Source organism: Phoxinus phoxinus (assembly GCF_949152265.1).
Source record: "Phoxinus phoxinus genome assembly, chromosome: 3".
In the NCBI taxonomy this organism is placed as follows: Eukaryota; Metazoa; Chordata; class Actinopteri; order Cypriniformes; family Leuciscidae; genus Phoxinus; species Phoxinus phoxinus.
This window is the reverse complement of record NC_136878.1, coordinates 29,832,553-30,087,226: the sequence shown is the minus strand read 5'-3', so window position 1 is coordinate 30,087,226 and position 254,674 is coordinate 29,832,553. Positions and strand designations below refer to the sequence as shown.

General features: G+C 38.2%; 4 protein-coding genes and 3 long non-coding RNA genes across 10 annotated transcripts; 4 read left to right on the top strand and 3 right to left on the bottom strand.

The window, feature by feature from the left end:
- Window positions 1-11,858: 11,858 nt before the first annotated feature.
- Window positions 11,859-140,089, bottom strand: adgrv1 (adhesion G protein-coupled receptor V1). Its single transcript, XM_079608572.1, has 89 exons — window positions 139,254-140,089; window positions 135,818-135,967; window positions 132,347-132,442; window positions 131,694-131,798; window positions 131,471-131,584; window positions 130,393-130,955; window positions 127,891-128,161; window positions 125,115-125,444; window positions 124,043-124,222; window positions 123,693-123,916; window positions 122,630-122,756; window positions 120,525-120,710; window positions 120,140-120,320; window positions 119,889-120,052; window positions 119,681-119,804; window positions 119,069-119,329; window positions 117,118-117,244; window positions 116,754-116,971; window positions 115,203-115,946; window positions 111,006-111,379; window positions 109,606-109,782; window positions 108,985-109,165; window positions 108,697-108,890; window positions 108,108-108,228; window positions 107,787-107,870; window positions 106,911-107,050; window positions 104,879-105,488; window positions 104,560-104,775; window positions 103,894-104,109; window positions 103,538-103,782; window positions 103,279-103,460; window positions 102,387-103,195; window positions 101,624-101,833; window positions 100,662-100,792; window positions 100,430-100,529; window positions 99,835-100,014; window positions 99,596-99,759; window positions 98,152-98,239; window positions 97,435-97,513; window positions 97,186-97,324; window positions 96,951-97,092; window positions 96,599-96,864; window positions 95,952-96,127; window positions 94,812-94,939; window positions 94,567-94,736; window positions 93,646-93,792; window positions 93,410-93,490; window positions 93,030-93,294; window positions 92,737-92,859; window positions 91,904-92,126; window positions 91,549-91,753; window positions 90,281-90,427; window positions 89,553-89,808; window positions 89,019-89,221; window positions 87,205-87,381; window positions 86,455-86,637; window positions 85,623-85,802; window positions 85,138-85,302; window positions 84,930-85,050; window positions 84,704-84,827; window positions 84,422-84,560; window positions 83,505-83,690; window positions 82,853-83,088; window positions 82,601-82,749; window positions 81,705-81,903; window positions 81,348-81,567; window positions 80,413-80,652; window positions 80,147-80,296; window positions 79,410-79,886; window positions 79,157-79,300; window positions 78,097-78,268; window positions 77,866-78,001; window positions 76,941-77,779; window positions 75,937-76,054; window positions 75,660-75,831; window positions 74,862-75,104; window positions 73,652-74,059; window positions 71,687-71,871; window positions 71,336-71,588; window positions 70,695-70,834; window positions 66,824-66,984; window positions 66,597-66,697; window positions 45,912-46,028; window positions 40,986-41,164; window positions 38,061-38,218; window positions 26,517-26,638; window positions 19,763-19,951; window positions 12,400-12,574; window positions 11,859-12,277 (listed from the first exon to the last, which is right to left on the bottom strand). The coding sequence occupies exons 1-89, from the start codon at window positions 139,458-139,460 to the stop codon at window positions 12,159-12,161; spliced, it is 18,621 nt and encodes a 6,206-aa protein (XP_079464698.1). The 5' UTR covers window positions 139,461-140,089; the 3' UTR covers window positions 11,859-12,158.
- Window positions 140,090-163,449: 23,360 nt separating this feature from the next.
- Window positions 163,450-166,699, top strand: lysmd3 (LysM, putative peptidoglycan-binding, domain containing 3). The gene is made up of 3 exons (XM_079606745.1): window positions 163,450-163,664; window positions 164,499-164,773; window positions 165,422-166,699. Exons 2-3 carry the CDS (start codon window positions 164,507-164,509, stop codon window positions 166,073-166,075), a joined length of 921 nt encoding a protein of 306 aa, XP_079462871.1. The 5' UTR covers window positions 163,450-163,664; window positions 164,499-164,506; the 3' UTR covers window positions 166,076-166,699.
- Window positions 166,365-169,605, bottom strand: polr3g (polymerase (RNA) III (DNA directed) polypeptide G). Its single transcript, XM_079606747.1, has 8 exons — window positions 169,504-169,605; window positions 168,918-169,047; window positions 168,637-168,766; window positions 168,251-168,319; window positions 168,119-168,178; window positions 167,982-168,040; window positions 167,732-167,872; window positions 166,365-167,008 (listed from the first exon to the last, which is right to left on the bottom strand). Exons 2-8 carry the CDS (start codon window positions 169,026-169,028, stop codon window positions 166,922-166,924), a joined length of 657 nt encoding a protein of 218 aa, XP_079462873.1. The 5' UTR covers window positions 169,029-169,047; window positions 169,504-169,605; the 3' UTR covers window positions 166,365-166,921.
- On the top strand, window positions 169,163-187,519 carry LOC306995279. Its single transcript, XR_013796828.1, has 4 exons — window positions 169,163-169,415; window positions 176,201-176,340; window positions 176,694-176,755; window positions 186,051-187,519. It is a non-coding gene; the product is annotated as an uncharacterized lncRNA (long non-coding RNA).
- On the top strand, window positions 169,657-172,485 carry mblac2 (metallo-beta-lactamase domain containing 2). The gene is made up of 2 exons (XM_079606746.1): window positions 169,657-170,233; window positions 171,405-172,485. The coding sequence occupies exons 1-2, from the start codon at window positions 169,792-169,794 to the stop codon at window positions 171,788-171,790; spliced, it is 828 nt and encodes a 275-aa protein (XP_079462872.1). The 5' UTR covers window positions 169,657-169,791; the 3' UTR covers window positions 171,791-172,485.
- A 23,709-nt stretch (window positions 187,520-211,228) lies between the features above and the next one.
- On the top strand, window positions 211,229-214,628 carry LOC306995600. Of its 2 annotated transcripts, none has more exons than XR_013796893.1 (3): window positions 211,229-211,622; window positions 212,333-212,438; window positions 213,119-214,628. It is a non-coding gene; the product is annotated as an uncharacterized lncRNA (long non-coding RNA). The 2 variants fall into 2 exon arrangements; XR_013796894.1 differs by having other exon boundaries at window positions 212,333-212,434; window positions 213,119-214,573.
- Window positions 214,629-215,959: 1,331 nt separating this feature from the next.
- Window positions 215,960-219,746, bottom strand: LOC306995789. Of its 3 annotated transcripts, XR_013796934.1 has the most exons (4): window positions 218,544-219,746; window positions 217,664-217,785; window positions 217,406-217,521; window positions 215,960-216,405 (listed from the first exon to the last, which is right to left on the bottom strand). It is a non-coding gene; the product is annotated as an uncharacterized lncRNA (long non-coding RNA). The 3 variants fall into 3 exon arrangements; XR_013796932.1 differs by having other exon boundaries at window positions 217,406-217,785; window positions 218,540-219,746; XR_013796933.1 differs by having other exon boundaries at window positions 217,406-217,785.
- Between the last annotated feature and the right edge of the window lie 34,928 nt (window positions 219,747-254,674).

The window sequence follows — 254,674 nt, the reverse complement described above, 5'->3', positions numbered from 1 at the left end:
ATAATATTATAATATAATATTATATATTAATATATAATATTATAATATATAATATATATATATATTATATGGGTTGTCTTAACAGTAACTTCCAAAAGCTCATCAGGAGAAACCAAGGCAAAACACCGCAACGTCTCGGTATCGTATGTAACCCTCGTTCCCTGAAAGAGGGAATGGAGAAGTGCCACGTAGTGCTGGCACCTTACAGTGCCTAGCGAAAGCCTCCGGATCCCCCACATTTATCGAGGCGGAGATGGGACAGGACTTAGGCCAGAGAAGTCCACTGCTGTTCCTCATGACCCACTCAGAAAGACTTGGATACGGGGAACTCAACTGGAGCAAGAATGGCGCACGTATCCGGTCCATAGGAGGGGAATGGCGCAGCAAGCCGACACTTCAAGCGGGTGTTGTGTTATGGTGTTAACTGGCTTCTAAGAGAAGAGAGCACACGGGAAGCTATCGGCACAACATGAAGGCTATAGAATCTAGCGAACGTGGTTGGTGTCGCCCAGCCCACAGCTCTACAGATATCTGTCAGCGAGGCACCCTGTGCTAGAGGTCTTCACAGTGAACCCGAGACCCGTACGGGTTCGGGTCTATATTTTAAATGATCAGCCGGGTCTGGGTCGGGTCCGAATCTATTACTTCGGGTCCCGGGTCTGTTTAACATTGTGTGTAATACCCGTGCGAGTCATCAATCTCAAAAATGCGTCTTGTCACACTCATATTTAATATATTTTAAATCAGTAACATAATCTGAGGTGAACTGTCACATGAATGTTTACTTTGACACTCAAAATAAATTGCGTTAAAAAGCATATTTTAGGTTGATCCAGCTAGCGCGCATACGCAGTCAAGCGCGTGTCATGTTTCTATGGCAACCAGTTACCAGAGGCAGAGCTTCAGTGAGGGACAGCCAAACCGCGCTTTAGATTTTACAATGTAAATTAACCGTTTTGTTTAATCTTAGAGTTTTAGTGGTCAGATTCAGACTCGATGATGCAGAGCAGAGAGCACGGAGATGATAGCAAATAAATAACGTCAGCGCAGCGGCCATGGCACTGCATGAGCAATCGTTATTATAGTTCAAAAGGGCAAACAGCCAAAAGTTATTGTGCGAGTTAGCAGCTAACTCGTTTAATTTGTCATCCGTCACCGTAAGTCCGTGACATCAAGTAGACTTTTGAAGCTGAAATAACAAGGATTAAGCTTGGACTTGGTGGAATAACGAGAGGAATAACATGGATAACTTTCTTGTCGGAGCCGAAGGATTGAAATGCATCACAGCCAGTCAGGTAACGTTACAAGGAAAGGATGGAGAGACTACTACGCTGCTACGGCTCCTTAAATTAGGTAAGACAAAAAGTTGTAATTTTTCGCAACAGGTTTATTGACTTGTAATAGCAGTTTAAGGTGGAATATGTGACAATCGGGTCCAGTCGGGTCCAGTCGGGTCTGTGTCTTCCCGGCAGTTTCGGGTCCAGCTTACAAAAATAATCGACGGGTCCAGGTCGGGTCCGGTTAGGCATTTATCGGGTCTGCACGGGTCCGGGTCCAGCTTTTGAAATAATAGTCGGGTCCGGGTCGGTTCGGTGTAGCAAATTATGGGTCCCTTCGGGTTTGGGTACGAATTTTTGGACCCGCGACACTCCGAGTGGTGAGACCGATTCAGTCTCCTCGCGCCCCTCAGGAACCTGACGATCAGGTCGGTGCAATAGAGGCATACACTTTGAGGGTGGAGGGAGACAGCCCTTCGCTCCAGCCCATCTTGCAGAAAGGAAAGCACAGTACCAATTGAATATCTTCGGGGGTCTTTTTGGTGAGAAGAACACCACTCGACGAACACCACTCGACGAACACCACTCGACGAACAGGTTCCACTTCAGAGTGTAAGCATGGCTCGTAGAGGGTGCTCTCGCAAAAGATGGTGTCTACGACAACATGTGGTAGATCACCTAGAACCTTCGCATCCCGTCCAGGGACCAGACATGGAGTTTCCAGAGGTCTGGACGCGAGTGCCATACAGTGCCCCGTCTCTGAGATAGGAGGTCTTCTCTGAGAGGAATGGGTCAGGGAGAGGCTGTCAAGAGGAGCATCAGTTCGGGAAACCAGGTGTGGTTGTGCCAATAAGGGGCAACTAGCAAGACCTGCTCCTCTTCTTTCCTCACCTTGCACAGAGTCTGTGCGTGAAGGCTCACTGCATACTTGCGTAGGCCCCGAGGCCAGCTGAGTGCCAGTGCATCTGTGCCGAGGGTCCCCTCGGTCAGGAAATAGAACAACTGACAATGGGACAAGTCAGGAGGGGCAAACAGATCTATCTGTGTGGCCCCGAAGTGGTAAAAAATTAATAAATAAATAAACCATTAATAAACCAAAACTTACTTTTTTTAAATGTTTTGTTTAATCTTCATTCCCTTTCCTCCTCTGCTGCTTTATATTATTTCTTTCTCTTTTGGATATCATTCGTTGTCATCCAGGAATGAGAGCGGTGATTCACTGATTTCTTTATAATCAGCCTCTGTATGAGCTGCCAAATGAAAAAAAGTCCTCTCGTTCCCAGTGTGAAACTCAGTCTCTGACATCCTGCGAGTTAGAGAGCGATTGCGACAGGTTGAGTCAGCACAAAGAGTCGTGTGAAAGGAATGTATTACACACATGGCTGTTACACACTCTCAGTTATGGACTTCCCCACCTGTATGCCAGCACACTAAACTTCTTGTCCTTTCTAATTTGAAATTACAGATTTGCTTCTTTAGTACACAATTCTCTATGTTTTAGTTACTATTCATATTCTAGGTTGGGAAAAATATATGTAAGAGAACTCTATTAACACCTAAACCTATTAACACCTATTAAGGCCTATTTTAAAAGAGGGTGTCCAAATGTACAGTTTTCCTAGGCCGGACATTACTTTTGGCCACTATGCATTTCTTATGCATGCATTCTTGCTGCAGAGTCTTACAAAGAAATGAAAAACAGTTTCCATACAGTACAGTATGTCCTCATGGTTTAGTGTCTGTACACTGCTCACTCTCTGTTGTGAAATGCTGTACAATGTGACGACAGGTGCATGCACTATTACAAATGGTCTGACCCAGTTGGTATGAGGTGTATTAAAAGATGCCACAGGGTGAAACAGAAAGTGGCAAACAATTCCAGGGACAATCTTTACCTGGAAGTCTTTCTGTGTTCCTGTAACATTTAGAAAAACAGACTCAACAAATGTTTAGTTTAGCACCACACTGTATTGGTAAACTATTATTGGAAATATGCAATATGATGTCGGACGTTGAAATAATGACCAGCCATGCAAGGAAAATAACTAACATTTGGTTGTGACATGGTTTAATCATTGACCTTCAAATGCTTGTTGTTTTTTGAAAGCAGTCTGCAAAGTATTACATGAATCTACAGTATGCAGTGATTTTTTTCAGAAGGTCAAGCTCATCATTGCAAACAGTGTCTCTTTCACAGAAGACATCTTAATACCTGTATAGCAGCAGTCAATAGTGATGCATAGATATTATCAAAACCTTTCATTTATGGAGTCAGATGAAATAACGAGTAAATACATATGAGAAATGTATTGCATTTAACCCAAATTACTTTGAGATGCTGGAAAGACGGAACGCGCAAGAAACCTTCCCGTGTTATTGGAAACCCTCATTGGACCAATATAGCGCGACTTACAAATTGGTGACCCCGACGTGATGCAAATTACATGAGGCTGGATGTCTCGGTCACTTCCAGCCATCACGGGCCAGTCTAGATACAGAAAAAGCCCAGATTCCTCTGCTGCATTCCATTAAATAGCCAAAACCTCTTTCATATGTTAACAATGGGAATTTACATTCAGAGTTGACACCTTTTAGGGGTAGGAGACCATTTGCCTATAGAGACAACCTTCCTTTGTGTGCCAGTTTCTCTAAACTTCTCAAAACCTGATTTCTTTTTGTTTAAATTAGTTGGAAATTAGACATTTGTACCACTCACTCTGAGACATTAAAAATGATACTAAACATAATAATCATTCACATTAAACCACATATATATTCTTGTGTGAGTCTTTAGGCGTGAAAGGGAGTGAGGCTGCATGGGGGAGGTCAGATGTTAATTTCCAGCAAGGTTCTTTGTTTCATAGACCAGTCTATCTCTCCAACCAGTTTCTCCAGCCTTACAATCAACATACTCTACCAGTGTCTTATTTTTACTCCCTGAAGGACCTGACCCAATTTACGACTGGTAGAAGATAAGAGAGCAAAGGGCAGCTCCTTCAAACTGTGTAATCACACATTAGCCAACGCTCTTGGCTTCACTGATAACTTATGCTGAGTGCTTGAGGAACTTTGCCAAATATTTCATTTGATGTCAGGCATCCCTGATCTCCATACCTTTCATTAACTGCAGTATTTATCATGTAATGATGACCATCTTGAGTGGGTATTTCTATAGCCTGCACAGCAGCAATTTTCAAACAACCCAGGCAACATTTCATGGTGGGACCAATGAAGGTGTTATATGGGCTTGAGGTATGGTCCCCACATAGGACAAACCTTACCTATGACCTTAAGGTCATATCATGCCTACTGATCAGGAGTTACAAGTTTGAGTCATTCTGACAAATTCTTTACTGAATAAACTCCCAGAGGGACCATTTACACGACAATGTTTTCAGCTAAAAACTGAAAACTTTACAAGCGTTTTAGCTGGTCATTTACACGACAACAGCATTTTGGGGGCCTGAAAACGCAAACTTTTGAAAACAGGTTTCAAAGTGCACGTTTTTTAAAATTATACCATTATTGTCTCTGTGTAAACTACAAAAACGCAAATTTCATCATGCGCATGCGTATTACATGTTTAGTCTATAGGTGTGTATACCCATACTGGGCTGGCAGCATAATACAGCATTTTAGTCGTTTTCATGGATTCGTGTGAATGAGGATCATTTTGACAATGTTGTCGTCTGCACACGGAAAACGCAAAGGAAAAACTTTTCAATTTGTATTACATTGTTGTTTTGTAAACGTACCGTGAGATTCAGAGCGGCCATTGAATCAACATCTTCTCTTAATTGCTTTGCCACTAAGAAAGCAAATATATATTCTCTATTTATCTGTATACCACACACTTTATATTCTATAATTTAATATCTTACCATAAGCCTCATGGTACTGCGAAGAAATTCAGAAAGTCAGACACAATGTAATAATATGACAAATGGGAAAAAAATATCCTAGTATTTAACTTTAAAACTGTGGGGTTCAAGGTTGAGTAAATACCTACTGTATGTGGGTCCTAGCTTGAAAAAGTTTGTGAACCCATGCTTTAGCACACTATGGAGTGAATCTAGCAAACATGGGCCTTTTATGGTGACCTGATGTGACCAGTCAATATAACAATTTAGGTTTATTTTATAGCCGACAATGCCTTTTTAATACAGATTTGAATTGTTTCTGAAAAGCATGCTGACTTTACATGAATCACACAATATGCAGAGGAGGTAAAATAAAGCAACCTGTTTTGGAGTGACTTGGGCATTGTGGGAAGGCAGTGTGAGAGGAAAAGAAATATAAAATGATGGGGAAAAAAAATAGGAAAGGGGAAAATATCTTAGTCTGTGTGATGGAGGATTGACTGTTGGCTTCATACCAAAGCTAGATTTCAAATGTCTTATCAGAGCTGTTGCTTTTCATCTTCTGTCATCACATAGAAAGCTACTTAAAGGCAAATACTGGAATAGCTGAGATATCAGCAAGCTTTGAAGGTTCGGCCAAATTGGCATTTAATGCTTTATCAAGCAGAACATATAACTTCAATAATGTCACATTATTATATTTACCATGACATACCTAACTGCTTTTGCAGCCTGTTGTTGCACTGCAGATTTAGCAATAGCAATGTGCCAGCTGTGCAAAAAGTTGTCTGAGATTTATAGCTTGTAGTACAGGCTACGCTAAAATATAAGCTAAATATAGAGGAGATTCCAGAGAGTGCTGAACAGAATACCAGAGCGGTTTCAGTCTCAATGACTGACTGACTTTCACTAATTGAGGTCAATATCTGGAACAAAACAGAAAGACTGAGCCCAAAGCCTGGATCTATTTATTCTTTGAAGAGGTGCTAAAAGTATCAACAGAACACCAATGTTCTTGACCTCAGCATGCAACACATTGACTATTCAGACTATCTGACCTAGTGGCAGTTCTGTGCAGCATTAACATGATTTCTGCATGGCCAGCCCCCCTAAGATCCACACCAAGACACCTCAATGCCAATATCTATCTATCCACTATAATGATCTGAAATGAAGAAAATGTTGAATTTATTCCAAATGTATACAGTGGATAAGAAGTTCAGAGTCATGGGATGTAAATGTCATCTTTAGTGCACTGGAAGTAGACTGCGGTCCATAAGATTTCAGACCCAGACCAAGGCCACGTTTCTCAAGGCCACGTTCACCCACCACCATGATGTTATTGTTGGAAACTTTCATACCTTGGTCTAAGTGCCCAAGGTCTGGAAATCCAGAGCAGAGGACATCTTGGCAAGCACCACTTGAAAACAGTGTCGGTGTCCTTCTTGATATCAAACGATCACCAGAACTGAAAGGTTACTGCAGCATTACAGAGACATGATTACGTACAACTTTTTATCTTTTGCCAAATCTACTTAGATAGCTAATGTGGTGCAGATAATATCGTATTTTGAGTTTCTATTTATTAAACTAATCTCATTTATTGTATTATCTCAAAATTTAATTTCAATGAACTCAAAATTTTAAGGCAACCAGGTAACTTACCTTTTTAAGTTAAAGAAACAATTTCGTTTTTTTTACAGTGTAGAAGATTGACCCATGCTATCTCATCTTTATCTCTCTTATTTACTCAAGAGGTACATTTCATAACAGTCCCCTGTCACACGCACATTTGTTCTGGAAGAAAGAATAAATACAGAATGTACTTGGTGTTCACTTATAGTTATGATAAGAGCACTTGTTAGCGCACAGAGGAATTCACACAACACATACTTGCTCTTAAGCCTCTGGAGACAGTTTTTTTAGACAGCCCATCTGCCCAAATGCCATAAGCCCAACAATAATATCAAATATGGCTGCAGCCGTACTGAGAACATCCTACACAAGCGCACTGTAAAAGTAATCACACATGTGGAGCACCTAAAAATAAATGTTAGGAAGTAAATGGGGTTTCAATGTTGTTTTCCCTACTGACATTATGTGTACATTACAGCTTTCCTGTTGCTCTAACAGTAGAGCGTTGTCGCTTGCAACGTCAAGGTCATGGGTTTGATTCCCAGGGAACGCTGTAAATTATGTACTGTACAAAAAACATTCTTCGAAATATCTTCTTTTATGTTCCACAGAAGAAAGAAAGTCATTCAGGAACAACATGAGGATGAGTAAAACATACTTTTTTAGGTGAACTATGATTCCTACAAACAAAATTGGTACCAAGGTCAAAAGGATTATGAACAAACATTTTAGCAATAAAAGTTATAAAGCTTGAAAACAACATCTAAATTCTCAGGTGCTACTTTTGGCCCACGGCTCCCTCAAGCGCGCTCTGCATTCCAGCAGTACTGTGCAGGCTAACGCTTGTGCCAAGCTACTCATACTGTGTCACTGCAGATGTAAATCAGATGGTAAGACAGGCCATATGGTGAAGTTTATCCGTCTCCCCGCTGACTGGAGTACACTCATCTGGAACTGATCTGACTCCGACCGCGTATAATCTGAGAGGTTACAGCCCTCTGACCTCAAAGATGATCTGTTTGTTTTGGGGGTGTTGCATCAGCCCTGGGAATGTGTTTTCTTTAGCTGGGGGAGATGGATGGACGATACGGGTCCATAAAGGGGTTGTGTGATTTACAGAGGATAGATAGACCTCTTTAAGAGGAAGACACAGGAAGAGGGTTGCTTAATCGCTCTGTTCTTCAAAAAGACCATAAAATGAGCAAGTTTAATCAATAGCAAGATATTTGATAGATGAACGTGCCGTTCAAATCTTTTAAGTTGTTGCACTTGTGATAACGCGTCGTAGGTCACATGATAACGTCAACATGGCAGATGTCCGGTTCGCATTCATACTTTACGAGATTTGGCTATAAAGTACCTACTCTTTTAGCGCTCGTTAAGTAAGTACTTATTGCAATTAAGTACCTACTCATTGAGTATGCGGTTTCGGACGCAGCCATAGTGTGCTTCAAAAGTAGGCTTTTCTAAAGCATCATATAGACAAGCTCCTACACACATGCTGGTTCAGAAGGAAAGCAGCATAATTACTCTGCCTAAGATTCCTTCTTTTGGCCAAATTATAATGCAGCAATTCATGTATTTTTTTGAGAGAAAGCAATCCCAGAATGGTACTGTGACAAAGCTCAGAGAGAATTTTTACCCCTCATTTATTTTACCCCATAGGGATTTTTTAAAGACAATATTTGTTAAAGAGTTATATGCCATGAATCAAACTATTGATTTAAAGATGATGATGATTGTATGTATATGTTATGCTTATTATATATTTAAGTAGTTTGAGAGCATAGGGAGACTGACTTGCAGAGAGTGTTCTTTTAATGCAATTTGCTTGTGATTCTAATTGGTGTTTTTTTTTTATTATGTAGTTTTGTTTCCAGACATTTGAATAAAACTTCAATCCATTACAAACATTTCTACCGCTCATCAACAGCAGCTGTCCCAGTTGCTAGGTGAAAAGAGCAAACCTCTGTAGGCTAGACTCCCCAATATAACAACGCTCAATTTGACCTTCGTGGACTTTGAAAGTGTGGCCTTTGAAGTCTGCATTCTTCGAAGGATGCAGCTTCTGAACTGGGACACAGCTATCGTTTGCTGTTAGCATGTCGCTAAGCTAACAACAGAATAGAGTGCAACAGTTCGGTTCCAGAAATAAAAATCCCATTCATTTTTGTGAATGTGTTCGAAATACACATTTGTAGGCCGCATTTGAAGGAGCTTTCCAATTGGGACAGCATTCTTCCCTTTGATGCATTCGAATCCAGCTTTCGAAGGATGTAGGCTCTTAATTGGGACACAACTTCTATTGAAATCCATTGTGAGTAAAGTCTCCCATCCAACTTTTTTTTTTGGACTACACAATTACAAAATACATCTAAAAGTACAGGTTTGCCTTGAGATATATCAGGTACTAATGATGATTTCAGATGGAGAGGAAAAAATAGCAATAATACTGAAAATTTACATTTTAGTCTGACTAAAGTAAATCTGACAGTAAGTCAACATAACTGCTCGTCTTATCATTAATGTAACAGTTATGTCTTCATTTAGTTTGTCTTGTCTTGTCTCGTTCAGTTCTTCTTCTTCTTCTTCTTGTTGCTATTTTACGGCGGTTGACATCCAGCTTATTGGTGTATTTCCGCCACCTTCTGCTCCGGAGTGTGAATCAGAAAATAGGTTTACAGACTAAATTATAAAGTCTCCCTGTTCTGTTCAATCCATTGTCAGTGATTGAATGTGTTACACTTTGAGTACTTTTTGTCTTCCTGGAATAAATATCACTTATTTGGATTATCTTCGTCTTCGTGTGCTCTCTTGTTATCCGTCTTAGCAGCGTGAATGAATCACCAACCGCAAAAAAAAAAAAAAAAGAGAAGTGAAAGTTACGGTACGTTTTGCCAGCTCTTTTGTTTATATTTTTATTATGGATATCCTTGGCTATTATTATTATGGCTGCACGGATTGCTCGCACTGAATCGCTGCGACTGACGAGCCATCGCTGAGAGGAGCGAAAGAGCTGAAGATCGCCACGGAGTCTCTTCGTGCGTCTGACGAGGAGCGTGAGCCGGCTACAGCGTTCGTGAGGGAGTGTACAGTGGAGAGCGAGGGCGTGGAAGGAAGCCCTGCTCCCTGTACCACCACTGAGACTGAAAAGAAGCTCTGCTCAGAGGAATTGGACTTAATAGACTTCTTTACTGAGATACTCTGTCTTCTGCCATCACATGTTTTATCTGTCTGTCCTAAACTGTCTGTCAGTCCCAAATTCACACCCAGCCTCCCTCTCCCACCTCCTCCCATCTATTCCTCATCTCCACCTCCACTGCATCCAATCAGCCCCTAAGCTCACCCTCATTTCACCACCAGTGATGTGGGCTCGCCGCGGGTCTGCCAGACTCCAGCTCCATTGTGGTTGGTGACCAGGACTCCTCCTCCGTGACCAGGACTCCACCTCGGCCCGTCGTTCCAGTAGCTCTACCTTGGCTCCTACCTCCCTCATCTCCACCGTGGCCCATCAGTCCATCAGCTCCGCCGGGCTTTCTCGTCCCTCTGGTTTCGCCTTGGTCATTCGTCAACCTGCCCTCGCCTCAGGACAACACTCCTCCGGCTTCGCCACTTCCCTTCATCCCTTTGGCTCTGTTGGGCTCATCAATCCCTCCAGCTCCACCGTGGTCCTCTGTCGCTCCTGCTCCACCGCGGCCCTCTGGATCCCCGCCTGCGCCTCGGTCGCCAGACCTGTCGGCATCGCCATGTCCCTCCAGATCCTTAGCATCGCCTTGGCTCCTCTTCCACCTGCTCCACCTCCGTCAGTCGACCCCCTGGAGTCGTCAACCCTTTCTCCACCATGGCTCTTCCCTCCATCGGCTCCCCCATGGGCTGGATTGAGCCTTGGACCCACCTTGCTCCAAGTCCCTCCTGTCTCCTCCTTGGCTCCTCCCACCATCTGCTCCATCCTGGTCCCTACTTCCTGGTCATCTGCTGGCCCACTTACGGCGCGAGGTTGCGCCTTCCGGGAGGAGGAAGCACTGTAACAGTTATGTCTTCATTTAGTTTGTCTTGTCTTGTTCAGTTAATTTGCCCTCATTGTGTATCTTGATTCACACCTGTTTCTGTTCTCCCTTATGAAGTCTCCCTGTTCTGTTCAGGCCACTGTCTTTGTCTTCCTGGAATAAATATCACTTATTTGGATTATCTTCATCTTAGTGTGCTCTCTTTGTTATCCGCCTTGTTAGCAGCGCGACAATTAACTTATAGTCCATTTCATTTCACATGTTAACATAACTGAGTGGAGCTAATTGCAACTGTTACTTTTGGACTTCATGTGTTTTTTCTTCTTCACCTCAGTTTGGTATAGCTGAACAGTAACCTTAACTCACTTTTAAAGTGTTTCTTTCCATTCATGTGGTCCGTTATGCCTGCTTCTGATGATGGAGGAATTGTAAAATAATTTTTCTAAAAATACTGTTAAGCTATTTTAGTTCTTTTAGAGCCATATGGGTCCATGCAGCTGACGACAGCTCTTTATTATTGGGTGTGCCACCCGTGTATCATCCAAGAAGTTTAGACCACAAACCACTCTAGTCCACATTGGTTTCCCTCACTGCCCATTTCAGTACAAATCATACTCACACAGACTTTAAAATCTTCAACATGTCTGAATCTCTCCAGAAACATAAGAGCAATACATTCAGTACGTTATCTAGGCTATTAAAATGTTCCTCATGCCAATTCAGGCCAGTTAAAAACTTGAAGGAAATGTAACTAAGCAGTCAGGATGATACTTTCTCTTATACCACACTGTGACTGAATATAAAATATGTGCTGATCTATTCATATGTGCCGCTGATGTGCTTCTATTCGCGGTCTAGACAGATTGTTTCCCATACAAACAAAGTATGTGTTTCCTTTGGCAAAGTATGTACCTGTGGAACTGGTTTGTTCATGTCGATACTGAAGCGGTATGTGCACAACCTTGTTTTCTTCTGGTTCTGAAAGTGTATTATTATTTTACTGCCAGTAAGATATTTTCATGGTTATTATGAAGTAGATCTTTTGGATAAAGATCCATTTGAGGGAAACACAGACTGATTGGTGGTTGAATCATTTATTATTGGTGTTACACAAATCAAGCAGCAGAATTATGGGGCGCACTGGCCCGACCTCCAATCAATCTATATGACATTTCCATTCAAACCAATACTAAATCTTCACAAATTAATTTAGTGACAATTATATTCACATATGTATACTTAAAAAACAATTTCAATTTCCACGTATAAAAAGACAACTTAAAATCTAACAAGATTTAGTGCAAAGGCAGAAACAGTAAAAAAAACAAAAAAAACTATTGTTTTTATTTTACAATTTCCAGTACAAAACAATAGTGAGGTTAGAGATGTGTGTCTGCGATCGGGATCCGCCGCAGCTCTACGATCTGAGAGTTAGCCACACTACCTCCATCATGACTGCCGTGGATTGACTCGTTGTCACTCATGTTAAGGCCAGAACCTGTGTGTAGGTAAACCATTATTCTCATATTTTATTACTCTTCCAAAGAAACATAACTAGTATTCAGCAAAAATGTTAAAAAAAAGTTAAAGGGAACTACCATTTTGAAGAAAGGGACGTACCAGTTTTTAAGGCAAATATAAGGTCATCAAACTCCTGTGACTCCTCGTCCTGCACCAGATTAGTGTTGATGAACCCTCCTTCTGTGATGTAGGTCTCGTCCTGAGGACTCTGTTTGAAAACACCGCTGGGTTGACTGCTGGGCCTCAGTGAAGCTCTCTCCCAGTCTGCAGAGATCTGCAAAACATAACAAAAAGGGTCTTTAGATGTCAGAAAAAGCAAACAACTACCATTTATTCAAAGCTTCAGCTAATTAAAATGACTTCTAGTTTGTGTACCCAGTCTGAGCTTAAATTACCCACACAGATCAGCCCTGAATTCACCGGATTGTCTGGTGCTGGGGTCATTCACAGGTTACAAAGGCTTGGATTTCTATAGAGTTTTGCTAGGATGGGTTTGTGGGGTGAGTCAGAGTTCACAAGCATTCATATGTTATGAGATGAATTCTGGTATAGCTGAGGATGAGATTTGTATATGTGAGGGAAATTAATAATGTTACAAAACAGTTATATTTTAAATAAAGTTCTGTTGAACTTTCTATTCATCAAAAATATGAAAAATGTTCTACACAAATATTAAGCAGAACAACTTATATATCATCTACAATGATACAAATAAGAAACGTTTGGCGACATTTCACAATAAGTATACAGCAATAAAGTACTTACAAATCATTTGCAAGCTATTAGCTTATAATTAATTCATAGCTTATATAGCTATTGAAGTCTCTTGTTAATATATTAATAGGCTACATGCAAATAGTGAGTTCTTTATTCATTGACACTGTAATTAACACAATTATTATTGTTTAATAAGCTCATATGTAAAAAAGAAAAAAAATGATGTTTACAAATATTGTTTAATTAGCTCATAATAATATTTAGATAATGTTTTTAATGCTTTGTTAACAACTTATTACTCATATAAGTGATGTACAGTATTTTAAATAGTGGTTAGTGGTTATTAGAAGTAAATAGTTCTTCCTTTAGATTAGGTCACGGAAAATGTCATTAATTAAGTGCTTTAAACAAACCTTTATTGGACATTAATTGCATTCATATTAAGTGTTCATTAAAATACACACACTTTTTGCAAGAAGAATTTAAAGGAAATAATTTAGATATTAAAGAAAAATGGGAATTAGAAATGAACACAATAATTACAGACAAGCAGTGGGAGACTTCATGCAGTCAAGGACACAGGGCAACCAGTAGCCCTAATTGGAAGGAATTTGGATGGAAAATTAAAATGAGATATTTTAGAACTCCATTCATAACATCAAAATGGAGCAATAATTCAGACGGCTGTTGGAGAGGTTGTGGCTTGGTGGGAGATCACACCCATATATTTTGGGACTGCCCAAGGATATCAGAATATTGGCAAAATGTACAAAAAGAAATAAAAAAATGTCTTTGTATAGATCTACCTCTTGAACCATCATACTTTGTGCTAGGGATACTGCCAGCTGACCTTGAAGAGAATAACCAAACATGTTTGCTGAGAATCCTTCTTTTAATAGCGAATAAGGTAATCACAGCCTCCTGGCTGAAGCCACACCCTCCAACGGTTGCACAATGGAGGGAAAGAATCCAAGATGTTTATAACATGGAGCATACAACGGCATTATTACAACTGAAAGCAGATGTTTTCCTAAATAAATGGTCTTCAATTGCCCAACATTTTCATTTGATATGACTATTATGCAGACTATATTTTTCTTACTTTTATTTCATTTATTTATCATTTATCTACCAATGGTCATATGTATTGTAAAAAAATTCTGTACTATCTAACAAATGTATATGTGGTACTGCAGAGATAAGGATCTTTCCCCTCACATATATTCTTGTTAGGATGGAAGATATCTATGGACTGCTATTATATATGTAGACTTGCCCATGACACTTTACTGCACCATCGTTATTGTACCATCAAAATGTTCATTCATGACATACTGTATGACTGCACTTGATAATACGAAATAAAATAAAAGTTAAAAAAAAAAAAAAAAAAATACACACACTTTAAAACTCATATTCTCCATGACCTAATCTAAAGTGATAACTATTTACCGTTAATGAGCTGTAAACAAAGCATCAAAAACATCTAGTTCTTTACATGATATTATTAAACTGTAATTGTTAATTACAGTGACAATGAATGAAGTTCTCACTATTTGTATTTTGCCTATTAATAAATTAACAATGTAGAGACTGCAATATATAAACTATGAATTAACTACAAGCTTCACAAAGCTGATTTGTAAGTACTTCATTACTGTACATATTATAAAGTGTACCAATGTGTCATCAAATCAGCATATTACATTTTTTTTTTTGAAGGATCATGTGATTTTTAAATACATGTGATATTTTAAATAAATGCAGCCTTTGTCAAGCCCAAACTTTTGAATGGTAGTGCATATAAAAATACCAATAAAAGTTATATATCATGATTTATGACTTAAATATCACTTTTACTTTTATATTAAATAATCATGACAATACTTGTTTTGGGAAATCCAGATCATTAACTAATTTATAAGAGGTTCATTTCACTTGATTATTTTCTCTTTTTCTAAACTTGACTGACACAAAAACCTGATGGACCAAACAATAATTATTCATAATCAGAGAATGATAAATTATCACATTCCCACCATAAAGATACAGAAAACCAGCCGACATGCAATGAACAATACAAAAACACAACACTGCGAAACAAACACCTTTTAATAATGACTTCACCACGGCTGGTTTGAGACACGACGCTTTACATTTCAACATTCCTTCAGGTTTCTTTGTCATGTTGTTATTCTACTAACAGTCATGAGGTCCTTTTTTGTCATATAAATGGTACAGCAAACTCTTTACCAGTAGACATATTTCTAATGTTTTCAACAATAAGAGACAAACAAACTAAATAGAGACTGTTGATGTTTTGAAGAGGCAGTGATATCCATCAAACTAACCTTCTGACTTCATCTCGTGACATAAATCTACTCTTTCACTCATTTTAATCATCAAAGCAAAGAACAATTTGCCTCATTAAACACAACATTGTGAAACAGTACATCTGGCCTGCCCTCCCTTTAATGTGCTTCCTAATGGCAATGGCTTCATTTCCTTTGCTTTTCCCAGGAGGATGGAGGGAGAGGCCACTGCAGTCCACCATGTCCCAGGCACCACATTCTGGTACAATAACCCATCAGCAGTCCTTTAATCAGAACAGAATGTACGCTGGGTGAACTGAGCACCACCAGGCACCTACTCAAGTCTGTTTGAAGAGCCTGAGGAGACGGCCACCCCTCCAGTGTGTGGTTTCCTTTCCTCCCTCTACCGGTCACCTCCTCCCCAACCCAACCGTCTCTTGTCCCGAGGCCACATGTGACACTACGAGCCACTTTAAGCCAGAAGTCAGTGCTCTCATGAACAAAACAGGATTACCTAAGTCTGCACTAGAGGTCAAAAACTACAGTCTTGCCACAGTACTATTGATTTGGCCACTCGTGCTGAATTGTCAAATCAAAATTCAGTAAGGCTGAGAAACTATAGCATCAATGGATTCAACTAAGCAGATAAGGTTTTGGGAATACATTGGTGAATGTAAATATATTTACAATTTCAAGGCTTTTTGCATTGATTTTTCTCTTTAATAAAAGCATTATACAATTGTTTGGAGGATCAACTTAACCCATACCTCTTCATTAGCACCCACATACTGAAAAGGCAAACTAGCACTGACAGAACAAACAAAAATGACCAAAAAGTAGGGTGAACAACTCTGTAAAAGTTGAAAGGAGCATCAATAAAAAGCTTTCACTTTAAGTTTTATTATGATGCTACAACCCTCATAAATGTAAATCTGATCTGTCCCAAACTAATAACTAATGACTGATAATTATAGACCTTTCAACACAATTATGCCGAGTTCAGACTGCACGATTTTAGGCCCGATTTTCGCTCACCGATTGCAGACAAATGCCCGAAATCACAGGCAAATCGGTGCTCGTTCACGCGAGTGACAATCGCGCAGTGTGAATGAGCAAAGACGCGATCTGAGAGAATCGCAGACGAGTCGCCGACACCCGTGAGATATTTGGCATGCTAAATATCTGGACCTGTCGGCGATTCAAAACGTACTCGGTTACTAACGTAACCTCGGTTCTCTCTAGGAGAGGGAACGAGTACTGCGTCGAAAGAACGCTACGGGAAAGTATTTCTTTGTCGAGATTGAAGCCTAAAAATTAATCCTTAATTTTGTAAACATGTAAAACGCTTTTCTGTAGCATACAACCCTAGGCGGAGCAATATCGCTCACCCATTGGCTGCTCCGCCAGAAAAGCACAGCCTATGCGAGGCCAGAGACGCTGACCAATGAGGGCGCTTCGCGCCCATTCTGCGTCATCTCCCGCCGAAACAGGCGTGGCCTAGGTCTATAAATACGAGCATAGCTGTCTAACACACCGATTTTTCTTAATTCACGAAGCTGCACGCATCGTTGGATTGGATTCGAGCCGCCACAGCCGTCTGATACAGCACCTCAGCAGGACGCGCCTCTTACCTGAAGCCGCTGGTCATCGCCGCCTTCAGCCGCCGTTCCCTGCTGCGCTTCTCCGGCGTGGAATATCCTTTACATTATGTGTGTGTGTTTTGTGTGTGTGTTCGCCGTCGCGACACACAGTTTTTTCCACCACTAAAAGAGCCGAGCGTCTTTTTCAAGATGCCTCGCACCTCCTGTGGCTCGTGTAGAGCCCCGCTCAGCGACGGGGACCACGTGCTTGTGTTTCCTGCCTGTAAGGATCACGCAGCTTCAGCTCTCGTCGATGGCGGCTGCCATCACTGTGATTGGATGCCTACGGTGACTCTGCGGACTCGCCTGGGGTTCATTACTGAAGCTGCATCTTTCCGCCCGCTGCAGTGCCCTCATTGGTCAGCGTCTCTGGCCTCGCATAGGCTGTGCTTTTCTGGCGGAGCAGCCAATGGGTGAGCGATATTGCTCCGCCTAGGGTTGTATGCTACAGAAAAGCGTTTTACATGTTTACAAAATTAAGGATTAATTTTTAGGCTTCAATCTCGACAAAGAAATACTTTCCCGTAGCGTTCTTTCGACGCAGTACGAGAGAACTCTACGTAAGAGAACCCTGCTGTGTGAAAGTGTTCTGACTGAAAACTACACCGGTGATGACCGAGAGCCAATGAGAGAGCGAGATACAGAGCAGCGGGGAGTTCGGGGGGGAGTTATAGACCACATATCAGTATTTCAATATATATATTTACAATTATATCAAACAGAAACAAAGCACAAACATTTGCTTGACCAGCAGCAACATCAGCAGCAGAACATTCCAAAATTATTTATTTACCCCAACTCTCTTTGCAGAACACACAGTCCTTTCTCCCCGCGTCTCCCCAAACATTTCCTCCTGCATAATCTGTTTTTCTTTTTCTCCTTTTCGCTGCAGATCAGCGCACAGATAATTTGGATCACAAACTTCTTGCAGGCGATAATTTTTAATAACAATTCTAGTCTCGCGCGATAACTCCCGTCTCACGCACGTGATCTTGCGTTATTATTTCCTTATCACTTTTCGCGTGTGTTTGTTTGTGAACTGGACCAGACAGAATTTGTTGACAATTCTTTCTTTTGTAAAGTCATGCAGTGTGAAACCTCCTGTCACCGATCCGTCGTGCTGTGCGAAGACAGCAGCAACTGATTGATACCACAGATAGTCGTGCGGTGTGAAAAGAACAGTGACCCGACTACTTTGAAAATCGTGCAGTGTGAACTCGGCATTAGGCCCTATTTTTTTTGTTGATAAAGTGGGACAGTGGTTTTAATTCATAAAAATGTTTTTGCTGTAATTCAAATATAAAAAAACTCCTTATTCCTCATTCCAAGACCTAAAAAAAACAAAACAAGCGCAAGCACCATTCCGACAAAACCTGGTAAACAGGTCTGTTGTCGTTGGCTGGCCTTTATGTCAATCCAGTATGAATTAGCCTTATTGGTCAGGCTGGATTTTAGGACCATGGTACAGTAGATCATTTGTTACTGGTTCAAAGGTTGTCAATCTGCTCATTCTCATCACCATCCACTGGTAGTCAAGATGATCCATCATCTAAATAAGTTTGGACTGGGAAATAACCATGTAAATGACCTATAATAACCATACACTGTTCCAACTAGAAACCATGGGAAGGGTAACACATATGATACTGTATGTATCGTGCAAATTATGGCACAGCCTCTATTAGGCTATTGGAAAATATTCATGCTATTGTATGAAAATGAACCTCATGAACGTATGCTTATAATCCATTAGAAAAATATAAAGAGTATCTCGCTCTATCTGAAAGCTACTGTCCAAGTTCATCTACTATAACACGTTGAGGTAAAATAGAACAGTAGATAAAACCAAAACCCGGGCAAATAATTACGTTATCATAAAATAAATAAATAAACAAAAGAGGTCAAGATTCTGCAGCCAATGAGATTGTTTGCTCAACATTTAAATAGTCTGGTTCAGTGTTTGCTGTTAGTTGCTCCTGCAGCAGGGCTCAACGTTCACCAGAGTTTCTCAAAACCCCTCCACCTCCCCCAGCTCCACCTGTCTAGATTTATGTATGTGTATCCATGCATTAGCATATCTTACACGCTGTCTGTGTATTTATTGGCAGTTGCATGTCTAAACTTGTAGCAGATCTAGTTCGTCAAGTCTAAATACTTCATGCATTTTGATCTTGACGGACTAGATTTGCTACACATGTAGCAATAATATACTAAAACTATTCAGAGACTTGTCATGATTGGAAAAATGTATACAGTATATTCTACGCAATTTGTTTTAGCAGTAGTATACAATCTTACTAATAAAAGAACAGAGTCTTGAGAACAGCTCAGACTGCAGGAACTGGGATATTTCCTTTATAAATATCTCTTCTTCTAAAAGCCCTTCTTGATCTCTGCCGATCTTTCCCATGCAGCCTGTGCTCTCTCCACAGGCCTCTCTCTCTCCTCCTAACCTCCTGTACACCCTCTTTCCCGGATCTGTGAAAAGTTTACATTGAGGGCTCAGAGGAATGTGAGCTTCTACACCAGGCCTCTTTATTGCATAACACTTTCACAGTCTATGTGTGCGTGAGCAGACTTGATGAACAAACACAGGTCAGAGAATCCTCTGCCTCAGCCTGAGGATGATAAATAGGTGGTTATGCAAAGACACACATATATCTAAATGCCACCAATTGTAATGTTACAAGTACATGTGTGCTAGGAAAAGCTGTCAGATGCCACTGCCAAATAAAGCATGCACAATAACTGATCATTACAAACATTTATCTAAACCCTCAGTAACAGACGCACCTCTTCCATGGCACTGATGAGGTTCTGTGTGGACTTGCTGATTTCTCCTCCACCGACGGTAGCGGCACCGGTGCTCTGATACATGGAGTCTGGGCTGCCGTGACCATTCATCTCCACGGTGTAAGTTGCCTTAGCTGGCCAGAAGACCTGACTATGCATGATGAAGTACACGGAAAACACATACAGACCCTGGAAAAAGATGAATCACAAGTTAGAAGAGCTCAGCACACTGTCACATCAGATGAATTTAGTTATTTCCTCTATTCTGTTGAGAAAAGTAATGCAGGATCTCCATTATCCTAGTCAACATGACACGTTTGGAACTATGCATTAACTATGTACTATGTATCAGCATTTAGGACCACAATTATTCTATAATATTCAAAACAGAGTCAGAGAAGGCTAATGTAAAACTCTTTCAGGAGCAACATTGCAAAGACTATCACATCTAAAGTGTCCATCTGTTTGACATTCCAAATGTGTTTGTGCAACTAATCAAAAAGAACAAACATCACCAATCATTTGGTCTCCAAATCCAGATGACATTTTGTAACAGAATGACATCATTTCCCTCCCTCTGACATCATTGTCAATGAGGGTCTGGCCAACCGTGAATGATAATGGTCAGTAGCACCCAACCGAATATTGCTGTACACACACTCTTGCCAAATATCTCATGAACACCAGAAATGTTGTAACAAATGTGACATATGGGTGACAGACTGCAGGTGAAACTAAAATGAGTGGAGAAAAGTGCTGAGCTTTTGGTAATGCAGAAGTCGGAAATATATGAAGACGGTATACAACATCAAACTGAACCCTTCCAAGCTACAAAATGTAACAAAATACGCTTTATTTTATACTGCTGTAAATATTACTCTAATATCAGAAGAGTTTTATATTATCAGGACAGGTAGAGTCCATCCGTGTTAGATATAGATCCGGGTCGCTAAAGACCCGGATATGTAATAATGATAGGCAAAACATTCATGCATTTAAGGATTAAAATATTTTATGTTAACATCTATAATATATTTAGATTTTGTGTATGTATACAGTAAAATGTGTATATATTGGACTTGATTCCTTTGAATTTGAACAAAACCTTCTTCAAAACTCAATTGCATCCAAATGAAAGGTAAACATAATGTAGACTTACTGAAACCATCAAAGGTAGGAAAAGTAAATGGTGGATATAAGCACGCACACACACACACACACACACACACACACACACACACACACACACACACACACACACACACACACACACACACACACACACACACACAGTATTGATTTCAAGGCTCATTTAAAGACTATGGGCCCTATCTTGCACCCAGCGCAATTGACTTTGAACACCGACGCATGTATCATTCCTATTTTGCACCCGCGCACAGCGGACTTTTCCCTCCACAGACGCACGTCGGTAAATTAGGGAATGAACTTGCGCTCGCGGGGGCGGTTCAGCGCAAAGAGGAGGCGTGTTCCGGCGCAAAACTTCCATGGTGCTATTTTCCAGTTTTAAAAAGCAATTGCGCCATTGACCAGGGAAAAAACAGTCTAAAGACAGTGGCGCGTTGCGCGTTAGTGATATGGTATTTTAAGGGCGCGTGCTTGGCCATAATGTTAACGCGCATCCACTTTGATTCTCTAATAGGCTATAAACAGATGCAGCAGTTTTCATTTTTGCAAATCATACATTATTACAAGGAAAAATATTAACACACGAGGGAAATCATTGTTGTGTCCGTGAAGATGTGAAAAATATCTATCTAGGCTAGATAAAAAATAAATAAATAAAAAATCTAGATTAGGCTACACATTTACTAACCAAATTATACGCCTGTTTAACCGAAGCTAATTTGGGTGGGTTTCTCCCATCATCCCCAATGTCACTTCTCTGTGTTTTACAGCCCTGACGAGAACGTCGGTTTCCTCGGCTGTGAACTGCTCCTGGCGTGCGCAGGCAAATCCGCCGTTAATAGCGATCCGCCACGGAACAAGCGCGCCTGCTCTTAAAGGGAATGTGAGAGGACGCTCTGATTGGTTTATTTCACGTTACGCCTAAACCACACCTATGAATAATGAAGCTACTTCAGACCAACCCCTTTTAGATTTGCGTCGGGCGCAAGAGTAATTTATCGCGCTGGGAAAATAGCAACAGCGCCGGGATCCGCCCACAAAGTTACTTGCGCTTTGCACTTTGACACTTGCGTTTCAGATCGTCAAAATAGGGCCCCATATGTGGGCAGCCTGTGCTCCACTGAACAGCTTTATCACTGATACCTGAAAGACACAAATGTCCAGAGGCTAGAGCAGCATGCTCAATTTTATTCTGCTAGTTACATAACGGTTCTCAGTTCAGGACAGAAAAGTGTGGTTTTACTACCTCAGATAGGGAACTGAGTTGACATGATGCATCTTGTGAACAATGGTGTGGAAGAAACAGACCGACACCACTAGTTAAAGGAACAACTTTTAAAATGAATCGTTCACCAAAATTTACTCATCTGTATCATTCAAGACACAACATCACAATTAAAGTTTTAGCACAAGTAACATAAAAGTCATCTACATGACCCGTACGCCATATTCCAAGTCTTCTGAAATTTGGAAACTTCTGTGACGAACACACTGAAATTGAAGCCGTTATTCACAGATAATCTATGATATTTTAACCCTTTCATGCATGATTTACGATAACCACAGTCAGGATTATTTTCCTGTGTTTCTATTGCTCTTTTTTAAAATATTGCATTACAAATAACATACATTATGTAATCAGATTACTTTTTTGACGTAACTGAAAATTACAATAATAAAACAAATACAATTATTTACAGCTAAAAAATGACTGCAAGTGAATTATTTTCAAGAACCGTAGTCACGAGTAATAGTATGCATTGTAGCCGAAATATAGCTAGTGATTCATAATGTCCAATTTAGTGGACAAATGATTCATCAGAATTTCCTCCCAATATATGATATGCCTCCATATATGTTACTGTCATGTTTATGATTTGGTTGTCACTGAGTTTTTTTTTTCCCTGTCTGCCTGCCCGTTTGTGTTCCTATATCTCCTTGGTTCTTATTTTACATCTGTTCCCATTCTGTTTATTATCATCATAATCTGTGTATTTAAGCTCCGTGTTCATTCAGTTCATTGTTCGGTGTTGTCTATGTTACGTGGTTTTGCTATTTCTTCCACGTTTGCCCTGAGTATTTGTTATTACAGATTGTTCTTTGAGTAATCTCCTTCGTTGTGTGTGATTATTACAGCACCAAACAAACGTCTGACAGTTTTTTTTTTTACCTGTAAGAGTCTCCTATAGGATAGAAGGAATGACTAGATATTCCGGAGCAACTTGGCATTTCTGACTGGTCTGCCATCTTGGTTTGGGGAAAACAAAAATTCCATATACAAAGGCTTGCCACTTGGAGGCAGTGTATATAATCGTGCATTAGTGTCCACTGATGGGTGATGTAAACGGCTTTTGATTAGCTGTCAACTGTAGTGACCTCTATGCGTGAAAGGGTTAATATTTTTGAAAAATAAGTCTCTTAAGCTCAACAAATCTGCATTTATTTTATCAAAAATACAGTACTTTTTTTTTTACAATGTAAGACTTTATTTTTGATCAATTTAATTACTGAATACACAGTTTTGGAAGGAAGTGTAGCAAGATAAATACTGTTGCTGACTACTGAAGAATGCCTTGATATCTTTTTCACATTCTCTATACATCCTCACATCCGGAAATCAGCTGTGGTTCATATAAAGCTGTTTACAAGCTTCCCAATCAGGCAGGACTAGCAGCACCATTTAAATTACATTACTGGAGTTTAATTACATTTACAGCAACAGCCACTGAGAATATAAGAGGACGATGGAAAATGAGCATCAGGAATAACCAGCACACATGAAAACAGATGCTCAGGGCTTGATTATTGAAAACAGAACGTTTGCAGGAAATAAGGGGGATGTGTAGTGAATGGTTAAACCTGTACAATATCACATATACATATAAATGATTCCTGAAGAATTCCTATGAGAATTAAAAACAAATTGAATCAAAGCAGCCACAAATGTCTCTACGGGCCGGCCTCCCACATGTTTGTGAATATTTTCCAGAGGAGGAGGTCATGTTTTGTTGTAGGCACTGTTGACATTTATGTGGTCATTTAGAGTTTGACTCAAAGGGAGTCAAAACAAAATCGAGGTGCTATTTATGCTCTTTCTAGGTGAAGGGCATCATGTTTAACCATGTTTTGGCTGTGTGAAAAACAATAACAGCTTCTCTGACCTGCTATTAGTCAGTCTGTAATTTAGGACAAACGACACATAAGCAGAACAAATATTCACAACTGTGTGTTTATGTTGTTTACAGTAACTGTAACAGAGGAAATATTGAGGACAGCAAGCACTGATATGGATGGTTTTATATTTTCTGCTGTTGGTAAGGAATTTTGGTTAAAAAGTTACTTTTTACTCTAACTTGTTACGGGGCAACAGCCACACGAGGCCATCTGAACAACACGTCCATGTCAAACTCAGTGTCAACAAGCTTTAATACATATTTAGCTTGGTATGCTGCATTTTACTATATAAATCAGTCTGTTGCATAATCTATATGATAAATATGCACTTATATATGATGCTGTTTCTTTTTTACATAGATATGAAATATTGAGAACAAAATAAGATAGAACATGTATTGCATAAACCTGCATCTGTTCAAGGAAAAAAAAAAAGAAAGAAGAAAATAATTAACAGTGAAGGTGCATCAGCCTAAAGGTGCAGTCACAGAAAACAGTTGGAAAAATTTAGTCATTTCAATAGGAATCAGAGGTTTGCAGATTTAGCTTACGTTCAAGTTGTTCACACATATTCAACGCACTGACCAACAGGAAGCGACTTGGTATAAAAGTGACTTTTGTGGGATCTGTGCTTCTTGCAGCTCTATTGCACAATGGACCCGTTTTTGGTCCTTAAAGGGACAGTTAACCCACAAATGAAAATTCTGTCATCATTTACTCATGCTCAAGTTGTTCCAAACCTGTATAAATGTATTAATTCTGCTGAACACAAAATAAGCTATTTTTAAGAATATGGGTAACCAAACAGTTTATGGGCCCTATTGACTTCCACAGTATTTTATTTTTTCCATACTATGAATGCAATTCAACGGGGTCCATAAACTGTTTGCTTACCCATATTCTTCAAAATATCTTCTTTTGTGTTCAGCAAAAGAATGAAATTCATAGGTTTGGAACAACTTGAGCATGAGTAAATGATGACAGAATTTTAATTTTTGGGTGAACTGTCCATTTAATAGTTATGTAATTTTAACGTATACAATCTTAAGGGGAAAGTTTAAACTGTATTCTTCATTTTTTTCCTTGTAACACAATCCTGATGATAAAGAGTTATTAATACCATCCTATGAAGTTGGCCAGGTGTTAACGTCTTCCAACATAGTCCACCCCCTCTCATGGCCAGTATCTTTAAGACAATGTTATGCAAGAGATGCAGAGCCTTTAGAAATCAATAGGCTGTAAAACTGCAGTAGCTATCTTTTCTATCTATCTAACGGGTATAAACTATACGACACAATAGCAGACTGGGCAGTTGAGCAGTGATAGTGAGGTGATTGTGAGAGTAATACATCTGTATTCAGAGATAATATGGCTGTTTGCAGGTCTTACACTAAATGCGGAGCCCTTTGGGCCCTCAAATGTGAAGATTACCTGTATCGATCTGTTTTAAGGATTAGTACTGGTGCACTCAAGTTGAGGACCATTAAATCAAACTGAATGTGATTCTGGGGATCAGAACTTTATTACTTTTACAGTTCAATGACAAAATACTTCAGAGATAAGATTAGATTACACACATTTAACAGCAACCACAACTGGCTCTGTTTTGAGAAATTTTCCATCTATAACCACATCCCCATTAAAAATAAATAAATAAATAACCACTCAAAGGTTTGGTATCAGTACGGGTGTCTATTATTTTTTTTAAATGCTTTTGCAGCCTCATGCTCACCAAAGCTGCATTTATTTGATCAAAAATAAAGTAATAGTAACAGTAATGTTGTGAAATATTATAACAATTTAAAATATAGCTTATTTATATTTTAATGTATTTTAAAATGTAATTTATTCCTGCATGGCAAAGCTGAATTTTTCCATTACTCCAATCTTCAGTGTCACATGATCATTCACAAGAAGCATTTGTTATTATTATCAATGTTGAAAACAGTTGTGCTGCTTAATATTTTTGGAAACCTAATTTTTTTTCAGGATTCTTTGAATAGAAAGTAAAAAATAAATAAAATAAAAACGGCATTTATATGAAATTTAAATATTTTTTATTATTATTATAAATACTTTTTACTGTCACTTTTGATAAATTGAATGCATCCTTGATGAATAAATGTATCAATAAAATTGAATGCATCCTTGATGAATAAATGTATCATTAAACTTTTGAACCGTAAATAGAATAAATAAAGATACATGCAATCACAATGGATGGAAAGTGTTCATTAATATCTCTTTGATATCATAAATATCATAATATCATCACTAATATCATAAATTGATATTTATTATGCAGTGTCATGGGATATTGACGAAAAAGTACTAGTTTGTATAAACTAAATATATGCATGAATGAGCTTTAAAAAGGAAAACGGCTTTCAAATTAAAGTGAGAGTTACATCATATTATGTATGTATGTTCTTACCAAAAAGATATTGAAGATAACGAGGAGGATCAGCATCCACAGGTATCTGTAGGCCATGTGCAATCCAGCCCAAAGACAGACCAGAGACACCAGAACGAACAGATACAACATCATGGGCACCTCTGAAGAACAAACGGCAAGAAATTGAGTTAGCCTTCAATTGAGTTTGCATGATCAAATAGGTTAATTTGAAAAAAGACATTTCAAGATGGCAACATTTGAGGTTAATATATTTCTAGAAAAATCACTAGAGCGTTGATCATCAGTTTTCAGATGCATGGATGCTGACTGTGCTATTTTGTCTCTGCTTGCATGCACTGATGCCAGCAGCCAGGGTGGTGTTTTCAGTTACAGAGTGAGTCGGCCAGGCATGCTTCAGTTTTTCCATAGTTCAGACAAGCTTTTCACAGCCCTTTGAACAGCTTTCGCTCTGGCATAAGAGCCACGTGGGCACGTTTATTGACCAGGGGCAGGAGTCCAAGATGGCTGCCAGTGAAAACAAACAAACCAAAACAACAAAAGAGGGGAAAAAAAATATCATTAAGCATGTCACTGACTGTTCTGGGGTGAATGAGGACAGCCATGGGTGCAAAGTACTTGGCCCGAGAGCGTTCTTCGTGTGGGCAAACAATGCATCCCAGTGCCAAGAGTCACTCAAGCGTACTGGCACAAGGACTTTAACCGGGCTGAGTGTTTTACTTTAACAACGGTTATGAGTTTAATTGCTGAGAAAATCACTCAGCTTGAAAAGGTGGAAGCAAAATATGTAGAAAAACACTCTGTAGGTCAAAACCTGAAATTCTGGCAACAACATAAAGTAATCATTTACTCAAAGTCATGGTCTCATAAACATACAGCAAGTGCTAGGGTTATGCATTTTGATATTTCGGTGTTAGTGTGTATTTGAATTCTTAAAGTACTCACAAACCCATTTATGGAAATAAGCAAAGATGCAATACAGCAACTACCAGTAGAAATGGGCATGTAACCAAATCACAAAAATGTAAATGTTATAAAAAATAAAATTACAATAAAATAGTACATTTTATTTATAAAAATAAAAAATGTAAATAAAATTTAAACATTTCGTAATTGAAAAATTCAAAATATCTTATGCTGGGAACACACTGCAAGATTTTTTGCCCATATTTACTCGCTGGCAGCTTTGTGAAATCACAGACAAATGCAAGAAATCAGAGGCAAATCGGTGTTTGTTCACACAAGTGATGATTGCGTAGTGTGTATGATCAAAGGCGCAATCCAAGAGACGCGTCGCCGATGCCTGTAAAATATTTAGCATGGCAAATACTTTATCTAGACCTGTCTGCGACTCAGACTCATGCACTGTGAAATGTGTTTAAACTAAAAAATGACATCGATGATGACCTACAGCCAATGAGAGAGCAAGACACAATGATTTTGCGCATCATTTTAACAAGAAGAAATCCAGTCTGGCGAGAGAACTCCTGTCTCACACGTAATCTTTATTTCATGTATCATTGTGTGTGCTTGGTTGTGAAACGTATAGGCTGCGTCCAAAAGCTTAAAAATGCTGCCTTCGGAGGATGTATTCTAAGGTGGTGTTTATTCACCAAGAAAGTGTTTTTTTCTGTTCAGATAACTTGAATCCTATGTTAACTTTAGGGCATATCCAATTGTAAATTGTAATTGGTTGTTGAAAAGCCTGTGATTGGCTGCAAAATGGAAATGTCGTGCAGGTGACGAGAGCTGATGCAATCATTTCGAGTTTTCAGGTAAAAGTGTGACGCCGGTTATGACGCCTTTATTTTGCTCCAATTGTTCCTGTGCCATGTTTCAGTAAAACCTCTAAACAAACCATGATTGCCTTAGGCCATCACAGTAGGGAAGCGTCAAGGCACGTCCGTATCCAATGTTAGCTAGATGTATCCTTGGCTGCCTTTAATATCCCACAATCCTATGCTTTCCATTCTGTGACAGTTGCGCCAAAGAAAAAAGGCATCTGAAAGTTGCGGTTGGTGGCCTATTTGTGTATAAATTTACGTTTTTGACCAACGTTTTGATGAAATTTCTAGCAAGAAATTACTATTATAGTAAGTAAATATTTGCTTATTTATCACCAAAGCTCTCTCTATTTTTGCTGTAGATCATTAAATCCTTACACTGCCTCAGAAGTCTGTCCAAACTCAGTTTTGTGAGGTACCTTCATGCGCAAACGCTGCCTGCAAAGTCATTGCCTGATAAGTTTTTCAGATGCAGCCATAGTTTACAGACCAGACAGACTTGTCGGTGATTATCGTTGAGTAACGTGTAACCCCTAATAATTAAACAAATACATAAATAAATGCTTGAAATGTTGTGTTTTCATGACCTTTCATTACCGTCACCCATCCCCTAATAAATCATTACACTTCTTGTATGTTACCTAATACCACTTCATTTGGCTACACTAACACCTCATTTGTGATGGCTATGTTGGCCAAGTACACAGCCAGGCAAAGCTGTGGCTGATAATTAGAGAGAGGGATAGACAGTCTGTGTCATTGTTTCTTTCAGCAGGCCTTATTTGCATCCACTCACCTCCTCGACCTCCTGAGAACCCTGTTGTTTAATTCGTACATTTAATGAGGGAACAAACAAGTTCGGCTCCAGAATGGAGAACAGGCTGACTCATCCATCATGCTCTCCTTTCATTACATAAACATGGACGTGAGCTCGGCCGAGCGCTCTGGGTGCTCCAAACAATAGCAGAAAACCTGTATTCTCTTTTTTTTTTTTTTATAAAGCGCTTTCAGTGTCTATTTGATTTAGAACTAGAGCATCAATTCACTTATGAGACGACCTGGAAATTGAGCGAACAAGCGGAATATTATAATATTAGCCTCTTTCTTTGATGCCTGCAATTGTTCGGACAATTAGAGGCTGAAATTAGACGACATGTTAGCTCGGTTTGTTCTAGCACATGATTGAAGGTCATTAGATGCAACGGCAGATGTGCAGAACCCACATCTAGGGGAATGGAATATTCATTGGTTTAACCTCAACAACACGACGGGCACGCTTACCGCATCCCTGATGGCGGAAAACAATCACGCATGCACCTGCAGACTTGTTCCCGCATGCTAGCATCTAATCAAATTAAGCGAAGCAAAACACCCTGCAAGTTCAAGAGAGATTTCAAATAATCCTCAAACTCTCCAAGCATCATTGCTGACATGCATGCACGATTGACAAAAAACAGCAAATGCGATTATAATTGGCTTTCATTAGCGTGAATGAGGGTGAAGAGAATCAGTCCAATCCAATATCCGACTTCCTTTAGGGACAAGACTTGCTGTTTGAGAACACGGCGTCCTGTGCCTTCAGTGTCTGCACCGTCCCAGTGTTTCGCCAGCAGAACTAATGCACAAGCATTAACATCTGTTGTGCTGGTGCTTTGATGTTAATATGCCTCTGATGACACCATGAGTGCAAAGACAAACAGAGTCATAGGCCATGCATGACTGACACGTCTCTGGGGTGAGTCAGTGGAACCCTGCCAGTCGAAGCAGGCAAACATTATGGAAGACTTGGCAATGAAAAGTAGGCCACACATTCTTTAGCTGATAGACAACACACGGCTCAAGGCCGAAGTTTAACACCAGGTTAGCACAACAAAAATACCATGGTCATTCCTTCCACCTGTCTTACTTTACCTGCTGATTGCATTTGTCTTGACAGTCTTACATTTACTTTCATGATGTTCTGGTGGCTATTTACTTTTACTGATGCTTTTGCCATATAAACTTTAGTAACACTGTACAGTGCTCATATTACAGTGTAACTGGACACAAGTTGTAACCACCAGCCATATGAGAGGGACACTTCCAAATACTACAAATGAGCAAGGTGTACTTTATATGTATAATATGTATAAGGGGGCTCTCACACTGGGCACGTATGCTGTGGTCGATTTTTCCCATTGCGTTTGTGTTTATCTTATGTCATAACAAACGTGCACAGCGCATGACAAAAAACATTTGATGTGGGTCAATATATTCTTTTTTTATTATTAATTTGGTGCTATTATGTGCAGAAAAGTGAACGACTCTTGGGTCGTCATCAGCTAAAATGCATGCGCAGGTTACGTTACTTCCTGAACAAGCACACACCAGAGTCAGAATTGCTTTCACAATCGCGCCACAGTTCCAGTGCAACCGAACTCAGACCACCTCCTACAGGTAGTCCCGGGTTCGGTACCCCGGTGCGCTCCTGGGTCCGCATGACAGCTTTCACATTCATGCAAACCGTGCCCCGTTCAACCTAAACTAAGAGAAGTTTAAGACCCAGTAACTTTTATAATTTCCTTAAGGCCCGTGCACACCGGGAGATTATCGTGCGCTTATCGCCATTGTTTAATCAATGCGAGTATGCACACCGGCGTGCAAAACGGCAGACGTAAAAGTGTAAAAAAAAAAAAAAAAAAACTGCCTTGGGTTTGTTTTTTTTGGTTTGACGCGCCGACCAATGAGATTGTCGTTTTTGTTCACGTGCCTGGAGCTGCTGAAGTTACAGTACTTGGTGGCGCTCAAGCACACATTGATAGAAGACGACAACGTAGAGGAAGTAAGTAGACGAAGAAGATGCAACGAGGCAAGATGAATGTAGAGCTGCTGGTCTGTTTGGTGTCTGAACACAAAGAACTTTATGACAAACGCCACAGCGACTGCAAAAATCTCAATAAGAGGGAGTTCTTATGGAGAGGAATTGCAATGCAGATCAAATAGGATTCGATGGTGAGCTGCGATAGCGCCATCTACTGTCAGGGAGTGAATTTGCACATTCAATGAAAACGTCTTGAAAAATGCTGGCGATAAGCGCGTGATAACCGTGCACGAGGCTTTATCATGTTTACTTTTTTTAATTCACATTTTGTCTTCACTAGTTCAGTTAAATAATGACAAATTAAAAAGTATATACTATTTCTAACAGTTACGTATATTTAAAATAACCAATATTACATATAATCTTTCAATCAATAGGGTTATTAAAGCATTATTAAATGCATGCATAATTATAAAAATAGCAAAATGCTGTGTAAAATTATTTGAGAGGTGCAGTAGGCCTTCATGCCAACCTATTTCTTGTAAATTCCCCAAATACACCCTGTATTATTGCTATAATTAATTGTATTTACATTTAGTTTACACTTGTACACTTTCATTTTGATAAACGTTTCCTTTGTGTTTTACTCATATGCAAGTTCTTCCACAAATCAATAACATCCAACTTCTTTATATATCTGTTCTTCCAGCTTCTCCCCGTTTATTGTTTTGCATATCAGTCTCATCTTTGTACATGTTGTTCTCTCTCCATGTCCTTCCCTCCCTCCTCTCCCTGACTGCCTTAGCGTTCCATCTCTGTAAGCACATTCCAGGCTGTGGTCTGTGTGCCTCTGAAGCAGCAGGTTCCCAAACTCTGAGGAACCATCTCTCTGCTAGAGCACTTCCTCTCTCAATGAAAACCAGGCTCTCATGAGGCCATGGCTTAAACACAAGGACTGTACGATACCTCTAATGTTTCCCCTCATATTTCACAACTGAAGTGACTCCCATGCAGCCAAAGTCAAAAACATTTGACTGAATCAACATCACTACATCAAGTTACACCGACAAAAGTAATTTCTAAGGGTTTATACACATAATATATGTTTTTTAATTGTTTTTTTTTTTCATTTTACTTTACGAACTAAAAACAGTAATATTGTGAAATGTTATTACAGTTTAAAGTTGTTTTTTTTCTATTTTAACATTTTTAAATTATATTTATGATCATTTATTCCTGTGATGGCAGAGCTGAATTTTCAGCAGGCATTACTTCAGAAATCGTTCTAATGCTGTTTTAATGCTCAACAAACATTTCTTATTCTAATCAAAGTTGAAAACGGTTATTCTGCTGAAATGTGATACATTTTTTAAGGATTCTTTGATGAATAGAAAGTTCAAAAGAACCTAATTTTTCAAATATATTTTTCTATTATAAATGTCTCTATCACTTATGATCGTTATAATGCATCCATGCTGAAAAAAAGTATTAATTTAATATTATTATTATTTTAAAAATCACCATTTTGGTGGTCCCTTTTGAACTTTCTCTTGACTATAAGTAACTTTGCAACTACATGTCAACTAACTAGACTGTCTGCTTAATATCTGCTAACTCTTTATTGTGATGGTCCACCAACAGACATTCTCCTGACTATAAGTAACTTTGCAATTACATGTCAATTTATTCCAACAATTACACAACCAGTCTACTAATACTCTACTAACACTCTAATGAGAGTTAGTTGAAGGTGCAATGTTACTTCTAGTCAACAGAATGTGTTAAAGGGACCATCAAAATAAAGTGAAACCAAAACAATTCTTAATGACCCCAAACTTTTAAACGGTAGTGTCTATATATTAATGAATTATGATTATATCTTATATTAATCTAACATAATGAGAATGAGGAAAGTGATATAAAACTGCACTGCACTAAACAATCTGGAAACTATACAGAAAAACAAAATCCACTGGAACATATCAACCAATCAGAATCTAGAATTCTGACCTTATCATGTTAAATACACTGGTAGTGCTCTGACAGAAAAATAATACTGGGCATTTATAAGTCATGACAATAATATTTAGTGGTGCTGAGATATTCATCGATTATAATGGATAAACACACTCTACAATCACAACAGACAACTATATTATTATTCCAAAGTTTAAAAAAAGATTTCCTTGTTTCTTGAGCCTCAGCATGAGAAGGCAAGCACTGAGGACCACTGAAGGAAGACAGCAGGGCCCAAATGTGAAACAGAACTCTGGCTCCTGTTTAAGATGCCAAAGCAGCTGTCACAACACTCAGCTGTGGTTCGGCTCAGAGGATGAAAGACCTTCTTTTGTCTCCCTCTTGAGTGAGCTAACATCTGCCTGGCCAACAGCTTCAATGATACGAAGAAGAAGAAAAAAAATCACCAAGTGTTTCAACTGGAAGAGACATGGGTGGTTAAAGAAGAAGATCTTGGTAAAGAGATGAAAGAAGAAGAGAGTGGGAAGAGCTGAGATCTTCCAGTAAATCTGCTGGAACACCAAAGGTGTCCAACAATTTTGAGAGAAGTAAACAAAGGCTTAAGATGGAAGTACATACTAGATCAACACGCTCTCTGGAACCAAACACTTGATATCCTTGTGTGTGTGTGTGCGTGTGTGTGTGTACGTGTGCTTGTGGGTGACATTTGGACATCCTGCTCCTTCCTCTGAACTGTGGGTGTGGGGAGCGTGTCTGGCCTCACGCCAGCGCTCTGACCAGACGTTCCATACAACATGTTCTCTGAAACCTCTCTAGGGAAAACTAATAGAATTTAGCATAAAAAGGAGGATGGATAGACTCTACAGCAGTTCCAGTGACCATTAAAACAGAGGTGAGATCACAAAAAAATAATAATATCAGATTTGCCTGTATTTAAGAAAATTCAACATGCAAAATAAGTTGAATAATAAAAATACCATTTAAAAAAATCTATAAGTTAAGCCATAAGTTGATATGAATTACCGTAATCAATTTTATAAATCTCATTATAAAGTCTTTTTCAACATTAAAATGAGATGTATACTGCCTAAAAAGTACATTGCTGATCATTTTCAACTCGAACAAACAAAATGAAAGTATTTGCTGTTTTCACCAAAACACATGGATCCAGACACTAGACTTTGGGTCAAATCCTGGGAATGTTATGCAACAGGAGAATAGTGTTAGTGATACAAGCAATTAAGCAAGGTCATAAAGATATGAGATGCAGGAGGGTGAAATGGACATCATTTAGAAGCAGCTGAAATATGATCGTGATAAACAGTGATTTAGACTCTAAAACCCTGCCTGTATGACTCTACGGGCTGTAAACGAATTATGCAATCATGAAATTGTGGGAAATATTATGCATGACCCAGGGATCAAGTGTCTGTACTGCAAGTCATTACTAAGCAAATACAGTCTGAACAGTGAAAGCATATGGATATACTCTTTCAGATCAAAATCCAGTTTGACTGTTTTGTTCTCAAAAAACAAAACAATATTAAATAGGACTGTAAAACCCAGATGAAGTCTGGTTCCAAGTACAATTACACAAAAGGCTCATAAAAGTCACGAGTTCTCTCCCTTTGTTTACTATCAAAACTTGGTCTCTTTATCGCAAAGTACATCTAGTACGGCAATCAGTCACTGCAGTAGATTCTAAGAACAATTCATTTGACTTAGGACATTGTATCATTTTCAATTCGCCTTCATTTTCTTATTTGAGTTAACTAGGCTGTTTATATGCTGGGCTATATAACTAAAAAGCAAATACAGGTTTTCAAATGTTCACCAACGGTTTAGGCTGGACTTTGCAGTTATGTCTAATGACTAACAATGAAACAGATCATATGTCAGACCAGGCCAGTTGCACAAACTTAGCCACTATGTTAGGACTGTCTTATTAAGTACTAGTTCGACCAAATAGCAGTTAACCAAGGGGTAATCATTCTTACTTTTCCTAGTCAAATTATACTGATCGACCTTTTTCGGTAAGTGACTTTAAAAGTCAGTCATCTAATTTTTTCTTCAAGACAGCTCATAACTTTTTAAAGTCCCCTGGTCAATAATTGTATCCTTTAAAACTAATCTTTGATCACCAAAATTGCATATTTAAAAGTTTTTTTTTCTTTGAAAAAAATAAATAAAAATCTTTATGCCTTAACAAAGCCTGAATGTAACTTTACACCCTTGCCTCATTTAGTATACGTGGTTCTATAAATATGCAAATTAGCCCTGCCTCCACTCACTCACACCAGCTCAGAGATCCAATCCTTGATGATCACACGTTGTCGTGATTGGTTACAAGGTAGTTTACCAGAAATACCAGCGATTTCAAACTGTGATTTTGAGACTATTTGGTTCACTGCCGTTTTAAGGAGAAAATACTCTGCAATGGTGTTGACGTGCATTTGTAACTAGTTTGTCTTAAAGCATATTAAAAACACCACATAGACATATAAACAACATTAAAAGCTTGATTTTCACCACAGGGGGACTTTAAGACTAAACTGGCTACATTAGCATAAAACAAGACAACACTTTACAATAAGGTCCTACAGGTAAGTTAATATATTAACAACGGACAATACATTTAGTATTTGTTCATCTTTGCTAACAACTGTTGTTATAGCTCATGTTAGCTCAGGCATATTAAATGTAGAAATTAACATGAACTAAGAGAAAAAAAATGCTTTTGAAGTATTTTTCAGTTTTAGTTCATTCATATGTATTCATATTGTATTCTTCAAAGCCCCCACAGCGTACAATCAGTGAGCTATTGCAGTCATACTTCACCACATAAACAAGCCTCATTAAAAGAGATGAAGGATTATTCCTGAGCCAATAAGGCTTCTCCAATAAAATTACTGCACTGTGAACAAGCACTACTTCTCTTAAGATAATGTAGAACAACTGCAAAAGCCAAATTAAATCTTTAAATAGGGTTGAGGTAATTACCTCCCCACAGGCCTTGGAAAGAACACCTCTGCCTCTAGCTAGCGTCAGAGACTGACACGGAAGAGAAGAAATTGGTGAATAAAGTCGTTATTTATGTGCACAAAAAGTATACTTGTAGCTACATAACATTAAGGATGAACCACTGACCACTGTAGTAACATGGACTATTTTAACTAATTCTTTACTACCTTTCTGGGCCTTGAAAGTGGTAATAACGTTGCAGTCTAAAGGGGGTCAGAAAGCTCTCGGATTTCATCAAAAAAATCTTCATTTGTGTTCCGAAGATGAACGAAGGGCTTATGGGTTTGGAACGACATGAGGGTGAGTAATTAATGACAGAAATTTCATTTTTGGGTGAACTTACCCTTTAATATCTTGGCTCTAATGTGGTTCTTCTACAGATATTTTAAAGAGCACCTCAGAATATCTCAAAGGCAAGTCACAGATGTAACTACCAGTTTAGAGATGCAAGTGGTCATTTTATATAGTATTTATTTTAAATATTTATTTATTTTCATTTTATATATTTATATAGTTTTCACAGTTTGATATATCTGAAATTCGAAGTAATAAATGCAATCATTCACAGAACCCATGTTAAAACCATGCATAATTGAATTATATTTTAAATAAACTAGGAATTGAAGACGCATGTGATTGCATTTATTTGGTCATTTAAGTGATAATTCCTTGATTTTAGATGATTAAGTTAACCTGTACAGAGCTGAACTTCTTCCTTCATTACCTTCTTCTTACTTCATCCTTCTTCTGGCAGTAAATGGGATGTTGCGGCTGTGGCTTTAGGCAATGGGCTGGCCTGACGATGTCAGAACTTCTTTTCTCTTTAAAACCGTACTATATTTACTTTATATCTAAATTTAGCTTTCAACTTGTCGACCGGCCCACCGGGAAAAAGTTATTTTGCTCGCTGTGGCCAGTTCATCCCTGTCCCGAGCTGAATGTTTGGTTTGACGTGTAATCAAGCAGTAACACACCCTGGCAGAATCAACATCTAGAAGAGCCGCTGAGTGTTAACAGGAAAGAGCGAGTTTACAAGATGCGTATTTATCCGACTGTGCTTCTTAGATAGTCGTTAAACACATCCGGCATCAAGGAGCAAATTTGCAGCATAATGTATTTGCTTACGTCTGTGTGTCCTGCAATATGAAAAAAAAAGCACGAGTGGGAGTTCTACAGTCAGGTCATTGTGTTTGCGAGCAAAGGGTGGGCTGACGGTGCAGCCCTCTGTAATAAAGTTGAGTGGTTTAGGATTAGCCCGCTGTGCCGCGAGCATGCTCGCGCACAAAGAGGAAAGCTAACATTGCACATGGCAACCCTTGCTGACCACCCACACGCACACTGTACAATACCACCATTTAAAGCCCAGAACAGCAGATACGGGTAAACAATGAAACCATCACGGTGGATTAACAAGCGAAAGGCAGTGTTTGACATGCTAATTGTACAAACATTGGTTGGAAGGTGCTGATATTACACTTTTAAACAGTGGTAATTGTGAGACTAAACATGAAGGTGGAGGTTGTGAACACCAAATAAATAATCATCCAGTTGAGAGTTGACATACATATTTACTCAGCAGTGGAGAAGCGAGTTAAACTAGATTTAATCCAATGATCTACAACCTGTTCAAAATTGCTGAGGGCACTTATAAAATAAAGGAGAGACTAACAAACCATCATAAAAAGTAATACGTTATTTGGAAGGTGTGTAATTATTTGGAAGGCAGTGCAATATTCCTGTAAGCACAGCCCAGAGCAATCTGATGATTGCTTAACAAGACTCTTTCCAAAGGAAAGCACCTACTCTTAGTTTACTTTCAGTTTATCTGATGATCATGAGTTCTTTACTTTAAAAGCACCGGTTTCTTGTAACTTGTTCACTGCAGTGATAGGTTCTTTCCCTGCTAAAATGGTAGGATACCTTGAGGCTATTTATTGTGCAATTTGTAAAATTCGATACAAAAAAAACCACAAGCTTACACACCTGAGCTGTTTGTTCGCCCTCGGTAGACGTCATCATAACCCTTCCACTGCTGAGTGACCTGATACGCATGGATGAAGATCACCAGCACCCCTACCACACAAATGAGAGGAACCAGGGCGGCCGTACAGAGAGCGGCATATACATTTGGGATGAAGCACCTACAAAGATGACAAGAAAGACAAAACAGAAAATGAATATTGTCAGTGCACAATAAAGAGGATTGGTACACAAATGTATTGTCAGGTTTATGGTTGTGTGTTTGTGTATTTAGTATTCCATGAAAGAATGATGGGCGTCCTTATGACGTTTTATGAATGTTGTCTATTTTCACTTCTGAACCACAAAAACACAAACTAAAGATGGAATCTCCTGAGATTCTCTCTTTTTGAGATTCTCTCCTTCTATCTAAGGAATTTCTTCCAGTCAGCATTTGTTTTTGTCCTGCATGCAGTTATGAAGTCTCTGGCTGGTATTTGGAATGGGAAAGCTTTGGGAAACTCAACCCAGAGTAATCTTGTTATGACGTGATATGTATCAAAATAAGCAGCGGTTGCATTCTGTTCACAGGCCTGGCATCTCCCTGTCCAGACAGAATGGACAAACACAGTCCGTACACATTTCATAGGGAAGAAATGGCACAATGTAGCCATAATAGAATTCAGAGCATTTGAAATGCATGTAGGAAAATAAGCAGGTCATTTTTCACTTAGTCTCAGCCTCAGCCGTCACGCCCACGGAACGTTGGCTAAACATCTGATGCATATGGTACACTTAACTGGAAACACTTCAGGAATGTCGAAGTCGTCATCTGATTGGTTGAATTTTATCGGATTTCCGGGGGGGCGCGAGTGTCGCGTTTATTTTCGGTCCGCCGGGAAACAAAGCGCAGACGTGTGATTGCGGAAGAAAAACTGTTGTGTTTACATGAGTGACAATGAGCATTTATCAAGATCAGCTAAACGTAGGATTCTCAAAAGTATGCGAGGTTCACGGCATAAACTCTTTTAAGAGATGTCCAGGAGTTTTGTTTGAGGCACTTAGTGGAGACTTGTTGCACGCCGGTCTGTTGTTGTGGGGACATTTCCACGCCCCGAAACGTGACGCTGAACGAAACGAACTGTAATTGGTTGTTTGACATGTCGGTCAAACTGCCTTATGGGCGGGCCTTGGCCAAAGAAAGCTGCTATGAATTCCAGACCTTCAGCCGTCAGTCTGAAGGTCTGGCTACGCGAGACTATTTTTCACTTGACTTCATCTGATTATAATTTTGAAACACTGGCTCGGTTTAGTGTAATAGCCTGTGCCTGTATATCTGCCAGACAGAAAACAACACACATTTTTGAAATACGAAATAAACATGTAGGTCAGTTTGTAGTTGTGATACCTGTTGAGTAACTATAGCATTTCTCTGGCAATTGGCTTTATGCCCAGCTGCACTACTTCCTGAACTTCAGCCAGCTCCTTTGTTTCCTGTCTGCCATTTTTGGACAAACTGATTAATCCAGGTGTGCCTGACCTCAGTAACAATAATCAGACACACCTGGATTAATCAGTTTGTCCAATTGGCATAAAGTCAATTGGTATAAAGCCAATTAGGGGGCATTCACACCGTTTATTTAATGTTTTCTTTTTTTGCGACGCAGGGCAGCGGAATGAAAAAAAAAAAACTCTGCAAGGTCTAGAGATTTAGAATGTGTCATGCACGAGACACTGTAAAAGACGAGAGACGCAAGAACAAGAGTGTCTGTCTAGTGCATGGTTACTTACAATAATGGTGGAAAATCAGAGCAGCAAACTGCAAAAACATGTTCTGTGTGAAGGGTGAGGTCACTTACAAATGTCTCAGCATAGTTTTATTGTTATTATCACACACACACACACACACACACACACACACACACACGCACACACACACACACACACACGCACGCACGCACGCACGCACGCACACACAATGTATTTTTAATGACCGTTTTAATAAAAATAACAAAATAATTGGGAAAAAAGTACATAACAAAAATACTAAAAATGTTACTACAATTACTTATTACAAATAAAACTACTATAAAATAAAATCTAATTAATAGTTGTACCACTACATGGTGCCAATAGTCATGTCACCAATTTATATTTACACATATGGTGAGGTTTAAAGTGTGTTTAAATATGACCTTTATACTAATGTGCTTCTAGTAATAGCATTTGACTCTTCCCGGGCCACAAACATTTCCCTATGGTACGGGAAAAGGCGAGAACTGCGGTGACCTGTGAGGTGACATCATTTGTTTGCTCTTGGAAAGAGAGATGTTTGGCTTTCATGAGTCATCTGGGAGTTTACTTGCTAAGAGCTTCTTTGAGACAGGGTGAAGAGGAGTGTCCTTAGTGTTCTGTTATCACTACATGCTTGGCTGGGGTGAAACTGAACGTATGCACAGTCACAGCTAGTGATCTCATAAACACAGAGAGGCTAAAAATAGCAGCTCTACCCGACTTACCAACAACAGACCCTGACCACACACAATCAATTAATGTAAACTGGGCAAAGAAGTGTGTGTGTGTGTGTGTGTGTGTGTGTGTGTGTGACAGAAAATTGCTTACAATACATTAACACAGGATATGAACTATGAGTCTGAAACAGTGACAAAAATGTGAGCTTTCATGTTTGTGGATGCATGAAGTGCTTACGAAAAAAATCAAACCTTGTTAGTAAGAGAACTGTACAGTCTGAGAGAATGTACAGTCACTTCCATAGTTTTTTTTCACTCTACAAAGTATTACTGAAAATTACTAGTTCGTTTGACATCCCTACTCTACAGCATTTATAATTATACACAAATGTACAACGGTATGGCCTCATTTAGTAAGTAAATGTAAAAGTAAATGTGTGGTGTGTGTGTGTGTGTGGGCAGATTTTCACAAACTCACAGATCTCCTTGCACCAGGCCATACACACTATGGATGCTCCATCCAAAACCTCCCAGCAGGACCACAACCAGAATGATGATGACCAGAGCAGGAAGTCCCCAGCTGAGCAGGAAGTAGAGAAGATAGCGTCTCTCTGTGTGCTCATCGTTCATCACCAATATCTGCCAGAAGTTTATGGCCTGGGAAAGAAAACAGAAGTGTTACTAAATAAACAAATGGAAACATGGCCGTGTTACAAACAAGCCTGATTTATTAAAAAAGAATGGTTGATTAATGTTCTGATAAGACTAGTGTAACTGATCCTTCTCAACCCGCTCTGAGTGGGATTCGGGATCCGGGGTCTCCGGCTTGGAAGGTGGGCGCTCTAACAAGGAGGCTAAAGACCGCGGCCTCTATTGTACTTAATTTCAGTAACTACTCGGACTACTTGTTCAGCTAGCCTACTTTATTTTAGGCATTGAGGTACTTCAGCAAATAGTTCAAAATCAACATTGAAGTCCTAGGTGGCACCTTCATCCATCAATATTAACTCCATAAATGGATAGAAACTGCTGCAGCTCTGTTTTGCTGTGCTTGGAACTTGGATAAGAGATGAAGAGAAAAGAGAAGCTGGCAGGACGTTGTATTAGCTTTTGGGTGTCCAAACACACTGCAATCCCTCTCCAGCCTCTTTGTAATTATGGAAGAAGTTGGCACTACGCCTGTCTCGCAACTTCCATTGATCCGGTGCTTCAACCGTGGCAGTTTATGGAGTCTCTGGGATTTATTTTAGCACTGGCTGAAACACGAGTCCATGTGCGTAGAAAGAAACTCTTAGATCAATCGTTTTCATTGATAAATTGTACGTTTTTCAGTGCCCTTTTATTGCACTATTTCCATTGAAGGCTGGAATACACAACATGACTTTTAAAACATATTTGCAGTCAGAAAGAGTCAATGGTGTTGCCAAAAGTGAGAACCAGCCTGCAGTTTCTGGGCAGTCGGGAGTTGACAAATCATGTAGTGTATGATGGACACCGATTGTTTTATCTTCAGACTATGATTCCATCTGGTCTGAGGATACCAAACATGTCTGATATTGAGCAAATTTTAGAACTAATATTGTTTTTTATTTGTCAAGCATCTCCTAGCAACGAGGTGTGCGTTTCTGTGTGAGTATGTTGTGTTCGGACTATGGTCCTCTCCTCAGTTGTTTAGTGTATGATGCCAGATTTTCTCTCTAACCAGTCACACATTTGGCAAGTGTATTACGTCTAGCTTTCTAGCCTTGAACAAACAAAGACAAAACTTTGTTTTATACCCAGATTCTCTCAATTAATTTAGCTACCAGCAAAATTTGCACTGAATGTAATTTTTCTGGTGCAATTCCTCATCTTGTGGGTCAGTTTTAGGTTGTAGAAGATGCAGCAGACTCCCATAAACTGAATTGTGGGTTGTTACTGAATAAGATGCAGTTTTTTTAACGGTGAAATGCGGATCAGAGAAATTAAACAACAATGAGAAAAGTGTGAATTAATTATGACACATCACATAAAGTGAAGTTGTATTACAAGTAGGGCGGCACTCGATTAAAAAAATTAATCTAATTAATTAGAGGCTTTGTAATTAATTAATCGAAATTAATCACATTTTAATTGCATATAAATATTTGACCTGAGAACAAATATAATGGCATAAAAGTAATTTTTAGTATACCATTGAATAATGACTGAATACATAAGCTTAAGCAACAAAATATTGTTTATTTTTGTTCAACCAAGTCCAGCAGACCAGTGCTATTTTTGCCATTAAGTGTAGCAATAGCCGTTCCGAATTCCTTGTTGCATAGCTTGCACACAACCATGCTCTTATCGACGCTTCCATCCGTTCGTTTTTATAACAAAATGTCCCATCCATGGGGCCAACCAAAGCGGTCTCGTCAGCTTCTTTGTTCATGTTCACTGTGGTTTGTTGTTGTACGGTTATGAACGCTATTGGTGCTCCAGTATAATCGGTCCGCCTAAACTCATCCAGTGAGAAACGTTCCGCGGTGCAAAAATAAGTTTGATTAAAATGCGTTAAAAATGTTTAACGCGTTGTTTTTTGTGTAATTAATTCATCTTAATTAACGCGTTAAAGTCCCGGCTCTAATTACAAGCTGTTGTGCCAGCTGTTTTGAGACTGTTTTGAGATAAAGACAAGCACATGTTCAAATCATTCTCTCCAGGATGCAAATACTTTCCAGTCTGAATCACGATTTACCTTTCTCACCAAAGACAACTTGTGTGTGATTTATTCCATGTGTGTTTACATAAACTCACGCCCACTTCGGCACATCAACACACTTACATAAACATAGTGTCATACATATTGGCCCTTACACTTTTGGCCCTTTCACAATTTATGGCCCCATCAACCTAAAACCATAGTCGGTTTGTTTATTTCATGTTCTCTTGCACAATCTTTCAACACCAGTTCATCAAGTGCCAAAAGAGATTACATGCTCTATGTAACTGCTAAGCCCCTGGTGTTTTTCAGCATCATTGAGAAAAACAAGATAATCCCACTATGTGAAAACAGCCTTTGATTTCAAGAAGTTCAATTTAGGTGAGAGGTTCCTCCAGGGTCAGTGCTAGGTCCTATGTCTTTTCAACCTCAACTGACACATTAGCCCAGATGTTTGTGTTCTAGTGTGGGTCTTTGGAGGATTAAAAGCTATGTTCTTTTTTCATTGCATTAAGCATATTCTGGCCAAATCCTGTTTTGCTTCTGGAGAACAAGACGACCTTCACAGCTATGAGTGAATTGACTTCCAGAGACAGGTTTCTGTGCTTAGAAGGGATTACTGCACAAAGGAAAAGAAGAGAGCAGGCATAAGGGTAACAGGTCCAGCAAGAGTTATGCGATGGATTTTCCAAAGGTCTCTGAACAGCTATTGCAGGCGTGCTGGAACACCTTCCTGCAAAATCTCCACCAGAATAATAACACGTAGCTGGAACATGTCAGGCAGCACGTAATATAAATCATGTGTTTCCAAACAGATTGAACAATGAGTATTAATTAAGGGCCAATCCTGAGCTGACAATGGGAAGTTATGATGCTCAAACATTAATGTCTGTATTTTAACAGCAGAAATGTGTTATTTTGCAGGCCAAGAAGTGTTGTTGTTTAAACACACACACACACACACACACACACACACACACACACACACACACACACACACACACACACACACACACACACACACACACACACACACACACACACACACACACACACACACACACACACACACACACACACACACACACACTTTTTTACATATTGTGTGAAAACATTTCCTACTCGTGAGCAACAAGTCAAATACCAAAGGCCTTTTGATATTTGCTGGATTTTCAAAAACTCTTATATAAGAGTTTATGTCCTAATCATACATACATGTACATATCAGTCAGAAAAGTGGAACCAGAAACTAGATTTTTTTTTGGACTTTTTTCTTGAGGGTAAAAGCTTGTCAGGCAGTCTATTGTCTGAGGGCAAGTTCTATAGAACTCTAGTAAACAATGGCAATGTGTGTTTAATGCAACTTACAATTGTGAAATGTTTATCTCTCTGTAAGTAAGCTCATCGATTACAGTCTTTTCCAACTGCTTACACACGTGTTCAAAACTATGTCACCTTTTTTTCAAAACTCTACACACAATTCCCAAAACTGCACACACAAAATGCAAAATGCCTCACGTCTCCTTTAAAATGTAACACTGCATTCAAAATGCCATAAATACATGTCAGAATGAAGCATTCACATCAAATGGCAAACACTTCTTTCATAATAGTACATTTTTGGACATATGTAAACACTGTTGGTCTAAATCTAAAGCTCTTTGGTCTTTCATAGGCTTATATCTACATTTCAATACAATGTTCTACAGTGAAAGTAATCTGCTGAGAGAGGTAACAAGTAGGCTATCACTGTAAACACAAATGCAATGTAGAAACTTTATTTATAAATATATTTATTAGGCCAAACATTACTGTTGTATACAGAACCATAAACATATGTAAACCAAAAGTATATTCTTTAGAATACAGTAAAGAACACAATTGTGTGTGTGTGTGTGTGTGTGTGTGTGTGTGTGTGTTGGGGGTGGGGGGTGGGGGGGGGTCTCTGTCCATTGTTGGCATCCATTGTTCAAAACAGGTAATCTGACCTTTGAGGCCTATATTACAGTAAAGCAGTGATTGGTTAGTGATCAGTAAAGCAATTAGTGTTTGCACATGTGAGGAGTGTGTGTGTGTGTGTGTGTGTGTGTGTGTGTGTGTGTGTGTGTGTGTGTGTGTGTGTGTGTGTGTGTGTGTGTGTGTGTGTGTGTGTGTGTGTGTGTGTGTGACCTGGTGAATAAGTGTAGCATTTTGATTGGTTGTGTTTAGAAAAGGAAAGCAAGTCACTTCCTGTTAGATTTTTGTGTTTTAGGTAGAGAATTGTGTGTAGTGTTTTGAAAAAAGTGTTTTATGCAATTGAAAACTGAGTCAAAGGCAGAGAAATAGCTTATGGTTTTGGAGATTTGGTGTGTATAGTTTTGCACTTTAAGTGACATGTTTCAAAAAGTTGGAAAAAACTGTAAACAAAAGTGTGTTGCACACCTTCAAATGATCTGTAGTAAAAACTTTACTCTGAAAACTTCCTGATCTCACCTTCAATTGGTTAAAAGGATAGTTCACCCAAAAATTAAGATTCCATCATCATTTATTCACCTTCATGTTGTTCCAAACTTGTATGACTTTCTTTATTCTGATTAACACAAAATAAGATATTTAAAAAAAATGTCTCAGTGCTTTTTTATTGTTATACAGGTTTGAAATAACATGAGGGTAAGTACATTTTGACACAATTCAAATTTTAAATTTTGTCCACACAAGTCAATGACAAAAGTAAAGTTGTACCTGTATGAGCATCCAGCTGAACTGGCTGAGGTGGAAGTAATGGAAGAAGAGGCCAAGAGTAGCGCAGCTTTCCTCTGAGAACATACGTCCCCGGAATGCAGACACCAGGAAACAAATCTGAGAAACACAGAGTGACAGATACATCAGCAGAGGCCCTGGGGTCCTCATCCACCCGGTACACACTCAGCAGAATACACACATTCAAAATGACAGTCTACCTCTGAGTCCGAGAAGACCATCTCAAAAGTCCAAGATTGTTCCTAAAACATATATATTTATAATATTTTTGATGCATATTTAGCTTGGAGTGTGGAGGACTGTTACATCACACAGCAGAATGGACAGCCAGAAAAAGCAACAGTTGATAAATCTGTGTGTGTGTGTCTGTGTGTGTGTGTTTGTGGATCTACAACAAATTATATACAGTAAATATTCTATAAGATTCTATATTCTGACAGCTGACCTAAGAATATAGTTTCCTATTTACAGTTAACCAACTAGTTTTTTTTAATATATGACAAATTCCAAGAATCAATGTACACTTCAGGAACAGTGAAAAACCTTATCAAACTAAAACAACAGGGCAGTTTCACCTTGTCTGCGACCTCTCATAACTGTATTTGTGGAAACATAAAAAAAAACTGGCAGCCATCTCTCATGTGGAGGGCACTAGGTAACGGTCTGTTCCGTGAACAGTGTAACCCTTTCAATGCAAATAACACAGTGTTTTTTCAACTAAACGGAGAGTCCCTGTCGGGAAACCCCAATTAAGGGGAAACAGTGTCTGTGGAAAACCTATCCTGGCTGCTGAGTGAAGGAAAATATGGAGTCACTACATTAAATGAGGTACTGTTGGGATAAAAGTCAGGAGGGCAGCGAGTGGTGTGAAAGGGATGTGTCAGAGCAGGAAGGAAAAGAGCTGGGACGTCCGTAGTGTGCAGTGTCCATCGGGTGCATGCTGGGAAGCGTGATTCTGGGTAGTCGTTAGCTGGCGTGGAAATGCGGTAATGTTGCCAAAAAAAAAAAAGGTCTGTACTGAATGTGTGTTAGTTAGCAAGGTCATGGTACAATCTCATAAACAAATAAACTCAAAGCCTCGCTCATTCGGACATATTCATTTACGGTCTGTCATCACTTCATTTTGTGACCTACATTTGCTTAGTATAAAAAACAGTGTCAAAGATTACTGACGTAAAATATGAGAATTTGCAGAACACAAATATCAAAGGTTATTTTTGAGGTTAATGCAAATCCTTTTAGGGTCTGTGTGATATGTGCACTTATTATTGAACAGAACTTAAACTAAATAAATTTATGTTTTAGAAATATATGTATAGAAATACAAATATTTATACTTCATACAACTACAGAAATAGATTAACTTTCTATTTATTAAAAGAATACTGAAAACAACGAATCACTGTTTTCACAAATAAGTACAACTGTTTGTAAAAAGATATTAAAAAGAAATGTTGTCTTGAAATGTTGTCACCAAATCTGCATTTTAGAACGATTTCTGAAGCATCATGTGACACTGATCCTTATCCACTTATCCCTAAACACATTACTGTGAGGGAACAGAACTGTTCCTAACTTTTCTATAACTCATATGGTACATGTGAATGTCACTATTATAATTAACCTGGCAATGATATTGTATACATTTCACATGACTGTGTTAAAAACTATCTATCTATCTAGACACATACAGTATATTCTTCATAGCCTAATGTTACCAAAAATAAAAAAAAGTGAGAAAAAGAAAAAGCTTGAAATGATTGTTTAATGCTAGGTTGCTAGGATTGGTGGCTGGCTTAGCAAAGGGTCAGTTGTTCACAGGTCTTCTTCTGTGTCACAGGGCAAATACCCAATCAAATGCAAACTAGAAACTCATTACAGACTCTACAGTGCCACCTTCATTAATGCACACTGAGGCAAAGCCCATGTTTTTGTTCCTGTAGTCGTCCCTAGGGCACACACCCGGGTGAGTAAACAGGGAGGAGATCTGATCAGCTTACCATTCAATATGATCTGCTCATGCACAACCACTCACACGATCACATCAGTAACACTAGATGCTGACGGCAGGAGAGCCATCCCCCCTCCTATAATAACCTTTCTGGATGGTTCTCTGGCCCGCGATTGATCCCGTTGCCTTATGTAACAAAAGACACATTCAGAAAGACTTCTAAACATAAGCTAAAAGTAACAGCTGTGGGTCAGTTCATCACAAAAAACACACATCAATCTACTTTGGGTTGTATTTCTGGCCCCTAGCCAACCATTTATCCTGCAGTAATGTGCATAAATACAGGCAACATGGCTCCGACTTACATTAACAGCTCCTGATTAATAAGACATCAGCACCTCCGTCATCTGAACCATATGGCCTCCGATGACATAATCAAAGCTGTATGGGGGATCGCGGTTCACTTAGAGGCTTGAGATTGGAGAAGGGTGATAGAGAGCCAAAGTGGAGATTAGAGGGCCCTGTGTCTGGGACCAGTCTGGCCTGGGGAGTCAGTCCTCAGGACCTGATACACTTGATAATGTGGACCTACTTATCCTTTCAGTAGTCACTGAAACCCATAACAGGGAGTGGCAGAAAATAGACCATTCCATCTGATACGTGTTGTGTTTATAGGACGGATGTTCTGCACCGGCTGTACCATAAACAATATGGGTGTAAACAGTACATGTGTGCAGAACAGCTAATATTATCATGAGTTAAAAATTAAACCTACACTGTAAAAAACCTTTTTAGCGAGTTTTATATTTGACAAGTGAAAAAAAAAAAAATCTTACAGTGGAGCAAAATACACTTACTCTAATACATTTATTATTTAAAAAGGCAAAAATGTCTATAAGAATAATAATAAAAAAAAGATTAAATATTAAAAAACATGTATTATTAAGGCTATATTATGCACTTTTACTAATTCTTGATTTTGTTTTTGGTGTCTACTAGAAGAGGTCATAAAACACTTTATTTTTCACTTATTTTACATTGTTGCAGCACCTCTTTTCCAAATCTGTCAGTAATGCTCTGTTTATTTCTGGTCTCAATGCCCCTCCTTCGGAAAAACGCAATGAGCTCTAATTGGTCGGCCGGACCAGTTTGTTGTGATTGGTCAAGAGCTTCAAAAATGTTTCGAAAGTGTCAAGCCCTTTACCATAACCGCGAGTTTCAACACACTACTAACGCTACTAAACCGGAACTGCTCCTTTTTTTGCATATATGATCTGGGCGGGAATTATTTAAATGAGGAATATTGGGACGTGTACGGAAGAAAACTCAAGACTTCAAGGCGTTTCAGGGAGTTCAGAAAGAGTGCTTACTGATATAGAGAATAACTCTCTTTGGAGAGGACTTTGTAACTTTCCTCAAACAGCAACATTACACACTAAAGAAAGTTGAAAATGTAAAACACATAATTGGTCCTCTTTATATACGTAATTGGTTATAAACAAATAATACAATAAGTGAGGCTAATAAGACACATAAAAAAATATCTGATTCTAAAATAACGTACTGTTTCGTTTTGAATTTGTAGTGAATCTTTTGCAAATAACACTAACACAATGGTTCAGGAACATTTTATGTTCCTAACTGCAGCACTAACTGCAGGTCAAAAGGAAGACTAAATGAAAAAATGTCAAAATGTTCTCTAAGGTCAATTGGTTCCCAATGAGTATCAGAGAGGCCTGTCATTATGGAGACTGAGAGATGAGTCACTCTGTATTATCAGCTTTCTAATGACAGTGCTGGGTTAGTGCCATAAGTTCTACAATGCCACTGTCTTATCTGACCAAACAGACATAAATCAGCTATTGTGATTTGTTTGGTTCTTTGTTTGGTTGCATTGGCTGTGATGTGTTTAGATATGTGTCCTTAAGAGACAAAGGACAGAGATTAGTTATAAACATTTAAATAAAACAATTATTCTCTTACTCTTTTCAAGTATGTCATGCTACCCTTTTAAATAACTGACACAAAAATTTTTTTGTGAGTTGCTATGGTAAGAAAGCAGCTGGGAATGTAAATGCACTTTTCTTTTTTTTATTCCACAGTCTCTACAGATATGCCCAATCCGGAGGAAGATACTGAGCTAAAAATAGCCATACACCATGCATTAAAAACATTATGCCCTGAATGACAGGTAGATGGCTTGGGAACCAGACATATTAAGTGAGAAGGACAGCCCAGCAGGAGCAGGAGAGTAAAAGCTATACTCCAGTAGTTGCTTTGGTTAAAAAGCATACTGGAGGACAAATCAATATAAAACAACACGAGTGGTTCTGAGACCTATGCATTTGCTTTATGTCATCGGCCTTGCTACATCTTCTACATATTAAGCCCAACATGTTGTTTTCTCATGATCACGACTTAATTTTCTTGTGATCTCAACATAATATAAGTAGTTTTCCCTTACAAGAAAGAAAATGTATGGTACGTCACTAAAAACTTAGCTGCAAAGCATTTAATGACATCTGTCAACCATGTAGACCATCCCGTCACACAAGTCGGCAGGGAATGAAACTGACCACGTGACTACAGTATGTATGACGATAAACTTGTTGCCTCCTTCTCAAGTGTCTAACGCTGATTTGTAAGTGGTCTGTCACTGAAAAAAAAAACAAAAAAAAAAAAAACAGAGCTATATTAGCTGGAGTGAGTCCCTGATCAAAGTAAAAACTAATTTGCTTAGCCATCGGATAATTAAGCTTAGAAATGGATTTGGCTACCTTTTGTTTTCTTGAGATCATACAGGGTGATGTAAAGGGACATAATAATAATAACAAAATTTGATGGGTCTCTGTAACCTTTTAAAACATGAAATCTTCTGTAAAATATTTAATGTGCAAGTGGATTTTTACTCCATTAAAAGATACATTTACCTGAGAAGCAGGTAAATGCATTGATCTTTGCAATCTGCTGCACTCAGAACCACTCTAGTCCTGTACTCCATCTGTGTGCCTCCGAGTGCTACTATATATAGATACTGTGTTAGTCACAGATGCACCTCCCCCCTTTTCTAGAGCCGACTATAAAGGAGCCAAGCAGTCTGTGGCCTCAAGCTAATTTCCACACACATCAGTCAGACAGGTAAACCTCAGCAACAGCCCCGCGGGCCTTCATGTGTGAAACAAACACGTGTGAACACAATCAAGAGCAGCCCAGTGATATACAGTGTATGTGTACAAGTCACTCAAACAACTATCATCACCAGCTGATGGAAATGTGTAGTGGTGAAGTGAAGAGAAAGAATTGCAGGGTAATAATATAGCAAAGATTCGTCTGCCTTCCTCCTCAGAAGGGAGAGTCGTCTAGGCTGTTTCCTGCCTGGAGGATGCATATGTGTTTGTCATCAAGCAACAAGAAAGATATATATTTGGCTCAAGGTATGCGTGTTAGTCGCTGTCTCGAAGAATAAATCAACCTCTGCTCCACTGATGGTAGGTATTTGGAAGATGACAAGTGTGGTTTGGGCATTTTCTCTGAAGAGGACTCAGTTTCCATATACTAGAGTTAAATTGTTATGTCTGCACTAAAAAAAAAGCATCGTGTTATTACCATGTTTTTTTTTAGACATGGAAAGCACAGTAAGGACATGGTTATTTTTTATGATTTATTAATATTTTTCCAACATGTGCAGAACGACAAAACGCTGCATCACTGTCTTAAAGTCAACCAAAATTAAAAAAAAAAAAAAAAACATAATTCATTGTTGTATCAGTATTCTCATCACTGCATTTTAGATCATTTTAAGACATTTTAATGTTTAATGCTGTGGGTTTAAACTCAATTGTATACAAATTGGGTGCATTGTGTTTATTTTTATTTCAATTAAAATATTTGAAAATATATATTATAAATATGCTTTTTATAAAGTTAATGCTGCCAGCTATCATCCTAATTGATTTAAACCATTCAGAATTTGTTTGTTGATCCAACTAAGTATTTTTTAAGAACAGTTATTTAAAAAAACAAAACAATATATGGGTCCTTAAATAGCTTTCAGTTCTGTATTAAGCTACTTTTTAGTTAGTCGGGCTACAGTTTCAAAGTAGCTTCCCAACACTGGTGGTCTGTAACAAAAAAGTATCATGGTATAACCATCACTGTACAACTGTACAACAACACATAATATATATATATATATATATATATACACACATACACAGCAATTAGGATACATTAGAATCAAGACTGCCAAAGGACAAGCACACTATTCCCACCAGACTCTGGATCTCTAGAAAGAAAAGCTCAATTTGAATGATCATTTCAGAGGGTCAATATGCTCCTCTCAGTGATCTGCTGCTGATGTTGACTTGGCACAGGGCGCTAATAATAGCACTGGCCAAAAAGATTACATCACCGACAGAGCGTGAGAGATGAGTCACGTGAAACAGACGGTCCGAATATTCAATGTGTCATTCATAACACCATCCTTGTTCTCAATTGCCCTTTTTCTTTCATTCTCTCCCCCTACGTCCCTTTCCCACCCCCATCCATCAACAGCTACCGGTCTAAACTAGCTGGTTCCAGACTCAGCAGCATTGTGGGTGTTTCCTCAGCTGCTTTTGTTCAGTGGGTGCCAAAGGCATAAACATCTCACAAACATCCACCTTCATCTCTGCTATAGTTCCTTCTTTCTGCCTTCATTCTCATCCGGAAAGATTCCTCATTGCTCATGACCGGGCTTTCCCCAAACTGTCAGGTCTGATGGGAATTTTTTTGCATAGACTTTCATCAGCCAAAGAAAGCAGTCGCGGGTTTGTGCCTCAGGCATGCGCTAAGCGAGTATGCACTGTATCACGATGAGACTCGTCAAGAAAAGGTGTAATGCGCTAATAGGTGTGGGACGTGGTTAGTGGGTCAGTGTGGGAAGGCCGCACCTGATGTGTGACTCACATGCTCAGCCATGAAGAAATATGAATGTTATGTGCAGGCGGCCGTTCAAAAGGAAGGCTGCATTTTATACATCCTTCTAAAAGGATTTTCGCAAACTGTGGATACAGAAGAAAATTGGTCAAGACTTTGAAAATAAAAAAGTTATGTGAGATGATGAAAAAGTCCTTTTAAAAGTTTGATTATTATTTCAGCAATTTTAGGCGTCAGATCCTCACTGAACCTAAATGAAGTTTTATGCCTTAAAAATATTAAATAATCTCAGCGTAATTAAGTCATTCTAATTAGGACAGTTAAGCTAATTCATTAAGAAAAGTAATGTGAAATGAGCTTTACTATTTGATCCGAATAATTCAATGCTCATGTTTATGCAATGTTATTTTGTTATGAAACACGTAACTCCCACTTGATGTTTCACTTACAAACATTTTATATATCAGCGCTTTCAAACTGACAAACACACACACATGCACACAGACCATTGACATTCAGTGGAGCATTATTACACCCTTGGCACTAGTCCGGTTGACCTGTCCCATTTTTCTTTTGTTCGTGATTACTTTCATCCCTTATGCAAGCTTGCTTTCATCAGGGACAGTGAAATCTATTGTTTTTGACATCTGAAGTCAGTTGCAGTCTCATCGTCAGTAAATTGAAGAAAGGCATAAAGACAAATGTGGATTTGCACAACGATGACAAACACAAAACTCCAGGAGACACATTTAGAGAGTCACACTGTTGATACGTGCATAGAATACAGTCTCCGCAAATGAACACGTTCAAAAATTCTAAGATTCGTTCTAAGATTTTTACAATATTTTTCAACAAAGTCTCATCAAGGCTGCGTTTATTTGATCAAAAGTACAGTAAAAACTGTAATATTGTAAAATATTTTAATTTAACATAATTGTTTTCTATTTGGATATATTTTAAAATGTAATTGAATCCTGTGAAGGTAAAGCTGAATTTCTAGCACCATTACTTGAATGTCACATGATCCTTCAGAAATCATTCTGATATGCTGATTTGATACTCAATAAACACTTCTTATCAATGTTTAAAACAGTTGTGCTGCTTAATATATTTGTGCAAACTGATGTTTTGAGCAAATTAAGGCATCCTTGCTAAATAAAAGTATTAATTTCATGAAAAAAATATCTTACTCAACCCAAACCTTTGAAAGGCACACTTTGTATAGATTACATTGTATTATTTGTTATTGTAACAAAATATCAAGTAAAGTGGCATTTACTTTAAAGACAGCACAAGCACACTTGTAAGCAAAGCATTGAAAAAAACAAGAAGTCTTAGCGTTTACGAAGACAAAAACGAAATGGTTACTAAAGGCGACATATTAAAATGAATTTGGGAAGTGGTGACAGGAATGCCATTAATCCTAGCATGAACTGAGTAACACAGCAGAAGTGACTTCAAAGTCTGCTGTATCTTTCTTAGAAAACCTCCTTGAAGTTTCAGAGTGTGATGAAACCAAACAAGCTTTGATCCCTCACATCTAAACTCACAGACACACTGTGTTGATGTTGTCACAAATCTCCTAGCTACCTGATACCACTACCGCTCTCTCCTCTTCAAAACAACACATGCTATCGTTTATCTCATGCCGGACTGTGGTGAGCAGAAGACTGGCTATCGCGCTGACACGCTTCAGGTCAAAGCGGACACCACCATCCAGCCAAAATAAAAGTGACCATGGGAACACAGTTTTAAACAGACTATCATAAAAACAATGATGGCTGAAAACATTAAAATCAGTACATTCAGTACTGCTTACAACATCCTTTAAAAGAACAATGATGATTGACACCATCATTTAATAGATGAATATTGTTGAAAGTGACTCAGTGAAAGTTAGAAAGTAGATACATCCAATACAGCAGGGTATTCATTTGTTATCTCATAATGCTCATAATAGTCTTTAATCCAACTTTGAGATTCGTTGAGAAGCACTTGAGTTTTGAATGGCTTTGTAACTCACCTTGAGACAAACAGTGACTTGACACACGTACATACAGTATCAATGACTCAAATCATGAGAATCTCACTTTGAGATACCCTTCCTGAGGTTTATTAGATCATATCATGTCCAGATCTACATTATATTATAATTTATGTATGTATGTATGCTTGGAATAAAATGGCGTAAATGGTGCCAGCCTGTAGAGTCACACTTTCTCATATAATTGCGAGGTTTATTCTTCCTTTCTGAAACATATTTAAGTTACTTGTGGGTTGTAATGTGATATCTAATGTTGACACAGCTTCAGAGCAATGCATATATATATATATATATATATATATATTTATATATATATGGAGGGTTTTCTGAATCTGCCTTCACAGAAATCTGGTTGTAGACGTTGATAGCTTACTTTTTTTTGCCCCATCCAGGTAGTGTAACCACTGTTCCTTTAACTTTGAACTTGCGAACTATGCTTCCAATGGTGTCTCTAGGAACATTTAGTGCCTTCACAATCTTTTTGTATAATGTTCCTTGTTTGTAAAGGGCGATGATATCTTCTCTTAACTTTTTGGACTAGTCTTTTGACTTATCCGACTAACATGCAGTCAAATGTGGAACTCAACAACCCTAGCCAGTTCAGATATCTCATATGTTGCTCAAGCACACCTGGTGCAACTAATGAAGCCCTTGACTAGTTGCATTAGGTGTGCTTGAGACAACACCTGTTTTGCAGATTTGTGCTTTTGTGAGGGATTCTATTCAGGGGGTTGAATAATTTTGAGACTGCAGAACTCATTAAAAGTTGCATTTTCAGTTTAATTTTAATTTGTTTGAATATTTCAATTACTTTTGTTTGATTGCAAACAGCTGAAAATCTGTACATTTTGCCAATAAAACTGCTTTGCAATGGGTGTTGCATCATTTAGATTACAACTGTATGAATGAAATATACACTGAAGTTCAAACGTTTACATTTTTATATATATTTATATATTCAAAGAGTTTAAAACAATTATAATACTTTAATCAGTTAGTTTTAAATTACAATAAATATATATTATTATATTACAAATATTTATATTTTAAATAAATGCTGTTCTTTTAAACTTTACATTCAAAGAATCCTGAAAAAAGTATTATTTACAATTTAATAATTTATTAATTTACAATTTATTTTAAGCAGCACAAATTTTTATAATAATGGAAAATGTTTCTTGAGCACCAAATCAGCATATTAGAATGTTTAAAAAATATGAAATTAGTTTAAAACTGTAATACTATTTAATAATATTGCTGTTTTACTGTTTTATTTGCAAATAAATTAAGCCTTGGTGGGCATTAGAGACTTCTTTAAAAAAACATTTAAAAAACAAGTGGTCAGAATACCACTTGGTGCTCAACAACAGAAGGCCCTTAATCTTAACCACTCGACAGTGTTTTTTTATTCTAAGTTGTTTTTCTAGCTTTTCCCCACTCATATTCTAATAAATATGATTATGTGAAAAGTGGAGCTCTCAATACATATTTGCATACATTTACATTAGATTAAACATATTTTAAACGACCCTGGGGTTAAGTGGGTGGAAATTATTACCATGTTTTGTTTTTGTTTTCATATAGGATACTGTACATTGTTTTGGTTTGAGAATGGAGCTGCAGTGACCCCTACAGCCACAATAAAACAATACAACTTATATGGAGACCAGTGTTTTACAGAACACCATTGATAAATATGAGTAAACATTAATGTTTGGACAGTTTATCGTATAAGATAAAGACTGTTGACAGTTTGTTTTGGCCACACAACCATGCAGACTGCACACAGTCACGCAGTCAAAGTGCACTAACAAAAGACCTGAAGTTTAATTAAATGGCTGTTGATGGTTTCCTTCCTCGCTTATCTGACTGCACATCCTGAAGCTTCTTGGAAATCTGACAGAAGCCTGGTCCCTCTATCTATTCTGGAACATGCACAATGGCCTTTGGCTGTTTCTTTCAGTTCTCTGGGTTCTGTCCTTGTAATTTGTACACGTTTCACTGTGTGGAAATGCTAAACTAGACAACGGCCAACATTCAGTTTGGATGTAGCGCATTATACATGTTGATCCCTCAAAGTTGACACTAAAGTCATTCTCAGATTGAGCTTCAAAACTAATACCTACACATGCGACTAAGCGATACAATGCGATTTAACCTGGGCACGAGCGACTAGCTGTGGCAGCGCTGACCCTCATTCTTTCCAAAGTCAATAAACAAACAAAGAGCCAGCTCATCAGGCGAAGCATTGCCCTGTCTCACCCTCCAAAGTTCAGGCCAAATGAACTATTCATGCTTCCCAGGTGTCCAGAAATAGAACATTCAGACTCCCAGAGTACAGAGGTTATCCAGGGAACATGCTGACAGACCTGTGCTGATAGGACTGTCCTGGTTGGCCACCAAACATGAACCAGATTAAGAGCTGGTTTGACAGACAGGGCAAAAACATTAATGATGAAGTGGGGTTTATGTAAATAAGTAAAGCTGGTAGCAGGTAAAAATGCCTTAAAAATGATAAAAATGTCAACTGTAGTTTGATGTAAACATGCTGGATGAAGCTGAGCTACAGTCACATTATCTAGGTCTGTCAGTCCAATTGACCATTGACAATTACAAATCCAGTCAGACTAAAGCATTTGCAATTTTTAAAGGACAAATTATTGATTTTGTCCAACTGAAGTCAAACTATTAAACTGCATTTTAAACGAACATGTGTGGAATGCAAAAAGCATCCACAATGAAACAGTAATAATTTATTGCACTCACATATGAATGTGACATGCAATAAATGCAATTCAGTCAGGACCACAAAAATACCATGAACAAATATTTTAGTCAAATTTTTCTTGCGGTATGGCTCTGTTCTGAATTACCCATCCTTTTCATGAGCTCCATGAAAGCTAGTCAGGGAACAGCAGCAGCTTCGGGGGACAATCTCCAATTTTTGGAAAAAATCCTCATTGTTCTCCCTCATTGAGAACAGAGCATGCATCAATGAAAACAGAATGACACTGATTAAGTTAAAAAGAAGTTAAAGGAGGAGCTAGGGGAGGAGGTGGGTTGCAAGCAATGCAGTGGAAGCAGCCAAGCAGGCAGACTGGGAATGCATTTAAATAAGGCGCCCTGTTTGAAAGGGACCAATTGAGTGCTTAGGAAACGGATCAGCTGATAGGTCTGTGTATCAGCTGATAGCTGAGCTTGACTACGCGGCCTGCCTGAACTGACGCTGAACGCTATATTAAATATTGATTTACATAGGAGAGTAAAATGGGAGGACCAAGGATCCTTAAAAAAAGAAAACACAAAATACAATATTATGTTTATGTTTAGATTAGTTGTCTTTTTGTTACCATGTGTTTGTTTATGGTGGTTTATTTTAGTCCTGATTAGTCCCTAGTTCGCTTGGTTACTGGTTACTGTGTGTATCTGTCACAATCTGGTCCACAAAGGATGACAAAGAAAAAGGTATCCGTTCAAACAGTAGAGTCATTTTAATCACTTGAAACACAAACAACAACAAACAACAAGGAAACCAAGATAACTAATGATGAACAGGAACATAGGAACAAAGAGAAGGAAACTAAATGTCCAATATGAAGATGGAACCAAAACAAAGGCAAAACATGACAACTCCTGGCGCGGTAAATTATTTTTTTTCTAATTAAAGTACAAGGTAGTAGGGTTGCACCAGCTGTTCATAAGTTCTTACTTAAACTGGAACGTAAAGTCCACACTAGAGGCTTAGTAACTACTAGCTAGTTTGTAACTAACTATGTACTTTATTCCGTTGCACCATTTGTTCGTAAGGCAGAACGTAGCGAGTAGGTCGTAAACTCTCCATAAAGTAATGCGTTGAATAACGTTTTTTTTTCTTCTTAAGCCAATCACAAGCCTTCTAATAGATAAACAGGGAATAGTCTGAACAGCGCGTAATTTCAAACTCATTCCTGACTAACGTTTTGGGTTACAACTGTAACCCTTGTTCCCTGAGAAGGGAACGAGACACTGCGTCGACTACCGACACTTTGGGGAATGAGTACCCACTATCTGAAGTATGAATGAAACTAATCCAATTCTGATTGGTGTTGCGTCATGACGTAACATGTGACGGCATACACGGAAGCTACAAAGGGACGCCGGCACAAAACAGAGTTAGCTTCTGCGATGAAGCAAGTTGCTCCCAGGCAGGGGAAGGCGTGGTGGAGGGACACAGTGTCTCGTTCCCTTCTCGGGGAACAAGGGTTACAGTCGTAACCCGAGACGTTCCCTTTCGAGGGAACCTCGAACTGCGTAGACTACCGACACTTTGGAGAATGAATACCCACTATACCACAATGAGCCCTGCCTGTCCCAGTGTGAAGCTGCGCACAGGCACACTTAGGACGAGAGCACTAGAGTGCCCTGCGCAGATGAAGAGCCCCTGAGCCATTATAGCAGTAACTAAGACTGAGCCAACCATCGCCCCGGAGCCCGAGCCTGAAGGGAAGTCTGACCAAGTATGTGAGCCAATCGCCGTGGGACTGGGAGATGGTATTCGAGGGCATGGCACGGAGGAAAGTCCCGCTCACACTCTGCATATTATATTGAGAAAGTGGAAGAGGATATTTGCCAAGCTTGAAATCCCACCCAGGCTCCCTCTCCCACCTTCTCTTCTAAAGCTAGCCAGTTCATCAGCCCTGCATCCGATGGTTCCCGTCAGTTCCTCAGTTCATCCATTGTTTACTCCAAAATGCTGCGTGGATGTGCCTCAGATCTTCCGATCACCAGCTCTGCCTTGGAAAGAGGATCCCCTGGTTCCACCTCCAGCCACTAAGCTCATCACTCCATCTTGGCTCGTTGACCTGTCGGCTCCGCCTCGGCTCCTCCTTCCCTCGGCTCCACCAGGGAACATCGTCATAATGGCTCCAACGGGCTCCCTCGTCCCTCTGGCGCCGCCTTGTTCAGGTGTCACTCTGCCTGCGCCAGACTTCTGGGCCTTCAGCTGCACTTCATCCCTCCACCCCTTTGACTCTGTTGGGTTCTGCCTTCTCCCCAGCTCCACCTTGATCCTCAGTCACACTGGATTCACCTCATTCCTCCGGTACCCTGGCTCCACCTCGGACGCTCGTCCCTTCGGCTCTGCATAGTCCCTACTTTGTCCCACTGGTTACTGATTACGTTCACCTCTCAATCATAATATCTACCTCTGTATTTGAGCCCTTAATTTCCTCAGTTCATTGTCCGGAATCTTCTTTATTTCATGTGGTTGTGTATTCGATTACTCCTGCGATCTCCAGTGTGTATCTTATAAAGAATTATTTGTTTGGATTCTCCTATGTTGTGCGATTACTGTTAGCAGTGCGCCAAAAGGCTACATTAGTGTGCAGTCTGCCTGAATACTTTTGAGAATTGTGCTAAAGGTCAGGCCAACTCGATGCCTCTATTTACAGTGCTTTTTTGGTAAGAAATAAGGTGTTCAAGGCCTGCTGTGGGTCATCTGGGGTGACCCACTAAACACAGTGCTGGAAAACAGTGCCATTGGCCAAAGTTTCAAGGAGGACATAGTCTAAGCACACAAACTAATCAAACTACACGCCATATGATGACATATCAAAACATGCAGTATTTGCTCTAAAAACAAAATGATCTCGGGAAAAACAATATTGAAAACAGTTCCATAAGAGTAAACCTGTGTTAGCGTTAAGATCAAAATCAGTAGTCAAAAATAACTAGGATGCATGTTCTGAAAGAAGCAGCAGTGCTAGCAAAAAAGAAGTATCTTATGCTCAGCAAGGCTGGATTTATTTGATCAAATATGCAGTAAAACAGTAATGTTGTGGAATAGTAAACACTTTGAATAACTGTGTTGTATATGAATACATTTTAAAATGTAATTTATTCCTCTGATGGCAAAGCTGAATTTTCAGCAGCCATTACTCCAGTCTTCAGTGTCACATGATCCTTCAAAAACATTCTAATATGCTGATTTTGTGCTCAAGAAACATTTATTATTATCAATGTTGAAAACAGCTGTGCTGCTTAATATTTTGGATTTGGAATATGTCAGGATTATTTCATTAATAGAGATTTCAAAATAACAGCATTTCATTTAACAGGTATTATTGATATACTAAAGTTTAATAGAAATTACCCAGGAGTCATGTAACTCTGATGCGTAAAGAAAGAGTACTGCACGCATCCAATTTGCCTTGTTCTCCACGAACCCATGTACAGACCTCAGTCCAGTTTGAGCCAGACTTTCTGAAAGAGGTGCACTGTTGATCTGAATAAGCATGTGCTTCCTTGTCTTTCAAGTAAATTAACAGACATGGGCACAATTTAATTAGAGAGGGAGAACTCTGGCCTCTCAAACACCCCTTTCTGCCATCTTTTGTAATCAGATTGCATCGTGGGACCATCAAACTGTTTAGATTCACTAAGCAGTGCGAGTGTGTGTTTATTATTCTGTGTTTATTTCAGTGACACACACACACACACACACACACACACACACACACACACACACACACACACACACACACACACACACACACACACACACACACACACACACACACACACACACACACACACACACACACACACACACACACACACACACACACACACACACACACACACACACAAAACACTACAGGAAGAGTGCAAAGAGGAGGTTTGAGAGGCCCAGAGATTTGCTTCCTTTTGGTCAACTTTCTCACAGGCATTGTTGTGCTCTCCCAGACATTTTGACGTCAGAAAAACCATGAGTGTCACTTTCCCATTTACGCTGAATGGACCTTCCCTGTCTCAAATTTAGCTCCCACAACCAGCTGAAAGAAAACTCTTGAGGTCTTAAAACATTAATCACAGATACATTAACAATACTCTCATTGTGTTTATTAAGAGGCTTATAATAATTTACATCCAGTATCCATTACTAGCCCCATGACAATTATAAACAACAGATACTGTCTAACAGAGATAGAAATGACAAGCAAAGCTGGCAGGTCATACACTATAGTTCAAAAGTTTGGGGTCAATAATAATCCAAAAAGACATTTATACTTTTGTTCAGGATGCATTTAACTATGAAAGAAAAGTGACAGTAAATATATGTATAATGTTACAAACGATTTCTGTTTCAAATACTGTTCTTTTGAACTTTCTATTAATCAAAGAATCTTGAAAAAAAGCATCACAGTTTCCACAAAAATATTAAGCAGTGCAACTGTTTCAAACATTAATAATAACTGGAGTAATGATGCTGAAAATTTAGCTTCTCCTCCACAGGAATAAATATAAATATATTTTAAATTGTGATAATATTTCACAATGTTTTTTATCAAATAAATGCAGTCTTGGTAAGTATAAAAGAACAAAATATATATATATATATAAAATAATTTTACCATCCAAAAACATTTGAACAATATTTTGTGCTTTGCAGCAGAACTTGATTTCACCAAGTGCAACATGTTCCTGGATCAACATCTTTGTTGATCCTGGAACAACATTCCAATCAACCAATCTTTTTGAGGTTCGAAGTTCACAGTTTATATCAAGTTTAGGCTTACAACCAGGGTTAGGTGCTTGTTCACCTACGTATCAGTGTTATTCCCCTTTAATTTCCCTCTGAATTTAGGGATTCATTTATGGGAAAGGTTGAGTTTAGGGGTAGGAATATGGTTAGGATTAAATTTAACAAAATAATTGACCCAGGAATGTGTCTAAATTATCATTTGTTTGTCTGTTAGTTTTTCAAATTAATTTAAAATTAAATCATTCAAAAAATACAGTAAATGTAACACGAGGAAATTATAATCACAGCACAAGGAGAACCTAAAAGCATTCACACCACATTTTCCTAATTCAACAGATAAGGTGGATACTGTGGATTGAACTACACGTCAGCCATCAATAAAATATACGCAGGGTCATTAAAATAGTACTACAAAAAAAAAAATGTCATGAGTCATGAATCATTTTGTCCACCTGGATTCACATACACCAAATTACTCTGAAAAGGCTTCCCAGGAATTTCACAGCAATATCTCATCATTTGCCATTTTGCCTGCTATTATGCAGCCAGTAATGCATCTCCAACAATTATTACTAATGCCTCTTAACTTACGTAATTCATGACACACTCAACTCGCTACAGTCTTTTGAATGCATCTCCCAACAAACGTGATCAGAACAAATGTCAAAAGAAAAATATGTTCCTTTCCTCAAAAACAAAACAAAAAACATACATCATTATGGGTGTATGATTAGAAGCTCTTTGTATTGCACAAGCAAAGAAGGTGTTTACATGAAAGTTTAAAATGTACAGTAGCAAAACAGCTTGTTTGTTTCTAGGGGTCAGAGAAAGGGTCGAAAACCAAATTTAGACTGGTTATATACTGATGAGCGAAAACATTATGACCACCTGCCTAATATTCTGTTGGTCATCCACGTGCCACCAAACAGCTCCGACCCGCCCAGGCATGGACTATTCAAGACCCCTGACGGTGTCATGTGGTATCTGCCACCAATACAGCAGATCCTTTAAGTCTTTTAGGTTGCGAGGTGGAGACGCAGTAGATCAAACTGTTTGGTCCAGCACATTCCACAGATGCTAAATCAGATTGAAAACTCTTCATCATGTTTTTCAAACCATTACTGAATAATGTGTGCAGTGTGGGATGGTGCATTATCCTGCTGAAAAGGGTCACTGGCATCATGGAATACCATGCCATTAAGGGGTTAACCTGGTTTACTGGTTAATGACATTGTGGCACGTGTCAAACTGACGTCCACATGAATGGCCGGATCCAGAGATTGCAAGCAAAACATTGCATAGAGCAGGTGAGTGCCAGAGTAGACCTATAGGTTCAGTACAGACAGGATAGCCTTTGTTGCCCTTGTGCATCAAATAGCTTTAGATACCCAATCCCTGTCACAGATTTGAGGTTTGTCACTCCACGGATGACTGTCGGTAGGTTCTTACCACTACTGACCAGGAGCAACCAACAAGGCTTGCCCTTTTAGAGATGCTCTGACCAACTCGCCTGGTCATAACAATTTGGCCCTTGCCAAATAAGTGATTGGTTTCTAATCTACTCTGAATATATATTTAGCTTTACAGAAAAAGCATTGACTTGTAAGACTCTGTTATAACAATCTGTACTGCAAAGCTAGATGACTCGACACACAAATGACACACTGTGTTGGTGAGGAAGGAAAGTCACTGCACGCTGCACATGACATGGGTAACGTTAAGTGAACCTAATATTCTAACCTTCAGATAAATAAGATACTGGTGGATCTCAATTCTCAGAGCTGAGCCGAAATGAGCATAACTGATTTTTTGACATCCTGACCTATCACTTCATTCCGGGACATTCAATTCAACAATTTTTGCAACAGTTCAATTGGTGAACTGGTGGCCATGTGTGTTAGCGTTTCCATATGTGTTTGTGTAGCCTACATCTCACACATGAACTGCATGCATGTGAATCTAAAGGTTGCCTTCCCGAAAATCCTTTTATTGCTGCAGCTCGCTAGCTGATTACCCTCACTAATGTGTGTTATTGCAGCTCATAAGAACAGCTCTATGTGTACTGACATATTGGGCCAGGTGAGCTAGTCTGGGTAAATTTCCACTAACTACAGTCTTGAGTTGTCGTCCTGTCTTACCTACATGCTGTCACGGACTCAGGTAGTCAAGAAGAGGCAGGCTATTTGAAGAGAAATATTGTTTGTTCTCTATGGCTGAAGGTGTGAAATGTTTTAAGATGGGATCACAATACATTTTCTTATTCTGTATTTTTTGCATTATAGATTAAAACTTCCATACAGTAGGTGAATTCTGAAGTCAGATCAGTGATTACAAATAAAAAGTTAAAATTATAGAAAGGGTGTCGACTGAAATGTCTTTTTCATTTCAAAAATTACATTTGACTTAGACATTAAATTGAGCAATTACTTTTTACTCAAGTTGTTATGCTGACAATATGATGAATGCAACGAATCAAAAAATATATTAAATTAGAAGCATGCAAAACAGAAACATTTAGTGGTCTCATATTTTTGGACCCCATTTTGTGTCACCAAAATGCCAATTTAAAGGAATAGTCCTTTTAAAAATCTAAATTCGGTCATCCATATGTTGTTCCAAAACGGCATAAACATAAAAGAAGCTGTTGAAGAACACTGTGTTCTTTTTTCTCTCCAAACAATAAAAAGCAAATGGTTCCAATGCTGTTTGGTTCCCAGAAACATTTTCATATCATCTTTAAAAATCATACAGTTTTGGAATGAGGGCAAGTCTTTTTGGTTAGAAAATCCCTTTAGCATGAGCATTTTCAGCTATGAGAAGTCATATTTAAAGTGTTTACTCATCTGCAAAATGTTAAAATGACATATGGTTGTTTTTGAGACATTTTAGATTTAGAAGGTGTGTGGATACACTTTTTAAAAAATGTTTATCAAATGCTTGTACACAAATGTCACTTTAAAAAGATCACATTGATTTCATGGACACACAGGTGCTTTCAGGGAAGTCCGGAATCGACTTAGAACAAATCCTTTTCCAGGTCTAGAGGGTATTAATCGTTTAACCTTTTAACATCCTTTGACAAAACATGAGTCCAGCTGTTGTCGGTACCGAACCAGCATGACGCATGACTTCTTGGGATGGCCAGACTGGAATTTTCCATTCAATGCCGTTGAGGTAAAGAAAAGCAAAACAATTAACGGATGACAGAATGCGACCGGGTTTATCTAAGCCCCGTTAAGTAGAGCCATGTTTGTTTTCTACTTTTTCTATAAGTGAGCAGGACCAGTGGAAAATTCCCACTCCGATCCACAGGTATCAGACCACTGACTAAATGCCCCCCCTCTTCTTTGTAGAGGGATGGGTGCACAGGGATAGTTCGGTTGTCAGGGCTAGCACACTAGCCCATTCGGATGTGTTCGCCCAAGCTGCAATGACACATTTCTTAGAAAATGTTATCTGTCCCCCCACCAAATCTAGAAGGGTACAAACGGTGTGCATTTGAATCTAAAGGCTTGCTAAAGTGCTTGGGTTTCCCAACGTGCTTTATCTGAAAGAAATACGTGCAAAAAAACACCTTCAACAACTGTCCATTCACACAAAACTTACTTGAACCCGACTTATCTACTTTAAATCACTGTTTTTAATAGACATGTGAAGTGCTCTTTGTGTACCGTCTTTGTATACTCAGGTTACAATACAATGTCCCTGACGCACAGGCAGAGGAAACTACTTTAATGCTCATGCTTTTGCACGACCACCTCAACATGTTATTCAAAGCATGTAAACAACATCCACTTTGAGCTTTTACTGAGTTTAAAACAACTCCGGGACTCAGCAACATTATACTGTACCTCAAACTGGCTCAAAGGCAACTAAAGATCCTCACGGTAAACTAGGCCACATTACGCAGCAAAAAGCGTCATGTTGACGTCATAGCTGTATCACATTTCTTTGGAGCAGCGTCCTAGATCCTGATACTGATTCCCAAGCACAAATTATAAGTGGAGTTCAGCCCCACCATTACATTATCAGTTACTGCATTGTATTGACGCAACACACACTAGACCAGTTTATTTTTATATTATAGGAACAATGTGGAGTTACAGTGAACAATTAAACCAGCATGCATGTACATTCAGGTTAGGTGTTGGTCTAGCTGATTGACTAGAATGCTGTCTACCATCGAAACTGGTAAATCTGGCAGACCAAATTACTGGAAAAGTTAGGTCTTACCTGAGTCCCTAAGCAGGCCATCATCATGTGTGTGAGGAGTTTGGCAGCAAACATGAGGAATCTAGAGCACAGCACATGAGACACAACTGCCAAGGCAAACCCTGCGGGTGAAAGACAAACATATACTATACAAAGTCTTGAGGACACAAGCAATGCATGATTTTTTTGTCACATTACGGGGGTTTTTGTATCCCCTCAAGCATGTAGACAGGACTGTAGTGAGTTACCTGAGATACAAATAAAGCCAGCAGCATAGAAGGCCTCGTTGAATGAAGCTAAACTTCCTGTCTCTGCATATGCTGTGTAGACGGACAGATGCGTACAGGCACACTCGACAAAATTCTCACTGTCGTCCACAACACGACAGAATTGACCATCAGACAGCCAGCTGGAGAAGAGAAATACCAAAATTAGCATGACAAGCAACATAAAATGCCATATTTAAACCTGTATCAAAACGAGACTCTTTTTCTTTTTTTTTTGCTTGAGTTTTGTTTTGTTTAAAGGTGAAGTATATGATTTCTATTCCACGAGTGGCACTAAATTATATTGTAAACAAAAACAAAAAACAATTGTTCTTAAAATATTAATCAATTATTTCTAGTACAAAGGGAAATGCTCAGTTTTCTGTTGGTTCAGGCTGTGAAATGAGAATTTCAGGATATTTTAAGATCAAGATCAGTGCGACAGATTTTTCTGAGGAAACACATAAATCTGTTATATTGGACTTGGCTGTCTGTTCAAACTTACGCAACACACTAAATTATCATTCCAAATAAACTCTCAACGAACTCCCAGCTATTAAGCTGTCACTAAGATAAGTTAGCTGAAGGAATCATTTAGTCGCTCTAGGGTGTCATTTACATTACAAGGAATCACAATTGCATAATAATAAATGGTCCCAAAAGTTCCCAAAAAGGTCCCAAAGTTATCAGAATACATATGCTTTAGGATAACAGAAATTCTAAATATTAATTCTGAGAGCAATCTGTTTTACATCAAGCCAAACCTGGAGAGAATTCAGGGACAAACTGTACAGCTAATAGTCTTGCCTAAAAGCAATGAAATGTCCTCTAGAATGGCTTCCTGGCCAAGAACACACAGAACTTTCTCGGTCCTAAAGAATGTGTGAGACAGGTCTTAAAAGACTCCGTCATGGCAGGTCACAATCCCTGACCCTTAAACTCCACACTGTACACACTGTCTGTCTCACTGATGAGTGTGAAATACATGGACAAGGTCAGAGCTTTACTGCCAGATGGTCTGTCAAGTTCATTTGGATGAGGAATTGAGAAACGCCCATTACCATAACTGAATTTCAGCTCCGTCCAGAGGCTTCCTAAAGCTCAGCGATTGCACACACTGCTAAGACAGTTACAATGGCGTCGATTTTACCATGCCGATTTTATCGCGAGTCTGACGATGAAACATTGGAAGAACGCAAGGACGACTTGAGCAGGACGTTTCTCAGTGATACACTACTCAGTGTGACGTTCATCATGAGATGTTGCAACTGTAATTCCTCACCATCAGCATTCATAAGTGTATGTCCATCAACCATCAACAAAATATGTGTATATTTCTAATTTATCACGGTGCACGTGTGGCAACTGCATTATTAACTGTACCAATACCAGCGCGTACATTACGTGAATGACAGATGTAACATTAAAGTTGGTAAAACAAATCTTGCTCCATCCTTTATCATTACTCTAAGTAGTAAGAACAACAGACAATCTGCATTAATGTACACAATTTTAGGTAATATTTGGCACACGGCTGATTTGCTACTATTTCCATAAGCCGGTTATCCGGAGACCTACAGCTGCACTGGGTGTACACAATGTAAAACAAAAAACTACGTATTTTGAACACCCGATAGTATATATATGCATCAATAATTGATTGAATTAATACACAGGTTGTGATTCTGAGGAGAAATAGTTGGTCCAAATAAAGTGGGTACTGTCCCATCTAATGGATACGCGTTTTGTAAATCCCATTTAGACCTCACAGAGATTTGAGAAGCAATCGTCAAAAGGTTATACTGCTGTTGTATCGCTGTGGTAATTTTAACCACTGGATCTTCACATCTTGATCCTTTGAAAGTGTTTACAAAGAGAATTTGCTTTTGCAGAGCAGAAAACAGTGTATTTTCGACATTCACACAACACAGACTAGCTACAGCGTTTGAGGGCGGTTCAAAGTAGACGCTGTTCGCGGGCGGACATTAGGCAAATGTGTTACCCAGTGAAGTGTAGCCATCACGGAAGTGGGATTCAGAGTTCAGAGTCAATTCTTTATTTTGAGAGACAATCACTTTTTTATCGTGCACTTTCGGCTTCACAACTTTGCAGATCGTTTACATTCACATACAGCTACATTACAAATTGCTTGAAAGGGAAAATTTGAAAAAGCATAATAGGGGCACTTAAATAATAACAATACCCATGTACATGGAACAAAATTATAAACGCATAACAACACTTTTGTTTTTGCCCCCATTTTTCGTGAGCTGAACTCAAAGATTTTTCAAAGATCACACTTTTTCTATGAACACAAAAGGTCTATTTTTTCCAAATATTGTTCACAAATCTGTCTAAATCTGTGTTAGTGAGGACTTCTCCTTTGCCGAGATAATAGATCCACCTCCCAGGTGTGGCATATCAAGATGCTGTTTAGACAGCATGATTAATGCACAGGTGTGCCTTAGGCTGGCCACAATAAAAGGCCACTCTAAAATGTGCAGTTTCATCACACAGAACAATGCCAGAGATGTCGCAAGTTTTGAGGGAGCGTGCAATTGGCATGCTGACTGCAGGAATGTCCACCAGAGCTGTTGCCCGTGAATTGAATGTTCATTTCTCTACCATAAGCCATCTCCAAAGGCGTTTCAGAGAATTTGGCAGTACATCCAACCAGTCTCATAACCGCAGACCATGTGTAACCACACCAGCCCAGGACCTCCACATCCAGCATCTTCTCCTCCAAGATCATGTGGGACCAGCCACCCGGACAGCTGCTGCAACAATCGGTTTGCATAACCAAAGAGTTTCTGAACAAACTGTCAGAAACCGTCTCAGGGAAGCTCATCTGCATGCTCGTCGTCCTCATTGGGGTCTCGACCTGACTGCAGTTAGTCGTCGTAAACGACTTGAGTGAGCAAATGCGCACATTCAATGGCATCTGGCACTTTGAAGAGGTGTTCTCTATACGGATGAATCCTGGTTGTCACTGCACAGGGCAGATGGCAGACACGCTGGCGTCATGTGGGTGAGTGGTTTGCTGATGTTAACGTTGTGGATTGAGTCGCCCATGGTGGTGGTGGGATTATGGTATGGGCAGGTGTATGTTATGGACAACGAACACAGATGAATTATATTGATGGCATTTTGAATGCACAGAGATACCGTGACGAGATCCTGAGGCCCATTCTTGTGCCATTCATCCATGACCATCACCTCATGTTGCAGCATGATAATGCGCGGCCCCATGTTGCAAGGATCTGTACACAATTCCTGGAAGCTGAAAACATCACAGTTATTGCATGACCAGCATTCTCACCGGACATGTCACCCATTGAGCATGTTTGGGATGCGGTTGGGACGACAGTGTGTTCCAGGTCCTGCCAATATCCAGCAACTTCGCACAGCCATTGAAGAGGAGTGGACCAATATTCCACAGGCCAACAATCAACAACCTGATCAACTCTATGCGAAGGAGATGTGTTGCACTGCGTGTGGCAAATGGTGGTCACACCAGATACTGACTGGTTTTCGGACCCCGCTGGATCCCCCAATACAGTAAAACTGCACATTTTAGAGTGGCCTTTTATTGTGGCCAGCCTAAGGCACACCTGTGCAGTAATCATGCAGTCTAATCAGCATCTTGATATGTGGATGGATGGATTATCTCGGCAAAGGAGAAGTGCTCACTAACACAGATTTAGACAGATTTGTGAACAATATTTGAGAGAAATAGGCCTTTTGTGTACATAGAAAAAGTTTTAGATTTTTAGTTCAGCTCATGAAAAATGGGGGCAAAAACAAAAGTGTTGCGTATATAATTTTGTTCAGTGTATTTATGCTTCATAATTACCTTTCGGCAGCCTGATTCCAAAGTAGGCACAGAGATTGGCGAGGTTTTCCGCGTCGATCTGGGGTGTGTATGCGGTAAACAACCTCTTGACCGTCAGCGAGAGGTTTAGACCCTCTGCCATGAAGACTGACTGAGAAAACCTGCAACAAACATACATGATTTATGCCCTAAATTAATACATGATTAACTAACTGTATTTTTCTATGTACATTTCTGAATGCATTGTCTGTAAAGCTGCTTTGAAACAATATGTATTGTGAAAAGCGCTATACAATACATTTTAATTGAATTGAATACATATAGATTATTCAAAATGGACTCGGCTATAAAAAGTTTTTGTAGTCAGTTTTCCAATTCCAAGTGCAAATAAAATCTCTTTAATAATCACTATAAAAATGTAATATCCATGAGAAAACCACATAAATAATTTGTTAAGGCACACAAACCATCTAAAATCCTAATTTCACATTGAAGAAAAGGAGACCACTTTAAATTTCCAACTCAACAGTGTCATCTGCTGGACACTTGAGCCTACTTGACAAAAGCTACATTCACTTTTGTTTAAGCAAACTGTAAATCAAACAAATACAAATATAATACAGTGTTGATGTATTCAGGGATACAATGAAACACTCTTTCACCTTGTCATTTAATGCGCTGGCTTTTGTGTTGGTGAGGAACCAGTGCTCAGTACTGTATTCTGTGAAGTGCACTTTACGGCAAGCGGACGGGGCCATGCTGTCGGCAGGAAGGGCTGGCACCTCCAGCAGGGTCTCAGGCAGAATGAACGTGTCTGTGTTTCTGCCTGTAAATGTGTGGCCGTTGATCTGAGTGGGATACCAGTGGTGAGCAGCTATGGTGAAATACGGGCAAGTATCCAGTATGGTTGTGCCTCTGAATGGAGTATAGAGAAAATCAATGCATACAAGAATGAGCTCAGGTAAAAACGATCAGAAAAAAAAATCATATGAATGGCATTAAATAGATCTCACCTCTTTCCTTCTGCCTCACACTCAATGTCCGTGAGCAGACTGAAGGCAAAACGCTCCGCCACTTCAGCGAGCTGGCTCAGTCCTCGAGTGTCCGCACGGCTGGGGTTTGCCATGGCGCACAGGAGGTCATAGGTCAAGCTGCGGCTGCTGTCTTTTAGCGGAGTCTGCTCAGCGTCATTTAGAATCTGCGAAGTGAGGTTAGGAGAGTTAAAAAAGTTTGAAAACTTTAACAAAATATGCACTTTGCATACAATAAAATACAATGTTAATTTTAGAAAACCAGTGATAAAATAATACAGATTAATTGAAACTTTGTTGCCAAGAGTTTCATTTACACAGTGGAGCCTTGTTAGCCTGGGAAAACCCAGACCACTTCCGGCAAATTTAGATTTGCTCTGAAAGTGGGTCTGGCAAAGAGCCCATTGAAACCCATTTCCAATCCATCGAAATCGTGACACCAATCAGAAACGTTGGGGCGGGCTTTACACGATGACGACAGAGCAGCGACGGTGACGCAGATTTTGTACATTACAGAGATGGATGCCGCCGTGGAACATCACTCGTTCGAATCAGCTATCGCGTCTGTTTCAAGTGATTTAAAATTGTCATTTACAAAAACGGCAAAAGTTGTCAGAAGCCATTGCTACATCTTCCTAATAAAACACAAACAGAGAATTTCTGAGAGTCTCAGATGTTTCTCCGTCGCTCTGATTGGTTTTAGATCTATCCAATTGCGCCCAGAGCCATTTGAGCGACGTCCGTTGGTGACGCCCCTGTGGAAATGAATTGTCTATGGAGCTTTGCCAGACCCTAACTCAGTTACAACTGAGAGTGGTCTGGGTTTTCCCAGGCTAGAGCCTTGTGGCTTCACATACAAGCATTGTACTCCTAGATAAGACATTTCTATGAACTTAAGGAACAAAAAAGCATTGTAAAGAAAGCTATCTTAATTGATCTCTGGGGGCCAATATGTGGCCCCTCATTGTTCTTTAGACCGAACGTAGATCAGCTGGATTTCCTGAACTACCCTATTCAAAAATTCTCAAGACCCGGCTAACTTTAAATAAATCCTCACCTCTCTAAATCCAGATAAACATGTTTATAATTCATTGTATAGATATATACAGAATACTACTGTTCAAAAGTTTGGCATCTGTAAGATTTTTTTGTTTTTGAGAGAAGTATCTTATGCTCACCAATGCTGCATTTATTTGATTAAAAATACAGTTAAAACAGTAAAATATTATTACAATTTAGAATAACTGTTTTCTATTTTAATATATTTTAAAATGTAATGTATTCCTGTGATGGTAAAGCTGCATTTTCAGCACTCGTTACTCCAGTCACTCCAGTGTCATGATTCTTTAGCAATCATTATTATATGCTAAAGGATATTTGGTGCTCAAGAAACATTTTGTATTATTATCAATGTTGAAAACAGATGTGCTGCTAAATATTTTTGAGGAAATGATGATACATTTTCAGGATTATTTGATGAATAGAGAGATCAAAATGTCTTTACTGTTACTTTTTAGAAATTAAAAAAATTAAGAAAAGAAAAGAAAAAAGAAAAATAAATATTTACTGACCCCAAACTTTTAAAGAGTAGTATGCTCTACATATCAAGGTTTGGAGCCAAAGGGTTGTTAGTGTAATGAAAATGATTTTGCACTCCTTGGGCCAACAACCTTGACATGCTTGCTATTTACATTAGGATTTCCCATTTACTACTATTGTTTTTAAATTAAACTATTGAACTTGATTAAAACCATAAAACGTAGTACCAAATCCTAATTCTAAAATACAATCAAAATATAATTTAGTCAACTTTCCTTCTGAGGACATCCTCAAATTTCTTCTTTTTTTTTCTCAGATTGAGCTAACTTTTGGAGTTATTTACACACGCACACGCACACGCACACGTACACACACACACACACACACACACACACCTCATTTACTCACCTTGCTTAGTGCATCTAACACTGCTGTTAGCTGCTCTGGATTGATGTCCTTACTAACTTTATTGATAAGCCCCTGCAGGACCCGGTTGATGATGGTCTCATCCAGAGGCTGATGTAACTGGTCCAGTAGGGCCCATATTGCCTGAGCCTCCGAGTCTGAAACCAGGGTTACATTAGCCAGCCCAAATTCTGGGTGAACCCGTGCACCACCGGTGGCATCAGACAGAACCACGCGGAACCGTTTGGGTGTTGGGTTGGAGGAACCAATGCTTGGCGTGAGGGCCACGTCCAGACCGGCACTTCTTTGTCCTATCTCAAAAGTCAGGGTGCCCTCCGCCATGACGAAGTCCTGTCCTGCCACAGCAGGCCAGATCAGATTGGGTCCTATAGATTCTGCTTTCTGAAGCTCCTGTGAGAGTAGATGACACACATTACACAATTAATACTCAGACATTTACTCCGAAAGTCACTTTCCTACGAACTTTTAAGGTAGATGGACACATGGTTAGAGGTTGACAGAGGTGAAGATTTAAAACTTTAAATTCAGATATTTTAAATCTGCAGAGAGATGATTACATGTTCTGTTTTTTTGCCTTTGAGTTGTGTAACATACTGGGAATTTTAAGCATTTCCTTGTGCCTAAAAGTGAAACAGTAGGCGATAAAAACTGAAAAATGGAGGAAAGGAAAGGGTGTGCCAGAGGGACAAAAAGAGCAAAAAAGCTGGCATGAGAAAGCATTCCCACAGACTGATGTATTTTTGGCATAAAACCATATTCAACATGTCAATCCTACTTTTCCAGATCCACTACGCAACCATATATATTGCCTTTGAAGTATCTTCTGGGAACTCAGTGGCCTAATTGCTCAGTGCTCTTATCTTCTCTACATTCATCATCTTAGCTCATGAATTTGACATCATCTCAGACCTCCCATCACTAATGAGGTCACATTATGTAATGGGATCAGAGAGGGGCGTAGGCGGGGTAGTTGTAACTGCTCTTTGATTACAGCCAATGGACAATTACTAAGAGTAACAGAATCATCAGCAAGTAAGTTTGCAATGTAGTATTTTGGTAGAACACACATAATCGAGACAGTACTGTATATGTATTCTCTATGCCTCCTTGCCTCTAGGTCCTGCATATCATTGTGCTTCAAGCATATTTATTGGTATTTTGGGAGAAGCTTCCATCTTAAAATGAATCTCACCTGCATGCGGTACTTCACAGAGATGGCTGATGCTGTACTGGAATCCCTGTAGACCTGAAGACTGAGGCTTGTGGCACTGAGGGTGACCACGGGTAGTCTGGAGCCCTGGGCAAAGTACACCAGCCCCCGTGGGTCATCACTCTCTAGCATGGTGACGTTGGCAAAACGGGCAGTTTGGTTTATGGTGGCACCCTCACCCACTTTATAGACCTCCACCAGAAACCACAGCTCATACTCTGGGTCCTGCAGTACACAGACCAAAAGTCAAGGAGCAAGATGATTAGAGAAGCTGTTTAGGTGGATTCCTCTTAAGCACTACACAAAAACAAGTATAATCTAAATGGACAGAAAGTTCAGATTGAGACTTAAGGCCAATTCACTCCGCACAGACAAACGCTAACAAACACGTTTGTTGGGTTTTGTCGGATCAGTGTGTAACCCCTGTTGGCGTCTGTTGGAGTTGTTCAGGGTTTGTTTTCATCCCAACTGAACATGTGTGAGTATGTCAGTTAAAGGTTGGGTAGGTAAGAATTGTCTAAAGAACTTTTTTTCAAATTGGCTTAAACTGTCTTTATATACCAATACATAATTAAAATGTAAGTACTTTGAAAAAGAGAGTATTCAAATTGAGTGACTATAGTGTATTTAATCTTCAAAAAACAGCTCATTAATTCCTACCAGGACGAAACAAGTGATTGGCTTGCGCGACTGTGACTCCGTCGCCATGACTACCGCCGCTATTAGTTTTTTTTAGACAATTCTGACCTACCCTAAATAAAAAAAATAAAAAACGTATACCTTGTCTGGCCGGACTTCCAACTTGAGGGCACAGAGTATTTCTCCCTTCCTGCAGACGGATGTGCCCGAAGTCTGCTGCAGCTCTCTGGTCAGATTCACTCCATGACTGACCACTGAGTGAACTGTGGTGCTGAACGTGGCTCTCCAAAACACCAACACATCCTCAAATGCTCTGGGAACGAGGGATTTTTTTATTTTTTTTTGGCATGCATTATCTACAGATTCACACTGATTTGCAGTTTTGAAAGCACAACATAATATTAAATATCGATGATACCTGTTTTCTTGTCTTTGCAGAAAGAGTGTTGCTGTCCTGTTCTCTGAGTCCTCATCCAGAATCTGACCCGACTGAGAGCTCAAACTGAAGCCAACTATACCGTTCTGAAGATCACTCCCTGTTGCAGAGAAGCATTAGTAGTTAAGCTCATATATACTCTACCGTTCAAAAGATTGGAGTCAGTAAGATTATTAATCTTTCTTAAACATTTCTTTACGAAATTAATGAGAAATGTTATCAAAATATGGAGAAATTTGCTAGAACAGCAAATCAGCATATTATTGATTTTTTTTGAAGGATAATTTGACAATGAAGACTGGAGTAATGATGCTGACATTTTTTTACAGACACCAAACTTTTGAACAGTAATGTACTGTATTAATGAAAACCAAAAAATAATAAATCAAGGGCTCAACAAATAAGAATGGCCAATATAAAAGAGTTTCAGGCCAGCTGACTGAGGTATCACTTGCTCCATCGGGCAAATGCTGCATTGTCACTACATATTACTTTTATCTATAATGTGTCTTGATCATGTACATGTTTCCATTCAAATGTAAACCGTTTCCTGTGATGTATTGAACAATGTTATTGAGTATTTGGCTGATTTCAATATGTCAGTAATGTTATTGAGTATTTGGCTGATTTCAATATGTCAGTAATGTTATTGAGTATTTGGCTGATTTAAATATGTCAGTAATGTCACTAAAGTAGCATTACTTAGCCTGCTAAAAATAGATGAGGCTTTGTGAAATCTAAAAGAATGACTTGTCTCAGAAGCATAAATTAGATCAAACTTAAAAGTATCCATTTTTCACAATATAGCATATATTTAAAACATATACTTTATAAAAAAAATTTCACACATATACTGAAATTCAAAAAAGATAAGTTTATAAGTTTTGTGGTGGAGCCAGTGAAACTTTTGGCAGGAAAAGTACACAACATTGAGGCAGTAAAAAAATCTTTATAGTTGATTCCTATAATGACAGTAATGTTCTCACCCAGAATAATGATTTTGGCAAAGGAAGTGAACCCCAGTTCATCTGGCACGCTGACGATCTGCGCTCCACCTTCTGCCTCGCTGAGGTAGATAAAGAACGCCTCCTGTCCCTCCGGCTCCTGATCATTCAATATGAGGACACTGACCTCCACCTCGTTCTGTCCCTCCAACAACGTGACAGTTTGGGTCTCCAAGGCAAAGTCCTCCCCTTCCAAAGCCCATGTGCCATTATGCTCCTGATGAAACTGGGCTGCATCCCCCCCTGGGGTTCTGAGTCCTGAATAAGCCCTGATTTTGGCACTCACCACTCCTGTGAGCCCTACCGACCTCCGTACTCTTAGGGCAAGCTTCTGTTGGGGCGCACTTTCCTGACCGTCTTCAGAAATGCGAACTATCGCTGGTCCTATGCTCAGAAATCCGCTAACAACATCATTAGCACGAATGGTAACTGTAGCAACACTATGCTGAGGCACAAGTCGAGGATGAGCTGCGATTGAAGGCAAACTGGTGCTGAGAGCACGCACGCTGGTTAAGTTCACATAAAAATTCTCATCTGGTTCAGTTAGGGAATCATCTAGAATGGACAGTCGAATGGCAGCAGATGTTTGGCGGGAATCAAACAGAAGCTGCCCGTCTGCTACTGCTGCAAAGTCCTTGTCAGGTTGGGCAGTGCCAGGCCATGTCTCGTAGGAGATGCTGGAACGGTTGCTGCGGAAGCCGTAGAGGCGCTGGACGTACAGGGTGATGGTCTGCACGTCCTCCTCAATGACCAGCTGCCGAGAATCAGATTGAAACTGATACAATCCTAATGGCTCCACCTCAGCTACTGTGTAACCAGTCCTGAACACACAGCACATATACAAAACATTCAGATACCAACAAGAATTAAGAGAAAGGAGATTTGGTTTTCGAGAGGACAGTGTTACCTGAGACGGGCTCCACCAGGTGACTCTGACTCTACAGACGTCAGGTAAATGGCATGTGCTGTGACAATTGACATGTTATTAACAGCACTGAGAGAGATCACCTCGCTCCTCTGACCATAGGCAAGCATTACCGTGCCTTCAGATAAAGAGAAAAAGAAGAACAGCAGTGTCAGTTGATAATTTCTGGATTTTTATCATATATATTAAATCATTTCTCTCTCTTGGGCAAACCTGATCTTGGTGAGATGTCTCCTGGCTGGTAGCCTGGTGGAGTTTGGCCAGGGGGGAACCCAGAGCTCCATCGGACGGTTACGTTCCCATATAAGCCTGTCCGTGTCACCAGCGCCTCACACTGGCCACTCTCTGTATCTGAGACGCGCAGGGCCAAAGAGGCAAATCCAACCTACAACACAAGGAGAGAAACCGCACTAAGAATCTTAACTTAATTGAACTGAGTTTCAATACAAAGCATTAGAGACAATCAGAAAAAATATTTATATTAGATTATGTGTATTATAATGATGAATTAAATGATATTTCATAATAAAAAAAAATCCGCTTTTTTTTGTTTCATTTATGCTTATTTCTTCATTATTTTCTTCTTCTGTAAAACACTGTAAAAACTACATCAAGAGCCTAACAAGTTTCCATTTTTCTTAGATTTTTTTTTTAAGGGATAAAATGTGACCAGGACACTTTTCACATTTTGTGGTGATTGCTTTAAGACTGCACAGGACGCACTTCCCTTAAAATGTCAGGAAAAATATTGCCTATTGATTATAAATATTGTGAAATGCTTTTGTCACTTATTTTCATTAAATTTCAATAAATTGCACTTTTTATAGCTTTTAGAGGTATCATTGCAGACAATGATATATGCAAACAATAATGTATAGGTAACACTTTACAATGAGGTCTTTTTTTTAACATTAGTCCATGCATGAACTAAAAATTAATGAACAATATATTTTACAGCATTTATTAACAAATGTTCATGTTCATTTTAGTTCACAGTGCATTAACTAATGTTAACTGACAGAACTTTTGATCTTAAAAATGTATTAGTAAATGCTGAGATTCAAATTAATTAAGATAAATAAAGGCTGTAGAACTAATGTTCATTTTATGTAATGTAGTTAACTATTGTATACATTAAATAAATAACAAACAAATACTACCACAACTACAACTGATGTAATATCTGGATAAGACATAATTGGCAAACCAGCATATTAATTAGTTGTGTGCCATCTGGTGGCAATATTAAAATAATGTTTATGCAATATTCGACCTCTGCATTAGCTGCCACTTCAGGAACAGAAACGACAGCCAGCTTTGATTCCAGTTGAATTCTGGGAGGTGAACTGAGCAGGGGACCAATCAGAGTCACATCCGTCAGCTCAACGCTGAAGTTAAAGCCTGTCGCAAAGAACACCTGCAGTGGACACATTCAACATATCACTACTGACCATATTAAGGTTGACAAGCTTCTTATAGTCCTTAATAAAATCGTATATCTAATTCAAAGACAATAAATCACATACCTGGCTACTAAATGGCACCCGAACGCTAGCCTCTCGTTCTCCGTCCTTCACCAGTATGTTCCCAGAGATTGTGTCCTCTGTAAAACTCTGCCCAGGGGTTGTAAAACTGATTCTGTAACCAACACTGGCATTGCCAAACGCACCTGCCAGCCTGTTCACACTGATAATTAGCTGTCGACTTCGGTCCGCCACGTTAACAACCACTGACTGGTTTTGAGAGTAAAGGACAAACACCCCGTGGGGTTCGTCATTGGCCCGGACTTTCAAACGGGTACTGCTGCGATATATATCCAACTCTGCGCCTCCCTCCACAGAGATTAGACGGAGGATGTACGTTTCTTCCAACTCAGGCACAGAGTCGGGAAGCAGGGTGAGGACTATCTCTGTCACACGCTGTCCTGCCAGGATAGTGACAGACCCCTGCAGAGCAGCAAAGTCTCCGGATGTGTCTGCATCACTGAGGATTTCCCAGTAAACCTGAAAAAAAAAAAAAGTGGGGCTGATTATTACATAATTACAATACTATCACTCCTGTTTCGGGTCGATACAATTTTTAAAATGGGCTGCATTTATTTGTTTTAAAATACAGAAAACTAACATTGTCAAATATTAATACAATTTAAACTGTTTTTAAAGTACCGGTATATTTTAAAAAAGCAGTTCATTCCTGTGATTGTTTTCAAAAAAAGTGTTTGTATACGCTTTATGTTATGCTTATGTTATTCATTTTTTCTTACTGTGATGTTGCCCATAACGCCCTCTCTACGTGTGATAAGGAGTGAAATTTTAAGCGGGCCCTCGCTGTCAGAAGGCTCACTGTAAACGCGCTCTTTCAGGTCCTGTTCTGTGAACTGTACTATGCCATTGGGGTCTCCAAACTTCTCAATCTGGAGAATGAACACATTGTATACAATTGCTAAAATGTCACATTGCTGTATTTACAGTTTTACCCTCTGTTTTCTAGAGGTTATCGGTCACTTTTTGCATGCTGAGCAGGACGTACCGTGAGTGTGACAGATCCGGCTCTGGGGTCAATGCCAATCTCTCCAGAGAGGATACTAAGCACGACGATAAATTTCTCTGTGACTTCCACCTCACCATGAGGAAGGATCTTCAGCTCAATGCTGCGCACACCCCCTTCCCCATCTCTGAAACTGAACGTCCCGTTCACTGGTTCACCAATGTCTGTGTTTACTGATGGTAAAACCTCATTTGAGTTTGGACCTAAAATCTGCCATATTACCTGAGGAATAGAAATGATACAAGCACATGTCAGATAAACACTTTGAATCTGTGGTGATTCTGTTAAAACAGTACAGGAAGCACTTAAATATCATGAAATATCTTGCCTGCTGTCATTTATAAATATTGTAAAATACTGTTTTGAGCCTTGTCACATATTTTCATTTAATTTTATTAAATTGCACTGTTTAACCCAGCTTTTAGAGGCATAATGCAAACAATAAAATAACTTTATAAAATGCTTTGAACCCTGAATAAATTACAAATCAACATCTTGCAAAAGGAAACAAAAGGGAAAACCAAATTTTTTATAGAAAATAAAAGGAATTTCTTCTCCAATATATTGGTATTATTTCCCTGACTAATAATTAACATAATTTTTACTGTTTAATTGATTATTGAAACTTACTTTGAAAAATACATTTTCTTTTGTCTATGAATAATATAAAATCTACATTAAAGTAGCATAAAGGTCTGTACTAAAACATGTATTCACCTCACAGACCATCTTCTGAGATTTGATCCACCAAAATATTCCACGATCCTCATTTGCCACATTATTAATTACATACAAATCAATAGAAACAACCAGTTCAGGGTCTTTCTGTCCTCTAAGTGCTTCCCCACATGTAAAAAACTGATATTTAATTGGATATGGCATCAGAAGTGTGATGTCATAGTCTAGACGGGGCTCACCGTGGCGTTTCCCAGCAGCCCGTCTGCTCTCTCCACAAACAGGGTCAGTCTGAGTGTACTGTTGGGGTTTGGAATTGTGATGGCGCTTTGGTTGATGAATTGTACCACACCATTTGGCGAGTCACTTTTGGCAATTGTAACTCGTGCAATTAGCTGAGCTCCAAGTATGGCACCTCCTGTGGCACCGGTGAGTTGCATCTCAAATATCTCATTAAATTCACTGTGGGAAGAGAAAAAAAAACATCATTAAATGAAACATGCTACAAGTTCATAAAACGTACAATCATCGACAATACATTTTTTAACCAATCCAATAAAAGCATGAATAGCAATGAAAGTTAATAACCCCATCCTTACCTCTCTGTGTCATCCACTATGGAGACATTGATATAGCTGAGGGATTGGCCATGCTGAAAGGTGATGGAACCATTGAGCAGAATGTAATCTGAACCAGGTTGAGCAGTCAAACCTTTGGAGATAAACTCTGCTGTGACCTGCCCATAGGATCCAATACGCCTCAGTACAGGGATGGACACAATTCCTACATCTTCCTCAACTGTGACACAAAAACATTCGGAAAGACTGACAACAAATATATGCATGTATCATATACATTTGTATCCCAGTGTAATTTAATAGAATGTATATACTATTACAGTATTTATTTATTTATTCATTAATTTTAATTTTAGTAAAAATTTTAGAGATTTTGTTTTTTTCTGTCATTTTTATTGCTTTTTTGTTTCAATATTTCTATTTTACTTTATATTGCTTTTATATGTCTTTCATTTTTAGTAATTGTGGTACTTCCAAGTTTTTTTGTGTACTATTTATAATTTTTGTGTACTATTTCTATTTATAATTTTATTTCAAATTTCAATGATCAGAAATGTATTTTAATATTTTTAGTTAAGTTAACAATAACATCAGTCAACACATCAATACGTATTGTAATCGAGATTATTTGAAGGTGAAGCGTAATAATTTATATTTTATCTTAAAACGAACAGACAACTTTAAAGTAAAAATAATTCTCAAAATGAACATCTGTCTTTCATACTGTACATGATAGTGATGCCTAAATTCATGCGTCACATTTAAACATTTTATTTATTTATTAATGATTTAATATATACAAGAAGTTTCCTTGAATATTTTTAAGCACAGGAACTTTCTCTCTCTTTATTAAAAAAGGTAATAAAATAAATAATAAACCACAAAAGAGAAAGAAAAAGAGAGAGGCATAAAAGTACCAGTGATGTTGGCATATTTGGGGTCAAACTCCAGAATGCCCTCAGCGTTGTCATTTTTCTGGATAATCACCATAAGGGAGGACAGATTGCCAATAGCTGGAGGCTGGTCAATCTGTAGGCCGTACTCTCTCACTGTAAAATCCATTGAACTGAAAACAAGAGGAAATAAATAGATTTTCAGCAAAAGTATATAGCTAGTACTATTCCAAGCTACTGCATGACTTGGGTTTCAGATAGCAGGCTGAACTCTACCTGGCATTTAGAAGCTCTACTAGAGTAATGTTGAGGAAAAACTCCTCTGGTCCTTCTGGAAGGTCATCATCGAGTATAGTCAGTGTGATGACCTTTGAACTCTCCCCAGGCCTGAATAGCAGCCGACCAGAGGACTGTCCAAAATCTTGTCCGCTGATTGCAGTTCTGCCTTCCGTGTGGTAACTAACCCACACGCTGCCAAACAGACCCATGGAACGAACAATGGTCACATTTACCTGGTAAGAGACAAGACACTGTTAGAGACTCAACTACATTTGAGAATGGGTTCACAGATATATCCATTCCCATCTCTTACAATCTGTTATAATTTATTCTAGGAAATTTGCAATGGACAAAGCGAACTTAGTATACACAGAACTTTCCCTGTGTGTCTATTTTCAAATGCAATATAGTCTTATTACCTCTGAACAGCTCCATTATACTCAACAAGCACTAAAAACACAAAGTCTCTCATTAAGAAAACTTTCCAGTGTTTTTGTGTCATTGGATTAATGGTTGCTAGGCTATTGCTTTATGGAAGTTTCAAAACATTTTCAATGACTTTCCCAGTCAAGGGGAACAGGCAGAAGCACTTAGTCCTCTGGTTGTGGTTTGTATCTCAGCAGTGGTAATGACATGTAAGGGGTCTCACAGCTCTGTCCTCTTCAGTGGCACGCAACGAGGCTTGAGAGAAGGAGAAGAGCCCATGGGGAAGGTCACTGGCAGCCATAGTGATGGTGGCAAGTTGTCTGTCAGGGTTGATTGCTGAGCCTGGGGTTAGAGAGCTCAGTCTGAGCTGATATACACGTCTTTCTTCTGGAATCACATCATCTAGCGCCTACAGAAACAGGGAGAGGGAATCCATTTTTCTTTGTGTCAAGATGGTTTACATTTATACAGGGGAAATATTATGCTGGGTCTAGACAGGGGACAAGGGGATATACTGCACTTAAATTATACATTTTTAAATTAATATGTATTAATATTCTGATATGTCTGGAGGTTATTTAAATATTGACACGGAACAAAGTAGAAAATCTATTACTGTTCAAAAGTTTGGGGTCAGTAAGATTTTTTTTTAAATTTTTTTAAAGAAATTAGTACTCAGCGACAGCGAGGATGCGTTAAATTCATCAAAAGTGACAGTAAGGACATTTAGAATGTTACAAAATATTAATATTTCAAATAAATGCTGTTTTTTTTTAACTTTATATTCAAAGAATTCTTAAAAATAAAAGTTTCCACAAAAATAATAAGCAGCACAACTGTTTTTGTTTAACATTGATGATGATAACAAATGCTTCTTGAGCACCAAATCAGAATATTATAATTATTTGAGAAGGATCATGTGACACTGAAGACTGGAGAATAATGCTGAAAATTCAGCTTTGTCATCACAGGATTTTAATATACAGTATATATAATATTTCACAACATTACAGTTTCCACTGTGTTTTTGATCAAATACATGCAGCCTTGATGAGCATGAGAGACTTTACAAAAAAACATTTAAAAATCTTACCGTCCACACACTTTTGAACAGTACTGTGTATTACTCCGCAGTTTTACCTTCAGCTGTATTATAGCGGCAGACTGGCGGTCTTTCATAACAACTTTGCCAGACGTCTCCTCAAACTCTGTATCTGCAGCTGCGCTGATGTTCCAGGAGATCTCAATCTCACCAAAGATGCCTGGACCTCTTACAAGACTGCAATTGATAGGGAACAATCTATCTTCAGATGGTGTGTTTGGGAAATCTGTTTTGCTATTTTTGTTTGCCGATTCGGTTCGGTGACACCAGAAATTAAATATACAGTAATCTCTGTTGGTTGGAGAAGGTGAGCATTTTACCTGACCAGAGCTGTTCCATTGTAATTGTCTCTTGGTTCACCGATCAGAATGTTCCTGCTGGAATCAGCTATTCCTACAATTCCCAGGGCACCCACATCAGCTTGAATAACAACTGTAGCAACACCTGATGGAAATAAAAGCAAGTAAATGATGACTTTAAACACTACCTGTCAAAATTGTAGACACATGATATATACTTGTTAATGGTTATAATATGTTGTCAAACCTCTAACTGCATCAATGACTGGCTCATTCTTTGGAGAAAGAAGCTGGATGGTGAATCTCTCCTCTCCCTCCAAGACAGCATCAGCCAAAGCCTGAATCACCAGAGTCTTCTTCGACTCAGTCTAGGAACGATAAAACCATTTAACGACTGTGAGTATCACACTGTGGCACAAGTAAAAGTGCTGTTCATATTCACCAGCCATACCTACCCCATTAAAAATGAGAGTTCCATTACGAGGGCTTAGGTCATCTCTTCCCTCTTCCTGCAGAAGCCAGATCAAATGCACCACTCCCTCGCCTCCTGAGCTACGCACTGCGGTCAGTGTAGCTATGGAAGCTGGGTCATTTAGAAACTGAGGCTCAGACACAGAGATCTGAGAAAAGATAAAAAAATATATTATTTTCAGTCAAGCTTATTATGGTCTCGACAAACCACAAAGGTATCGATCATTAATTATTCTCTCAATAACGACAGTAGAGAAGTTAAACTAAGTACAAGAATACATCTTATCAAAAAAAGAATAAGTTACTTTATATACAATTACAGTTAATACAGAAAAACCCCAGCGATTCCGAGAGCATGTCAGTATAATTATGATTTGTCAGATTATGCAAATATCATGACGGAGACAAAACACATAGGTAAGCCAAATGATATCGGTCTAACATTCATAGATGTTATTGGTAAATGTACCATTAGCTCCTCAAACCCAAACCGACCAAACGGTGAATCATTGGCCGGGATGCTGACTACCACAGACGTCTCGTCCCCCAACCTGGCACCTCCGATGACTCGAATCAGTTTGACCATAAATGTCTCTGTGGACTCCACAATTGTGTCATCAATAATTGTGATCTCAATATAAGCAACTGCCTGCAAAAAAAAAACACACACACACACCTATAAATTGGTTGGTTCACATTATAATGACAATAATTTTTATTCTATATATATATATATATATATATATATATATATATATATATATATATATATATATATATATTCTATATATAGCCCAGTCTGTATATATACACGTCACTTCCTATCTGCCTTATGCTTCTTCTCTATATAAATCTTACTGAGAGATTTCAGACACTGAGTGCGCTGGCAGGGATGCCACTTTTGCATTATTTGCACTTGCTGTTTAATAATTATTTGAAGGTTAACAAATCGTTAATGATTTTGGAACAGGAGGGAGGAGAATTTGGAAGTGTGTCAGGTTTTTCGACAATAAATACTGTATAGTATTCTGTGTATAGGATACACCTGTGCATTCTTGCTCATAGCTCCTCAGGAAGCTTTCTCACTCCTCGTTCCTCACCTCCTTGCTGCGCAATTTTATTTGAGATATCTTTCGAAATGGTTAACTTTTGAACGGTTTCAGGGTCACAGGCTGGAGGACAGAGGTACGAGGAAGCATCCATTTGAATATTGAGAAGTACCCATGGATGAACATTCTACCAAATGCTTCTTCTCTTCCCCTTTTGAGTCAATTTAGTCAATAAAAAATGTTAATCTTTACCTGTCCCTCTTGAAATGTGAGGTTTCCAGAGGAAGGACTAAAGTCCTCAGTGCTGGCTGTGACTGCTTGTGCCTCCCAGTATAGCACCAGTCTACCTGATCTACCGGCCACTCGCATGACGGCCAGGCGAAAGACATTTCCAGGTGATGGTACCTCAAATGCCAACACTGCCCCAGAGACATCCTAAAGGACAAGGGATTGTAGAAGTATGTTTGTTTTTGATTATTAATAAAGACAAAATACATGATACATTTTCCTATGGAGTTTTATAATGTTTATTTTTTGTTTAATTTATGAGTATAATAAAGTGGTATCAAGTGGGAAACATAACTTGAAGTTACTTTGATGTTCCGTTTCACAACGTACACAGCACACACTCACAACCCAAGCTGTCTTATCTAGTCACTTATTAAAAACCTACGTTTTCAAAAATTATCATAAGACTGCTTCAAAATTCTCGTTTTCAACTAGATGATTTTTCTCATGGTGTGTGTAATTTCCGTTGTAGAACAAAGCGTCAAAGTATAGTCAAGTTATGTTAATCGCAGGCTTTATTTTACCCCATTATAAATAAAACAAAAACAAAAAAACATAGTAAAATCTTGAAGGAACCAGCTGCGAATTAGACTTCTGGGTTCTGACATCATATCTGCACCACTCTTTACAGTCGATGATGTATAAAAAAGCCAATAAAAAAGCCAATAAATTGGTATAATTTTTTTTTTTTTACAAAAATAATTGTAAACCAACCTTTGAGACATTGAAACTGAGGACTCCTCTTGGGTCATCGTTCTCTTGGATGGTGACCTCGGCTATCTCCAGACCAGGTCTTTTCACACTGGGCTGGCCTGCTCCAGTGTCTCCACCCAACAGTTCAACTCTGGTGATGTTTACAAGGAACGTCTCAGCCAGTTCAGGAATATCATCCTACGAGCAAACATACATATACAATCCAGAGATTAATAAAGTCCTAATCTATCCTATGCAAGTCACACACTTAATTAGTTAAACCCCTTAGACACCCCATGCATCTCAACGTAAGTGATCATTTCTCCAGCAGATTCTGAACAGCTTCTGTGCAATTAATTTCTAACAACATGCTGATTTATGTCAGTAGTCTTTCAGCCCAAACCAATTCAACATGTGGTTTTTGAGGCTGAACAAAATGCAAAAATATCTAACGACCACAGCAATTTGCAGAGAATGAGCTATTCCAAGAGCAAACAGAAAAAATGTGGGGGTTTTGTGGTGATGATAGTAACTGGCTGTTGGCTTGTGCTGTAGGCCGTAGGAGGTCAGTCTGTCTCCTCATCAGCTTCTGCACATTGTGTCCTCAGACTGAGTGACTTGAGACTAACTGTGAGGCTTAAGGGGAAGGGAGCCACTGAGACAGTGGGTCACATATACTGTAACAACCTCGTCCACTGTAAAGCTCTTAGCCCTAGCTTGATGGTTGCTACTTGCTACTTATTTTCCTCCAGAGAGCACTCGAAGAACACTGCAGGGCACAACAAATGAAAAAGTGGTACACTAATAGCGATACAGTCCACTCTGACACTTGCTCCTTCCTTGCAGACCTTTAGGGAAGCGGGTGGATATACCTCCAGTCTCTAATATGATAATGAACTGAATGGGGCGACATATGAGAAGTGGGACTCAAATGGCGATACAGTCCATCTTCTGCTCTGTCAATTCTACCCATATCGAGTGTTCACATCGTCTCCAAATGAATTATGGAGGGGGTCCCCATTCCTCGTGCCCATTTATTGCATTTGTTAATCTACCACTTGACTTCTTCATAGGAAACTACCTGCTCAAACTGATCTCATGGGAGGCCAAAACCATCTCCAGCTCTTATGCCGTAAAGGAGGCTTTAGGCGAAGGAGCATTTTGGTCCATCTCTGCTCAACTCGACACTTTTTTGCCTTTTAATGGATCTCCAGGACTCTCCATGCGCCTCTGACCACTAGGCAAAACGGGCAAGAGAGTGGATCTCAATCAGCAACCACCTCCATTATCTCAAAGCCTTGTTTACCTCCATTATCTCAAAGCCTTGTTTACCCCTTCTCTTTTCTTTTTTTTCTTTTCTTTTTCCAGAGCTTATTTTTTTCCTTTAGAAAGCTTGCTCGATCCCCTACCAGAGGAGACCTAATGCAGGACCTCATGGTTTCGGGTCCTCAGACCTGCAAGCCAAAATTACCTCCCTGTTTAGGCCTTCTTCGAGCACAGGCTTCCACACTTGCCTTCTGACCCTCCCGCCAGGAACAAGTCCCCGGCAGTGGGTCAGAGGGAGCTACGGGGGCTTTCGGACCCTGGACACAACAAGGGATGAACGCTGGAATGCTGCAGACTGAACTTTTGTTCAGTTGTTTAGCTTCTAACAGCTTGATAAATATTTAGCCCCAATTGTAAGTAATCAGTAAATTAAGTACCGGTAATAAAGTTTTAAACCTACAACTTATCAGACCAGATTTCCAACCAATACACCACAGCATGCTTAGGAATCATTTTGACATATTGAAGGTCTTTGTTATTATATGGCATCCCAGTGAAGTTGTACTCACCGGCAGGATGGTAATGTATATCAAAACAACAGTAGCATTCTCCTTCATGACGACTGTGGACTCTTTGGCTACATAGTCAGTCCCCTCACTAGCCTGATTGACAGGTGGCAGGTGAAGGGCTGCTTTGGTGGTGTAATAAACTAATACATCCATTGATGCCCCTTGATCTCTCATAATACTTAGTGTAATATTGCTTGGGTTCTCTGAAGTGAAAGGAATAAAAAGGGAAAAGATTACATCAGCGTATTTCAAGAGCAAATATTTTCAGAATGTAATGAATGGGGCAATTATGTATAAAAACATAGACAAATAAATTCCTCTCCTGAATTCATCTTAACTATTCCAAGACTAAGTATATGGCTAGAAAATATGTACATATTTCGTCTCAGTAATTTGGATTACAGGAAATGTTGACTTTAATTTTTAGCGGTACACCACAGCAATGGTAATTGGCTATCTTAGCCATTCATACACCGTTCATTATATTATTGTGCAGAAGTTCAAATGAGACAAAGTTAAACACAGAAGAATTACTTTGAGGTTCTGGCGTGATGAAGTACTGGGAATCCAGATGCCAGCCAATGACTCCATAAGGTGAACCATTGGCTTTAATGGTAAGGTTTGCTTGGGCACGCTGAGGGTCGATCATGGCTCCTCTGGATGAATCAATTATCCCAATCGTTGTGACCTTGGTCAGGACAATGGTGACTTTTTCTGCTAACTCTGGAATGTCATCCGCTAATACATTCAGTGATATGGTAGCAACAGCCTGGCTCACAGAAAATGTCACCTGCATGGAGAACACATGAAGATGGTGTCAAGAGGTCGTTGATTTTTGTGCTTTATGTTTATTTGATGACATGTTTGAAGTCCCAATTGGTAGGTTTATATAATATTATATCATGGTCTGTCTGAATACTGAATTCTAATTGGCTAGAAAGTGTGCAATAAAACCATTTCATGCACAGGTAGCACAGGTGGTTCTTTGCCTCCACGTTGTGCATTAAAATCATTTAACGCACAGCTACCCATGGATTATCCCTTATATGATTGCATAATTGGTTCTTTACATAGTACATTGTTTTTAAAAATGGTCACTTGTATATTTCAGTCGCAAGTATAACTGCTAAAAATGGCAGCTTATAGTTAGAGCTGTGATTTGGACTAGAAATAGAATGACAGCCTGCAGTTCAAAATATACTTTTTAAAATATGCAACTGAAACAGAAAACAGAAAACCCATGGTATGCAAGCAGCTCTCACCAATCCTGAAGTGGGGAAAATGTCATCCAGACTACCATAGGCGCTCCAGTGTACTGTTAGTCTGCCAAATCGGCCTCTCCTCCTCTCGATGCTCAGAGAAACAGGGTTATCATCCTCCAGCTCATCCACCTCCCTCATTAAAGAGTTCTATGTACAAATAAATGTGTTTCTAAAATATATTATCAACTCTGTGCACAAACAGCTTCAGTAAAGGGATCATTCACCCAAAAATGAATATTAGCCTTTTTACTATTTTGACCTAAGTCAACTTGCAGACGGCCGTCTGCCGGAAGCTAGTTATTTTAGTCAATAAAGTTTTAAATATGGATAATCTTCTTACACGAACGCATCGCTTCACTTCAGAAGACCTTTATTAACCCCCCCAGAGCTGCTTCGAGCACTTTTATCATGGATGGATGTGCTTGATGGACGCGCTTGATGGACTGCCAAAAAATATACCCATTGACTCCCATTATAAACCTTGGAAGAGCCAGGACATTTTTTAATGCAACTCTAATTGTATTAGTCTGAAAGAAGAATGTAATATACACCAAGGATGGTTTCAGGGTGAGTAAATCATGGGCTAATTTTTATTTTTGGGTGAGCTATCCCTTAAGTAACATTTTTAGTCTTTGAAAGATAACAGCTGTGTGAAATGGACACTACTTTACATTTGAAGCATTAAGACAAGACACTTCAGGCAAAAACATTGTGGTTTCATGCACTGGTACATTATACAATTTTGGGCTATTTGGATTTTCATGTTGTTGTTTCAGAGTAGAGGAAAGAAAACATCCAACATACACATTTAAGTGTTTATTGTATTACACTTTAACTATTTGTGTCTGTAGATTACAATTACAATACAAATATTTAAAGGCAGTTTTCTCAAAATTAGTTTTTTTTTCTACTGCCCTGAGCCAACAATCTCCACTTCAGTAGCACTCACAGTCCATACACCAAACTTTACAGTTTTATTTCTATAAATTCCAATATTCAGATTTCGGTTTAAAAATAAAATGTATGCAAATTTCATTTATATTTAAGTAGATAATGCCTAAATTAATAATATGCATTTTAAACATAATTTCAGAAAACTTGTAATTAAAAAAATGTTTGCAATTTATAATGTAATCAATTTACTGGGGAAGTTTTTTTTTTTTACCCCATTCACCTGGGGTGTCTTGCCTTGGCTATATTATTGAGGGAAACTTTGGGAATTACATATTCAGATAACAGCATCATACACTATAATTTGATCCTGATACCTGTGCAAAGCCTATAATCCCATAAGCATCATCGTTTGCCGGAATGAACAAGGTCACTTGACCACGAAAGCCAATTTCTGCCCCTCCTTTAGGGTTCTTGAGGCTGACACGAAAATGTTCTTCCTCCTCAGGAACATCATCATCAATTATATTCACTGCTATGTCTAGCTCACCCACCCCTGGCTGGAAAAACAGCTCTCCTGAACTGAGGATAAGAGATGGAAATATCAATGAACATCGGTATTAGAAGAAGCTAGAAAAAGATATACAGTATAACTCAACAAAGAATAATTTAAAATACAGAAATCCAAAAATTTTCTTTGTTACTATAGTTTACTTAACAACAATAACATACTTGGGGATGAAGTCAGATTGATTGGACACAGAAGTCAGCTCATATATGACAGAGTTTGATTCTCCAGTGGCTACGATGAGACTCTTGGTGGAATTGAGAGATGGAACAGGAAGATACAGGAACTCTTGTGCAGATGGAGACTTGAGCACTTCAGCAAACTGCCTCAGATCTGACCTCCACGAGTGTAAGGCCGAACCATTTAGACCCGCAAGCAACAGGTGAGCTAAGAAACAAAGAAGTTGGTCAATCGAATTTCCCAATACTGATGGTTTTGGTTAAATATATTCAAGCGAGACAATATAAATTAAATATGCATTATGCAAATGCACTTCCATTCAAAAGTTTGGTTATGTAAGATGTGTTTTAGAAAGAAGTCTCTTATGCTCACCAAGGCTGCATTTACTTGATCAAGAAAACAGTAATATTGTAAAACTTAAAATAAAAGTTTTATATTTTAATACTCTTTAAATGTAATTTATTCCTGTGATGGCAAAGCTGAGTTATCAGTAGCCATTACTCCAGTCTTAAGTGTCGCATGATCATTCTGAAATATTTTTTTAATGCTGATATGGTGCTCAAAAAACAAACGAAACGATTGTGTATGGGTTCAATAACCCCGTATGGGTTCAATAACACATCCTCCAAAGGAGGGCCTTGGCCAGAACCTCGTGGTATTTGGGGGGCCTTGTCATGGAAAAGTTTGGGAACCCCTGCACTAAGCCATATAATTTCGGTAAATCTTAAATATGGGTAAAAGTACGCTTAATGATAGTGGAAACACGCTAAATTCATTATTATTTAAACAGACTGCACTATATTGTCTGGCAACTCACATATTCCCGAAGGAGGGGTAAAGGGGTGGACTGAAAAGAGGCCGGGAAATAGGATGGACTGTGTCTGCTGGAAGAAGCTTTGCTGAGAACCCCACATAAACACTTCACATGTTGGGCTTGGACCTTTTCATGGGGAATAATAAAGACAAAGTGAACGTTAGATACTGATACAGGCGAGCAAGAGAAATTAAAGCTCATTTTCAAGATCCCACAAACAGTGTCAAAACATCTTCAAATTGAAAATGCTATTGAACTGCAATAGTAGCTTACTACGGACTGCGTATGATTATTACCTTCAGTAACGATGAGGAGAAACGTATCTCCTCCCATCTGAAATGATTCCACTTGCTTTACTCGTGTATTGACTGCTAATGTTTGAGGGTTTTGGAAACGTCCACTATTCCACTGGTAGATGAGACACACCGATGATGTTCTGTTCCTGCACACGGCCAGGAGCTGTAGATTGCTGCTGCCTCGTCTGAAGGGTACGGCTGTGGTAATGTCTTGAAACCCCAGACTTTGATGGAGGGAGAATGATCCTCCAGTCCACACAAAGATCTTAGGACATAAAGGAAATGATCTCAATATTGAATTACTTAATATTACTGTGTTATGTATATCCCATATAGAACTCCAAGTTTCTATTTTATACTGCATGTCGGTTTGAGTTTACCTCACTAGAAACTATCAAATATTGCTGGAGTTCAGTGGAGAAGTGTTTGACGCTGAAACTGCTCACAGTAAGAGTCTGCTCCTACAGAAGGGGACAATATTTAACAATACACAAAAGCACCACATTAGAAAATACAAATCTGGCCGTAGTGAGATAAACCAGTTTACAATTATCACATGATAAGCAGCTTTTGTTGATGGCAGCTAAGGAAAAGATCAAATCAGCAGCATACTCACTTGAGTAAGGTTGAGGTCTGCCTGAATGCGAAATAAGCTGATTGTGGCATTTAATGACATGGTGCTGTTTGCATGGGAAACTGCCACATAGCTGGAGCCATTTACTGTAAAGCTAACACAAGAGCTGGGACTCTGGATGCTGACAAACTATGAGAAACAGAGGGAGAAAGAGAGAATATATATATATATATATATATATATATATATATATATATATATATATTTTAAACTTATTATAAAATGAACATAAAGGGCCAGATTTCCTAAACAGGGCAAATTATTGTGAGAGGGCAATTCCAAAAAAGTGCAAATGGGAGTGGAAAGTTCTGTGCGTGATCTACTGATGACCCGCAAATGAAAGAACACAGACGCAGTCAGATCATTTCCATAAAAACCAACGCAATCTACCAGTTAGCGTCTGGTTTAAGACGTGCTTTTTTGGGGCGGTAAATGGCGCAAAACACCGGTAAATTGACAAGAGCAAATTTGAGTAAATCACCTTGCGTGATTAATTTAAATACTCTCCTCCCATGAATTTTGCGCCTGAAAGGGAAACTCCTACAAACGCATATGCAATAAAGTCAGCCGCAAAAATAACACTGTCCGCACCCTTTTTAGCGCAAATTTTTCACTGCGTGTCTTTAGTAAATCCTGACAGTAGTTTTTTAACGCCAAAAGAGGGTTTGCGCTGGCGCAACTAATTAAAATAATATGCTTAAAATGATAGTGAATACAATTTTGTTGCAATTTTGTTGTAAGCAATCATCAAAATGCATTGAATGCAGTTCCTTCTACCAAAACCAGTGCTTGAAGTGGAGCCAGTACACATGAGCACCCCCGATTTCAACCGAGGGGGAACACCACCCCGCAAGCACTTACCATAACTAAATGTTTGGGCTTTTAACTGAATTCAAAACATACCTCCACAGGCACTAAGACACCCTGCCACTTGTAGAGTACAGCCTGGTTCTGAGCTGGACCTCTGAGTAGCCTCAGAACCAGAACAGAGTCTTCACTGGGCACTGCACACCAGACTGACGCCAAGCTGTCCCTGATAGACTGATACACAGCCAGCAGTGGCTTCTCTCCCCCTACAAATACATTAAACAATCTTTGGTTATACACTTTTTGAGTTAACAGAATTAAACTTACTTGCAATTTCTTACTCATTCCAAATGCCGTTCCTGACCGGGTCTCCCATTCCACACTGACAGCAGACTCCAGCCCATTACTGCGAGATATAGTCAAGTACACTGTACCGGTACGCTCCTCAACTGTCATGGTGTCCAGAGTCCTGGAGAACACACACACAGGTTACACTTTATTTCAATGGTCTGCTTTAGACATTCTACAAACTATAAGAAACTTTGGAACTGCATGTCAACTAACTCTCATTCGACTGTTAATAGACTGTTAGGTTAGGGTTAGGTGTTAGGGTTTGGGTTAGTAGAAAAAGTTGACATGTAGTTTTTCATCATATCACTCCTATTTTGCAACAACTTCACTGGCTTCCCATTAAACAGAGGATAATTTTTAAAATACTTCTCATTACTTACAAAGCTCTTCATAATATGGCTCCTCCTTATATCTCTGATCTCCTCCATTTAAACATCCCTACCCGTTCACTCCGATCCTCGAACACCGGCCAGCTTTCTGTCCCCCCTGCCCGTCTTGTCACAATGGGGAGCAGGGCGTTTAGTCGCTCTGCTCCCCATCTTTGGAACTCACTCCCTCCAGACCTTCGCACCATTGACTCATTTCATCTTTTCAAATCCAAACTTAAAACTCTGTTGTTTAGACAGTCATTTTCCACCTGACCCATATCTCTTCAATGTTGTCTTGCCAATTTTATTTGTTTACTGTTTTAATGTTTTTATCTGCTCTGTACAGTGTCCTTGGGTGTCCTGATAAGGCGCTTTAAATAAAATGTATTATTATTATTATTAGTTGCAAAGTTACTTATATAATCAGTAGAGGGTGGCAGTGGTTAGAGAGTTGGACTTGTAACCCGAAGGTCGCGGGTTCGGTTATCAGTACTGGCAGGAAACGACTGAGGTGCCCTTGAGCAACTTACTAGAATGTATGTTGGGGAGCATCAACATAAAGTGTTAGCAGATATTTAGCAGACAGTCTACAAATACTCTAATGACTGCTAGTTGACATGTAGTTGCAAAGTTACTTATAGTTAGTAAAATGTCTAAAGTGGACCATCGTAATAAAGTGTTACCCACACATAGAGTAGAAGCAGGAGTTGTAGGGGTCTGTGTGTGGCTTGAACATCTATTTAAAACAGACTGTGAATGTACCTATTAAGTGATGGTGATATTCTGAACAGTCCCAGAGGAGCCTGGTTCTGCAGTACGGTGATAAAAGTCTGCAGTGAGTCTCCCAGTCGAGCACCTCCACTTGGGTTGGACAGAGTCACTGTGAATGTCTCATTCATCTCTGGCTCGGCATCCAGAACAGCCCAGATCTCTAAAGTCTAGAAAACAAAGATGATACTATTGAGAGCCTCATCTTTGACTAACCACTGGTTCCTTACCACTGGAATTATCTTAACTTAAATAGACTTGTGCTGTAATATGTGTTGTAATGTATGCTATAGGTTAAATATTTCACAAATAAATTTAAAGCTTAAATTTTAATTTGAATACCTAAAGCCCATGATATCAAAATTAGGCATGGTTTTTAGTCCATGCCTGCTAGTTTGAAATAATGTATGCTAGTGAACTCCTAAATGATAAAATGTGTAATATTAACAGTTTATGTCTTCAAGAAAAAAATAGACCAAAGAATATAATAATAAAACCTATTTTTAAGACATATTTCTAAAATATAAATATAGAAATATTTAAATAATTAAATAATAAATCCCATCAAACTTTAATAGGAAACTTAAAATAAAAAGACACCTAAATACTTTGGTCAATTGGCCATTAAGAGTTTTATATACCTTGAATCTGACTCCATCCTCAAGCACAACAAAGCCAGAGGAAGGTGTGAGATCATCAGTGTACAGGGATCCATTGGCATCAGTGATGGTGAACTGGACCGTTACTGTGCCAAATGTGCCCTGAGGAGGGTCTCGTATGATGTAGAGGGTGGCCACACTCTCCCCCAGACCTGACACAGAGGTCGGCTCCCTTAACAGGAAGTGTTCACTGTTATTGAAGGAAATGATTCCATGACCATCGTCATTGGCCAGAATAGTCACGGTAGCTATGGAAACACATGAGATAAAGATTACACGGTACTGCCGAGTCCTGGAAAGTCATGCACGTTTAGTGTCTCCCCGCATAACAGACCTGTAATGTTCTCTCCCAATTCCAGCCCTGCCGACGGGTTTGTTAGAATTAACTGGAATGTCTCATCGCCTTCAGGAATGGTATCATCTAAAATCTGGACTTCTATAAACTTGTGCCGTTCTCCATCCACAAAGTGGATCATCTGTGTAATATACAGCATGTTCTCAATAGATATAAACAACAAATGCTAAATATTTAATGATATTAAAAACAAGAAAGAGTGTTTGTGACTTACTGATGGAGTGGCATTGAAATCCAGACCCAATTGAGCCTCTAGATTCTGGGCATAAAAGAACAGGGACACGTTTCCATGCGTCCCGGCATCACGGTAGGCAACCAGATTTAACACACCAATCGTCTCATTTACCACGTAGCTTAAGAAAAAAAATGCATACATTAGTGAAACGTTTTTACCAAACATTAATGCCTCTGAGATATAACATAGTTCACAAAGGTTGAAAAAAGTTTAAAGGGAAGTTCATACTCTATGTTTTGCCAGCCAATGATCCCTTGGATTCCATCATTAGCATTGATGCTGATCTCTGCTACAAGGCCTTCTGTATCTGGAAGAATGAATGAATGAATGAATGAATGAATGAATGAATGAATGAACGAACGAATGAACAAATGAATGAATGAATGGATGGATAGTTTGCATGTAAGGGATAGGATTATGGGCAATGGCAGCATGCTTTGGGCTTCTCATAAAACGCACATTCTGGAAAAGCACAAATAAATCTGTAACATCATTAATCATCATCTATTACTACAACAATAGTCATCTACCAATAAAATATATACACTAATAGTCATCTACCAATACTCTTCACAAATCACTGATTATAAGCAAGGAGAGTGGGCTGCCTTTGGGAATAATAGAGCTCAGACTGCTGTGAGTTGTCAAATATGTTGGATATATATGTTTGTGTTAAATATATAAAAAATGCCCCTGAAAATAAGTAAAAAGAAAAAGCACTACAGTATATCAAGCACAAGTGTGGGTATCCATTACCTTTCAATGTATAGTAAATCTCTAGGAAAGGATGCGAGACAAGATTGAAGATCAAGATGAAAGTACAATTGAAAGAAGAACCTAAAAGCTAATTAAATGTGGCACATTCAACAAAGAAAAATGAATTACAGTGTATAAAACGTTAAAAATATAATTAAGCAGATTGAACCCTTTAAATGATAATCTTACTTAGTTTAGGGGCAGTTGGGAGGGTGGTTATGAGGACAGCAGATGTTATATTGACTAAGAAAAACTCTTGCAGCTCAGGGATGTCATCCTGTTAAACAAAGAAGAATATGTTTCTTGATTAATTCAAACATGATAAAAATGCCTTGGATTGAATTAGTATCTAAAAATAAGTCTTAATTTATTAACAATAAAATGTGAAATGTTAAAACTGTAGTCACTAGTCCCTTTCACACAATGGGCCCTATTTTAACGATCTGAAATGCAAGTGTCAAAGCGCAAAGCGCAAGTAACTTTGTGGGCGGATCCCGGCGCTGTTGCTATTTTCCCGGCGGGATAAACGACTCTTGCGCCTGGCGCAAATCTAAAAGGGGTTGGTCTGAAGTATTTTCATTATTCATTGGTGTGGTTTGGGCGTAACGTGAAATAAACCAATCAGAGCGTCCTCTCAGATTCCCTTTAAGAGCAGGCGCGCTTGTTCCATGGCGGATTGCTATTATAACGGCGGATTTGCCGGCGCACGCCAGAAGCGGTTCACAGCCGAGGAGACCGACGTTCTCGTCAGGACCGTAAAACACAGAGAAGTGACATTGGGGATGATGGGAGAAACCCACCCAAATTAGCTTCGGTTAAACAGGCGTATAATTTGGGTAAATGTGTAGCCTAATCTAGATTTTTTTTTTTAAGTCTAGATAGATCTTTTTCACATCTTCACGGACACAACAATGATTTCCCTCGTGTGTTAATATTTTTCCTTGTAATAATGTATGATTTGCAAAAATGAAAACTGCTGCGTCTGTTTATATTAGAAAATCAAAGTGGATGCGCGTTAACACACTACATTATGGCCAAGCACGCGCCCTTAAAATACCATATCACTAACGCGTAACGCGCCACTGACTTTAGACTGTTTTTTTTCCTGGTCAGTGGCAGAATTGCTTTCTAAAACTGGAAAATAGCACCAGGGAAGTTTTGCGCCGGAACACGCCGCCACTTTGCGCTGAACCGCCCCCGCGAGCGCAAGTTCATGAACTTATGAATGAATTCCCTAATTTACCGACGTGCGTCTGTGGAGGGAAAAGTCTGCTGTGCGCGGGTGCAAAATAGGATTGATACTGTACATGCGTCGGCGTACAAAGTCAATTGCGCTGGGTGCAAGATAGGGCCCAATGAACCCGTTACCTGACTTTTCTGATAAATAAACAAATGTGCTTTTCAGACAAGCAATGGCATTCTGTCTTTTTACTGGTAAGATATCATTCACATATTGAACTGAATTGAATCAACACTGAACTGACTACAGCTGAATAATGACACTATTGTCTTTTAAAGCTGCTTATTAAATGGCCATGTTAACGCATGATTTGTAAATGGTAATTTGCCAGTCCCATTAAAAAGTAAATATGTATGTGTGAAAGGGGCTAATGTTAAATCGGCAGCATCATACATCTATGATGGTGATGGGGATGGACACAGATGTCTGTCCATCCTGCATGATCACAGAGCTGGAGACGTATCTGAAGTCCTGGCCTGGTTGGGCTAAGGCTCCCCCAGTCTGTCTGAGGTCCTGCAAAGAGCCTTGCACAGTCTCATAGCTTATATTTACAGCACCTGTGGGGGAAAGTAGCAATATTAACATCCCCATACTTCAGGACAACACTGTTTGTTTTTTCTAGTGTAACTAACCTGATGCACCAAACTCTCTGTTTATGTAAATCCGGATGGTGGTGTCTTTCTCATCTGTGGTGATTTTTAAGGATGAGGGGGCGATGCTAAGCAAACCAAACGGCTCGTCACTAGCTTCCACGCTCACCACTGCTTCACGACCCTGAGCGCTCAGAGCTGCCATTCCCGTCTTGGTAACCCCTGAGAGATATACGATTATTATAAAATAAAATAAAAAATAGATTAAATAAAAGGTTGTGTATAGAATAACCACAACCTGAAGTGTTCGTAATATGTTAAGTGAGATGAGACAAGATAATAAAACAACAGCTGATACTAATACTCTGCTGAAATAAAATATCATTTGAACCCCCCTTACCCCCCCCCCCCCCACACACACACACACACACAAAATTTGCCTTGTTTTCTATTAAAATATGTAAACATCCTTAAAACAAGTTAATATACCTTACAAGAAAAATATGCATTTAGACAAATCTTGCATGTATAAATGCTAACAGTAAATGTTAGCGGCCTTTGTTAAACATGGTAACATGAGATGAACTTGAATGAAACTTTCAAGGAACTCATTTGTGTGTGTGTTTCTGATAAATACCTTTAGTTTGTATATTTGATAGGATAACTCTGTACTCCTCTCTTTCTTCTGGTGTGGTATCCTCAAGCAGCTTTAACACTATAGTATTATTTAGCATTCCCTGAAACCGAAAATGAGGTAGAACATTAATCATCATTGTCCTTTGATTTCAATAATAAACCAATACATGGGCTTGACGGTTTAAAATAAACGTTCAAATGATCTGGTCAAACAGCATGTTTTCATACATTACCTCAGAGAAAAAGAGAGTTCCCAAGGTGTCTGTAAAGGTCATCGAGACTCGAGGGCCTTCAATTCTCCATTCCACTGTGACATTTCCAATAGCAGGAGCTGTTCTCTCCACCAGCAGAGACAAACTCTCACCTGTTGAATACAATGAACATCTAACCTTAGCTATTAACTATTTAATTGGTGTAATAAGTTAGTATTGCATGTTTTTCAACCCTTAACCGATATTTTAGATGCTCATGTTAGCCTGAGATGTGTGGGAGTATACAAGTTAATCTTCCTTGCTGACTAGATTTACTAGTACTCTAGTTGCAAAGACAACTGTATATACAAGGATAGAATTCACGTGTCCTGTCATGCATGCATGATGACACAAACCATCTCCCTCAATGTAGCAGCTGTTGCAGATCGCTCTTCACTCATCTCATCAGTAACTATATAACTAGTTACTATGGAGCACATACTGATGCCTAATTATCCATTTACAACATGTTTCAAATGCCTCCACACTTGCACATAACACTAATAGAAGTTAAATAAATTATGTCACTCTTAAACCCACCTCTGTCTTTTGGGAAATGACATAAATAAATATATAATGATGACTTTTAATCAAGTCTGGTCCGCTTACCTACGGTGGATTAATAAGAATAAAGGGCTGTTCACACCCAAGATAATAATTGTAAAGCTTTAATAATCATTCTAATTATAAGAGAACAGCAAATTCCACACTACAGCTATAACGGTATCATTGGAAATACTTTCAGAATGATCATTTCCAGCTGATGAATGATAAAAAAAACTTGATGGCTAATCAGAATCCACCTGACTTTAAATAGTTCGAGTAACTGCAGCATGCTCTTATAATAAACAGAACGTTATTGTTTGTTAGTGTGGACATATAGACTATAACTATAGTTATAATTCTTGGTCTTCAAATTTTGGAAGTTAAAGAAAAACACTGACCCTCTCTGACGATGACCGATCGTGAGGCTGTGTGGAAACCTACAACCCCTGCTGCATTGTCATTGGCCAGGATGAGGATGGTGACGGTGTCCGAACTGGGAAGGATACGGCTGCCACCCTCAGTACTCACTAACCCAAACTGTAAGGTTTCATTGTCTTCAGGTTCCGTGTCATCCGTGATGACAAACTCAAGAGTCTTCTTTACATCACCTTAAAATGAATATGCAGGAGGTAATTCATCTACTGCAAAATTGTTGAAATGAAGAATGGACTTCAGTTAGGCTTTTCACACTTTTATTTATTTATTTATTTATATGTTTTTATTGTATTTATTGATTTGATTGATGTTTATTTTTATGTTATTTAATGATATTTATGGGTTTATTTGATTTATTCATTAATTCGTTCAAATTGCTCCCCACACTTTTGAGTGTAACAAGCAGCATAGAAATGCAGATTTCACCATTCACTGCCACTAGTAAAAAAAAAACTAAAAAACACAGTAGTATACAGTATTAAACCGTATTAAGTAACTCGTTTAACCCTGCATTAAAAAGACCAAAGCAGTACTAACCACAAATTACCCTAGGTATATATATAGTATGAATTATTCTGCCAAGGTAAAGTATGATCACTGTGAAACAAAGTTTCAAGTGTAAAAAGCCCAAATATCAAAAGCACATACTGCTAAAATAACTCTTTTGACTTGGTATGGTTATTGTTGTAATGTACATACATCAAAAACAATGTAGACGAGACTTACCCTCAGCAAAGATGAGGGTCTCCCCTGTCCCATTGAAGTCAGCGTTGGGAGTGGCACTGCCACCAACATACTTCCACTCCACTGTAACCTGTCCCATACTGCCTCCTCTCCTCTCAATGACCAGCAGCACTGTAGTTTTGGGTTCCTCCCTCACTTCCAGATACAGCCCATCTTGAGTGGCATTGGGGTTAATGCTGTAGAGCAGAAATATTCCAAACGCATCTCCATTCATCCCTATAGTCACCAAAGCTACGTCCGGCTGCTGGATCATTGGCAAGTTCTTGGCAGCTGCAGTCATGTTGACCAAGCTAACCTTTAGGATTTGAATCATGAAACTCTCATCCACCTCTGGCAAAGAGTCAGTCAAGATGGTTACAGTGAGGTTAGCGACTCCTGATCTGTCCATCATGGTGGTGGTCTGAGCCGTCATGGTTATGTAGTCGCTCCCGGCAACAGCCTGTGAGCTAAACAGCGATGCGGCCGCTGTGGTGTTTTTTATATAGGTGAAGGTTTGTGGGGAAGAACTCAATTGTCTGGCCCCGGATGTTACCCAGAAGCAACTCGCTCTGGGGGTGTTGATGAAGCCGAAAGCTTGGCAAGCTCGCTCTCTAAGGCAGAACGATGCGCAGAAATTTAAGACGTTTGTGTCTGTGGTGATGTTGATGGGTCTGCGGAGGGTATTAGATGGCGCTCCAGCCAATGGAGAATCATAGTAAACCAGGAAATCTCTGCCTTCCCTTTGAGCATTGCTTACAATATCAATCTCAGAGGTGCTGTAAACGATCTCCAGCATGCCAAAATTACCACCACTGCAGTGAAAACACACAAAAAAACACATAATGTACCATCCAAAACTAAATTAGTTTAAAAATTGGAAACATAGGCACATTACCTTCTTCGAACTGTAACGTTAGCAATAGAGATCCCTTCCAGTGGCTCCTGGACGCGGTATACTGCTTGCTCAAAGTACACGGTTCCGTGAGGGTTGTCATTGGCAGGAACAATGATATCGACCTCTTTCTCAGGCCCAATGTTGCCACCATTGCTGGCACTTACAAGTTGAACCTTTATAACCTAAATTAAACAGATACCTTTAAGTAAAATAGATATTTCATACATCCTTATGAAGATTTAAAAAAAACAAGACTTACCTCTTCAATTTCAGGTACATCATCAGCCAAAACCTCCACTTTCAGTGTCTTTAATGTTTCTCCAGGATCAAACCTGACCTCACCAGACAAAGGTCGGAGATCACCAGTGGCAGGTCTCCCATTGACTGTGGCTCTCCACTGGACAATGACATTGCCCATAGTTCCAGCGTTTCTCACTATGGGTAGGGACACCTCAAATGCATTCACTGCTGGCTCCTCAACTGTGATGGGTGCAGCCTGAAAAACTAACAGACAAAAATATATGACATCTCTTCATTATGTGTCACAACATCAGCAATAGTAGAACATTTAACATATGTTGCATTTGACAAGCATGCTATCCATAATAAACTAACCAAAAGATCCATATGGATCATCTGAGGGTAGGATGGTAATGATGGCCAGTGTGAGGTCCCCCAGGAGAGCGCCCCCGGTGGTCTGGTTGAGAAGCTCAATTCGGAAAGTCTCTTCCAGCTCAGGCACCACATCGTTGATGATGATTATGGGGACAGGCTTGCTACTCTCTCCCTCAAGCAAAACCACATCAGAAGAGGCCACACTGTAGTCCTCACCTATATATCACAATCAGAAACATATGATATATAAAAAAATATAGATAGATATTACAATTTTTTATTTAAATATTAATTCCATAACCATTCCATTTTATAATTAAGAAACGTGCAATTCTGCATTTTCTTGACAGTAATGTAATGAAACATTCCTACATTTAAAAAAAAAAAAAAACATATTTAAAATTAAATATATTAGGATGAATAAATATAATCTTCTAATATAATATATTAAGATTAATTGTCAGAAGCCATTACTCCAGACTTCAGTGTAACATGATCCTTCAGAAATCATTCTAATAGGCTGATTTGGTACTCTATTATAATTTATTTTAATCACTGTATATATATATATATATATTAGTTTCTGACTTTCTGACTTGAACCCAGAGAGACACCCCCAGAAGGCAAGATTCATTTTAGTTGAAATACATCTTCATTAAAACTCACCCACTCTAGCGGTCATTGGCACTGCTCTGAACTTGACAGACACATCAGCAAAAATCCCTCCAACACGTGTTACATTGATAATAGGTCCGGTGTAGTACTCGTGGACGCTCACTGCAGAGGAAGACAGTTGTAGCACCCCAAAGGCATCATCGCTGGCCTCAATAATGACCTGAGAAACTGTGGCGTTCCGTGGGCCAAGTCGAGGGGAAAGTGCAACTGGAAAACCAAACAGTTATTCTTAGCACACATCCTGACTTTTTTTTAAATGTAGTATTGCTTCTTATATAATAATTCAAGAAATCTTCCAAGTGATATTTACCTGGTCTGAGTTGCAGCCCTTCAACCAAAGTGACATTGACAAGCTCCAAAAACACAGACTCCGCCCTCTCTGGTTCCTCATCATCAAGTACCCTCAGGGTCACATTTACTTCACTCAGATTAGCTGAGAATATCACCGACTCCACAACAGCCACAAAGTCATTCCCTGCACTGGCCCGACCCACTCCTGGTGTGCTATATGGAGCTGCATCAGTGTCCCTCAATGTTCGGTATGTCACTCGCACTCTTCCCATTAACCCCTTTCTCCTCTGTATGGACAGGGTGATGACAGCATTTGCTTCTGGCACACGGACTAGTCTGCTGCTGTCAGAGAATACAAAAAGTCCATAAGGGTCATCACTGGCCAATACAGTCAGCGTGGCAGTAGTTTCTTTCCCAAGTCGACCATGGGAAACATTAGTGAGACGGACTCTGAAGCTTTTGTCGAGTTCTGGAATGTCATCCTGGGAAATCAGAAGGTAGATGCTTCCAACAGTCTGGCCCACATTAAAGGTCACGTTGCCAGATCTATAAACAAGTTCTCCCTCTGATTTAGCATCTGTCTCCCAGTACAAGGTCACATTGGACAGAGCGCCAAAGGAACGAATCACCTGTGAAAAACAGGAAACATACTCATATTAAACATTAATATTTCTCTCATTTGTAGTACTAGTGGTTTTCATGCTGGTTTCATGTTTTATTTTTTATTAGAGACTTTTAAATGAATGCTGTTCTATATGCTGAAATAAACTTAAAGAATCTTGGGAAAAAAATGATCATGGTCTCCACGAAAGTATCAAGCAGCACAAGTCCTGTCAACATTGATAATAATGATACATGTTTCTTGACTACCAAATCAGCATATTATAATTATTTCTGAAGGATCAATGTGACACTGAACACTGGACTAAAGATGCTGAATATTCAGCTTTATCACAGGAATAAACTGCATTTTAAAATAGCCTACAGTTCTTTTAAATTGTAATATTATTTCACAATAATATTGTTATTACTTCATTTACTATTATGTTTATTGCACCACATGACTTGTTTAGTTTATTGCAGTGAAACAGATTAATTAAAATATTTTATAGAGATATAACATGCAAAAACAAGCATAATTGTATAAAAATATACACTGCCGTTCAGAAGTTTGGGATCATAAGATTTTTTAAATGTTTTTAATTGTCTCTTATGCCCACCAAGGCTGTATTCATTTGATTAAAAATACACAAAAAAATATAATATTGTGAAATATTGTTACAATTTGAAATATCTGTTTTTATTTGTATATATTACAAAATGTAATTTATCCCTGTGATCAAAGCAGATTTTTTAGTATCATACTCCAGTCTAATTTGCTGCTTTGCTGCACAAGAAACATGTATTATTATTATTAATGTTGAAAACAGTTGTGTACATTTCAGGATTCTTAGATGAATGGAAAGTAAAACAACAGCATTTTTCAGAAATATAAATATTTTGTAACATTATACACTACCAATCCAAAGTTTGGGGTTAGTGCAAATTATTTATTTATTTTTTCGGGAAAGAAAATCATGTTTATTCAGCAAGGATGCATTAAATTGATCAAAAGTGACAGTGAAATAAATTTATAAATTGTTACAAAAGATTATATTTAAAATAAATGCTGTTCTTTTGAACCTTCTATTCATCAAAGAATCCTTAAAAAAAAAGAAAATCAACATTGATAACAAATCAGCAAATCAGCATATTAGAATGACACTGAATCATGTGGATCATGTGACACTGAAGACTAAAGTAATGATGCTGAAAATTCAGCTTTACCATCACAAGAATAAATATTTTTTTTTTAAATTGTAATAATATTTCACTATATTACTGTTTTTATTAAATTTTATCTCAAATAAATGCAGCCTTGGTGAGAAGAAGAGACTTTTTTTAAAAACATTAAAATATCTTACCAATCCCAAACTTTTGAACGGCATTGTATGTGTGCATTTTTACACATTTTTGAATGAATGATGTCACGTTTAATAACTAGGACAGACCTGCAGCACTACAGTACTCCTGTCCTCCTCAGGCTCTGTGCCGTTCACAGTCAGAGAGTCGGCACTAAACTGGAAGATGCCATGAGCCTCATCAGAGGCAGCGATGGTCACGATGATACGAGCAGCGGCACCCAGGTTAGCTTCAGAGCAAAAAAAGAATATTATCATTACACAAATCATGATATGAAAAAAAAAAAAAAAAACTCTTCACCTATTATACTACTACTTTTAGACACTTTCTAAAGCAGGGCACCAAGATGCGTGACAGAGGTGACCCTTAACATTTTCAAAACATAATATATACTGGGCTTCCTTAAACATGAAGGCTATTTGCTTTTCCCACGTCTCTACTGGTATTGCTCACATGCCTTAGCACTATGTAAACAGCTTGGCAGAAATCAGGGTCAACAATCCGGAGTCTAAGGGATTTGACCGTTATGGGCAGCTCTTAAACTTTACAACTTTTAATCTAGGACTTACAAAATAAAGCTTGTGTAAGGGGTGACCTTAATTACACAATAAATCAACAAAAGAAAGAAAAACAAAAGGCACAGTAAGCAGTGAATTAGCATTGGTTAAAAGAAGTTCTGTTGAAAAGCTCTGCCAAGGCCCAAAGGACAGATAATGGGGCATGTAGTGCCTCTGAAATGCCAAAGCAGCAGCTATTCAATAGTTCGGAAATAATCAAAACAAATAAAACCTCTTTTGCTCGACCTGAAGGGAACTTTGACAACATTAAGAGGCACTTTGGATTTAAAGTCAAGCTGATATTTCACATTTTCTCACAGGATCCAGTCTGGTATTACAACGAATAATGGGAATGAGGGAAGAGCAAACACTGAAACAAGGAAATGCATGCAGACTTAAGAATCTTACCATAATGATAGAGAAAGGATGGAAGAAAGAGATCAGTGTCACTCTCGCCACTTCCACTGCCTTCGCTTGCAAAAAATGGATCCACTAAAAGAGCACACAGGAGCCAGACAGGAGCACACAGGATTCATTCCAGAGATAACAGGAATCACACATAGTACATATTGAAATCAAACAGAATGTTCCATAATCATGCCCAAACAGCATGAATGGAGCCCACAGGAGACACGCATGCGGAGACAGTGAAGAAAAATCATGAAGGAAAAAGAGAGGACACAGAATCAATCTGAAAATAAAGTTTTTAACTGACACAAGTTTTCTTACCTCCTCCATTTGGATTGTAGAGCTCCACTCTGAAGACTTTGTCCAACTCTGGCACCAAGTTGTCTATAATAGTCACATTGATGTACTTAAATCTCTCGCCAGGCAAGAAGTCTAGAAACCCCTCTGTGTCCTGTCAGAAGATGGAAAGGAATTGTGCCGTTTTAATATACAAAAAGGAATTTCAGTAGACAATCTTGGTAACGGAAATATCTCTCCTTTTGAAAGACTGACAAACTTACACAATATTGTTCAAAAGTTTGGGTTTGGTAAGATTCTTTATTGCCTTTGAGAACTCTTTTAATCCCACCAAGGCAGCATTTATTCAATCAAAAATACAGTAACAACTGTAATATTGTAAAATACAATTTAAATAACTGTTTTTAATAACTGTCTTCAGAGTCACATGATCATTTGACATGATGATCCTGTTACATTTCTTATTATTATCAAAATCTTGTGGAAACCCTGATGTATTTTCATTGTTATATTTTTAACATTATTAATGTCTTTACTGTCACTTTTGATTGAATGCATTCTTGCTGAAGAAAAGTATAAACTTAAAAAAAAAGTGTTTTACAGATGTTTATACCTCATAGTCCTCTGAACCAGCAGCTGTGAATGGAGACGTACGATAGCCCACCATCACCCTTCCCAGCAGTCCTTGTGCTCTGGCCACCAGCAGACTGACCACACCAGCCTCCTCTTGAACAGTCACATGCGCCTCCTCCAGTGAGGGTCTGATCATGCCCACGGGCACTGGGGTAGTTTGAAACTGAAGCAGGCCTGAAATTATATTAATAAGCAGTCATTTATAATATGTGGCTGTATAAACTAAAGAATTTAGCAATATAGGCTATAGGCCTATATATCAATGTACCATATGGATGATCGCTGGCTTTGATAGTAATATTATTAATGGAATTTCTTGGGTCAATGCTGGCTCCACTGGTGGGGGTTGAACCTGGTTTTCCATCACCTGACTCAGCTGACACCAGCCTAACCCGGAAGTGCTCATCGACCTCAGGCAGGTCATCATTTAGAACCAGCAGGTTTAAAACCTGTGAGACACGAGCCATTTGACAATTATGAGTGAGACTTTGCTATTAGTTAATGCATTTACACCATCAGTTTAACAAAAGTAGCTAAAACCACCACTAGATGGAGCTATATTAACAATTTTGCTCAACATCTATTCTCAGATCTGCAGAAAGCTGGAGCGCTGCAGGTGCAAGATCATTTCCTAATGGTTAATAAAATGCATTGATTAAGATAAAAACATTTTGCTTTCACTTTCCAATTCTGATAATGATATTTAATTTTGAACTTTGAATACATGGTTACTGGTGGTTAATGAATTTTTGTGTTTCAATTTATTTCATACACAATTGTCATTTGAACAGATGCAGCCCATGTACTGCACATTTATAATACTATTACAATGTTAATCAGTGGTCCTGTGGTCATTAATAATAACTGCTTGACAGGTCAATCCTCTTACCTCAGAGCGCTGGCCCGGCAGGAAATGGATGGAGCCTGAAACATTGGCAAAGTCGGAGGTATTTGACGAGTCTGCGGGAGAATCAACCTGAGTGACGGTATAGCTTACATAGACGTGGTCCAGAGAACCACGTGTGCGCTCCACTACACATGAGATCATTGAGCCCTCCTCAGATATCTGATAAAGAAAGGATAAAGGTCATCGTAAGCCAAGTGTAGCAGAACAAAATGAACTCCAGGACCTTTTAACAGAATTATTTGAACCATTCAGAATTGAATTAGTTGAATTAGGTTCAAATGTTATAAACTCAGACTGAGAAACAGATGCAATTTTAGGATAAAATGTGGATTCTGTGCAACTTTAAGTAACATGATCATTAAACACTGTACAATCATTTACAATTCACTTAAGTCGCTAAATGTTCGGATTCCTTTTTCTGCTTGGTCATGTTTCTATTTGTTGAGCGCATAAGAGAAAGCACATGCTGCTATGTCTCTTCTGTCACTAGTTGACAGGTCTTCGTCTGAAGGAATTCACTGACCATCTGTCTTATTAATCGAACAAGCCATTGGAGATGCCATGCATCCAATCTCCTTGAAGGGAAGAATGCACGCGCCATCCATCCAGGCGTGAAGATAAATTAAATATACATGAAGACATGGTCTCACAACTAGGGGTCATGTTGCACGCTTTCGGAGGGGAGGTAAACCAAACACTGACAAAGAAGCAACTTGGGTACTTAATCAAATAATACATTCATTAGACCTTAATTGTCTTGGTCAGAAGGCTGTCTGTTTAGCCACATTACAGATTTCTCATTGAATGCCATTGTTGTGTGTGTGTGTGTGTGTGTGTGTGTGTGTGTGTGTGTGTGTGTGTGTGTGTGCGTGTATAGTAAACTATATTTTGGGGACAAATTTGTACCCAGAAGTGACCAAAACCTGACAAAAATCTCCAAAAACCTCCCTTTAGGAACGTCCTCATTTATAAATCTGGAATAAAAATAAAGTAATACAATTTTTTTTTTTTTTATGCAGAAAGTTTTGTGTGATGGGTAGGTTTAGGAGTAAGGTTAGTGTAAGGGGATAGAATATACAGTTTGTACAGTATAAAAAAACATTACGTCTATGGAATGTCCCTGTTTAGAAAGCTAAGTAAACTTGTTATGTGTGTGTGTGTGTGTGTGTGTGTGTGTGTGTGTGTGTGTGTGTGTGTGTGTGTGTGTGTGCGCGTGTGTGTGTGTGCGTGCGTGCGTGTGTGCGTGCGTGCGTGCGTGCGTGTGTGCGTGCGTGTACTTGTGATGTATATTGTATTGTATTGTATTGTATTGTATTGCATTGTGACCATAAACTATTTGGATAATGATATGTGAAAGATGTTTTTTTTTTTTTTGCACCTACATCTGGAATACAGGAACCGGTAAAGCCGAAAAGTCCATTGGCATTATCACTCTTCATGACTCTGAGAATGGCGCTAGGTCTGGGCATTGGCAGACGGGCTCCACCTTGAACAGCCACCAGCTGTAGGTAGAAAACCTCCTCACCCTCCTCTTCTTGATCGTCCCGTACTTGGACTAAAAACGACTTCAGTTTCTCCTCCTGTCTGTATGTCAGGTACCCTGACACGTTGTGGAGGTCGGTCTTGGCTGGTTGGTTGTGTAGCTCGTGAATCTCAGAGCGGTTGAGCCAGCTGGAGTACAGCCGGAGGTCTTGTAGAAGACCAGTGAAGCGCTGTTCACCATCTGGGTTGGAACCGATCCTAATAGGTGCAGCATCTGTACGGAGGAAGTTAAATGTAAGGAGTTAGGATGGGTGGTGTGGCTTTGTGGTTAAAGATCTGGGCTTGCAACCACAATGGTATGTTTAAACCCCAGAAGATCGTGTGCTTGAATGTTACCAGGTTGCTCCAGGTGTGTGGATTTCTGAAGATAACGTGAGAGGTGCTTGTCACAGACTACGATGCTAAATGGCAGTAGGTGGTCGGCGTTAATATGTGGTAGCTAAAGTGTTCTGAGTGCTTTTCTAGGTAACTGCTTATAGGACAAAGTGAAAAAAGCTTGGTCCCTAAATATGGCTCAGGTTTCTACTTTAAAGGGGTCGTGAACACCAGTTTAAAAAAAAAATTATATTGTTGTCTGAGGTCAACGTATGACGTTCGCTTGGTTTTTACATTCAAAAACATCAAAATGAATAAGTAATAAGCTATTTTCTACCCTGGTTTTGAGCCTAGCTCCTGAAATGCTCGGTTTTTATGGGCGTGCCGCATTGAAGACTTGGAAGTAAACACCCACTGCTATGATTGGATAACAGTTTTGCATATTATAATGAGTTTAATGTAATGTTTGTTTCCAGTTTGTTTACTTAGAAGTACTAGAACACCTAGAAAGAAAGAACAAGCTTTCTGATATCACAGTATAAAATAAAATATTTAGATTATGATAGTCCTTAGTTTGTGCTTCTCTCTGACCATGGGTGTTCTGGTGGCTGGTGGCTGTGACCATTGGTGTTTATATGCAACCGTAGAGTGTTTGGCATAATTTGGTTGCTTCTAATGTAAGTATATGGGACTTTTTTTTCTCTTATTTCACCAATGAAAATCATGTTGCATCACAAATTCACATAATCTATGCTGCAGGCATAAAACAGAACTAAGAAACAGTAGTGTATTCAAGCAAGCACAGTATCTGACCCAGCTAATAAAACATAGTGAAATGTCTTTGTAGAAATACAATGTGGCAACATATTTGTGTCCCTCCCAATCACCGTTGACATAGCCTTCTTATTGGGCCGGGATAACCCATTATATAAGCAGGTGGAGAAGAGGAAAACTTTCTATGAAGTGACAGCAGTGAAATTGGAATAAAAAGGGTAGAGTCCATCCTCATTGGTTACACCAGCTTCAAGCAGTAACCTCCTGACCACCAGAGAGACATTCAAAGGCACACAACTGTACAAATTGAGGAAATACGCTTCATGGAGCCCAAACAAGAACATCGAACAAAAGCGGTAATCACCGATTAAGCTAACAAGCCGAGACGATCTCAGATATCCTTGCAGTTTATGTGTACATTCACTTGACTGACAATGGCATAAGAGACGTCAAGAAAGTCTTAGTGGGGGCTCTTTTGTTTTCAGTTAGAGAGAGAGTATGCCGGCTGCCTTTATGAGGCCTTAATGTCCAGAAGTGGCCCAGGGTTCATTCAAGCGTATCTTCCTGAGAAACACTAGACAATGGCACAGGGCTCTCACAGCAGGCTCTTACCAGATATGGGCCAGAAGAATGGATGAGGAACCACATCTTATTGCTTGACCAACACAAGCATGAGGAATTTCTCTTCAAGGGGAACTTAAGTAGGCTGAATTAAGTTTCTTAATTTGTCATTTGTTTCCACTGTTTCCACATACTTTCTCCATGCTTCTAAGTAAGCCTTTTTATGAAAATGATGTGAAATTATGAAAATTATTTTAAAGGATAATTCCGGTATTTAACACCTTGAGTGAGTCTATATTGTAGTTTGTTTTGGATGAACAAGAGTGGTGGACAACATTTTTTTGACAATGGTTCCTCTCTCGAGTTTTTGACTATAATAGAATTGGCCATGGACCCATTTAACATTGGAGTCAATGGGCATGTCCGAAAATGTCATTAAAACAGCCAATAATGTTCGTTTACAAAACTGTTAAACTCACCGAGTGGTTAGTGGTGTTCGTTGATGATTATAAACAATATATCGTCGCAATATATGATTCCAATCCGTTTATTTTGCTATAGTGGAACTATTTTTTCAGACACTTCACAACCGTGTAACTTCCGCTCAATATTTGAATCTGAAGCGTTAGCACACTCCCGACCACTTGATGGCGATAACCGATGTGTCTCGCGGGACACTCACGGTCACAGTCGAGTTCAACTTCATATTGCACTGGTCAGTGGTAACGTCTTTCAATATTTTCAAGGTTTTGTTTGTTTATTTCGCTTACTCTCCCGGAGCACAGTTGCTCTGCTCGCTAGCCTTATGAGAAACGGAAGCGAGCAAAAAGACTACATCGACCAAATGTAAACAGCCCCCTTTCCGTTTCCGGTAGCGCATTTATATTAACGAGCACTCAGTCCTTCAACAGAATTCAATGGGATTTTACAAAATGACGAATAAAACACGACAGAAACTGTATTTCGCAACACTTTTTGTTTCTGGAACATCAACTAACATCACTAATCACTCGGGGAGTTGCACAGTTTTGAAAACTAATGTTAAAGTCCGCGTGAACCGGAAGTTGCAAACGACTTTTCTCAAATGTTGTGACACATTTCCGAGTGAAAGGGAATATTGAACAGAGGGCAGGGTTTTACTTCAGCGCTCCTCCTCTCCATCTCTCGCCCACAGCAGAGTAACGGTTTGAGGGGAGTGGCTAAGCGTTTAAACAACCCAAGTCCTCAAGCCTACGTCATCAGAAAAAAAGAACCATTTCAGACCCGGAAGTAACTTTTCAGACTTTGATTAAAGATAACTTCGGCAAACAATTTTTTTCCGTGTATTAACTTGCACGGATTAATTGTTCACCACAAGACTAGTAATATCCGCTAACAAAGTAAATTGGGTCAATTTTGATTTCATGCCGACTTTAAAGGTTGTTTTAATAACATTTTCGGACATGCCCATTGACTCCAATGTAAAATGGGTCCATGGCCAATTCTTTTATAGTCAAAAACTCGAGAGAGGAACCATTGTCAAAAAAATGTTGTCCACCACTCTTGTTCATCCAAAACAAAGTACAATATAGACTCAAGGTGTTAAATACCGGAATTATCCTTTAATGAAGATATGAAATAAAGGGTAGGTAACATCAGTAGAATTACCAAACACAGGTGATTTACTTCATATATATTTAATAATAAACAAATTATTTATTTATTTATTTGTACTCAATACAAATTGTACAAATCAATACATTAATCAATACAATTTGTAATAATAATAACAATTATAAATATGTATTTTATAAACACTTATACAATAAATTAAAATAAAACAAAAATCAAAGTTAAAAAATTTGGTAATTGGATTGGTGTTTTAAAATGTATTTTCAATATGGAAATAATTGACATTTTTGTTATGTGAATTTTCAGAAGGATTTGTTTGTCGATTTCTGGTCTAAATGGATTGAATATATAACTCCTATTGAACCAAATACCTTTTGGATTTACCGGTAGGTTTTTATTTTATTGTATTTTTATTTTTATTTATTTTTATCGTAATGCGATTACCTCCCCCTTCCTTTGTAAATAGTTTATGTGTTCATTTTGAAGAAAACTGTAAAGAGATACTCTGAGGTGTTTTGTATTTTGACACTCTCACTGCCTTTTGCTACTCCTGTTTAACAATTATTTAAGTAAACTGGTAAAGCTGTAAAAGTGACAAATGTAAACAGGTGAATTGTATCCCTTTCCAAAAAAAATAAAAAATGTGGTCCCTAAATATGGCTTAGGTTCCTCCTTTAGTGCAAGCCTTTGAAATATATTTTGAAAATTATTAGGGTCAAATGACATGTGCAGTCCAAACTTACTCAGATTTGAAAAAAAAATAAAAAATTACTCACCATTTATAATGGCTTCTCCTTTTAGACTCTTAATCCCCCCAGGGATTGGGCTCCCATCCAGATAAAACTCAATGATTCCATCTTCCACAGCAATGATGACATGAACCCATGTATTATCCTCTACAAATTTAGTTGCAGTAGCTCGGGCCACCTGTGTGCTGTTAGATCCTATGGTTGTGTAATGAAGCATAACAGTAACGTGGGACTCATTGGTCTGGACCTGAACTCCATAATAGATAGTTCCATTCCCGTTGCCTTTAGAAAAAATAAACCCATCTGTATTGGGGTTGGGCATCAGCCAAACTGACAAAGTGAAGTTAGCCAGGTTCTGTGGAACCTGCAGATGGGTTTCTGGACTGATGGACCCATAAGCTCCTGGAAGTCCGGAGAAGAAGAATGCATCTGTGCCTGCATGGCGTCTCCTGGCATGTGGTCGGAGCTCAACAGCCTGTGGAAATGAGGCCATCAATATCAGGTCTTCCATGGGCGGCAGACCATGTGGGAAAGCTCCTGACAGGATTTCCCAGGCCACACGCACATCTCCGAAGGTGCCTTGCTGTCGAAGTATGGTGAAGGATGTGACATCCAACATGTCATTGACTGATAAGACGTCCTCTGCTACCTCACGCTCCAGACTCTCAGGGGCAATAGCGAAAACTCCAAATGGGTCGTCATTGAAGGGAATGAGAACGGATGCCTTGAGGTCTTTCTTTGCCAGTTTTCCGCCTTCACCAGGATAGCCACCTACAGACAACATTGTTTGATGTTGGTCACCAGCATTAGGTATATTTTGCATGCCAGAGGTCATGTTAGACTTCCGCATTGACCGGCATTTTGACAGATAGGGTCGTAAAAATTCTGTCATAATCTTTCATATTTTAATGACAATAAGCCATTTAATATACGGCAATAAATGACGGACGGGTTCCAGATTTTTCCATCACTGCTAGAAAAATTGTGTCAATGACGGAACATTTTCGGTTAACGCGACCTTTGGCTGGAAACAGAATGGGATGCTGGTTGCTGGTTTTCTGGTCACACCAGCTCAGTTTTCCTTTAGAATAGCATGACTATGCTGGTCCACCAACAAGACCAGCACTATACCAGCATAAACCAGCCTGGACCAACATGGAATCCATGCTAGTTTATGATGGAGTTTCCAGCAGGGATCTAACTGTGTAATAGATTTGCACATAATAATATTAAAACTGAAAAACCTCATTAAGCAAGTGCATGGGGTAAGTCTTTTCAAAGAGATCAACCCAACTTTTTAAAACAACTGATAGGACTTACTTACTTACTTACTTACTTACTTACTTACTTACTTACTTACTTACTTACTTACTTAGATTAACCAATTATTGGTTTCAGGTAGCATCAATCTCAATCTAGAGAGCATTTGATTGGACAGAAATATGTGTAGTGTAGGATGTCATCAATATGTTTGGTCCATTTTTCCATAAAAGAAAGACTGTAGACTAGTATAGATTGCTTTCATTGGGGTCTTTAAGAATAATTATTTAAACCATTGGCCACTGACATTGACTTTACCTGAGATGTTCATAAGTCTGAGCTCATAAAACTCATTGAACTCTGGGAGCTTGTCGGAGATGGCTTGAAGAACAATAGGTTTTGTCTTCTCCCCTGTGCCAACTATTATAGAACCAGATGTGTTCAGAAATTCCTGGTGAGGTTCAAGGGGGGTGTCATTGGCAAACAGCTGCCAGTATATTGTGACATTGCCAAAGTGTCCTTTGTCTCGAAGAACACTGGAGACACAAATGGAAACATAAGTTCACAGACAAAATACCATGATTGCTTCAATTCTAATACTAAAAGCCAAAATCAATCTGTGCTGTAAATTGTACATCTGGTTCAACTGTATATTTGAGATTGTAGAGAATTGGAGACTCACTAAAAGTTATTGGTTCTTCCCTCCTCCACTGGTTTTTGAGTGGAATCCAGAGAGAATATTCCATTGGCATCATCATTGGCCTCGATCACCACTGTTGCAGTGTCTCGGCCATATACTACTGCATCACCTGAAAAAAAAAAAAATAATTATATTATACAAGTACTATTACTCTCATAATACATTATATTTATAGACAGCAAGGCAACTCACTCACTCACTCACTCACTCACTCACTCACTCACTCACTCACTCATCAATGCACCATTTTGATCAATTTAATTTAATGCTGAATAAAAGTATTTATAAGAAAAGACTCTTAACTCTATAACATTCATTTCAAATTCAAACAAAATCCTGTCATCCAGCCATCTCCTCCCTTCCTTTTTCATCCTCATTCTTTCACCAAAAATGTGTTTTGGTAAATTTTTAAATTTGGATTTTGGAAAAAAAAAAAAATTTAATGGGAGAATGGGATGATGGGAGAAACCCACCCAAATTAGCTTTGGTTAAACAGGCGTATAATTTGGGTAAATGTGTAGTCTAATCTAGATTTTTTTTTTTTTTTTATCTAGATAGATCTTTTTCACATCTTCATGGGCACAACAATGATTTCCCTCGTGTGTTAATATTTTTCCTTGTAATAATGTATGATTTGCACAAATGAAAACTGCTGCGTCTGTTTATATTAGAGAAACAAAGTGTATGCACGTTAACACGCTACATTATGGCCAAGCACGCGCCCTTAAAATACCATATCACTAACGCGCAACGCGCCACTGTCTTTAGACTGTTTTTTTCCTAGTCAGTGGCGCAATTGCTTTCTAAAACTGGAAAATAGCACCAGGGGAGTTTTGCGCCGGAACACGGCTCCTCTTTGCGCCGAACCGCCCCCGCGAGCGCAAGTTAATTCCCTAATTTACTAACGTGCGTCTGTGGAGGGAAAACTCCGCTGTGCACGGGTGCAAAATAGGAATGATACATGCATCGGTGTTCAAAGTCAATTGCGCTGGGTGCAAGATAGGGCCCAATAAGTAACACGCCAAATTGGAAAGTAATTTGACAGTGGTACCCGCCAGAGTTGATTGTACCCGCATTTGGTGTTAATTTCAAACCCTGCATATATATTCCATAACAGAATAGCTTTGAAATGTTAAAAATAAATGTTTATGATTTGCACAAATAAGCATTCAAATAATTATCATTATTAAAGTTTGATCAAGCATGAATCTAGACAGATTTATAATGATGAATAGAAACATTTTGCCAGAATCTTTTTCAAATTTCTCATTAACAGATGCTTGTGCTTTACAATTTGTGGCAACGCATTTGCTCAACATTCACACATAGTAACTGTCACGCTAAATACTGTATCATTCTACACAAGACACTGTCATACTTGGTACAAGCTAACCACATCAATCATATTAATCTCATATCTCAGCATCACATCATAATAACTCCCAGCATGCATCTGAACACAGTCCCTCAGGCAAGTGGTAAAACCTCCAGAGAGAAAGCTCTGGGTGGGTTTGTTTTGTGATGTGCAGAAGGACAGTTCAGTAATTAACTTTCTACAGTCACCTAACACTTTGCCTGAATGTGTGTGTGTGTGTTCCACAATGCAAGGATTAGAGAGGGCTTTTGAGAGTCAAGGCCAATCAACAGAGCTTTGTGTGAATCAAAACAAATGTTTAATGGGGTGGATTTATTGGCTCTGCAGAACAGTTGAAGAGTTGGAGAGCAGGATTTGTCTCTCAGAATGGGAATTTAATGAAGCTAATTGGGTAATATAGACAGTGCACTTAAAACATGGGGATTTGTAAGACTGACACCCAAAACAAATGCATCACAAATCAAACTTCAACGAAAGTTGAAAGGGACCAAAAGTTTGTAACATAAAATGCACTGGATGTCTGGTCAGTTACAACTTAATGCAGAGGATGAGACAAACCTGTAGCATTGAAGAGAACTATGTAGAATGGTTCATCTGTCTCTGGTAGGTCATCATCTACCACAGCAACCGATATGTTCTTCATCCACTCTCCAAAATCAAAGACCAGCATTGAGTCGTTACGCAGTGGAGTGAAGTCACCTGATGATGTGTCACCATACTCAAAACGGTACTTCACTGTGGTGATAAAATTAGCCAGCCCAGCTCGCAGAATGGTAAAATTGGCCACGCCCCCTTCTTGCACTCTCTGAACCACAGGCTCTAGAAAACACATTACACACAAGAACAATATGACATTTTATATTGACAGTGAGCAAATATAACATAGCCTACCACACCAATGACCTGGATTGGCAAAGGGGTCTATTACAGAAGACTGTTTACACTTCAGAGTAAGAAAACAAAATACTGTTTAAAAGTTTACAAAATTAATTAGTCTATATACTGTATATAAACATAGTCACAATAGTTGTTCTATTTCCCACAATATGAATTTACACGTCACAATGTGACTTTATTACTTATTTTAAACTTTAGCTCGCTGTTTCCCCTGAATTTTTTTTTATTTTTTGTCTTCAAATTAATATTTTCATTGTAATATTACAAACATACCGGCAAAATATATTGGATCATCATTCTCACGAATGCTTAACCTTGCACTGAGATTGTTTCCTAGTCTTGCTCCACCAATTGTATTCAGAAGGGTGATGGTGAAATTTTCCGTTTTCTCTGGGATCTGCATCAAACAAAAGATCAGTCTGTAATATAAATATATTTGTCCTCATTAAACAGAAGTATCAATACAATTGCTAAAGCTTACCTCATCTGGCACAGAAAATAGGGTCAGGTTCTTCAGGTACTCCCCTTCAACAAAGAGGATCTCACCCTGCACTGGGTTGATGTCTCCTGAATGGGTCGGCTCAAGAATCCAGAAGACTGACACGTTCCCAAACCTACCCCTGCTTCTCCCAATGGGATAGGATGCTATCAGAGATTATAATGTGATGTTATTTTAAACTGAAAAACAAGAAAGTAAAGTGACCCAAAGCTGTAGCTTAAAGATCTCTGTACCTGAGTGAACATCCATGGCTTTACTCTCATTGATGGTGAAGTCTAGGCCAGATTGAATGAACTCAATGACCCCAAATGGGTCATCACTCTTACGCACGGTAATGTTGACCTGCCTTCGGTTACCAAGGCGACTAGCTGGCGTGCTGTGGCTACTAAGGACCACTGAGAATGTCTCATCTAGCTGAAGACAAAACATCAGACAAACTTTTATAAGTCAGGCTTACTTAAAATGGTCATTTCTGAACATGTGTGAAGTGTTAAAGTAATCTTAACATTAAGGAAAATGTAAGAAACTTGTAGATCATCTTACAAGACACAAAGTCAGTTTATTACAGAGTATATGACAATCCTTAGTCACTACTAATCATTAGTCCTGAGGACTTACCTCTGGTATCCCATCGGGCTTGGCTACTAGGGCCACCATTACTTCTCTCTCCCCTGGCTGGAACTCTAGGATCCCTGTGGCACCATAAAACTGAGCATTTCCAGAAGGAATCACTGTATATCTTATGAGTTGGTTGAGTAGCTGGCCCTGCTCTCTGCTCACCCTCAGTTCAACGGTCTCCCCCTCCTGCATAGCCAACAAATCAGAGTGAGTAAGTGAGTGAGTGAGTAAGTTAGTGGGGGGAGGGAGGTGGGGTGAGTGAGTGAGTGAGTGAGTGAGTGAGTGAGAGAGAGAGAGAGAGAGAGAGAGAGAGAGAGAGAGAGAGAGAGCGAGTGAGTGAGTGAGTGAGTAAATGAATGGGTGAGTGAGTGAGTGAGTGAGTGAGTGAGTGGGGGAGGGAGGTGGGGTGAGTGAGTGAGTGAGTGAGTGAGTGAGTGGGGGAGGGAGGTGGGGTGAGTGAGTGAGTGAGTGAGTGAGTGAGTAAATTAATGGGTGAGTGGGTGAGTGGGGGAGGGAGGTGGGGTGAGTGAGTGAGTGAGTGAGTGAGTGAGTGAGTGAGTGAGTGAGTGAATAAATTAATGGGTGAGTGAGTGGGGGGAGGGAGGTGAGTTGAGTGAGTGAGTGAGTGAGTGGGGGAGGGAGGTGGGGTGAGTGAGTGAGTGAGTGAGTGAGTGAGTGAGTGAGTGAGTGAGTGAGTGAGTAAATTAATGGGTGAGTGAGTGAGTGAGTGAGTGAGTGAGTGAGTGGGGGGAGGGAGGTGGGTTGAGTGAGTGAGTGGGTGAGTGGGGGAGGGAGGTGGGGTGAGTGAGTGAGTGAGTGAGTGAGTAAATTAATGGGTGAGTGAGTGGGGGGAGGGAGGTGAGTTGAGTGAGTGAGTGAGTGGGGGAGGGAGGTGGGGTGAGTGATTGAGTGAGTGAGTGAGTAAATTAATGGGTGAGTGAGTGAGTGAGTGAGTGAGTGAGTGAGTGAGTGAGTGAGTGAGTGAGTGGGGGAGGATGGTGGGTTGAGTGAGTGAGTGAGTGAGTGAGTGAGTGGGGGAGGGAGGTGGGTTGAGTGAGTGAGTGAGTGAGTGAGTGGGGGAGGGAGGTGGGTTGAGTGAGGGAGTGAGTGAGTGGGGGAGGGAGGTGGGTTGAGTGAGGGAGTGAGTGAGTGGGGGAGGGAGGTGGGGTGAGTGAGTGAGTGAGTGAGTGGGGGAGGGAGGTGGGTTGAGTGAGTGAGTGAGTGAGTGAGTGAGTGGGGAGGGAGGTGGGTTGAGTGAGTGAGTGAGTGAGTGAGTGAGTGAGTGGGGGAGTGGGGGAGGGAGGTGGGTTGAGTGAGTGAGTGAGTGAGTGGGGGAGGGAGGTGGGTTGAGTGAGTGAGTGAGTGAGTGAGTGGGGGAGGGAGGTGGGTTGAGTGAGTGAGTGGGGGAGGGAGGTGGGTTGAGTGAGTGAGTGAGTGAATGGGGGAGGGAGGTGGGTTGAGTGAGTGAGTGAGTGAGTGAGTGAGTGGGGGAGGGAGGTGGGTTGAGTGAGTGAGTGAGTGGGGGAGGGAGGTGGGTTGAGTGAGTGAGTGAGTGAGTGGGGGAGGGAGGTGGGTTGAGTGAGTGAGTGAGTGAGTGAGTGAGTGAGTGAGTGAGTGGGGGAGGGAGGTGGGTTGAGTGAGTGAGTGGGGGGGGAGGTGGGGTGAGTGAGTGGGGGAGGGAGGTGGGTTGAGTGAGTGAGTGAGTGAGTGAGTGGGGGAGGGAGGTGGGTTGAGTGAGTGAGTGAGTGAGTGGGGGAGGGAGGTGGGTTGAGTGAGTGAGTGAGTGAGTGGGGGAGGGAGGTGGGTTGAGTGAGTGAGTGAGTGAGTGGGGGAGGGAGGTGGGTTGAGTGAGTGAGTGAGTGAGTGGGGGAGGGAGGTGGGTTGAGTGAGTGAGTGAGTGAGTGGGGGAGGGAGGTGGGGTGAGTGAGTGAGTGAGTGAGTGAGTGAGTGAGTGAGTGAGTGAGTGAGTGAGTGCGTGCGTGCGTGCATGCGTTCGTTCGTGCGTGGCTGGGTGTTTGAGTGAGTGGATGGGAGGTTGAGTGAGTGGGTTAATGAATCAAATCAATCAATCAATCAAGCAATCAATCAATCAATCAATGCCTTACATTGATCAACCAAGGTCCTTTAGAGACGGGTGAAAACTCAAATATTCCTCCAGGGTCATCGTTCTCCAGAATGACAATTTCTCGGCTGGTGAAACCTGGTTTAAGGATCTGGTTGTCCACATTTGTCCTGTACAACAACATGGTGATAATGAGTGACACTGTAATGTAATATTATTAGAAAGCTGAAAAACACTGTACAGTAATATATTATGCATTATGCATGTGTCTTACAAATATGCCCATAATGCTTAAAACAGAACGTGATTGTCCATTATAATGTACCATACTGTAACAAATTTAACAAAATAACATTTGCCAGATTTATATTTTGTGTGTGTATGAGTTTGTTCACGCAGGAATTTGAAAGCGTATTAAATATGCTTGACCTAAGGCTTCTTGGTTAAGCTGATTTGACAAGTCATGTTTTAAAGCAACCCACTATCCTCCCTCCTCAGCGGGGGTCTTGTGCATAAACTAAGCTTGGCTTGGCCTGAGCACTGAAGGCTCCAGATAATTAGTAAAATAGCTGACAAAGAGCTTGCAGGAGAAGTGTTCCAAACAAACACATTCAGAGGATGTGCTGCATGCATACAAACACTGATGTTTTTACAGGATAGAATAAAGGAATTTGGTAAATGAGGTGTTAAATGAGTACAAGCTGCATTTGCCTGCATCCAAGTGCAGTAACCCCCAACATATACAAACACACTCTAGCTATTCATTTCATGACATCCCCCATCGAAACATTAAGACAAAGCCCCTGAAAGTTCAGAGTGGATACTTTTCCACATAAAGAGTTGATTCACACCACACAAAAAGGCATAGTGTCTCTAGTACGCACTTACCCAAAGTACACTACAAAGCGAGCTGTTTCTACCCTACGAAGGAAAAGTGGGGGAGGACAAAGATATTCCCGGCACAATGATTACAAGATAAACAAACACTCTGATTAAATCAAAACTGCACTCTGCATGTGTGTAGCCTATAGTGGATCCAATAAGCATTTGGACACTTAAATCATGCCTTAAAATTACTGAATATTAATATAACAAGTAAAACAGACCTGTCTAATGTAAGAATGACGGTCTCATTGATCTCTGGGATGTTGTCAGCCATTACAGTGATGTTAATTGCTGCTTCGCTTTGCCCTGAGAGGAACTTGACTGATCCAGTGAAAGGTGAAATGTCACCCTCAGTGACATCATCTTTGTTCTCGCCAGTGGGCCGCAGCCTCCAGAAGACCACTGCCTGACCATCAGTCCCATCTCGCCTCAGCTGAAGAGTTATCTAAAGGCAGGGAGAATCATTTTTACATTTTTTCTCTATCCAAGAATACAGTAGGATCCAAAAGTCTGAGATCACATCAAAAATCTGGGATTTTAAATTTGCATTAAAACCATGAGTCTTGTATACCAAGCTGCTGCTGTTTGAATCTTCTGGTTCCAGAGCCACCACTGTCTGGTTACTGGTGAAGCCAATCTCTCCATTAGCAATATCAGGTGTGATGATCAGGGATATGTTTAAAGCTCCTCCAAAACGAGGACTCACAGATGGGATCGGTGGGGTGATGTTCTCCAACTGCACACTGTCCAACTAAGGACAGACAAAAAAACAAACCAAGAATTACCTGTTAATGCACCTGTTTGCATCAAATCAGTGTAAACCATATCAGTAAAAAGGAAATTTATTTTTGTAACAAATGCCAATTGGAAATGTTTAACTATCTTGGAATGTCCTATGGAAGCTATGCCTGTCAAACAAGCACTTCAAATGCTTGGTCATCCTCTTCTGAGATGCTATGAGAGCATTCTTGCTGTCATAGCATCTTTCAATGGCTCTTGTATTGCTTCTCTGTATTGCTTAATCAACAAGACACAAACACAAATCCCATGGCAACCAGCCAGAAGCCTAAGTTTTGTGTCTGTAAGATAAGATAAAAAAAAAATCTTATGCTCACCAATGCTGCTTTTCTTTGAATAAAAATACAGTAAAAACAGTTATATTGTGAGATATAATTACAATTTAAAAATGTAAATGCAAAATTATCCTGTGGTTTAAACCGTGATAAATTTTTTTTCAGGATGAATTGATTAATAGAAAGTTCAAAGGAACATCATTTATTTGAATTTGGAAATCTTTTGTGACATTATAAATGTATTTATTCATTTTTTTATAAATTTTGCATAAAAAAAGCATTGAATTAATATTATTTTTTAAACACATCCTCAAAACATTGCTAATCAATGAGCGACAAACTGTCGATGCGTTTACCGGTAGGTACCGGGCTTAAATGAATTAGAAACTCTTAGAAGAAGCTTCACAGAGAAACTTCAACTTCATTTAAAATAAATAAATAAACAGCCTCATAATTAAAGTCATTTATATTTATACAGATGCTTTCAATCACAGAGTATTCAAGATATATATTTTATCAATATATGCATTTCTTGACATTGTCAGAAGGTCTTTAAATGACATATCCTACCTGTATGAGAAAATGAGCTCCATTCTGCAGAAAGGCATCAATTCGAATGGGCAAGATGAGTTCAGCTTGTGACTGGCCAGAACTGAACAGCACACTGTTGACTCTGGTACCATTCAGCACCCCATCCCAGGGTCGTGAGGGGTCCAGTGGTCTGGCAGGTATGTAGAGGGCAGTTAGGGTAAGTCGTACCTCTCCCATGGTCCCCTCTTCTCGGAGAAAGCTAAGTGACAGGAACCGTCCCTCTGGCTGACTCTGAATACTTTGATTCTTTCTTGGATGAAAGCCAAATTGACCATAGACATCGTCACTATCTTGAATGAAGAACACCATCTGTGAAGGAATAACAATATAGTTTAGTATCCTTACAGGATTGTTCTGTCTTCCATAGTTAAGCTTAGTTATAGACAATTACTATAGACAATCATTTCAATCACTCGTCCTTTAGTTTGTTCTAACAAGCAAAAATACAGTAATGCACTTAGTCTAAGGGTCAAAACATTACTCCAGAATAAACTTTAAAATGCACATTGTTAAAAAGAAAATGTGGGAAACAAAAGACGTATTTTAAAGAATGATGGTTTTCAAAAAGTAAACTAAACTAAAAACTAGGCATTTCTCAAAATATATATTTTTTTTATGAAGAGAGTCATACAGGTTTGGAAGACATGAGGGTGAGTAAATGATGGCATTGAGTTAAATCCAAAATATCAAATATATATACCAAAAGGAGATATAAAGATACAAGAAAAAAACACACCACAGGAATTTCATTGGTAATGGACAACCAGAAGTCCATCCTAAAACAGCAGTCTCAATGCCAAAAATAGGATTTGGACAACTTTAATGCTCAAAAAACAACCACATAACACCGTGTCCTAACCAGACACGATTTGATAAAATTCCAGCAACAGGCAATTTTTCTGTCCTCACCAGACATGTTGACAGGAGATTTGCAGGATAATTTGAATCCATTATCCATTGTCGGTTTCAAGTAACGCAACAAAAAATGTTTTATATTCAACTCAAATGAAACCATTTTAATACAGATTTTTTATTTTAAACACTAAACATAGAATCCACTGTCAATCGTTGTGTATGCCATGCTGGCTACAAAAACTCTAATTAGCATAGTAAATGTGACCCTGACCACAAAACTAGTTACATGAGTCAATTTTTTTAAATTGAGATTTATACATCAATATGAAAGCTGAATAAATAAGCTGTCCATTGACGTATGGTTTGTATAGGATAGGACAATATTTGGCAGATATACAATTATTTGAAAATATGGAATCTAAGGGTGCAAAAAATCAAAATATTGAGAAAATCGCCTTTAAAGTTGTCCATTTATGTTCACGATTGTGCTGCATTCACTCACAAAAATAAATGTTCTATATATTTATGGTAGGAAATGTACAAAATATCTTCATGGAACATGATCTTTATTTAATATCCCAATGATTTTTGCCATAAAAGAAAAATCGATAATTTTGACCCATACAATGTATTGTTGGCTATTCCCACAAATATACCTGTGCGACATGTGACTGGTTTTGTGATCCAGGGTCACATATGCCTTTTAATCTCATGTCACAGTGTGTCTGGATTTAAAAATAAATAAATAATTCAATCATAACTGAAGGAAGACTCAATATTATCTGTAGTAATTCGCAGTGTCTTTAATAGATTGCAACTGAAACATTGCTTTAAAGTTCAGTTTCCTCTTGCGATAAACTCTAACATAACCTGATATTTTCCTCTCTATATAGAAACCTGTAACAAGCAGCAATAAACAAATGTCACCATTCATTACAGTAAATGTAACATCAGACTATCTGTGTAAAACTCACAGTGAACTAATCTTAGAAAGCCCTTCTCTCTCATTAGACCTCACGAGAGCGTAAAAATAGCATTCATGAGCTAGTATATTACTCTGTCATTTACACAAGCCTCATCAGACCAAGGCACACAACCTCTCTAAATATTTGTAGTACTGCAATTTGGGGATTTTGTCAGTGATTTTAAGGACAGTTGACATAAATAGGCTCCTCACACTTAGTTTTCACATCCTCCAAAGCCAATCCAGCTATCAAACTTCTGCTCACACTTATGGGTAACTGATGGGTTTATACATAAACACGGGTTGGATTTATTCACTCCTTTCACACATAATCAAACTTGCAACAGACAAGTTATAAAGAGAACACACAGCCACCCACGGGGCTCTGCTGTGGGCTATTTTGTGCTGGGACCACATGAAGGGAACACCCAAGTGACACAGTGTAACAAGTAGTCTGTGATGCTGCTGTGCCAGTGAGACACATGCGTCTCATTTTACGCCACATCCGCTTAAACGGACTTAGCGCTGCCCAGATGGTAACTAAGAACCAGCTCTGATCCGGGAACTTCCTCTTTGACAAGGGGTTCTGAGCCAGAGTAAGACAACAACCTCCCTGGATGTCTCACCACAAACCTCCCAGTGAGGTCCAAGAGGGATCTGCTACCATGGCTGTCTGAAATTAAGCATAAACATCTAGAATATCAAAGCGTGTGACATTTCAACATGTAGGACAACCAGTACCCGGGATCACTATGAATAATAAAATTTTCCTTCCAAACATTAAAAAGAGCGCTTCAAGTTGTCATCAACGCCAACTCGCGAATCTTTCATAACTAAATCCACCTCAGAATTGAGCAACCACCGATCTCTGATCTGCAATCCAAACACATTTTCTAAATGCATTAGTTAAAAACCAAACCCATGCCGAGCACTCACTTCCATAGGCTCATCCACTTCAGCGCCTCCTTGTACAGATCCTGAGATCAATCTGAGGAGGAAGGCCTCTGCTTCTTCGGGAAGGTTGTCTTGAGTGATGTTTAAAGGCAGTACAGCATTCATCTGGCCCTCAGCAAACCTCAGGGTACCTGATGAAGGGTTAAGGTCGGCAGAGACTGGAGTCCTATCCATGGAGTTTCTCGTAATGTTCCATCGAACTGAAACATTTCCATGAGTTCCTCCGTTCCGCACAATGATGATGCCTTCGTATCTGAGACAGAGAAACTTTATCAGTATATTATGATTCATAATTAATGACATATAATTTATGATATTTTACATCGTTTGGGGTCAGTAAATAAAATATTTTATTTAATTGATCAAAAGTGACATTCATAATGTTACAAAAGCTTTCTCTTTCAAATAAATGCCGTTTTTTTTTTTTTTACTTTCTATTCATCAAATAATACTGAAAAAAAGCATCATGGATATATTAAAGCACAACAATATTAAAGGGTTATTTCACCCAAATTCTGCCAGTAATTACTCACCCTCATGTCGTTCCAAACCCGTAAGACTTTCGTTCATCTTTGGAACACAGATGAAGATATTTTGGATGAAATCTGAGAGCTTTCTGTCCCTCCATAGACAGCTACACAACTGACACTTTGACGCTTCAAAAAAGTTCATAAAGTGAACGTAAAACTAATCCATATGAATTGAGCGGTTTAGTCCAAATTTTCTGAAGAGACTTCATCGTTCTATATAATAAACAAATTGAATTTAGGCTTTTATTCACATATGAACACTGATCAGCGAACATAAACAGAAGCTCAACTGAACCTGCTTGATGCGCGAGAACAAATGTTTTGCGGAAGCTCAAACGTGCTGCATAACACACGAGAATGAACCTCATTGGTTCTTGCACTTCCGTTTACCAGATCTGATGTGTGCGCTGATGAATGTTTATATGTGAATAAAAGCCTAAATCCAATCTGTTCAGCATATAAATCGATCGTGTCTCTTCAGAAAATGTACTAAACCTCTCAATTCATATGGATTAGTTTTTAACTCTTTATTAACTTTTTGAAGCGTCACAGCTGCCTATGGAGGGACAGAAAGCTCTCAGATTTCATAACAAATATCTTTATTTGTGTTCCAAAGATGAATGAAAGTCGTATGGGTTTGAACGACATGAGGGTGAGTAATTAATGACAGAATTAAAAATGTTGGGTGAATTATCCCTTTAAGTAGCACAACTGTTTTCATGGATATAAAAATAAATGTTTCTTCAGCACCAAATCAATATACTAAAATTATTTCTGTGACACTGAAGACTGGAGTAATGGCTGCTGAAAATTCAGCTTTGACAACACAGAAAAAAATTGCATGTTAAATTATATAATTTTTATATAGCCTAATATTATATAATACAATAATATTTTAAAATATTACTGTTTTACTGTATTTCTAATCAAATGCATGCAGCCAACGTGAGCATAAGAGTCTTTTTTAAAAAAAATCTTACCGAACCAAACTTTGGAATGGTAGTGTATAAATGCATATATTATCTCTATTATTTTATATTTAAAGATTGTTAAACAGTTGAATTGTTCAAACGTGTGTTGTATAGCAAATTATATTTAGCTTTTGTTTTGAAATTTGAGTGAAATTTTGTTAGCTTTTTCTATTGACTCTATTTAAACTGCTTTGGAACTATTTGTTAGTGTAAAAACTGCTATACAATTCTCACTATTAACTAACTTTTAACTACGCTTCAATAAACACCTAATTACTGCTTATTAACAGTTAGTAAAGTAGTTGTTAAGTTTAGGTATTGGGTAGGCCATTGCACACTGAGTGCCATTTTTCGTATTCGTGATTCGGTGGCTCTGAATTGTCAAAGCACCATTCAAACACCATTCAAACTGCTTGTTACAGATGCGAAAAACGCATAAAATCGAACCCGTTTCGATTTTTTTTTTGACGGACGAAAGTTTCGGAGGCAGTGTGCAAGTGTGATTGACATAACGTGAGGTCGTATTTATTTTTTAACGTGCGAAAATTTCGGATGCGAATTTCGGACTCAGTGTGCAATGGCCTTGAGGGATGTAGAATATGGTCATGCAGAATAAGGCATTAATATGAACTTTATAAGTACTAATAAATAGCCTAGCAATATGCATGCTAATAAGCAACTAGATAATAGTGAGACCCGTGCCCTGAACTACAGTGTTTCCGCAACTACCAAAAGGAATGAAGACATTGGATTTTACATGTTCCACCTTTTCTCAGAAACAGTGCAACGGTTTGACAACCTGCCATGTGTATTTGGTGTAACATAGATAGGCTTTCTTTTTCCCTGTTACATTACACCTGGTTATGACACACAGTTAATAACCAAGACTATATGGCTCTTTTAATCAAATAATGCAATAATTCTCATGCACATTGAACACATTAATGCAAGTATCTTTAAACTGTTAACAATATCCTACTTACATCGGGGTCAGGTCTTCATTGATAATGTGTGGTTGTATGGGGGAAGGACTGATTGACAGGACTCCATAAGGCTTATCATTGGGCTCGATGGTCACGAGTGCCATACTTGGTGTCATCAGCACCGCGTCACCCAATAGGGTCTCTTCCAGAAGAACCACCTGGAAAGACTCTGCAATCTCTGGAATGTTGTCATCTCTGATGCTGAAGCGGAGTTCTGTTTCATGGATCCCTGGAGGGAAAACAACCATCCTCTCAGCCTGTAGATCCACAAAGTCCGTCAGCAGAGTAGCACTGGCCGCTCCACTGCCCGTAACGACTGCATAGGCCACAGACACTGTCCTGTCATCAGAACCGATCAGAAGACCATCCTCAGTTCTACCACGAGTAACGGTAAGAGAAATGACACCGATGTTCTCCGGCACAACCAATGTGGGCTTGGAGAAGCGGATGGGAGCATCATTACGGGAGATCTTGATCTGCACACTGCTTCTGTTAGGATTGAGTAAAGCTCCGCCAGCTGCTTCTGTCAAACGCACTGTGAAGGTTTCATCATCTTCTGGAAGCTAAAGGAGATGTGAGATTTAAAAAAAAAAAACATAATGATTAAGACTAATGCAGAACATCTAACTGTTGATGTGACGTTTCATTAAAGTTAATGTGAAACCCGTTCATAACTTTTTTGTTTTTTATCTCCATAAGGCACTTTTCTGAGAGAAAGTGTATTTTTAATGAGAAAAACATGCAGGTCGAGACTTGATTTCATCCATTCACAATTGATTGGATTGTGAGAAGTGGGTTATTTGGGGAAGAGAGGCTGAAAAATAAGAGGGCCATGAATGTGTATTTTGACTAAATTTAATATATTTCTCAATTTGTGTGTATGCTATAAAATGACTGATTTTTTGTAAAATAGCATAGGTTTTTTGTTTTTTTGTTGAAATAACACTGATGGATCATTCACAAAAAATCCTGTAACATGCACTAAACAAAACTTTTTTGGTTCCGTTCTGCGCTTAACCTGTCATTATTTATGTGATTTGTTTTGTTCACTACATTTTTTTTTTTTTTTAAACAGTACCTTGTCATCTTGTATCATGATGCTGAAAACTACAACAGAACGACCAGGAGGAATAGTAATGTTCCCCATGTCTGGACTGAGATCTTCATTGGCAGGGTTTGGACCTCCAAAAATCTGTGAATTCATAAAGAAATATAGATAGAGAATATGCAATATAATCAACAACATTTCTTCTTCTTCTTTTTTTCATTAGCAGAGTCAAAAACTTTCTGGCAATGCTCACCTCAAAGTTGACAGTCACAGTCCCATAGGTTCCTTTCTCTCGGAGAAGAGTGAGAGGAACATAGTGGCTTCTACCTGTTGGCTCCTCCACAGTAATGAGGGAGGTCTAAACAGAAATCAAACATATATCACTGTTTCATGCATGTACTGACAAAATTAGAAATTAGGGATATCAGGAAATGCATTAACAGATTAAGAGACGAGGTAATGTGACACAGGTGTCCAATTCTGCTCCTAGAGGGCCAAAGTCCTGCCTAGCTAAAACTAGAATTAAACACATCTGAACTAGCTAATCTAAATCTTCAGGATAACTATAGTCACTTATAGAGTGCAAGCATATTCGTCTAAAATAATTCTCTATTTTCAGCTTCAGAATTTTTATTCTGGTGTCACCATTGTCCTGTGCATTGATACACCCCTAATTATTATTATGTATTTATTTTTGTAATGGAAAAAAGCAACCCGACCTTTCCTCTCAGGCATCTGACCCACACCACTCCCTCACTCTCACTTTCCAATCCATCGAATACACCCCTCACAACACACACACCACAGATAAAAAGTAAAAACAGCTCACGCTTACAGTCACCCCTACCCAGCATGCTCTGAACAACTTCTTCCTGCTGTTCATTGAGGAAATTAAAAGAAACTTACTGAGTTGAAGGAAATTATTCCAAAGGCATTATCATTAGACAGGATGGTGATGGTGGCAATATTTGGAGTTCCCACTTTGACACCATTTGATGAGCTCTGAAAAGTAAATCATTGAAATGAGTAATTAATAAAAAATGTATGTGAGTGCGTGTGTGTGTGTGTGGTCACCGTGATTTTGCCAAGTAAGACATATTCCTTGGTCAACATATTTTGCTGATCCTGGAACAACATTCCTGTCTGAAAATGTAGTCCTAACCATATCCATATACCCCTAAACCTAACTCTAACTACAAGTTATCCCTAAAATCAGAGGGAGATGATAGGTGAATAACACTGATGTGGAAGCACCTAACCCTGGCTGTAAGCCTAAACTTGACATAAACTGCAAACTTGTCCTTCAAATCTGATTGGTTGATTTGAATGTTGCTTCAATATCAACACAGATGTTGTTCCAAGAACATATTGCACTTGGATCCATATTTTTATTTTATTTTATTTATCAAAGCAAATACTATAACCAATTAAATCCATTAAAAAAAGTTTCTGCAGCTGTAGAATTTCAGATGAAACCTTTTGTAGGCTCTGTATATTTTTAAGTGTGTATGAGTGTCTATGATGCAGAGTACAAAAAAAAAAGCATTACCACGTAAGAACACAAACCCCATATAGACTCTTTTTGAGCACCCCATTAAAATGAGCTTTTCCCAGCTGTAACAGAGATTTCTTTCAGCAACAGAGCTCTTGTTGCAGTGGCATGAAATACACATGCTCAGGCAATTCCCTGCAACCCGTGACTGAGATCCAGCTCGGTACCAAAACGCTCTCCCTCCTCCTTCTACTGCAGTGTACGAATACTTTTATAGAGATACATCAGTAGCAGACATTTGTTAAGACTTGCTTACACACATTTTAATAAAAAAAAAAATTATAAGTGAGATAATGGAGAGCAGAAAATAAAGAATAAAACAACAGTTTTTCTTTTCCCCAGTTTTGTTTTTTTGGTCTGTCAATAATTAGCATATGTTTAATGAAAATTTCTCTTAAGGACTGTCTTGGTTTCCTTTTACTGCCTTCAGCTTGGGTTTCATTTCATGCCAGTGGTCTTTTGTTACCCTTAAGTTGCCCCATTCTGCCAGCCTAAGGTTCATTTGTTAAACAGCGGACAAGTAGACAGTGGAGCCATGACCCGTTGTCATTAATCACTCACTGTCAACAGACTGGGACACCGCAGAACAGAGAGGCACTGCTATGAGAAACACATCCTTAGACAACACATAAAGGTGATGAATGTCATTTTTCATGTTCAAATACCTCCATCTCAGTTTAATGAGATGACTAAAAGTAAGCCGTTTGTTGATTTTTCCTCAAATTTCTAAACAGTGTGTCTTCATTCACTGTCTGGCGTACACACAAATGTATGCATGAAATCTGCATACAAAGCTTTTGGTGAACGCTGTATAATTTGGGTTTGTATATCCACCTTATTTGTAATGGTTGTAGCCATTTTGTTGAACAAGTTGAATGTGTGAGGCTTCCAGTGTCAGACGCTTCCAGTTATATTAGCTGTACAAAAACAATATTATGATATTATTATGGTATTTGTCATTATATGATTTTAATGTATTATAGTAATAATAAACACACTGGTTTGTAGCACAAATAGTTTAACGGTTTACTGCACTTTTCTATTCTTCTAGTTATGTATCGGAATGAATCGGAAGTCTCACACTCATGGAAAATAGCTTACAAGTTATAATAACATGATAAAGGTGTTTAATGTGTTAGACATTTGACATTTCTCAAGGATCATGTTTAGAGAGCTGAGAGTGACGAAAGACTGTAAAGGAAGGTTGTAAGGAAAGCCCTTATATGGAAGGTTTGGGCGTGTTTTATGCAAATTACTAGCCTTGGGCATGCTGTCTCTCATTAATATTAAAACAAGGTTAAGAACAAACTCATGTGTGCGCGCACGTGTTGTGAATTAGGCAGATTGTTTTGTGTGAGAAGTTCTCTTGTGCATATAAATATATGCAATCATTAGTAAATGAGACCCAGACCCAGAGTCCCAGTGTCATCTTCTGGGTCAACTAATAGCATAAAACCTGAGGAAAACCTTTTGGAAACAGGTGTTATTTCTGCAATTCCATTTGGTGCCACTAGTGGTGCATAAATTAAACTCCTAGGAGATGCTCCTCCTTTGCGTGTTATAGGAAGCTTATTTCCAGGCCTGTGCTTTTCTTATAGTGATTAGCTTTGCATAACATCTCTTTAATCTTACGGCACTGACAGTTGTGGCTGTCACAGTTGGTTATTTCGCTTGACGGTGACTTCTAACGTAGGGTTGCTGCTGCAGTGCCATTACTTAACCCTTATAAAAAGTTAGGGGAACCCATCAAAGACCATGCAAAGGCTTATGGGCCATTGAGCTGTGGCTGAAGAGTTGACAAGCTTTCAGTGCTGTCCACTCAAGCAAGAATTTCAACCACTCTGGGATTCCCACTATTGAGATGGATTACTCTTAAAAATGGGCAGAGGAAGTGTTCAAATTTAACGCTTACTTAGCCGATGCTTGCACATGACTTTAAGTCACACAGCAAAACGTCATTTTTCTTCTCAATCAGAATTGTAGTTTTTTTTTTTCAGTTAACAATATTTAAATTTTCTTTTTGAGAATATATCTTTTAAGTTAAGTTTGTTTATTTAAGTTTATTTTTCATCTGTGCTGGAAAATGTTTTATTGTTTTAAGCATTAATCTCATAAAATAAGTAAAAACTAATATTATTAAAAATCATTTTAATGAATTGAAATACAGCTCAAATAAAATAAATAAATATAACTATTATATGTAAAACGTGAAAATTTAAAACTGAAATAAAAACAAATTAAATATAAACACAAAATATTAAAAATAATAAAAATTACAAGCACATAACAGAATTATTAAAGAAAAAACAAAAAAACATAACAATTTGGTAATGGGGTTAAAAAGCCTAATTATCTTACACAGTTTTGCTGCGTAAATTGATCTTGTTTTATGGATGCTTTAGATATAAAGATTTAAGGATATTTTATTTATTTTTAATAGAAATGAGACCCCCTTGAACAACCTGAAATTAAGGCCCGGTTTCACAGACAGAGCTTGGATTAGTTCAATTAGGGCTTTAATAGCTTTAATAAATGTGCCTTAGAAAAAAAAAAACATTAATGGTATGCATCTTGAGACAAACAATGGCACTGACATATTTTTTGTCAGAGCAAGTTGCTTTCAGTTAAAACAGCTCAAACATGCATTTTAGTCTGAGACTCGGCTTAAGCCTTGTCTGTGAAACCGTGGGTAAGTGTCTTGCTTATAGGCACTATCGGCCAGCTTTTACTGGATTTGAACCTACACCCTTTTAATTACATGCACATGTCTTTACCACTATAGACTTTACCTGCAGATAGTCAGTGTTTCCTGGTTCAAGAATTACCTGCAGGCTGAGGTTGAACACAAAGGTCTCATCAGCCTCAGGTATGTCATCATCCCTCACAGCGATGAAGATAGTTTTACTGCTTTCAGAGGACAGGAGAAAAGCAGCAGCAGTTGTGGCCTCAAAGTCTCCAGTGTCCTCTCCCTGAAGCTGGACAAACATGGAGAACAGTCATCAATTGTTTTAGTTTTGGGAACAATTCTTTTAAAGCATAGATGTTCTTTGTGTTTTTGTTTTTCGGAACGTGCTGAACAAAAATCAAGACTTGGATTGGGAGAAAAGAAAACGGTTCTTTATAAAACACCTCAAAAAGTTTGTGACGGGAAATCCCTGACCTCTTTTAAACTCAACCGGCACCATCTGGTTGACAACTGCCACCTCTAGCACATGCTTTGATGCCACCCACTGTAAGCCGCTACAAAACGAGCTCTTAGATCCTTCCTTCTACAGTGAATTTATGGAAGCCATTCAATGAACCGGCAACACTTGCCCACTTACTATGTGTGCTAAACAGGCACTGCCTGCTTTAACAGTAGGCATATTTGTGTTTCTGTGCTAATTATGGCCATGTGTGCAATGATATGATTTACATGACAGATGTTTGGGTGTTGAGACCCATACAGCTGTTAAGGCATTAACACATCATGCAGTACAGAAGCATTGTTAGCTCAACGGTTCTGTGGAGCCTCATATCCACAGTACAAAATGTACTCTTGCTTTCTAAACTATTTCTTATTCTTACTATTTCTTACATGCTCTTATTATGTGCCATCAGTGTGCTGTGTGTGTCATTATGACTTACTACTGATAGGCTACAATTAAAAGGAGGCATTGTGTGATAGTTACTTGATAATTTAAATAAGTAATTTAAAAAATAGTTTTCTTTGGAATTTCAGCCAATGTTTATATAAACAAACTAATAAATATTAAAATACTATTAAAACAAATAATTAAATCAAAATAATGTTGTTTTTACTAAATGTTTTTTAATGCTTTATGCATTTTCTACGGTGGCCGAGAGAGCACAACGAGCTGCAACTTAACGGGTGGTTGAGTATGATTTCACTTTTCTAACTTTAGTAAGTGTGTGTTGCTGTTTGAGCATAAACAACATCTGCAAGGTTACAAGCAAAGGGAGATATTTGCTTTTAAAGAAATCGTTTTTTAATGACTACAACAAACGGCTGGTATGGACTACACATTTCTCACCCAACCCTAAAATTGACCTAAACCCCGCCCCCGGGAACACGCAGTCCATGTTGAGAAGAGGGAGTTGTTGTATACTGTCTATGGTTGTAGTCGAGCACATATCTCCATTTGTGAGTCAGCTCAAACTGTAGCATCTGTCTTTTGACATGCAATAGAAAGTCACTAACAGTTCCTAATTCCGATCGATTTATAGATTATCATAAAGATAATATGCTAATTGAAGATAGTTAACATCAGCTACATAAATTAATCAACTAACCATTCAGAGACGTCCTGTTGCATTCTACATGTTGTCACTTCTTCTTCAGTCTCTCCATCATTGTCTGACAGTTTCTGTCATTTTAGTGTGTGTCTGGTGAGGTAGGCTAACTGCTAACACATGAGCTCTTGAAACCCCGCCCTCTGTGTCGGGAACAGCAGCTAATTTGCATTTAAAGGGCCAGACACAAAATTATGCGTTTTGCTGACCCTCAAACAGTGACAACTTTAACATGCTATATAAAAATATCTGTGAGGTATTCATAAATAAATATATATATCATATATATATATATATATATATATATATATATATATATATATATATATATATATATATATATATAAACTTCGCACACACACAAATCGTCCCTTTGGGGTCCCCTGTAAACATTTCCGTTGTGTTCTGTACTATTTGCAGAGCACTTCTGTATTTGGTTGTGTTGTGAGTATTTGGAGCACACATGTGTTGTGAAACTGATGAAGATGTTTTCTTAATTTGCGGGTGTTTTTCTATTTGTCTAAACCACGTGAGATGATTGACAGCTGTACAGCGAATGAGAGAGCTGAGATCTTGACGCAAAACAGTGCTGCATTCCACGGACTTGCAAACTTATCTAAGCACTTCCCCTTGGGGGAATCTCTGCTGCCATTTTGAAGTGCGTTCCACTTCGTGAAGTGCCAAGGGAAGTTTATATGGACAGACCCTGGTTCCCTCGATTTTGACCGAGGGAGCGAGTCTACTTCATATGTACACTTCAGGCACCTATATGTCCCACCATGCAGTACGATTGTGACGTCACCACAGATCTCGTCTAATCAACCCTACAACAAACAACTCTATGATAAATTAATTATATATATATATTTTTTTTTTAAACAACCCAAACACACCTACATTTGGAAGCTGCATTAAACAATTTCTTAAAGGGATTAAAAAAATTATAATACATCAACTCCATAGCTGATTCCAAGTGATCAAGGGCTTAGGACGTTCCAATTCAGCCCATTGCAGTTTCCGCCAGAAGTGGGCACTTGTGCAACGTAAGCAATGACGTACATCCGAGTGAACGAGACGGAGGGAAGTTAGCGAGTGAAGGGCATGACAATTTTGGACTGGAACGCAGCACAGGAAGAGGAGACACGATCTCTCTGTGTTCGCTGTTTGAGCTTCAGATTGCATAATTCAGTGGAAAATGAATAGAAATGTTATTCTGTATAGGACAAAATATTTTACAAACATGTGATGATAAATCATTATTTCTCCAAATATGCGCACCGTTGGACTAAGAGCCCTGGCGGATGCTGTATATTGCATGTATGTGAACACAAATAAACCGGAGAAGACGTGAATGACTGCTTTATGAGTGATGATTTCTATTCAAAATAACGAACGTTTCAGATTAAAAATGTTGCACTCCTGTCATAAATTAAGAAATGAATGTCACTGCAAACCAATTTTAAACAGTGGTCAACTATCGAAGCTGGAGTCTTAAATATGTCTAATGATGCTCAGTTTGTCCATATAAAATAAGTGTAAGAGTGTGATGTTTTAACGAGTAATGAATGTTGAACAACAATAATCTAGGACCATCTGTGATCTTTGTGAAAGGGGTTAAATTAGTGTTTTTGGTGATCCAGTTCTGTAGGTGGCGCTGTCACAGAAAACTAGCGTCCTGGAACTGTGGTCCTAGAACTGGGGTCCTGAAACTGCAACAGCCTCCGGTTGTGCAGGAATAACCTTCTCCTTATTCACGATACAGCACAGCCTCTCGTACCTTATTGCTTACGTAAGATTTTTGCTAAATCGTACATATTTTACGAGTTGCCCAATTCATATGAATCAGCCACATTTTACTCACTCGTACGAATTCATAAGAATTGGTTGTGAGATAGCGTTGGGCAGCCACACAAACTGATAGTAACAACGATTATCCACTCACAGTGCAAATTGCTCTTCTAAACTTACCAGAACCAGAGCTGTGACATTAACTGGATCTCCAACTCGTTCCACCACAAGACGCACTATGGCCCTGCTGCTCTCGTTCACAACAAACTGAGTCTGGCCCTGGAACCTCAGCTCTGCCGACTCGGACCTGACACTTGTGGTGAGCAGCATCAGAACCAGGCCAGCTAGACCAAGAACAGCTGGCATTCCTGAAGAGAGAAAGAACATACAGTTCAGATACCATTCATCTGGACGGGGAATATTTCACTCTGCATAAATTAAATGTACAATTACAAGCCTCTGATACTGTTCATCTTTCACTCACAGTAGATCTGACAAGGTGGTGCATTCATTGATTCTTACTGTTATGGTACTTGCACAGATTTCACACTTTCAAGGAGAGTGTACACCATAATAGCAGCTAAAATATATACCCGAAAGGGTGAATTGACAAGTAGAGAATTGCACAAATATATGAGTTTAGCAGCATTAGCTAACATCACCTTTATAAAAAAAGGTTTAATGGTCTTCTAGAACCCTAGGGTTCCTGTCTGATTTTTTAAAGAACTATTTTTGCCAAACAGGTTCTATAATAATTGCATAATACTTTCATTTTTAATGGGAGATTTTTAATTTGTTTTTCTAGTGATCAAGTATGTTTACAAGATGTTTAATAAAATTACAGTTAAAAATTAATTAAAACATTATTGATTAAAATTGAATCTTAATTCATAAAACGATCTCATGTTTGGAACCCTTAAAAGTTTTTATATATAAAGCACCTGACCCTTTAAGAAGCCTTTAAGGTTCTATATTTTCTTTGTATTTTCTAATATTTTCTTCTTGCAGAACCGGACTTTTTGTATACAGACAACCTACCGGTATGTTTTTTTGTTCTTTTGGGAGCTGCCATTGTCCAAAGACCTGCATGAAAATTCCTCAAAAATGTATATATTTTGTTTCAAACAAACAGCGTAGGTTTTGAGCGACATGAGTTAAAGGGGTGGTAAAATGCCATTTTTACAAGATGTAAAATAAATATCTGATGTCCCCAGAGTGTGTGTGTGAAGTTTTAGCACAAAATACCCCACAGATATTTTTATATAGCATGTTAAAGTTGTCACTTTTGGAGGGTTTGCAAAAACGCACCGTTTTGTGCCTGGCCCTTTAAATGCAAATGAGCTGCTGCAGATGGCGGGGTTTCAAGAGCTCATGTGAGTTAGAAGCAGCGATTACCTCACGCAGACACACTAAGTGAATGCAACAAGACGTCTCTGAATGGTTAGTTGATGAATTTATGTTGCTGATGTGCAGTTAACTATCTTCAATTGGATATTCTGTCACAGTAATCTAGAAATCGCTCATAGGAACTGTTGTGAGATGCACACAGAGTGACTTTCTATTGCATGTGAAAAGATGGATGCTAAAGTTTGAGCTGATTCACAAATTTACTCTTATACAACAACTTTTCCTCTTCTCAACATGGACTGCGTGTTCCCGGGGGTGGGGTTTATGTACATTTTAGGCTTGCTGATGTCACTGTAGTCCCTATACCAGCCGTTTGTAGTCCTTTTCTTTAAAAGCAAATATCTTCCTTTGCTTTGAACTTTGAGCGTTGTAACTTTGCAGATGTTATTTATGCTTAAACAGCAACATTTCACACTAACTAAAGTTAGAAAAGTGAAATCATACCACCCTTTAATAATTTTTGGTTGAAATATCCCTTTAAGACTTTGGAAATCAAGATAATATGACTCTATGACTGACCCTTTCCTTTTAAGGTTCCTGACCTTGAAGGTCAGATCCCAGTTATTGTCACCTGCAATAGGAGACAATTCAGACAGGCATTTATTGTGGTCATCTCTTGAGAAAGAGACTATAAAGTTTTACTGCAGGACTCAGACAATATCAGTCTCCTTTTTTTTTTCTTTAAGACTGTTGTGTTGTCATGGCTAACAAAACAGAAAACATGAATATGTTCAAAACAACGTCTGGCCATCTATTTAGTCATCTGCTGCTTTGAAGCACACACACACATTTTATATTTGCTAAATTACATGGTAAATACACAAGCTTTGAATGAAGTAATCTTGTTTTTTTTTGTTTTTTTCTTATGGGAGTCAATTACCAGGGAAAGTTGGACATTGGTTAAATTCAGCTCTTCATATGTTCCACTTCTGCTACATCATGCGGTTATTCTTGAGCCACAAGGTTGCTGGGAGCAGACGGCGTTCATCAATCAAGGTGCCATTTCAGATTACTGAGGGGTTCCTTCTTTTGAGTTAGTGAAAATACAACTTTGAGGGGCAGAAATGCAACCATATGATTTTGACACAATTTCATTGCTCCATTGGGGTATGTGTGAGTGTGCACATCTGTGTGTGTGTGTGTGTGTGTGTGTGTGTGTGTGTGTGTGTGTGTGTGTGTGTGTGTGTGTGTGTGTGTGTGTGTGTGTGTGTGTGTGTGTGTGTGTTGTGTTTTGATGACAAGAGGCGGGCAGGCAGGCAGGCAGGCAGGACGCACGGAAGGGGGGCCGTGAATGCTATCAAAACTGGATTAGCGGCTGCTGGCGGGCTGAGGCCTGGGGTGAGAGTACAAAGCCGGGACAGTAGAGGGGAAAGCCTTGTATTCAGCCCTGTTTCTCCCCCAGAGCTGGGAACTTCCTGACTTGTTCAGACTCAATACACAACATACAACCAAACTGCACCAGCACCTCTCTTTTATTTATTTTAGTAAGTTTACATTATAATACGCTGCTACCTAATACCACATTTCTGTTAATACTAATACGGTTTAGGATAGCACAAATAAATCCAAAATCCAAATTATGAGCTGAATAATAACAAACATTTCCTATGAAATTTTGACTTCAAATTCTGTTAAAACCATACTCTCATTGGGTCTCATTCATGAAACATGAGCAGAACGATTTTTTGTGTAAATCGTGTGTAAAGTGGTTCTGGCGTAAATTTTCAGATTCATTAAAATGTTCGTATTTTCCAAATGTTAGTTGGTACGAAATAAATGAATGCTCCCAGCCACGCGAAAATAGTGCGTTTAACATCCGAACGTTTTGCTCATTAATAAGGCTGCATTTTAATTCACCTTAATCGGGTACGTATTTACACAGCATTTGGAAAAAATATTATATATAGTAATTACATTCGTTGTTTCTTTTTACTTTTATTATGAGAGCCAGTAATAGCATCTGCAAACAGAACACTTTAATCAAATAATTAATTGCTTTCAATAGGGCTGGGCTATATTTTTTCGAAGTGAACTAATTAGTTTTTTGCAGTCAAGCTTCATGTCGAACCATTTTCTTTTCATTTCTGGGACTGTTCGATTAACAGATGAAACTCCATTAACTGCATCTGTAATATGCTGCCAAGCTTCCTTTTTTTAGGACCTGATACGCCTATGTACACTTGAAAATAAAATGTGGCGTTTTGAATGAACTTCTGATAATAAAATATTATCTGATAATGAGACATTTTTCTTTTTCATTCGCTTTTAAGAAGACGTTGAAATCCTTCGTTTTTTGTCATAATATGATGCCCATATATGGTTGTCAGTCGGATTTAATGGGCGGGATTTATGGTAATTGCGAATGAGCGTGCACTCATGTCCCATTTACAACTGATTGGAATTCATTAACACACACACACATTTCACTATCACATCTGACGTTTACGAAATATTTGTGAATCAAGAGAAGAGTTTTCGGGAAGGTCTCTTTACGCGCAAATCACTCACATATTTACTCGTATATTTACAAATGTTTCATGAATGAGACCCATTGTGAGCAATTTTGTGAGCAATTTCAACTCCAATTCTTTTACGTTCTCTAACAATCCCCATATGCTCTGCTTCTATCCAGTGATGCAAATGTGTAAAGAGTACCTAAATCCATAATTGAGTAAAAGTACAGATGAAGTTACAAGTCACCAATTCCAATTTGACTTGAGTAAAAGTCTTAAGGGATAATACACTGGGCAACTTTTGGGGCAATGATGCTGGGCAATGTTGCTGTCAACGGGCAACCAGATGAGACACAGGGCCCACGACCGATCTAAATTATCCAGATAGAAATGTATTGCCCATTTGCAATGGGAAAGTGCCCAAGCAACAATCGCTCTGCAAGATTGGCCGGCAACATTGCTCAAAAAGTTGCCCTGTGTATTATCACCTTTAGAGCATTTAGTACTTTTTACTCGTACTGAATGTAGGCTTTAAAGATGCACTAGTCCTCAACACCTAAGAGACATGCCAGTGAAAAACAAGAAACCTTTGATTTTGGAAAGCAATCACATGTTTATTTTCTAAAATCTAAATAAAACTGAACACCACAATATTGCAATAAATCAAGGTGGACGCAACAGTCTCCTAAACGTCTACAAACACTCGAATCTCAGTCTCAGTTAAGATCACATGCTCAAAATTGGCATAAGTTAACCCAATATCCATCAAAAAGGTCTCATGTATAACAGATATAACAGATAAATAAAAAATAAAATTAAATAGTCAAAGACTACTTGCACTGGACATGCTGGTTTCAGCCTCATCACCGGCTGCAGTCATGTCAACATCTCATTTATGAAACACCTGCGATTTAGCAACTACCTGCTAATGCAAGTAAGGGCAAAACGCACAAGATATAGTACTTTCAGAAACCATGGATGGATTTCTAACTTTCGCGACAATATAAAACTTTCCTAATATTAGAGTAACAATCACAGAAAAATAAAATAAAGCATATTGTGTTACCTTTTGGAGCTTGGAAGGGTTTCAGTTTGAGCAGATGTTTTATACCATCATCACTCTCCGTCAGAGCTCATTTCCCAGTACATTCAGCACCTGGGTCATATTCACAATCTCAATATATATTCTCAAAACTATCATTTTCAACATCTGCAAAATCAAAATTTTGATCGCTGACGGCTTCTTCACCAGATCCACCATCAGTGACACTTACATTTGATTGCGTCCTGTTCTTGCTCTGCAGTAAATTGCTGAGCCATTTAAAAGTTTTGCTGATGATACTTATACGGTCACTATGAGTGTAATGTCACTTCCTCATTGTGTTTCAGACATTGCCATATTGTGGAATAAAGGTGATCAAAGATTCAATTATTGTTGTGCATAAAAAAAAATATACTTACACTGTTACACACATTGGGCCGTTAGCGACCCTATACAATTTTTTACATTTTTATAATTGTATTTTTTTCTTGTTATATTGTTTATAATAAATTGATTGGTGAATACTAAGGGGATGTCTAACTTTAAAAAATTAATGAGGAGTAAGGTATAGTGAATGACGTCCCGGGTTACTAAAGACCCGAGGTATGCGTTTAAGGTCGTAAAAAAAAAAAAAAAAAATACATGTTATGAAATACTAAATCATTTACAATTTTTTTCAGGTGGATGGATCATGGATGAGCAACATAAAGTTAACAAATAATTGCATTTAAAGTCCATGATATCATGCTGCAGTTTTGGGAACTGATAAATAAACGCACTTGACTTGACTAACACGACTTTCTTTCAGCATCTTTGTGCATTTGTTCTTTCGGAGGTTCAAGCAATTCAAGGAGATGTCCAGGCCATCAGTCAACCCAGAGGTTACCACGGCCTCTTTGGCCACATCTCCTCCTGACATTGATAAAGACAGACACAGAGAGACGATACACATCCTTTGCCAGATCGCCACAGGACATGCTGGCCTGAAGAACATCAAACGATTTATCAATGACCAGGAGGGCACCGAGCCGCCAAGACCCTGGTGGTTTGGCTCTTAGGCTGACCCCAGGACAGTCTATTGTAGAGATGTCTCATTTCAAAGACAAAATGAAGATGGCTTTCGCAGTCAATCTACTCTCTTTTCCCTCAGGCGCACAGGAGGCCCGCAGCAGAAGCCCTTTGCCATTCAGTGCATATCAGAGATGGTCCAAATGCCAAAAAAAGCCAAAAATATGGAAGAGGGCAAGAATTTTGGGTGAATATTCAGCAGAAAGCTGCTCCCCTGCAGTGGGAGATACAGATGCCTTTTTGCTCTCTGGAAGTGTGCTGTTAAGTCAATACAGCGCCTCAGGTGGTCTCTCTTTCATTCGACATGGTTATCTCTGTTCAGTCAACCAAATCTTTTAGCATACTTCACATCTTCTACTTTTAAAAACAAAGTGCTTGAGGTGGTTTATATCTTCTCAGTGGTTTTCACTGATAGCATTCTGGAATTACTCATTACAATAAAAATGCATGCCTGCCCATGCCAGGAAACTTGATTACAATGGCATCTGTAATTCATCGTTGATGCTGAGTAAGCTACTTAATTCAGTCGGATTAGCAGATTAGCAAGTGGGATATTTGCCCACTCTGTGTAACTTTGGGGGATTCATTTATTTATATTACTTGGTCTCTTTAAAGGAATAGTTCCCCCCAAAATTATTTTTTTTCAAAAAATTCATTATTTACTCAACCTCATGTCGTTCCAAAACTGTACGATATTATTTATCACACGCACGCACGCACGCACGCACACACGCACACACACACACACACACACACACACACGTGTACACACACACACACACACACACACACACACACACACACACACACACACGTGTACACACACACACACACACACACGCACACACACACACACACACACACACACACACAGAGATATTTTGTTTCAGTGTTTTTTGCCCATACATTGAAAGTCAATTGGGTCCAATATTGTTGTTTTTGGACCCCATTGACTTTTATTGTATGACCAAAAGCAGCTGAAATATATAATTTTGTGCTCCACTGAAGAAACAAAGTCATTCATGTTTGGCACAGGTTTTAATTTTTGGATGAATTATCCATTTAATATTTAGATCAATGAACCCCAAAGAGAGTTTGACCCCATCACCTCATGCAACGGGTTCACATGGCAGCCATGGCTCTTAACGTAACCGAGACTTCAGCAATTACACTGGATCACCTGGCTGAGGATGTGATAAAGTGTACGGTTACGGGTCTACGCTGCTGGCCCAGCAGCCGCCTCTAGTGTTACCCCTGCCCGGCAGCAGGATCCATAATCTTAACATCAATTATTCAATCAGCAAGACTTCACAGCCAGTACTTAGCAACAAGGGGAGCGGTGTGTGCGCGTGTGTGTTATGCAATACATTGAACCTTCAGTGAGGTCACACACCTTGACTCCATGTATCAGAATGACTAGCGCAACCAAGTCAATATGGTGTAATACATGCAATGTTTTCAAACTTTCTCGTAACATTCCAAATTACTATTTTCAAGGAGAAATACTCTAAAGTTTCCTATACTTTAGCCACTTTTGCTTGGAGCTCAAAATAATAACAGCATGCACTGAATCCAAATTGCAGGCTTGACTTATTCTAATGGTCTGTCTACTTCTGTAACAACCTGTCTGATGAGACTGTGGTGAGCTTTGGTAATGTGCAGTCACATTTATCACAGCACATGACATGGTAGTAGAAGTAAGTAACCCATTAGATGTCTCATGTAAGCTCATGTTAGTCAAGTTAGCCAACAAAAGCTAAAGTCGTGACCAATGCAATCTTGTAAAGGCTTTCATTTGATGCTTTGCCAGCCTAGTGCCCTACAGTATGAATTAAGAAAGTCAAAATAAGAAACCCACACATAAACACACAGCTTTTGAACCATTTTGAAAATATCATAAACACTGGGAACATTCCAAACGGTATGTTAAATAGCATAATACACTCCGCAGGCAGCGTTTAAAAGCAGTTCAACATGAAAAACTACTGTTTCAATATAATACCTTCTTTTTTCTTTGTTATAAGCAAGCATCACGTGTTTCATGCACAGAAGTGACAATAAGAGAGGATGACTTAAAGCGATTGCAATTAAGTTGTATTAAAACAATCAAACTTTATTTAAATTGAAGCTCATAAAATTAAGGTGCAAAATGATTATATTATATTATATTATATTTAATCTTCTCAAATACTACGGTTCAATTACATTACATGAAGAACATATTCAAGTTATTGTATCCCACAAATTGTGATTGGTTAAAGGATAATTCCGGTATTTAACACCTTGGGCCCTATCTTGCACCCAGCGCAATTGACTTTGAACACCGACGCATGTATCATTCCTATTTTGCACCCGCGCACAGCGGACTTTTCCCTCCACAGACGCACGTCGGTAAATTAGGGAATGAACTTGCGCTCGCGGGGGCGGTTCAGCGCAAAGAGAAGGCGTGTTCCGGCGCAAAACTTCAATGGTGCTATTTTCCAGTTTTAGAAAGCAATTCCGCCACTGACCAGGAAAAAAACAGTCTAAAGACAGTGGCGCGTTGCGCGTTAGTGATGTGGTATTTTAAGGGCGCGTGCTTGGCCATAATGTTAACCCGCATCCACTTTGATTCTCTAATATAAACAGATGCAGCAATTTTCATTTTTGCAAATCATACATTATTACAAGGAAAAATATTAACACACGAGGGAAATCATTGTTGTGTCCGTGAAGATGTGAAAAAGATCTATCTAGATAAAAAAAATAAAAAAATCTAGATTAGGCTACAAATTTACCCAAATTATACGCCTGTTTAACCTAATTTGGGTGGGTTTCTCCCATCATCCCCAATGTCACTTCTCTGTGTTTTACGGCCCTGACGAGAACGTCGGTTTCCTCGGCTGTGAACCGCTCCTGCGTGCGCCGGCAAATCCGCCGTTATAATAGCAATCCGCCATGGAACAAGCGCGTCTGCTCTTAAAGGGAATGTGAGAGGACGCTCTGATTGGTTTATTTCACGTTACGCCCAAACCACACCTATGAATAATGAAGCTACTTCAGACCAACCCCTTTTAGATTTGCGTCGGGCGCAAGAGTCATTTATCCGCCGGGAAAATAGCAACAGCGCCGGGATCCGCCCACAAAGTTACTTGCGCTTTGCACTTTGACACTTGCGTTTCAGATCGTTAAAATAGGGCCCCTTGAGTCTATATTGTAGATTGTTTTGGATGAACAAGAGTGGTGGACAACATTTTTTTGACAATGGTTCCTCTCTCGAGTTTTTGACTATAAAAGAATTGGCCATGGAGCCATTTAACATTGGATTCAATGGGCATGTCCGAAAATGTCATTAAAACAACCTTTAACATTAGTTTTCAAAACTGTGCAACTCACCGAGTGATTAGGGATGTTAGTTGACGTTCCAGAAACAAAAAGTGTTGCGAAATATAGTTTCTGTGTCGTGTTTTATTCGTCATTTTGTAAAATCCCATTGAATTCTGTTGAAGGACTGAGTGCTCGTTAATATAAATGCGCTACCGGAAACGGAAAGGGGGCTGTTTACATTTGGTCGATGTAGTCTTTTTGCTCGCTTCCATTTCTCATAAGGCTAGCGAGCAGAGCAACTGTGCTCGGGAGAGTAAGCGAAATAAACAAACAAAACCTTGAAAATATTGAAAGACGTGATCACTGACCAGTGCAATATGAAGTTGAACTCGACTGTGACCGTGAGTGTCCCGCGAGACATAAACATCGGTTATCGCCATCAAGTGGTCGGGAGTGTGCTAACGCTTCAGATTCAAATATTGAGCGGAAGTTCCACGGTTGTGAAGTGTCTGAAAAAATAGTTCCACTATAGCAAAATAAACGGATTGGAATCATATATTGCGACGATATATTGTTTATAATCATCAACGAACACCACTAACCACTCGGTGAGTTTAACAGTTTTGTAAACGAACATTATTGGCTGTTTTAATGACATTTTCGGACATGCCCATTGACTCCAATGTTAAATGGGTCCATGGCCAATTCTATTATAGTCAAAAACTCGAGAGAGGAACCATTGTCAAAAAATTTTTGTCCACCACTCTTGTTCATCCAAAACAAACTACAATATAGACTCAAGGTGTTAAATACCGGAATTATCCTTTAATTGTAATATTTTGGCACTCCCACCTTCTGTTACAAGTTTGAAAACAAGAAGCTTTGTCATAATTACAGCAGAACAACTCTCTTCTCAAATTGTGCCCTCCTTCTCAATATAAAAGCCAAATATTTAATTTAGGAAAAGAACATGATGTTTTAACAATCACACATACTTGAAACAAAATATAGAATCATACAGCTTTTATATTTTAAAAAGATGCTCCCTCGCAAGGCGATCCTCATATTTGGGTGTACTTGGCATTACACATTTTGAAAACCCCAGTATTTTAGAATTACATTGTTAGCTTAGCAACTCCAAGGAGTGCTTTGTATGATGTCAGAGTTTCTGCCTGATTGTTCCAAATTGGTCACTTATGAGGTTCCACTTCAGTTAGGATGCTGCCTAGGCAGTGGGTATTAAGGTATTCACTATGTTTTATAATAGAGCCATTATGAATATCAGCGTAGGCTATGTTATTGCAATGTACAGTGTCAGTTTAAGCCATGTATATCTTAAGACTGCCTCAAGGTCATTTGGGGTTATGCTGGTCAAAGCTGATCAATTATGACTCAGCAACTTGGCAGACTGACTTTCTTATAGCGGTAACAGCAAAAAGCTCAGTCACTGCTTTAAAAACTGATGAAGGAAACAAAGCCTCACCCATCTGACACTGACCGAATTACGTATTTGATCATCTTAAAAAAGCTCAATAACAACCAGACTCTTAATATAGCCCATCTAATTTGGTGCATAGGCTCATATGTGAATAATAAACTGAAGTTGACCACATGAGTGTGGTGATATTACACTGATATGTAGTAACAGGACAACACACACATGAAGCAGCAGAAATGAGACAACATGCTCTGTTACCTCAGAAACCGACCTCATTCAGAAAGTTCTGGGAACTTTCAGGGCTCCCATATATGGAGAGCTCAAAAGCCAATAATTGCCACTTGTGTTGTAGCCCCTCAAGTATTTTTAGACGGGACGATATCCTGAACATCTCGAGGTTGGGAAACTAAAAAACATTTAATAACTGAGTCTGGTAAAACATACATCATTACATCTGAAGAGAGTATCTTAAGACCACAGCTTTTCATTGGCGAGACACTCATTTGGTGAACGTTGCCCAAAATGTTTCTGTTTATTTTGAAAGATACAGGGAACCTAGAATTAGTGCACGAAAGTGTGCATGTGAGTGGGCGCTGAGTACGAGGAGATGCCATTCCTTCTGAAGAATGAAATCAGAGATTAAGAAAATATCCGCTTGGAATAACAAGAAATAACAAAAAAGCTCTGTTTTCGTATTGTCATATGTTACTTTTAAACCCAATAGGTTCTAGTCGATGGACTACATGCCAATCAAGTGCATGCTGGCCAGAGAGCAAAGAGAAAAAACGAAAATCTCTCAAAGGTATTGTCCTCAGGCCGTCGTCTGACCCTTTCAACTTGAGCCAACTGCATCCTGCTTCCTTATTCCAAAAAACACAATGACTTTTTTTTTCCACCCTCAATATATGGGTAGAGGACCAGAGAAAAGATCCCATTGAATTTCACATGGTGAACGTTCCCGAGGCCGCAGAACTCCATGACCGATGGGCTACTGCAGCAAACAATGGATGAGAGTGAAGAGAAATGCACTTTCAAGGGATTAAACAAGGAAAAGCCTCTCAATGGCAGCGAAGAGAAGAAAAGCAAATTATAAAGCTTATTGCTTCATCGCATGTAGCCAGTCGGACCTTGGCTGAAATGCTAATTGCCTTTCTTTTCAGCCTTGCACACTGAATCGGGGGTGTGTGCGCTTGAGAAAGGCAGGGCACTCACGATTCACAGACAGACGCGCACACACACACTGAAGATTTTAGGAGGCTCAGTGTTGTACTCTTTTTTTTTTTTTTTTTGCAACATTGTTTTCTCTCGTTTTTCTTCTTTTCCCACTCTTTTTTAAAACGCGGGTACTTCAGCCTTCCAGTAGACCGAATCAAGCCCCCATTCAGACAGATAGTTCTCTTTCTCCCTCGGTTTTCCCTCCCATACCTCATTTAACGAGTGAGAGATGTGGGAAATTTCTGTCCCGGCCTCTTCAATCTGCTGAGTTTGGCAGCCACAGGACAGATGGCTGGATTGAGGACAGAGCAAATCCCCGATCAAGAGTAGCTCCCTCACTGACTCTGAATCAGTGGCTGCAGACCCACAGAGTCGGCAGTAAAGTTTGGGTTCCCACATTATTGTATGTCTTTTCACATTTGACACCTGTTCTCCTATTTTAAATTCAATGTCAAATTTAAATAAGGCATTTCTATGTTAATTTCCCCCTAAAAAAGTGTAAACGCAACTTTGGTTGAGCATCCCAACCAATCCAGCACAGCGACACTAGCTCAACCAATCGTGTTTGGGGCGGGGCTATGTGTTTTCATACTCAATGGCAAATGAGGAGGTGCTTGGGATACTTTTTTGAAAACAATTACCGGTACTACTTTTGCCATTCTGTTTGGTGATACTGCAAGATCTGCTTTCCTTCTGTTACTGTTAACAAAAGCTAAAACAAAAACTACATCAAAATATTTTCATAAACCGAAAGGTAGCATTTTATTTTACAGTCCTGTTCCCGCTACTACAGTACTTATTATAGAAATGACAATAACTGGGTAATAACTAATAACCTTAATCCATGTAGTTATCTTATATTACCCAGTACTTTCTTATGTAAGTACACGTAAGTGCACGTACTGTAAAAAAAAATGCAACCAAAAAAAAACAAAAAAAAACACACACAACTAAACTACCGGTATATATACATTTTAAATATGCCACACATTAATTTAAGTTTTAGATATATGGTACATTATAAAACTTGAAAAATGTATAACCTGGCTAGTAAACTAAAAAGGCCTTTAGATAACAATAATATATACATTTGTTTAACCTTTTGATGGATAACGATACTACTAAAATAAATACTAACTGAAATAAACCAAAAAAACTTACCTGTCAATCAATCAATATTTTTTAAATAAAAGTTTTTTTTAATCTATTTATACTCTAAAGAGGAAGTAAGACAATAGTCTAAACATCTTCTGAACATAGTATAGATTCTGATCAACAGGTGGGAGGTGGGAAACAGACACAATCCCAGTTTGCTCAATTCCCCCACTTCAGAAATTCCTTCACCATGACGAACCACAATGGGGTAAATACTTGCAAGCAATGGGAGAGAGAAAGCAGGCGAGAGTCTGGAGTGAGGGGACTGGAGGGGGGCATGGGGAAAGACGCAGACGGGGGAGTGAAGGTCAGCAGGACATCTCGCCTCAGGGCCCAGCGACGATAACAGACGTCCAGCATTCAAACTGCTTTCACTCTTGTGAATCAACAAACCGCTTTATGTACAAATGCCCTACATTTATGCATGATGGATTCAGTGAAATCATCTGGGTATGGATGAGTAGGCGTTGCAACTAAAAATGATCTCTGACCAGCCTGCATTGTGTCAGGCAAGCTCTTTCACCAGGCAATAGCAACTTAAGAGGGAAAGCTCAAGGAAGAGAGACAGGGCTCTATAGATTTGCTGCCCCCCGGGTATTAGGATAAACACTAAGGAGATAAACAGCCAGGAGGAGGGTCCTTATTGACCCGACCACAGGTCAGTGTGTCCCGGATGTAGTAATAAATGAACGTCTCAAGAAGTAGTAGTTACTAAAGTAGTTTACTAAAGTCATTGCCACAACTTAAAGGAATAGTTCACTTAAAAATTAAAATGTTGTCATAATGTACTACTCACCCAGAAGTTGTTTCAAACCTCTATGAATTTCTTTCTTCTGCTGAACAAAGAAATTGTAAAGAATTGCGGTAACCAAACAGTTGATGGACCCCATTGAATTACATAGTATTTTTTTTTTTCCTACTATGGAAGTCAATGGGGTCCATCAACTGTTTGGTTACCAAAATTCTTCAAAATATCTTCCTTTGTGTTCAGCAGAAGAAAGAAATTCATACAGGTTTGAAACAACTTGAGTGCGACTAAATGATGACAGAATTAAAAAAAAATTAAGTGAACTATTCCTTTAACATAACAATTCTCATAGAGATTTGCATACACAATAACTTTTTAACAATTATTACATGTCAATTCTGATCATTTATCTTTAGACCAACCATCAGACACCTTTTTCATAAACCTTATTAAACACATCATGACACATTTAGAGAGAAGTACATATTTTTCATTTGAAAAGTGAAAGAGTGAAGGCAGGGGCAACTTTTTAAAAGCCCTATTGTGACTGATTACACCATCCGACTTTTTGGAACGGTCTCAACCCTCCGAAGGGTCTCATATGACCACCACAAATCAATCAAAATTAAACCTTGGATGTGTCAGATCATTTCTGTTTATTTTAGACATTTATGTAACAAATGTAACACTATCTGCTATGTGGACAATTGGACCGAAATCATCTAGAGATCATTCATCAAGCCCGAAAACTTGGAAAAGTTCTACAGAATAGCTTGCGGTATGGATCAATGCCACATGTATCCGTGTTGAATAAATCACATTGAAAAAGGAGCGAGCGATCGAGCCCTGCGGGGAGAACACAGTGTTCATGCGTAAGAGGGCACAGCGTGACTCCACGCCATGAAACGGTTTTAAGGACCGACAGTGAAGGTCACAGTTCAAGTTCAATAGCCCACAGAAAAAAAAAAGGATAAAGCTTCCCTTTTGATGCTTAAACTTGTTCTATAGAACCACATGCAGTAGAGAGAATGTATGCAAGAGTTACAGAGCGTATTATGTTTTTTTACGCTGTTGATTACAAATAGGAATTATATTTGTGATGCAACATGGAAAATCTATTTTGGAGAAAGAACATTTCAGAACAAGTTTACCTATACCATAGTGAAATAGTAAAATGAAATGAAATAAAATAAAATTTAAAGAGACTTATATCGCACAAAGGGGAACAATGAGAGAGAATAAGCATAGACCAGTAAAATTACACATTATATTCCAAAAAGGTCAAAAAGAAGTGAATGGTATGTTGACCAAAGACAAACTCTTGAGCAAACTCCATGGCACAATTGTGGCAGACCATGACAAATAAAGAGACCTCAAGATTGCTGCTGGATTTGACCATTGCTTCAGAATATCCTGCCATGCTTCCATTTTCAGCTCCAGAATAAACAGATACTAAAATACTGTGTGCAATATGTCAGCTCACTGCTGAAGATGCACACAAATTAACATAGGCCTACTGAAAAAGGTCAATGTGTCTTTATATAACACGACCTGAATCATGAAATGTAACATAATAAACTCATGACTGCAAAATGACATAATCCTCTATGTTTCACCTTACAAATGGAAAATTTACCACTAACGCAATTCAAGTTATGATCACAAATAAAAAAAGAAAGAATTGGACAAAATTAACGTATCAAAAACTCAAGTGATATGACATTTTGGTAGCTAATGCTATAAGAAATGTAAAACACAACAACATTTTTACAAACGACAACAAAGAGCTTCTAATGATCAAATTATGCAAATTAGCACTTATATATATAAGTGATATAAACGATTTCAGCTTAATATTTTGTTTAAAAACATAATTTAAACCTTGATGTAAAATGTCACAAGAAATGTGTGTAAGAATAAAAGTAATAATAATATGAAAATTAGACAATTTAATTGAAATAATCAACACAATTTAAAAATGCTTAACATAACCTGACATAAAATTACATAACCATATAGGCTACTTTTTAATGAAGAAAAGAAATAAGAAACAAACAAACAAAGAGCTATTGTTGACCAAATTATGCATAATACTGAACAAAATGCGTGGTTAGGTGGTGTTTGAATAAGAGCCACAAAACAAAAGACAAAAATGAATGGAGATGAATGGTTTCTGGCTGAGAACATCATTAGGCTATGTATGATTCTTTATATTTAAACTTTTACAGGAATGACAGTGACGGATTGTTACGAGTCAAGCGGTCCACATTTATCAAAATTCAATCTGAATTTAGCCCTGTCCGCGCATGAACTACCAACCCACTCTCGAAAAACCAGTGACATACTCCCACTGTGTTTTTTACTGCTTTGGGTCTGGGGTCTTTGTTTGGCATTTACAGAAGTGAATTGAGTTTCTCCACATGCTCGGTGACATGCGTGGAGATTTTGTTTTAGCAGAGGCCCCAGGCTGGTGGGAACCCTGCTAATTTTGCTAAGAAGGTGTGAAATTATAAAACTGATTAAAAGTGATGTAAACTTGAAAGAATGCTACTATTTCAGCCAGGGTTGGTTTCCAAATAGACTTTTAAACTGACATTAAATGAACAGGACATGTATTAAAACTAGTCAGTTTTAAGACCATATCGATTTATCCATTTAAATTGATATACAAAATAAATAAATAAATAAATAAATAAACAAATAAACAAAAACCGTTAATGCTCTCAACCTTCAACTTACCACTGTCACATTAGATAAATACTTTAATGAGTTTCCAAGACTTTCACTTGATTTCACAAAAAAACCTTTCATACGGGAAAGTTTTACTTCAATAAGAGTGACCCTCTTAAATAAGCACTTCACTCAGTGTGCTATTACAGTTTTACTCAGCCAGGTCTCAAGTTCTAAGAAAACTATTTTGTATATTGACTGCTTCACATACATCTACCATAATTTTCAGCCCATACTTTGTCAAGAAAGACTATTAAATATCCAACACGTAATCCAGCATGTTCATGTTTTGTCTCAGCTCAATGTAAACACGACGTGATTTTACTATGATTTAAGTCTGATCTCTAAATCAATTTAACAGCTGAAAAGCAATGGATTTATAAACATATAGCGTAACAGCCTGATTAGTAGAATATGTTACACAACTGTCCATATACATATGTAGTAAATTGCACTAGGCTCTAGCAATACTTTGGCTATTATGATATATTTACTTATTTCCTTTCAGGTTTGGAGTTTTTTTTTCAGTGTATTTTCTTTGTTCTATGTGCATTTGACACCTAATTTGTCTTGCTTTTTTTTACTGTAAATTTAGGAGTATATAATATGATATAATATAACATCATATAATATAATATAATATAATATAATATAATATAATATAATATAATATAATATAATATAATATAATATAATATATGAATGGTGACAGATGATCCTGGTAATACCTGTATCAATCCATGTTATTGGGGACTTTAAACATACTGTACCAACTGCCAAATTATATATTAATATAAATAATTATATATATGCTAATTGTAATTAATTAACTATTGTACTAAAACCTATAAAACATGTAAGCAGTACCAACCTGTTTGCAATAAAACATGGTCTTAAAAAATATACTCAACACAATATTGCTTTATGTAAGCAATACATAAAGCCTCTTCCATAAGAGGCGGCTTCTGTTTTCAGTAAATAGACTCAGCTGGTGAAGTACAACGGGGTAGAACCATTAGGAAAGAACCATTGGGAAAAGAATTAAGTCTATTTAAGAAAAAAACAAACACTAAAACTAAAACATGTTTCTCTCGGCGCAACATAGAATTCTAACAATTCTAGCAATGCCCCTGTGTGTTTTTTCTTTTGTCTTAATTCCACCTGTCTCTTCACGCTGGACCCTGTGTGGTCTGTTTCCTTGCGACATCAATCACAGTGCGCTCCGTCTGTGAGCAGACCTTCGCACATCTCGACGGATTTAGTGTTTATGTTACATCCTCTCTGTTTTCTCAACATGTAAGGCCCTATTTAAGGGGAGGTACAAAAACAGGGGCGACCACTGCAAATGTAACACCCAGCCGTGAATCACATGCCCTGAATGATGCTCAACTGAAGCTGTATAAGGGGGGTGCAAGAAGATCATTCAATCCATTGAGTCACAGAGCATCTATTCAGTAGATAAAGGGTGCCCCTAATGAATTAAACACGAAACAGTATAAAACAGACTACCAAAGATGCCAGTTGATTCACTAAAACAGTAGAAGGACTGGATGAAACCATGTCGAATGTGTCCAGTTTACGATACGTATTGGCCTAATGTTGCATGACTGGCAAGAAACTACATGTCATTTTGTAATTTACAAGCAGTGCTGGGTATGAGTCTGTTACTGATGCCAAATTAAATTATAAAAATTGTAGTTAGAAATGTAATCCATTGCATATTTTAGGTAATGTAATCGGACTACTTTTGGATTACCGGAACTTTTAGATTACTTTTGATCAAACTCGTTTATCACATTGAATAATATTGTACCATATTGATATAAAAATACAAAGAGAAAGAAAATATATTTCATTCTTTTTTATCAACAACTTGAAGTACATTAACCATTACGTCAGGGTTTCCCAAACTATTTGTGAGTTTAATAACAAAATAAATCATAAAAAAAATAGTTGTATAATAATAATAGAAATATAATAAAAATGTGTTTGAAAGAAAAAAGCCTTCCAAAGACATAGCAATACATGGTTAAATGACTTACAAATTAAAATAATAATTAATGTGTTGATCACGCAGTGTTGCAATTTTGAGAAAACGCTCCTTGAAAATTCTGTAAATCCAGAAGTCAAATGCTTTGTGGCCTCTCAATTTTCCATGTAATTTTAGCCACCTGACTACTGGTTGACCTCTGTGTGTATTTTCACAAAAGTAGAAGACTTTCTGAATAAGCATATGCTTTTTGTTTTATTTTATTTTATTCATTTATTTTAAGAAAGGAACATTTAGAAGAAAGAAGAATTAGAGAGAATCATAGCCCAAATAATGAATGATATACTGCAGTGTGAATAATATGTAATCATGTAATCAATAAAAAAGTAACTAGTCTATGAGTAGCTATTTTAAAACATAATATAATCTAATTACAAGTATAATTTTTCAGATTACATGCAATCAGTGATTTCCCAGCACTGTTTAGAAGTAATATTAATTTAAGTTACATGCATAATCAGATTACAGCTTATTTGTATTAATTTGATATTAATTATTTTAATTCATTAATTATTTGTTTGTTTTTTTGCCAAAATAGTACAAACTCAACCTGCATGTGAAGAAATAATCCAGACATAACCAGATTAGATTACCTAAAAGTGTCATCTAAAAGATAATGTTACTGACTACAATTTCAGTCATATCATGGGAAATCAGTACCAGATAACATTTCAGAAGTAGCCTAATCAACCAACACTGCAGGTGTCCTGAGGTGTCATGAGAGTGTTACAGGCAAAACTGCAGGGACCCTAAATTGAGAAGGGCCCCTTGCTTAGATCACATAAACTGATGTGCGTAAAGATGAGTGAGATCACCATTTGAGTTTTGGATGACAGGGGGTTTCGCGAGCGCGTCCCATCTCAAAGCCCCTGTGTGGGGAGGAGCCCCGCCGACTGTTGTTTTATCTCAATGGGAGCGGGAGGAAAGAGACACAAAGCGCGCTGAAGACCCTCACAGTAACCATGGAAGCGCAGGAGAATGGCCTCGCTCTCATCCACCAACGATGAATTGATTTAACGTTCAAATGTTTATAACGATTATGGCTGATGTGTTTATTATTACGAGAGGAAGAACAAAACTACCCAAAGACTGTCAAAATTGCGTGGATGCGAGTAAAGTGATTGTATAGCCTACGCTTGAGTTTAAAGAGCAGTCCGTTCAGTAAAATGTGACACAATCAATAACATAGTAAAGTGTTTAAACTCTTGATATTTAACGTTTCTCCCGTAGCCTATAGCCTACTAATATGGAAGAGTTCGCTTATTAAACGATCATCTTAAAAAGGCAAGAAAAAAACAGCAAACTTACAAATCACATAGGCTACTGGCTATAGCGCATCATCCTGTAGCCTATAATGCAGCTTTGAAGCGCTTGCATGTGTCGTATTTACCGGGCAATTTCACTTAATTGTTGCACAAAACAAAGTGACGGACATGTAATGTGATGTGTAAGTTACTTACCTAACACTTTGTTGTAACACTCCAAGGCAAATGACAAAAGGTCCGGGGTAAATTGAACCGGTCAGCGCTGTGTCCGTCAATGGGATGATAAATACATCGTGACAATCGCGCGGCGCTTCCACTGTTCCTGCACAGAAAGTTGGTCTTGAACAGCTCAATCAGTTTGGGTAAGAGTGGCTTTTCATGCAGGACGCTGGTTTGATTCTCCAGTCCATGCGAGGTGAGTGTGGATGCGCTTGAATCTCGACATGCGCTGCCATGCAGTCCGTTTAAGCGCTTGTCCCGTCTGAACTAGTGGACATAGAGCCTTGTCTTGTCTGAGCAGGGATGTGCTAATCTCATTAACCTCCTTGCTTGAGAGAACAGCTCCACCCAGCGATCTGTCTTCCTCAGGCGGAGAGGCTATTTGTGGAGGATGGCAAATTACGTTTCTAAAATCAACCTGTGGCGCACCGCTACACTGATTCCCACAAACGATTAAAATGTGAAGCACCCATGATTAAACAGGACTTTCGCGTGCCATAATCAGGCTTGATTTACTAAAGGCTGGAGTATTTTAAGACAGACCGAACTCTTAGCCTCATAGAATGTTTTCTGAAGGACCATTGAAGACTGGAGTAATGGCTGCTAAGGAAACCAGCTTTGCCATCACAGGGATACCACATTAGCCTATTTTTAAATTTAAATACAAAAAAGAAAAAAAAAAGAAAAAAGTGATTTAAAATAGTAACAATAGCTACTTCACAATATTACTACTGTTTTACTGTATTTTTTCATCAAATTAATAATTTGTCAAAAATCTGACTTGGTGAGCTTAATTGAGACTTATGTTTTAAAAACATTAAAAAAAAAAAATCTAAACTTTAATCAATCATCACTAAGCTCATAATTAGGCTACCACCCTGAAGATCTACATAAAAACAGACATTTTACATGTAGGCCAACATGAGGCTATAATAATGCTATGAACAATAACTAAATAGAAATGTAATAAAATATCCTAATGATATCCTAATGTTCACTATATGGACAAAAGTATTGAGACACACCTCATAATTAGTAAATTCAGTTTTTTCAATAAGACCAATTGCCACAAATATGGAATCAAGCATCTAGCCATGTCATTGACATGCATTTGTGAATAAAATTGTTGCTCCCAAGAGCTCAGTGAATTTAAGCATAGTACTGTATAAGGATACCACCTTTGCAATAAGTCAGTTTGATAAATGTCATCCCTATATTCCATGGTCAACTGTAAGTATTGGAAAGTGGAAGTGTTTAGGAACAACAGCATCTTAGCCACAGAGCTGTGTCACCAATGCTCTGCTGATTCCATAGCTGATGAGTTCAAAACTTCCACTGGCAGTAATATCATCATAAAAATTGTGCGGCGGGAGCTTATGGAATGGGTTTCCATGGCTGAGTAGCTGCATGCAAGCCTCACATCAGCAAGTACAATGCAAGCATCGGATGCAGTGGTGTAAAAAGCATGCAGCCACTGCAGTGGAAACGTGTTCTGTGGAGAGACAAATCACGCTTCTCTGTCTGACAGTCTGTTGGGAGAGTCTAAGTTTGGCGGATGTTTAAACGTTATCTGTCTAACTGCATTGTGCCAACTATAAAGTTTGGTGGATGATGGATAATGGCATGGAGCTGTTTTTCAGAGGTTGGGCTATAGGCCCCTTAATTCCAGTGAAGGAAAATCTTAATGCATTTTGGACAAATATGCTTCCTACTTTGTGGGAACAGTTTGGGGAAGGTCCTTTTCTATTCCAGCATTACTGTCCCAGTGAACAAAGCAAGCTCCATAAAAACATGGTTGGATGAGTTTGGTGTATTCCCACAGAAACATGCCGAAATCTTGTGGAAAGCCTTCCCAGAAGAGTGGAAGCAGTCATAGCTGCAAAGTTGGGACCAAGTCCATAACGGATTTAGAATGCATCGTCGTTAAAGTCCCTGTTGCTGGTGTACTGGTCATATGTCCCAATAATTTTGTCCATATAGTTTATATAATTGAATGCAATAATAAGACGATTGTTCAGTCATGACATCAATTTGTTGTAACCAGTCAAATTTGATAGGAAGTCAAATAACTTCTACATGAGGCTGGTATATTTCAGTGAGTATAGTCTAAAATATGACAGTTGACAAGCAATAGGTTAAATAAAGCTTTCTGTATTACTTTCTTAAATACACTGCTAACTTCTTGCTGTTTTAGAAAATAAAATTGACTAACTTTGCTGTTTATTAGTACTTATAAAGCACATATTAATGCCCTTTTCTGCATGATCACATTCTACATCCCTTAAACCTACCCAATTCCTAAATGTAACAACTAGGCCTTACTATTAATAAGCAGTAATTAGGAGTTAATTGAGGCAAAAGTCGTAAATAATAATTAGTTATTAGTAAAATGGACCCTGATTTAAAGTGTGAACAAATTACAAAGAATGAAGAATAATGAACATAAGTTCACTTGCAGAGTAAGTAGTTTCACCGGAGCGAGAGAGGCAGAGGCAGACATAGGCTACAGGTTAGCAGGTTGCCCCCTACTGCACACAAGTTGACTTGCAGAGCTGGACAATTTGTATTAATTATGTACTAATTCTACATACTTTATGGAAACCTACACCTTGTGTTCCCACTTCCACCTGAAACTGCACATTACTGAAAATTCTGCTCATAGACATGAATCTTTAACATTACCAAGTTGATTGCTCACTAAAAAAACTCCAGTTTTCATGCAATTTCATGCTTTGATTTTGACGTGACATTGACGGTGATATATAGCCTAAGTGGCTGAGTTGTTTACTTCTTTGTTTACTTGTTTTTCTTTTTTTTAATTGTTACTGCCTTTAGTTATTATTTTGGAACAAATGTAGCTAAAAATGCATAAACACGAGATGACATTTATAGCTAGGGTTGCCACCTTCAGTGTGGCAAAATAAGGGACACCCATCCCCCCCCCCCCCCCCTCCTAGAGCTTTTCGACCATTTTTTAAAATATAATTTTACAAATTTAAATTTTGCCACTTTGCCACTGTTTATGTGTGTTTTGCGTTGTTTCTGATTTTTAGGATGAATTTTGTCAATTTTCTAAACAGCGTCCGACCTTGATGTAATTTGATTCTAATCATAATGTAACATTTTTGAAAAACAGATTTTTGTCTGTACAAAAAATGCTCAACTTAGACAAAAAGTCATTTTTATTGTTATAATTGTGATTACATAATATGTAGGTATGAATCCAACTAAAAACTAGTGAAAATATGTATTTTAGTCAAATAGCAAATTTTGTAGCTCTGCAAAAGTGATATTTTTTTTTACTTTTAAAACTGCATTTTCCAAAAGATGGGCAAAAATCTTACACTAAACCATGTCAAATTATCCATATCCATGAACGTTAGAAATGTGGGTATTTTATAAAGTGAGTTTTAAAAAAAAACTGTTTTTGTGTAAAAAAAAGTATTTATTTCTTTATTTATATAGCCTAAATTAAAGAATATATATTAAATCCTCCTAAAACTATAAATCCTAAAAAAAAACTTTTATGTTGTTTCAAAATTACATTTTGTTGAAACAACACAAGTGTGACTTTTCCCCCCCACACTAACATAAAAAACAGATATTATTCAAATGTATTTAAACATTTTTGTAGATCTAGAAAGTGTTGTCAACCGTGCAAGTCTCACGCCATTTGGACAAAGATAATTTTTTATTTTTTTCAGCAAACGTCATTTGGGGTCGAAAAGACCCAAACAGCGCACGAGGGGTTAAAAACGTGCAGGTTTACAGCGCATGTTCACGAGACTCAGTCGCTATAGAAACAAAGACGCTAAAATGCAATCACGCAATGAGCTTCTCTACTACGAAATTGATTTCTTTATATTTGCTATTAGTATTATCCATACTGCTTATGTTTATAAATATAAACATAAATCCTTATGTTTTTATTCAACTATGTGTGGGCCTAATGTTAAATACGGGACAAATCGCGTCCCTTATTGATTTGATACGGGACGCATCATCTTACTTGTAAATACGGGATGATTCCGTATTTTAAGGGACGGGTGGCAACCCTATTTATAGCCTACTTGTTTTTATTACAAATTAGGCCTAGTTTGTGTAAAATACAAAATAGAATTGTAAGGTCTCTATTTTTTATGTAATGATTATTTGAATTTTCAATTTTAAACAGAAAAAAAATGTGTAACAGGGACATGAACTCACATTTGATTTGATACATAAAAAATGTGAGAACTTTGCCTCCTAATTTTAAAACACGACTGCAAACATGGAAAATAGATCGATGGATGATATCAACAAAGCCTTTTGAACTGTTGATGATGTAATCGGGACATGGAGAGATGTCGATGATGTCAGTGCGTGCTCACGCTGCCTCAGTGTTGACGTGGCGTCTCTGACTCCAGTAATCCAGCAGCAGAAGTAATGAGGCACATAGAGGAAACTGCAGGATGGCCTAATCACTAAAATTAAGCGGACCATACTCGTTTCTCAGGTAAACTTCAGCAAAATGATAAACAGAAGCTTTAATTAGCGCTGTAGTTTTATTATCTGAAATCTGTCTAGATAGTAAATCACCGTTTGTTGGTGTAAAGTTTGGTTAGCATCAGTAGCACGAGATTATCGACCTGTTTACTAATGAGGATTTCAAGATATTACATATTATAAATTTAGTGATATATGCTTACAGGAACTGCTATAGTATTCTGTATTCCAAGAGATTATTTTCCAGATGGCGATATAGTAGTTGGTGTTTTGCGTAGCATTAGCTAAAATATGCTAACTGAGCTACTTAGCATATACGTGTATACTATAAACCTTATTAAGTGGCTTTATTCGATAAACAACCATTTAGCGTTTATTTCGTGTGAATAAACGCTGTTTGGGCAGGTGTCATTGTTTGTTTCTTGAATAAAATTGGTATTGTCTTGTGAAGTCATGTTGACATGCTAAAATAGGTGTTGCTGCTAGTTAGCTAACGTTAGTTAGTTACCTGCGCGTGTCAGGTCATGTAAGAAATACAGTTCACAGGAGACAGTTAATATTTATGCACTCTCAATCCTAAAATAGCTTCTGCCAACATCGGCCAAGGGTGAATTTTTATCTTATCAGCAGTGTTAGCTGTTGTACATAGCACATTTTGTGTGCTAACACTCGTCTACTAGATATCCAACCATATCGAAATTTCCCACACATCAACTAGCCTATCTGTTTTTTAATCTGCCACAGTAAAGGGAATCGAATTACCTCAGAAGCATCAAACATAGAGTACATTTTGTGAAGCACACCTGTTTAACAATGACATTCATTAGCCTTTTGTTCTTTTCAGAGTGAAAAATGACTGGAAGGAACCAGCACAATGGTTTCCAGTTTGCAACCACAGTGCAGCCACCCACAGGTGGTTACATGTCCGCTTTCGGGAACAACTCAGAGACTGAATACTCTGAGGAGGATGGAGAGACTTTTGAGCTGCGTTCCAGAGGCAGGGAGAGACATCGCAGGCACAGCTCATCTACAGATCGCAAGGACGATATTGTATACTTGATAAGGGACATAAAAGAGGGAGATACGCTGATCAGTATTTCTCTGCAATATTTCTGTACTGTAAGTCAGGGTTTCCTTGTTGCGACATTATACAAGCTAATCAACAACCAGTGGATGTCCAGACCTTACATTTGTTTTCCAATAATCTGTTATACGTGTAAATACAGTACATCACAATCGGAAAAAAATATCTCATGAGGCTACTTCCCTTTCATCACGACTTTAATAACCATGTGGTAATGTCTATTTTAGGGTAATTAAGTTAATTCAAAAATATTTGTATTAAGAACTGTAGACCAAAGTGAGAATGATTATTCTGAAATCAATAAGTCTGTTATTGGTGCAAAAGCATGCTAAACTTAAGTGTAACGTCTCAAAACAAAATAAATATTACATGATGCATGGTTCCTACTCTAAATTCTGATTGGATGAGTCACATTAGTAGCTAGTGTAAAATCTGAGTCACACCTAATCACGCAAGTTGAATTCTATATTAATGACACAGCTTTGCTGCTGTAAACAAAACTCAGCTTCACATTACACCCCATAATAACGAGCTCTTCCTGATCTCATTTGGGACATTATTAATTTATTTTACATTACTAATGTTTCTTAGATGTTCTGACATATAACACAAATGTAAAGATTTTTGCCTCTTAATAGCTGCCCAAATACGTTGTACTGATTTTTTTTCTTGTTTGTTCTCAGGTTGCAGACATAAAACGGGCCAACAATCTTCTAACTGAGCAGGACTTCTTTGCGCTGCGCTCCATAAGGATCCCTGTGAGAAAGTTCAGCTCATTCACAGAAACTCACACCACCGCTCCCCACAAAAACAGCTCACCCTGCAGCACTCGCAGAATCACAGAAATACAGATTTCTGGAGCTCCCTTGGACTCTTCATCCTCTTCCTCATCTGTGGACAGCGTGGAGTGCTTCCTGCAGGAGAAGGACAAGGACATTCAACTTCTCGTCAAGTCATCTGCCCCTTCCAGGAACAGCTTGAACGAGGTGGTGTCCTCACTGGAGCAGCCGCTGTTGGGAGACTCCGAGCGCAGACCGGCCCATAAGAAAGACCCGTACTATGGGGCTGACTGGGGAATGAGATGGTGGACCGCAGTGGTCATCATGTTGGTCGTGGGCATTGTTACACCTGTTTTTTACCTGTTGTACTATGAAGTTTTGATGAAAGCAGATGTAAGCCACCACACTACCATAGACTCTATCAGGCCTGGACCAACACAGCCAGCCGTCGCGGAGCCTCTTGGGTTACCACGGGCCAATGCCGCCTCTCACCAAGACTCTCACCTACAGCCTGCTATTGAACAGCAACATTTTGTGAAGCACAAAAAGGAAACGTAAAGGAGCACTTTGATCGCTAGGGAATTAATTTGGAGGCATTTATGGATGGTATAAGCGAAACCACATTTTAAAAATGAAGTTGAACTGAAACGTGAAAGGATCAAGTAATCAAGAAATGATTCCAATCCTGTCAGCATATTTCCTTGATGCATTTTGCACAGTTAAATGCTGGTTTTGTTGTTTGTCTGTCACTCATGAGCCAGTGTATAGCTCTGTACCTCTATTAAGCTCGTTGTTTGCCTTGACGGCAAACATGATACATTAAGACATTTGCTGCCACTGTCTGGTTGTCAGGGAAATAAACACATTAATTTATTTTAGGAAGTGTAGAATCCAGATTCAGTATTGCAACTGATGGTAATTAAGTTGCTGGTTTTAATTTTTAAACTCTGCTTGTAAAGAAACAAAACTTAAAATGGAACCATAATGGCTTCCTTGTTTTCTTCTAGCAAGAGCACATGGATGATTTGTAAAATATTCTCGCATGTGCTCAATCCCATTCAAGTAGCAGAGATGTAAACATTTCTATGAAACATGGAGTTCAGTAATTGACTTTTGAACAGTATGTGCCTTCATCCTGTAACTGTAGATGCAGGTTGAAAATAAAGGAATTATATTTTAGTATCTAAATCTCCTAATTATTTTTAGCATTTAAATTTGATCAACATTTTGCTTAACACCAGTTTAGTACTTTATCTATATAACTCAGTGAATCTAATTTTTATACCTATAAAACACTGCTCTTGGAAGACAAGTGTAACTAAATATGTGCTTTTATATGTATTAATACACTTTAGTTCTCTTGTATGATAGACTTTTTTTAATGAGTGATAGCTTTTTTTATTGCTAGTAAGTGGCTTCATCCATGTTGTCATCACTTCCTCCCCCGTATTCATCACCGTCTTCAAAGTAGTTTGCTATGTAGTCGTTTTCCTGTGGAAAAAGTCCGATCATTGAGTGCTTTTACTATGGAATTTAGTTGAACATTCACTATTGATTATTCAAACATGAACACTTTATGTAGTAAAATGCTCAGTGCTGTCAAAACAGTAGCACTAAAATCGTTTTCTCAGTAACTGAAACCATGTTAGATCTATCAAGCAGGTACTTGGGTGTTCACTTTACTGTTGATGACATGTTTTAGGGTAAAAGCTCCATCAACAGCATCTACAGAATGTTGCTGATTACCACAGAATGAAAAACTACATATGGTTGCTGGCAGATGCATAGGACACACATATTAACATTTAAGAATAAGAACATTTAGCACAGATTTTTTTCTTTTTTTAGAACTGTTTTATTTTAAAAAATGATGGACAAGACAGGAAAAAAGTCCATGCACAAATACGGTTTCCATTTAAAAGCCAGATAGCTTTGCATTGACACATTCGGTAGTGATTATATCTCACACTCTCATTCTTAAGCAATATTTAAGTGTTAAAGGACAAGTTCTGTATTTTACACTTAACGCCCTGTTTTCAGATAGTTTCTGATGAAATAGAACGGTGAAGATTGGGGGGTGCTACTAACTTGTCCTTTAAAGTTACACTGAAGTTTAAATTATTATTTTTTTCTGTGGTAATGTACAACATGCTACAGATGCTGTGGATTAGGAATTATTTAACCTAAAATATTGTTATTAGTAAGATCTTTTACCTCTTCAAGCTCTTCATCATCATATTGTCCTTCAATTTCTTCTTCCTCCTCCTCTTCCTCTCCCTCTTTCTTCTTTCCCTTCTCCTTCTCCTTCTCCTCATTCTCCTCATCTGATTTGGCATCCCCCTTCTTCTCAAGTTCCTGAAAAACAAGAACAAGTGAAACAACAGCTCAATCCAAATATACTGTATATGTTTGCGGCAAACCAAGAGTGCAGCAGTTTATTGTGATGAACATAGCATGAACTCACATCCAGTTTACTCAGCATGTCCTTCTTGTCCTTACTTGAGATCTTTGCTAATTTCTTATCTGTAAATATTCAAGTTGTTTACAGGTTACATTCAAAAATTGCAGTTTGTTTAAGGGATTTGCATTTCTTGAAATTACCTATTTTCTTCTTAATTATCTTCTTCTGTGGCTTCAGCTCCTTCGGAAGACTGTTCCAATCTACAAATCAAGCCTATAATTCATCTGAAATCAGCCAATTTAAATTGTAATCGTACGCAATTCTTGCAATACCTGGTGTCCAATCGCCAGCTTCAATCTTTTTTATTTCTTTTGTGTATTTTTCCTTGTACCTCTCCACATCTGTGAATTATACTGGTGAGAGCACACTGGGAAACACTTTAAAACAGTAGTAATTGAACCTCTAAACATTTCTTTGGTTAAAATAAAATAATGTAAATAATAACGTTCAAGGCTAAAATATCCCTAATCAGTTATAGTATTTCACTTAAACATGGTTACATAGATTTAATATCTTATGGTCAGTGATAGCCTATATTGATATTGCCCCCAGTGCTCATCTACTTTTACAATAATGATTATCTTAGAAATCATCAGACACCTAGTAGGAACCATTAGGTATTATATGTTACTAAAATTAAATAAAGGCTACCACTCACCTCCCTTTCCTGTGTGGGGTTTTATGTTAAAAGGAAGGTCTTTCATTCGTCCTCTCATCTCTTGTTTCAATGCTCTCATATAGTCTTCATCTTCTCCAGCTTTCAAAGGCCCTGGTTTATATTCAATTTGCTGTAAAAGATGTAATAATGGCATAGGTCTCAAAAAAGCAAAAAGCCAGGACTTTCTGGATAATGTTCTAATTTTACTGAAGCACATTTTAAAGTTCAGTGGAAAACAATATCCATTTAAGAAGAAAACAAAAATGTTCAGAATAACTCACTGGGAAGAGTGGAGTCGGCCCTTTCTGGGTTTCAGGCATGGACCCTCTGGTGAGGCCCAGAGCCTCAACATTGAAGCTGAATGCTGCTATTCCTCTGCCCTTTCCTCCCATTCTGGTCAGTCAATTATTCCTAAAAAAAGTTTGAATTAAACAATTGACAAAATAATAATACGTTTCACGTTTTTTTTTTTTTTTGGGCATAATTCCCACTAGTTTTAAATAGGTCAGGATAGGTCACGTGACTCGTGAGAACCAATGGTGTTCGCCGTCAATGACGTTAAGCTAAAACGCTCCATTTTTAATTGAACGCCGTTGGAGAAAGATTATCTTTTAGAAACTTAAAAGTCAGTCTGTTTATTACACAAAGCTATCATTTGACTTCAGAAAAGTGGAAATATTATCGTACGGGACTTTGTTTGTACTTTTGGAGCATATGAGGATCCACTTTAATTGTTTGGACAGGTGATTCCCTTATGCAAGAAAGAAAACAGCATGTGGGTGAGTAACTAAATGATGACAACATGCACTTTTTCCAAAACTGCACCACTGTTGCGGGCGGTCGCATTGCAGGAGGGCAATTGCTTACCTTGTTCAGCATTTATACGAATATAAATGAGTATCTGAAGGCAATTAAAGTGCACTTGCTTTATATTATGAATATGTATTATTTGGGTGGTGCTATTTCCGCTTTGACCAATAGTATTCCGACTCTCCAGCGCGTCATATCTTTACGCTCGGTGACGTGCTGCTCTTGCGGAACAGGGTGTCAGCGTATTTTCTGCGGCTGAAGCAGCTAGATTTAAAACCAAAATTATAGGTTGACAACCATACATTTATCCTCATATGCAATAATAACCTCTTGAATGTATTGGAGATGTCTGTGACTGACTGGTACGCGCACAAGTCGCTGGAAAATGGCGTGTTTTGGATCCAGGAGCGTTTTTATGAATCAGGGAACAGGGCGAATATCTGGCTCATACGCGGGTCCCATCAGGACGTCGTCATAGATACCGGACTGGGTTTACGGAGTCTGCCTGAATACATCTACAGTAAAGGCCTGCTAGGGGACGATTCGAAGCGCAAGAACCCCCTGTTAGCCATCGGCACGCATGTGCATTTTGATCATTCGGGCGGGCTGCATCAGTTTCAACAGGTGGGCGTGCACAAGGCGGAGGTAGATGCTCTGGCTAACGGTGACAACTTTGAGACAGTGACATGGTTATCTGACCGCGAGATCGTGGAGGATCCAGCGCCTGGATGGCGAGCAAGACAGTATAGAGTGACGGCTGTGACGCCAACCCATATATTACAAGAAGGTGGGGTATTATACTGTTGTGCCAAATTGCCATTCTGTATGTCTGTCTCTCTCTCTCACTGCATTATTTAGCTTATTTTGGTTAATGCCTAATCTTCTCCAAAAACACTAGTAAAATGTACTGCATTGCATTACTTCATTCTGGGCAACCTTGCTTAATATCTTTGAAGAGATAGAGAAAGATCGAAACAAATCAGATCATGTTAGACTCACCAGAGACATGTCAGTGGTTCGTGAAAACCAAGCTCACTGTCTAATGTGGTTTTATAATTTCCCTGATGGTGGAGATACACCATTATAGTGGACCATTGGCGGAAACCCAGCAGAATCAGAGTAAAGCTCTGAGTAGCCTAAACCACACATGATTGATATGACCTCCTCCCCCATTATTCTCAGTGAATGGACTAGTATGCAGTGAGTTGCACTGCATATGAATAGATGTTTTTCAGTGAACAAATTATTATTTCACCTCACAGTGTATCTTCAGATGTTGAGGTGACATAGACTTTAAGCTAGAGTCCAGGTTGCCATGGTCCTGGAAAAACCTTTAAAAGGCGAGATTTTCAGGCCTCTGAAAATCATGGAAAATGTCTATAGTCAGTATTGCATCGTATTGTATGCATGTATTTATTAATTTAATAGGCCTAGTGATTTTTTTTTAATTATTATAGTCAGCTGGAAATATTTAATCCATTAAGAAATTGCTCTTTGTGAGTGCATACTAAAAACATAATTATCCAGTAATTGACTGTAAAAGTCATGAAACGTCAGTACAGAAAGGGTGTGTGAATCCTGAATTATTTATGATAAACAGACCAGGTGCCTTTAACCCTTTTTGTAAATGTTTGTGGATGTTTAGAAGCATACCATATTCAGATATGTCACTGTGTGTTAGTATATCCAATAGACACAGATATTTGCTCTACACTTGTGTAAGAGTATTATTAAAACCTTTGAACTAAAATGTATTGTGCCTGGACCAGGATATCTCAGCTGTAGTAATAATAAACTAAAGCTTACTTATTCATAACATATGTTACAAATCCCTCTCTTTTTCATAACTTGTGCATCAGTCGATACAGCTTCTGCTGTGTCAGTGCTGCAATGCAGTGACAATATCCAGTTCCCACATTCCACATTTCCTTCCTTTTCCCTCCTCCTTGTGTTCCCAGGCGACGTTATCAACCTTGGGGACCGGCAACTTTCTGTTCTCCACATGCCGGGCCATTCCAGAGGAAGCATTTGTCTCCATGACAAGGAGAACAAGATGCTGTTCAGTGGAGACGTGGTCTATGATGGTTCCATGATTGATTGGCTTCCCTACAGCAGGGTCAGCGACTACATCCGTAGCTGTGAAAGGCTTGTAGAGATGGTCGATAAAGATGAGATTGACCTGGTCATGCCTGGCCATTTTAACACTTTCGGGAGCAAACGGCTACACCGGTTAGCCTCCAACTACATGGCTAGTGCCGGCGCCTGCCACAGAGCCTCCACCTGCGTGGTGAAGTCTATCGCCAGCCTGGCACTTCGAGCCTCCAATTCAAGAAGTGCCTGCTAATAGTTATGATCCAGACTACTATGCAACAACATATGTCATTGCAGACCTCAATTTAGAGCACAGTGAAAGCACTGAGTAATACAGTGTGCTAATGATATAGGCTACAGTTTGATATTAGTATTTGTTGATCATGGTTCAAAATAATGAGGGAAATATGCTGCAAAATATCCATCAAAGTGTCAAATAGAGCAGTAGACATTGCCATATTTTTTAAAGGTGCTGTGTGTAATTTTCACCATTAAAATAGTTTATTCTATAGGCTATCCCAGCTTAAAATGTAAATGCATCTATAAGACTACTTAAAAAAACACTAAAAGTGATAATCACTGTGGATACTTGCCATTTTTTTGTAGCTGCCCAATTCATAGTGACATGTGACTGGCGTGGAAACATGGAGGGCAAAACATAGAACTGCATTACAGGCCTGTCAGTTTTCCATCTCAAAAAGAAAGAGAGAAAAAAACAACAACATGTGAACAAAATGCAAGTTCTGGGAGCTTGTGATCAATATATAATGCACCTGCTTCAGTCAAGAAAAATCACTAAAAACAGTGGGACATTCTAATACGCATTCTAAAGGATTAGTTCACTTTCAAAAATGTTTTTGCTGTTACTCACCTTCCATGTCATCCAAGATGTCCATGTCTTTCTTTTCCAGTTCGACCTTTTAGTCGAAAAGAAATTAAGGTTTTTGAGGAAAACATTCCAGGATTTTTCTTAATATAATGGACTTCAATGGCAACCAACGGTTTGAAGGTCCAAATGTCAGTCTCAATCATAGGTCTCAATGCAGCTTCAAAGGCTCTACATGATCCCAGTCGAGAAATAAGGGTCTTATCTAGCGAAACGATCTGTCATTTAAAAAAATAAATATGTATATACTTTTTAACCACAAATGCCCGTCTTGTACTATCTCTGAGAAGCGCCACGTATTACGTCATCACGTTGGAAAGGTCACGCAAGACGTGTTTACAAAGCGAACGGACAAAGACTAATACACGTACCAACAATGATATGCACACCATTTTAAACAATAAATTGACAGAAATGCATATAAATATGTGTCATTCAACATACATACATCATACTTGAAAACACTGGGTCGGTACTTCCTTTTCAACGTGATGACGTAATACGTGGTGCTTCTCAGAGATATATAATACAAGACGGGCATTTGTGGTTAAAAAGTATATAATTTTTTACAATTTTATTTATTTATTATTTTATGACCGATCGGTTCGCTACATAAGACCCTTATTTCTCGACTGGGATCGTGTAGAGCCTTTGCAGCTGCATTGAGACCGATGATTGAGACTGACATTTGGACCTTTCAAACCGTTGGTTGCCATTGAAGTCCATTATATTGAGAAAAATCCTGGAATGCTTTCCTCAAAAACTTAAATTTCTTTTCAACTGAAGAACGAAAGACATGGACATCTTGGATGACATGGGGGTGAGTAAATTATCAGACTTTTTTTCTTTTTGAAAGTGAACATCCTTTAATGTGAAAAATATTTAAAGTGCCTTAATGTACTTTAATAGTGATGTTAAAAAGTCAAATTCAGTGTTCACCTTGTTAATGATGCATACTATACAGGCGAGCAGATGAACCCAGAATATTATCGCAAAGCATTAGGCCTATATGATTTAGTGTATTCTTAAAAATGGTTTTCATATGGGAAAACGCTTAATGAGAAACTGTGCATTGCATTTATATTCTGAGTTCATCTGCAAGCCTGTACATAGTATGCATAATCAATAAGGCATACACTGAATTCTGTCTTTTAATATCACTGTATTTTTCTACATTAGTAGGCTACTTAGTGCAAACCTGGTAAAAATTACTGGTGAGCAATGGAGGAAAGCCTTGTTTTCCCTCCAGTTGTGCATTCCTATAAGTGTGTGACATCACATGAAAACTAAGAATATAGCAGTGTTTCCCCTGACCCCGAACAAGTTAAACGCGAGCTCCACCCCACACAGCCAGTTTCATTGGTCAACTCAGTCACGCATTCACCAGGCAAGAAAAGGTCAGACTTCATGGATTCAGTTCAGAAAAATCAGATTGGGACAAACATGAATGCTATCTATCAGGATGTACTACCAATGCTATCGACCTTAATTTAACAACGCAGATTACACAATTACACACTGTACCTTTTAATAAATAATTTAATTAACTTTTGGTTTAATCGTGAGACTTGTCTACATATGGTATGTTTAAAGATCAAAAAGGCACATCGTAGCTAACCTGGCATAATGAAACTTCCAATCACCAGTTATCTGATTGGTTTTAGGTCAATCGTCTCTTAGGAGACTGCATTTTGTTAGCTAAATTGGGAGTTAGGGTGAATTAGTAGCATACTATTGACTTGTTCTCTATGGAAGTCTCTGCATGAGATATTGATGTAGCACTGCATGGAAGGACGCAGCATCATTCTATTATTCTATAGGCTCAGAGTGGATTGGGTTGTGTATTTGATCGAAGTGCATTGCTTACAAACAAAATCACAATCTTTCAGCAGAATATTAGTCAGGAAAAATGACTAGCCTTGAGAGAAATATGCCTGACCTGTGATTTTTGTTTGGTTTAGTTCCATAACACTGCCTCCATAAGTAGTTCTCTTTGCCGTGTGCTTATTTGCAAACTGCACAATAATAGTGATTTATTTGTATTAGTAATTTCGATATTGAAGCACAGAAGTCAGTGTGGGTGACAGACAGTAGTAGTTTGTGGTATAGCCCCCCCCCCCCCCCCCCCCCTCTAAGTCACTGCCTTAGTTTAACCTGACATATGTTAAGCCCTCCTCTTTAGTATTCAAATGTGAAAATATCACGTTTTGTGAGTGTATGAAATGAGATGTTGGGGAATCTATGAGAATGACTGACATCAAGTCACTCATCTATGTTGCCAAACTATAATATGCTGCTTAACTATTTTGATGTAATTTTCACAACTGCTGAAATGTAATTTTCACTTAGTATCATAAAAAGGAGAGTAGAATATGTTTGTGTGATGGACATGGATATATGTATTATGAATCTACAGTTGAAGTGAGCTTGTACAGTATATGTGCACTATGTTTCTGCTCAGGAATCTCTTGAATCCAGGCAAAATGAGCAGAGCTATACATGCAACACTATTTTTAGTGCCTCTTGGAGAGTACAAATGAATACCTCGCAATGCCATGACAACAGCTGTTGTAATAGCCAGGCACCTGTTTAACTATAAACTCACTTTCAATTCTGTATAGTTTGAGTCCCTGTGTTGTTCTTCTCTTTCTATGTTGTTTGATATTATTTAATTTATGCTTTAGTGTTTAGTCATTTGTAGTTGTGCAATGTGTTAAGAGAGAATTTCACTGTAATATTAGTATTGTGCCCTTTTGAGCAAAAGTAATATGACCACAAGATGGAGACATTGACCCTGTTATGCCTGCATATTACTAGTCACTTTGGAGATGGAGCGCTGAAGTAGTTGAGAATCAAACCGAGGTCAGTGCTATTTGGCAGCAAACCCTCCATTTTAAATTCTCTAAATTTATAAGTTGGCACGTCCTTCTTTTAAAAAACTTGACGTTTTCTCACATATCACTAAGTTAACCGCAAGCCTTATCCCCTTAGGCTAGTAATGATGGATTGGATGTGACATTAATTTCCTTACAAATCTCTTGAAATATTTTTTGGGCCAAGTTTTGTCCTGACAGTGTGTCTTTTGAAATGCATACGTTTGGCAGTCATGGATCTGGTTGAAATTCCACAGTACTATTTGACACGGCTTTCAGTCAGGATGAATTGATGGTTGTTGACAGATGGCTAATTATATCCAGGGGACTATTTGTCTGACTTGACCTACAAGAGGTGGTTACTGTTATTTTTAAAGGTGATAGGGCTCAAATGAAATGATGGAGGTTCCAGGAGAAAAGGGGAATCAAGGCTCTATTCACAAACAAACTTGATTAGATTTTGGTCAGCCTACATGATGGACATGACAAAAAATGGACCTACAAGTATTCTGTCCTTTTGATTTGAGTCCTTTCTCATGTTAAAAAGTTAGTAAAATTTTGCATGTATTTTTATTGTTTTTTAACTGAAAATCACATCAGGCTTCTTGAATGGTTTATACTGCATGTACACTGAACCTAGAAATTCATGAAAAAGTAAAAAAAAGTTAACAGTTGAAAATACCAAACCGAAACTGTAAACACGGGAAGGAAAACCCAAACAAATGCCACAGTGATTCTAGACGTCACTTCGTGACCCTACAATTGAACTATAATGCCATCTTGCATTAGTGAAAGTGATAGAGAGCCTGTAACTAACGTGCCAGATTTCGTCAACTTTTCTCTCCTCCCGCTGGCTGTTTTTCCCTCTAACCCCACTTCAGTAACAAGACATTGTATCCCGCAGGCAGCCAGACGGACATTTGATGCGTGGTCGCCGCTGGGGAAGCGTTGTTTGACATTCAGCTGCTCCCTACATTATCTGCTAATTGACAGCCCCTATCTGCCCTCCGGCGAGCCAAGATGACACGTGTGGGAAGGGCCGAGGTGAGGGGAGAATAGGGAAGTGCCAATCACCAGCAGATTATCAGAGCGAAAGGGTGGTAACAGAGCCTTAATATGACCTGGCTGCTGCAGGTTTCGTGGGTTAATGGTTGGTGGTGCAACAGCAGCAATGTGATGACCTCTTCCTCCAAAGTAATACACATACTCATTGAAACAATTGTGTTTTAGTCTTTCAGATCTATTATGGCCTTCTCATTCACATGGCCTTGAGGTCTAACAGACCGTGAGCTGTCCTAATTGTCAATTTAAAGACATGAAATGAAAATTCATTTATTTTCTAAATGAATGCTGTTGAACTTACTGTGATTTGTCAATGCAATGTTGTTTTTTTTAAGATTCCAGCGAAACAACACACTTCTCTCTTTTGACCTATCCCGGACTTTACCAATTATTTAAGGTGTGTCTTAATCAGCTCCCTAACTACCTGGGTCGGGAATCAATATATCGTGTTTATTAATTCGGGCACTGGTAAGGACCACTACACATTGGGACACTGATGAGTGATGACTATTTCCGGTAACATGACAATGTCCTCATTGCACAACATCACGACTGGTATTTATGAACAGATATCTTTCTGACATTATTTCTAAATGTTGTTTAAAGTACATTACAATAAATAACTTATTTACATGGAACATTTCAGCCGTAAATAAATGATAAATGTTAGCTAGTTTGTTTATTTATTACCTGTCTAGCGATGTACGTTTATGCAGAAATATAATTGAATAATGGTTTGAATTTTAAAAACCTATCGCTTCATTATGTGTAGTGTAGTTGGCTTGCAGGATTTATGTTTTGTGCTTCGGAATTTCCATTAAGGGAACATAGTATGCATCAATGCTCTCTGTTTTTAACGGTGCACTGCATTGTGCAATTTGTGGGACTTTTTAGGGAGCGAACGTTTCAGTGCACTGGTAGAATTTTGTGATTGAGACAGCCCTTAAAATGACAGACTCACTGATTAGTGCCTTAAGCATGGATATGCTTAATCCATTTTTTTTTTTTTTTTTTTTTAGGTTTTGTAGAGAGATTAAAAGCCCCTCACTCTCTCTTTTTCAGGACTAATGTAGGGAATAGTGAATGAGGGTTTTGGGGGCGATTTCAGATTCAGCCCAGGACTTTTTTTTCCTGGATTTTGTATTTTATGCTCTATGGTGTGGTACTCACTCTGGGTGTCTGTCAGGACTCTGTGATCCGATGACTGCTTTTTGAAATGGTGACCGTATAGTAAAAAAGGCTGTTGGACGTCATGAACTAAATGTTGCACATATTTCTAATCTAAATCGCACTAAACTTTTGAATGCAGAGCTGTAAGTCAAAGCGGATTCACCGAAGCACAGTTTTGTGTGCTGAAGTGTGTATTTGATTTATATAATGTGTAATATGTTAGGTACCCAATTGAAGGGCCATACTTTTCTAAGAAACACTGATGGAGTTTATGTGGACTTTATGCAACATAATTAAAGGACTTCCTTTAAACATATATATATACTGCACTGGATAGCACTGGATTGCTACTCAACATTATATGCTGCACTATGTCGAAGGAACTGCAAGGGGTTTAAGGAATGCATTTAGATTATGACTATAGTGATGTCAAATCTGTCTGTTTAGTTTCCAGCAGCAGACCTTTTAGACCTAAGGCAATATACAATAAAAACAGGCAACAAGTCTAGAACCTACAGAGCAAACCATGCTAGACAGTAGACAGACACTAGTAACACTATACACACTGGTAACTGCAATAGTCATAGCATAGACTGTTGATGTGGTTAAACAGAGCTTTGGGTTTAGGCAGCAAATTTGGAAAGTTGGGTATTGGGTGACGGGACGATTTCTGTCATGTAGATTTGAGTAGTCTGACAGCTTGTGACAAGAAACTTCCATAGTCTAGTGATTTTAGCCTGGATTCACTTAGCCTCGCTCCAGAAGTTTGGATGTCATGAAAAGGGTATGAGGGATCATGCTTTCTGCTGCTGGACTTCCACTAGGCCTATACCTCTCAATGTAAATTTCTCACCAAAAGGCTCCTGCAATGAACTAGGACTGTTGTTGTTCAAGGGATAATTCACATAAAAATTAAAACTCTGACACCATTTACTCACCCTTATGTCTTTTCAAACCTTTATAACTTTCTTTCTTCTGCAGAACACAATAAAAAATTGGTGGCCAGTGCCACATAGTTTTGGCTGCACAATTAATCGTTAAAAGATTGCGATCTTGATTCATACACCTACACGATCTCATTCTTAAATTACAACGATTCACCTGTGTCTATTAAACCTTTATCAAAATAACACATGAACATTCAAATTTGTGTTTGTAGTTATATCATGCATGGGTATGAAACAGCTTCACAAACAGTCTTTTCGACCACACAGTATTGTTTCGGTGTTATAATTCTAATTAATAGCCTATAGAAATACAGGGATACAAGTTTATATAGTTCAAATATAAACACTCATGGTGGGATAAAAGTTTAAAATTTGGATATAAACACTGATGATAGTAGGCTATACTAAACTCAAAGTAGAGCAAAATGCTATGGTTACAGATGGTGACAAGTGGCCATTATAAAATGTATTTGTCATTGAATCATTAATTCAAGAGTTTTCCTTAAACACTGATTCATCCAGTTATGAAACAAGTGAAGTATGTATGAGTGAGTCGTTGAATCATTCAGTAAAACCATTTTTTTTTATTTTCAATTTAAAACCAAGTAATTCATTAAAATTAAACATTAATTAATTGACTGCAGCAATTAACATCTGGTCAGAACCTCTAGTAAATGTTATTTTGAATAGGTGTCTGTTCAGAATCATTAGAGAATCGTTATCTCTGTTTGAAAAAAAAAAATATTCTCAACTTATCTGGAATCATGCAGCTCTTGTGACCATTGGTTTTCATTATATAGCCTAGAGGAGAAGAAAAAAGAATTTCTCTAAATATATTTTATGTTCCACGGAAGAAAAAAGTAATTCAGGTTTAGATGAATTGAGGGCGAGTAAATGATGACAGAATTTTGGTTGATATATCGATTTAAGCAGATTTAAAGGTAATTGTGTCTTAATGTCTTTAGTCTCTATGCTTTTGATGTCCACATTTAATACATTAGTGATCTGATTTATTGGCAAGGAGCATTAATGCCATTGAACCATATACTAATATAATTTAACCACCCAGTGAACTGATTTCCAAGTTTTGGCTGCTTAACGGGTAAAACTGATCCCTCTAAATAATTTTCATGAACAGATTTATCAGTGTTGTTGGCTTACAATTTATAGTGTATTTGTTGATGGAGACTGTCTTAACTGAAAGTGAAATGGCACGACAAAAAAGATGAGCCTAATTATGCACCTAAAATTCAGAGGCAGTAAATTCTGGAAAAATTCTCTGGCAAATCACACTCTATACCATCAGTGAAAAAGTAATTTCCCTGAACCACCCAGACACAGCTGAACAATGAGACTCGAGGATTAAACAGTCATTCTCTCTTGGAGTGAAGAACAAAGGGAAAAAAGGAAATATGGTTTGTTTAAGCTGCCCACAATTTCATTTTGTGGATTTTTCTGACATGATTTCCATAAGGGGGGATTTTTCTTTTAAGATACCATTTCTACTGTCGCCATCAGACATCACGTCATCTTGTTTCTGGAGCACAAAACCTTTTTTTTTCTTTTTTTTTTTCTTTCTGGTGTCTGATTAAATCTCTGCTTTTTTGTGGATGAATCTTCACATTTGAAAAACACAGGGGAATGTAAGATGTTGCTAAATTAAGTACGTGTGTGCCTTTTTCTTTTTAGAAGATTTTATAAAAGAAAAGAAAAAAGAGTGAAATATTTGCTTTGAGTCTGGTACAGTCTAGCTAGAAACCCAAATGGCTCTCCTGAGTAATGTTCTCCTGTACATGAAATGTCCTGCCATATTGGGACATGCATCCAAGTGAAATATGTTGGTATGGGACTTGGTTCAATCCATCGGTTGGTAATGGGATAGAGGCAGACCTGAATGCAAGTTTGCAATTGATTGTTGGTTCGTTTTAAGGGGACTAAATTATTGGAGGAGCCGGAGTACGCCACAAGAGAGTGTCATTTCACAGGAAGATCCAATTTTGATTTAAAAAATACAAGGTTAAAAAAAATGGAATTTGCACAGGTGAATCTGGAGACACTTAAATACTGTAAGGCTGATTATTAATGTAATTTGATACTTACGACTGATCATGCCCAAAGGCGCCATGTCAGAGACAGTTGCGTCCAGTTGATGTTCACAGTTGGTGTTTAAAATCTGCTCCAGTTGTTGGAAACAGTCTGTAAGTGTGTTCAGTTCAGTCTTATAATGTTTCAGCTAGTCCTTAAAGCTGCAGCCTGTAGCTTTTCCCCTTTGTCGCAATCTCTGTTTGAAATCTGCAATTGCAGTTATTCGCGGAATTATCAACTTTATGTGAGTTGTGCCTCGGCATGGCACAGCGCGGATGAATCCAATGTTTCGAGGAGAATGTACGGCTGTAGGCTATATTATGTCACGCGCCGGTGTGGATACTGTCATTCAGAATCACAGATTCTACTGTTTGGAAGCATGACCAACATAAGAATTTTCACCGGAAAATGTCATCTGAATAAGTAACATCCAGTTTAGTTCTGACCAACCTAGGGGAGAAAAGCATTGCAGTAAATCGCGCTGATTAAATCTAACGATCGCTTATCACATCACGTCATACCGTGCAAATTATACTTTAACAACATCAGCATTGCGTGACTAAATTTTTTCAGTACTACGTATTTCAGAAGCCTACTCAGTAACTGAATGAATTAAGCGCTACTGTTACATAATTGAACCGTTGAAATTTCATACCTGTCCAGCAGAAAAAAAGCCATCTCTGCGTCCGTTTTGAACCCCTTCAAAACACGGAGTTTATGACACCTTTCAAAAGTCCTTCCGATATTTATCCTTGTTTTCGCATGGGGCGGTTGCGGTCTCTTTTTTTTTTTTTCTGTAGCCATCTTTTGCATTTTACAACGGGTGAATCTCGTCACTGGTGATTGTCGTTTGAACCTTTCCTGGATCCACTATCAAATTGAAAAGTGTAATTATACCAAGTGCTGTGAGAAAAGGTTACAAATCTCCACCTCCAACATCCTCACACGCAATATAGCCTATACTAGCCGATACAGCTTCATTATGTGTACAGATGTGACGTAATGACGCAAAGACATGCTCAAATTTTCCCGTGGAAATCCACCAGTACCACTGGAATTAAAAACATTATTACAAGCTTACCGTTTAGAATCGAGCTAAGGCAAGCAGATAGTTTAGAAACACTGGCGGGTTACTTGATCTATTTATTTATTTTTAACAAAAAAAGTTACGGACTGGAGCTTTAAGTGATGTGTCCCTGGCATAAGTTGTCCAGATCAATTACATGCATTTAGAAAATAGTGTGAAATTTAATTCCATGCCTAATTTAAAATATAGGTCCCACTAACACTTTTGCTTTTATTTATTTTTATGGATTTTTACTCAAATCCTTTTTTCCTATAGGCCTAATATATTAATCAACTGCTAAGTCAAGACCAATATGTATATACTTTAGTAATATGATGTCCACATGTATTATAAAGGTTCAGTCCTTCTATATCAGTAATTCGAGTTGCAATTAGTGTTACAATTTCCCCCACCTCAATATGAGAGAAACTATATCAAGGAACCTGTCAGCAACCGAAGCAGTTACCATTTATGCATATCACTAAAGAAATGTTCTGTTAAAAATTGTTCCTGGTCTTTCTTTACTGCCTATATTTAACTTTTGTAAAATTCAGTGAAATGTCAGTAACTTCTTATGGGGAATATCTTTTGGACATCTGCAACCACCAAGGATTAAAAGCAGAAAAGTGTGTGTTTTAAAAAAATATTGATAGTTTGCTTAAAACATAATAACTTTGGGACAGAAGAAAATGATATAAGTAGCCAATATGTCAGACACTATGGATTCATAAGATGTCAGGGTGTTCAAGGGTCCAAATGTTCTCTAGACATAATCACAGGGGCTGTGGCTCAACCTCTGCTGCCAGACGCGCTTGCCTTCTCCTGAGCGGACAAATTTCACAAGTAGAAATAATGAGTTGCTACTCTGGCATCTCTCTGAGAAGCAGGGGTGAGACAGGGCATGAGAGGGAAGACCTGTCCACATTAAGCCCAACAGAGAACCCAGGAGAGAAACCATGCATGCAAATGCGAGATCTTCCCAGGCTTGATCACAAACATGCCTTAAAGTTTTCTTCTCTCTTTCCCCCCCCTCCTTGTTCTTCCCATTCTGCTCATTAAAACAGATCTGTGAACTCCGACAGGAAACGCACAGGAAGTGAGAACAAGCGTTCAATTGACATTTCAGATTTTTGAGAATTTCCCTAAAAATATGCTCTTAATGGATTGACTAGCCTCATTTGAAGCGTGTCATATACTCTCCTTAACAGCATCTCGGCGACATAACACGGACCATGTCTTTGGAGTAATTCAACGTGTCATCCATTCCTGTGCAGCCAGCTGATAGGGGGCAAAGAGCTAATGATTAATACCATGATATAATGGGCAGGGAAAAAAAGATGGCAAGTTCACCATGGAGGCGTCTCCTGAACCTGACCGATAGCAGCAGGGTGCAGGCAGATAAACAGGAAACAAACCCCCTCAAATCCACTTTCGGTAAGACGCGTGGAACAGGAGACGCAATGCCAATAAATAACGATGCTTTATTGCTTCGCTCTGATTGGCTATGGTAAATATAACGGCGTATCTCCAGCTAACAGCACGGCCACAGGTATTTTCGGCAATATTTGACAGGTCTAAAGACGAGACCCGTTGGATTACAGGTTGTATAATGTCGTTACATCATCACTGCAATACTAACTTGGTGAAACTTTGTTTAAAAAGTGCCTACAAGACAAGACAAAGCAGGCAGAGGTGAAGAAATGATTTGTCTTCATGCTAAATACTAATATTTGAGCGATTATACTGCCATTATGCTCACGCTTGCTGACAGTGTGAATGGTAAAAAGCTTGTAAGTGGTGGGCTAAGTATTAGCAGCTGGCCAACCGCACAGGAACAATGTGCTTTCACATAAGCGTATATACCCTTTATTTGTTTTGTCTAAAATTTGAGTAGCAACGAACAGAAACACAGGCTCTTGGGTGCTTTACGCACTGTGCTGTTTACAAGCAATTGTAATTATAGTCTGCATTTATACAGTAACAGATCAAGCACAGTGGAATTGAGATCATAAAACCATCAGGACGACCCTCATTAGCACTGCCGTTTTTCTTTTAAATTGCCACTGTGCATGAGGCCGATGATCGCTTCCATATGGCTTTGGTCATCTCTAATAAATAGCATCGCATTTCTCCTGCTCGGAGCGATCCAAATTTAACAGAAACCTCAAGCACTCCTCTAATACGCTCGACATGTCCAGGATTTCCTCCCATTTATCGAAGGGTTGCAGACTGGAGTGTTTTCACTGCTGCTCTTATATGTATTTGGAAGGAGCTGATGGTAGTTTTTGTGGATCACAGGCCCAGATTCACTTCCTCTGTCACTGGGCTGCAGTTTCCATTACTCAAATGGAAGAAGCAGTAAAGAGGGGCCAGTGTGTAGATGTGTGGTCCGTGCACTGGCTGATGAGTGCGTCCCTGTCACTACACTTAGTCCTCAAAAGATGAGGAACTTTCGAGAACGTTGATAGTACAATATGAAGCATAAATGGTAACAATCGTAAAAGGTCAAATGGTCACCAAATCAGCCTATTAGAATTATTTCTGAAGGATCATGTGACACTAGGGATTGGAGTAATTTAGCTTTGCCATCAAAGTAGTAATTCAAAAACAAGTTATTTTAAATTGTAATAATACTTCACATAATACCTTTTACTGTATTTCTTTTTATCATAAAAGCAGCTTTGGTGAGCATAAGAGAGAAAACGCTACCATTCAAAATGTTTTTGAAAATAAGTGATTTAAAATAAATGTATTTCTTCCAGGAAAATTTTTAAATAATAATGTGATGTTATGTGTATATGCAAAAGTCTAAAACTCTTAATTGTGCCATGTAATTTTTTTTAATGACTCGCTTGTTGGTATCACTCAATTTTGGATGTGTGTGTGTATATTGGCTGACTAATTGTTCCTGCTCCATTCCTCCTAAAAAAAAAAAAAGAGACAATGTCAATGTTTACAAACAATGTTAATGTTTACAGAGTTTGTTCGATAAAAAAAAAAAAAAAAAAAAAGATTTTAACTTAAATTTAAAAAGACCAATACATTTACACCATTTTATATCCTCTGGGTAGGCATTTCAGTGAGTAGAAGCTTTCACTGTGAAAGATGATAGTCCAAAAGCAGAATGATGAAAAGGAACAACACAATTACTTATGGATGATAATCTAGTAGATCTCACAGAGTTTTAAGAGCGAAAATGAACAAAATCACAGAGTACAGTATAGGAGCCAAGCCATTTAAAATCGTGTAAACCATACACAAATTTGAAAAAGTCTAAAATGGCCTAAAATGTAAGATCATACAATGATGAAAAAGTTTTTTGTTAAAATCTAAAATAATTTAGAGTCTGTTTATAGGGATCTTAAGTGTTTAATCACAGTGTAACCATGACCCTAACATGTCAGACAGACATATGAGAAAGGATTGTAGCTTAGAAGAAAATTGAGAAGCAAATTAATTTTGTTTTACCAACGTTCAGGCTAAGACACGATTGCCCCAGCCAATGTGTAATCCTTTCCATAGCAGTTTTAACTTCTCAGCTGCTAACTCTGCTGTTCTCGCATGTGTACAAATAATAGTATCATCAGCATACATTTGTACTTGTGCCTTCACACTGTTGTGGGAGTTTATTAATATACAGTCTAAATAATAAGAGACCTAACACTGATAATACACGGTATAATGTAAATTACAGGACTTGACCCTTTTAATTTTTACATATTGTTCTCTATTTGCTAAATATGAGTATATCCACTCTAAAACTTCAGATGAAAACTGAAGTTTAGAAAGGAGAACTGCGTGATGTTCTTGCGTGACGAACTGTATCAAAGGCTTTGCGCAAATCTAAAAATATTGCACCATCTAGCCTAATAATTATTTGTCAACTTTATATTTTATTTGCTCTATTACATGTAAAGTAGCTGTTTCAGTAGATTAGTTTACTCTTAAACTGCATACAAACCAGACTTAACTGTATTAAGATGGGATGTCAGTTGTTCAAAAAACGATCTTAATAAAAATTGGTTACCTTTTGATTTCCTTATGCTTACTTAAAGGAAATGTTTTTTTTCAGTTCTCAAAATGAATATTACATTTCCATACACTTTATTTATTTAAACTATTAAGTTGTAATATAAGTGCATCCCTAATTCATGTCTAAATTTGGACAGTCCAATGGTGTTTCCCTGCGTGCGGCCCATGATGCTGGAATAGGTGACCCTAAAGAGGATAAGTGAGAAGGAAGAATGGAATGGATGAATGAATATTACAAGTGGAACACAAAAAGAGTTACAAAAAGAGAAAAAACTATTCCCTTGTTAGGAATATCATTTAAAAAAATGAAATAAAGAAAATAGAATATCAGTGCAACTACCTCCATTAATTACACTGGTAGACGTTACAGTAAGACTGGCGCTTTGTTTCAGATTTTTGCCAGATGGGCGCATGACACCCTACATTCTGTCAGAATGGCTCATGTCTTTGGCTCACGGAGACCTGGAAGGCCCAGGCAGATGTCCATCAAAGTGACAGGGCCTGGCGCTTCCAGCTACAGGATCATGGGTAAAGGAAGAGCAGGCGGCGGTTAAGGCTTTACCCAGAGCCACAGCAACACCATGTCCAAGTGTTAGCAGATGATGCACATTTCAGACACGCTAATTCAAGCCGTCAGTTCAGCCATGAAACCATTTCTTCCTGCTCTCTTTCGCTGCCCTGCCACTCAGACAGCCAAGGGCTTATCTTCAACACAAAGGGCTGGGGAAACGCGCCACAATAGAAGCCTCGAAGGATCGGGGTGAGGAGGCACACGGGGTTACTGTCTGTATGGAGGACAATTTTGAAAGAGGATTTACTTTATTTTAAAGTTCTTTTTTAATGTTTTGATTTCGTATTTACACTTTTGTTTGCATCATCAATAATGAAAATGTATTACTCGTTATGATAGATTGCATTAGGAAAACATTATGCTTTCTGCAGATTTTGGGCCATAACAATAGATACAGCGCAGTTGTCTACTGGTTTTGCTTCAGGACCTTTTTTTTTTTTACAGTAAGCATCAAGTGGCGACCTTTTATGGTACTGCATTTGTGCATAACAGATATGCAAAGCATTTTCTCTTTTGTAAAGCTAGTAAGCCTGTTTATTTTGCTGTCTAATATAAGGTTAGATTGTGATTTTTCTTTTTCGTCCCCACTTTTCTCCTGTGATGCCTCCTGTCACAACAAACATCTGATGATGATGACGAATCAATGACAACACACATCTTAGTTTTTGTCATATCTTGTTGTCAAGTAAAACTACAGATGACCTGCAGTCTCTGCAAAATGATTTGTTTTGAAATCAATATATCACGTCAAAGAGGAGTAACATTGAGGACATTATTATGTTTATAAAAAGACCAGGTTGAGTGCGTGTATTTTGACTACTACTTCCTGTTCTCAACCTTTAAATTTTACAGCCTCCCTCAGAGACAACAGTTTTATTACTTTTACCAAAGACAGTGTTTAATCTGGCTGAATAGGCCAAAGCACAAATCTTAAGGTTTATAGAGGTTCTGAAGTTTTTGAGTGGATTTGTTGGATTGATTTATTCAAACGTTTTATCGTGATTATTTCCCAGTGTGAAAATCTTTTGCACATAGACCTTAACAACTGAAAATACACCGTACAACAGCTCGTCGGCCAGACTACTAAGCACATCATTGCCATGGAAGCAAACATATAGACAAAATTCATGGCATGATCTATATATGTGCCCATTAGACTATGGAATATCATAAAAATAAAAGATGGGCTTGACAAAAGCTTATTCTATGACCGTTAAATACCGGGTGTAACATACACTGAATGTGGAAACTGTAATGGCTTCATATGAAAATAAAAAGGTTTTGGACCGTAATAGTTGTGGTGCCATTTCAAAGCGTCCTTTAGAAGTCATTTATGGCAAAGGCTTTTAAATTCTCTTAACTGTCCTGCACAGTGGTCCTTCCTCGCGCAGGACAATATATTTTACAGGTGTTGTTCGGGCATACAGTATTAGTCACTGCCATTCTTTAGCACCCAGGTTTGTCATTCAGTGTTCGTGTCATACACACTGCAGTATTTATTACCGGATTACGATATGTTATTGTGGTAAACCATGGCACGAAAAGGGTACGTTATAATTCTTTACATGGAAGGACTTCAAAGTACTCCGAGCACTTGTGCAGCATTTAGGAAAATATGGGGAATTTTATGAGAGATTTAGAATAAGTAGTGCACCTGGTTTAGTTTCTGTACATCTCACTTGCTTGCTCTCTCACTCTAATGCACAAAGCGAGGGAGCACAAGCTCACTGTCTTCTCAGGAACACCTGGATTTGATCAGATCCAGATGTTGCTGTCCGTTAAGCTCATTATGAGCACTAAAACAAAGAGGATAAAATAAAACCTTTGTAGATGAATAAACTTGACAACGTAGCCTATTCCACAGTATTTTGTAGAGACTGTGAAACTCATAAAAAAACAAATTCTTTGATTTTGAAATTATATTTATGAATAATCTTTAAGTCCCAAGGCAAAAGATAAATTGTGGCAAAATCATTTGCTTAAATGCAGTCCAGAATAATTTTGGGATTTGTATGTCAGTATTATTTAATCATTATGTTCTTTTTAGGATTATGAGAGTCATTGTGGTTCTTAAAACTTACAGATACAGAACTTTGGTCAACAGACTGTTTTTTTTTTAATAGTGCAACAAATGTATTTTGTATATATCAAGTAAAGCCTATAATAAAGGCTTGTAATACTAAAATATGTGTGTGTTACAGTGGAAGTATTTCCACTAATATTTTTCTGGATATTTACTTTCCAGAGCACCCAGTTTGTTGTTTTTTAAATTCCATATGCACTCTTGGAGACCGTACTGGGTAGTAAATGATTACATGTATTCTGGATTATGTAATCAGATTCTAAAAATGGAGTACTTGTAATTAGATTATATTTCATTTAAAAATACTCATAATCAGACTAGTTACTTTTTTATTGATTACATTATTCTCACAATGCCAGTACAATATTCATAATTCAATGATTCTCCCTACTACTTCATATTTATGTTCCTTTCAAAAAAAAAAAAAATATACATTCAGAATTTCTTCCAGGTTTGAGGAATTGCACACACAGACCAGCCACTATAAGTCTACGGAAATTGAGACCAATGCACAGCATATGATCACTGATTTACTCAAATCAAGTGTTTTTTCCCCCAACATTGCATATCTAATCAGCTCCTGATACACACACAATAATTATTAGTTATTTGAATTATTTCTCAGTAAGTCATGTAACCTTGTAGGCTATTTCTGTCTTTGGAAGACAAAAAGTCTGAACACATTCAAATATAGGCTACAAATTAATTCTCAAGTAATTTCATACTTACACGCAATGCAGGGATTCCACAATTTTTTGTCAGCTGACCTATATATTTACTTGAAGTACCCCTTGATATTTTATGTAAATAAGTATGGTCAATAATAAAATTAAGTCTACAATAATAGCCTAATAAATTAAAATTAGGCTAAGTTCACGGTTCTATGTCCATGTTGGTCACATGACAAAATAATTCATCTTTTTTTAGTGTTTTATTTTAATATTAAATTGTTATGGTTAAATGAATAGCTTTTCGTTAAACTCATGAACCTCCTTAAGTTCCTTGGTGAACCTGCAGGCTGGGATACCCTGACATAATGTAGGCCTAATATTTAATGCACTTCATGTTGTTGATAACAAAATGGAATATATATTTTTTTTATCTTTGTATTTTTTACATCAATATATGGTACAAGATTATCCTATTCAAATCCATATGGTAAATTAGTTATGTCAGCAGCAGTAATCTAAAAGTAACCAAAGTCAGATTAGCTATATACTTTAAATGTGTTAATGTAACTACAATTTTTGTAATGTAATTTGGAATAAGTAACAGACTACTAGTAACAGAGTTTTATTGTGAATTTTTCTGTTACACATTGTAATTGTTCTAAGTCAATGTTTCTGAGCCTTTTTTCCCCATAGGCACTGATACAGCCTTATCAGTAAGGACTTGGTATCCAAACTTGAAATGTGTTCCTTCACAATTATACAAAATTTCCTTAAAAAAAAACTAAACTATTTTGTTGTTGTTATTTAGACATTACAAAAAAAAAGACAAAATCCAATTATTTCCTAGTGCCCCCGTTGTAGAAATCACTTTATGTAAGCATTTTGACACATTTGGCCTTGCCAAGCATGTCAGGCATCATTTCATAATACTTCACAATTATGAGCTGTTGTCTTTCAACTATCACAGAAAATATAGATATCACAATGTGCTAATTTTTGTGCTGTATGTATGTACTCAGCATGGCAAACACAAGGGGGTGCCCTTATCCTTTCACTGAGGGCAGCGGGTATGTGTGTGGTGTAGATAAACGCACAGACAGATGGGGGTAAGAAAGCGAGGATTGTGTGCAGATGTCATGTGCCTTTTGAGCACAGTTCAGTCATCACACTACATTGATCAGCTATATGACAGCACACAATGTACATACCAACAGCCATGTCAACTCTCGAGATCCCTACGCAGATATATAGACTTTGGCTTTAACCGCCTCTCTTTCTCTGTCATTTTTTTTTTCTCTCTCTCTCTCTCCTTCTCGGAAAACCACGCTGAAATGTATTATGGGAGAAAAAAAAGGAACAAAAAAAGGAGAAGCAAAGTCTTGCTCTAGTGCTTTAACACTTGTTCGGTCCTCTGGCAGTGGAAGATTTGATGTCTAATGCCAACGATTTCCCCCCCTTTGTGAATTAATTAGTCTCTGCCAGCGCCGGCCACATTTGTCATTTGAATTTATGCTAATGAGGGCTGAGGGGTCCTGGTGGACCTGATAGGCCGGAGAAGCTGCCTCAGTCTTACAGGGCTTAGGCTTCTTCCCTGCTTCTCTCTCTCTATATCTCTCTTTCTCCCTTCCTCGCTCATTTTCTCATCTTATCTTCCCCCAATCCCCAGCTGCTTGGACTCCCTGACCTGTCACTCCAGTGGGGGGCTTCTGGTGTCCTATGCTGATAAGGTAGCTAATTATCTCTGCGTGGGGAAGTGGATTTCGAGGCCACACACCCTCTCACTGTCTTCTGGTCACACTGAAATCAAACCCTGTACATCACCTCACTTAACACAGACCTTACATGTGGCATGACGATTCAGACTGATCATCCATCTAAAGTAGCATTGCAGTTTAGCCAACTTGATCATCCAGCATAAAATCTTATACAGCAGCACTTACCCCCGGATTCACAGACAAGGCTTAGCCTAAACCTAGTCCAAGACTAAAATGCAGGTTTGAGCTGTTTTAACTGAAAGCAATTTGATATCTTAAAATATGTCAGTGCCATTGTTTTGTCTCAAGATGCACACACACAAGCAATGTTTTATAAAAGCTGTCATTTAAATTGAACTAAGGCCTAATCCTGGGTTAATCTAAGCCCTGTCTGTGAACCCAGGCCTTAAATGCACAATGTTCAGTAAAGTTTTATGGATGTTGCCACAAAACAATATGCATAGGCTAGATTTAACAACACAACAAGCTTATTGCTTATTGCATGTTTAATGCGATCTAATTCCTAATTTTAATTCCATTAAGGACCAATTAACATTTCATAATTTCAATAAACATATGTGTAGCCTATGTGCTGTATGTGTAATAATATTTCAATTATATTACACTACCATTTAAAAGTTTGGAGTCTATTAAAGTTATTTTGAAATATTACTATTTAAAATAGCCGTGTAACAAGGTTAGTAATTCAGGTAAGGAGGCGGAAACCGGCGACCGTTTAACACTTTAATATATAAACAAACACAAAACGAAAGCAATAAAAACGGCAGCCCATCACAGACGACTGCCGCACACACATAACCAAAACATGACATAAATAGTCCAGGCCCGGTCCTCTCTCATCCTTCACTGTTGCTCTTCCTTTTATGCTTCCGAACGTGAGAGATACGGGACTGGTGCCGTTCTCTCACGGCTCTCGGCCCTGCCCTGCTTGCCACAAACCATTTTTCTAATTTTTTAAATATTCATTCATTCCTGTGATGGCAAAGCTGAATTTTCAAGATCATTACTTCAGTCTTCAGTGTCACATGATCCTTCAGAGATCATTCTAATATGCTGATCTTAAGAAAATGTCTTCTGCTAGAAGTTGTGCTGCGTAATATTTTTGTGGAAACTGTGATACATTTTTATTTCATATGATCAGCATTTATTTGAGATATAAATCTTTTGTAACATAAATATATTTTACTGTCACTTTTGATCAATTTAATTTCTTTGAAAAAAAAACTTGCGAAAGGTAGTGTGTATATAGTTATTGTATACTCCCATTCTATGATTCTCTAACTGGTGCACATATAGTACAGATGCAGTCCTGACTCTGTTTGATTTTCTTTTATTGTCTTTTGCTACAATACATTTTTGATGGGGTCAAATGAACTAAAATAGAAACCAGTCACTGTTCAGAAAAGTGCATTTCTACTTTTTGGTGAAATGCATAAAGCTTCAGTAATATGCTTCTTGAATTTAAAACGTATTATGTTTTTATGAGAAAATAAGAGGTTAATTTTGACTACTGTGGTAATGTTCATCACTGGGGTCTCTCAGGGTAAAGTCCTAAATCTCAAACGAATTTGAGGCTAAATTATTGTTTAGGATAAAACTTCTCTTGTCTGCCTGTAACTCACTGCACAGATCATCTTTGTCGACTTGGAGGAAAATATGTTTTGTTAGGCTTGGCTCGTGATACGTTTAAACTATATCCTACAAGTTATTATTTCAACATCTAAGTGATAGATTTACAGATTTTCTGTTTCTGTGAAATGATTTAAAGAGCACTTGGCAGACCAAGTGATTGACTGCCGTCATTTATTTTACGCCGGCCACTTCTTTAAACGGTAAATGTCGACTCTTGGAAAAGCAGATTGGATAACAATGGACAAAAAGGCGTGAAATTGCAGAATTCAATACCACAGATGTCTTTTCTTGAACACATGAATGAACTTTTTTTTTTTTTTAATCGTTTTGGGTCCAGCATGTTATAGCAGGCGGTTTATAAATAGAGATGAGAGGAAAGAGCATTTTGAAGATGAAGTCGCTACACTTACAGCGCCACACATTTTCTTTGACTCTCTTTCTTTTTCTCTCCCCGGCGCAAGTAAAAAGGCTTGCTAAAAGTCCACGGTACATCTTGGCAGCATTTTTTGCGCAGCTGAGCAGTGCACTCTCTCAGTCCTTCCATTTAGAGGGCCAGACATAAGCACTTTCCTGCTTCTCGGTCTCTGTAATTTTCAGACTCATTGCTGGGGAGAGGCGATCTATCCCACGTAATACTTTGTGTGTTGCTTATTTTGACATGAACTTTTGCTTCAAGTGGGAGTCAGATGGCTTAGACTGAGTATTTTTAGACAGTCCAATTGGCAACAGCAGCGATTCACTGTATTTTCCATTTTTTCAGTGAGTGTCTTCCCTGGTAAGCTGTCTAGCGCCAACATCTCCAAGTTCTGAGAGGAGATGAGGATGTGAAATTCAAGAGGATGTCCTCTGAGGTCACAGGATACTTTTGCGAATTGTGAAAGATTTCGAAATTCAAACGAATGTTACCTAACCTAATGTTTATGTAACATAATCCACACGACCTATAGTTTTTAAACAAAATTGTGTAACTTCTGTGTCAACATCGTGTACTCTTAAAGACACCGGTTGAGCTCTAACTAAAATGCATCACAGTTTCCACAAAAAAAAACAAAAAACATTGAGCAGCACAACTGTTTTCCGCATTGATAATAAGAAGAAATATTTCTTGTAAAGCTTTGTTACAGAGCAGGCCCACTGAGAGGACAGTCAGATCTCGTTAACGCTCCCAAACTGCCGCTGTTGGCGACTGAGACCTGTATCCAACTTTCCATACACGCGTGCCACAACACTAAGCACACCTCCCACTGTGCCTCGCAGGGAGCCCTTCGCTATGCTCCCCATAGCTTTTTAATTGTTAGGAAAAACCGAGGAAAGGGATGGATGAATAATTGTGCTATCAGCACATTGTTGTGCGGACTCAGAAACTGGTTGTATCGTTTCTTTTTGGTGGAAAATTAGACAATGATGGATGCAAGTTTGAGATGGATGGTTTGCTTTACAAACCTTTTCACGTTGGCATATTGTGCTGTAGGCTATGCCCTTAAAACAAATGAACTGTGATGCAATATAAATACACTACATATGACATTAACATATGAATTAAACATAGATATGAGGTCCGGAGACCTCCAGGAGGGCACAAGAAGGTTCAAGGGGGTCTGGGGAAATTGAGTTAAAACAAATGGGATTGTCAAAGTTAACTGTTAACTGTTTTGGAATAAAATGTATTTTCGAAAGATACACAAATTACATTTTGAATAGCTTTGAAAAGAACATTTCTCTTCAGCTTTAATGCCTACATCTTTATAATATTATAATAAATAATGTCACTATAACAATTTATATATTCTAAAATGATGAGTATGTTTTATTTTATTATATTTAAATATATATATTACAAACTTTTATAAAAAAAAAAATATTTTAGGTAGTTTTCATCTTGACTCATAAATACTGCTTGTCTGTTGAGCTATTCTTATTCTTATACTTTTCTTTTGAATGATGTTTTAAAGATCCGTATAGTGCATCAATATGGACCAAACAGAGACTGGGCCAATTTCATTTTTAATTTTAATCTTTAACTACAGTATGTATGTACATAAATAAAATTAAATGTACAATGCAATTATTGTGTTCATGGTTTTGCAAAACACTTTTGCTGCTGTTAAGGTGGGATAAAGCTAAGGTTAAGGACAGGTTTGGTGGTATGGTTAGGTTTAAGGGTGGGTTACGGGATAAGAGATCCACAATGTAATTAGAGATGATGTAATAGCAGGAATTATTTACAGCTGTAATTTCACGCAGATACTTTAAAAAATATAAGTACAATGTAAAGACACGTATGCACACAATACATGCATTGTATCAATTGATTAATTTAAATGTTATTACATATAGTCGAAGACACCCAATATATTTTTTTAGACCGAATTTTTTATTTGAATTTTTGAAATGCACTGAGGCCACAGCCGGACCTCATTCTCAACAAGCCTTTGAGTCCCATCCATATCTGTACGTTTCATGTAGAAGCATATTTAAATTACATCCAGAATGCTGTGTCTTCACCGATGTGTTCTCAGCACCGCACTGTCTTCAGTTATTTGGCTCATATTCATGCCACCTACTCAAAGAGAGGGGGAGAGATGAAGGCTGTTGCTAATGTAATTTTGAAAGGATTACCACAATCTTTCAGTGTCTTTGGGGGGTGGGTACATTGTCAGAGAGAAAGAGAGAGAGAGATAGAGAGAGAGAGAGAGAAGAAAAACAGCTGAAAGTGTTGTCTTAACTTCCAGAAGTTCTGCTTTTCTCTGTCTTCTCGCTTATTCGTCATATGAACGAGCCATGCCCACATTATGTGCTTGTCAAGATGGATAAATGCGTTCAGCCAAATGTGGAGTTAGACAAACACATGTGAGACATACTCGTGTAATCGTATCTGTTAAAGACAGCATTAAGGAGAACATAAACCTTAGCTGGAGAGCTGCCTAGCATCAACTAATTCCTCATTGCTTTGTTTGCGTTCATTCAACTTGAAGACCATCTAAAACTCAAATCCTGATGGGCATGTCACATTCTGAGAGATGACTAAAACTATTTCAAAAACACTGACACACTTTTCACTGGCAGCTAGAAAAAGAACTGTCAACTTAAGCCAGTCTTAATTAGCAATGCTGCTGTGATACATTAAAAGTTTTGGGCCACCTGTTAAAAAAAAATGTTTAATCAGGCACTTGCACGTACAGGCTTATGGGTTATTCTTGTAAAATGTATTGCCTTTTACATTTTCCCCCTTTGTTTTTGACAGAACAAGCCCTATTTTAATGACAGTTATATAGAAGATATATCAATGCTAGTCTTGTTGTCAGTGGCAGTTGTGGCTCCTGGACATAAATTTAGGTAGGGCATATTCTGGATCTTAGCGCTATGACAAACATTTTGTAAGCTTAATGATAATGGCCAAAGTTAAGTATACACGACAAATGCATAGAATGCCATCTTAGACTTGCCTTATAGTATTTATTGCCTCTGAATATTGTTCTAGAATGTTGCAAGTTGTGTAGGAATGCCAGTGAGGAAAATAAAGTCATGCCAGCTAGTTACTGACCTGATGCAGACACATAGCTGAAGCGGAGTGATATTGTCTTGGTCTGGAGCGAGGTCTACATGAGGTAACGTGAAAAAAAGCGGGGCTGCCCCAATGGCTCTCAATTAGAGAGCGCTGCCATTCCATTTTTCACCACATAATTTACATTGGAAATTTGTGGGGCACTGTAGAGCTAGGGAGAGCTCTGAGAGCAGGTGACCCGCTTAGTATCATGATACATGGCTGGCGGATCCATGCGCTTAATTTGAATACATCCGGCTCACTTTACGACTTAAAGTAGTCTAAAAAATCCGAAAAATATGTGTTGCAGAATGCTGCACATTTAAAATGTATTATTAATTCAGTGTATACAGTATAGAGGTCTATGTTTGGATTAATATTTTGGTGGGGAATTCACCTTTGGCTAAGCCACACCCTAGAATGTAGATTGACCAATCACACCGCAGCCAAGAACGAGCTCCCACAGAGGGTCCGACACTTTTTCACAGCGCTCCATTGACTTTAACACAGGCGTCTCAATTTTTTGGTCTCGGCAGGCTATTACCGTCGTAGTTTTATCAAAAATATGGTTAAACGTTGTGCCTGGGGCATTTGTAACACAGATACGCGTTTCCCAGAGTGGTTGGAGGGGGGTGTCCGTTTTTTTCCCTTCCCAAAACCGAAGTCAAATCCTGACAAGTGTCGTCTTTGGATTAAACTGTGTGGACGTCCTCAGTCAGCGAAATTCCTCAAGGATCAACAAGCACACTTGTGTGCTATAAGATAAATTTTGCTTTTAACCTTACTGTGAAGTTATACTAGTTAGACAGTTTTAGGTTATGATTTCGGTTCTCTACCCTAATTGTTGATACGCTAGCACACGCTGCTAATAAATACAACTTTATACTCGCGTAGTCCGTTTGCTTTGTAATAACAATTATAGAAGTGAATAGAGACCTACCTAGCTTTGCATGAACAGTGTTGCTCCTTGATATTGTTAGTCCCAGCCTCCTTCTCGATTAGGATATGCGGTGGTTCATTTTTTGACTGTGACCATTATGATTTTGCCTGTATTTGGATGCCTTGTTGTTGCTTGCGTTTCACCTGTATTTCTTGAATATAGCCTACGAACGCATATTGCTGCCCATTTTGCCTACTTCTATCGGACACTTTATTTGCTGCTTTATAAAAGTTTGATAATTTCAGCAGGAAGAGCTGTCACAGCATAAGCCATGTTGATACCAAACCAGAGCCCAGAAGTTGACGGACGTAGCAACAGTAACTAAGGGGGGCGGGGCTTAGCCAAAGGTGAATTGCCTCACCTGTCCTTACAGATGAGCCACGGCTGGTCAGTGGCCATTTCTATGTTAATGACTTTTTCTTTAACCCTTAAACGTATACCTCGGGTATTTAGTGACCCGTCATTCACTACCCTCCCCCTTATTAATTTTTCAAAGTTAGACACCAACCTTCTTTGTATTAGTTTTATATTACCGTGACTATGTTATCCATCCATGTTAGATATAGATCCCGGTCGCTAAAGACCCGAATATATAAAAATGATTACCGAAACATTCATGCATTTAAGGGTTAATCAAGGCTTTTATTTTGTTTCATTTGGTATGGTTATACTCATCTGTTAGGAATTAACTCATCCCAGTTTCCCTCTAAACCAGAATTGAACTCTGTTCACGTTACAGTAAATCACAAGATGACTTGCCACTGATGATATGTATTTGGCATGTTGAAACTGAGCAGCCTGAGAGCTGATTTCTCTTTAGCAGCCTTACAAAGAGTAAAAATGACAAACTATGGATGTGGTTAGTGTCCCCTTTTGGTAACGGAAAACCTTAAGGCTCGGCGGTGGGTAAATCCCAAAGAATAACCGTGAGCTTGTTAAAAGCGGGTACAGAGAAGTCAAAATGTTTTCCCTGTGCACCCAGAACTAAAAAAAAAAAAAAGTCCCTCGGCCGTGAACTCTCTTTAGAGAGCTCATTCCTACTCGGTCGGGCATGCCAATGTGATCTCTACACATCGATGACTCAACGAGACCAAAAGCCAGTCATAAATGTAAAAATAAATTATATACTGTATGTATTTTAATGCTGTTTTATGTCTGTTCTTCCAGTAAGAAAAGTTGAAATGGGACTGGATTGTTCACAAAAGATTAAGGAATATGACGAGATCTGTTTTATGAATTTAGAAAAAAAACAAACATTGTTCTTAGTGGTAAGAGAAGAATATTAAACTTTAAGCTTGATTGAAATAGCAAAAAAAATATGTTAAAGGGATTACTTTTAAGAATAAGTCTGTAGTTTATGTGCAGTAAGCATCTCTAAACATATTTGGAAAATTAAAATTAGTGTTTTTAAACCGATTTCCCATAATTTCACTTTGTCTGCCATTGGTCAGTGGTCACAGTTTTGCTAATGCCACAGTGTTTAGTCATTTTGGTAACACTTTTGGTACCATTTGTTAACATTAGTTAACTACATGAACTAACAATGAACAATATAGTGTTTGAATGAGAGAGCTCAACATACTGCAACTGAAAAAATAATAATAATTTAAATATAAAAAAAAAAAACACCTGCAAATTAATTAAAACATTTTCACAGTTTGAAAACACATGTACTACACATACTCACACCACAACCTAATATAGAAACGTTCTGCAAATACCACATACCACAACAGAAAATGTTTCAAAGGGGACCCCAACAAGTGACAAACCTGGGGCTGGCTGGGACATGGGACCTTATTGTAAAGTGTTATTGACTTTTTGGGGGTAATATGCAAATGACTGACTTGTTATCTCTGCATATTACGCTGGGATAAAATATATAGCCATAAAGCATAGTGGACTGTACATTCTTTACATGGAGACAAATTAATGTCTAGTAGGGATGGGCGTATCGATATATCGATACTGACGTCGAATATCGAAAGGATCGATACTCAAATAAAAATATCGATACTACAGTGGGGTTTTTTTTTTTTTTACCAGTGATTTAGTTTTTTTGACAATGACAATGAATAACCTATGTTAGTGAATAATTGTATAGTTTAACTATTTTCCTGCTCATCTCAACACACGCAAATGCTGCAAGTCAGAACCAATCAATCACAGAGAGCGTTCACACACTGCCGGCATTTAAACAAGGCTGCGTTTCCCAAAAGTATCATAAGAAACCATTGATGCTTTTGGGAAACGCAGCCCAGAACAATGCTTAACAGAAGACATAAAAAAAACATCATATGTTTGAGTTATTTCACAATAAACAAATTTAAATTGAGCCTGTAGTCTGCGCAATTAAATTGTTTTAAATTGAATGTTAAAAATTCATACTGATGTTCTATTCTGTAACTAATTTTAATATAAAACATACACTGTCAGAATAAAAAGGTTGCATTGTATGGGTGCAACAGCCTGTCATTGGCATTCCCTTGAAAATTAACATTACAGTGACCGTAGTTCAACTAGACCTATGATAATTTGTAGATTTCATGGTTTCCCAAGTAAACATTTCAACCATGTGTAAACAAAAAATTATATGTAATAAATTCCAATTAAGGCATATTAAATGTTAAAATGCCTTTCAAATTTAAGTGGGTATCATTACCCATTTTACTCTTAGTATTTCAATAATTTAAGAAATGTTTTAATTTAAAAGTTCAGTTTAGAGGTAGGCCTATTGTATCCTTATCGACGATACTGGCCTTGAAAGTATTGGTATCGTATCGGAAAAAAAATTAAATATGATGATTTTAAATAATTTCATATACATAAAAAATAATCTCTTAATACTAGAACCGCCACGGGTTAAAATTTACCCATGGCTGTTTTTCAAATTCACATGACAGATCTTCAATAACATATCCAAGTCTCCTATAGGCATTGACTAAAATTGTGTTTAATTGTTGTTTAGAAAAAATGGGGCATTTATCCCTACAAGTGTCAGCAGGTCAAATTTACCTATATAATGCCTTTATTTCACACTGTCATTTTCGCGCCACTTATGTTTTAACGTTCTATGTTACTAGGCAACGTCTTTCACCCACTGAGATAGAGGTAATCAGTTTTAGTCACAATGGATAAAATAAGTCGATTTATGGATGCCAAACCGGTATTAGAGGCACTGAATGCCATGAGTGATGGTGAGTCTAATGTGGGGAAATATCAGGGGTGAGTGATGCATCCTGGGTCGGCTCAGCATCTGACGGGTCATCTGTTGAACATAGCTGATGACTAAAAATAATTTCATGACTCTAGAAATTACTTTGTGAAGACAGTGACATAATATAGTGACATAATGTTTTATAAACATATCAGTAGTCATGTGCATTGGTAAATTTTACACCGCTGGTGGTTTCAGGTATACAATGACCCATGGCGGTTAAAGTGTTAAAAATCTCTTAATGTGCACTTTGCCATAGTTTTTGACCCATTAAGTGGATATAAAATAATAACTGACACAGTGCCGCGCTTCACTTTGAAACCCACAGTTTTCACGATTTGATAATCTCACTAAACCATATCTCGATATCACGATGGCGGCAGTTGTGGTTGAATGAAACGAGAGCAAGTTCGTGGGATGAGATGAGAGTCATCAAAGTATCACGTTTCAGTTCCCTGGATGAGCGGATTGATGTACAGTGTTGCCATGGATGTTGACATCAAATATTATCTGACAGCCGAATGTTGCAATTGATCAGTTAGACTCAACATTTCCGGAGAGCCATGTAATATGAAGTATATTAAAATAAACAAATGAATGAATAAATAAATAACTTAGCTGCTGTTAAAAAGCCAAAACGTAACACAAATCCCAACCGTAGTGTCTGCGTTGGCTAAAAGTCATCTAAGTGAGTGATAATGAGTGTTTGAGGGGGAAACCCCATCGCTGCTGCAGCTGTTAGTGTCTCTGTGTTTGCCTTGTACGGAGTTCCAGATTCGGGTAGATGTACGTTGGGACAAGCCCTCCCTGTGTGTTGGCTGCTCCTGCTAAATGAAGCTGATCAATCACAGAGGTAGAAGCTGCGACAGTGATTTAAGGGCCCGCTCCTTGGCTCTTTCAAATGTCGAGGTGGCCTACGCTTCCTCTGGCAGACGCCACCCAAGCCCTCCTGCAGACAGATGGTGGATAAGAGGACAAGAGTTGCCTCCTCCCTGTCTTTCAGTCTTGAGGGCAGCTGCTCTGTGTAAGGCATGGAAGGAGGCCTGGCATTGAGACGGTGGCAGGGCTCATGGACCGCAGCCTAGTGGTTATCCGTTTGAGGTCTTCCTGGCAAGGCTTCTGTCAGCGTGTCTCTCTCGTAATGCTGGAACTCATCAGTGGCTGTTGGAGAGACTCGATTGATGTTGAAAGAGATACGAAGAGAGTGGCAGGGAAACGCTGACCTACATTGCAGTAAAATACTCAACTTAGGGGTGTCAGAATCTTTGAGCCGATTAAAGAGCCTTTGATACAAATATCATTGCTTAGCCATTTTTTATTACACGGCTCAATGGAATACTTGAATCTGATTGGTCTGTTGCAGCATTTAGCAGTCAGATAATTTCTAAAATCTGCCATCATCAATGACAATGCCATATATCAGCCTCCTTATCTCAGTAAGTGAAACTGGCGGTATGAAACTGTGGACTCGCACTCTATTGTAAATCTTGAATCTCAGTTAATTGTAATTATCGTACATTTAACTGAGATGTTGAGATGTTTATTGTTCGAGAAGCCATTTCACTTGGATATGTCACAATAGGGAAGTAAGAACCGCAACTTCCGTTTCATTCTGACTTTAAGATAATAGGACGTAATGACGTAGCAACAGTCATTGTTGTACCCCCCCCACACACACACACAAACACAAAAAAAGGGGGAAATGCATGTAAATTGCTGTAAACTAAGTAATGTTGTTACGGCCCTGAGAGCCGTTTTCACGAAGGACGAGAACTATAATGATAAGTAGAACTGTAATATTTCCAATTCTATGAGAATAGGGAATTTCAACCCACAATTATGACGATAATGACTTAGAGGAGCAATATCGTTGGACTCACTTTCTCAATCTTTTTTTTTTTTTTTGCTGATGAATGATACAAACATTGACAACCAATCAGAATCCACTGACTTTAAAGAGCTACACATTTCAAACAGTAGACAAAAGAACTGCAGCGCACAGTTATAATAAACAGTCAATAAACATTGTCTGTTTGTGTGGACGGTGATATAGTTATTGTCATAGTTATCTTTATAGTCATTATTCTTTGTGTGAACGGGTCTTAAAGCTTATGTTAAAGTTTCATCTCTTTGGGAATAGTTGTCAAATATTTTTCTGTTATGTTCTCTTTTTATAGACAGATAACATATTTTATTTTGTGAACACAACCTGTTTTTTTGTTCTTGGGTCTGACTCTCACATAGATTTTTTGATACCCCAGGCTTTTTGTAATGTAAAAGTTTTTGTATTGTCTGATAATATTGTGAACCTTGAATGGGTTTTAGTAGTTTTTAAATGCTACCCTAAAAACATACAGTCCTTCTCAGAGTTGGTGACATAATGCTGCATTCACAGACCTGTTACTCGTGGAAATTTGTCGAGGACCTCTAGTTGAGAACCACTTTTCTAAATTGTTCTAAACTTTTCTTCACTTTTCAAATCGTATTGATCTTATTGTGAACAATGAATTCGACCTGAAGCTTGCATTCAGATCTGCATTCAATTATTCAACAATTGATGAACAGAACCAGCTTCCCACCCTGTTTTTATTTTATTTTTCAGTTATTCATTTCATTTGGATGTACGTCACACTATGCAAAAATAGATCTGTTGCTAGTACTGTTATGTTGTGAATGTGATTGCAAATTCACATTAAGTTTGCCATTTTGAACAGGGCCTATGTTGGTTGATTCTAGCACGTTTTGTTATTAAGATAATATATATATTATTATTTGTATTTCTATTATTAAAAGTCTTCACCAGCTTGCTATCAAACACTTACTAACGTCAGTATTAGTTCCCACAGAGCTTATGTGTGCAGACCTGGTGTGAGATGTGTCGAAGCCTATGCATTTTGAATTGCTATGGTGGAGAAAGGAAATAACCATTATTCACTTTTCTCCCAATAGCTAGACTAAATTGTTATAGAAACTTGAGACTCTTCCAAACACTTCTCACTGTCATTGTGCCCTCGCTCTGGACTCTGTTAACTAATTTCAACTCTTTTCTCCGCTGCGTTATATCTTTTGCAGAGGGTTTTTATGTAAACATTGGGCTACAGAAGTGCCTTATATCGTGTGAAGAGGAGTGGAAAAGATGAAGGGCCATTTTGGCACTTATTCTGTACATCTTATAAATAAGTAATAGCCATGGACATGTAGCGGTTAGTAGAGGTGGAAGCACATCAACCCCACCTCTGTTTGGATTCTGCATATTTCATAAGCTTAGGAGGGGGCTGTGGAATAAAAGCGGCTATACAAGGGCCGGGTCTGTTCACTGTCATGGCAACTCTACTATTAATAATAGCAGTCCAAGTGTCCTCACCACTGACAAGGGTCCTAGTTGTTGTTTTTTTCGGCTGCTGACTTCCTGGGGATGACAACAAAATTAGGCCCCTGTTGTAGCCATTACAGTCCAGCCTATGAGGACACTGAACAGGTCGAAGAGCGTTTGCCTTGGAAATTACCCACACTGCTTCCTTTACAGTGAGCAGGTCACCGCAGTCCTCAATGGCTTGACTGTGTAATGCTGGCCCGCTAGTGTTCCTCTATTGTCACATTCAATAAGTGGCAACTTCAGATGAGATCTGTGTTGAATGTCTGATTAAATTCAAAGTGATGGTAGACAAACTAATAATGTATGGGTCAGTGCAAGGGGTTTAGATGAATGTTTTCATATCAGGAATCAAAGCATCGGAAAACTACAAGTTATGGTCCTCTCTTAAAGCGCTTTCCAAAGCGCTGCTTATTTTGTACAGGCCAGTTGCAGTAATTGCGAACCCCTCGCTGTGGACCCCTTGTTTGTGTTGTAACCTTCTTCTCTTCATTTTTCTAGTTGAAGTCATTTTGAACTTTAGTGCTGATGAGACATTTGTGTGCAAGTGGCATTTATGCTCTCTTCCCATGCTGATATCTTATCAAGCTCATGTTTTGTTACTCTTTGATTTTGAAAATGATTTTCTTTAATACATATTTCATTATTCTTGAGTTCCTATCCAACACTTTCTTGCCAGTGCCTGCTGGGATGGTTCCTTTATACATTTATAGCTGTAGTGCCTTAAACTTCAAGCCCTAACATCTTTTTCAGATGTTCAATTTAAGTGTTAAGTTTTATTTTTTAAAACTTTTAAACTCACCATTTAGGTTATTTTAAAAATTATTTTATAAAAGAACAGCACAACTTTTGTGAATTAGGCAGAGAGGTATTTCCAGCATTTGAGTAGTTTAAGGCAAGTCAGTCCACTGTCACCACATACGTGGTGAAAACGTAAGGGAAAACTGCTCAAATTAAGTTTCAAATTGGCAATAAAAAAACTGAGCAATAATGCTCCATTAGGTCAAATCACACAAAGAATGTTTTTTTCTAAAGCATTGAAAAGTGAATGCACATGCAATGATTTTTTTTTTTTTTTTTTTTAAAGCATTGAAAAGTAAATGCACATAATGTAAACCGTAAACACACAATTGGCTCATTTAGCTTTAAGGTAGGACTTGTATTTATTATGCCACCACATTGAGTGTTGTGATGCCAATCACACTTTTAATAGGGATGTATTTAGTGTTGGGATTTTATTTTTCCCAATAACCCTTAACCGCATATCTTTAGTGACCCAGTATGTCATTCACTATACCCTACTCTTCATTAATTTTTTAAAGTTAGACATCAACCTTCTTAGTATTCCTCAATCAATTCATTATAAACGAATGTCTGTTTTTCCATTCATTTTTTATAAAAATTGTGGTAGTGAATTGAAGTGACGTTTCACTCATAGTTACCGCAAGTTGTGAGCGATCAAAATATTGATTTTGAAGATGTTGAAAATTCTAGTTTTAAGAATAAGTTTGAGATCGTGAATATGAGCCAGATGCTGAATGAGCTCTGACGAGGACAGTGATGATGGTATAAAACATCTGCTCAAACTGAACCCTTCCAAGCTCCAAAATGTAACAAAATATGCTTTATTTTATTCTTCTGTAATTGTTACTGTAATATCAGGAGAGTTTTATATTAATCCAACAGGTAGAGATACATCCATGTTAGTTATAGATCTGTAATATGCAATAATGATTGGCGAAACATTCATGCATTTAAGGGTTAAAATAGGTGTGTATCTGATTGTGATTTATTCACTACAGGACAGTCTGTAGGACAGTCTGTTTTTTTTTTGTCATAGTCTTGTTATTGTGATTTTATAAAACAAAGTGAGGCTGACTAATAGGCTATCCCCTGAGAGATGTCTCACACATCTCGTTCCCACATGGTCCACTACAAGTCATTCTTATAGGGCATTCCCATGCACCATATCACTTTGTCCTTATTTGATCTATCCAGTTCCTAAATTTCATTTACTTGTTCTTGTTTGCTTACAAAGAAAGTAGGGTAGAAGTAGATTACATATCAAGATTTTGATGTCATAAGCAGTGGCTTCCCCTTAACCATCCCACGCAGCCCAGTTAAATCATTGAGGAGTCACTGTGAAAAGCCAACCATAAAGTGAAAAGCACTGATTTTGAGGATTCATATGACACAGGCACATTCTTAATGTGAGGGATGACAAGTCTAACCCCTCACTTATAAATGTAAATGGATAAACTGTGTTCCAGTGAAAGGCTTTTGGATTCATTATGAATTATGTAACCTTCAGGACAGTTCCAGCTGGAGTTTTATTTAGGAGCAGACCGCTGCTGACTTCTGGATTTCTTTACCTTTAAATAATCATTTTAGAAACTAATTTTGACATATTGTAATATATAGTTATTGCAGTTTATTGAATAAATCTGATTTTACCTATCAGTCCAAAAGTAATATGTGGTTACTCAGTCAATGTTGTTCAACAAACAATGGGATGTATGTTCAATGTAATTAAATCATAACTCTTTTTTTTCCCAGTTTGAAAGTCTATTTCTTCCGTTCGTTCGTTAACTCATTCAAAGCATAGGCCTTATTTAAAGGTGCATAGCGCAATATTCTGAGTTTTTGCTGAACTATGCCACCTCTGGCGGCAAGCGAAACTGCAGCCAGAGATGTGCACGCACTAGACAAAAGTTTTCTTTTTTTTATCTTACGTGGAGTTTGCGTTGGTTTTTAAAATTAACTACAAGCAGGTCTCTTACAATCCATCTTCTACGGAGAATGCCGGCGAATACACAAACCTGCCAGACATAGCTATGTGAGCGTGCCGTGAACATGACGTCACGCCCAGTCTAAAATTCTGGCCCGAATCCCTCTTATTTATTTTACTTTACAGGATTATAGACACAATCTCAGTGATCAGAGAAGAGCTCATTCAGCCCATCAGGGAATTGTTTAAGCATGTATGGGTTAGAAAACGGGTGTTTTTAACATGAAAAGTTGCTTAATGCACCTTTAATACTTGACTTTCACTAATTCAAGTAATTCTTAATCCCATAACACAATGAAAGCCATACAATGCAGGATGCTAACTTACAACGGAGGTCAGAAGAATCTCCTTTCCTTTCTGTTCTCATTATCTCAAGTGCCTCTGGGTTATCCACGGCCCTACAATAACATGCTCCTGCCTCTGTTGTCATGAGGAATATTACCCAGATAATCTCTTCTCAAAGGTTACTGTGCGTCTAAGGCTATTATTTAACTTCTCATCGTGTGGCATTTGCAGCCATTGGACTATAATTACTGCATTCCATGACATAGTTCATCTTAAAATGTAATAATTGGACGCTGAACCATAGAAAGAGCCGATGCCACCGTTTACTGTGCAGTTTTATGGGAGATTACTGAGCAATTTGAAGGTCTAAGAGTTAAACGGGACTAGCAGTTTGTTCATGCACTGTACCTTTGTACAAATATTTCTAATGTCAATAGACTAGCACTGTATTCATTGTTATCGCTTCACACCCAAAAGCTAGCACATAGGAGACATTCTTTCATGTTCATTTATATATATATATATATATATATATATGTGTGTGGGTGTGTGTGTTTGAGGTTGCTCACTTTTGCTACAAAGTTTTAGTTTAGTCACTTTTAGACAAAAAAATAAAACGTATACTTTTCTTTTTTTGTGTGTGCAAAGAGATCATAATTTAAATTCTGATACATACACTATCTTTTTTTATTTTCTAAATCTATTTGGCTCAAAAATATAATTTGATGTAAATTCATGTCAAGACTGTATATTCATGTCAAGACAGTACTGATTACGTATGTAACTTTCTGACAAATACCTTAGCCAATCATAACTTGCATATTTGCATCTACAGAAGGGCTTGTAATTTTCACCAATCTTGGTACTCCATTTCTGAAAATCAATATAATTTATGGGAACCACAATTATGTAACAGTGCTGAGATACAAATTAAACAAACCAGTAACCACTGGATTCTGGTTCAAATTATGAGAAATTTAATAAAACCTGACAAAAGGATACTAACCACTGGCTTTGGATAAAAAGCTCTGCTAAATGCCAAATAACCACTTTGACATATTCACATTCATTATCTTCGCGGTAAGTTATCCAGTGCAATCATGCCTAGCCATAAGAGTCAAAGCACAAGTCTGCAGTGATCCTCACCACGCAATAATAACACCCTGAAATGAAATAAATCTGATCGGTTCAGGCTGAATGAGGGGATTGTGTGTGGTGGACTTTAACCTGACACTCATTTTAGGAATAACAATATTTATATAGCCCCATTTTTTTTATTTCTGTGTGAAGGGCCAGGGACTATAGCCCACTATGGTGATTCTGTTGAAATGTTGAACAGTAAGCCATTGTTCCACTTAAGAAAACAAAAAAGCAATCCTAATCATGTAGGTAGTATGAGTATTCATAATTGTACTGTAAGTAGAGGCTTGATGTCTCCAGGCTTTGCAGTGATATTAAAGATGTAGGGTGTATTGAGTCAGACAACCAATTCAGTGGCCACCCATGGTTACTCATTGTGGTCAGAGAAATAGAAAAGAGACTCTATTTTACTGTTTTTGCTTCTAATGTTTCAGGGAACGTAATGTCTCTTGGTAACCATTTTCTGCTTATGTTGCCCAGCCATTGTTTTACCACAATTGGACGACTGGACATTCAATTCACATTTAAAATGTACGAAAGTGTTTGAATGATATTACAAAATATAATTGCCATTTTATTTTTTATTTTAATATTCATACAATAGAAATACTTATAAAGCCCCTTTTTATTTTTGTGTGAGGTACAGGGATAACATCCCACTATTGTTATTTCTTTTCTTTTTTTTTGCTTTGCTTTTTGTTTTGTTTTGCCTTTTGTTTTCATTTGGTTTTGCCAGTTTAAATAACATTTTGGCTTAAGTGTTCATAGACTGTTTTAAGGTTACAGTACATATAGCCATGATTCTAATATCATTCATCGGATTAATGTACTTTGTAATTTGTATTTAACTGAAGTAGAGCCTTTATGACCTACATTGAGCTTTCCATCCATACAACGAATGTCTGTTATATTTGTCAAATTATTCAAATTACATTAGTAATGTGCACACAGGAATCTATAAGTGGAATCAAAATTTAAAATGTATAACAAGTATCCGGTTCCTGAACTTAAGTATCCGATCGATTTTCAATTCCCAACCGTATAGCTAAGTCACACAAGCCCAATTATGTCCAATTAGAGAAATTCCTGGACCTTAGCACAATGTCCTAGGTTGCAAGGCAAAGAAACACGGAGAGGAAAATAAAAGCAGTCTGGGCAGCTGAAGGAGCCGAACAAAGTAAGCAAAAGCTTCTAATGTATGAAACACGTGTATTAGCGGTTATCAAGCGAGCGATGTGGAGATGCGGTTTTGTGTTTCCTTGGGGCCGACTTGGCTGCTAACTGAAGTGAGTCTTGTGGGAGGCCCAGACTTCTTTTCTGCATGTGTAAATTGACAACTGTATCAAAATATGTAAACGTATAATAACCTTGTAGAGAGAATTTATTCAGCTTAAGTAGACAGGTGCCGGGAGTAGTTTTCCACATTCATGGAAGTATTAAGAAAGCAAACATGCAATTTGGCCCCTACAAATTTGACATCTGAGAGTTAACTTTAGTCACATTTCTCTACAATATGGCTAATGTAAACACCAGACCTAACCTGTAAAAACTACACTTGCCAATCCTTTCAGTCAAACAGGAATTCCTAGAGTGAGTTGGAGAGAAATACAGCATGAACTCTACACAAGTACTGTCATCTGCTGTACAGAGTCCTTCTGTATTGCCAATCGCTCAATTCTAATGTTACAAAGGCTGCAATATTTTCATACAGTGGAAAGATAATCTTACACTTGACTCCAAATATCGAGTCCTAATAACAGGCACATTTGGGCCATGAATAATGCACGAGTATTCAAGCTCCTCTCTGGCCCTGAAAGGAAGTGCTTACTCCCTGCCTCAGTCACAGGATATCAGCAGCTTATTCATAATTCAGCAGGCTTGTGCACTTGCCACTGGCCAGTGGGCCTCTTGAAGGGCCTCTTTTGATTTCCTTCCCACACTTCTCAACCTCAGCTGGCTGCACGTGTCTCCCTCAGTTCACACGATTGGTGAGTCACAGATGTCTTTGTTAACCCTTCTGCAGTTGTGTGTGTGTGTGTGTGTGTGTGCTTCTATGGGGAATGTTGATGTTCTTCCACTGAAGATATCATCAGTGTGAGAATCGAGTGAAAAGTCAAATGCTTTAGAAAATGTGATGCCCTTATCAAGATTATTTTGCTTTGTCGTTCACAAGATTGATCTCCAATGACGTAATCTTTAATTTAAATAGGGATGCACAATATAATGGTATGATAATGGTTATTGGAGTTTTTATAGGTTATTTTTATACACTAATAATTTAATAACTGTAAAATGTAATCTTTAGCAGATTATATTTTTAAACCTTTTTTTGTTCATTTATACATTTATATATGATGCTATCACTCATAGTATATATATATATATACTAATTGGCTTCATCACTCTCTCCTCTCCACCAGTAAGCTGGTGTGTGGTGGGCGTTCTGGAGCAATATGGCTGCCGTCGCATCATCCAGGTGGATGCTGCACATTGGTGATGGTTGAGGAGATTCCCCCTTGTAAAGCACTTTGAGTGCAGAGAAAAGCGCTATATAAATGTAATGAATTATTATTTAGATAACATAGTATGGAATTTTTAATTTGGCTACTTATCAGTTATCTTAATTATCAGCCATAAGATAAAAATAAATATTGGCTTACCTCACCTGCATTAGGCATACAGCAAGTTTATTATCGGTACATCCCTACATTTAACATGTTGAAAGTCATAAGAAAAATTTAGAATGGAAAAATTGGATCAATTTAGTTACTGAGTTGGAAAATGATTCAAATTTGGCCACATACAACCGGAAAATCGACACACAACAGACATTTTTTTTTTATTCAGATTTTGTGACAAAATATAACTAATTACTTCATTAATTTTGACTTTTTTTACTCAATATTTAAAAAAAAGTTTGACTGATAATCGACATATTCATTTACATTTAGTCATTTAGCAGACGCTTTTATCCAAAGCGACTTACAACTGAGGACTACTGCAAGCGAGTCATCGTAAAGAGGCAAAAATAACACAAGAAGTGCTCAAAATACAAAGTTCTGGCATTGCTCAGAGTAGCATAAGCCAAAACAAGGGAGGATTAAAGAGAAGTTTTTTTTTTTTTTTTATGTCATAAGATATAAATATTCAATATTCATATTCAATGTCAAATCTATATCGAAACAAATTTTTATTCTGTCAAAGAACACCACTAAATCCTTACATAAATGCAAATTATTTTCATTTTAATTCATTTTATTTAAATTCATGAATTATGATATTGCCTTTTGCAACCTCATCAGTTATATTTGAATTAAAGACGATTCAATTTCAATTCTGAAAAGAAAGGTGCATTACAGCAGCAGCATGGTTCACACAGCAGAAATGTCAAAACTTTTGAGATACTGTACATGTATTTTATTGACCATTGCCTTATAAACTTTGTACCTTTCTAGAAGGCGACCTACTTGTATCAATCTTTTCAATGCTGTGTAATGGTACAGGATGAAGACATTGAGCTCCACATTCCTCTTTGAGTGCTGGTCTCCCAACCCAGTCTCACGGCAGTTCGTGATATGGTCACGTAATTTAATCTATTGATTCGTGGCACGGGCACGTTTATTTCGTTATTTTCGTAATTCCAGCACGTTTTTTAAAACTAATGTATTTCAATGGGAAGCATCTTTCGTGATCAAAGCACGATTCTATCTGCCTATCGGGCTGCAGTAGAGAAGCTGTTTAATCAACATTTATTCACGAGATCTTATCATGGTTTATGTATTTATTTTAATTATATTATTTCGTTCTTATTGCCAGGGAAGCTGGATTGCTTTGCTGTTTATTGATATTAAAAATATATATTTTATTAGTAGGAAATCGCGTTGAAGAAGTCTCATTCCGAACACCTCGCGATATTTGGCATCAGTGCACGTGTGCCAGATGTTGGTAAGTAGTCGTAAATACGCTGTCCTAATAATGTTTGATATAATGTATTTTCTGTGTGTCGAAATTAATCAGATTAGCTCAAGTTCAGTCACTGCATTATATCTGTCATCTCAACGGAGGCTTTGCGTTTCATTGCTTTCTATGAAAATGGTTTCTATGGTGATTAAACACTGTCTGTCACGTGATGTGCTATACAGTAGGCCTAGAGTAGACCTTCAATCAGTTAATCATATTCATATCAGGTTTTTAAGTTGTACAATTAGTTCCAAAGTTGTATGTGTAGTAGAAGCACAGTAAAAACAACACCATGCTTTTACCACAGTAACATTAGTTTTACTGTGATAAGTGTAGTAAAAAGACAGTAATCACACAACTTACCATGCTTTTACCACACTATTGGTAGTTTTAATGTGGTACTTATTGTAAATGCACAGTAACCACAACACTAACCATGCTTTTACCTCAGTAACCTTAGTTTTACTGTGATGGGTAGTAAAGGACAGCAATCACAAAACTTACCATGCTTTTACCTCAGTATTGGTAGTTTTAAAGTGATAATTGTTGTAAATTATGCATATTAACCACAACACCTACCATGCTTTTAATGCTTAATAATGTAACATCCAATATTTGTAAGGAAAATCAGTACTTTTTCCTTTAAATAATCCTATATATTATACATAATGATATTTTATTTTCTCTGTTTTCAGCTGAAAAGACCAAAAGGGCCTTTCGAACTCAGTCAGCCCATTATTGTTTGAGGACAAGTAAACGGAGGAGACGGACCGCTGCAAAGACAAATATTCGCAAGGGTAGGTATGTGTTGGTTTTAACCCTAAATCAAACATTTTATCAAGCATTTGTTGTTTCTTAAACCTGTTCTTACAAAACCCATAGCCCAATCAGTATGAACAGTCTCAAAGTCTTAATAATTCACAAGATTTAACAAGTTGTCAAATTCGTACGATACTAGTACATATTTGTATACTCGTACATAATCCTGCAGCTTTTACTCCTAGTGCTCATTGGCTACTGCCTCAATTCCTGTACATATTTATCGCGATATTTGTAAATCAGTTGCGCCCCTTCTTGGATAGTAGTCTGATGTCCCACACACTGTCAGAAAGTTTATATTAATTGCATTGTGTATTCATTAAAATTATTACAAATTAGTCCCTGTCTGTTGTGTTCATGTTCCAATGTCCAATGATACATGATGTCTCTCCACACCTCATAACCTACCTCTGTTTGCAAGAGTGGAAAAGCTAATCTGACTTGTCACATGACATCAGATACGCGATTATTTTGTCGTAATCAGATCAGTTACACTGCTGATAACTGTCCCGTTTGCATGTAAATCATGTTATTTTTAAACGAGTTCATATGATTATTGCTTGCTATTAAAGACATACTTTTATTCATAGAAATGCCCACATATCAGTGAACGTATAACATAAAAATGCTTTTAACATTTAATTATGCAACACTCTTTACAGAAATATATCCCACAGTTATGGATAAACTCCCAACATCATCATCAAGTCCTGTGCTGGGCACATTGGGCAACAAGTGTCCTCCAACGTATTCGATCCGTGGCCAAGTTCTCCGCATCTTCCCATGGGACACTGACATCGTTCAGGTCTTCGTGAAACATCTGTCTCCATGTCTTCCCAGGTCTTCCCTGTCTCCTGCATCCTCCTGGTGGTGTCCACTTCATCACTGTCTTTGGGTGGTGTTGTTTGGGCATGCGACGGATGTGTCCAGCGAGGTGCACCCTTTGCTCTGTCACAGTTTCTGAAAGTCTTCATGTGAAGTCCCACTCCTCCTCAGGATCTCTTTGATATATGCAGAACCAATATTGAAAATAGTGATTTATCTTTTTTCCATATTGTTAAAGCATTGTGTTTTCTCTTTTCAGCTTCATAAACTGTGCTTGATGTCTGCCTAATGCCTTTATCAAAGAAGCGTCAGTGCTCATCAGGTGTTTTCCTAAAGGACATATTCATTGCCATCTATTAGTTCTAGTCATGCAGTGACTTCATGATGCAATAGACACATGTATATTTCTGCAAGTGTATAGCAGGTGTTTGTCCGAACAATTGAAGATAGTGAGAGTGTTCAGGAAAACCTTTAGAAAACAATCCATATTTATGGAAATCTTATTGGTGCTGAAAGAATATTACAGAAATGAGACACTTGACATAATGGACATTATTCTGAGTTTGTTACCTTTACATTTAGATGGACTTAATGTCTTACATTTAGCTTCATTAAACCTTTTATTACAGTGGTCACTATAGTAAATGTCCACCATAACTACATCTATGGTATCATCATTACATCACTACCTGGTTAATGTAAATGTAATATACCCGTGAATGTATTTTATTGAAGCATTTTCTTACTGACGTTTATAATCATTAATTATTTTAAGTTGCCTTTCATTTAGTGACAATAAAAGTTATTAATGATCACAAGGATATAGAATTAAAGGTGAGTGTAAAACGTTGTGCTTACGTTTTTGCCTATTTGTTCTTTAAAGCGAAGAAACAAATATATTTTCACATAACAAAGTTGAATCTCATCTCTTGGTTTGTAAAAATATAACTTCATCATAGCGATTTGTTTTAACGTTACTGTATATGTCCCTATAATAGATTGCCCCTGTATCTTATACCTGTTTTTTTATATAATTAACTTATTTTTATACTGTTGTGCAGTAGGTTTGGCACTACATTTGTCTTTAAACAGTTTGACATTAAATATTGGAATATGCTTTCAAAATTGTGTGCATTCATTGTGATTTTGTTACATTTATTTGAATATAATTGATATACCTTTGATATACTATACATACACTGTAAATGTTAGAAGCACTTTAGTATATGTAATTATCTTTAATTAAAATACTGCAGAACTACCCCTGCTGTAGGCCATTGCTTAGAAAAAAGTTTATCTTTCAAATGTATTTATGAATTAGTCTAATCAAATAAAAACATTTGTGTCATTGATCATGTGATCTCGTTTTTGGATGGTAACCACACAAAGGAGTCTTTTGTTTTTAAATGTGAGTTTTATAATTTAATTAGAATTAATACATTACAGCCCAAATATTGTTTGGGTTTAAATATGAAATATTTAAGGTATCTATCCCTGTAGCCGGAACCAGAAGAGATCTGTCATCATTTACCATAAATGGGCAAGTAAGTGTGATGCATCTGTACAGCTGGATTGTTATTGGCTGTGACTTTATCGCAGAACTCGCTGTGATTGGACTATCGTTTAACCCATATAAAACGGCGCTTCATGTTACAAAGTATGTTTTGGTGTTATTATTGCGTTAGTTATACATAAAGTTAATGATAAAGTGTCTCTGTTTTGTGAGAAATTGCTCCTTTACTGAGATCCCCACCCTAACCCTAAGCATGGCTGCACATTTCAATGAACTACAGGACAATGTTTCCTGTTCCATTGATAGCATGACAGAGATATGTGGGTAATGTAGTTTAAAACGTTTAGTAATGAAACAATAAATGTTAAATACATAATATCTTTAATGGACAACTGGATATCTAAATGTGTTCATTGTGCAAACCTTTATGACATATATGAGGGACAGGCTGAAATTTGATAATTTACTGTGAGCACTTTAAAAATAACCTTTATGCCAGCTTTCCGTATATGTTAGAAAACTGGGCCCAACATTATTTAGTAAACATAGCATAAGCAGTTGTCCTGCCGATTTTCTCTTTGATACACTAACCGGACTGTGAATTACAGCCATTTGAAATGTGCAGTTTTTTGCTCTTCTGGGGGGCCCTTGGGGGTGGAAGTGCAGTACAATCTACACAGATCTACACACACTATTACACAGGGATAATGCACCATTCAGTAAAACAAACAAAAAAAAACAGTGCCTACATTTCCTTTTCACCCCCTCTGATTGCTGCTTATATGCCTGACATCAGTAACGTCTATGCTTTCATTTTAAATGCAGTAGTAGATGTACTAGAATGATCAACATGGATCATCTTCAATTATGCTTGAAGTGTTTATAGCAAGATAGCCACTGCAGCCTCTTGTTATTCACATAGCTTCCCTTTATTTCACTGCAAACATTGCAGTTGCAGCTTATACATGCAAGTATGTGCAACTTTTGTTGCATTGTTTTGTTGCAACTTTTGTCCCAAATATCATTAACCAGATCTAAATGTGTATGTCCTAAGAAAAAGAATCATGGTAATTAATTATATGTAGTTGTTTTTAAATTATGAACTAAACTAAAGAAATAAGAAATTAAAATTTCTCAAATATTGTTTTTATTTACTGTACCAAACACCACTTTCAATAAACAATATTCACCATACTTTATTACACAACACTTTATTGGAGGACACAGCATAAAGTTGATAAAGTAGCATAAAGACAATGAGATTCAAGATAAATAAAAATGTGTCTTCAAAAATACATTAACATCATATTAATCCATTCACAGCTGCTGAGCCACAAAATGAGTGCCAGAGAATCATATTCAGTCACCTATGATACAGAAAACAGATTTGATATTGTGTTGGAAAATAATGATTCATTATCAGTAAACTGGTTTCTTGCTCTTCCCTGTACATGTCTCGATCATGTTCATGTTCTTCTTCCTCGTCTAAACAGTTTGTTCAGGTGTACCCTACAGTACAACAGAAGATGTGATCACTGATGTGGTGTAGCTTTTTCTCAACCAGAGGAAGAAGTCTCAACATCCCATTGTCAGGCGTTCTCCAGTCCTGGTCTGAAAGTAAAGCAAAAAACACAAACAATACAAATTAAGTTGTTTAATGGACAGTCAGGTCAGCTTATGGCTACGTTTACACGTGGATGGCTATTTTCATAAACGGACATTTCACCCCTCTTCGTTTTCAAAAATAACATCGTGCACACGAACCCGTGTATATGCCGTCCAGAGCATGCCAAACCTGTAGGTGGCAGTGTAACGAGAAGCTCAAGCCCACGTTAGCCAATCAGAATCCCGAAAATAGTCTCATATTGTGACGGCGACTGCCTAAAACTCAGTTTTTCTCAGTTTACATGCAAACGTGCAAACAAAGTTTTCCAAAATCTCCACTTTGGCCGGAGTTTTTAGAAATAATCGTTTTCTGTGATAAAAACTGGGTTTTCGTGTAAATGAGAGGCCAAACCGCAAGGGAAATATCAGTGTCTTCACTTCGTGTAAACGGGGCCTATTTTCTGCGATATATTAAGCAGTGATGGGCTACTCTGGCCCTTAGCGTCCACTGTCCTGCAGATTTAGCTCCAACCTCAAACCCTCCTGCCTATTGTCTATAAGTAAAGCTGAAGACTTTCATATGTGCTCGATTAGGGTTGGAGGTAAACTCTCAACCTAAAAAAGGAGAACGCAAAAGGGCCAGAGTTGCCCGTTCCTGATTTAAATTTACAAAGCAGCAGTCAGTACATTATATAATATACACATTGATTTATTTTATACACATATATATATATATAATATTTCAGCACATTATATAAGCTAAGTACTGAACAAAATTTTTTTTACCCATATCAACAGCAACCTATTTTAAAAGATCTTTAAGAAAGGCATGGTCTCTTTTGCCTTTGCAAGTGATGCTTGATTTTTTTCAAGACAACATACTCATCTGTCACTTGTTTTAAGAGCTTCACTTGGTCAAAAACCAAGTGATAACCTGTACAATGTAAAATTGTCAACATCAAATTATGTACTACATATTACAGCATTGTTTCAATACAAGACATACCAATGGATTTGCGCACCTTTCTGTCTTCTTTGGGCACCAGATGTTCCTTCCTCACCCGAAACAAAGGACTTATTCGATTAGCTTGTGTTGATATAAGGACTGGTCTTCCTTCTCTGCTGTAAAACAAGAAAGTATCTACTTACTCGTGCAATTACTATTGTTCTTGAAACATAAATTAAGACAGTTATAATTTACCTTACGATTCAGGAGAGAGCATTTGATGAGTAAATACTGATTGAAATGTTCTAGAAACTTTACCTGGGAAGGGCTGATCACGGCAAGATCCGCTGCGACTCACTAGTAGCTCTTGCGAGGGTTGGCTCTTAAAAGAGCTGTTGAGTTTGATGTTGTAGAGATCTAAAAAAAAGGACAAAGTAATCCTGCAATACAGAAAGGAAGGTAATTTTATTACATTACATGCAAGCAGTCTGTTATACAACTGTGGGATATATTTCTGTAAAGAGTGTTGCATAATTAAATGTTAAAAGCATTTTTATGTTATACGTTCACTGATATGTGGGCATTTCTATGAATAAAAGTATGTCTTTAATAGCAAGCAATAATCATATGAACTCGTTTAAAAATAACATGATTTACATGCAAACGGGACAGTTATCAGCAGTGTAACTGATCTGATTACGACAAAATAATCGCGTATCTGATGTCATGTGACAAGTCAGATTAGCTTTTCCACTCTTGCAAACAGAGGTAGGTTATGAGGTGTGGAGAGACATCATGTATCATTGGACATTGGAACATGAACACAACAGACAGGGACTAATTTGTAATAATTTTAATGAATACACAATGCAATTAATATAAACTTTCTGACAGTGTGTGGGACATCAGACTACTATCCAAGAAGGGGCGCAACTGATTTACAAATATCGCGATAAATATGTACAGGAATTGAGGCAGTAGCCAATGAGCACTAGGAGTAAAAGCTGCAGGATTATGTACGAGTATACAAATATGTACTAGTATCGTACGAATTTGACAACTTGTTAAATCTTGTGAATTATTAAGACTTTGAGACTGTTCATACTGATTGGGCTATGGGTTTTGTAAGAACAGGTTTAAGAAACAACAAATGCTTGATAAAATGTTTGATTTAGGGTTAAAACCAACACATACCTACCCTTGCGAATATTTGTCTTTGCAGCGGTCCGTCTCCTCCGTTTACTTGTCCTCAAACAATAATGGGCTGACTGAGTTCGAAAGGCCCTTTTGGTCTTTTCAGCTGAAAACAGAGAAAATAAAATATCATTATGTATAATATATAGGATTATTTAAAGGAAAAAGTACTGATTTTCCTTACAAATATTGGATGTTACATTATTAAGCATTAAAAGCATGGTAGGTGTTGTGGTTAATATGCATAATTTACAACAATTATCACTTTAAAACTACCAATACTGAGGTAAAAGCATGGTAAGTTTTGTGATTGCTGTCCTTTACTACCCATCACAGTAAAACTAAGGTTACTGAGGTAAAAGCATGGTTAGTGTTGTGGTTACTGTGCATTTACAATAAGTACCACATTAAAACTACCAATAGTGTGGTAAAAGCATGGTAAGTTGTGTGATTACTGTCTTTTTACTACACTTATCACAGTAAAACTAATGTTACTGTGGTAAAAGCATGGTGTTGTTTTTACTGTGCTTCTACTACACATACAACTTTGGAACTAATTGTACAACTTAAAAACCTGATATGAATATGATTAACTGATTGAAGGTCTACTCTAGGCCTACTGTATAGCACATCACGTGACAGACAGTGTTTAATCACCATAGAAACCATTTTCATAGAAAGCAATGAAACGCAAAGCCTCCGTTGAGATGACAGATATAATGCAGTGACTGAACTTGAGCTAATCTGATTAATTTCGACACACAGAAAATACATTATATCAAACATTATTAGGACAGCGTATTTACGACTACTTACCAACATCTGGCACACGTGCACTGATGCCAAATATCGCGAGGTGTTCGGAATGAGACTTCTTCAACGCGATTTCCTACTAATAAAATTTTTTTTTTTAATATCAATAAACAGCAAAGCAATCCAGCTTCCCTGGCAATAAGAACGAAATAATATAATTAAAATAAATACATAAACCATGATAAGATCTCGTGAATAAATGTTGATTAAACCGCTTCTCTACTGCAGCCCGATAGGCAGATAGAATCGTGCTTTGATCACGAAAGATGCTTCCCATTGAAATACATTAGTTTTAAAAAACGTGCTGGAATTACGAAAATAACGAAATAAACGTGCCCGTGCCACGAATCAATAGATTAAATTACGTGACCATATCACGAACTGCCGTGAGACTGGGTTGGGTCTCCATGACTGAGACACTGGTCCACTGGGACGTAATGGGACACAGGCATTTGTCAAAAGCCTCTTCCTGTTGTATTAGTTGCAAAGCAATGGATCTGCCTTGGCTTTCATCCAAAGGAATGAGTCACTGCTCTCTCCAGCATGAAGGTCTATGGCCCATTGAGATGAAGCTATGGAGATGGTGTGTGATGTAATCCCAACAATGAACTGTAATTACTGTATATATTCAAACTTGCATAGTAGTTGCAGCTTGTCGTAACGATGGTAGGTTCATATATATGAATTCATATGATAAGAATTAATCATTTGAATTGGTCAACCACGCAGTAAAAAGAGGCAGAATTCAGAAGGAAAATGTCTTGGAAGCTTGAGGTTTGGGTCATCTGATTCTCAGATTCACGGTCTCCCCTTTAGGGCAACTACACAGAAAGCTCATGAGAGAGCTTCCATTTTCAGAGTTGACTTGCTGTGCTGAAGGCATGGAGTGGTGCTTGATGGGTTACCAGATGTTGCTGGAGTCAGAGCAGATCTAGCTGTCTGAGAGATGACACATCCACATCCCCCCATCTCCCCTGTTCATTCATGGCTCATTTACAACACATTCTGGGGTGGACATCTGCCACAACTTGTATCTCACAGATACACTAGTTCTATACTTCTGTACTCACACCAGATCCCTATCACTTTCATATCACTTATATATGTTGTAAAATTGCAAAATATTTGTATAGAACATTGTATATGTTAAAATGTCCCCTAAGATAACTAAGGGTGCTTTCACACCTGCCTCATTTAGTTCGGTTGAATCGCACTAGAGTTTGTTGTCCCCCTTGGTGCGGTTCGTTTGGGCAGGTGTGAATGCAGCAATCGCACTCGGGTGTGCACGTATGCTTTCAAACGAACCCTGGAGCGATTCGTTTTGTGGTGAGAACGTGATCCGACCTCGAACAGACCCAAATAACTGCGCATTTTTGGACTAAACCAGCTGCCGTAGTCAGCTGCGCTGTGTATTATGTCAATGTTTAGCAACATTAATGCACGCGTTGCCTCCTCCTGAAGTGACTCGCTGCGTGCATTGCATAAAACATTATTTTCAAGCCGCATTCTCGCTTCATTCTCAAATGTTATTGTTTGCCTAAAGTGGTGTAGACAAACTAATATAATAAACTATGACCAGGGATACAATCAGCCCACAAAGTCGTTTCTCCATAGTAAAAAGCGGCTTGTTGTCTGCCGGGTTTTCCTCCTCTTTGTTTACTTCCGTCAGTTCTGTTGGAATTTTCCCGCACGTTAATTCTGACAATCAAAGCGCAGTTATGAAAATACGTTCAAGACCCATCTGGCCAACGAGTGATGTGGATGTTGTCACGTGTCAGCAATCAGTGAGGTGCGAAAAGGAACCAAAACACCTGAAAAATGCTACAAAGTATAATTTTTCTCCCTTGGTCCGGACCAAATGAACCGAACTACAGATGTGAAAGCACCCTTAGAAAGTGTGCGTGTGTGTGTGTGTGTGTGCAGCTGTCTTCGGTTCTGTCACAATGCTATCTATTGAAATGTGACCTGAGGGAATGTTTAATTAGATTCTTCACAGGTTCCTGGCTGACTTGTACTGACACTGGCTGACACTGCATTTTGCTCAATCATTTGACAAGATGTGAGTTCATTGCTGGACCATAATCCATCCATCCATCCGTCCGTCCATCCACTTGGCATTTCACAAAACAGTAATGTTCATGATATTCAAAGATTTTATATAATTTAGCTTTCTGTTGTAATGTCAACCAATTCTTGAATTATGTGCTCCACCAGGCAGCACCGGTTAAAAACTCAACCACATAAGAGCAGACGAGTCTGTGCATTTGGACTGATGTGTTTCCTGAGAGCTCAGGCCTTCAGGTAGACACAATTATGCCTGATTGCACTCTCTGTCTCAGTGGTAGACATTAGTAAATGTGCCATTTATTCATATGGTCATCAAGTGCAGGCTTTTTGACACAACCAAGGCCCTTTACACCATGGGGTGGGAGACTAGAGTTAAAATGATAGGTCACTTGTCTGAATAGGGAGGTCAGGGACACATTGTATTTGGTGAATGCATGGCAGTGTACCTCAGCATTTTGTTGCTTGTATGTCTATAATGCATTGTAACATTAGAAATTGTGCAAATATTTCTACCTGAGCTGAACCTTAGAAGTGACCTTCATTGGTGTAACCTAGCATAGTTAGGTTGAGTCAGTCATGCATTCATTATTTCCGGTTCTTGAATTTAATTGTCCAAGCGACGTTTCAAGAGTGATGATATACAGTATACTGAGACAATTGCTTGTGTCACTCCACTTCTCTGTTTTTGTAAGTCTGTGCATTAGTGGTGGGTATTTTTCAGTGATTCTTTCTTACATGACTGTTTTTATGAATTAGTAAATGTAATGCATTCGCTCAAATGATTTGTTCAAAGACTCTGATTTATTCAGAAACGCAACAAGCGACTCCCTTTATGAGTGAGTTAGGCCTATCGAATGTATTCAGCAGATATATACAAAAACACAGTTATTCAGTAAACAAACAAGTGATTCTATTTATTAGTAAGTCATTGAATCTTTCACTTAAGTGATTTGTTTTAAAACTCATTCATTCAGTGATTTAAAGAACAAAGCATAACCATTGCGTGTTACAGTACTTGAAAGCGCGATTCCAGTCAATTCCACTTTGGCTTTGTTTGGAACTGTTATGTGTTAAAGGGGTACTATTATGCTTTTTCACCTTTTAAACTTTAGTTAGTGTTTAATGTTGCTGTTTGATCATAAAAAAGTCCACTCCAAAGTGAGATTTTATTTCACAGAATTAACTTTATGAAGAATTAGGCTACAACAAACGACTCGTTTGGACTACAATGCATTTTTCCCAGGCTTTATTAAGTTACAATGTTACTCTTTTAAATAATCCCCGCCCACGGAATACACAAAAAAAAAATGGGCCTGGTTGAGCTGCATGAGAGAAAACAGTGTTGTCGCTATTTCAAAGAGACGCTGTTTTGTCCTCCCTATTTCCAAAACTCATTTGTTTGACCTTTCTAAGGCTGATGAATGATGAAAATGTGTTTTAAACAGTGTTCCTGAACATAATAACCACAAAATGTAACAGCTTCCAGAACTACAATGCAGGCTATATACATAAAACCTTCTCCTGAAATGGAGCAGTTCCCACTTTGTTGGGACAATCTGTTGTTTGTGGATCACAACTTGCATGTGTTATTTTTTTGTAGTAGCGTTTTTTTTATTATCAGCTCCGATTATAAGTTGTATGTTGTTACTACGATGTAAAAAAGGGTGGTGACAAAAGGGTGGTGACACACGCATCACACACATGCCAATAGTGAGCCTACGTTCTGACGTAGCCTACAACCCAGAAGCGCTGCGCTGTTACACTACGTGAACTCACTCAGAGGCCCACAAAGAATAAAATATTTTTTTATTTTTATTTATTTTTTTTATTTTTTTTTGGTGCACAAAAAGTATACTCATCGCTTGATAAACTTAAGGTTGAGCCACTGTAGTCACTGGGACTATTTTAACGATGTCTTTACTAACTTTTCTGGGATGGCAGATATCGATTACCTAGCAGCCTATGAAGGAGTGAGTCAGCTCTCAGATTTTATCAAAAATATCTTAACTTGTGTTCCGAAGATGAACGAAAGTCTTACGGGGTTGGAACAACATGAGGGTGATTAATTACTGACAGAATTTTCATTTTTGGGTGAACTAACCCTTTAAGTCTAAATCAGGCTTGAATTGGTTTGAAATTTACGACATCCTTAATATTTACACCTGAGCAGATGGAACTCACGGTTACGGTAAGGGGTGTGATATTTCCCGAACATGCGCTTCTTTAAAAGGTGCCAATCACAACACATTGGCCCAGCTAACCAATCACAAAGAGCATAATAGGACCCCTTTAACATATGGAACTTTTTTTTAGAAAAAGTGTTTGTTTGAATATCAGCACAGCCATGGTTCGGCCTTAGGCTGATTATAGGCTGTAATATGTAATACATATATTAGGCCTGAATACAACCGTTACCCCATGATGCACGTTTAGGTTACCTGGCCAAAGAAAAAACTTCAGCACTGTGTTTGCGATATTGTCTACATTTGCATCGGTATGTCTGCTGACAGTTGTCTTTTCAGAGCCTTTTGCAAATAGATTAAAGAATGTGTTTTTTTTTAAAGAAGGAAGATATAATCCACCACCTTTTTATTTTTTTTAAATTAAAACACACACATCAAAATCAGTTTAAGCAGTTTAAGAATAGGCTTATTTTCTCTGGAGCATTTAGCTGACTTAAGCTCCTTCAAGTTGGAGAGATCTTCCTTCTGTTGGCAGATGGCCACTGTTGTTTTCTACTTTACCGGCAATGTATCCCAGCCCTCCCTTTTTCCTCAGGATCAAATCAGCCATGTAAAGGAGGGGAAAGAAATGTTTATGTTGTTGATTTAATTGTCATGCTAATTTGGGTGATTGAAGTGATTAAATATTTGCAGCGAGGCTTTGAAAGGAAGCATGCAGTTACCAAGGAGACCCTCACATTCAAACACTGTCTTGTCAGTCACAATAAAACTCCATCTCCAACCCGAAGAGAAAGGTCTTCATTCTCTCAAAGCCTACGAGGATTTACCAACTGCTCGTGAGTAGGAGGATGTGCTGGGTGTATTCGCATTTTATGGAGATGAACAATTCTACATGCTTTAAGGACTGTATAGTGCAACAAAAATTAATTTATCCTTTGCCTCTGGGCTAGAGCTTTGCTTTAGGATGAACACAATCGCTTTAAAATATTGATAGACAGATTTGAACAAAACTGCTAGTCTGTGCGTGCTCGTGCATCTAACATATGAGAAATTACTATTTTATATATATATATATAAGTCATCATTTTTTTATAAATAAAAATTTTAATTAATGTCCCAGTGACACTTAACGTTGTCACATTTTCCTGGTTAAATAATTTTTTTTTATACATTACGTCAACAAATTTAAAAACAAATACAATTTTGTATTTTTGCATTAACAATGTAATTAGTGTTTTATTTATTAAAACCATATAAATCTCTTCAAGATAGTGTTTTAAGCATTTTTATATTTAGCCCTATTCCAAAATAATAACTAAAGACAGTAGCAATTTAAACAAAATTATTTATTTGTGAAATTATGTTGAGCTGTTCTTTTTAATAGTCGGCGTATTAAAAACAAAACAAAAACAAAAACAGACAGTCATCATGTTTTCAGGCCATTTCAAACTTGATTTTGATGTGACATAAAGCTGTGATATCTAAGAGGATGAGTGGTTTACTTGCTTTTAATAAGTTTAAATTACTTTTTAGTCTTCCCATTAACACCTTCATTTTGTTCATCCAGACAGATTCGCGGACGCGGAACACACACAAAAAAAGAGGCGGGACTTAATGCACAGACCAATCATATCCAATCATAACCAATCACATCTAATCATAGTGCGCTGGAGGCATTGCTTCCTCTCACGAGCCTTTCCCCCATTCATTCTCAATTACCCCCCACTAAACCCACCACATGCTTTAGGGGGTCTGTTAAAACTCAGTGGGCTCAGGGGAGGCACGAAAGACGCAGACTCACGCTGTAACGTTACCTGTTGGTATCACTAGCCGCGTTTCCATTACCGTTCAAATTGCACAAATTGAAATTGCGAATTGAAAATACGCTAAATGGAAACACGTCAATTTCACAAAAACTCCCATTTATCGCAAAAACGTTTTTACGCTCGCATGAGGTGGATTTTCAGGCAATTCGAAAAATAAATATTTTGCAAAACTGCAATGGAAACAGTTTTTACGCATTTACAGTCACCTGATGTAGATGACGCGGTGTGTTCGGACAGAAAATGAGACAGAGTTGTTTATTAAAATCATTAAAGACAAAAGAATTACAGGAATACTGGATTCTAAACCTCAAAGAAATACCACAATCAAGAGCTTGAAGCAGAAATGAGTGAGAAACACCACATATGTGCCGCTCACAGTATAAAGGTCTTTCCTTGCCATTAATGCTTGGTTAACACGCCGTGTCTCCTTCCGTTAATAATAATAATGTCTAGTGTGGTGGCTGTGATATATAAACCTACCAACGTCCATTGCCATGATTTTTTAAATGACTTATCGCGAGAGGAAAAAAATACGTTTTAGTCGCATAACATCGGTTAATGGAAACACCGTCATTTCGCAATAGTTTTGTATCGATATTTTAACAAAAAATTGCAAAAGTTTTGCTCAAATCTGTAATGGAAACGCAGCTACTGTTGGACAGTGTTACTTTAAAAAAACGAATGATTTATATAGTTTTATGGGACATTTTGAAATACTATAAAATATTTTTTTGATCAATTTTGCATCTGTATAAGGCATGAATAGCTCCAAAAAGTTAAGCATTTTGAAAGTAACTCTGTAAGACAGTGTTTTTTAAGCAGAGCCTGATCCAGCAACCATGTTGGTGATTCGGGAAGGCCAGCCAAGGTTTTATCCTCTTGTGTAAGATAATTGCAACTTAATTGTGATGTGTTTGTCATGACAGATGCGGGTGTGAAAGAGGATCCAAGGGCAGGGCGAGAGATTGAGCCCTGACTAAGAGACACTGGGCACCCTGGGGTGGGCGTAATGGTCTCCTCTTATTTGTGTCTCTCTGAGAAATGACAGAGTTCACCCTGACCGATGACCTACGAGCACATGCTACTGTTGTCCTCTACACAAAGACTTTCAGAGCTCGCAAAACCCAGGTAACAATATATAACCAGTGGGAGTCAGCATGTGTCATTTTAAAGATGCAGTAAAAAAAAAAAAAAAAATGAAGTAATGACATTTTTATTCGGCTAATGGGGTCTTGTTGACAGTAAACCATTTAAAATAAACTTAATCACACCCCTTGAGAACCGAAACAAGTGCATGACCCCACGAATCGCAAGGTGCAGCCTTTGTCAACTCTTGGAAACATAGAAAAAGAAAGAGGCCTTCAGAATGTGCCAGAATTCTGGTGAATATTACTCTTGTTCTGTCAGCCACGTTGGAAATAGTGAGAGACAGGGTCCTTAAAAACATCTTTCTCTCACATGGACACGAGGCACAATTATCTCTGCGTTTGTTTCAGCCAAGATCTACCAGTCACATTGAGTGGGAGTGTCAGGCTGTGGGCGGCGTGCCACCGGAAGGTCAGAGAGCCCATCTTGAAGCCAGATATCTCTATAGCTGCTGCGTGTGCTTTTCAGCACGGCTAGAACAAGAGATTCCTGACCATCTGCCTTAGCGAGGGATACATCGGTTTCCTGCTAAGGTGCCAAAATCTGTCATACCGACACAGACTCGCAGCAGCTGTTGCAGGCACTTGCCATTTCTTACGTTTTAGTGTAGATTCGCCATACTATATTCTGACATGAAATGACATAAATGTAAAAGAGACGTAAATGCAAAAGAGTGCGTTTAACACCTAATCGACACAAATCAACTGTTATCTCGCTCTTAGAAATCTGAAAAGCTGTCTACACTGCACATTTAGCGATATGGCGGGCGTTTGGTGTAGACAGGTTTGTTGATTGTGGTGGGAGTGATAGTTTTGTAGCTTTTCGACTCTCACTTGGTGTGTAGATTGGGTGTAACTGGTGCAATTCCTTTCCAAGAAAGGGCTATTATCGTCTCAATAATTAAAATCAAATGATAAAAACAGACCTCAACAAACAGCTTGTGTTCGTACGTTATGCCTGGTTAAGGTACATAAAGTTCCCACACTGTATGATTATCAAAGAACTGCAAATCAGCATATTATAATTATTTATGTAGGATCATGTGACACTGAATACTAAATACAGCAGTAAATGCCTGCTGAAAATACTGCTTTGGCATTGCATGAATAAATGATATTTTAAAATGTATGAAAATAGCACAAAATTATTTTACACAATTACACAATGTTATTGGTTTGATTGTTTTTAGCTCAAATAAATGTAGCCTCGGTGAAATAATTATTTCAAAACATTACAAAAACCCTACTCACTGCAAACTTTTGAACAGTAGTGTAAATACAAGCATATTAGAGGTTTATGAGGTAGGACATCAACGAAAATAGGTGGAAAAGCTATGATTCGCAACTTTACAACATCCATTGTAGTGTTTCTGAATCACAGTACACTTTCCCTCGGATCTCTGAAAGATGCCTCATCATTCATTGGGGACACTAAGCTTACAGTTACAGCGGGAGTTAGAGGTATTATTATCTCTTGGGATTTTTCAGCTCTACGCATAAGCATACCTGCGCACCAAGTCCATCTGTTGCAGTGTCCCATTGGACCTGACACAGGGCAGTGCTTCAGTGCTATGATTTCAAAATGAATGTTGAATTTGTAGGATTTGTAATTTGTAGGATCTCTTTTGATGTATGGTGTGGTGCAAAGTGGGTTATACCCCTTGGAAGGAGAATGCCATCATATTTTTCCTTGCAGTAGTTTAGGGACAGATTGGTAATGTTGGGAATATTACATTTGCATGTGTGCATTCGGTAGACACTTTTATCCAAAGCTACTGACACTGCATTCAAGCTTTGCAGTTTATACATAATTCCCTGGGAATCAAACCCATGACCTTGATGTTAGGATAAAATATGAACACTTTTGAGAAGGGATATCACCAGGGTTCCAAACCTGTCCCAACCCATTGATTTTCATGGTGTTCAGTTTTCGTTAAAGTACCCCTGTAGTCAATAATTGTATCCCTTGAAACTAATATTTGATCACCAAAATGTCATATTTGAATGTTTTTTTCCTTGAAAAAATGCTGCTTGTCTTAATAGTTTGAATGTAACTACACCCTTGCTCATTTAGTATACGTGGTTCTATGAATATGCAAATTAGGCCCGCCTCCACTCACTCACACCAGCTCAGAGATCCACTTGTTGATGATCACACGCTGACGTGATTGGTTACAAGGTAGTTTGTGACGTCAGAAACACCAGCGATTTCAAATCGTGATTTTGAGACTGTCTTCGGTTCACTGCAGTTTTAAGGAGAAAATACTCAGCAAGGGTGTTGACTTATGAATTTGCCCATGGCTTGTCTTAAAGCATATTAAAACCACCACATAGACATATAAACAACATTTAAACGTTTGATTTTCACCACAGTGGGACTTTAGTGCTTCTCGGACACACATTCTTCCATGTATGGTCAAAATGTAAAGTTACCTGATAAGTCTGATTCTCGACTAAATCATGAGTTGGTTCTTTTTAGTGAATTACGAACACTTATTAACTGACAAATTGTTCAAACAATCCTTTATATGGCTCTCTAACTGAACTGAAGGTCCTTGAAACATGTACTTATGAGTTTTTTTTTCTATATTCTGTTTTGATTCTGTTTAAAAATGTAATGATTTAGTCATTATGATTTAGACATAGCGCTGTTGAGCTTCGGGCATCCCAAGTTCAAATCCCGGCTCATGGACCTTTCCCGAACCCATCAACCTCTCTCTCCCTCCTCGCTTCCTGTCCACTCTATACTATCCTATCACAATAAAGGCAAAAATAAATCTTATTTTAATACAAATTAATCATCAAACCGTGAATCTTATAACATGTAATTAAATAAAAAATATGTATTTTTGTCCAATAAAGTTCTGCACAGCAGCGGTTTACCATTTCAATTAAAACATTATTTGAAAAGCCTTATTTTTCATTGATCAATCCAAAAATTTTTAAATAGTAAATGTTTTAATGGATTCTGAGTTCTGTGATTGTCCCATCTTCCCGTTTGTGCCCTATAATCATAGGGTCCTACAGTATATGTTGTTTTTAAGGCTCGTGAGAGCTAAATCAGTCTATTTACTGGTTGTTCTTGTTTAAGTGACAGTTTGTTGTAAAAAAAAATACACGTTAGGAATTTTATCTGTGGTGTTTTATAAAATTAGGAAATTTTTGCAAAATATTACCACTTTTCACATTTTTGGCACTCTGTTGCTGATCCCAGCAACAGAGTGCATTGCTTTCAATTATTTTTATTTTTTTTCAGTATACATGTTAATGGATCCAAAACTGATAATAGTAAGTAATGAGAACGGCAGTCTTTAAATTCCTTATGATTCCCATCCCTAGATAGCACTTTTTTTGCACAATGCTAATGCCATGGTGTTCTTTGTTGTAATTTAAAAATAGTATAGTGCATGATTGAATGTGTTAATCATTCAAGTTTTATGACAATGCCTTCCGATACCATCATTCTACCATAGTATTGGCATAATACCTTTTTTGTGAGTGATCATCATTAAAAAGAAAGTCCCAAAACACCTTGATTTTCCTTTTCTCTCAAGCTTCAAAGATCCAGCGACTCCCCTGCGAGCTTCTTTCTTGTTCAGCACAAGCAAAGTCAGACAGACACTGTAAAGCCACTGTAGCCAGCCTGAATAGCTGATTACACATTTTCAAGACAGCAATGATGATGATTACTGTACAAGCGCTCCTTAGGAGCCCGGTCCCACATTCACATATGGCAGAGGGCATGTTTCTCCCCTGCCACTTCCTAGAAGCTCCTTCCAGGTGGGGTTTGACAGGACCCCTCTGATTCAGTGGCTGGGGCGTATACCGAGATGACACCAATGACTCTCCCTCTCCCTGTTCCCTGCAGGCTTGGGACAGACTCTTCATTGTGTGCCTGGTGGGATTTGACACGCACCTCTTTGAGACCCCTGGTCCCCCAGAGACAGCGGCACAGCAGATAATACATACATCTCAATTTGCTCTCTGCTAATAACACAGGCGTCCTTTTAACTCCTGAGAGACGCGTTGATAACCGCTAGGATTCATCCGAGTGTGGCCAGGCGGGGAGCATTTAAGAGCAGGGTAGGAGTACAGATGGGCTGAACTTGTTCATACAGATTTCATCTCCATGCAAGTGTCGAGAGAGAGCCTTGGCCTAGTTTTTGTGTGTATGATGTCTTGAATAATTAGGTAATTTAGTTGTATTATCAACCAGCTGATATATTCTGCACTGTGCACTCTGATAGTTGTTACTGTGGCTAGTGTGCTTGTCGATAAGTCAGATCTTCTTCCTGTGGAGTGGAAAAATCCAACTCTCAGATCAATGAAAGGGGTCAACTTAGACATTTTTATTCTCCCACTTATAATGTGACCTAAGGTTTCTTGGACCAAAACAATCATCGTTAATCAAATGAATTCAACATTTGTTTTTATTTTGTTCCTGTGCCTTTAAGATTCTATGTAAACTTTGAAAGTTACAGTCTCTATTCTTGAGCCATTTCTGTCAGGTGTGTTGACAGGTTTAACATAGTTTGTACCGTCACATCCTTCAAAAACATCCTCTTCCAAGTATATTTGACAAGGCAATCAGAGCTGGAATGCCTCAAATTGTTAAAGGGTTAGTTCACCCAAAAATGAAAATAATGTCATTAATGACTCACCCTCATGTCGTTCTAAGCCCGTAAGACCTCCGTTCATCTTCGGAACACAGTTTAAGATATTTTAGATTTAGTCCGAGAGCTTTCTGTCCGTCCATTGAAACTGTATATACAGTATACTGTCCATGTCCATAAAGGTAATAAAAACATCATCATAGTCCATGTGACATCAGTGGGTTAGTTAGAAGTTTTTGAAGCATCGAAAATACTTTTTGGTCCAAAAATAACACAAAATAAGACTTTATTCAGCATTGTATTCTCTCCCGGGTCTGTTGTGAATCTGCGTTCACGACTCCACAGTGACACTGCTGACGTAAGATTCTGATGACGTGTTATCTGGTGCGCCCGAGCTTCGTTTACAGTCTGAGGGAGACGCACGCTATATTCAAGCTATTCTACATTGTTTGCGTGGATATCATTTTTTTAATGGTGCGTAAATGTGCATGTCGCGGATGAGACACTTTTACAGCGTGCATTTCCCTCAGTCTATAAATGAAGCTTGGGCGCACCAGATAACACGTCATCAGCGTCTTACGCCATCAGCGTAACTGTGAAGGATTGACAACAGACCCGGGAGAGAATACAATGCTGAATAAAGTCTTATTTTGTGTTATTTTTGGACCAAAAAGTATTTTCGATGCTTCAAAAACTTCTAACTAACCCACTGATGTCACATGGACTACTTTGATGATGTTTTTATTACCTTTATGGACATGGACAGTATACTGTATATACAGTTTCAATGGACGGACAGAAAGCTCTCGGACTAAATCTAAAATATCTTAAACTGTGTTCCGAAGATGAACGGAGGTCTTATGGGCTTAGAACGACATGAGGGTGAGTCATTAATGACATTATTTTCATTTTTGGGTGAACTAACCCTTTAAAGTCAAACCGGAATTATCGGGTTGGTGTGTTGGGTTTATTTCTTTATGACTGCTTGCTTACTTGGAATTATTGTAGTTGGTAGGGAAATCTATGCCTTTTACATTCTTGAAGGAGGACTAGCAATCCCAAGGTTTCATGGTTTAACTAAAGGCAAATGATGAAAATGATGTTGTCTAAATGCAACTAATAAATGTCTAAAATGGCAAAAACCACCATTTGCGACCCCTAATTTTGGTCCACGCATTTTGCACCACCCCCGTTTGCTTAAAAAACCTCTAGGTGTAAAACTAGAAAAAAATAGTTCAAAATATGTATTTATTGTTTGTTTGTTAATTTTTTTATATGCTAATTAAATTACTTTATTATTATTATTTAAAATAAAACCGTTACAGTGACACACATTTTGATTTCTTACATTTTCATGATTTTGTATTGAAAGTTTAGCCTATACAATTACCAAATTTATTTTTTAAATAGGGAGCTGTTAAGCGTTTAGAATTGCTGAGAAATTGCTACAGTTTATCCAAAATATAAAAGATTAAAAGAACAGAATTTGGGTTTCAAATTATGTCATGTATTATTATTTTTTTTTTGTGACGGAAGCCTGTCTGGAATTCAGATCCGGTTAAAACATTCCACTGTTTATTTTTGCACATATTCTCACAGCAGTGTGGGCATTTTCCCTGCGACCTATAATGTTTTTCTTTTCTTCTTTCTTTTCTTTTTTTATGAAGCAGTAAGGAGTCAAAAGGTCGCTCTGTGAGGTAGCACATTCATCTTTGCTCAGAGGGCTGGCATTTTCCCATGTAAACGCTCGTGAGTTGAAAAGGTCACAATAGTGCCTCTGAGATATGTATTCACGAAGGAATGGCAGCATGGATGCATGTCCACAAGTAATTTCCTACACGTATGGGACACCGACAAGAGCAACACATGTTTATACAGTACTTTTCTACAGATGTTGTCTTTAGTCACTTTGTAGTGTATAATGACCTCTCAAAGGCATTGGACTGTCTATTAGAATAAATGGCTGAGAGGAAACCTGACGGAGTGAACCATCAGATGTGCACAAACAACTTTTTGATACACTATGCACTAATAAACCGTTTTAGACAAAATTAACATCCCCAGCTAACAAAATAAGATCCTTAATGTAAAGTGGGACCCATTTTTGTGTTAATGTTTTGAGAGCATTATAAAAGACAAGATAACTTTGAGCAAACATTATATTAATGTTACTGGAAGAACATTTGTTCATAACTTCAAGAGAGCCTTTTCCAAAATGTTAGACAAAATACAAAGAACATTCCCTGTTAGTTACAGCACATACGTCTGAAAAAATGCTCTCGTGACCAACAACGTATTGGGGATTGGACCATTCAATTCAATTTGAATTAAGCATATGTTGATGAGTTATCATTACATCCAGACTATCATTGGCCTTTGCCCAGTTCACAGAAGAAATGTCAAGTGGATTCATGCGAAGACCTTATCAAGAGAGTTGAAGAGAGAGCGAAAAAAAAAAAAAATCACAGCATAGCCTTAAGACAGTCTTCCTGAACATGATGAATCACTCATTTATTTTCAGGACAGCCAAATTATCCAATTATAACCACATTCAAAGATTAGCCTGATATATCCCCTCACACACACCATGTTACTTAGTCACTTCAGTCTCTCAGAGTGAATTTCAATTGGGGACATGACAGTGAAATGAATGCATAGGGCACATTTTGGTGCATCTTCACCCCAGCTGTCTGTTTTTACTGTTGAATATTGGGTCCATTTTTCATGAAAAATGTTAGTTTCTATTTCTGTTATCTAAATGCTCCTAACTGAAATGCGTTAAGTGTGTGCGTGCGCGTTTAGGACCTGTGGATTTGCGTTACGCACGGAATGAGATTCGTCTTGTAAGTGCAGGTGTTCCTAACCTCATAATGCTCTACCGTGATGATCCGAGCGCATATCGAATACAGGGATTTTACAAGCACATCAACAATTTTTAGTAAACAGGCCTTTGAATTTTTACCTTTGCTGCCCCCTCAACTGTAGTAATTTGTGCTGTTTCGAAGCAGCTAATAGCTTTAATTTGCGAAAACCTGTTACAAACATGTCAATGGAATGAGCTGAGATGTTTTGAGCTGCTTATGAGGCTTATATTCTCATAGGAATGTTTTTCAGAGATGACAGTCTATTCATCCACCCACGTCCCCGATCTCTTACCACCCACCTCAGAATCTGAGTCACCTAGCCGCACACAGTCTCCGTTTGACATGCTACAGCTCTGCAGCGTGAGAGATACAAGTTTTAATGTGTGTGTCTAGGTGGCGCAGAGGCTTCTTGCAATTGGCGTAGCGACGTTAAATTCCCAAATGGGCCGCAATTGGTATTTATCTATGGATGAGGAGTCTTCTGCTTTCAGGAATTTTGGCTCTTGTCCCTGTCTCTGATGAGCTAAATGCTATTAGCGAACTAAAGTGGGTAAAATGGATGAGCAGACCAGAGAATTCACCTGGTAAGAGACAAAGAGCAGCTTTGGAAAGACATCTGCTTCTTATTTGGCCATTTAAAAGATTGGTGTTTATAGTTTGGACATTCCATGGTCTGTAAAATCATCACTTAGTGGAACAGATTACTTTTGTGAGTTAGAGTGGAGATGATTTATCTCAAAATATCAAATATGATTTAGATCCTCAATTTTTACCTTCACGCTACTGTTCGTAGTTGCTCTTAGAAAACATGGTTTATGTGTCGTTTTGTTTGCGTTCCTTTTTTCTTTTGGGTCTTATTCTCTTTTTTTTCTCTTTCCCTCTTTAAACCAGAGATGTGTTTGTGTGCAGTTACTTCAAGTGTGTTTTACATGTTATTGTTAAACAGTTTGATATTATATATAAAAAAACAAAACAAAAAAACATCAAAGAATCCTGAAAGAAATGCATCATGTTTTCAACATCGGAAATAATAAGAACTGTTTCTTGAGCACCTGGGCTTACTTTTTTCCTCCACCAACAAAAATAATTCCAAAAGTAGTTCCAAAGTATTAATTTACGTAGGCTATGTCTATTGTTTGAAATGTAAGTCACTTGATATTAACTTTGGAGAACTGTTGTTTAAAGCAGCACTAGGTTACTTTTCAACCTTAATAATATATTTCCAAGTCTCTTGTGATGGTACATCGACTTACAATAGGTTGAATGACACGTCTGCCATAGCCTGACGGGGTCTGTAGCGTTTTTAATCGTACTTTTAAACTTCGGGTTTCGGGTAGTAACCGGCGAACAAAGAGAACTACAAAATTCGACTGCTTTACGGCATATACGTCACTTCCACCACCACCCCCACTTCCTTAAAATCGGACGTCCGAGCCAAACTAGCGTTTGTTTGCCAAATGTTATAGTCATGGACGAAGCAGCACAGAAAAGCAAGAAAGCAAAGGTTTTGTCGGAGGAAAGCAAAAAGAGGAAACGAGAAAGTGATCGCATTAAAGGCAGAACGAGGATCAACATTGGGCTAGCGTTTTCTCGCTGGCGTGAGCTGAAGGAGGAGGAGGGGTGCCCGATGACACCCGTCCCGGTTCTCCAGGGATTGTTCTCTTTTTTGAGCGACAGTCCCAGAAAATTAATATTCTTTCCCGGGACACGTTTTTTTGTGAAAATGTACTTCTAAAGTAGAATTTCCTGGATTCAAATTAAACCGTTTCCGTCTACTGTTACTGTGTTTTCTTCATTTGTGTACAGTACATCCAATCATGTGTCCGTAAACGGGTAAAAACCATGGTAAAAACGGGTAAAACAGTGAACAGTTTACTTTTATTTGATTGGAAGCTCAACTTATCGCCTAGCAACTGCCTGTGCTGTCGGTCGGTCGGTCGGTCGCGCGCATCAACACACATCCAAGATGATAGCCTACAGTGTGAGTTTAGTTGCTAGCTAGCTTTTTAAAAAACTGTCTATTTACATCTATTGTGTGAAATGGGGGGAGAGACGGACGAGGAGGATAACACAACAAAATCGGATGAGCCACCAGTGTCAAAGAAAATACTATTTACAACCTACAACTCAGACCCCAAAAAATTATAATAATCTGAGTGTCCCGGTTTTTCACAAATCAAAGGTGGCAACCCTATGCCCAACCGATGCGGACTTTCAAATATCAAATGAAAGCCTATGTCTAAAGGGTGTGTACAAGTTTGGTAGGGGCTACATTCTTGCAAGTAAATATATAAGATGTACAAAATCATATTTTAGGATACCTAACATGTCTGTGATATTTGTTTATTTGTCTTGCCTCAAGCTATAATGCAAATCGATTTGTAAAATTTGCAGATTCATCTATGGTAGCTTGATATTATAATATTGACGATATATGGTTATTATATCTACCACTCAAACATTGCATTGAAGTATCATATAGATTCAGTAAAACGGTAACCAATAGACTAGGCTACTATAATGACGCTGGCTTGTAAACGTGAGCATCGCGATCATTTGTCGTTTGAAAAAAAATAAAACCCATGAAATTATATTCATATCATGACAAGCTGAAATATATGCCACTGTACCTGGGATGAAGACATTTCACACGCGACGCAAGCAGAACACCTGCATGTGAACTCCTCCTACAGTGTTCTGGGCTATCATGGTTGTCAACAAATGCACGTGCATGTAATGACAGAGTTTATGACAGTAGTAGAGAACAATACTGTTTCCCAACTCTAGGGGGACCCTGAGAGCAAAAGTTACCTGGTGTTACTTTAAGAGTATCCAACCATCACAATCACGGTGTTGCACTGACTATCAGGATTGTTTTTATTCAGCCATAGACACAAAGCCGCATGTTATCCCCTAATTAAACATTATCATTTCTCATCTCCTCCTCCCTATTGAAAGTCTATAGGTTCAAATACAGCCATTTGTTGTTTCTTTCAGTAGCGGTATTTGTGAAGCAGCTAATGCACTGGTGCAGATCCCTAACAAGTGTTCTCACTGAAAACTGCATTCAAAAGCACATGCTCACTTTGTCCTCCCAGCTAGTCATCATACAGTGTCAGATAATGAGCTTCCACTGCAGCTCCGCTTGCCTTTCGTCATACAACTACAACCACAAAATGACTTCCTGCTAGCACTTGATCTTTACCACCCAGGGTTCAGCACCTTGGACTCTCTCTCAGTGTCTGTGATACTCACTTAATTGCCTTTTTTTCTGACTCTTGCTCTCGGCGCTGTTCCCCTCTCCGTACCCCTCTCTCCCCACCCCTCATTACCAATACCTTGCTCACAGTGAGGGGTTCTCTTCACCTCTCCCAGGCGTGACTAACTCACAGCGGGTTGCATGAGGGCAGCTCTGTACCTTAGCAATCTTAACTAGAAGCTCTCGGGCGAGAGCCGCGCTCCTCCGTGTTCTTTGATCAGTCGGGTCGTGTGCAGGAGTCGCAGCTCTGAATGACCTGAGTGCATTCGGAGGGCTGATGCGCTTTTATTTTGTGCCACAGTCAGGAAAGTGATTATGCATTTAGTTCAGGTGCCATCTGTGATTTGGACAGGGGGAAAGGCATCTGAGTGGAACTATTTTTATGGCCTCATCTGGTTGTTAGTTGACCTGTTTAAAAGGGACAGTTCATCCTAAAATGGAAGACATTTACTCACCCTCGTGTCGTTCTAAACCTGTTGGAATTTTAGTTTCTGTGAAAAACAAAATGGGGAATGTTGAAGAATGTACTGGCTGCGACTTTCAGTGTAGCCTAATACAAGTGAACAGCTCCAAAATGACAAAAAGTATAGCCTAATACAAGTTTAATTTTGCTTCATATGATTCATGTACTGTATTTCAAGATGTTTGATCCAATTTGAAAGCTTTGTGTGAGTTATTCACTGAAAATAGTTTCCTCCGATATCCATTCAAATACATCACTTTAAGCCATGACTTTAAGATGCAAAATGTATTAAGACACACTATTCTGAGCTATAATAATAATAATTATAAATGAATATGTTTTTAAATGTTTCTTTATGAACGACAATTTAAAAGTTTGAGGTTGGTAAGATTTAGTTTTACATATTTTTGAATGAAGACTATTATTTTCACCAAGACTGCATTTATTTAATTCAAAATACAGTTAAAACAATAAATTGTAGAATTACTTTTCTATTGTGATATATTTAAAAATGTAATTTATTCCTATGTGATGTCAAAGCTGAATTGTCAGCATCATTTCTCCAGTCATCAGTGTCACATTATCCTTCAGAAATCATTCTAATGCTGATTTGCTGCTCAATAAACAATTGTTATTATTTATCACTGTTGAAAACAGTTGTGCTGCTTAATATATTTTGGAAACCAAAATAAAATTCAAAAGAACATAATTTATATATCCTGAAATTTTCTTCTAGAATGATAATTTTTAAGCTTGTATGATTGGGTCCAATTATTTTACTTTAATGACAATGAAATGTATCTATTAATTGTCATTAAAAGTGAAATTACTGAACTTAGATATACGAGCTTGATAAAAATTCTAATTTTAGAAGAACATATATATACATATAAAAATTGATCAAACATGAAAGTAAAGACTTAGGCAGAGAACATAAACAGACATTAGGCAAATGTGTTACCCATTGACATGTATCCATCATGGAAGTGGGATTCGAATTACCGACGACTCGTTTAGGCGGTTCAGAGTCAATTCTTACTTTTGAGAGACTTTGAGATACTTTTCTTTATCATGCACTTTAGGCTTCACAAATTTGCAGATCGTTTACATTCACAGACAGCTAAATTAGACATGGCATGAAAGGTAATAAAAAAGCATAATGGGGCACTTTAACTTTAAATTACTATATTAAAATATGAATAAATACAATCTTACTGACCCCAAACATTTTATGTTTACTAAATATCAAAAAGCGTGCTGGCATACAGGTTTAGAATGACATGAGCTGTGAATAAATCAGGAGCCTTTCTATGTACAGTACTTATGATGGTAATGGGAAAAACTATGCAGGTCCCTGAACAAAGGTCATTCAGTGGGGGCTGTCATATATTTGGTAACTTTTTGTTCTTGAGTGCCATTTTTATATGTGCATGTGGTGGCACATAAGCTTGTATGTGTGTGTCTCGCGGTATAAGAGAACAGGCAGCCAGCAGAGGAAAAGCGATGACTGTGCTTAAATTAATGAGATTAATGTTCCAGCAACTTCCACTCTACACTTTTGGCCTTAGATCTGCTCCTCTGAGGCTAGTGAGCTCATACAACGCTCAACCCTTCTCCTTAAGCCCGTAACCCAGTCCTCAGGATTACACCCCCTTAGAGAACAGAGAGGGAGAGAGGGAGAAGAGAGGGGTCTAACGAGTGGGTTTTGCTAGTCCAGCGCTGTTTGTTTTATCAGTGCTACTGTGGCGCTGTGGGAGCGGAGCTGAATGACAGCCGGTGGCCACAGCTTTTCCTTCTGAGAGCTCGGGTGATGAATGTGCGGAGCCAATCTAGGACACTGCAACGGAAGTAGCATAAATTCTCCCGTGCTATCAGAAATCGAGTGGGAAGAAAGTCACGTGTGAATGTATTGTATATGTTTGTGCATTTAACGATGAATTTTGCACACAAAAACCAAACTGCATCCTTTGGGTACTTACATACTTTTCATTTTTCTTTTCCATTTATACCCACTTTGTACCCAATATTTCAATGCCTGATCCCAAGTGTTTAGGAATGACTGTCCCCCTCGTGTGTGTGTGTGTGTCTGTGTTTGTATGTGTATGCCGCACGCCTAGGGAAGGGTTACAGGATTACAGCTGTCTTTTGCCTGTGGGAAGTACTGTTGCGTTCCTTCCCATTTGTTGTTCCCACGGACCTGAGTTTTTGCAGCGGGGCATTCTGGGAGGCCACACAAGGGACTTTCTGTATATCACTGCTGTGGCAGATTGTGACAAATTGCCAGAGATATATCAACAGGTTGTGCAGTATTTGAGAGATGCCAGGAGCACAGAGCATAGAGGCTAATTGGCAGGAAAAATGCTTTTTTCAAAATCCAGCCAAGACTTGACGTTCTGGGCTGGTCAAAGCGACAATCTAATTCACAGTAATTCTCTCACTTGCTTGCTTTTATCAGAGTCTTATGAGGGGAAGCCACAACAGTAATCATGTTGGGCATGCTTATTTCTTGGCTCTTAAAGTTTTTTTTACAACTTTAAGATTAGTACATAATGACCTACCGATGACCTTCATGGTTTATAGCAGCAAAACAGGCTGCATTTTCTTAAAGATGATTGCACTAAAGATGAATGTATATGTATACATATACATATTACATATTACATATTACATATACATATGTAATATGTATATGTATATATATATATGAGGAATGTATCAGTTAATTTAATATTTATTTATATTAAAATCTGAAAATTCATGAAGGACACATGTGTATAACTTTTGGCCTCATCGAATAAAAACCAAAACATTTATGAAGGATTAGCTTAGGAATTCAAACATTTAAATAATTTCACTCCCCATTTAAATAATTTCACACTTAGTTAACTGATATTGAGATATGAGGACAGGCTAAAAAAAAAAAAAAAACAGTTATATAAATATGAATATCTTGTAACTTATGCATGACCTTTAATATATAGTAATTGAATCTATTATAAATATTTATTTTATGGTCAGGACGTGTGTTGGGGTAATGAATGATCATGTAAAATCATTATTTTGCTAAAAAATATAATAAAATGATTTTGAATTCGTGTGTTAGGATTCGTGTGTCTTTCTAGTGAGCATCTTGGATTAATTTCACGGAAATTGAAATGTTGTTTTAAAAGCTAATGGCTATAGTAAATTTGTGGCACATGTTTTATTTATTTTTTTCATGTCTCAAGAATCAGTGAATACGTTTAATTTTTCTTTAGTCAAGTATCAGGCACTGTTCTTTTTTTAGTCAGTATTGTTTTTCTTTAAACTAGGAGTTAGAAAATTAAAGAACGGGGGTAAACCACAATGAAACTTGTTTATATTATTGTGTCTGAGTGAAAAACTTAAGGACCCTTAATGATTTTTTTGTTTGTTTTTGTCATGAGTCCCAAAGGACATCAGATTGGTAATCAGAAATGGACATTCTCTTATTAACCTTTTGGCCGCAGTTTTCCTGAACCTCCATTAGCTGGAGAGACTGGCCAAGAACTGGAAATCCCCTGAAAAAGCCTAATGGCTGTCTATATTAAGCCAATAGCTTTAGTCTAAAGCGTTTCCCCCGAGTCCTCTAACCTGACATGAAAAACGATTATAGTCGCATTCAGAGATATTTCTGTTTACATTATCCGTTATTAGATTTATTAATTTTTTTAATGTTAACACATTAATTTGAGATTTTACTCAATTGAATCAGTTCAATACAATATGAAAGGTGTCAAGAGGCACTAATACACGAGGATGTTCCGTAAGTCCATCCCTAAGTGTGTGGATGATTGGAAAAGTGACATGTATCTGTATCCTGATCTTTAACTATTTTTCCAAGAATCATAGCCCAAAGGCCCCTTCAAAAAGCCATAGAAGGTCAAGTGCAACAACAATATCCCTCACTTTCTCTGTCCTGGGAGCCCAGGTGGCTTGAATTACACCGCTGTCTGATCCGCACAGCTAACATTCTTAGCATTGTATTCAATTATAGACTTTAGTGACATAAAAGAAATTGCCACAAAGACACCATTCACATATGTTCCTCATGTCTTGATTTGCAACAGAGAATCACTTATTGCTGTGACGCACATATATAAAGCACAATTATGCGTGTGGTCAGAAACCCAGTGTGATATTGTCCCATGTTGCTCATGCAATTATGTGCATCACGCATTATCTGCTTGCTAAGTCACATTCTCGAATTCATGAGGTTCGTATGGCAAAATTAACTGAAGTGTAAATTACCAAATTGGGACAAAGTGGGTCATGACTTTCATTTGAGAAATGTAATGCAAGTTTCAACAAACAGTACAGAACTATGGACAGATTGCTCCAGTAAACCACTACTTTAGGACCACTACTTACAGTATACTAGGCTTGTAAAAATTCTACCAATTCTTCTGTGATTAATAAAGCTGCATATTAGAACGATTTTGGAAGGATCATGTGACTCTGACGACTGGGGTAAATTCATTTTTAATTGTAATACTATTTCACAATATTACTGTTTTTACTGTATTTTTGATCGTATAAATGCAGCTTTGGTGAGCATAAGATACTTATTTTAGAAACATTAAAGAGTATATATGATGCAATTTCAAATGGTCATTATTTTGTTTATTGGGTGTAGTAGAGTAGGGTAACAAGCTCTCTCTGGATTCCCATTCCTGTGTCCTCTGTAAAATGTGTTGTACACAAGAAGTCTTGGGTTGTACTGGTCAGGAACAGTGTTGGGGAAAGTTACTTTAAAAAGTAATGTTACAATATTGCACTTCTCTACAAAAAGTAACTGATTGCATTACTTTTTATGGAAGGCAATGTGTTCTGTTACTTTTGCGTTACTTTTTCTCACCTGGACAGGGCTTGCTTTTTTATCACACTCACACACACACACACACACACACACACACACACACACACACACACACACACACACACACACACACACACACACACACACACACACACACACACACACACACACACACACACACACAAACGTTTACATGTTGTATGGGGACTTTTCATAAACATAATGGTTTTATACTGTACAAACTGTATATTCTATCCCCTTACACTAAGCCTACCCCTAAACTACCCATCACACAAAACGTTCTGCTATTTTAGATTCTGTATGATTTATAAGCCCTCACAAGGTAAAATATTACTGGAATTGCCATCTTTGTGGGGGGATTACCAGGGCGTGCGTATACACACACACACGAACGCACTTTTACTAATAATTCAACGGCCCAGAGTCAATTATTCCGCTAATACTTCGGTTACCACATCTCAAAACATTGTTCAGATGATGTAGGCTACCCTATATTGCCAAAAGTTTTGGGACGACTGCCGTTACATGCACAACTTAATGACATCCCATTCTTAATCCGTAGGGTTTAATATGGAGTTGGCCCACCCTTTGCAACTATAACAGCTTCAACTCTTCCGGGAAGGTTTTCCACAAGGTTTAGGAGTGTGTTTATGGCAATTTTTGACCATTCTTAGAAGCGCATTTGTGAGGTTAGGCACTGATGTTGGACGAGAAGGCCTGGCTCGCAGTCTCCACTCTAATTCATCCCAAAGATGTTCTATCGGGTTGAGGTCAGGACTCTGTGCAAGCCAGTCAAGTTCCTTCACACCAAACTCGCTCATCCATGTCTTTATGGAACTTGCTTTGTGCACTGGTCTGCAGTCATGTTGGAACAGGAAGGGGTCACTGTTCCCACAAAGTTGGAAGCATGAAATTGTCCAAAATGTCTTGGTATGTTGAGGCAATTAAGAGTTCCTTTCACTGGAACTAAGGGGCCAAGCCCAACCACTGAAAAACAACCCCACACCATAATCCCCCCTCCACCAAACTTTACACTTAGCACATTGCAGTCAGGCAAGTACCGTTCTCCTGGAAACCACCAAACCCAGACTCGTCCATCAGATTGCCAGACATAGAAGCGTGATTTGTTACTCCAGAGAACACGTCTCCACTGCTCTAGAGCCCAGTGGTGGCGTGCTTTACATCACTGCATCTGACGCTTTGCATTGCACTTGGTGATGTAAGGCTTGGATGCACTGGCTCGGCCATGGAAACCCATTCCATGAAGCTCTCTACGCACTGTTCTTGAGCTTAAGATTGGAGGTCTGTAGCTATTGACTCTGCAGAAAGTTGCCGACTTCAGCGCACTGTGCACCTCTGCATGCGCTGACCCCTCTCTGTGATTTTACGTGGCCTACCACTTCATGGCTGAGTTGCTGTTCCCACTTGCTTCCACTATGTTATAATACCACTAACATTTGACCTTGGAATATTTAGTAGTGAGGAAATTTCACGAAAGGACTTATTGCGCAGGTGGCAACCTATCACGGTACCACACTTGAATTCACTAAGATCCTGAGGATAGAGATATAGAGATAGAGATAGAGAGAGAGAGAGAGCATCTGTACTTATAGCGAAACTACGTTTATCTGCACCTCACTAGTGAGAAACGTCATGTATTTTTTTTATTTGCTAAATTATTTTACTGATAAAATCGTCAGACCAGTGCTGACAACACGAGTGTGTGTTCGTACTATATGTGTGTGTTTGAGTGTGAGAGAGCACAATAAAGATAACATTCAACAGCCCTGTAGTATAACCCCCAACACTGAAAAGCGTTATAAATAAATCTTAAACACTGATTCCTAATTTCATCCATTTTTGGAAGGCCAAACCATGGGTTTTCCTTTTGTATTGAAATACAGCATCTCCATGACATGGTGACACTACACTTACTGAAGCTTCATCTTCTTTCTTTGCGTATACCTTTGGCGGGTATTATGCTAACATTTCAAATTGTAATGTAGACATTTGTGGAAGTAATATATGGACTTCTATCAATGTGTTTTAGGCCGGTCTGAAGGCAGGTCAGGCTTTTGTGAAAGACTATGAATTTTGTAACTTTGCAGATCTTATACTTGCACAAACAGATACATTACACACTAAAGGAAAAGGGAAACATCTAAAAAAAAAATCTTACCAGGTGGAATGATGCAAAGTGCCAAGCGATAAAAGCTATCTCTTCTATTTAAATTCTAATTTTTATTATAATCAGCCACTTTCAATATCTATTTCAGCAACAATGCTCTATGGGATCAGTAGCTCCACACAACTTATTGGTCCAAAATTGTGCTCTGTATAACTGTACATTAAATATCAGATATGCAGTAGCAGCTTCAGATTCAGTATGGAAAAACAAATTGCTTGTCGCCGGAAACTGGTGTCTGGTAGGACGTGGTATATATGATGTGGCTGTATATATAAGCTCTGTCCATTTACAGTGTTCAAATGTGCTGCCAGGCAGTACAGCAATTTTAAATGTCACTTACTAATAGCCTTCATTCACTTTTCACAGCTTGAAAACGAATACAGAAACACCATCAAAGCACAGCCAGGGCCTGAGGTGTCAGTAAAATTTGTTGATGTATTTACACACATGTAACTAACTTTTATGAGAATTATAGGACGTCAAAATATTGTGGTAGACCTCCTAATCTTTACTGAAATGAAGTCTTACTTGATGTGTTTCAGGATGAGGCATGGGTCCTTTGAAGACAGCAGCGTGGAAACGTGCCCAGGTGAATTGGCAGTCCCGCCGAGAAGTGAAAATAGATGTCCATTCACACAGAGACGGCTTTTCGGGTCCCGGCCAATTCTGCCAGGCTGCCAACAGGGTGGCGTGACTGAGAGGGAAATGAATTGTGGGTACAGAGGGTTCCTCTTGACGTTCAAGACAACACCACTGTTAAGGAAGGTAACCTGCCTCTGGGCATGCGTCTTAACCAGACAAACATAAGCTATAGACCTGTAAATGACCATTCTGTGGGAGTTCTCTTTGAAACTTTACCCAGGGCTCTTTGATTTACGCTCGACTGTTGAAATTAAGACAGCGTCGATAGTTTCACAGCAATGCGACTGCGAAGGACTGATGAAATCTGTTCTGACAAGAACAACATTCACAGCATTTTAGAAACCCTATAAAAGCAAATACACTGAAGTAAATGCTGGCGCTTTACATAAAATACCATACAACAGGGATATTACAATAAGGTGCAAAGCGCAGCTTGTTGCTACAAGGGTTTGATGGATTTTGGAAGAAAACATCAGGCCTGATGCATTCCAACTACGGGGATTTTTTTATCGTGTCTGAGAAGAGAAGATGGCAAACATATAATGGTTTAATGCTGCAAGAGAGCTCTTTCTCCTATCCCATTTCAGACAGCAGGGTGCGAGGCAAAGTACTAAACCAAAGCTTTTTGCTTGTCCCTCAAATTAGTGCTTTTAACAGTGACCCCTGAAAACAGCGCATTATTGTGATAATGCTTTACCCCTTTCATTCCCCTTGTTTTTCAAGTACTTGTGAGTCCCGTCCCCAAGCATCTCTTTCTGTCCTCCTCCTTTAGAAGGGACATCAAACTCTTGTCCTAATAGGATATGGCCTCTTACATTATATGTGCTTCTAAAAGGTGGATGCTAAAAGGAGCACATGATGGAAATTGGAGGAATTATGCTATGAGAAACTATTCACACAACACACCAATGTTTGGATATGTGGTTTAGTGTAGTATGTAGAAAGTCCCAAATACAGTACTTCTTGATTTTAACACATTGCATCAGCAAGATTCAGATTCCCAGTTGAGGCAGATGAAATATTCATTTGCATAATATAAATATCAACATGAGTTTTTGGCTGTGGGGTTTTCTCTCTGTTTAAAATAAGTTTTAACAAGTTGTGATTGTTTAAATGTTTTTAGTTCTTTGTCTCACATGCAAGACTCACCAGAGGCACCCTTTGACTTTCATTATCATGTTAGACACTTCCTAATGCAAATGTCGTTTAAAGATAATAATACCTGACATCTGGTTTTTATGATTACCATACATTCACCTACCCAGGCCTCTGCAGATATGGTGACATTTCTCACCTTACTGATTGCATTTCACCAACATTGAGATGATGATGATGATGATGATGATGGTGATGGAAATTCAGAAATCAAACTAACAGCATCTAATTGGGTCAACATTCTTATTATTAAAATGCTAGTGTTTAAAGGGATAGTTCACCCAAAAATTAACATTGTGTCATCATTTACTCACCCTCATATCATTCCAAACCTGTATTACTTTATTTGTTCTGTGGAACACTTTTTTTTGGACCCCAATGAAATGTATTATATGTACAAAAATGTTATTCAAAATATATATATTTAAAAGAAAATGTTGTTTAAAGTGCAGTTCACCCACTACAATACCCTTCATACACATACCAAATTATTATTTTTTTTTGGTGTGTGTGTGTGGGGAGGGGGGTGGGGAGTGGGCTGGTGTGGTGGGGGGTAGTGGGTGAACTGCACTTTTAAAATATTTAAATTTCAACAAAGATTGAAGAGAATGATACATTTGTTTTTAAATGGCATGACATGTAATGCTGTTATTTATAAAGAAATGTAACATGTCCACCGTTTTATCTCAATAGAAGTAGCAGAAGAAGAAAAAGCCATAAGATAAAAAAATACCACCTCATTTTATTGTGTCATTAATTAACTGTACTCATTAAAGCTTAAATTTCACATTCCCAAATAGCAGTCTCTGGAAAAGTACAGGAGACATTAAAAATGAAAAGAGCTGACTTTAACTAATGAACAAAAGTTAAGTTTGGTAGCAGCTTGAAGTTCCACTCTGAAATCCACACCCAAGTAGCAGAGTGTAAATGAACAGCATACCCCTGGGACACAAAGCCTACCTTCTGATCAGCAGTGTGTCACCGCTGGGGCTATGTCAAGATGTCGCGACTCTCAAAGAATCCAGCCTTCGCTTAGTGTAAATGGCATTTGCTCCCTATGCTAACACTGTAAGTGTGTGAGTTTGTGAGTGTGTGGGCCCTCTGGTGCTTTGACACCATTACCACATATCAATTAAACGTGTCACTCGTGTATTCAAGGTGCAGACGGATCAGAGCCTGTGTGTTCTCTCTCATAAAGGCCTTTCTGAAGAAGCTTGCAAAGTTTTATCTGAGTGAGATTATTCCCCCAATGAGAAGTAAATAATTTTTTATGGAAATCAATTCTGAAATTATGTCAGGACCACTGAGGCTTGCTTATGCTGACTGAACTGTTAAACCATGCAGGATGAAGAGAAAATAGCAATTTTCTCAAACATATTTGTGAATTTTCTTTCCTGGAAATGAGGGGGCAATCTGGAAAGTGTGCATAAAGGAAAAAACGTGTGAGACACATTCGGAAGTATAGAAATATAGTATATACACTTACATTCAAAAATAGGAGCAGTTAGGTTTTTAAATTATTTGGAAAGTCTCTTACGACCAACAAGGCTGCCTTTCTTTTATCAAATATATAGTAAAAACATACTGTGAAATGTTATTTGAAATTTAAAATGTTCTATTTTTTATATATATATTTTAGAATTGAACGTATTCCTGCGATGGCAAAGCTGAACGCCTGTTACTCCAGTCTTCAGTGTCATGCAATTTTATTTAATTTTTTTCAGAAACCATTTTAATGTTGATTTGGTGCTCAAGAAACATTTCTTTATATCAATCGTTTTTTTTCCAGACTTATTTAAATACAAAGCTCAAAATAAACGCATTTATTTGTCTAAATAATAAGTCATCTTTTGTAACATTATAAATTACACTTTTGATCAATTTAATGCATCCATAAAAAAAGTCACACTTTTACTTTAGGGTCCAATTCTATTAACTGTCTATTAACTACGGTTTTTGCCTCAAAATCCTAATTATGGCTTATTAGTAATGTAGTTGTTAAGTTAGGATTTATGATTAAGGGATGTATATGGACATGCAGAATAAGGCATTAATATGTGCTTTATACTGTACGTACCGGTACTAATAAACAGCCAATATACTGGAAATGCGCATGCTAATAAGTAACTAGTTAACACTAGAACTACCAAGTTAGTCATTTTGACTGTTTTAAAATTTTGCAATGTAATAACTTTATTGAAATAAAACCCATGTAACTATGTCCCTGACTTTTCCTAAATGTGTCTATTTTATTCTATCATAGTTATTTTATCTAAAATTACAAGACACAAAAGAGTTTTGAGTATTTCTACCTTGAATGGCCATAACAGTCATAGTGATCGTATGCATTACAGATCGTGTATCATTTGATCCTTTTTACCAATTGCAGAGAAACTGACTGCAAGAAAAACAAAACAAAGGACACTTGTGACAAATGTCATAAGGTTGTGTGTGTGAGCTGCACATGGAAGGTAGAGATTACTTCACTCTTAGAAGAAAAGGTTCTATATAGAACCTTAAAAGGTTCTATAGGCGCTTCGTATTTGGAACCCCTAAAAGGTTCTATTATACGGACCCCTTTTTAAGGGTTTTTAAGAACCAAAAGGGTTCTTTCTTGTCATTATAGAACCTTTTTAGCATAAAAGGTTCTTTGGAGTTGAGTAAAGAACCCTATGGTTCTATATAGAACCCCAATGAACCCTTTTTTTCTAAGAGTGTAGAACCTTTTAGGGGTTCCAAATACGAAGCGCCTATAGAACCTTTTAAGGTTCTATATAGAACCTTTTCTTTAAGAGTGTGTGTTGACTTTAAGTAACTGGACCACAAGCATCAGTGAAATCGATGCACGCTGTTTGCCCCCAAAATAAGTTAGCCCGCTTAGTGGAGAATACTTTCATTATGATTTAACAGCATGATATTCTCATTGTAATTTTACAGCATGACATTTTTGCTCTCTAAAACAAATATTGGTTACTAAATCAGTTTGTTTTCACGCAGTTTATTATATTTTCGTATTATTTTCCCGTGACAGTCACAATGACTGTTTTGGCCAGTTTGGGGCATGCGTTTCATATGTGCCCATAAAGGTTTTACCGATGCATTGAAATGCATATTGGCGATGTTTTTGTTAGTTATTGTATTCTAATATCCAAGAATGAATACATTTGTTTTCATTTTACAAAGAAAATAATAGAAAATGTATAAATTTTGACTTTGTATCTGTAACTACAATAGCTGTTCTGTGGTTGTCGATTAACTAATACATTTTCACATACATTAGAATTAAAATGTAGTGTTCTGATGTTTATTATTACCTATCCTAACATTACAGATCCATTTTTTCTTAGATTTGATATAGCTTATTGAAATTATATGAAAATAATGTATGAGCAGTCAGAATGACTGCTATGGCCATAGTTATAAAATTATGGTAGTCCGGTGTTAGTTATGAGAATTGGACCTTAAACTTAAGTGGGTTACCAAAAAACCTATACAGTAGTATGTATACAGTATATATCAACATGTTTCTTTTAAAATTCCTTAGGAAAAAAATAGGCACAAACATATTGTTCACATATATATTAAGCATACTGTATAAAGCATACATCTTGGCTATGGCATATTTTGGCATCTTGGTAAATCTGAGCACAGTTTTGGACATTGTTGAGGAGGCACATGTGAGATTAATAGGGATTAAGGAAGCAGGAGATTTAAGGAAAAATCTCCATTTGAACTCAATGTTATATCAGTGCTGTCTATGTGAAACGGTTGAGGTTTTTCTATTCTGTGGGCTCAGTTTGTGCCCATCTCAGGCCTGCGGATTCAAGGCATGCTGAGGTGCTTGAATCATATCAGCTGTTTGACTGCCTGGCTAGAAAATGCTCACAGCTGGCTGCATTGTCTTTCATTCCTCTTCTTTTCCCCTGACACACCTGAAATAGAAGCTCTTGAGAAAACACGATGCAATTGATTCATCGTCCATCACAAGGCAGGAATGGTTTCTTCTGTTTATGAGCTGAGTCAGAGCTAAAGCTTTAGCCTGTCTGAGCACTGCTGAGTGTAGGACCAGCTCTGAGCTGAGAGAGTGTTCCTTGATTCACTCCGATTCCACCTCGATGCCTGCGCACTAAAGCCCCTAATGGTACACGTCCCCCTCGCGTCCTTTCTGTGCGTTTCTCTCTCGCACCCTCTTTTTACACACTCCGTTTCTCCTTCTGAGGAGTACATCTGCCGGGCATCTCTGTCTCTCTGCTGCTTTCTCCACTCTATGTCGATTTGTGTGCATTAATATGGCATGAGGAGTTGTATGTATTATTCAGGTGGCATAAGTATGGAGCACATGGACTATCTTTCCAAAGCCAGTGTGGAGAGGAACTGGAAAGTTCACGTTCAGCTCACTTCTTGGAGTTTTCTTTTAAAGTGCACTCAGAAAGGTAGGCAGGTTATTACAGTATAATGTTGTGTAAGAATACAAACTGGATGTTCCCTGGCTATGATCAGAGGTTCAATCTGGTGGTGATTCTGGAAAAAAATATGACACAACCCCAACCCACAACCTGTATGCTGCCTTGCAAAGTCAAAACACCGTAATTGGCAACTAAAGAGAATCGGTAAATCGAGATAGACATCCGCATTGTCCGTCACTTTCATGGATAGGGTCGTACAAATCTGTCATCTATTAGTACCCATCATTATAATTTTCATATTTTAATGATAATAAGACATTTGCTAGGGCAAGCCTATAGGCTAGATTATGCATTTGTTTATTTATGAAGAGAAAGTTGAACAGAGAAATTGCGACACTTTTCAGGTTTCATCAAGAATGTTTGTCCAATAAATCACAATAGGCTTTGTGCTTTGTTACTTTTGGTATGAAACAAAGTCTCAGCTTTCAAATTATGATAATCAATACCGTATTGGCCCTTTTAATGTGGTGCGAGAGATCATTGTAGCGCCTTAGTTGCGTGGACGTGATCATCCCTTCCACTTTACTACGTTTCAGAATGAAATAAACATGAATGAACATACTTTTTTTTTTTTGAAAGATACAGTCCAAATTACCGAAATCCATCATGCCTCACTTCTTATGTGATCGCTCAATCAGTGTTTCAACAAGACGTCAGTAAAACATCTTGTAAACAGTCACACAACTCAGAAAAATCACTCGCCCCAAAGTGGACAGGGGTGATAATTACAGTTACAGGTTACAATAGATCACCCTCAGTGTAATCTGTCAAAATGATGGACGGCTTTCAAATTTTTCCGTCACTGCTAACAAAAATGATGCCAATGGCAAGGCAAGTTTATTTATAAAGCACATTTCACACACTGGCAATTCAAAGTGCTTTACAGAAAGGAATGAAAATAATCACAAAATAAAAGCAAGGAAAATTAAAACAGTTATAAAATAAATAAAAAGAGATATATGACAATGAGACCATGATGAAACATTTTTGGTTAACGCAACCTCAGATGGCATTGGCAACTGAGAAAAATTACTTTTTGGACATTTTGTCCTTTTTACATGTTACATGTAGTTACGTTAGCACTTTTATTTTACAGTCCTGTACGTATTAATTATGGTAACTATAATAACTGGGTAATAACTAGGTACTAACCCTTAACTTATCATAAACATAACCTTAAACCATGTAGTTACCTTGTATTGCCCACTAATTTCTTTAGTACGCGAAAGTACATGTACTGTAAAATAAAGTGCATAAAAATGGTGCATAATTAAATGCAACGAACCCTAAAACCACAGCTTAATCGTAACCCTGCATTAAGTACATGTAGTTCATTATTATTACTCAATACTTAAATGTATAATACCACTGTAACACGGACATCTTATAATAAAGTGTAACCAATTTCTTGGCCATTTTTATTGATTTAATATACATTTTTGTACTCCATTTTCTTTGAATCTGAGCACAGTTGAGCCAAATTCATTCAACAGGACAGACCATAGTGTAAGAGACACAATTTCCGTCATAATTTGACTACCGGCAAATGTATATGTTTTTATTTATTATTTTTATATTTTTATGTATTTGTTTTATTTATTTTTATTAGTAAGTGCTATTTGCCACAGTACAGTTAGAACATTTTAAAATATAATGATTATTGCTCTTGTCCTCCCTCGCTCTATGGTTGCTATGACCCTGGTTCTGGCTCAATTTAAGCCCTGGCCATGATGTATCAAAGATTTACCTAATCTAGTAGCCACTTGTGACGCAAAATCTGTCGTCTTGGAGAACATCCTTTTTGCATGATCACTTTCACACAGAAAGCCCAAGCCTTTGCCTCACACAGAACCTTGACCCAATAAACCACATTCAGCAAGCTCCCCGTGGCCCAGGTAAGGACTGCACAGGCAAAGTCATTGTTGTGGCTTCTGCTAATGGCATTAACATTGTGTGGGCAATAAATAATGAGAACGAATAGGCACATAAAGAGAATTAATGAAATGTGCATAGAAGTAGAGCAGAGAGATGCATGGTTACACGGGGTGCCGACAAATTACTGGGGGTGTGCGGGGTAAGGGAACAGTCATCATTCCATACATCGAGTGGCTCAGCCTAACACCTGTGTTTCTCTCCTAACAACTCACCCTAATTAGCCCAGCTGAGCTCCAGGGATTCCCATGCTGTGCCCGGAACGGGTGGGTGGGACGGGGGGTAGGAAAGGTAATCGTCCCTCCTCCTTGTTTCTTCCTGCAGTGGAGAGAAGTGGTATTGATGCACTTGTCACAGATCAACATGCAGGCTCAGTACTGGTTCCATGCAGCAATGAAATCATTTATAATGGAAATTAAATTGAGCATGTATTAAATGTGAGTACGAGGTATGGTAATGTGTGTATATATATAATATATATATATTACATTTGAGAACAAGTTATGGTATCACTCACTAGTGATCCAAAGTTGAGGGTCAGTAAGATTTTAAGAAAGTTATACTATCAACACTTATTTACATTGATCAAAAGCTTTAACAATAAAGCGATTTTCATTATTACAAAATGATTATGTTTTGAGTTCCACAAACAATGATATCAAGCAATGATAGTAATAATACTATTATATTTAAATTATTATTTAAATAGAAACAGGTTTTTTTATTGTAATAATATTTCCTGTTTTCATTGTATTTTGATCAAATGAAAAATACCATAACAATCTTTTCAACCCCAAACTTTTGAACGGTTGTGTGCATTAGGGATGCCCCCGACTAAATATTTTTCTAGTCGACAAGTAGTCATTCATTTAAGCCATTAAGCCACTAATCGCATGTTTATATTAATTGAATTAGCCTAAATATATTTCTGAGGAGAATACTAAACCATGATGTCGATGCTGTCTCGCCATCTCCACAGTATTTGGATGTGCCTTTAGAGATAAATTTAACTTTCATACGGATTACATAAGCAGAGAGTTTTTCTTTTCGTTTTGAATTGTGGGCTTTTACGGGCTTTTCCCAAATCACAGAAGTGACCTCGACGTCCATGTTAGCGGTAGCATAAGCCATCAGGCAAGTGTTATTTAAATAAACTCCTGATGTACTTACAAACTTTCCAATGCCTCGTTTTAGGAGTACAGAACCTTTGTACTAGTGTAGAAGTTTGGTACCATTCTGGGCATTATTATTGGGGTAATTTACGAGATACAACATTCGGATCCATTAGAGCCTGCATTAAGCCATTCGGCTGATATCACAAAATAAACTCTAACTTAAATAATGTTCGACCAAGGGGAAAAAAAAGGGGGGGGGGGGGGGGGGTGTTTGGCTCATGGTGCAAAGGACCCTAGGTTGAAATCACTCCGAACCATCCCTTTAACGTTAGAGCGAGCAGCCATGTAAAGTTGCTACTTGCTACATGCTACTTGCATGTTTCAAATTATAAGCCATATTTGAGGTCGATGGATGATAGGGGAACATTTGGACGCAAGGACTCAACGTTAACGATCCGTCCCTCACGGACTGTTTTTTTTCTTCTTCTTTTTTTCTGCAACTAACCGGATAATACAATTTTGGTCGAATAACGTTTAGTCAACTAT

What these genes read in the sequence shown, in the direction of transcription:
- polr3g (XM_079606747.1), bottom strand. Translation starts at nt 169,028, where the DNA reads ATGGGAGGAAAGGGCAGAGGAATAGCAGCATTCAGCTTCAATGTTGAG. An exon ending in ACCCCACACAGGAAAGGGAG is followed by an intron (nt 168,320 to 168,636) that starts GTGAGTGGTAGC and finishes TATAATTCACAG; the next exon opens with ATGTGGAGAGGTACAAGGAA. An exon ending in AGCTGGCGATTGGACACCAG is followed by an intron (nt 168,179 to 168,250) that starts GTATTGCAAGAA and finishes CTTGATTTGTAG; the next exon opens with ATTGGAACAGTCTTCCGAAG.
- lysmd3 (XM_079606745.1), top strand. Translation starts at nt 164,507, where the DNA reads ATGACTGGAAGGAACCAGCACAATGGTTTCCAGTTTGCAACCACAGTG. An exon ending in CTCTGCAATATTTCTGTACT is followed by an intron (nt 164,774 to 165,421) that starts GTAAGTCAGGGT and finishes GTTTGTTCTCAG; the next exon opens with GTTGCAGACATAAAACGGGC.
- mblac2 (XM_079606746.1), top strand. Translation starts at nt 169,792, where the DNA reads ATGTCTGTGACTGACTGGTACGCGCACAAGTCGCTGGAAAATGGCGTG. An exon ending in AACCCATATATTACAAGAAG is followed by an intron (nt 170,234 to 171,404) that starts GTGGGGTATTAT and finishes TTGTGTTCCCAG; the next exon opens with GCGACGTTATCAACCTTGGG.
- adgrv1 (XM_079608572.1), bottom strand. Translation starts at nt 139,460, where the DNA reads ATGTTCTTTCTCTCTTCAGGAATGCCAGCTGTTCTTGGTCTAGCTGGC. An exon ending in TCCCCATCACCATCATAGAT is followed by an intron (nt 98,240 to 99,595) that starts GTATGATGCTGC and finishes TTTGTTTAACAG; the next exon opens with GATGACATCCCTGAGCTGCA. An exon ending in AAGTGGCAGCTAATGCAGAG is followed by an intron (nt 78,269 to 79,156) that starts GTCGAATATTGC and finishes CTTGTGTTGTAG; the next exon opens with GTTGGATTTGCCTCTTTGGC.